Below are 219,285 nucleotides of genomic sequence, written 5' to 3' on the forward strand. Positions count from 1 at the left end.
TTCACCACTACCCTATGAGAGCTACAGAGGCAGAAGATGCCTCGTGACTTTTCCCAGGGGCTTCCTTAGGGGCTGAAGAGAAGGCCCAGCACTTCAGAGTGTGTGCTGTTGTTCCGAAAGACCTCCGTTCAGTTCCCAGTACCCACATATTCACTCAAAACTGTCTTTAGCTCAGTGCCTGAGGATCAGAATCTCTATTCTGGCTTCAGTGGGCATCAAGTAAACATGTTGTACACAGACACACATGCAGGCAAAACACCCATAGACAAAAAAAATATTATGAGAATATTTTCTTACTTTTTTTACATTTTTTGTATATTTTTATTCACTTTACATCCTTGTTGTAGCTCAGTCCCTCCTCCCCTCAAAGTTCCACTTTTCCTCCCTCCCCCTCCCCTATTCCTCAGAAAAGGGGAGCTTCTTTACCCTTCAACCCCAACTCAGCAAGTTGAACCAGAACTGGATATGTCCTCTATCCCTGTGGCCTAGCAAGACAGTCCTCTCCCCCTCCAGGGAGAAGTGATCAAAAAGCTAGCAGGAAAAGTCTTTGTCAGATGCAGTTCCCTTTTTCCTTACTAGAGGACCCACTTGAGGCCTAAACTGCCCATCTGCTACATCTTTGTAGGGTGCCTAGGTCCAGTATCAGCAAGCCTTTCTGGGTTCTGGTTAGTTGGCTCTGTTGGTCTTCTTGTGGAACCCCTGTCACTTCCGGGTCCCTTTCTCTTTCCTCCCACTCTTCCATAAGATTCCCTAAGCATCACCCACTGTTTGGCTGTGAGTCTTTCAGTTTGGCATTATTTTGAGGCTCTGCTGGGTAGAACTTCTCAGAGGACAGCTCTGTCAGGCTCCTGACTGCAAGCTTAACAGAGTATCTTTCAGAGTGTCAGGGGTTGGCATCCTCCCATTGGGAGGGTCCTTGGTTGAGCCAAGGCATTCCCTCAACCTCTGCTCTATCTCTTCAATCTTTATCCCTACACATCTTGTAGACAGGGTAAATTTTGGGTAGAAATTTTCGTGGGTAGTTGGTTTTCTCCTCCCTTGCTGGTGGGAGTGTAAACTTGTTCAACCACTTTGGAAATCAAGCTGGAGCTTTCTCAGAAAATTGGGAGTAGCTTTACCTCAAGACCCAACTATACCTCTCCTGGGTATATATCCAAAAGACACTCCACCATACAACAAGAACACTTGCTCAACTTTGTTCACAAGTTTATTCACAATAGCCTGAATCTAAAAACAACCTAGATATCCCTTAACCGAAGAATGCATGAAGAAACTGTGGTACATTTACACAATGGAATACTACTCAGCTAAAAAACAAAGAAATCATGAAATTTGCAGGCAAAATGGATGGAACTAGAAAAGCTCAACCTGAGTGAGGTAACCCAGACCTAGAAAGACACACATAGTATATACTCACTTATAAGTAGATTTTAGCCATACAGTCCAGAATAAGCACACTACAAGGCACGGATCCAAAGAAGATAAGTAACAAGGAGGATCCAAGGGAGGATGCATAAATCTCACTCAGAAGGGAAGATAGAACAGACTGAGGCAGAGGCTGAACAGAGGGAACAAGATAGGAGAGGGGGTGCAGAGAGGTAAGAGGGTGAAAAGCAGACCTGGGGAAAGAGAGGGCAAGAGGACAGAAGGCCTGTAGAGAAAAGAGAAACAGAGGGTGGTGGCATCTGTGACAAGCTGAAGATCTAAGTCAGGGCAGGCTCCTGGGAGGGTATGAGGGGGACCCAAGTAAAGGCTTGTAGCAGCAGAGACCATAGAGGCTGAAGAAGACACCCTCTCTCTAGAAAAAAGTAACTTTCAATTAAAACACCATATTAAGAGACAGGTGTGCTGGGTGCATGTCAATATTACCAGCACATGGGATGCAGAATTAGGAGGGTGACAGGTTTAAAGACAGAGTGGCCTACATAGCAAACCCTTGTCTCTACATGAATAAATGTAAAATTTTTTAAAACATTCAATGTTTTGACTAACTTGAACTATCTAAATATCTTTAAAACTGGATATTTGAGACAAAAAAAAGAAGAAAGAAAAGAAAGGTTAGCAATGGTGGTATAAGACAAAGATGTATTTTCTGTTCTTTTTATTGGCTTACGTGAATACAAAGGCACATAATGTACCTTCCAATTATAAACCAGAAAAGCAAACAAAAACATTAAGACAGATTCTCAAAAAAAGCTTTAAACACAGACAAGAGAAAACCTCTTCCCCATTTTATTTACATCTATGTCTCTCTTACCAAACACAGACATGAGTCTAACACTTTCCATTTCACTCTGTTGACTCTTTGGAATGTTCTGTGAGCACAAGAGTCTCATTTATCTTGACTACAATGGGAAAAAAATATCTCTGGAAATATTGTCATGCAGTACTCTGTTAAGGCTGCAGTAAGCCAGCGCAAATTTAATCTCCCAGATATACTTACAGAATCACAGTCACCAGTACCTTCCTCTCGATTTAAATACTAGGCCTACCATAACTATTTACCTTTCTATGGCTGAGAATCACAATTCTACTATTAATTAATTTTATTTAATTGCCAGCCTCCAGGAAAATAATCTTGAAATGAACTACTTTCTATTTACATTTCATAACTCCAGACAATACAGCTAAATAAACAAACATGTACAAATATAGAAAGCAAAAGTTTAAAAATCAGCTATTGAACTGGAAATGGTCATTTACACCTATGATCCCTGTGCTTATGGGTGCTGAGGCTGGAGAATTGTCAAGAATTTGAGGCCATCCTAGGATAAACAGTGAATGACATGGACTACATGTAGATTAGCCTGAACAATAGACTACCTCAAAAAATAGTCAATTAAGTCAACTAAAGAATGAGCACTCTTATTGGTTTCTATTGCAGAGTGGTAAGCCTTGAAACTATATACACACAAACAAAAAAACATATATATGTATTGTGTAGACAATATATTCTATATACACTATGTGTACATAAGTATATACATGTGTCTACTATATGTAAACATATACACATATGTTATATGTACATACAATGCCAATCCATCTATCTCCCCAGCACTTGTACTAGACACTTTAAAACAGAATAAGAGCATAGGTGAAGTGTTGTGTTGGTCCTCAGCTTTGAGGGAGAGGGCAAGACTTTTCTTTGAAGCTCTCCCAGACCACATACCCTTAGCTGCTCCCTAGATTGCCATTGTTCAGACTAAGGTTTCCTCACCTGGCCCATATGAAGCACTTTGTACCAAGAACATATATACCATATAATTTCGTACTGGGGATCAGGGGGGAGTTGGAGATGAAGCTGTTCATACAACCTACTGTTATCCTGTTTTCCCAAAAAGACTGTGGGTTCTTTATGTCATTTTAAAGCCCCTTCCCTTCAGCAACCTCCTTTCTGATCTTGGTACCTTACACTGTATCTAGCAAATATCTCATGGCTGATTGGTTTATAGATCTATTTATGTATGACTTTCGTTTCTAAACTGGTGATTTTTAACTGAGTCTAGCCACAGCTAGACACAAGCATAAGTGTGAAGGCAGAATAGTGGAACTAAAATCCATCAGGCTGAAAGTCAGGACATGGGAAGGCCAGGCTCTTGTCTGCTTTTTATTACCCATGTACTCTTGAATAAAGTCTTTCACTGTCTAGAATTTAGTTTCCTCATTGGTAAAATCACAGGCACATGCTTCAGTAAACTTTAAGCTTTATGTTGTCTACCTCTGGATCCCTGCCTCTAGCTGGGCTGCCTTGTCTGGCCTTAGTGGGAGAGGATGTGCTTAGTCCTGCAATGACTTGAGGTGCCAGGGTAGGTTGGTACCCTTTGGGGATCTCCCCTTCTCTGAGATGGAGAGAGGGCAGTTGGGGGGAGGGCATGAGGGTGGGACTGGGAGGAGAAGAGGGAGAGGGCTGAGATCAGGCTGTAAAGAGATCCCATCACAGTACATCAAGTTGTATCAGGACTGAGTGCGTCCTCTATCACTGTGGCTTGGCAAGGCAGATTCGCCAGGGGAAGTGATCTAAAGCATGCAACAGAGTCCTTGTCACAGGCGGCCCCAGCTTCTCTTGATTAGAGACCCACATGAAAACCAAGCTTTCCGTCGTGGACATACGTGTAGGGGGCCTAGGTCCAGTTCATATATGTTCTTTATTTTTTGTTTCAGTCTCTGCAAGCCCCCCTAGACCCATATTAGTTGGCTCTGTTTGTCTTTTTGTGGAGATCCTGTTCCATCTGGGTCCTTCTATCCTTCCTCCCACTCTTCCACAAGGCTCTATGTCTTCTGCCCAAAGCTGGCTGTGAGCCTCAACATCTGTGTGGATCCGCTGCTGGGTGGAGTCTCTCAAAGGACGGCTATGCTAAGCTCCTGTCGACAAGCACAGCGGAGTGTGGGGGTTGGCTCTCTCCCATGGAGCAGCCAGGCATTGGCTGGTCTCGTCCAAATTTAAATGCTATGGTTTTGTTTGTTTCAAAACAGCTTCACTGATCAGCACAACAGATACCAGCTCACATGGGCCACTTAAATTCACTGTGCTGATCTTGTGCTTGCACACTTAGCTTCGCAGAGAGAAATGTTCCAGAGAGCTTCTCCGGGCAATCCAACTGAGTCTCCCAGCTTTCGCTGCTTGCTGTTAACCTTTGGACTGGATGGCTGGTATCCTGACAACTGAGTCTAGTAATCCTCTAAAGACCCATCAACCCTGATCAGCAGGAAGTAGATAAAAAAGGTCTACAGCCCTTTTCCCTATTAATCTCTTACCTAAAGCTGCAGGGGCATTGAAAGGGAAGTAAAGGTGTTTAAGAACCCTAAATAAAGTAGGTTTGGTGAAAAATCTAAGCCTACCGCTTAGTTCGTTTTCAAGATAATAAAATAAGATCTGTATCTTGTACTTACATTTTCCAGCTGTTAGAACAATACATAGTATACTTACAGCCAAATGTGTATTAAATCAGACAAGGAATGGAGGATTGAAGCAAATGAATGGATTTATCACTAAACGAATGGATTTTTGAGTGAATGAACAAACACTCTGCAATGAGCTACATCAAAAATGCCAAATGCTTACAGTGCCTTTCCTTTTCTCAGTCTTTCATCCACGACTCACTTAACTCCCCCTTCTTTAAAAGGAGTTACCTAGTCACACATAGTGGTCAGTGTCCGTCCAGCCACTGCGATAGCCTCAGAGCAGATGAGGCACTATTAAAGCCGGTGCTCTCAGGTCCATGGCGCATGCAGCTTCCTTTCTAAATAAAATAGTTACTGCAGTCCTTGATACCATACTTAACTGCATTCAAGTTATGATTACAGAAGCAAGCTGCTCCATCAGTATGGGGATAAAGAAGTAAAGAGTGGTTTTATCACTCAAAGGGACGCTATGCAAACATTTTAGGAGATAAGGATGCTTTCTATATATCCCACAGTAACTAATTATGTCCCAAAATAATTAGTTATATTGGAATGTAACAGAAAATATGTCTAAGACTTGTCATTGCTTCTTGTCTATAACAGAAAATATACTAAGAATAGTCATCAGGGATACAAATAAATTATAGTCACTCAATTCAGTAGAAAAGTATACAACTATGAAAATGAAATCACTCTGCTCTGAGTTATATAATTAAGTAGAAAATTCAAACTTAAGAACAATGTATACTTTATCTTCATTCACAGTGAAGAAAATATTATCTAGATTGAGTCCTCTGCATGTAGAAATACAGTTTTCTAGCATCATTCATTAAAAAAGCTTTTTTTCCTAATGTATGTTTTTTGAATTTTCATCAAAAATTGAATGTCCATAAAAAAAAGAACAATGCATAGAATGTTTTCTTTCTACTAAAAGAAAAGAGATTTTAAGGTATTTTGGCAAAAATAAATTCTGGAATAATATGCAAGAAATTAGTATAAATGTCTGGACAGAAAGGTTGCATGCTGGGAGCATGTTGGGAGCAGAAAGGTTGCATGAGAAGAGCCAATTTTTTTGACAATAGACAATTTTGTAATTTTTTTAACCCAAATGAATATATCGCCTATTTGAGGAATTTTAAGATACACATTCCCACTCATGTGGCTACAATATTTCAGAAGTGAATTTTGCTAAATATTTCTCTGTGCTCTGCCCTCCTCTTTTCCACAACAAATTACTTGTTTAGTTCTCATAAAGATCCAGCTTCAGCAAACAGCTGAGGCAGTAGAGTTTGGAATGGAGTTGCTTTTGATCCAGTCTGAAATTTAAAAAAAAAAATGCTAAATAATAAAGCTGATAAGGGAACACGTTTGCCTGAAAATAAAAGCTTGAGTCAGTTGACTGAACAACAACCAAAATTAGGAGGAGTATAATTAATTATATATGTTTTACTGGTGTGTAATTGTCTAATTAGCAGAAAGTTCAGTTAAAACTTTTCATTTGGAAACTGGGGATGCAGCTCAGTTATGGAGTGCTTGTGGAGCAGGCCTGAGGGCATGAGGGCCTGAATTTGAGCCTTGGCACTACAACAAAAAGTAGCGCCATTCATAAACAAAATCAGTCCTTATCAACCACCACCTGAAGAAGAATTTTTTTTTTTTAATTTCACTGGCCTATACATATTTGAAGAAAGAAAGCCCTTGTGCAGTCATACCGAACTATCTTTTTATTAACATCACCCCAACATTTTAAGTATTTAAGTCATTCATGTATGCTTAAGAACATGTAATCATTTCAGGTCTTACACAGCTTTTCGTTTATTAGAAATTAATTCATACACACAAACGCACACATGCGCAAACACATTTAACTTTGACAGTCAAAAGACTTTCTCAGCAAGAGCTAATAAAACGTCAACTTCATTTAAATGAAACATTATTGACCCCCATTAGCAGGACATGTGCTTAGCTTGGCTTTCCCTAATGCTGGAAATGGATTTGGTCTTGTCCATCCACACACTCTTGCCCTGTCCTCTTATGACCCAGGGCAGACATATGCTAGACAGCTGGCTGTGGCCACTGAACAAAGCAAGCCTTGCTGGCCCACACAAAGATTGAACCTATGACCTTGTTCTCATTAGCTGGTGCCCTAACCACCTGAGCTGAACAGCCACCAGAAAAGAATAAATTGAGCTCTGTGTAGATCAATGTCTGTGTGCGGGCGTCAAAGTCAGGTACAAAAGCATATACAAAAAGAGTCATAAAGCCGGTGCTTAGGTATTAGAGAAGAGGGTTACACCTTCACCTTCCTTTTAGGTTAAATGTCTTCAGTCCTAGGCACCAATGGAACTTTCTAAGCTGGGAAGCAAAATAGCATCACCTCAAGAATATAATATAATAAGTTCGGCTCTGACATGCAACTGTGGATGGTGCCCACTCTGAAAGAGAGTTTAACCATTCATCACCCAGCAACTGATGGGAGCAAATGCAGAGACCCATGCCCAAACACTAGGCAAAGCCTGGGTAACCAGACAGGAAGGAAGGCTTCTAGGGGCCGAAGTTGTCAAGGACAGCATGAGAACACCACCCACAGAATCAACTAATCAAGGCTCCGAGGGGCTCACAGAGACTGTAGCAATAATCACAGACCCTGTATGGATCTGAACTAGGTCCTTTGCCAATGTGCTTTATGGTTGTGTAGCTTTATGGTTGTGGGACCTCTAACAGTGGGAGTGGGATTGGCTCTTCTGCCTGCACTTGGGATCTTTTTCTTCGTTCTGGGTCTCCTCCAGCCTTGACATGGGGGTCTGTACCTAGTCCTATCATAGTTTATTAAGCCATGTTCAGATGATGTTCCTGGGAGGCCTGCTCTTTTCTGAAGGGAAACAGAGGAGGAGTGGATCTGGGGGAGAGGGGAGGTTGGGAGGGTGGACTGGGAGGAGTGGGGTAGAGATTTCTGCTGCAGAGATACAATGTACGTAAAGAATAAATTTTTAATTTACAAAAGACGTTAACCATTGAAATTAACAGTTAGCAAGTCTGAGCATAAGGCTCAAGTTCTTTGACACTTGACAGAATATGAAGGCAACATCTTGCTTATATGTTCATATCAACGCCTAGCAGAAGGATTTTAACATAAATAAGCTCAATGGTTTATCAATGAAGAAAAACTGAATTATTTCTTCTAGTACTACTTTATCTTTTTATATCATCTAACTTTGCTGCTCTGATTCAAACCCTTTCTCATTCGTGATCTCATTATCCTGTAAACACAGCTGATTCTTCTTTTGTTCATTCTAAACGTTCTCTCAAATGAAAAAGTCTACAATTATTGAGAAATTATAGTATGCGATCTTATGTATTATATCACTTAATATTAAAAGAAGAATTTTTCACTGCTATATCCACCCATAGAAGGTGCTTACAAAATCTAAGTAACATCCACAGATTATAAGGCTAAGAACAATGAAGAAAAATCTAAACCCAGATCTGTGTGAATCAAGATGTTTTCTCAGAATTCCTCTCTTGTATATTCCGAAATACTACCTTTCCAAAACCGGGCTGTTTTAAAATTGGTTTGCACAAGCTTCAAAGAGAGAAACTCACCCAATCCATTCTATCACTTAGTGCACTCCTTATTTTATTAATTTAAAGTGCTTGGTGTCTCAAAAATTAATCACGGACTACCTGTATGTCCTTGTAAACTTCACTAATCCATTACTTCTTGGACTCAGCAAAGTGTAAGTTTCGTAGCGAAGATTCCACAGGTGGAAAATGTCTGCACAACAAGACACTCCTGTATTGGTCAGTACTGACACCACACTGGCTGCTTCATAACTGCACTCAGACATTTTTGCGGCAGTTCCTGGACTTGTAAAGAAATACTCAAAGTGTTTATTGCCTATTGTTTTTTGAGGAAAAGGGGGAAAACTGGAAAGCTTTGAAATTTTGTGTGTTCTTTTAAATATTTTAAAATGTTGGGTTCTGGGTGTGTAGCTCAGTGGTAAAGTACTTGTCTACATACGTGAGATTCTGCATTTAATTATTAAGCTTCTAGAGCACCACTGCTTCAGAGAACTTCGCTGCACCAGTGTCACTAAGATCACCTTGAGTTTCCCCTTGTTTCTTCAAATACCCTCCATTCCAAAGGTTAAATATCTGGTAGTAAAAGTGCACTCCAGAATGAAATTTAACCTGAGTTCACCATTTTGAGGAGACTATTCTTGGCATTTTTTTCGCAAGTAGAAAGCCATCTGTTTAAGCAATTTAAATATATACTTACAGAAGAATGAAAAAATAGAAACACAAAGATTCGTGGATTTTTAAGCACTTTTGAGTATTTGTAAAACACATTACGACTTTGATCCTTGGGAAAAATTACAGAGAGGTGCTTTCTGCTGTAAATCAACACCAGCAGCTAAAGCCAGGGTAGAATGGAGATATCTTTAGGACAAAATTTTTATCATCTAAAATGTTGATCATTTGTGCCCCACAGAAAAGAAAGATTTATAATTTTTAAATGGTTCGACTTCGTAGAAAAGTAAAAAGCATATAATTTGAGAAAACTTTAAATACAACAGTTCTTATTAATGTTGGATATCCTTCCCTACAAAACTTCACCAAGCTAACTCCCATAAGAACCAAATCAAACATGTTGACAGGTACATGGTAGGAAAGTGTTAGCCCAATGGTCTCTCCTTTTGAGAACTATAACAGTAATTCAATGTCACTTTACTAGTTTTCTTCATGAACCTAACACTTGGGGACAAACTCTTTTCTTTAGGGTTTAATCACCTAACAATACCAAAAACCAATGAGCCCAACTCCTAACCAAGCCCTCAGCCAGAGAATTTCTCTAGGCATACCACACACATTTTCATTGCAAAAAATAAAAATCTATAGCCACACTTCCAGAAGAGGTAGGGTCCAATGTTCATGGTTAGAGATGATCTCACAAAAATCAAACTGTCTCATCATGGGTTTATACACATCTTAGATGCTTGAAATTAGATATTCTCTGGAGCAAAATGCATAATAAATTAGGGTGCTTTTTTTCCCTACACAATTTTTTAATTGCTTTTTTTTTCTTTTTCCAAATACTCACATGAATCTAACTTTACCGTTTTCCTTGTGGAATTTCTTATAAAAATTCAGTGAGGGTTAATGTGACTCACTGACAGAAAGCTTGGTTAGCTAGCATTTATGAGACCCTGAATTCAAAATTATATGAGAGAGTGGAACCAGGGGATGGCAGTAGAGAAGGAGGAGCAATATAAAGAAAGAGAGAAAAGAAACGGGAGACTTAATGTACCCACACCTCAAGTTTGCTTTATTATAGATCTCTATAATATTTATAGAATAATTAATGAATATCAATTATCTGAGATTGGGGGCCCAACATACAATTATAAAAATGTTATTTTAAAGGAAATCAAATAAAAGTCCTTTTTCTATTTGGTTTTTGTTGTTGCTGTTTGAGGCAGGGTCTCTCTACACAATCCCAGCACACTGTGTAGACTAGCCTGGCCTTAAACTCACAGAGATCCACCTGCCTCTGTCTCCAAAGTCTTAGGATTGAAGGCATGCACCACCAGGAACAGCCCAAGATAACAGTCTTAAAACCTAGGCTCGTGTCTACTACATGTAGTTTAGAATACAATTCTAAGTTTTACCTGTGAAGAACTTGTCTTAAAGTTTTTTTAAGAGCTCTGGGCAGAATAGGTCAAGAGTTGGTCTGAGATAACAGGTGTAATTATATCTTAAGAAAAAGTAGCTTGGAGCACCTTTCATATAAAAGAATGAAGCTGTTTCCGCCATCTCCGAAATCACTTCCTAAGTCCGTGCTTTAGCTGGGGAGTCTTAATCTACAGGTATATAGCTACATGCTACCAACAGTGCGATCACCAACCACAAACTCCCTCTCCTTTTGCAGTACAACTGCCAGTATGTATAGTGATACCTATCCTTGACACAATTTCATTCATACAAGAAACATTCATCAGGCAAAAGGAAAGGAACCTGACCTTGAGGATTTATATGGAATAAGCCAGCCTTTCTACCTTCCCATACAAGAGAGTAAAAACAGGACAAAAGAAGCTATATAAGACGCAGCTCTGAGGTTTTTATTAAGAAGCTTATGTCAGTACTAACCTATATGTACTATCATTGACTCATTGACAATATCTTCTCACAAAACCAACTTGTTACTCAAAGAGTCATTAGCTTTTATGTCCAACAAGCTATTAATTCAAAGAAAGTGCAGATGTCTACCTGGATTCACTAATATTTCACTGCAATGCCTTTCATGTACTAGATGGTTGTCTTCTATTACTGTCATGAAATACCATGACCAAAGCAACCCATAAGGGGAAAGGGGCCTATTTGGCTTATACTTCTTTATTTTATTTTATTTTTTATTATTAGTTACATTTTATTAACTCTGTATCTCAGCTCTATCCCGCTCCTTCATTCGCTCCTAATCCCACGGTCCCTTCCTCATCTCCTCCCTGCCCCTTTCCAAGTCCACTGATTAGGGAGGACCTTCTCCCCTTTCATCTGACCCTGTTTTATCAGGTATCTTCAGGACTGGCTGCAAAGTCCTCCTCTGTGGCCTAGCAAAACTGCTCCTCCCTTGGTTGGTGGGGAGGTCAAAGAGCCTGCCATTGAGATTCTGTCAGAAATAGTCCCTGTTCCCCTTACTATGGGAAACCAATTGGTTACTGAGCTACATCCGAGCAGAGGTTCTAGGTTATATCCATACATGGTCCTTGGTGGAGTGTCAGTCTCAGAAAAGACCCCTGTGCCATATTTCTTATCACTGATCATCACTGAAAGAAGTCAGGACAGAAACTCAAACATGACAGGAACCTGGAGGCAGGAGCTGATGCAGAGGTCATGGAAGGGTGCTGCTTACTGACTTGCTCATCATAGCTTGCCCAACGTGCTTTCTTATAGAATCTAGGATGATCAACCCAAGGATCGAACCACTTGCAATGGGCTGGGCTCTCCTACGTCAATCACTAACTAAGATTAGTGCCCCACACCCAGATCTTGTAGGAGCATTTTCTCAGTTGAGGTTCCCTCCTTTCAGTTAACTTTAGCTTGTGTCAAGTTGACATAAAACTAGCCAGTACAATTTACCCCTGAAGGGAGCCCAGGAGAGGCTACTGGTGAAAGTGCAGCCCAGTTGCAGCAAGGGAACCCAGAAGTTTTGAGATGCCAGTGTCATGGGATGACAATAATGAACGGCAGCAATGGCTGAGTGGAGTGAGGTGGAGCTTAGAAGGCAAGATGTGTGTGCTGCAGCGGGCAGAGCTGGAGAAGTGGTCCAGGCCATTTGGAGAAGCCCAGAAGACCATAAGTGAATCCCAGATATTTGGACATTTAGTTATTTACATTTTTGTTGTTTGCGTTTGCTTTGTTCAGATTATGACTGTGCCTTCGTTCTTCCCTCTTAAAGTAAGAAAGTAATTTGTTTTTGATCTTACAGGAGTCCACAGTTGAGAGACTTTGAATTTTAAAAGACTTGGGATTTTAAAAGAGACTGGGTATTTAAAGTCTGAATTTTTAAGAATCTGAAGTTTTAAAGACTGTAGGACTTGAAAAATTTGGAATGTTAATATTGTAATGTTGATATTAATGTGTGTTCTTGGAGAGAAACAAAAGAAGGATGGCTGTAGCTCAACAGTGATGGGTTTGTGCTCATCACACAAATGGTCATATAAAGTCTTTGCTTTTCTCTGAAACTTCACGAGCCAGGCCTCTATCGTCTGCACTGTCCTCAACATTCTCATCTTCATAGCTCTTCTAGAATAGCTAACTGAGCTCTCAACACTCAATAGCTTTTCCAGCCCAAAATTCCAAAGTCCTTCCACAATCTTCCCCCAAAAAAAAAAACATAGTCTGGTCTGGCACAGCAATACCTTACTACCCTGGTACAAATGTATATTTTGGTTTGGGTTGCTGACATACCATAGATGTCATACCATGTCATACCAGGTAGGATGACATACCATGACCAAAGCAAGCTGAGGTGGAAAGGGTTTATTTGGTTTATACTTTCATATGACTATTAATCACTAAAGAAAATCAGGACAGGAATTCAAGTGGGCAGGAACCTGGAGGGCATAGAAAGGTGCTGCTTACTGGCTGCGCTTCATGGCTTTGCTCGGCCTGCTTTCTTATAGAACCCAGGACTACTGGATCAGGGATGGCACATCCCACAATGAGCTGCCCTGTCCCCCGCATCAATCATTAGGAAAATGCCTCCATAAGAACCAGCTATAGGGCATTTTCTTAACTGAGGCTCCCCACTTTCTCTAGCTTGTGTCAAATTCACATAAAACTAGCCATCACAATGCTCAATGAGTTATATGTTGAATGAAAGAATGAGAGCAGATAAAACACTACTGAGAGTCAGTGTGTGGTTTCCATTTTTTATGTTGCTATGTGATCCTGGTAACATTTTTGTATCTTGGTTATTCTTCTATAAAACAGGCATAGTGATGTTATAAGGAATTGTGAAAAATAAGAGTCCATATGAGAAACACACTCAGAACAAGGCCTGGCATATAGAAAACATTAAGGTTGTTATTATCAGTATTTATCATAATCATCATCATCATCATCATCATCATCATCATCATCTCTCACTTCTGGTGTGAGGGAAAGAGAGCTCAGTCAACTCCCAAAATTTCATGCAAAACTACAGTTGCTCATTGCCCAAAGAAGGCATTCACCTCTCCAATAAATCATTATTTTGTGAATGAAAATATAAAACTCAGAAAGGCAAAGGCCAGTGGATCTCTGTGAGTACAAATCCAGCCTGGTCTACAAAGTGAGTCCAGGACATCCAAGGCTACATAGAGAAACCTGTCTTGAAAAATCAAAAAAAGAAAAAAAAGAAGAAGAAGAAAAGAAAAAGAAAGAAAAAAAAAGAAAGACGATATAAAACTCAACAAACAATAAGGTGAGTTCCCCCAAAAGACATGTTTCACAATATTCTGAAGACTCTCCAAGACCGAGTATGGTGACTCATCCTTATTCCCAACACACGGGAGGATTCCAGTGAGTTCCAAGACAGCCTGGACTAGTATTATTTTTTTTTAAGTAAACGGGTAGAAATGTGGGGGAGGAGTACAAATATGATTAAAATACATTGTATGCCATTCTCAAAGAATAAAGACATTTTAAAAATTAAAAAAGTTACATCTAAGCTACTACTCGGAGTTCATTATAATAAACATAAAAGCCAATTTCCTAACATGTAAAAATGCCACTAGTGTGATTTCGGTAGCTACAAGAAGAGCCCTAATGTTGCTAATCGCTCACTGCTATTGACCTTGGTTATATTATATTGGATCTCAGCATTTCCACGTTGCCTGTTCTTGCCATCACTCCCGACGGGGTCTCTGATTATCTAGCAGTGCCCAAATGCCTGAACACGTGCGCTCAGGTCACCATCGATGGCTGCCTGGAACAGCAACAGGGGCATCTTAAAACAAAACAGCTGCATCCCGAGTGCTTAAGCCTCAGGTGCAATATGATAGCTGCTATTAAGCTCCTTTGAGCGTCTCTTGACTTTGATGGTTTCCCTCTTCCTCTTCTTTGCCTCACTCCAACTTGATCTCGTAAAATCACTGCAACGTTTGTTTGCTTTTGTGCTAATGTTTTAGCTACATTATTATTAATTTCAGGATTTGACCTGGGTTCAGTCTTATGGGACTTTTCCCCCTTTGTCTATTTTGTCTGGAGAAACTGTAAGGTGAGGTGAGATAAAAAGTCACAGTAAATTCTGCTCGATGGACATAGAAGTAGTAATGCTTTGTCCCTAGCATTGACTTAATTCGAAGGCCCTGCTCTCCAAAGCTTGGTAAGTACCTGGAGTGCTCTTTACATGTTGGAATGGCTTCTACACGCTGTGTCTACAACCTCCTTTCTCAACATGTCTCATTTCACTGTCCACTATTTGAGTCAAGTGCTTCATTTCTATATTCATAAATGCATCATTGAATAAAATTTATTAGTCACTATTTTGGGAGAATAAGAACTTAAATGCACCATGGAAATAAAATTTTCAGCTGGCCATTGTGGTACATGCCTTTAATCCCATCACTTGGGAGTCAGAGATAAGTGGATCTCTGGGTTTGAGGCCATCCTGGTCTGCAGAGAGTGTTCCAGGGCTACAAAGAGAAACCTTATTGCAAAAAAAAAAAAAGAGAGCGAGAGAGAAAGAAAGAAAGAAAGAAAGAAAGAAAGAAAGAAAGAAAGAAAGAAAGAAAGAAAGAAAGAAAGAGAAAGATTTTTCACTTTAAGAGTTTATAGAAAAACTAAAATGTAGCTCAGTTGGAAGCGTGCTTTCTTCAGTATGCATGAGACCCTGGTTTCAAACAACAATTTATAAAAGGGAATGTAGTAGCTGAAGACTGGAATTCCAACATTCAGAAAGTGGATGAAGGAAGATCAGAAACTCTAAGTCATTCTTGGCTACCTAGTGAGTTCAAGGCCAGCAAAGAGGTTTGGAATATAGCTCAGTGGTGAAGCATTGCCTAAAATGCACGCAGTCCTAGATTTGACTTCCAGAACCACAAAGAAAAGAAACAAACAAAAGATAGAAAATAGAACATAGCATACTTTAAGCTAATTGAAGCAGTTCTAGAACCTTCTAAAGCTCCTATTAGGAAAATCATTTAAATAAAATACCTTCTTAATTTGCTTGGCTTGGTGGTGGTATATGCCTTTAATCCTAGCACTCAGAAGACAGAAACAGGCAGCTCTGTAACTTCAAGGCCAGCCTGGTCTACATAGTGAGGTGAGTTCAAACATAGCCAAGTCTTTGTAAAGAGATACTCTTTAAAAAGAGAGAGAGAGAGAGAGAGAAAGAAAAGGAAAGGGGAAAAAAATGTCTCTAAATTGGTTGTTCCCAACCTGTGGGTCAAAACACAGGGGTTGTATATCAGATATCGTGCAGATCAAATATTTACATTACAATCCATAACAGTAGCAAAATTACAGTCATGATGTACTGATGGAAATAATTTTATGGTTGGGGGCTACCACGACATGAGGGACTGGATTAAAGGGTTGCAGTGACAGGGAGGTTGAGAACTGCTACTCTAAATTAATACATCTCCATTCTACCAGTGTGTTGAATACAATCTTTTCTAATGAGCTGTTACTTAAAGATTATTCATGGTGCTAAAATGAAGCCAAACAGTCATCCAACTCATTGGGACTTCTTCCAGCTCCCGGAGGCCACCTGGGATTCATCTCAGTTCTCTGATTCTGTGTTTCAAGTCAGCTGCTCGAAGATACTATTGCTGTCAGCGGGCTCCCTGATTTATGTAATCCTTCACCAAAGTAGGTTCTGAAATTCTTACAACTTAACCCGTGCTTGTTAAGCCAGCAGCTCTCCTGAAGGGACTGGCTCTTCCCTGCACTAGCAGGTATCTCCAGAGGGTTCTGTGGCACCACGGAGACCTGGGGAAAAGAGTTCATTCTTTGCCCTATTGATATTCTTCATCCTTATCCTCTCCATAGGCCATCATCTTTTTTTTTTTAATTTTAAAGCTGAATCATTTAATTTTTAATTTATTTTTTATATTAATCACAGGTTATTTACTTTGTATCCCAGCTGTAACACCTCCTTCATTCCCTCCCAATCCCACCCTCCCTCCCTCATCTTCTCCCTGCCCCTTTCCAAGTCCACTAACAGGGACTCCTCCTCTTCCATCTGACCCTAGTTTATCAAGTCTTTTCAGGACTGGCTGCAAAGTCCTCTTCTGTGGCCTAGCAAGGCTGCTCTTCCCTCGTGGGAGGGGAGTGGAAGAGCTCGCTGTTGAGTTCATGTCAGAAATAGTCCCTGTTCCCCTTATTAGAGAACCCATTTGGACACTGAGCTACCATGGGCTATATCCGAGCAGGGGTTCCAGGTTATATCCATACATGGTCCTTGGTTGGAGAATCAGTCTCATGAAAGACGCCTGTGCCCTGAGATATTTGGTTCTTGTGGTGCTCCTGTACTCTCCAGGTCTTACTAACTCCCCTTCTTTCATGTGATTCCCTGCACTCTGACGATGGTTTGGTTATGTGTCTTAATATCTGCTTTGATACACCGCTAGGTAGAGTCTTTCAGAGGCTCCTGTCCTGTTGTTTTCTCCTACATCCAATGTCCATCCCATTTGTCTTTCTAAGTGAGTATTGGTCATCTTAGCCTGAGTCCTCTTTCTTGTTTATCTTCTTTAGGTGTATAGATTTCAGTATATTTATCCTATCTTATAGGTCTATAAAAGTAAGTATATACTATGTGTGTCTTTCTGCTTTTGGGATACCTCACTCAGGATGATCATTTCTAGGCCCCACCATTTGCCTGCAAATTTCATGATTTCCTCATTTTTAATCGCTGAGAAGTATTCCATTGTGTAAAAGTACCACAATTTCTGTATCCATTCCTCAACTGAGGGGCATCTGGTTGTTTCCAGGTTCTGGCTATTACAAATAAAGCTGCTATAAACATGGTTGAGCAAATGTCCTTGTTGTGTACTTGAGCGTCTTTTGGACATATGCCTAGGAGTGGTATAGCTGGATCTTGAGGAATCATTATTCCTATTTGTCTGAGAAAGTGCCAGATTGATTTCCAAAGTGGTTGTACAAGTTTGCATTCCCACCAGCAGTGGAGAAGGGTTCCCCTTTCTCTGCATCCTCTCCAGCATGTGTTGTCACTTGAGTTATTCATCTCAGCCATTCTGATGGGTGTAAGGTGAAATCTCAGGGTCGTTTTGATTTGTATCTCCCTGATGGATAGGCCATCATCTAATTGTGCTTCTCACTGCTCCATTCTAAAAATAACAACAAGCAAGCATGCCGTGTGCCTAGTAGTCAGAACTCAATGGTTGCTTATACTTCACATTTGGAGAATGGTATCATTTTGCTAATTTAATCAGCCATGAGAACACTTATTCTAGCTTCCCATGGCCCACTTTTGTAATACCAGCCCTTAGGGGCTCTGGCAGGAGGATGGCAAGTTCCTGGCCAGCCTGAGATACTTAGGGAGTGAGTCATGGTTTCAAAAACAAGAAAAAGAAAAAAAAATGTTTACTGGGTTTTTTTAAACAATTTTAATATATAGTGTGTGCATGGCTGGATAGGTACACACAACCTGTGCTGCAGTGTGTATGTGAAAATCTGAGGACATCATTCTGCGGTCCGTTCTCTCTTTGTATCATGTAGGTTCCAGGAATCAATTGAGGTCATCAATTGGCAGCAAGCACTTTCTCCCACCGAATCAGTACAACATGGAAATACAGATTCATGTAGAATTAAAAAAAAAAAAAAACTTTAGAAATAGATTATGACAGTCAGGTCTAATACAATCTAGTTTTGTCTTCTAATGTATAGTTCAATCAGCCCATCGCTTTTTAAGTTCTATACAAAGAAAATATCCCCTGACAAGAGGTAGCATCTTGTCTTTCCCCAAATCTCTTTCCCCCATATCGCACTACAATCCATAATAAAATATCAGAGAAAAAAAATCAGACAAATTTGAAAATGGTCAGAGACTCTTTTTTGTCCTGGACTTGCTTTGTAGACCAGGCTGGCCTCAAACTCAGTGACCTGCCTGCCTCTGTTTCCTTGAAGGCTGGGATTAAAGGTGTGCACCATCATGCTGGACTGTGAGACTTTTTCTTAAGACTAGAAATCTTTTTTTTTTTTAATTTTTATTATTACTTACATTTTATTAACTCTGTATCCCAGTTGTATCCCATTCCCTCATTCCCTCCCAATCCCACCATCCCTCCCTCATCTCCTCCCTGCCCCTTTCCAAGTCCACTGATTAGGGAGGACCTTCTCCCCTTTCATCTGACCCTGTTTTATAAGGTATCTTCAGGACTGGCTGAAAAGTCCTCCTCTGTGGCCTAGCAAAACTGCTCCTCCCTTGGAGGGTGGGGAGATCAAAGAGCCTGCCATTGAGTTCCTGTCAGAAATAGTCCCTGTTCCCCTTACTATGGGAAACCAATTGGTTACTGAGCTACCATGGGCTACATCCGAGCAGAGGTTCTAGGTTATATCCATACATGGTCCTTGGTGGAGTGTCAGTCTCAGAAAAGACCCCTGTGCCCAGATATATTTGGTCCTTGCGGAGCTCCTATCCTATCGATGTCATACCAACTCCCCCTTCTTTCATATGATTCCCTGCACTCTGCCGAGGGTTTGGTTATGAGTCTTAGTATCTGCTTTGATACACTGCTAGGCCTCTGAAAGACTAGAAATCTTAAGACTTATTCACAATCCCATCTTTTCCCTCGTTTGATTTCAGTCCTAGAAAGTATGGACTTGACTTCCTAGAATATCCACTGACGTTTTGTTACGCTTTTGTGTGTGTGTGTGTGTGTGTGTGTGTGTGTGTGTGTGTGTGGTAATTTTAAGTTCTCATGCAGTGGCAAAAAATGATAGAGTTCCTTCTATGTATTACCCAGTTTCATAGTGCTGCCGCACCATATCCCAACTACGATAACATCACTGACACAGTTAAGTACACAGTGTTTCCTTTGTGCCTAGGATCCCTTTGTTATCCTTTTGCTGCCATATCTGCCTTTTTATCACCTCCATTGTTTTTTGGCTCTTGGTAACCTCTAACCTTTCATCCGTTTCTCTAATTCTGTTATTGCAATACTGTGACATACATGTGTGCAGGGGAGATGACTCAGTGATTAAAGCGTTTGACTCACAAGCGTGAGGGCTGGAGTCATGCTTCCAAAAATGATCCCTAGACCAAATGGGCTAACAAAACCAGCCACATCCTTGACTTTTAGGTTTGTCTGAGAGACCCTGACTGAAGCGGAAGTTTCGGTTTCTTTGAAGACTCAGTTTTGTCATGTGATGTTTTGATGCATGCTGGGCACATGATGTTTTGCTGAAGGTTGGCTTGTGAGAGAGCACATGATGTTTTTGCTGTGAGCTCTCTTGTGTGAGGGGAATGACTTTGGCCAGCTGAAAAGATCTGCTGGTGGACTCTAAGGAGAGGAGATATGTAGAGGCCCATGCACAGTGAGGCATCTCTTTTTGGATCGACACTGATCTCAGGGCAACATACTAAGTCTGTGGCGTTAGTTGACTTGTCCTCTGATTTGTGTTGCTGCTTGGTGTGGCCTTTGGACTGAACTGCTTATGTCCTCACAACGGAGTCTGGTAATTCCCTAAACACCCATGACCCTAATCAGCAGGAAGTAGATTAAAGAGATCTACAGCCCTTTTCCCTACTAATCTATCTAAGATCAGGGAGCTGAAAGGGAGGAAAAGGTGTTTAAGAACATTTATAGAGTAAGTTTGATGAAAAATCTAAGCCTACATCTGACTTAGAGAATAAGGTAAAAGAACAACTAAGGGAGTTGGGGATTTGGCTCAGTGGTAAAGCACTTGCCTAGCAAGCCCAAGGCCATGGGTTCGGTCCTCAGTTCTAGAAGAACTAAAAATTAAAAAACAAATTAAAAAAAAAAAGAAAGAAAGAACAACTAAGGATGATTCCTGCCAACACTGGGCCTCCACATGCAAGTCCATGACAACATTCATACAAAGAAATACATTCACATACATTTTCACACCACACAAATGAAGATGGGGGAAGGTAAGAACATTACGTAGAACCCTTAGTGCTTGACATTTTTTACTCAAATTCTCTAAAGAGCCATTCAGACTTAGCATGTATCAGTGATTTGTGACCTCTAACTGTTGAGCGATACTTCATGATTAATAGCATTGCTTAGTTGTTAGTAGCACGGCTGTTTATGCACTGAAGGGCATCTGAGTCATTTTCAGTTGTTGGCTATCAGGAATGAAACTGTTATAAACATTATGTGTGAACCTAAGTATTTATCTGGAATAACCACTCAGAAGCACAATGCTGAGTCATAGGATTCATGTTTAATTTGTGTGTGTGTGCATGTATATGTTTGTGTGTGTGTGTGTGTGTGTGTGTGTGTGTTAAAAAACCACCAAACTAAACTGTCTTCCAGAAGTATCAGAGCTTAAATCCCCACTTGCATTGTATGAGCAATTCAGGTTCTTTTCCTATTTACTAGTATTCTATTTTGTTGTGGTTAACTTTTAGCTAAATCCAGAGATCAAATTCAGGGCAAACACTTGCAAGAAGAGTTTAATATTCAATTTGTGGTGTTATGTTAACACTACTTAGACATGCATTTTTAATGTCAGACCCCTTTATTTTAAATTACACAAGCTAATAATAATGTATTTGGTCAAGTTACTTAACGTCTCTGAAGCTCAATTTTCTTGCATGTGAAAACTGCTCCTGCATGTCAAGCACTACATATATTAAAAGGACAATGCATGTACAGACTTTGGGATGCAATATATGCTTAATAAGCATGAACCCCCAACCCCTTACACTGTTCGATTGTGTGTGGTTTTGGCTTTGCTCGAGGGACTGAACCCAGGGTCTCATGCATGCTAGACAAGGCCTATACCATTGACCTAATAGCCATGTATTTGAGCATCGTGTTTTCTTTTCATTCCTCCCCTGCATCTCTAGGACTCCCCACTTCTTCACAACTTTGTTGCTATTTCTCCTTTCAGCTCAGCTGTTATTTTAACAACTGTTATTTTTAAAAGGCAAAGCAGCATGAAATTATTTTCAATTTTATTATTAATTTATTTACTTTACATCCCAAGGATGTCCCTCCCTGCTCTCCTCCAAGTCCTCCCTTCCCCTTCTTCTCTCTTCCCCTCTCCCTTTTGCCCCAAAAGACGGAAACCACCTTCCCCTTTATCAACCCTCCCCAGCACATCAAGTCACATCAGGACTGAGCATATCCTCATCCCTTGAGGCCAGGCAAGGCAGCCCTGCCAAGGGGAAGTGATCCAAAGCAGGATATAGAGTCCATGTTAGAAACAGCCCCCTCCTCCACTCGCCAGGTGTCCCATTTGAAGACCAAGCTGCCCACACATAGTCCACGTATGTGCAGGTGGTCTAGGTCCAGACCATGCATGTTCCTTGGTTGATGTCTTAGTCTCTGTAAGCCCCCATGGGACTGGGTTAGTTATCTCTATTGGTCTTCTTGTGAGGTTTCTGTCACCTCCAGGTCCTTCCATCTTTCCTCCAACACTTGCACAGGACCCCCGAAGCTCAGCCCGCACTTGGCTGCAAGTCCCAGCATCTGCCTCAATCAGCTGCTGGCTGGAACCTCCCTGCTGTTAAACTCCACTTTTCTACTTACCAGCTGTATGGACTCAGATGACTGCTTGACATCTCAATCTACACCAACAATGGCTCGTCGCCAACTTTGTCTTTAGAATAACTAAGATCAGACCTGCCATAGAGAGCAAGAGATGAAGAGTTCAAATAAGAAAATATGTGAATAATTTGCAAGCAGTAAAGAATGATAACACCATGTGGGAACAGAATAAGGCAAGATACTGAAATTATGTCCAGCCTACCTGAAAGTCTTGTTCATTTTGCCAAAGGACTTCAAGATAGAGAAATGGCAGGAAATAGAATGATTTCTGAGTCTAGCATAGTGGTGCCCAAAGCATGCAATGCCAGAACTGTATTAGAAATTCCCCTTGCATTTGCTTTACTATCAAAAAACAATCTCAAGTTGTACTCTAACATTAAATATAGCCACTAACATCTTCAGTTGGTCCTAGGTCAGCTCTGGACACATAAGGTCTCATCTGAAAATGGATGACTCCAATATCAGTTTCCAGTGGCCATCTCTTGGGTGCAGAGACTAGAGTGTATTACTGGCTGGCTGGCTCCATTGGGTAGCAGTAGATTATATAATCCAAACCTTCATCATGAATAAAGGGTGTAAAAAGATTCCTTCAGTGATCTTTCCACGTAAGACCATGCAAAGAATGTGGGCAAAAACCATGCACAAAAGAATGGCAGAAGAGACCCGGAATCTCCCCAGTTAAGAGCTTTTGCCAGCCACAAAACAAGGCAGAAACTCACCGTATCAATCCAACCATCAATCAGCCCAACCAAGTATTTTTAAACAGACAACACTGAAATTTACCCTAAATCCTTAAGCCTATTACCTGATTCTTCTTTATCTTACCCCCTTTTATTTTTTGCTTTGGTTTATTATGTATATTAATTATCAGCAAAAGAGCTTATATACTTATTTTTAAAATAAATAAACCTATTATTGTGGAGGTCTGAAATTAAAAGATAAGAGAACCATTGCCTGGGTTATTTTGTTTGCCTGATGTGGTGTTTTCCCCAGTTAGACCTTTGTGTTAGGCACCCACAGGTGTAAGTACACTAACACAGATAACACAAAGGTAGACTCCACAGGAATATCTGCCTACTTCTCTTTCTTCTCCACCTTGTTTCTTGGCCACTGGGCCACACTGTCACGTAGGCTGGGCTTGAACTCATGGCGGCCCTCTTGCCTCAACTTCACGAGTTGCTGGGGTAATAAGCTACGTTACACGTAGCTCCCATATCTTTCTTGGACTTCTGAAGGACACCAGAAGCTTTCTTTCATCTTTTTCGCGTAAGGTCTGGAAACCAATGCAGGCCCCTCAGGGAGAGCTGGTGAGGTTTGTGAGCTATCAACATCCTCATGACCAGCGCTTGTCAGGAAAATAGCTGTGGCATGCCGCTCATTGAAGAACCAGGCCAAAGAAAATGGCTGGTATTTATTAAGAACTTAGTGTACACCAGACCATCTACATAGAACCTTGTGTGAATATTCTTACTAATGTTCCTCACGTAACGACTGCAGTCCTTAATCCATCCTTTACAGATGTAATCACTGCAACAGAGAATGGCTACCTGATTTTTTTTTTTTGAGATCATATAGTTAATAGCTGTTGTCCAGGAACCCCTGGACCCTGCTCTTAATCAGAGGCTCTACTGATTGGATATCACTAAGATTTGTTTTTTAACAACAAAATGAACTTTTCAGTCTGGTTGCTGCCTAATTGTGATTTTTGTGCTTTCTTGGGATCAAAACGCTCATCAGAATACATCACTGACCTTGACCTAGATATCAAAAGTAAATTTCAATCATATTTTCTTATTCTCAAAAACAGATTTTGAAAAAATATGTCTCATCAGTTCTTGAAACAATTACTTTAAATCCCTAAATGGAACAAAAATAACAACACAAAAAAAGTGCAAACAGCTTCTTATTTCTTCCACAGTTTAAGTTGCTAACGTCTAGCATGATGAGAAAAAGATAGTGTGTGAAACAGTTATTTCCAAGGATCAGAGTTAGCAAGGAGAGGAGGGAAAAAAAAAAAAAAAAAACAGAAGAGCTGAGAAAATTTGTCAGTCGTTAATGCAGCTAAATTAATTAATGCCATGTGATATTAAGGTCTTTAAGCAGAGGAAAAACCCAGAAAATGACAGCATCCATCTCCTCATTTTGGAACTTTTTAATAAACTATCAGTAGAAGTATGGGGGGTAGAAAAAGAAATGAAAATGTCTGTAGAAAAGAGCTCCTGAGTGAAGGTTCTCTGACATGATTACACATTCTTAGCTGTGTAAATTTGAGGACTCAAATTTCTCTTCTGAGATGCCCCATTATAAATACCAAAGTCATGATTTTAAACGCAGTATAATTTACAAAGCCCAATCAACAGACTTAAATGTCACTTTGTTACTGTGGCTATTTTTAGCTTTGATAACCCCTCACATTCATCTTTGCAAGCAGCAAGTGGCTTTAGAAGTAACGCTAAATATCCCTGTATCTAAAAAGAGAAGAATTCAACAGCAAAACAAATAAGCAATTCAATGCCCCAAAATGATGCATACATTTTGTAATAAAGCAAAAATACCTACTTGATTAGATTCTGTAATTTGATTACTGACGTCATCTTTACTTGACTAACACAAGACACATAGAACCTAATGCTGTTTGGGAGGGAGAGTAGAAAGAATTATCAGAAACGTAAGAAGACAGCTTCCTCATTTATTTGTCCCATATTAATAACAGTTAAACTGCCTGCTCTCCTCCAGGGGGAAGAAAAGAGCTTTTTCACATTTTGCTCAGCAATTTGGGGTTTTTAGAAATCATCACACATATACATTTCTTAAGTCACTATTTTATGATACCAAATTTACCATGTTTGGGGCTACAAGGAATAGTGGTAACATATTTTAGTGATCTTAAATTTCAACATAATATTAAAATACACACCAAGACAGCATTTGCATATATAAAAGAATTTGCATATATTTCTTTGATTGTATTTCTTCATTCACCTTTAAAAAAAACAATTTAAAAAATTCACTGAATTGAAGAAAACAATAATCTTGGCTTTAGCTTCTCACCCTCCTGTTTATGGACAAAGACAGATCTTATCCAAACAAACTTCCCTTTTCATGCCTTACTTTTCAGAGTCCTTCCTGTCTTGTTTTATGCACCTCATTAAGCCATCACTTCAAAACTACAGTCGGAAAAACACTTGCTTGTTTTCTCTGATTTCACATTTAACAGATTTTTGTTGTTACTGCTTTTAGACGGATCACAAGCAGTCTCTTGGTGGGAAAACAACCATATTCTGGTAACTTCTACAGAGGGTGGACTGTCTGTCCAGTGTACTCACTGTCTGTCACTCAGAAGAAATAAAGACTCCTGTTACCTACAAAGGTATTAGGAAAGTGTTCCCAGATGAGAGCATTTACCCAATTCCAATTGTTTGAAAGTCTAAAATACTGAGGAAGATACCAAGAGCTACTGTGTAAAACAATGCAGTCCCTGTTCGGAGTGAAATCTTGGTGTTTGGAAATGTGAAATAGTTTTTAAAATAATAGCTGTGTATCCAAAAAGGAATTCCAAAGAAGCATTCTTATGCCAGGCACATGTTTTTAATTTTAATAGCATTGGCTTACCTAAGTAAGTATGTAGAGCCTAATGATTGTGCCTTACATGTTGATAGTTTTGAATATTATTTTTGTTTTAGTTTGCAAAAAGGTTACTGAATAATAATGTGGAAAATGCTGTATCTGTCAGTATCAAATCACTGTGGTTTTTTTTAATTGGAAAATACTGTAGTTTAAAAAAAAATTCTGTCGAGAAGTAATAATTGAAAACTGCCCTGATTTTAAAAGAAATGAGTATAGCCATATCCTTATAGGATAATGTCAAATAGAAAGTAATCACGTTCCCATGCAATCATGTTGGTTGGTCTTTATATAAGAATAATAATGCCTTACGGCTATTTTCATAGTCATTCACTTACCATGGGATTAACTTCAACATCTTCATAATTATCTGAGATCACCCAATTGAAAGTGGTGTGGTAAAAACATGTTAATGGTTACAACACTCTCACCATCCTAATACCAAACAGATTAACACACACAAAAGTAATAGTATAATTTGTGCATGGAATAATATGCCAGGCCAATTCTTATGGTAAAAAGAGAATTCTTATGAATTCTAACTACTGCTTCCTACTCCCTGGAATATGAAAGCGATCAGTTGCCCAGACAATGGTACAGGAAACATCCATGGCTTTGTGTGACTCTTCGGACTTTGACTATTGTCCTTCCCCTCTGTCACTGCTGAATTTATGAAGCCATCAATCCTGAGATTTGCTTTAGTAAAGACTGAGAGGATGCCACAGAACAGTGAGGATATGATCTAGCTGGGATTGTAAAACAAAAAGGAAAAAAATGTTTTTAATTGTGAAAAAAAAAAAAGATTGCTTCTTGGCCACAGTGGCTATGAGTTTAGCTTATGACGAACAAACAAAAACAGACTGCAACTTACACGTTTTTCAATAATATAGTTCATGTCAGTGTGGACTCCAGAGTCTCATAAAAATATTCCCTTCCTCAACCTCCCCTACTGCAAAAGACCCAGGAGAGGAAAACAGCCATCTGTTTGCAAAGTGATATGAAGTCATAACTACTCACGTCACACCCCTCTTTCTTGAATCCACTTGAAAAGTAAGCTTTGCATCCAAGACCTCACTGTTTGATAATCCTTGTTCCACGTGATAAAGATCTGGATGAAGCCTCGGATGCAGGTGTCTCCCCTTCAGAGATGGAAGTCAGCGTTGGTTAACAGTGCCTTCCAGGTCCAGCTCTTCTCGAAAGGAGGGAGCGGAGGGGCTTAAATCATGTTGTTTCCACTTATGCAGGGAGAATCCATAAAAAGAGATTTATTATTGTATTTTCTGTTTGAAATATAATATTTGCTTTTTTTTTTTTTTTACTCCAAAAGTGCTCCTCAGTATAGAGCAGAGTAAATATTACAATTTCGTTAAACAGCAGCCAAGAGTTAATTGTCTGTGAAATATAAGGCTTAGGAACTGACTTAACTGCTGTTCCGCTGACACAAGTGAGGCTCCCAGCGCGGGAAGGCCTCCCTCCTCCCCAGGGCGCTTAGAGGCTACCCCAGAAGGAAAGAAAATCGAGCTAGAAGCCCCCGACAGCAAGTGTGGAAAAGCCTGTCCTAGGAACTTGGGGTTTGGTTCTTGTAATAGATTTAAACTAACTCTGTACAAAAAGTCAAACAAGAACAAACAGCAATGGCAAATACAACAAATCATGCTAGCAGTTTAACAGTGAAGGAGCAGGGGGAAGTCCAGCAACCGCTGACACGCACTGAAAGAAAATGTTCAGAGGGCCGGAGAGAGGGGAAGAGACGCGGAGGGGCGGGAGCGTGGGGAGACAAGAAGGATGCTCAAGAAACAACGCTGGTGTCCACATGTGGAGTCTACATTTTATTACTGTTGCCTATACCTTGGTAGCTCAGCCAGGAGCCTGGAAAGCCGGTCTTTAACACTACTCTGCACGCCCTCTGCACAGGGGTCTGCTGGGCTAGGGCTCCGCCAGCCCCTAGCGACCGGGCCACCCCCGTCCTCCCGCCTCCCCACCCTCACCTTCACCCCCATCCCCCAACCGCGCCGCCCATCTCAGCAGTGGCCCGGCGGGTCGCTTCCTCCAGCCGCTCCCAGTGCAGAGGAGTCAGCGGGCGGCAGCAAATTTGCCCCGGTGGCACCACGGGCACAAGCCAAGCCCGTAATTGCAAAGCAAACAAGGCTGAAACGTTGGATTCGCCTCCGTCCTGACAAGATCTACGCTTTTGCCGCCAATTTGTTTGTGCAGCTCTATTTCAGGGCACTTGATTGAGGAAATGTTGAAAATAGCGGCGAGGGTTTGCCTTAATGAGTCCGGGGTTGCTGAGGGGAGCCGTGGCCTTCCTTCAGCACCCTGGGCTCCCAGGCGAGCAAGAGACGCGGCGCGGTTAACCCCTTCCTGCCCGCATCGGGCGAAAAGTGTCCGAAGGGGCGCTGGGGGAAGGAACCCGCGCGAAGTTCTCTCCTGACCTGAATGTGGTGGACTTGCCTTCTCCTGTCCGCCCCACAAAGGGGCATGCAGATAAAATGAGAATTTGGCCAGAAGGGAGGGGAGGAGACCCAGCACCTTTCCCGGGGCCTGGACCGCAGGAGGTCTGTGCGTCTTTAGCAGCTCCGTCACCCCCCTGCTCCACCGGTCTCTTTCCGCAGCGTTGGGGCCACTGGGGACTCGGCGGTCTCCCCTGAGACTGGGTCTTACGCTGCTTGCACGAGGCCAACGAGGCAGAGACCAACAAGGCACGATCCTACGGAAGACCAGAGTTAGGCCGCACGGGCAGGGTGCGCTGGGCCCGCTGACGCCCAAGGCTGCCAAGATGGGTCTTCAGGGCAGATAGGTCCGGAGCGAAATTTAAAATAAAAATAAATAAATATTAAAAAAAATGCTAAGAGGCAGGAGGAAAATACGTGAATAATTATTGAACGAAGCCTGCTATTCTGGCAACTCTCTTGAGGGCCCCTTGATCGTTTTTAATCTGGCTGACAAGCCCTAGACCTGATTTATTTCCACCACTGTTTCAATGGAGAGAGAAACCAAGGCACAGAAAACTGGCCATGGTGGTGGAGTGTTGAGGCAGCCCTGGCTACCTCTAACTCTTGAGTTTGGGGTGGTTGGGATGGATACCAGAGAAGCCAGGTCAGGGTTGGTCGTGCAGCATGAAAGCCAGTTTTAGATTTGGAAGACACTTCCCCAGTGCCCACAAGGCTTGGGATTGAAGGTCTGTTCCTTTTCAAATGACTTCCAAGTCGCTTACCAGCTCTAATGGCCTTCAAAATAAAATAAAACAACCTGATTGCAATTAGACGCACACACACATGCACACACACACACATTCACACCGAGTTTCTCTGAATCGTCTTCCCACCAGCTTTGAGAGCATCTTTTTGTGCAAAGCATTAGTTGTGTTCTTACAGGACACGCGGACTGACAGATCTGTGCCCAACGAACTACAAAAGTGCATCCATGCCCCTACCAAAAAGCTCAAACAATGAGAGGCTGGATATGGGCGCAGGAGGGTAAACGTAACCGGAAGTCCTCCTGTAAAGTAGAAAGACCTAGAGGTAACAGGGAAGTGTTCGCTAGCTTGGGGAGGTGGGCCTTTTGTCAAAGAGGTTGGCTAGACAAACATTTGGTGACAACGTGGGAGTCCGTTTGCCTCCAGCATCCGTGCCACCGCTCCCCTTCTGTCGTGGAAAATAGCAGTCTGATCTAGCCCTGAGCTAAAATTCCAACCAGGTTGAGCATTGAAAGCTCAAGGTTTGGAGGTGATACCTTTGTAGCCTTTGACCGGCTTTGGAACGTCCTTGCAAAGGGAAGCGTCAAGGGCAGAGACAGTAAAATGGCGCTAGGGGCGCTCTCGCCAGAGACTGACGGCAGGAGCCCTCCACCTCTGCTCTTTTACCTGGGGTCTAATCTGAGGTGTACCTTGGCCAACCGAGAGTTTCTTTCTGAAGTCACACACTTCTGCAGACAGAAAGAAAAGACCCCCTAGAGGTGAAGAGGGTGTACTTGCTCCAGCATGAACTGAGTGCCTTCTGCCAGAAAAAAAAAAAAAAAAAAAACATCAGTCACACGGATTTAGTGAAGTCTCCAATGTATTCGGAATGGAATTCTGCTTTTCCTGTATGCAAACAATTGCTTCCTTTGAAGTTGGATGCTTTGCAAGAAAAATGCAGCTCCACTTTTTATTCCTCGAGTCTGGGGCCTGTGTTGATTTAAATGAGCACTCTCACACAAATATTAAAAAGAAAACCATTCTCTTTTAGAAAATAGAACAAAGTAGCGCGTCCCCAATCAGAGTGCAGATACATAATCTTTAACAACAAATTTGCCTCCTGGTGCTGCGCATTTCCAGCAAGCATCCTGCCTTCTCTGTTTATATTATAACTTTGCTGCCTGCAATTATTTTTATTTTAATTTTCTGTCACTTTAACAGAAACCAGATCCTTTTCTTTTAATGTTTTGTACACAACATGTTCATTCTGATAAGATGTTCTTTTCTATCCTCTTTTAGCTTGCTTTCCTTGTTTAGAGTTCTGTATCACAAGTTTCTAATATTTCTTTCTCTTTTTCTTAAGAATTTGTCCCTGTCTTGCTTTATTTGTTTGTGTGAAATTTAGTTTGAAAGGAGATCAGAGAGAGCAGGAGGGGTTTGTAATAAGAGAATGACCGAATGACCCAAAGGCTGATTATCTATCATTAACTGGAGACTCGGTGTACCCAAATTACCAGGAAGACCTCAGTCTGCCGGATCCTTACCCGGCCAGAAAGGCAATCGTGGAATGCACACGCTGAAAAAGACTCATGACATTGCAAGTGAGGACACTACTTGAACATATTTTCTTAAAGGAATTCTTCAAAACTGGGCTTCAGTTAAAGGAAATAAATTACTAGATTGCAATAGGTTATGTACAGGTAAAAATCTGTACTCAAATGCTAACTTTACTTTTTTTTTTTTTTGCAACTAACTGTCTCGTATTGTTTCATTAGAACCAAAATTGCAGTTAATTGTCTAAACTCCAGAGAATATTGAGAAATCAAGACAAGCTGCTTTTGATCTGCTAAACCCAGGGCTTGTAAAAATCGAAGTTTGCCATTAATATTGACAATAAAAGTGTTTCTTTTTGTTAACCTGAAACCTAACCTATCCTGCCTGGCTCAAGTCCCTTTCTCTAAGCATAGACTGTAGAAGAAGGCAGGAAAAGCTTGGAGGGGACTGTCAGAGCTGAAGAAATCCGTCTATGGGGTGCTGCACATGAAGCCACAGTGCTGAGTCTTCCCAGGAGTGCCCCCAACGTGGCAGTTAGGACTGGGAAGGAAAGCTACTCGGGTCCCAAGGAAAGCGCTCAGTCCCACGAAGCTCCACACGTGAAGGAGCCATCTCATTCCTATTTTATTCTGACTGGATGTCACGCTAGCTTCAGTTCATTGCTGCCTACTTCCAAAGAGTGTGACTGCAAAGTCACAGTCACGTTCTCATCTGAATTCTGAATGATTTCTTTACAGCTCAGAAGAAAATAATTCTTCAGCTCTCATTTTTTCATTTTATTATTGCATTGTTTTTATTGTTTTTGTTTGTTTGTTTATTCTTAAGTGCTGGCAGTGAAAGCCAGGGCCTACCTCTCAAAAATACATGCAGATCCGAAATATTTCTATGTGTATGCAGTTCTTTGTGTATGTTTTATAAATCCTGAGGAATGTTTTGTCTTATGACACTTTTATTCTCAACCCTTTAGTACACTGCAAAGTGGCAAAGATCAGATTTATCATAGTTCTTGAGACTACAATAATAACATCTAATGTGAGTATATCTAATACTACCTATCACAATGCCAGCTCACAGCTCATTTTATGTTGCCTTTAGTCTAAATGAGTATTTTTCATTTACAGATACCTGTCACAGTATCAAATCCTTCCTCAATGAGAACTCTCCATTGCAGCAACATATCTTCCTGCTGATACACCACTGTAGTCATGGGTCATTGAAGAAAATGGAAGAACTTCTGCCGGTCGCAATGGGTAGTAGGATTTTCCATAAAGAATATAAGGATAATCTGATGCCTCTGTTGCCTCATTCTTACACAAGTCTCAAGTGACAGGGGTAAATAAAATACAAATCCCAACACTTCTCCAGGGTAGATTACGGGGGAAGAGAAGGAAGAAGAAGGAGAAGAAAACTGAGGGGGGAGATGTACAGGCCCTTAGCAAGCCCTGACTTCACTGTTTCTCAGGAGCAAAAGGACTTGAAGGGTTCTTTTTTTTTTAATCACCTTCTCCACAGTCACCCCTCCCTTTGAACCAGCCCCTCCCTCCTCTGTCTGCACAGATCTGTTTTGAATGGAGAACTGGGAGGACAGGGGGTCTGCTTTTCAAATGCCTCACCCTTCCCAAAAATCCAAAGGAGGAGAAAACCTCTAAAGAAAAGAAAACCACATAAGAGTCAAGGGAACCTTCTCCTGCTCTTCATTTTTGAATTAGACATAAAAGTTGAGTCCATCGAATTCCCTAACTTGTGGATGGCTACTTCGTAACTTCCTTGCCATGCCTGTACACAAATACCCCAAGAGAAAAGAAAAAAATAAAAATAAAAGCGTATCAGTCGAAGAGTTTTGTTGCCAGTCAGCCCATAGGCCTTGTTCTGCATGCCCTAAAAAAAAATAAAAATAAAAATAAAAATAAAAATAAAAATAAAAATAAAAAAATAAGTGGCTAACAAACAATGTGACACAGTGCGCCCTCCCCCAGAGCTGTAGGGCAACTAGAGCATGACAGAAACAGTGTTTTTGGAGAAGATCAGGCTGAGGTTACATCTTTGATAACAGATCTACTTTCCTGACACCTTCTGGATTTGGTATTCCTGAGGGGTTCTTAGCATGTTCTGGAGTTCACCTCATTACAGATATTTATAGGAATGTTCAATATCATTTCTACTACTTTGGTTAATAAAGGAAGGTAGGAAAGGACTGGAAAGATGATGAAGGGAATTGAGCCATAATTCCTGTAAATATAAAATGTGTGTTTATGGCCTTCTGGCCTGGTTCTTTTCAGATCCAGTTTATTTTGAGTACTCCTGAGCAAAACACAAGATACAAAATTGCCCTAGCCTTTGAAATAATAAATACCTCAAAAAGGTCCGTATTTCCCCTGAAAAGAGACTGAAGTTTAAAAAAATATTTAGTTTAGACAGAGCTTAAAAGTAATATCTCACAGGGGCAAAAAATGTTTGCAAGGGGGTCCCCAGCCTTTTTCTGGCTCTTTGAATCTTTTCCAGAGAAAGAAAGTGGTAGTGAAAGGAAAGGGACAAGTGACATGGGCACAAAGTAAATGTTTGTAACCAGCCTTGTTTGGCTGAATGAGGGTGTAACATGCAGTCCTATAGAGCCTGCATAGAGTCTCCAACACCACCCTGAACCTGGGCTGCCTTCCTGCGATTCTCTGCAGACTCAGGACCACTCCATGTTCAGCGTCCCAGGAAAGAGAGGGTTATCTATGGGATTCTTCCCCGGGGACCCAGAATGGCCCACCACCGGCATCATCACAGATCACAGATCCTTGGCCTCTGGGAAGTCTTCACGTGGATCCTTAAGGAGCAGTTCACCAAAGGCCTCCCTAGTACAGCCCAGGAGCGGGGGGGGGGGGGGGAGCAGGCTGACATCTACGTTAGAAACTGTACACCTGCCTTCTTCTCTCACCTTCTCCCCATCACCAGTGTCAGCTTCCCCATCACACCACCCTGTTAGTTCTCTCACGACCACCGCTGGGGGGGGAGGCCACCTAAACTGGGGAACAAACTTAAAATAGCATCTTAGCTTCATAGTGTTCCAAAGCTGCAAGCTAACCCAGCATTCCAAAATTCCCTCAGTAAAATGTGTCGAAAGATACTAAAAAGAAAAAAGTGAACAAATGCAGTAAAGATACAGTTAGAGGCGGCCAGCTACTACACAGGAGATACCTACCACTAAAACTTATCCACTCTTTCCAACTACCTACCGACTGCCTTTCTATGGCTCTAGTCCTTGGATTTGGGTTTCTAAGATACACGAAGCTTTAGAGCCCTGGATTGTAGTAATTAACTGATAATGGTGCTGACAGTGAGGACTGATGGTCAGATTAGCATCTTTTACGGCAGCTTTTCTGACCCATGTCGTCCGTTTCTTTTACCACTTGTGAGGATGCTATCTGGAGCCATGAATGCATACCCCTGTTTTGTGGTGGTGGTGGTGGCGGTGGAGGTGGTGGTTTCAGTTTTAAAAGCATGAGGGAGGAAAAGGGCTAAAAGTGGCAAGTTCTGATCCCTAAATCCTAAGGCTGCTGGTGAACAGAGAGCTTCTCCATACCCAGGGCTGTCTTTCTTTGGATTCTTCTATCTTCCAACCCCCTAAAAAGTCTATTTTCTAAGGCAGCCAAGAAACTATCTTTCCTAATTTTTTTTTTATCTGTAGCTGGCCACAGTGCAGTCATCTGACTTAGTCTACCTATTACCAAGGCCTAACTGTCCTTATAAACAGACTTTTAAAAATGTATCAAATGTCAGAGGATTGAACTACCAGTATTTACTGATTCAGCTATGCCTCCTGGTGAAAATGTAAACAGAACGCTCCACCACACTACCTTTATTCTTCCCTAGAAGAAGCGGTTCCTTAAAAGACCCTCCTTGCACCCCAAACTGCGGACCCACCCTAGCTGGTAAGCAGAGCTATATGTAGGTTATTTTGCTCTGCCACCAAACGTAAACCTCCAGGCTAGCCACCAAGACTGGCTCCAGCTACTCCCCACCCTGGGTTCGCTCTCTGTATTTTAGGGCCCGCAGCTTGTTGAGACTAGAGAGGGAAATTGCAGGCAGAAGATAGGCCACATCTTTGAGCTTCACCCTTCTCCCACCACCTAGCTCCATAATTCTATTTTTAAAAAAACAAAATTAAATAAACTCTTAGTGAGACTTCCTCAGGACAGTAGCCAGCTAGGTCTCAGCCAGCCCGGAGACCGTGGGAGCAAACACTTGGGTACCCTCCATTTACTGCTCATCTGGCCGTCCAGACAGAACCATAGTCAGCCAGACTGGGGGGGGGGGGGGGCACGGAAAGGACTGCCCGTGCTGGGGTTCTCTTTGCTGTTTTGGACCAGACTGCTCCTGCCTCCAAAGAGCGATGTCCACGGTGGAGTCACGGGTGTCCCCTCCGCTTGCCTCTTCAGGTCCAAGGCTGGCCCTCAAAGATTTGATCAAACTTACAGCCTACAGGGGGCTGGAGGGTCTTCTGCTGACACCATCATCGTGTGGGTGAGCAGAAGGAATTCTCACACACTCTTTGCCTCTCCTGGCGGCTGCGGCCCAGGCTGGAGGGTGATTTTAGACCCCTTCCACCAACCGCCCCCACCCGCGCTGCTTGGGGTCTCCCTGGGTGCCCCGAGGTCCGCTGACTTACAAGTGGAGATCCATTTTCCGTTCTAATGCCTTCAAGATCGCCAAGGCGAGCAGTCTAAACATCCAAGAGCCGTCCTCCCTGCCTGCCTCTTAAAGGGCGGTTTAATGGCTCCCCTCCGATAACTAAACCTGCTTTCCACAGATGCCCGCTTTTATGGGGGAGGCAGGAATGCAGAGATGTATTTATATGTTTGTTCATAAAAACTAGAAAATAAGCTCCGAACACGCTGTAAAAACTATTCAGTTACTTACCAAACAGGCTAGTTAAACCAGCGGAACACGGGTACTCGCCACACCACAGGTTCGAGAAATCGGGGTGCCCCGCTTCGAAAACCTTCAAGATCTCCGTTCGGGTTGCTGCGCCAGAAGAATATGCAAATGAGTAAGTGTACAAACCGAGGGTCTCACCCACCCTCTGCAAGTGGTCACTCACTCTAACCCGAGTCACCCAATTCAGTTCCTAAGCAAAAGGGGCCACTGAAACTTTTCCAACGTGTGCGGGGTCAAAGAAGCCTTGGAGTACCGGCCCAATCAGAGAGACCAGGCTCGCTCCCAACCGCACCTTAATGGGGGAGCCACACCGCCACCTCCAGACTCTGGTCGCCGCCGCCACCAGCACCCCTTTCCTCCCCTATCCCCGGACCAGCACAAAAGGCAGGAAGCTGCCTGCTCCGTGTTCTGCCTCAGTTACCTACAAAACACTTGGAAAAAAAAAAAAAAAAAAAAAAAAAAAACAGTATTATCCGCGTCCCTTTCCCCTCTTCACCCCATCCTTGTAACCAGAAAAGAAAGTGAAATAATACTGTACCTGCTCTGAGAGTCTTCTGTATGGGGGGTGGGGGGAGTAAATATTTTAATAGTGAAACATCTGTTAAACACTTGTATTGACCTATGGCTGATAAAAAGTTTTTTTTAACCCTGCCCCCCCCTTGTTTTAATTATCTTATGGTTATGAGTGGACAGCCAATCCTCGAAGAGGACCTCCGCAATTAGCAACGCGAACATCAAAAAGTTTTATTGCGGAGAGCGCGAGGCGCCGCCCCCGCCGCCCCGGGATTGGCGTTAGGAGCCTCTGACGACATATATTAACCCGAGCGGCCCTAAAGATGTAGCTGTCCATGGAGATCCGGCTGGGAAAATCGGCTGGCTCCCCTCGCCGCGTCCAGCCCAGGAGGACCGCCGCCGCCACCCGGGAGCTCCCACGGCCACGGTGCACACCCCTCCGAGAGCCCAGCCGCCGCTTCTCAGCCCCGAGGCGCCCTCAGGGGCCCCCGATTCTTGTCGCGAGAGGAGAGAATCTTAGAAAATGGATGCGCTGAGACCTCTCTGCAGAGCCTCGGAGAGAGCCTGAGAGCAGCGGGGACGGACACCGTTACTCGCAGCTTTTAAAACCAAATCACAGTCAAGGACCAAAACAACAACCAAAAAAAAAAAAAATTTTTTTTTTTTTTATTAAAACAATAAGCGCCCAAGAACCCAGATCGGGCTGGTGGGGGAGGGGGAAGGGGCGGGGAGGGGAGGGTCGCACCGAGGTAGCTCGGCGCCGAGCAGCGACCCCGCCGCCTCCCGGCACAGCCGGGCCGGCTCCGTCAGCCCCGGCTGGGACTCGCCCGGGATTCCAGGTCAGCTTCGGAGCCAGGAGCCCCGCGCGCGGCGCCTGCGGGACAGCCTCCCGGGAGCCAGCGGTCGCCTTTGCATGAGCCCCGGCGCGCTCGGCCAGGTCTCCGCCGCGGGGGAGGCGGGCGCCGGCGCGCGGGGGGCTCGAGGGCCGGGCCGGGGGCGGCGGCGGCGGGCAGGGGCGCACGGTGCCGGGGCCAGCTCGCCGCGCCCCATGGGGAGCCGGCGGCCGCGGCGCAGCTGAGGCGGGCCCGGCGGGCCAGGCGCGGGCCCCGGGCTGCGGCGGCCCCCTCTGCGGCTGCAGGGCCGGCCCGGGAGCCCGGGGGCTGGGGGGTGGGGGGTGGGGGGGGAGCGGCGATCGCCGAGGCCGGGGCCCGGGCCGAGGGCGCGGCGGGGCTGCGCGCACGCTGGGGCGCCTGGAGGGCCACGGAGGGCGACATGAGTCTGGTGGGGGGCTTTCCCCACCATCCCGTGGTGCACCATGAAGGCTACCCGTTCGCCGCCGCCGCCGCTGCCGCCGCCGCCGCCGCTGCCGCCAGCCGCTGCGGCCACGAGGAGAACCCCTACTTCCACGGCTGGCTCCTCGGCCACCCGGAGATGTCGCCCCCCGACTACAGCATGGCCCTGTCCTACAGCCCGGAGTACGCCAGCGGCGCCGCGGGCCTGGACCACTCCCATTATGGGGGAGTGCCGCCGGGTGCGGGGCCTCCGGGCCTGGGGGGGCCGCGCCCGGTGAAGCGCCGGGGCACCGCCAACCGCAAAGAGCGGCGCAGGACTCAGAGCATCAACAGCGCCTTCGCCGAGCTGCGCGAGTGCATCCCCAACGTGCCCGCCGACACCAAACTCTCCAAAATCAAGACGCTGCGCCTGGCCACCAGCTACATCGCCTACCTCATGGATCTGCTGGCCAAGGACGACCAGAACGGCGAGGCGGAGGCCTTCAAGGCAGAGATCAAGAAGACCGACGTGAAAGAGGAGAAGAGGAAGAAAGAGCTGGTCAGTACCGGGTGGCGCAGGGCTCGGGCTTCGTGGGGCCGCTCTTCTGCTCTTTCCACCCCGACTGGGAACTTGCTCGCCGAAAATCTCGGCTGCGCGCTGCGCCCTAAGTTGCTTTCACCGAGTTACGGTAGAGATGGTTTCCTGCAAGAGCAGGGCGGACCCGGGTGGGTGTCGGCAGCGGGAGGGGAGGGTTTCCCACCGACCTCCGCGCTCCTGGTTTTCCTTCGAGGTTCCAGGCTCCTCCAGCCCCTTAGGACCAGCCTCCGAAACTGTAGGGACTAAGCAATCTCCCAGCCGCTCTGGCCGGGTCCCCCTCATTCTGCGTTCTTCTGGCCTCCAACCCAACCTTTCTCTTAAGTATTTCTAAAGTAAGCTATCCATGAGGTCTCGGTTCCCATTATTTCACTATTGATCACATTCTCCGCTGCAAAACCGAGGCTGCCTCCGCCTCTGAACTCCATGAAAATACTCTGTTTGTTTTCACTACTATGGCACGGGAGAGGTAGCGGTAAACGTTAAGAAACTTTAACGTTAAAATACAGCTTTAGTTTCTCTTTGGCTGTAATGTTAAAACGTAATTCTGCAAGTGCTATATGTCACGAGTATTTCTAATTTTTTTTGAGAGAGAGCTTGTGCCTTTTAAGAGTAAGATAAATAGACTCATGGTCGTTGTGATTTACTCTAACGCGGAGTTATGCCGAGCCACTTACAAAGTTTTCTCCGGCGCTTACCTACCGCCTGTAAAGTAGTGGTGTTCTGGATAAGGTTATGACCAGGAAGAACCTGGAAAACGCTTCCATTTGTGGAGATTTTTCTCCTTTGCGTCTTGGCGCCCTTTGATTGATGCGTAATGGAATGACCTTTTGAATAAGCGGAGAATTCAAGGGCCCTTGGAAGAAAGGTACTGCTGAATTGAAGGCACAGAACCGCTGCTGGCTAGCGGGAGAGGCCCAGGCCAGAGCAGAGGGGCCTTTGGATGTGGGATCCCTATTGAAAACAGAAGGCAGATTTAGCGCCGGCTTCTGGTTCCTCTCCTACACTAGCAGTCAAGGGGAAAATAAGAGCCCCGGCTTCTCTGTAAAAGACTAGAAATCGGGCGGTTGCTTATAAATTTGCTTACTGGGTCCTTGAGCATTTTCAGAGGAGGCCTAGGCGGTAGCTGAAGCCCTGGAAGCCTGCTTAACTTTTCTGCAGAGGCCGGTACCCGCAGCCATCCCTCTCTTAGGCGTTCCCTCTCGTGCTCTAGCCGTGTCCTCTAGCCCGGGAAAAGCGAGGGTGGCTGGGACCAGGTATCCTCTCTGAACTTCTCTTTCCGTTTCTCTCCCTCTCATCCCGTTTCCTGCTTAGAACGAAATCTTAAAAAGCACAGTGAGCAGCAACGACAAGAAAACCAAAGGCCGGACAGGCTGGCCGCAGCACGTCTGGGCCCTGGAGCTGAAGCAGTGAAGAGGAGAAGAAGGGGAGCTAGCGAGCCGGGAGCCAAGGCGCCAGATGCAGACCCAGGACTCCCCGAAAGCCCTCGGGCTCCGTTCTGAGGACTTCTTGCAGTTGGATCATCCGGTTTATTTATGTGCAATTTCCTTCCCCCTCTTCTTGCCCCCCTTTGATGCATCCGCTCCCCACCTCCCTCTCAAAAAAAAAGTGGATATTTGAAGAAGAGCATTCCATATTTTAATATGAAGAGGACACTCCCGTGTGGTAAGGGACCCCGTCATTCTCTGTGTGTGAATGTCCCCTCTCGGCTGTGTAGACACCAGTGTTACCCCTCCCCCATTTGCCCAACTTTTTCCAGATAAAGAAGTGGACGCTAGTGCATATGTGAAGTGTATCTTTAATGGCCGGCCTTTGGATATAAATATTCCTGGGGTTATAAAGTTTTATTTCAAAGCAGAAAACAGGGCCGCTAACATTTCTGTCGGGGTCAGTTATCTAGTGCTGTCATTTCAAATGTCGTTGTTCCCTATTGGAAGATGTTTCCATGAGCTACTTGTTTTGTGCACTTCCGTCCTCTAAAACTAAGTGGAAATTAATTAATATTGAAGGTGTAAACGTTGTAAGTATTCAATAAACCACTGTGTGTTTTTTTTTTACAAAAAAGAAAAAGAAAACCCTAATCTCTAAATGGGTGATACCTCAAGAGAATTTTGAAAACAAAGCTGTTATACTTGTTTTCATAATATTTAAAGTATTCAGAAGTAAACTAAATTATCGTAATTGCCTCCAACTTTATTTGAAAGAGTCAGTGGTTCTAATCCATCAATATAACCTGAGGCTCCCTAGATAACGGGGCTGTTATTAAAGCAAAGTGTCCTGGTGAAAATCCTGACCCAAAGGCCTGGGCTTCTTCTATCCAGTGGTCTTCTCTTCTTGCTGGAGACCTTTGAGTGGTCTTTAGGAGCATCTGTTTGGGAAAAGGTCTGTGCTTGGTTCAGAAGGTGAAGGAGTGGCCTTGTTTTATAGGTATCTATTGGAAGCCCTGTGCCTGATGCTTCCTTTGTGTTTAGGGTGCATTTTTTTTTCCTGTGGAGAAGGTGTAAGGAGGATTCCAGGTCTTTTACAGGCATAGGAAATAGTCTGGGGTGTTTAGTTCAAAATATAGGGCTTTTATCCACTATTACAGAGAGAGAGAGAGAGAGAGAGAGAGAGAGAGAGAGAGAGAGAGAGAGGAGAGGGATTTTGTTTGCTGTCCGGATCAGAAGATTCTCACAGGAGCAGTGGCGATGGGGGAGGGGAGACTTTTGAAAAGGAGTCTATGATTAGGTAACAAGGAATTTTACGTCAAGTAAGAAATCGCGAACAAGACCACAGATTTAAAGGGGGGCCAGGGGTTGGGTTAGATTTACAAGGAGCTACGGGGAACTCAATATTAACTGCTCGCTGTCTGAAGTCTGCGATGCTGCAGCCAGAGCAAGTGGCAAACTATCCCACTCTAACAGCCTGTCCCGGGCTTTGCTGTGACCGGGTCCTGTAATATCCCGGGGGAGGGGGGTCCCTGTGGCCTGCCTCCCCCCCCCCCAGGACTGGGCTAGACAGAGCTTCACCCCTGGCTCTAGAAATCAAAGAAACTGAAGTGCTATTAAGAACGGGCTCTTAACACGGAGGAGGGGGAAGGAGGAAGGGAGGGAGGAAGATGTATTAAAAAGCGGCTTGTTTCATGAAACTCCGTGTATATATATAATCTGGTGTTGTAGAGCCTTGCCAAAGGATTTCCAGCTCTAGCCATCCTCGGGGCGATGTTCACACCTTGCCTTCAAGGCACAAACCCTCGAGCGTTCCCGAGGCTCGCTCGTAGCTTCTCTGACCCAGGGGTGGTCTGCAGTCAGCCAGACCAGACCTTCGTGGGTGAGGGTAGGGGGCGGGTGTGAGTGGCGCTCCGGACTTCTGCGGACGGCTGACAACACAGGGGCGAAGGGTTAGAACAACTAGGCCAAAGCGATCTGAACTTTCTCCCCTCAGGTCAGCCGGCGCTGGGCGGACCTGGTGGGCGAGGGGCTGTGTTTACAGACACTTGCCTTTGTTTATAGCGAAGGGAGGGGGCGGGAGTGCACCCAGGTTGTCCGTGGCTCCCTGGGTCCTTGTCTGTTTGACCGAGCGGCTCTCTCCTCTCTCCCGCAGAGGCCTTCCACGTCCTTACTTTTATTAGCTCGGGAGGAAGATTCCAGGTTTTAGAGGTAGAAGAATCTAAGAGAGTTACAGAGCGGACAGAGCTGAAATCGGTGACGGTTTACCATGAGCGCTTGCCTGTGCCTTTCTGGGTCTTCCGGGCAGCACCAGGGAGCCAAAAGACCCCAGTGCACTGTCCGTAGGTGGTTGGTTATTTTACTAATCCCCACGCTTTTAGATGGGCCCTCCAGGCATCCATTCCCTGTGACCACCCAGAACCACTGACCTGCGGCAGGGCCTTCTCTCCCAACAGCCAACGCTAGGCCCTGACACTGAATCCCCTCTACCGTTCCAACCGTCCCAGAAACCCCGACTGGCTAGAAATCCCGCTGACTCAGTGCTACTTCGGCCAGTAGAGAGCCCTGGATGCTCCAACACCTCGGTTGAACAAACCCAGCCCTGAAGCAGCTGGACACGCACCAGAACACACAGATAATCCTTTACCTGCGTCCCTACTCTCAACTGTTCGGCATTCCCAGCCACCCTACTTTGCCTTGTCAAACTCCCGTGGAGAGGGCTAGGCTGTTGGGCAGGAGTCCTTCAGCCATGCTTTCCACGTCTACACTTTTTTTTTTTTTTTTTGGCCTCTTTTTCTTCTTTGTTTTAAAGGCGGTGGAGGGGTGAGACCCCCAAGCTTCTGCTTGTGGGACTGGCTAAAAGGCCTCTATTTTAATTGCTCGGATAATGTGTTTGCTGCCATTTTCTTAAGAGCAATCGCTCCTGCAGCGAATTCACAAGCGTTCTAGACAGGCCGGAGCCGACAAAAATGTAGGATTTGACGTTAAAAGCTAAATGGGAAGCTGGGGCGCGGATGGTAAATTGATGGTCGATCTGGCTGTCAGGGCTCGGCCCCAGACCTCCGCGCAGGACGAAAGCCTGATAACGCCAGAGTACCGGCAGGCGCTCTCTCTCTCTCTCTCTCTCTCTCTCTCTCTCTCTCTCTCTCTCTCCTCTCTAGAGTCGCTCTCTTTCCTTCTACTCCCTCCCTCTCCCTCTCCCTCTCTCTCTTTCTGCCTCTTCCTTTCCTTCCTCCCCTCCCCACACCCTCCCTTGCCCTCTCCCTCTCAGCTTGGGAATGAATCTGGAAATCTCAGAGTGGACCCTCTGCTTGCTTTTCCAGGACTTTTGCTCCCACTGAGGGACACTGACAGCAGCTTGCAGACAGCGTGTTTAAAATGACAGCTAGGCACTGGGGACTCTGCCTGCCCCCCTAAACCCCAAAGCCACACTGAGGAAGGAGGGAATCGGGGAGCTCTGGATAGTTCGGTTGCAGCATTTTCTTTTGGGGACTCAGAACTTAGGTTGCCTCTCTCGGGTGTAAAAGGAACCACCTGGCCTGTTGATTTCAGCGATGAAAATGGATAAAGCGCTGTCAAGAATGATGCCACTCTCGGTGACCCTTGGAAAATGCGTCTTCCTGAGCTCCGGGTGGAGTGATGGCCCAACCCCCTTCCCTCACCTGTGGCTCTGCTGGCTGCTGCCCCCAAACTGCAGGGAATCTCAGAAAGTTAGTCTCTCACGGGGCTGACTTGGCAGGGAGAGAGGCCAGGGGCACTTTAGGATTTCAGATTTCGCAGGAAAAGGTGTGAGGGATTGAGAGCGATTTCAAATGCAAGATGGCAGGAGGCGAGAGCTTTTGGGTTATCCCCGAGACTTTGAGGAGAGAAGCTGGGTCAGGTGCAAGAACCTGAAGTGTGTTCTGAGGGACACCAAACAGAGCAAAGGACCCCCACGAAAGCCTGGACTTGCGTTGGGCCGGCGGGTCTCATTACCGCAGGAATCCGCGCCGTTATCTCGGATCTCTACCCTGATGCTGTTTCTAAAGCCCTTTGCCCGGTTTATCTTCCACCTCAGCCTTGCATTTCCCTTGCTCCTCCCAGTGCCTGAGCCCTACCTACGCTCTCGGAGTTGGAGGAAGGCTTGGCTGGTAGATGCAAAACAGAGGTGGTTTTAGAAGGAAGTCTGTGGCCGCACAAGCACCAGAGACTATACTGCCCTGGCCGCTGCCCATCTAGTCGTGGCATCCTAACCTACAGGAACCGGTGCCTCTGAAAGTCAAATCCTCTGGCACAGAGTTCCGCACGAGGAGGGGGCGCCAACGAGTCTCCCGGGAGCGCCCTGGGAGCTCTCGGACAGGAAAAGAAACATCCCAGAAACCGCCCTCAGACCGGGGTCCAGGAATCGGCCGGAGACCCCGGCAGCACAGATCGCTGCTGTGGAGACGAGCCGGGTGTGTGGAGGGGATCGATTAGGTATTTTTTAACTGTTTGAAAGAGGAAGCAGGGGGCCGTTCCAAAAAAGGAAACCAATCCCACGTTTCCGGGGGCCGGGCAGTTCCGAGAGCGCCGCCTCGCCACCCAGCCGGCTCGCCGGGGCGCGCTGAGACCGTCCGTCCGCCCTTGTTCCAATTACCCTGGGAGGGCTGCGCGGTCCGGCCCGCCGGCCAGCCGGCCTCCTGAAAGTCAGCGGAGCCCCGGCTCACTCTCACGATTCTAAACGTCTCCCCCCGGGGTCCTCACGGTTCCACCCCGCAGAATCGGTTCACCCCGGAGCCCGTGCAGCCGAGCCCCTGCACGGACATTCCCTCCGTTCTTCTCCCGGCCCGGCCTTTGGGGCGCTTTGATGATCAGATGGTAGAGTCCTGATTACACATTTATTCCCGGCCTCTCCGTCTGTCCGTCTTTATCTCCGCTATTAGGGACATCTGGGAGTGATTAGGGCCGCGCCCAGCCGCGCTCTCCTATCTCGCCGCAGCGGGGCCCAGAGGCTCGCTGACGTCAGGGCAGACGGCTCGGAGCCATCCCAGCAGAGCTGGGTGTAATCGGCGGCTGCGCAGCCAAGTCCTCCCCGGACCAGGCCGGCAGCTGGAAAGCTCCATCCGCCTGCGCGGAGGGACCTTCCAAATATACACTTTTAGCACGGAACACTTTTTTGTTTTCCTTGTTTGGGGTGAGAAGGGGCCAGTTGGTGATGCTTGGAATCTTCCAACCCTCTAGGTCTTGTGCGTTTCCCTTAGAGAAGTCGCCAACCATTGATCCCTACTTGTGTGCGCTTCTTTGCTACCCCTGAGCCAAGGGCCGCTTCCCTACACCAACAGAGCTACCTGGGAGGTAACGCTAGTGCAAACGGGACCTACGACTCTCAGGGAGCTTTTTAAGAGGTAACTAGTGCGTCATCCAGGGCACCCGCCTGCGCTACAAGTTCTAAGGACCAAGATGGTGGGAATTTCTGCCTAAGGGGACAACCTGGCAGAAGGGATTACTGAGCGTTACTTCTCTTGAGGCTGGCCCTCTGCACCTGCTGTTAGAGTGAATTGCTCATCTGGTGACACCTCTTGAACAGAGCACGCACGCGACTAGGGCAGCCTCGTCCTATGCAGTGGTGCAGTGTCCAGACCAGAGGAACCAGATCTGTGTGTACGTGTTAGCCGCTCGCGACCTCTGACTTGCTGGCTGCCAAGGCAGGTGCTGTGCCGGACCCAGGATCTGAACTCTCCAGGATGGAGAGCTTCCCCGTTCCCCCAGAGAAGTGACAAAATTACAAATCCACCCCTATTACGTCCAAACTTCCAAAAGTTTCTAATTGGGCGGGCCAGAGGCTTCATTTCAGAGTTTACAATTCTTAAAACTCCTGAAGAGAAATCTAGAAACATTGCTTGAGGCCACACCAATCACCACAACTAGTTCAGAGTCGTGGGAGTGCTTTCTTTGACCCTCCAGAAACCCTGCTGCCTGGCGTAGGTAAGGGTGACATTATCAAGTATGAAGAAACCAGGCCAAGGCTCCAGCACCCTGTGAGAGTGAGCCATGGAATGTACCATCCCACATCTCAGATGCCTTGCTAGAGGGTGTATTGCCTCTCACACCAAACATGGCAAGTTGCATGTTCACTCAGAGACTACGCTGGATTTAAGGGGAAAGAAGACAGCCTTGGTTTGAGTGACAAAATCCTCTTAAGGGAACCAAGAATATAAACACAAAGTAGGGAATCCAGAATCCCCCAAAGTTCTTCACAATCATTCGAAGCAACTCTATAGAACAAACTCCACACCTCCTCCTATAATCTAGACTAGGAAGGGGCCATTTCCTCCCAAGTCAGAGAAAACGTCACACTGAGCACTGGCCTTCCCATGTCCACCCATTCCTGTCCTCGGCACATGGGGGAAACACTGAAGTGTGTGGTTTGAAGATTTGCTCCTCGGTGACCTCAGGACTCTGGGCTGGCTGAGAGGAAACGGTAAATGCCTGCAGAAAGCATGGTTTTTACAGCCTTGCCCTGTGGCTTCTTCACGGTCTGCCTTTGTGTTGGAATACGGTTAGTGCAGACTGGCAGATTTCTGGTTTGGGTCACTCAAAGCCACAAAGATCTGTAATTATACTGGCCTGCAATGTTTTCTTGGTCCACATATAAATTATATGAAGACGGGATAAAACTAGGTGGGCCAGCCAGGTGCTGTGGCCATGCCTGACTGCTGTGAGTTTGAGGCCAGCCTGGTCTACAAAGCAAATCCAGGACCACCAAGGTTACACAGAAAAACCTGAAGCACTAACCAAGGACCATGGGTGGACTGGACCTAGCACCCCACACACACACAGATGTAGCTGATGGGCAGCTCCAGCTTCGTGTGGGATCCCCTTAATAAGGGGAATGGGGGAGGAAGGCTGTCTCTGACGTGGACTCTGTTGCTTGCTTTTTGATCACTTCCCCGCTTCTCCCTTGTAGGGCTGCCTTGACTAGCCACAGGAGAAGAGGGTGTGCTCAACTCTGACGCAACTTGATGTCCTGGGGTGGGTTGGTGTGTGAGGCTTCCCTTTTCTGAGAAGGAAAAGGGGGTAGGGAAGAAAAGGAAGGAAGAAAGAGACTGGGAGGAGAGGTGGGAGGGGCTATGATCCATATGTAAAGTGAATTAAAATTTTAATTAATTAAAAAAGCTAGGTGGGCCACTGGCCAAGAGATTCTCAGTTTATGTTCTCAAGCAAATAATCTAGATTCATAGAAAGCTGAGTCCTTTAGGTAAAGATCAGAGGTACTTGTACTCTGATCATACTTGTAAAATTCTGGCCTCCAGCCAGTACCTTAGCTGCTTTCCCAGGTAGTTTTTTGTTTGTTTGTTTGTTTTGTTTTGTTTTTCAAAATGTGTTTGCACCTGACAGGACCTTGCTAAGTAAGGTAGCACAAAGGAAACCAGAACTCTCTATGTGGACTAGGTCTCAGACTTCCTACCTCTGCCTTCTAGGTACTGGAATTACAGGAATATATACATTGCAGTTTACTTCAAGAAGTGTTTTTTAACACAAAACCCATCCAGAAGTAACCAGAACAAACGAACCTAGTGCTTCTCTGTGACCAGATGGACTGGTTCGAAATATAATTCCTTGTAACACCAAGCCATCTTTTAACCACTGGTTACCAGAAGAATCGGGGATACCTGCAGAAACACGTTATTTGTTCCCCTGAGGTTTGCTGCCTGGCCAGCTAAAAACCAGTGCACTTACTCAAAGACAGAGTGTTCAACCCACATTAAGCATACAGCCTAAAAGAAGCCAGAAAAGATAGTATACTAAACTGAGATGACAGCCAAGGACCACGCATGGGACCTTCTTTGTAAGGTGGGTTGTTGCTATTGGAACTGTTATCTTCATCCTTAGAATAAAACAGAAACGGTGTGTGTGTGTGTGTGTGTGTGTGTGTGTGTGTTGCTTGTGGCGTTTGTTTTAAAGCGCGGGGCGGGGGGAAGCAAAATCTAAGTTTGCAGCAGTAGTTGGGGAAAAGGAGAAGCTGATGAGGTTTTAATGGGGGGAAAGTGGCGGTCAGACCGCCTGACCATCGCCTTCCCTTACAAATCTGGTTTTCATATTCTCGCTCAGTAATCACCCAAAGCCATAACTGTCTCTGAAATTATTCATTAAAGTCATTTTCAGGGATTCTCACAGGATGACTCTTGCGTTTATGATCTGAGAGCAATGACATCAGCCTCTGTCTTTTTTCCGCTTTTAATTAATGCCCTGGAAAGACCGGGTTGGGGGAGGTTGTGAGCCAGGGGAGGGGGCGGAGGGGAGGAACCGGCAGGCCTCTCCGCTGCTCGGCGCGGTCAGCTGAGCCACTGGCGCGCAGACATCCTTTGATTAGGGAGGGTATTTCGGGGAGTGCAGGCTGTGCAGAAGATCACGGCTGTGCCCCGTGGTGCTGTCAGCAGTGACAGATCCCAGATGGGGCCGCTACTGTATGGCAGATTGAGTTTCTCAACAGAAAACTCACCCTTCCTCCTAAACGTCTTCAAAAACCTTCTCCGGATACTCCATTCATCCAGGTCGTGTCGTCTGAAATAGAAACAGTCCAACCCCAAAGTTGGTTTTGAATGCGCGGCGTGTACGCTAGGTTTATCCTCCTCCCTCTTCCTCTTTTCTCTGCACTTCCTCTGCTTTGTGCATCTTCGGCTAGAGGCGACCACGCCTGGAAGAGACTGGGGGCTGGGGGGCGGGGGAGGCCTCTTCACCAGGCTCACAGCGCCCAGAGTTGGAACCAGCGCTGACCTCCACCCCCACCCACCCACCAAAGCAAGGCGAGCCGGAGGGTAAAGGCAATGCCTCAGCCAAGGGGAGTAGAGAGGCTGGGGGCGGGGAGGGTGGGAGATAAAGGGGAAAGCTTGGAAGGTACCTCGTTCCGGTTCCAGCCAGCCTAGCTCCTCTAGGGGCCAGTGGGTAGTCCAAGAAAAGGAGGCTGGGTCCTTCGGTCGGGGTTGGTGTCCTTGAGGACCCGTGAGAGTCGGCAGGATTTCACGAAGACAGAGCACGCTGCGGGGATCTGAACTGCGAGCTGAGAGGCAGGGCTCCTCAAGGTGAGAGGGGGCGGGTGGAAGGCGGCTCCACACGGTGCTCCCGCAGCAAACTGGGTTGTGGGGACAACACTATCACTAACGGGTCTTTGAAAAGTGACTTCAGAAATGCCCTGAACCTTTGCTCTCCGGAAGCAGCAGAGATTCCTCCCTCACCCCGGTCCTTCTCAGGAACGGCTACCCTGATCGGCTCTGGGCTTGAGGCAGGGAGGTGGAGAGCCCGGGAAGCCAAGCCCAGGGAAGAGTTGTTTCCAGGCCCCTCCTATCCCCCCACCCCTCAAGGTTTTCTTAAAAAATGAATCTTGGCGCCATTTTGCAGAAACATCAGAAACCGGGAGAGGAATCTAGAGAGTGCATTTTGTTCTGTTTTTGCTCTAATAACAGTGTGTTCTTTTAAACACCCTGGTAGTCCTCCACCATCCTTCTTCCCCATCCTTTCTGGAGAAGGGACAGCTGGGAAAACTGAAAATACCAGAGAAGCCACTCTCAAGGTCCGGAGAAACCACCCGCCACCTCTTCTTGATTCGGACCCAGCCTGTCAAAAGTTATCATCTTCCTCACCAGGACGGCAAGGCTTCTTCCGAGCCCAGGGCCCCAAGTCCGAGGATTAGGTGGGGAGGCCCCAACCTTTCAGCCACAGGGAGAACACTGCTCCCCATGGCCATGGTGACTATCTACCCTTTGGTCAAATCTGGATGCCACCCTTTAATGCCTTCCAACCTGCCCCTTCCGAAGTCTAATTTTTGGAAAGAAACTAGATGGGACCACTAGACTCTGCTCATGTCATTGCCACACGGTGTGCAAGCATTCTCAGCCTGTGTTGGAAGGTGTGGACGCGCATACCGATGAACCCCACTCCACCCATCTCTGCCAACATAAGAGCACCCACGATCCCAGCCTCAATTGTCGGGGTGAGGGGGAAACAAAAATCGAAAAACTCATTTCTGAGTACAAAACACGCTGAATTTCAAAACCACCGCTCACCTCCTCCAGAAGGCAGCTTTTGTTTTCGTTGCCCATGATGAATAAAAGTAATTTATTTTGATTTTGTTTTGTTGTGCCCACATGTCTTGTAAAAGGTTCCTGTGCATGGGCCTGCCTCCACCTTCTGATGACCGCGGGGGCCTTGCTTCCAGACTACAGTCCCCTCCGCTTGGTTTTAAGCCCTCGCCTGGAGCCGAGGTGTAATTGTGGCCCTCCCTAGCTCCGATTCTCTGAGGGTAGGGGGGTAGAAGGGTTACTGTTGGCCTGGCCAGACTGAGGCCGGGACCTCCCAAGTGGCAGTCCATGCCTCTCGGCCTCCTCCCCCTTCCCTTCTTCCGCAGGCTTTGCTAGCTTTTTCTCCTGACTCTGCACTCTGCTCACGCCCCAGCTCGGAAAGGGTAGATCTTTTCTATCTTTGTGTTTGCTTTGTTTTGGTATCTTTTCCCTGTCTGAGGCCTTAGGACTCGCCTTCCCTTTGAAACCTTAGGTCCGCAGAAGCTAACGGTCTGGGTGGAAATCTGGGGCAAAGAGCTGGGAGCCTGTAACCCCCTCCGCAGCGCGGCAGAGTCAGACCTGGAGCGCTTCTGCGTAACGTCAGCGCGCTGGGTAATTTACCTTTCCTGCGCGTCTGTCAATATGACTAATTTCCACCCGGGTCAAAAAGCCTCTCTCCGGCAGTTCATCTTGGAGCGCTCTCTTAACGCGGTAGACGGGGGTGGTTGTTTTGTTTCCACCCTAGAAATAAATGCTCTTGGGGCGTCCCTGCCAGGGCAGCCCTGAGACGAGCAGGGGAATATACAGCGTGTCAATTAAAGGCAGTTTGCCTTGAACTACGAACTGTGATTGGGTTTCAACGACAGCGACCTCTTTGCCTTTTAAATACACATTACCTAACTCGTCCTTGATTCCAATGCTTTCTTTAGAAGCAGGTTTTTTGTTTTGGTTTGGTTTGGTTTGTTGTTTTTGTTTCTGTATTCAAAGAGGAAGTAATTATTGCTCCAAGTCTTCTCCATTGGGTGCAGTTCCCTAATGAAAGAGGGCCACAATTCAGGGTGTGTGTTAAACATGGGATATTATTGCTAATCTGGCCTAGACAATATATCATCCAGGCGGTGTTTTACAATAATTTTTAAGCTGCTATCGATCTCTAAGTGCGAGTCGTGCTGCGGAGTTAACCGCTCTCACAAAGGCCGCCACGGATGCTGGTAGCAGCAAAGCCCGACTCGCTTTGAGAAATGTGCCTGAAGAAGCTAGCTTGACTAGGGGTCCTGGATAATTCTCCAGCTCTTCAGGGTGAAACAAGGTTGGGGGGAACAAGGCCATTCCCACCCCCACCCCCGAGCCACAGCACCTAGTTAGGTCCTTAGGCTTTGAAGTGTTTTACGTCACTGATCCAAGGAGCAGCAGGGACTGAAAAGTCTTCAACAGAACATTTCCTTTTCACCCAAGCTCTGACAGCAAGAACACAACTAATAAAAATAAAAATTTAACAAACTTGAAAGTGCATGCAGGAGGGGGAGAGCGAGAGAAAAAGAGAAAGGGAGGAGGAAGAATAGACTTGGGGGACATTTGGCACTTGGATGGGCCTTGGAAACTACAGAAGGGGGCCTCTGCTAGGAGAGGGGGTTGGCACACCCTGTGCCAGGATGCCACCTAAAGCTCAACACACGTACACGCCTCAGCCATCACACCTGTCTCTGGAGAACGCACACACACACCTTTCTGTCTCTCATCTGCTGGTGCATTTATGGCCCAATGAAAGTATATCCTTTAAGGAAAAGACTGTCTATAAAACATGAAATATGGAGAACCATTTTGAGTAGTCCCACCCAGGGCCTGGCGTGGTCCTGTAGGTTTTGTTTTGTTTTGTTTTAATTTGGTTTTGTAGCACAAACAGCTTGGTTCTTTCTGTTATTTTTATTAAACTATAAAAAAAAAAATAGTGACCTCTGTTTATTCCCCATGGGAGGGGAAAGGATTTCAGCCTGAAGACTTATCTTTATTTGTGGGGAAGGCATTCTTTAGGGGGAAAAAAGAATTTCACTGTCTATCCTTTGTCATCTTTGAAAAACCCTGGCACCATATGTTTCAACAGCTGGGGGGGGTAACTGAGGGCTCTTTCAACTCCCTTTCATTTCCTTCCGACCCCAACTATTTCCCTCAATTGCTACCTTTTGGGGGTCTTGGGCCCATACTTTCTTTTGGTGACTATATGAAAATCCCTCCTATACCCCATGAAAATATCATAAACACCTGCTTTGTGGGAAAAGATAACTTGACTTTATATGTTGGACAGAATCTGTTGGTTAACATAAATGGACAGAGCAGAGACTATTATCTGTTTGCTTTTCCTACATAACGTACCTTTAAATAAGGCAGTTTTTTTTTAAGTCCCTTTCATTTTGCAACTTGACCTTTGCCACTAGAACAGTTGAGGTTGTTTACTAGCCTGGACTATACAACATTAGACACTTCTAGAGACATAAACATCAGAGTGAGCAGTGTCCTTTGACAGGGTGGATTTGTTTATTTCTCGTGTTCTTGAAGACCACAGCAGTTCTAAATTAAAATATTTTGGGCATGTAAGCGCTCTTTAATTACCTGGAAGTAATGAAAGTGAACCTCAAACATAATTGGTTCTTTTGATTTCTGAGTTCACCCTTAGTTTTGTCGCTTTTATTCTTCTTTTTAAAAACTTAAGTTTGAGCCAGGCATGGTGTTGAGCCTACAATCTAAGTGCATGGAGAGTGGGTACAGGAGTATCACCAAAAGTTGAAAGTCTAGTTGGTCTTCAAAGCAAGTTCCAGACCAGCCAGGACTATAAACTTTTACCCCATTAGAGTTCTCCTTGAGAGGTCTAATTGGGTGTGGGTTCTCTGAGAGGAAGACATTTCTAGGCTGGTATCTTCTTCCTTTAAAAAAAGAAAAGTTCATTTCAAATCATCTGTTAGACACTATATTGTAGCTTAGTCTTCCCCTGTGACACTGAAGACTCTCTTTCAAGTCTGCCTTTCCAATAACTACTGAAGGCGCAAGTAGCCAAGTAGCTTTAAACTGGCTGGTCCCTGTTCGGGAGGTAAAAAGGAGGGATGTATACCTTTTGTCTCATCTAAAATGTTTTTCTTCTTATAAACGTAGCATTTTCTGGTCAGATTTCCAATTTAGAATCCATTAAACAAAACAGGAAGTGTATTACATGTTTTAAAATCCTAGATTCTCAGAAGATAGCAACTAGTACTTCCTCAATATTCTACAGATGGTAACTATGCTGCATTTAGCATCTGTCTTGTCTCTCTTGTATACCTGAATGAAATTCTCTTAGTTGGCTTTGTTTGTTTGTAAAGATAGAATCCTCCTCAGTAATCCAAAATGATCTTGCACTAAACTTGTATTCCCCCTATGACCATCTCCTAAGTGCTGGAGTTAAAAGTCTGTCCCATCTTACCCCATGAGATGTATCCCTAATGAAAAGGCATGATGTTCTCTTGAATCAAATATATATACAAAATACACAGGCATCAATCTTGCTCTAGATATTTTCCCCACTGGTATCCATTATTTTTGCATCTAATACATGGAGAAGCCAAAAAGAGTATGGTTCTAGCATTGCAGCTTTCTCCAGATTATGTCTGTTCAGCTGATGGGGGGGGGGCAGGAGGATGGGAGGGAGTGGGATCCTTGGAGGAGTTAAGAAGGCTCAAAATACAATCTAGTCATGGTATAAGATATGTTCTGATTGTAATTTAAATTTTACAACACAAATTATCACTAGGGACTCTATTTTGTAACTAATGCCAAAGAATAAGGAAGGGGAGGAAAGGAGGAGAGAAAAAGACACAACTAAATAGACAGAGATTATAAAATTCTATCTAGAGCTGTGGACATGAGACTTTTTTATTTGTTTGTTTTGGGTTTTTTTTTTTCTTCCTTATTTTGGTGTGGCTCTCCCGCCAACTCAAACTGATTTTGCTTTTGTGTTGTTTTGGGTGCTAAGGCCTTCCACAAACTGAGAATTCCCTTACCCAATAGTCTATCCCTTCATCCCTCAAAATTAAAAACAGCTAAATTGTTATTCATCAAATAAGTCATGAATAAATTTTCTCTTATTATAAAAGAGTTTTTACAGTGTTCTCATCTGCAGTTAATTTGTGAAAGTTATAAATGGATACACAAAGGATTAGGTAATATGTATTCACTATAAAATACTCGAGATAAATTCTGCAATGAAATAATCATGCAGACTTTCAGGAATTTTATTATTCACAACCCAACAAAAGGTAAAGAGTAAGGATGATCAGTGGCAAAGGTGGTAAAGCATTTGCTCAGTGTGCCTGAGGCCCTGAACTTGATCTTCATCCATATACAGTCCCATACACACAACACTTGAGATGAAGATATAGCCAGAGGTGATTGGTTTTATAAAAAAAAAAAGCAAGGGAAATACTCTTCTTTCTCTTAAGATTCTCTAAATCTTTCAGCTTTTGCAACACTTTCATCTACATCTGTGTGGTCTTGGGATAAGTTTAAGGGCCTAACCCCTGATTCTAACCTAGACAGTGGCTTGTCCTTACTGTTATTTATGTGAAATATGTAGATGTAGAAAAAGACACTTTCTTTTTCAAGAAAGGGTTTCTCTGCTTAGCCTTGGCTGTCCTGGACTTTGTAGACCAGGCTGGCCTAGAACTCATGGAGTCCACCTGCCTCTGCCTCCCTGAGTGCTGGGATTACAGGTGTGTGCCTGTGTAGGAAACATTACAAGAGATGAAGTAGTTCTATTTTCTGGATGTTCTTTGACCTCCAGGCCTGGGCCAGAATTATAGTTAAGTTGGCTCAAGCCCATGTTCTTCCTCACCATGCCATCCTTTACTTGTTCCTGTAAATGATGCTAGAAGCAGTTTCAGCTCCTGAAAAGACTACCATCATTGGGGTTGGGGGTGGGGGCAGAGGGCTGTTAGGTATCTATACATTTATTAATAACAAAAATGTGTCTGTTTTCACTTTGGACTCTCCCCAATCCTGCATCACAATAGTACTAGAATTAGTAATAATTATTGCCTTCTATGCATATGGATTTGCCTGTTGCTCTTAGGGATCCAGTGACTGAATTTGCCTTAGATGCTGAGGGTAAGCTACCTGGTAAAGGGGACTCATGTTTTTGTTTGTTTGTTTGTTTGTTTGTTTGTGTTTGTTTTTGTTTTTTTTTCTTTTTCAGATCATGCATTGTGTCCAACTAATGCCTTAGTGGGACCAAAAGGTATTTGTTGGTGAAAGGGACCCCAAACCTCCGGCCCCCTGCAGCCCTGAAGTTGTTCATCAGATTAGAAGCCAAAGGACCATGTCACTCCAATTAATGTGTGTTCGTATGTTGGCCAACATCTTGGCCAGTTTTATGAGGTTTCACTGGCAGGGTCAGAGGGTCTGAGGCTAGTGTTCTCATGAGGGTTAAGGATTCTAATGAATCGTGTGACCACTGTGAACAGACCTGGACGGTGGAGGTCTCTTTCTAGTCCCAGGAGATTTTGGTTGGTCTTGAGGAGGCCCTCAGAATTTTAAAATGTACACTTCTTCTGCAACTTGGCACAAACTGTTACAAATTATTTGTGTGTGTGTGTTTCTGAAAATGTGCTTTTGCATGCATGTATAATATGACCACAAAAGAAAAGAACTAAATTCCACAGTAGATGTGGACCTGCAGAATTCATCCCGTCTAGCCATGTCTGTACATACATGGCAGGTTTGAAGATGCTCCTGGTACTAGGCCAGCAAGTTTCATTAATAGGTGAAAATGAGAGCGGTGGGTTCCTCTTCCTTCTATGGGTAGTTATTTCCAGGGATCTCTTGTTTACTGGAAATAAATAAGGAGAAAGTTTCGGCAGGAAATGTTTTAGGGGGTAACATAGAAGGACTAGCTGTGAAGAGAGAAACAGCTCATGGGGTCAGATGAGTAAACAGACCTATCTCCACCATTTCCTGAATGTCTTTATTTTGTTCCAAGACAGCTGTTGGAGTCTGGTGTTTTCACACCACAGATGCTTCATGTTGGTTAATATTTCCCCAAGCCAGCCCAGGAGAACGGATTGGTCTCTCCCGGAGAAAGGAAGTGGTGTCTCTAAGAAGAAAGCTGCTCTAATTCAAAGAAGGTGACTCTCCTGACAGCACAAGCATGGGCTTCCTTAAGCGTCGGAGTCACTGAGGTAAGGCTGGGACAGAGGACTGCCCGGCTAAGGCAGCTAGGTACTGATCTGCTGTTGGCCCTGCCCTTAGGCTGGCAAGAGGTTGTAGGCCTGCTAAGGGAGCACTGGGGATTATTTAGGCATGAGCGGAGGTTTCTGGGTTTCTACTGGGGATACCTAGATGGTCCTGGCTGTGCCTCTGTATACAAACAAGACACCCAAAGTTGCTCTTGTTTTGCGCAAATATTCCCTCCCGGTCCCCCTCCTCCCCTCCCATCCCCAGGTGCTCTGGCTTTGGGAGGTGAGGAGACGCTCAGAATCAGCAAGATAAGGCGGAAAAATCAAAATCAGCCAAGGAAACCGAACAGCCTGCACACATCAGCTTTCCATTACTGGAAAGCCGTGCTCTGTCTGGCCTCAGTGCTCAGTTTTGAAATACGAATAAATGGAGTCAAATCCCATATTACACTCCGGGGACAGAGTTTTAATGTAAACGTAAAATATGCTCGTAATAATCACTTGTGGGCCCTGAAGCGCCACTAGAATCTATGTTTAATTATAGGGCATGAGAGGAGTATTACCAGCTAATTAAACCCCATCCTATTTGTAATCCCCCACCCCCCGCTGCTGCCGACTTTTAAACGCGAAATTGCTTTCATGTAAATGTGCCTACATATGAATTTTAAAAACACGAATGAGCTAAAGTGAGAAGCGGAGTGGAAAGGGGGCGGGGCAGAAAGGAAGAAAGAAGGAAAGCGCCTCGGGCCCTGGCCCGGAGTCAAACGGGCATCCCAGAAACCGTAGGCCTGGACTAGAGCTGAAGCTGGGAGCGGCAAGAAGCCGCTTCGGCAGGGTTTTGAGCTTTTTTTTCTTCCGCTTTCCTCCAGGAGGAATCCCACCTGGGGCGGGTCCAACAAGCCCCTAAGGCGAGAAAGCAGAGGGGGTGAAGGCCAGGCTGGGCGTCCAGGCGGGCTGGGCAGCAGCTGGAGGCCGGGCGGGCGCCAGCCGCGCGGGGATGGAGCGGCGCCGGAGGAAGTGAGCTCACCCGGGAAGCTCGGGAAGGAAGAAGCCTGGGCCCCACGCGCGGAGAAGGAAGGCCAGCCGGGGTGCGGGGAAGGAGCTGCGAGCCCGGGGGCCGCGGCCACGGCCCTCTGAGGAGGCCCAGGGCCGGGGACGCAGCCAGCGCCTTGGGACTGGGGGTTGCCCCTCTGCGCGCCTGGGAGCTGGACCGCCGGGTGTGACTGCGGAGCTTCAGGCCTCCGGAAGGAGGTTGGAGGTCAGCGCCACCGTTTTCAGGCCCACCTGGTCTCCGTGTTTCTGATTTTGATTTCTCCTTGCGCATCCCCTCACGCCCTTCGCCCTTCCCGTGTTCCTCTACGCTGCGGGTCCCAGAGCCTCGGTTTGCAGTTTGTTAGAACGCGGAGAAATTCGGTGACTGCGGCGGCTCGCGTTTGCGTAGTGACCTGTAAGATAGAATGATATGCACCATCTTTATCATCCGTGAGCACCTGTGAGCCTGGCTGCTGCCATGCAGTCTTATGGAGTGCTGCGCTGTAGAAGCGAAGGACAAGCTCTTCAAACTGAGGCTCCAGAAAAACAAAAAACAAACAAACAAGATAGTTCCTGGCTCTTAGGGAGGCATTCACTTCCTCGCTTCCTCGACTAAATGTGGACTAGTCATGCATGAGCTTATTCATGTCTGGAAAGAAGCAGGGATGTCTAGGGATGCGGATGGGTTTGAGAATAATTCCATCCTGCAACTCTATGTTCTTCATGTGGGGGTGAGGAGGAAGGGAGTGTGCCTTTATCCACCCCACCCCACTTCCCAAAAAAACCACGTCGAAAAAAATATCGCACCTCTCAAGGATTGCTGAGAAGGTCTGGCTCCCTCTATTGCCTGAGACAGGATTTGCCGAGGTCCAAGGTGGGAAAGTCGGAACCCCTGTCTGTATATGGGAGGTAGAGGTGTTATTGTCAGAATTTGAGGGAGCCTTTGTCTACAGGACACCGCCTAGGCAGCCAGGTTTGTGCGCTCTAGATCCGGTCTTGATTTGGGAGATTTCCATCGGAAGTCGTGTCATTCATTCAGCTCTCCTCTCCACCTCTTGAGGAAGCCCACACACACTTTCTTATGGCCCTTTGCTGGGTTGACAGGTTTTTGTTGTTGTTGTTTTAACTTGGATGAAATATTGTTTTCATCTTTTATACACAGAGGCATTAGACGTTGAGGAGTAGAGGAAGCAGGGATTTACCCCTGAGCTGTCAGCTGGGTAGCCATCTGCCACTAAAGTGCTCTTCTCCCCCCCTTCAGCCCTTCCCCACCCCCACCTTCCCTACTCCTTCCTGTTCAGAACTCCTGAAGCCCCACAAAGGGGCTGAGGGATTCTGAGTCCTCCAGGCCGGCCAGAGGGACCTTGCTGCCTGCTTGGAAACTCTCCATTTTCCCACAGTATTTCACATTCATATTACTTTTCACACCCTGTTAGGCAATAATGGCACTGAACCTGCTAAATACTTCCATGCACAAGCCAGGCCTCCCACAGCACTCCAGATCCTGAGGGTCTTTCTTTCAGCCTTAAAGACTGTAGCCTTCTTCTCTCCTCCTCAGATTGGCCGTCCTGCCCCGGCTTAAATGACAGGTGCTGGGCACACAGGACCTTTGGAAGGGTCAGCAGTAGGAAGACAGGGCTTGGGACAGGGGTGACATCTCTTAAAAGGTGACATTAGATTGATGCTTTTTAAAAAATAGCTGCACTTGCAGGGCATGAGCAAAGCTCCAATTCTCTCCCCAGAAGCAATAAACACATACATAAATAAACAGAACTACATTCCAGTCCTTTGATCGGGGATGGAACCTGAGCTTTAAATTAACAGTCTGTGGCCATCCTCTCCCTCCATGGGCATCAGGTCCAGTGTGACATTTGGAAACCAAGGAACTCTGAAGGTGCAGAGCACAGTGTTCCCCAGCACTTATTCTGGTCCCTATCTGCTCTAGCCATGAGGGCTAGAGGAGAAGGGGTGAAGAAACTGCTCTCTTAACTCAGGGAGTGAGGACTAGGGCTAATTAGGTTCTCTGTGGCAGTGGTATTGTGAGAGCCCACCTATGGTGGCCTGAGCCTGGAATGGAGCATTACACGCCTCTGTACTGTCCCTCACTGTCTCAAGGGACTGAGTCTGATATCTTGATAAGTCTGATGGCCTTTGGGTTTCAGGGCAAGAACTTTAGGGACGCTAATGACCCCTCTGCAGCTCTCCACTACCCCACCTCGGTACTTCCATCTGGAGGAGTAATAAAATCTGCCAACCCCTTCAGGACATGGAGGAAAGGAACTAACTTTTAATGAGTGCCTATTAAGTGCCAAACCTTTTACGGGCTCATGTTTAATCTCCACAGCCTACAAGGAGGACGTTTCTAAATGCTTTATGCCTAAAAGGACAGCAAGGTGGCATAAAGAGGGAAGCCCTAGCTAGAGTCTGTGCATCCAAATAAACTTCCAGCTTCCTAGGACAGGAGTGCTGTAGGCTGGGCTAGATCTCCCGGCCACACAAAGAAGAACTTGAAATGACATCTTCTGCACTCTCCTACAGAGTGACTGAAGTGATGGACCACCTGTCTGAGAGCTTGAAGGTTTGTGACACATTTTAAAAGGTCATCCGCACATCCCCACTCTCTAAGACACTCATGGCACAGTCATTTACTCACCCAGAGTATAATGGCTCCCTAGAGAGTTAGTACCCTCCCTCCCCCACCCATCTGCACTTCCCTCTCCAGCCTGGGGCAGGATGGGGAAGCCTGTAAGTCAATGAACTTGGTTCAAATGTACAAACGCTACCACCACCCTAACATTTCTTCACACATCGGAGCCAGGAGTTTGCCCAGTGAGCAGAAGGGATTGCCCACCTCCAAACTGGGAGAGGGCAGAGTGCCCGGTGTGGAATTCTGGAAGGAAAGGCAGAGGGCTTGCACTTTCCAGACTTAGTTGTCTACAAATTCACCTGCCAGCCCTCACTCAGTAGTATCTTCAAGGTGTCAAAGACATCTTTCTTGTCTAAGGAGGGTGTCTCTGGGCACAGCGCCGTAGGTTCTGGGTTTAAGCGCATCTGTGGGAAGTAGAAGGGCTGACACAGAACATGGAAAGCTAGAAGGCAAAGCAAGTGTGTGGGCCTTCAGGGAGCAACAGTATGGCACTGTTTCTTGAAGGACATTGTTCCCTCTTATTTCCGTCCCTACAAAGACTCAGTCCCTGTACAAACCTCCATTTGCTGCCTGTCAACGGCTGCTTTTGGACTTTTTGAGACAGGGTCCCCTGTACTCCATGTTGGTTGTGTGGCAGAGGGTGAGTAGTGAATCCCCTGCCTTCACAGCTTCTCCCTGCCCCCCACCCCAAGTGAGTATGTATGTATGTATGCATGTGTGTGTGTGTGTGTAGGTGGGGCATTTCCTAATTTTTCGGCTATGCCTCTAGGCTCTAGTTATTCCTGTAGCACTAAGCCAAACCTGGAGGGGTCTAAATGCGTGGTTAATCACAGGAGGCTATTATTAATATTCTTTTATAGCTTCTTTCTATTGGTGATTTATCTTCCCCAGTTTACAGGTACCAATTCTCTAACTCAGCGGTGACTGCTCCTGCTAGGTGGCAGACAGGTGGGGGCGAAGTTCAGGAAGGGTCTCTACCATCTGTGTCGGCTTCTGCTGCTACCTGGCGGTGGGGACAGCATAGGCCCTGAGACTGGATCTAAATCAAAGTCGCTCTTCCCTCCTCTCAGAATGGCTTCCCACAAGGACTCCAAGTGTGTGGAAACTAAAACCCAAGCTCACCAAGAGGGAGATATAAAAGACAGCAAGAAACCACGACGAGAAGGAACGGGAAACGGGAAAGTAAAGAAATGCCCACCACGTTTAAAAGACGTGCGGAGTTTTGTCCCCACCCCTGAGCTCTCAGAGTACCCAGACTTTTCTCCACCTGCTTCCTAGAATCCAATTTCCCTCTTCGTATTCTGAAGGTTTGCTTGTTTGTTTTTAGTTTAGTTTAGTTTTGTTTGCCTGGGAACCGCGCGTTTGCATACTCTGTGGTTGGCGGTAGATGGGGGAAATCAGCTGCTGGCGGAAGACTTGGGTAGGGAAAAAGAAAGCCCTGGCGGCGCCCGAGGGTCCAGTCTAGGCATTCCCCTCCCGGCTACCGCAGGAACAGGCTGAGCCACCGCCCGCACTAGGCAGAGCCCCTGGGCCCCTAGGGCCACGGGTGTGTGTGTGTGTGTGTGTGTGTGTGTGTGTGTGGTCAGAGTGAGCTTATTGCATTTGTTAATGACCAGGGAGATTTCCGAAGCCAAGTCCCCAAAGAAAGGGATCCAAATGAGTCAAACAGTTGCTGCTGCCGCTCGGTGGCTCTTTGGGAATCTAACCGTTGCCGGCGTCACTGCCTTAGCGTCCTCAGGTTGTAGGACTCCCCCGGGTGGGCTCCTCGCAATGGGCTCCTCGCTATTGCGGTCGCACGCGCCTGGGAGGTTATTACTTGGACTGTTAGGCTAAGCCCGCTGCAACAGGCTCTGGGAATTTGAAGACACTTCAAATAATACTGCTCTTTCTTTTTCGAAGAAGACTAGTGTAAGCGTAAATCTGTCCTAAAAGCCATCAGGAGTGGGGGCAGATTCTCCATTCCTGCAGAACTGGAAAGTTCTCGAGGAGTCGCTCGCCAGGCTGAGTGGCAATCTATGGATGCGAGGGGGCGGGGGATTGCACACGTTGGTTTGGTCTTGGCTTCCGGACCGACTTATACTTACAAACCTGGAACACTAACAGTGCCGCCTCCGGTCCGGCTACCCTCGCAGTTCGGTTTCTTGGGTCGTTGGAGAAAATCTTGCAACCCGTGTTAGGGTGTGGCCTGCCAGACTCGCAGGTCCTCTTGCCTTCCCCACTCCTGACTAAGACCCTTGACAATGAATTTTAGTCCTTCCCTGGATCTCGCTAGAGTGTCCTCAAACAGGCTTCCAGATGCCTATTCCCAATCTTGTTGAGCAAGGTTCGCTCTTTGAGGAAGTCCACGTTCTGCTCTCCCCGTATGGGGTGGTCCTTGGGAGTTTGGTGCGCAGATTTCTCTTCTACGCCTGTCTTCTAGGTCAGTCACAAATGCATCACGAGGAAATCTGAGATTGAGAGAGGCTTGGAGTTGAGATGGCCACTGGAATCAAGCGGAGACACCTGCAGTGTTGGCTCCACAGGAGCCCAGCGCTGCACGCAGAAACGCAGGCCCAAGGAGCAACAGCTAGATCAGAGTTCCGCCTTCTCAGCCCTCCCTAGGTGGGCAGTTCAAACCCACAGGTGTTTGCCCCCTTTGATGCACGACTGCTTCGCTTCCTAAGGAGTCCCTCTTAGAACACCAGGCCTCCTTTTTTTTTTCTCTTGGTAAGGAAAGTAAACATCTTGTTTATATTTCCATAGTGGTCAGGCCCTAATTATGCATGATTCCAGCAACATGACTGCTTCAGCCGGAAGGCGCCGGCCTCGAAAGACGCCTGGAACTTCACATAGTTGGGTTTTTTTTCTTTCTTTCTTTTTTTCTTTTTTCTTTTTAAGTATAGAGCGTTTGTGGAGGGTCAGAAACAGACAAGCTGAAGGTTAAAAGGGGGACAGCCAGGATTCCGCATTTGGGAGAGGAAAAAAAAAAGAGGCCTTGGTGATACTTGCGGCTGAGGCCTGAGAAGAGCTTGTCACTGCTACTGCAGATGAACCTCAACCTCAAGGGCACTGCCCTAGGTCCAAGTCTGGTTAGTACCACCATTCAACTAGGACCCAGTAAAATCTCCTAAGCCTGTAAGACAGAAGAGAGTGAGGAAAGGAACCGGGCAACCGAACATGGAAAACATCTTTTTGGTCACGTGAACTTTATTGCAGCTCAGGAAGTTATCTAACAGCTGCCAAAACTTCTGACTCCACTGCTCCAAAAGCTGACTGTTTCTCACACCTCAGCACCCTGTGCGGAGCCTGCTGACTCGACTCGGGGATATTCAGATTTCCTATTCTCCTTTCACCTTCTTCCCACACCTGGCTGGTTGCATTTGGAGATGATTTTCTTTTCTTCAATTCACGAGACATGTGGTTCACATGCTTACCTGGGCTGTACTTTCCCAGTCCATCCTCCATGAGGGGAACTCCAAAGCGTCTCCTGCAGAGAGAAAGCCAGGTTGAGGAAGGGTCAGAAAAAGAAAGCCAGGCATACTGTATATATTTTCTGTGTGCCTTTGATTCATTGCAGAAAAAGTTCCACGGGGGGGGGGGGGGGGGCGGGAGGAGAGATGATTTTAATGGATACCCTCTCATTGTTCCGCCAACTCACTAATTCTCAGGCCTGTGGGAACCTGACCTTGTTTCCTTAAAAGGCCTGCCAAAGATCTGAGCACAGTGGGCTACAGCACTGATCCTGGTTGACAGATGGGAGTTCTGAGGGAGAAGGGCCAGTTGTTACCGTTGAGGGATCAGAAGCAAAGGCCCACAAGCGCTCATCAGTTTCAGTTTATTTCATGGTCTCATAAGAGACTGAGATAGGGGCTGGGGAGATGGCTCAGTGGTTGAGAGCATTGTCTGCTCTTCCAGAGATCCTGAGTTCAATTCCCAGCAACTACATGATGGCTCACAACCATCTATAATGGGATCTGATGCCCGCTTCTGGAATGCCAGTGTACCTGCAGATAGAGCATTCATATACCTAAAAGAAATAAAAAGATTTAAAAAAAAAAAAAAAAAAAGAGAAATTGAGGTAATCTCGGGAGGACCCTCTCTCACTTTCTACCAGACGCCTCCCCAAAAGGCTGATACCCAGTTCCTCCTGAATAACCCACGCCTAGGTCTGGAAGGACCCTGCTCTGGCTGACGGGTTTAACTGGCAGGACATTACTGCCAGTTGTGTGTATTTCCTGACCCCAAAAGTTCAGACTGAGCAGGGCCAATGGGCCCAGGTCCAAGCATAATCCAGATGTCTAGGAACAGGGACCTCTCCAGAGGCCTGTGTGTAGAAAGCCCATTCATCTTGGGCCCAGTGCATTTACTCTGTGGAAACAGTCCCTGACGTGCCCCAGTGAGGAAGGGAGCAGCTACCGGAAGGCTGAGGCAGTGCCCTAGCTGCACAGCTCTCTCCCTGCAGGAGAGGTCTAAGAGCATAAAGTGCTAGAGTGCTGCAGCGTCTTGTGAATTAAAGGACAATCTGGGACAGCATTGTGCCACAGTGGTTGCCAAGCCCTCTGAAAGCAGATTCCTTCGCTACCGACAACCCAGCCACAGCTCTGATGCTAAGCAGAGTGGCGCACACAACCCGGAAGTGCTTGCTGAGACCCGGAAGCACCTGGAGCGGGCCGCCCTGCTCTCTAGGAACCCTTGGCCACCGCAATGTGTAGGTGTAGTGGTTTGTAATCCCCGTCCTGCTCCTGTCCCACCCACCCATGGAATCTGCCCTGGCTGTTTGAGGGAAGGGAAAAGGCAGGTCCCTGGAGCAACCAACCGCGAGTGGAATTAGTCCTTCGTTTTAATTAAGCTGCTGCTCTGCTCTGAAAGGAAGAATTTATAACAGGGGCCCGATAACTGAAAATCTCACGATAGATTATAGAGCAAATGAACTAAAGATCTTCGGGTGAGACTTACAATTCCACACTGAATAAAACGTCCCCTGTACTCCCTCCTTCTGTGTCCCTCTCTGCAGGACGCTCCCAGGGATCCCGGGTGGGCGTGAGACTTGGGCGCACCGAGGCTCGGGCGCATCTAGCTGCTCGCCGGGGAGCCGGGTTCTCGGGGCCCCTGGCGGGCCCTTTGACCCGCCGCCGACGTGCCGTTGTAAGAAAAATGTTTCAGATCCAACCTGAGCTGCTTTCCATAGCACAGGAAACATCTGGGAAGTTTTCTCCCTGCGTTTGGGAAAGTACTTACTTTCGAAGTTGGCTAAGGTGTTCTAGGACCCAGACAAACCCGGGTCTGGAGATGGGGCGCTGAGGTTGGCAGCCCTGCCAGCTGCTTGGGTGCAAACTGGGGATCTAGCTGGTGGCAGGCACTTGGGTGAAGGACGAATTAAACACTTAGTCCCGCGTCTGCGCCTTCTGGCCTCATTGTTTTAACGTCTGTACTACTTAGCCACAGTTTGAGAAAGAATAATGCCTTTACATTCAGAAAAACTTCAAAGACCCGGGCTTGCTCAATATGGCCCGCACATGGTAGTCTCCGAAGGCCTTGTCTGCCAAAACATGTTTCTCAGTATTTTTCTCTTTTCTTCCGATCTCCCACCCCCCCACACACTTTTTTTTTTCCTCCCCAGATGGGAGGGAACCGCAGGCTCAGGTTACCTAGGGCGTTTTGCCTTCACAGAGGCAGTTAGGGCTATTCCATTGCATTTCGGGAACAAAATGTCAACTAGAAAAGGATTTTGAGGATTGGCCAGCTCTCCAGACAGGAGGAGAGGCTGAAACTTGACCAGGACCCAGAAGGGACTGTATCACAGTAGGTGCATCATCGGATTTATAGATGTTGAAACACAATGTCCTTTCCTGCAGATACACATCTTTCTGTTGCTAACCACTGTTTAAAATGAGGCCAAGATAATCGGGCTGTGTCTTTACCGTAGTACATGGTTCTCAGTGTAGAAAGTATTTCCTATTTATCGAACTATCAGTATCGAACCAACTGAAGGCAACAATCCACTTTTAATTTTGGGAATAAGCAATATATCTAGACAACTATCCCTTCCTTTCCTTCCTTCCTTCCTTCCTTCCTTCCTTCCTTCCTTCCTTCCTTCCTTTAAAATTATCCAGCAGAGAGAAGCAGATAGTTGGCTAAAAGTTAAGGTAAATTGCTTCAGAAATCGGGTCAAGGAAAATCCCAGAACGATAAGATTCATTAAACTGATCTACGTCAGCTTCTTACTTTCCTTGCAGAAGCTAAGCCTCTGAAAGGCAAAGTTATTTGCCCAGGGCTCATAGCTAGGGTGGAGCTAGAAGCTCCCTCCTTCCCAGGCTGACTGCTTGCTGGGCTCACCAGCCCACAGCAGCCTGGTGGGAGAAGTCAGATAACTTCCTCTCCTTTAGCCCCTTTCTATTAAATGGACCCCTTTCAACACCTCTGAAAAATGATCTCAGGATATTATCCTTCGGCGAATTTACATGCAGGGTTAGTATTAAAGGCAGGGGTGGGCTCTAAGGGCTCCCATTTAAGAGAAGATTCATGCTGTCGCCAGAACATGCAGCTTTTTCTAACACAATATTGATGGTGGTGGGGAAGGAAGCACAGCCCACATGGAGCTGATTAGCCACGAATCTTATCAAATCTTCCAGCTCTCCAGTGGCATCTGAGATACACACAGGGCAAACTCCCCGTCAGCAGTTAGAAAACCTGTACTTCAAACACCAACCTGTTGTAGCCCATGGGTAGCCACTTCCTCCAGGTTTCTGTCTCTCCAGATGTGCATGTACATGTATGTAAATACACATATAAAATATATGTGTTTAAATATAAATATTAATGTTTAACCTAGGTGAACACTTTGATCCATAAACCTACATTTTCTCCCCATTTTTCCCTGATATTCTATTTGTCAACATTTGAGAAACCTTATATTCACGCCTGGTGGACGGTTGCACTTAGTCTTATGTGAGGACTGGAGAATGTGAAACTCGGAAGGGTCTTAGAGGTGCTTCAGCCCTTTCATCCTACAGATAAGATATGGGGCCCCAAAGAGGTTTCCTCAGGTCACCCAGCTGGGGAGCCTAGATTGGCTTCCAACACAGTGTCACATTCTTTCCAGAAATTTATTACAGAAATGGGGCCTACTAGTCTCGGCAGTAAGCTTATGTCAGCCCAGGTCACATCTCTGGCTACCTCCACCTGCCACTCCAGTAATCTGCAGGCCTTACATGGCTTTCTACTTCAGGTTATAAATAATAGGGACTGAATGTAATGGTTTTTTGATTCAGGAGCATGAACCTAAAGAAGAGCTCAAGGACAGTGCTGGTACCTTTGAAGGAATGTGCTTCTTTTTTCTTTGTGTGCGTGTTTCATTTTGAGACAGTTTTGAGACTATGTAGACCAGGCTGGCCTGGAACTCATGGACAGCTGTTTACCTCTGCATCCCTGAATACTGAGATTAAAGGTGTATGCTACCATGCCTAGCTAGAATGGTATATCTTTAAATATAGTAGCTCTCTGGTGTAGTTCAATACATTAGGACAAAGTTATTGGTTCTCTAGTGAGAAGTACAGCCATAAATTACCTATCTAATTTTTTAAAGACTGAAGTCCAAGATAAGAAAGGTAAAAATTTCTGGTCAAACCAAATAAAGAGGGAAACTAAGTAAAGCAGCATTCATAATATTATTCAACTGATCTTTCTCAACACACAGTGAACTCCCAAATTACAATACTGGGGACAAACACAGGAGCTAGCAAGGGTGATTCACTGTAGGGATGTCTAAAGCTCCCTTGTGTGCACTAGGGAATACCATCTTCTGTGAGAGTGTGGTCCCTCTTGCCCACCTTGCCTTCGTTGGCCTTGACTAAGCAGGATTGATGCACGTTGACTGAAAGCCCAACTGTTTCAGAAGAGTCAGTGGGATGTGTAGAGGACCAGGCAGCTTCCCTGCTCTGAAGTTGTCTTTTCCTTTAGGCAGGAGACATGGATGCCTTAGAGACCGAAAGAACCCCAAGCAGGACCAGGTTTTAGGGAATCTCTCCACCAGAGACCACAAATGGAATGAAAATGAGTTACCCAGCCCCAAGAGACATTGCCAGATGTTGTCCTTGAATGACAGATGTTAGAAGTCCAGTTACCAAGAGGGCAGACTGGCTGCGTACACTCACCATAAAAGAACTTGATGAGGGCAAAACTCAGTATCTATCATTCAGCTTTTCCTGGTTTCTTTGTCTCTGTGTGACTCTTGCCTTTCTCTGGCTTCTCTTGCCTCTGTCTGCGTCTTACCTTTCATACCTCCCTCCTTTATCAGACTTTATTCTGTCTCAAGATTCAGCTTGCCTTTTCTTGAAATCCTGTGCCAAGCCACAGGGGTGTGTCATTTCTCAAGCAGAGTTGCTTGAGAATTGTAGAATATATCTTTCCTCTTTGTCCCCACCATGGTTTAGTGCCAGATACAGAATAGGTGTTCATCACATGCTTGATGGATGTGATGATGCTCAAAGTTAAATAGCTTTTGTTCTGTTACTCACCACCGACATTTAAAGAATGCGATTTTCCTGAGCCTCGGTTTTCCTGTGTGTAAAATGTGTGTGACTGACAACAGCCCCTCACATTGTGAGGAATAAATGAAAACTGAATGAAGAAGTCTCTGTTAACCAATTAGCAATGTATGCAAGACATTGTGAGGACTGCAGACTTGCATTTACCGTGTGTGTAGACGTCAGTACACCTGCACTTAGCCCCTCCCTTCTGTGTATGTATGTGTGTGTGCTTGTATTTCTACATGGTACAATGGAATGAAAAAAAAAAGTCCAACAATTATCTCTGAATTCTACCATTTAAGAGGTAGGCTAAAAAGAGCCATAATAATTACTTTTTCCCCTTTTCTCAGTGGTAAGTGTTGACCCCAGGGCCCAAGGCATGCCAGACAAACACTCTTCCAGCTGAGCTTTATACAATAATGACTTTCTGATACCTATTCCACATCCTAGATAAAAGGGTCTCTGCCATCATTAGCCATCATTCTGTAAGACTGTTACACCCATCTGCTCAAGCACAAACTGCTAAGTTGGAAGGCTGATTAAGATCAGTTGCCATTTCTCTAAGACATATTAAACCTTCTTGCTCTAAAAAAGTATCTTTGAAGGCGGGTGATCTAGCTTTTCGTTCAACGCCCTCATTAGTAGTCTTTCGGAACAGTTAGGAAAGGCATTATTCCCTAATTATCAAGACACTGGGTTAAAGTGTGGGTCCAGGAGGGTGGGGACTTCTTTAGCCTGTTTTCTTTCCACGGGGGCAACTGAGGGAGAGTACCTTGGAGATCATAATCCTGGGATGCTCTTTCTCCTGCCTCCCCTTGGCTCCACCGAATGGTGTAGAAGTCCAAAGTTAGTGGCATCTATAATGCTTTAAAACCACAGTTATATCTGCATTTTGGACCTGCCTGGAAAGCAGGACTTGTCCTTCTATCATCAGTGTGTACTTGGGGGAAGAGAGGGTAGGAAGGTTGCTCTCCAGCAGGGTGAGTGTCTCCGGGTTGTTGGGTTGAGGGCTGTCTTGCCCAAGGCTTTGAGGGGGCAGAGAGCACCCCAGCTGATTCTTCTTAGCCTGCTGGGGCTGGTACTGGGAAAGAAGGCTCCTGCCCTATCCTACCTCCTCCACCTCCCTCCTCATTTTCTTCTTTAAAAAGCCAGATGGCGCCACCTCTCAAGTCGTTCGGTAGCGGAGTCTCCAGGGCTGGCTCAGAGACAGCGAGGGGGCGGGTGGACTCTCAAGGCTGTGGCCAGCGCTTTCTCTCCGCCTCTGCAGACACCGGTTTGCTTTTCTCTTTTTTCTTCTCCCACACCCCTCGCAAGATGCCGACAAGCCCAAAGGAAAGCAGCGAGTGTCCTGTGTGCCACATGGAGCTCGGGGAAAGGAAATGATTAAAGCCGTGAGGTTTCCTGGCTCTTCGTGGTGTTTACGGTGGGTTTTGATTTGGGAAGAGAGCGAGGAGAGGTTAGGGCCGGTTGCCATCTGCCAGCGTTCTGAATCTGTCTGGGTTGCAGATGACATGGGGGCGGGAGGGTACGCGCGCTCGGTGTGCGCATTCCGAGTGGGCGCAGGAGCGTGTCTCCGAGTGTCTTGTGTAGTGGCCATTGTGGCATTACATCGTCCAGCTTTCACATGGGTTTCAGGTTCTTTCACACGACATCGGAGGAGCTGCATCTTTTTTAATGTGCACACGTTTCTTTCCCAAACGCCAATTATTTTTTTAATGTAATGTTTCCAGCCTTTGTATATTGTATATTAGCAAGCATAGGGGAGAAACCCCATCATTAAACGCTCACGTTGATTAATTTGGTTTAAATCAAATTCCATTGAATGAAAATGCTGCTTGAAATTTGGAAAATAATTTTTAAGGATGTCATGACATTTGACCATTGCGGCCATAGATAATCATCGTCGAGTCTGAAGTTAAGATAAATTTAATAAAAATAATGTTTAAATGCATTGGAATGTTGTGGGAGTAGAATTGGCATACGGTCTGTAACAGTCTTGGGTTTTTAATTTGAATGACGGAAAAACATACACCAACACATAAAGCAGTCACCAACATTAGGAAGGACATGTGCTGTTGATTTTTTTTTTTTTAAATAATGCTGCTCGTATGTTTCTTGCAATGTGCACTCTGGAGTAGTGTCTTTCTTCCCATTTCTCTTTCTTTTCTAGAGCAGTGTGTTTCAAACCACAGGCTGTCAGCTATTCGTTCATCTTGAAATCAATACTGTGGGGAGCAGTAGCCTGGAGTCAGAAAATTTTCAAAAGGTCCTGATATCTTTCTTTCTTTTTTTTTTTTTTAAAGAACTACCAACTTCTGTGTATATGAGTGTTTTATCTACATTTACACCTGCCAGAAGAGGGAATCAGTTCACATTATAGATGGTTGTGAGCCACCACGTGGTGGGTGGGAATTGAACCTTTGGAAGAGCAGACAGTGCTCCTAACCACTGAGCCATCTCTCCAGCCCTAGTCCTGCTATCTTAACAGTTGCCGGTAGAAAGGTTCTGTACCACACTAGGCACCGCAGAGGCTCAGTGACTGAGACAGGGGTGAGAAATGCTTCCAAGTCTCTTCCCACTCCTCTGCTCCAGTGCTGAGAAGCAGAGACTACCCCCATTGCCCAAATTTCAGGACACTGACTAAACCATGTTGACACTTTTCTGGGAAGTTGACCTTCTAGACTTGACTTTGGGAATGTCAGCCTTTTTATTTGATTCCACGTGCTGAGGTTGCCTGGCTCAGCCAAGATTCAGCTTGGGGTGGCCTTCATGCTCTCTCTTACCCTTTTGCAAATGAGCAAATCAAATGGCTTTTGGCTTCTGTGGCATCTGGTCAGCCAGGGGGAAAGGAGATTTACATAAGATCTTGGTCAAGAGTGACCTGTCTTCAAACTCCATTTTAGGTTTTCTATCCATCTGACTTGAGAAACATGTTGATTCCCCTACCCCCCCCAACAACCTAGAAGTCATCATTACTAATTTTCTAATATTCCAAAAATGCCTTTTCCCATGTAGCATCAGCTTTTAACCTTCACCTAAACAGCTGGAGGCAGTAGTGGGCACAGTAGGTAAAGGAATTTGCCATCCAGTCTAATGACCTGAGTTCACTCATTGTGATCCACATGACACACACATTCTCCACAAATGAAATAAATACAAAAACAAACAAACAAAAATGACTGAGTTCTCATTTCTGATTCAGTACGTCTGATGCAGAGCTTAAGAAGAATCTGTATCTCTCATAATTTCTCAAGTTGATGCCAACGCTGGTCCAAGGAACAGACTTTGGGAAACACTGCCATATATCTTCTTGAGAAGGTGTGAAATGGAAGGTGACTGGCAGGGAAGGGTGAAAGTTTTCCTGAAGCCTTCAACAGTCACTTCATGTCGCCCCTAACAGCAAGTGCTGTCCACTGAAAACTTCAGTGTAGGGGAATGCAGGCTTCCAGAGGGTACAGGAGAATTTTATCACTCTACGCATCTAAAAGAACTTGCCAGAAATATAAATCTCAACACATCATAAACTGTTCATTTTTGTTTCTTTTCTTTTAGTCTTGCATATTTTAAAGCCTAGGGGGATTGTCAAATCAAGATAGGGAAGTGAAAGCTTAAGCAATGGTAATTCTGTTATACAGAGATAATATTTACCACTGTGTTACAATGGAACTGCTACTCTATATTAAGTGGGAACTGTGGGCTGAATTTCACTGACTTTCTGCCAAGACATCCCAAGGCCTGGCTCCTGTGGCTTCCTAGTGCTGGGCTCTGCTCTGGCTGTAGAGCTTCAGAGCCAAATGGGATTGTTGTGAAATCAATGTTCTTAATGAAGCAATTCTTGAACCTGAAGTGGGCAGGGAAATTACCTCAAAGTCAGATGAGAAATTGGTCTGTTGAAAAGCTGTTGACCTCTCCAGGATTACTTTTAAAAGAATAGATTTGTTTTACTTGACACTCTGGGAATTATTTAATAAAGTACAACAGCCTCAAAAATTATCCAGTTTGTTTCATGTTCAGCAGCCTGGACTATCTAAACTAAGCCCCTGAAATGAGCATCATTATTGGTGAAATATTGTTGCAAAATTTGGCATGGGCTATTTTGAAGTGTCAGACTTCCAGGCGCTATTTCAGAGCTGGCAAGAGTCAAGGGCTTTTTATTGATTTAATGACATTTTTTTCCTTATTGTCCCCATAATCACCTGCTTTATGAACTGTGGCTAGAGTGGATGTTGCAACTGGTAATTTTCTTAGAACCCAAATTCATTTATATTTTTCTGTCTTTTGATTTCCATCATTTCTTGGAATTGTTAGTGGATGGAACAAAAAGAGAATACATTATAAACAATTCAAAAAACCAAAAACAAAATTCCTTGGATCTTCTACAGATACCACACATGCAAATAACTGTAGCTCTGCATTCCGGTGGCCTCCAGCAGGGACTGCACTTTCTGGTTAACCTCTTTCTTTACCCGGCGGTATTGTTTGTCAAGCATGTTTTTATCGAAATCCAGGTTGACATTTTAAATGCATTCCCATAAACTCAGTTCAGGAGGTAGGATATCTTCTCCTTTTGGCCCCAGCATTTTTGTAGTCCTGGCTGGATTGTTCCCAAGTAGAAATGCCACGATTTTAGGATGAACTCTGGACATTGATTGTACGGCTTGCACCATCACAGCCAGCCATTGAAGAGGCTTAGTATGTTTTCTCCCTTTTCCTGCATTGCTGAGGAAAGAAGCAAAAAGGAGAATCTATGAAGGACACCTCGGGGATAAATCTGGTGTTTCTTCTTATAACAAACTATTTATAGAATATATATTTTTAATTTCAGTGATAAGAACTTTGAACACAGGATAGCATTCAACCTATGCAGGCACTCAACCCTAAGCTTCACCACCAAGGCCTGGATACAGATTTCTAAGTGATGGAATGCTCAGTCTATTTTCAACAAGTTATAACTAATGCTATAATTCCTATAATTAAGTAATCTATAGGTACATATATAATATGTAGTAGGCCTTTCTCTGAAGCAATAGGAATTTTCTCATGTCTCCAGAAATTCAACAAGGCTGTTAAATAAGCCTTCATAACTTTAGGGTATGCACTTCAGTGTATGCTTTACATTGCATGCAACAAGGTTGTGGGTTCAAATTTCAGCATAATAAAGGAGGTGGAGGAAGGAAAAAAAAGGGCCTGTTGGTGGTAGCACAAGCCTTTAATCCCGGCACTTGGGAAGCAAAGACAGATGGATCTCTGAGTTCAAGGCTAGCCTGATCTACAGAGAGAGTTCCAGAACAGCCAGGTTCTCCACAGAAATACCTTGCTCAACAGAACAACAACAATAAAACCAAACAAAACAAAAGAAAGAAAAGAAAGAAGGAGAGGAAAAGAAAGGAAGAAAATCATGTTGGTAGGAGCAGAAATGTAACCTGATTTAAAAAATTATGAACACATATATGAATCTATGATTGTTGCTTTAATATAGAACAAAAATATGTGTTGTTTTGGTGCTAATATCTGAGAAAAGATGATGAAATATTTTTATTCATCTAGGTAATGTCTATCTGAAAAAAAATCAATGAGGTGTTAAAATAACACTCAGTTTAGGTTAACCCTACCTGTTTGGGAAGTGTTATATCAAACGTGTTTACTCTGCTGTTAGTTCTGTTTTGGTTTGTCAGTTCTTTTTTTTTCCAAAAATCTCAAGATGGCATGAGTTAGAGCTGGAGAGAGAATGAACACTCGTTTTCTTAGTGAACACAATTTTAAAACACACCCTTTAATGTTATTTGACACCATTTTTCTACATGTGCTTTCTACTGAGAGTTTGTCAGATGAAACCATATTGCAAAACTAAATTGTTGACAAAATGCTTGCGATTCCAAAAAGGCCTGCTTGATTGGAAGCAGTTGCAGTGTTTCAACGTGAACATGTTGCCTACACTTTCTGTTACTGTGTTTGTAGATTCCTACAGACCCTAGCTCTGTGCTCCTGCCCCAAACAGCAATTTCTCCAGAGCTAACTAAGAGCAGCTTAGACCTTGAGTTTCAGAAGACTCCTAGATTTTTTGTTTCTTGAGTTAGCATCCAGGAAAATCCCACATTCGTGTCCTTCCTTGGTCATCTCTAATCAAATTTCTTCCTGCATCCAAATCATGTCCAACAACACAGACAAAATTGCTGAATCATTTGACTGTTGCCCAAATGTGCTGATGATTGCCAAATCCAGAACTCCCTTCTTTGAGATCCCTTACCAGATGCTCATTTCAAGTCATGTGACTTTAGGAGGTATTTTCCATTTGTTCCTAAATGAATGTTTAGCCAACACTTTGCCTGCCTTTGAGAATGATATCAAAATCAGCTCTGCCACCGAACAGAAAGAAGGCCATTTCTACTGAGGAAAAATAAGACTGACATTATGGGAAGCTGAATTTGCTTACTCACTGATTTCCCTAATCTGCTTTGTCCTGCTATAGAAGAATATTATATATTGGATAATTTATAAAAAAAAAAAAAACCAAAAAAAGCAAAAAACAACAACAACAAAAAAAAAAAAAAAAAACAGGAATTTACTTGTCTTATGGTATTGACGGCTTGGAAGTCCAATAGTATGGTGCTGGCATCCCAATACCATTCTTGTTTGTGTCTTCTTACAGTAGAAGAAAGGCCAAACACCCTTTTCTTGACAAACCCACTGTCTTTATAACTAACACACTCCACAGATTATAACATTAATCTATTCATGAAGTTGGAGACCTCATGACCTATAGAACAACTTCCAAAACCATGAACACGGAAGGACATATTCACAACATAATAATAACAATTAGAATGCAAAAATTTTAAATATTTCTAATGCATGTCAAGTGTGATAAGTGATAAATCATTTTTAAACGTTTAATATATTTGGCATAACAATTGGCCTCTTGGCTAAATACAGAACTAGTGACCTGAAAACTTGCCAAGGAAAGAGAAAAATTGTTTTCTTAAAGTTTCTTTCTTTGTCTAATCTTTGTCCTAACAAATAAGAAAAGTCTCAAGAGAAACACCGTTCATTGTTATTTAGAATTTCAGTATAGCTAATGTCCTGAACCATGTTTTATGAGCATTTCCAGGGGCTTTTACTGTTTAGCTTCATCTTGTTTAAAGATGTTAGAACTGTGTTGAGATTCATATCAACAATCAGAAAGTAGTATTATGGTTCTGGTTGCTATTATCCTGTTTAGACATGCTAGAACTAGATTGCTTGTGTTAAAATTTAATGGACTGGAGAAGAGAAGTTTTAAAAAATCTTAATGATGGAGGCTTTGAGTACTCAGACATCTGGCAGATGTCTTATTTTCTAAATTCAGAACATCTGATAAATTTATGATTTCCTCAATTAGTGTTCTCAGCTTTGACTGCACATTAGTATATCTGCACATTAGTATATCTCCAGACTGTTTGTTTTTGTTTTTGTTTTTTTTTTTAAGAGGGGTGGGGATGCAGTTCAGTGGTAGGAACATTCCTGGCATGCACACAACTCTGGGTTTAAGCCCAGCAATGTAAAAATAATCAGATAAATTGATTTGTTTATCATGGCACTTGTAAATAACCTTGGCACTTGGGAAGTCAAGCTAGGAGGATAGAAAGTTGAGGTCAGCCTGGGTTGCACAGCAAGTCCCTGCCCTTAAAAAAGGAAAAGAAAAGAAAAGAAAAGAAAAGAAAAGAAAAGAAAAGAAAAGAAAAAAAATGACAGGAAGCCTTGATCTCTTACTAATTAAAGCAGAATCTCTCTGGGTTGTGCTCCAGATGTCCTTGTTGTTATTTCTAAGTGCCCCCAAGTGATTCAAATATGTAGCCAGCCTGACAGTCACTAACCTACATGAAAATGTCATCTTTTAGAAGGGAGAGGAAGTGATGAGGACGGTTAACACCCTGCTTCTAATTCTGGCCAACTAAGAGGCTTTGAATGGAAAAATCAGAAGTGACAGGAACCTGGAAGAGGGCCACCTGGCCATCAGAAAATTCCAGAGGGATGCCGTCACTGCCAGACACACTGCTAGCCGGAGCTTAAAAATATTTCAGGAAACCATAAAAGCCTGACTTTCACACCCTTCTCTGGAATTCCAAGAAGACAAGGAGACATTCTGCCAAATAAAATTCTGATGCTACCATTTTAAACGGAAAAAAATCAAAGTGTATTGGGCTAGGGGGCTCTCCAAAGAGGCAGCCAGAATGATTAGTGTCTTTTGTCAGGGAACAGTCCACTGACGTAAGATATATTTGAAAATGGTGTGTCTCAAGTATTAATGGCAATTGGGTGGGGGAGAGGTCATGTGTTCAGAACAGACCTATCAGGATTATGTGAGAAGGCATACATTTTGAAGACCTCTGCATCCACGTAGTTCTGCTGACATGATGCCTAAGGTGAAAGAGGTAAGGTGAACATCTCAGGCTGCATACTGTAGATAAGACAAATGGTGGAAAGGCAGAGTTTGGTAAGGAACTGAAGGGGAAGAAGATTATGAGCCAATGGCAGCTGTCCTAAATAAGTTCAAACACTAGTCTGGAAATAACAAACCAGAGTGTTAATAGAATCTGCAGATGCAATTGCTTTAATCTTTGAAAAAAAATATGGAGAATGAGAGAAGTTCCCAGACACTGCCCCACATTTTTGTTTTTTAAGGGCAAAATAGGAAACATTTTAGAACTGTAGACTTGAAGGCCTGCTATTCAAATGTTCCAGGATTTACGTGATTTGAATTGAAGATTTCCTAATTAAATCATGACTATGACATAGTTCATGCAGAGAGTAGAGACAACAAATCATAAAATTTTTAAATCAGCTTATTTAAATTCAGTAATTCATAAGCTTTAAGGATCAGATAACAGCAAAGTAACCTTTTGAAGTAGTTAGCTAGACTGTACCAAACCATCCACCAATCCAGCAGCCCAAGCTCTAAACTCCAACCCTTCCTGAGGCACCAACATGACGCTGTAAGTGAGAAATAGCATTTGACCTCATTTGATGAAAGACAGCAAGTCAAATGGAGACACATTAAATATACTAAATAAAATTATCTCCAGGCTCTATGTGTAAGATGTATATAAAACACAAGTGAGTGTTGTGTTTAGATTTGGGCCCTATCTACAGATTTGAGTCCTACCTTATTGTGCATAAGCAAATATTTCAAAATTCAAAACAAATCTGAGGTTGAAAACACTTCCACTTAAAGAAATTTGTATGACACATATACAACTTGCTCCACAGTTCTGCAACTATGGGCCAACCTGGTTGCTTCTTCTTTTTTTTCATTATTATTATTATTAATTATTATTATTTATTACAATATATTTACTTTGTATCCCAGCTGTGGCCCCCTCCCTCATTCCTCCCAATCATCCTCCCTCTCTTCTCCCCACTGTGTCCCTTCCCTACTCTACTGATAGGGGAGGTCCTTCTCCCCTACTATCTGACTCTAGCCTACCAGGTCTCATCAGGATTGGCTGCATTGTCTTCTTCTGTGGACTGGTGAGGCTGCTCCCCCATCAGTAGGAGGTAATCAAAGAGCCAGCCACTGAGTTCATGTTAGAGACAGTCCCTGTTCCCATCACTAAGGAACCACTTGGAGACCAAGCTGTCATGGCCTACATCTGTGCAGGGGTTCTAGGTTATCTTCATGCATGATCCTTGGTTGGAGTATCAGTCTCAGAAAAGACTGCTTTGCCAGATTTTTTGGTGCTGTTGCTCTCCTTGTGGAGCTCCTGCCCCTTCAGGTCTTTCTATCTCCCCTTTCTTTCATAAGATTTGCTGCACTCAGCTCAAAGTTTGGCTATGAGTCTCAGCATCTGCTTTGATACCTTCCTGGGTAGTCTTTCAGGGGCCCTCTGTGGTAGGCTCTTGTTCTGTTCCTTGTTTTCTTCCTCTGTTAGAAGAAAAAGCAGGGAAGAGCCTTGAACTCATTGGCACAGGAGTCAACTTCCTGAACAGAACATCAGCAGCCCAGGATCTAAGAACAACAATCAATAAATGTGACCTCATGAAACTGAAAAGCTTCTGTAAAGCAAAGGACACTGTTGTCAGAATAAAACAACAGCCTACAGACTGGGAAAAGATCTTCACCAACCCTATATCTGACAGAGGGCTAATATCCAGAATATGAGAACTTAAGAAGTTAAAAAGCAACAAATCAAGTAATCCAAATAAAAAATGGGGTACAGAACTAAGCAGAGAATTCTCAAAAGTGGAATATCAAATGGCAGAGAAAAACACTTAAAAAAATGCTCAATGTCCTTAGTCACCAAGGAAATGCAAATAAAATCTACTCTGAGATTTCACCTTATACCCATCAGAATGGCTAAGTTCAAAAACTCAAGTAACAACACATGCTGGAGAGGATGTGGAGAAAGGAGAACCTTCCTCCATTGCTGGTGAGAATGTAAACTTGTACAACCACTTTGGAAATCAATCTGGTGCTTTCTCAGAAAATTAGGAATAGTGCTACTTCTATGTCTATCCTGTTTTCCCTTCTGAATGAGGATTAAGCATCTTCCCTGGGGTTCTTCTTGTGGTTTAGCTTCTTTAGGTTTGTAGATTTTAGTATGTTTATCCTATATTATATGGCTAATATCCACTTACAAGTGAGTATATACCATGTGTGTCTTTCTACTTCTGGGTTACCTCACTCAGCATGAGCTTTTCTAGTTCCATCCATTTGCCTGCAAAAATTTCATGATTTTCTTGTTTTTAATTGCTGAGTAGTATTCCATTGTGTAAATGTACCACAGTTTCTATATTCATTATTCAGTTAAGGGACATCTAGGTTGTTTCCAGATTCTGGCTATTATGAATAAAGCTGCAATGAACATAGTTGAGCAAATGTCCTTGTTGAAATGTCTTTCAGATATATGCCCAGGAGTGGAATAGCTGGGTCTTCAGGTAAAGCTATTCCCAGTTTTCTGAGAAAGTGCCAGATTGATTTCCAAAGGGGTTGTCCAAGGTTACATTCCTACCAGCAATGGCAGAGGGTTCCCTTTTTTCCACATCCTCTCTAGCGTATGTTGTCACTTGAGTTTTTTATCTTAGCCAGTCTGATGGCTATAAGATGGAATGTCAGAGTTGTTTTGATTTGCAGTTTCCTGATGACTAAGGACACTGAGCATATTTAAGTGTTTCTTAAATATCAAATAACCATTTGATATTCCTCTGTTGATAATTCTCTGTTTAGCTCTGTACCCCATTTTTATTGGATTATTTCATTTGTTGGTGTTTAATGTGAGTTCTTTATATATTCTAGATATTAGCCCCCTGTCAAATGTAGGGTTGGTAAAGATCTTTTCTCAGTCTGTAGGCTGTCATTTTGTTCTGTTGACAGTGTCCTTTGCTTTTCAGTTTCATGAGGTCCTGCTTATTAATTGTTGATCTTAGAGCCTGTGCTGTTGGTATTCTGTTCAGGAAGTTGTCTCCTGTTCCAGTGAGTTCAAGGCTCTTCCCCACTTTTTCTTTTTCTTTTTTTTTCTTCTTTTTCTTCTAATAGATTTAGTGTGTCTGGTTTTGCTTAACTTTGTTCATAGCAGCTTTATTCAGAATAGCCAAAATATGGAAACAAACCAGATGTGGTACAGTTATACAGTGAAATACTACTCAGCTATTAAAAACAAGGAAAGTAGGTTGGATAAGAAATAGATGAGAACTCCAACCAAGTACTATGCATGGAGATAACCTAGAACCCCTGCACAGATGTAGCCCATGGCAGTTCAGAGTCCAAGTGGCTTCCATAGTAATGGGAAGAGGAACTGTCTCTGACATGAACTGATTGGCCTACTCTTTGATCACCTCCCCCTGAGGGGGAAGCAGCCTTACCAGACCACAGAGGATGACAATGCAGCCAGTCCTGATGAGACCTGATAGCCTAAGATCAGAAGGAAGGAGAGGAGGACCTCCCCTATCAGTGGACTTGGGGAAGGGCAGATGTGAAGAAGGGGGAGGGAAAGTGAAATTGGGAGGGGAGGAGGGAGGGTTCATGGGGGGATACAAAGTGAATAAAGTGTAATTAATAAAAGTTAAAAAAAAGAAATAGATGAGAAAGTTGGTTGCACACCTGTAAACCCAGCACTCGGGAGGCAGAGACAGACAGATCTGTGTGAGCTCAAGGCTAGACTGGTCTACAAAAGGAGTCCAGGGAAGCCAAGGCTACACAGAGAAACCCTGTCTCAAAAAACCCAAACAACAACGACAACAAAAGGTGCATTCCTGCCATAGCATGCATATGGAGCTCAGAGAATCACTTGCTAGAGTTGATTCTCTCCTTCCACTATGTGGGTACTGGGGATTGAATTCTGGTCATCAGCTTGGTGGCAGAGGTGACTACCTACTGTGCCATTGAGGTGGTGGTTTGAATGAAAATGGCCCCCATATGTTTATATGTTTGAATGTTTGATACCCTGGTAGTGGAACCATCTGGGAAGGATTAGGAGGTGTGGTCTTGTTGGAGTAGGTGTGTCACTGAAGGTGGGATATGAGGTTTCAAAAGCCCACACCAGACTAGTCTCTCTCTCTCTGCCTGCAAGTTGTGAGCTCTCAGTTGCTGCACCAGTAGCACCATTCCTGCTTGCCTGCTGCCACTTCCTGCCATGAAGACCAAGGACCCTCTGAAACTGTAAGCAAGCTTTCCTTTTATGAGTTGCCTTGGTGATGATGTCTCCTTACATCAATAGAAGAGTAACTAAAACACCCAGGTTTTACTTATCATTTAAAAAAGCATACCTGTCTTATTTCTTAATTTTGGGAGTGAGTTATGCAGACTGATCTCAACCAAACAGATGGGAATACCTAATTGATATTTTCACTATCTGATTTCCAGACATTATTTACTCAGTTAATGATGGTGGGTATTATGGTTTAGATATGAAATATTACCCAAAGGACATATATTTGAAGAGCTGGTGGCTCTGGGATGGAAGTGCTGCTTAGGAAGTTATGGAACTTTAAGAGGTGGAGCCTTGCTGGTGAGGGTGGGTCACTGGGAGCTGGGAGCAGGTCTTGAAGTTTGATAGCTTGGCCCAACTCTTTAATTCCTGACTGCAGATGTAATATGACCAGTTCTTTCATGTCCCTCTTACCATGGCTTCCCTACCATGATAGACTGTATCCCCTTCAACTGTAAGCCAAAATAATGCTTTCCTCCATTATTTGCCTTTTCTCGGGTATTCAGTTAAAGCAATGAGAAAAGAGAGCAATACAGCGAGTTTTCTTTGAATGCTTCTGTTTGCCTTTGTTCTCAGTTCTGCTTACAGTACTGAGGGATAGAGTCAATGGCCTCATTCCTGCTATGTTAAGCAAGTGTTCTAAAGGTTGGGATCTTTAAAAAGCCTTTTTATTATAAAACATAAAAATAACAAATAAAAATGCAGAGAAATAGAAAGTTACTAAATGAACATCATAACCCCAAACCCTCACTCAACAATTATTATCATTTTGCCACCTTTCCTTTATCTATCTGTTTTTGTTTGTTTGCTTATTTTTGACCAGGTCTCACTATGTAGCCCTACTTCCTGGAACTCAGTATGTAGACCAGAATGAACTCAAACTCATGGAGATCCACCTGCCTCTGCCTTCCAAGTGATTGGATTAAATGTGTGCCCCACTATGCCCAGCCTAGTATTTTTTTCTTGTAAGACCATTTTTAAATTAAATTTTTATTTTTTAAATGAGTTACAGTTTATTTACTCTGTATCCCAGCTGTAGCTCTCTCCCTCATTCCCTTCCAATCCCTCCCTCTCTTCCTCATCTCCTGACCCTCTCTAAGTCCACTGATAAGGGAGGACCTCCTCCCCTTCCATCTGATCCTAACTTACCGGCTCACTTCAGGACTGGCTGCAATGTCCTCCTCTGTGGCCTAGCAAGGCTGCTCCTCCCTCAGGGGGAGGGGATGTCAAAGAGCCAGCAACTGAGTTCATGTCAGAGACAGTCCCTGTTCCCCTTACTAGGGTACCCACTTGGATACTGAGCTGCCATGGGCTACATCCACGCAAGCGTTCTAGGTTTTGTAAGACCATTTTAAAGTCAGTCACTTCTTTTTTTTCCAGGAACTGTTATTGTATGCATATATGTATTTGTATATAATTTTTAATTTTTTCTTCAAATGGTTTGATATGTTCATCCTTATATACTCTATTTGTCTAAAGTCCTATTGGATCCAAGTTTCATATTCTAAAGAATGTCTTAGAGTGAGGCTCCCAATTTCATAGTATGTCATGTTGGGAGCACATTAGCCTGATGGCCCCATTATCAGAGATGTCACATTTAATCTCTGAATTAAGGTGAAAACATCCATAGCCACCTTCACTGGCAGGAAATAAAGGTCATGAGCTTGAATGAGAGCAGGGAAGGGTGTAAGGGAGGGTTTGGAGGCACAGAAAGGGAAGGGAGAAATGTAATTAAAATACAATCTTAAAAATAAACAAAAAGTTAACATTCATTGCTTGTATAATCAGGAAATGTTTGCTGTTAGTGTTTTGTAAAAACAAAAATAAAACAAATACAAAAAAGGGCTATAACTAGGACATGCCATAGGAAAAGTGAGGTTTTCCCTGACCATCTGTTGGTGGGGATGACAATTTGATGCCATAAAAATTTCCAGCTCCCTAAAGTGAGCTTTTAAAGCATAATACTTTTGTTTATTATCAAAATAATACAATATGCATTTTATTATTATCAATTGTTGAGCTGAAGACTGAATCAAAGGCTTCACACATGCCAGGTACATGATCTACCACAGAAATACCTTCGACCCCATTAGGGTTATTCAATCCATCTTAAATCTATCAGAATGGCTAAGATAAAAAACTCAAGGGACAGCCCACGCTGGTGAAGCTGTGGAGAAAGGGGGCCACTCCCTCATAGCTGGTGGGAATGTAAGCTTGTACAACCACTTTGGAAATCAATCTGACACTTTCTCAGAAAACTGGAAACAGCTCTCCCCCAAGACCCAGCTATACCACTCCTGGGCATATACTCAACAGATGTTCCACTATATAACAAGAACATTTACTCAACTATGTTCATAACGGCCTTATTCATAATAGCTGGAAGCTTGAAACAACCCAGATGCCCCTCAACCAAAGAATGGATAAAGAAACTGTGGTACATCTACACAATGGAACACCATTCAACTATTTTAAATAAGGAAATATGAAATTTGCAGACAAATGGATGGATCTGGAAAAGATCATCCTGAGTGAGGTAACTCAGACCCAGAAAGGCACCTATGGTATATACTCACTTGTAAGTGGATGTTAACCATATAATATAGGATAACCATATACAATCCACAGACCTAAAGAAGCTAAGTAACAAGGAGAACCTTAGGGAGTATTCTTAATTCTCAGTAGGGCAAATAGAATAGACACCAGAAGGGGTTGAAGAGAGGGAACAGGTTGGGAGCCTATCATTGGTGTCCTCTGAAAGACTTTACCCAGAATGGTATCAGATCAGATGCTGAGACTCAGAGCCAAACTTTGGGCGGAGTACAGGGAGTCTTAAGGAAGACTGGGAGGATAGAAGGACTGGGAGAGTACAGGAGCTCCACAAGTGCACCAAAAGAGCCAACAAATCCGATCCCAGGGAGGGCCTGCTGAGACTGATGCAACAACCAAGGTGGGGTGGGGAAAGGGCCCACCCCTACCCCCACCCCACGCTGCTCAGATGTAGCCCATATGCAGCTCATTCACCACATGGGTGCCTGACATGGTCTCTGTTGCCTGCTCTTCGGTCACTACCCCTTAGTGGGGCAGCCTTGCCAGGCCACGGAGGAAGAGGAGGCAGTAGTCCTGACGAGACTTGATAGGCTGGGGTGCATTGGTAGGGGAGGAAGGCTCCAATTTCTGAGGATTAGGAAAGGGGGATGTGGAAGAGGGAGGGAGGGTGAGACTGGGAGGAGATGAGGGAGGGGGCTATGAACAGGATGTAAAATGAAAAAGAAAAAAAGAAACAAAAACACAATGTTTCTTCAGAATGATGTACAATCTAAAACTATGAAAATAAAAAAAATCTACTTTAAATTTTAAGACGTTTTATTTCCTGCTCAAACCTTTGTGGGTTTGTGTGTGTGTGTGTGTGTGTGTGTGTCTGTGTGTCTGTGTTAGCAGCAGTCACATCTTTTTTTTTATTTTATATGCATTGGTGTGAGGGTATCAGATCTCTTTTTTTTTTTAATTTTTTATTTATTATGTTCTATCTGTATGAATGTGTCCGCACCAGCAGAGGGCACAAGATCTCACTATAGATGGTGGTGAGCCACCATGTGGTTGCTGGGAATTGAACTCAGGACCTTAGGAAGAGCAGCCAGTACTCCTAACCTCTGAGCCATTTCTCCAGCCCCCGGTATCAGATCTCTTGAAACTAGAGTTGCAGACAGTTGTGAGCTGCCACATGGGTGCTGGGAATTGAACCCATGTCCTTTGGAAGAGCAGACTGTACTCTTAACCACTGAGCCATCTCTCCAGCCCCAGTAGTCACATCTTGATTAGAGATCTGGGGTCATTATGAGGTGTTTTACGAATATTGCAATCTAAGTATGGACTATGGATCAAGAATACTGTAGAACTGAATCCATGTGCAACAAAGTGAGCTAATGGAATCCCCCATTATATCAAGAACCCAAGCTTTACTGTAGGTCGGATGACAAGCTGACCCTTAGTGTGAGGTAACTATGCCACACATTGTAGTTGGGATGTGGCTTTCTTGAAATGACTTGTTTCTTTTCTAAAGCAGGTCAAAAGATGTGAGTGAGCACATACCAAGAACCAAGCATGGTGATACCATGCCTAATTAGGAATAGAAAATCATTTCTAAAAATCTGTGTCTGCTCACTTTCTTTATTTCATTTATTTTTGTTTCGCCCTCAGCTGTGATTCGTGTGCCTTTCACCATCTTCCACACTTGGCTTCTGCTAGAATATCAGTCTTGAAATGTACAGCATGGCTCTCACACACTTCAAACATTGTTAAAAATCTCATCATTCATTGTTTCATACTGTGGTATCAATTAGAAGTTGGTGTTACTGAGACTGCAGAGCAGAGAGAGAAAGAGAAAGAGAGAGAGAGACCACAAGGCATCCCACAACAGAAATATAAGGAAAATAAGAACATTCAGAAATCATATGGGTAGATGAAGTCTCCAGACGTTGGAAAACTGGAAACCACCCAAACTTAAGCTTAGCACCATACAAAACTGTGATGAAGACCAGGGCTGGTATTTTTTTTCTCCCCAACAAGGGGTTACTTACTTAAGGACCACATTCCCAGGATTACAAGGATTTGCCTGAATAGCCAAGGGAACATTTATCTACAGAAAAATTAGAAAAAAAAAAAAAAGAAGAGGGGAGATTTCAAAAGAGCCACCTATTCCATGAGACTCTAGTTAGAACTTGTAATCAGTGTGGACATAATCATATTACATTAGTATCGACAGATGAAAACTATATTAAGTAAGAATTATGTTTTCCCAGTTAGCTTACATTTTACACACTAAAACCCAAGTGTTTGTGAAAGTCAAACCCAATTAAAATTCAGCTGGCTCAGCATTATTCTTTTAAAGAAAAGCAAGCATAAGACCATGTGCTGAAAAGATTTCACGCCAGTAGCTTAATCATTCATTCAACTCACTTTCCTTCCTCCACTCCTGAGAAAGATACCCACCTACTGTAAAAACAGCTTGCATGTGACAGGTTGAGTTATCCCAGCTCTATATGACATGTACTATATTGATTAACTCCTGTTCCAATGCATTTTGGGAGTGACAGGAGGTAGGGGTAGGAAAGCATCCATCTAACAGAAGATAAATGGAAGGAAAATAGTTCCATGTTCCATGCAGTGGATACTTCCCCCTTCCTTCCTTCCTTCCTTCCTTCCTTCCTTCCTTCCTTCCTTCCTTCCTTCCTTCCTTCCTTTCTTCTTTTCTTTTCTCATTTTTGAAACAAAGTCTCTGTGTAGCCCTGGCTGCCCTGGAACTCTATGTAGACCAGGCTGACTGTGAATTTACAAAGATCCACTTGCCTCCACCTCTTAAGTGCTGGGTTTAAATGTGTGCACTGCCTCCCCCAGCTTCCCCCAGCCCCATTCCTAAGTTCTAAATCACACCTTCACAAAAGGCTGGAATTTCAGAGCATACTTGTACTCTAAGCAACTAATGTCAGCAGCTGATTGCAGTAGGGTTTCTACAATTCTGGAGAATGTGACACAAGACGAGGGAGCAACAAACATCGAACATTTCTTGCTTAAGGGAGCTTGGCTAGGAAGGTAATTTCCTAAGCTTCCACATTTCATTCAATGTTCCATCTGGCCATGTGCCTCTCCTGGACAGTGACGCCACTATCAATTCAACTTCTCAAAGACTGGACAGCCAGCTCCATCTTGTCCGGGTGAGATCAAGAATCCACAAAGAAGTCACTTACATTGATGCCCCTTGAAGTCTGTAGTGGTACAAATTCTCATGTAAGTGAGAAAATTACTGTGGCATATCATCACAAATGTCTGGAGTGTCTAGAGAGCTTTTGAGATGTATGGCTCTTATTGTTCTAAGCCAGAGACTTGAGGTCAAGAAATTAAAGCTTGCAATGTACTTTAAATTTTAGTTCAAGCTGTTTTTCAGTCAATTTAGGATCTGTCCTTTCTGTGATGTCACCATTTATGGTGACTTGCAGAGAACTAAGACATTAGAGTCTTTATCTGGTTCTGTCTGTGCATGCTGCATTGGTCACCAATTTAAATTGTCACTGGGCACAGACTCAATTGTAGTGGCAGCCCCTTCAGTTCTGCTGGCTCCCATTTAATCCCCTATGTGTGCTCTCTGCCCCTTCCTCACCGTTTTAGGGTACACAGTTATTTTTAGCTACTGAGGAGTAGATATTTTATGGTTCTGAGATTTGCATACCCATGTCACAGCTTTATTCCCCTCCCCCCATCCATTTTGAATAGACTAGCTGGCATTCTTGAGGTTTTATCAGAGAAGCAAGGCTCAAGTTGCCCAAGTTGCCTCTATTTAAGCCTATAAAGATGTTATGCTCATGTTTTAAGAGAATCTGGGGTCCTTATGAACCTTACACTGTTTGCCTCTCATGCTTGCCTCTAGGCTGGGGAGTACTTTTTTGGGGAGTCTTTGGTACCCAAGGCAGAAAAGATTTACATTCAGTACCAGGCTCTTTTAACCAGTGATCTTTCTCCTTTCTTTCTTTCTTTCTTTCTTTCTTTCTTTCTTTCTTTCTTTCTTTCTTTCTTCCTTTCTTCCTTTCTTCCTTCCTTCCTTCCTTCCTTCCTTTCTTTCCTCCTTTCTTTCTTTCTTCCTTTTTTTCTTTTCTTTTCTGTGTAGAAAAATATACATAACAAAATTTACCATTTTGACTTAAAAAGGAAAGCACAGGCTGACCTTGAAGATGTCCTTGAACTTCTAACCCTCTTGCCTCTGCCTCCTGCGGGCTGGAATTACAAGCATGGTGCCACCATACTCAGTTTATGCCGCTGCTAGGGGTAGAGCTCAGGGATTTCTGCATGCTAGACAAGATCTCTACCCGTATCCCCGGTCTCATTTTAGCCGGTTTCTAAATGTACAGTTCAAGAGACAGTGAGTGTGCTCACAATGTGGCACAACCATTGATCTCCAGAATTTTGTGTTTTCCTCAGACTAAAACCAAGCATCTGCTAAATACTAACTCCCCACCCACTTCTCTGCTGGGAGCCTGGCAAATTACCATTTCATGTTCTGTCTCAGTGAATTTGGCTGTTGCAAGTACTTCATATAAGTGGGCTTGTACAGTGTTGGTCTTTTTGTTGCTGGCTTATTTCACTAGATGTAATATCTTCAAGATTAACCCATTTTTGAAGCATGTCTCCTATTTCAGGCTGGGTAACATTTCACAACATAAGTATGTAAGTATACCCTGATTTATCAATCCATTTTCCTCATAATGGATCTTTGAATTGTTCATACCTTCTGGCTGTTGTGACTGAGGTTCTTATGCACACAAATGCTGTTCAAATCCCTGCTTTCAAGAAGTGGAGCTGCTGGTGCCTGTAGTAAACCTATGTTTAATTGCTACCTGTTTTTTATAACACTTGTACATTTTATATCCCCACCAGCAATGTTCAAAGACTGGATTTCATCCATGACTTCCCCCACTTTGGAGTGTTTTTAACATGGGTGATTTTGCCACTTGGAGCATGGCCTTCTTTGTTATTCGGGACTGCTACTTCTGGCTCTTTTTAAAGTAATGGGATAACATTTCCTAGTTGTATGTAACATACATCTTGCTCATCCTTCACAATTTCAAATGTTCCTTAAAACAATAGGTTCAAGGGAGGAACACAAGCTACCCATGTGGAACCTCAATTTGATCCCTGAAGGTTTTGTCTCTATTAACTAGACACCACAGTAGATGCTCTCTTTCTGTCCTGTCACAGCCAGTCTTTGATTCAGCAGGCAAGGAGTGTCCTAGTTTAATTGAATAGAGACAGTAAGAGAGGAGGAAGAGAGAGGATGAATGGAGGAGGGGGAAATACTTCAAAATATTAACTTGACATACAGAATTTCTCTCCTTCTCTCTCTTTTGTAATCCTTCTCTCAAATGCAGTTTTTTCTTAAAATGCCCTAGGTTTGCAATACAGTCTTCCAAAACAGGATGCACTGTATTAGTGAAATGAGCACAGTAATGAGTAGAAGTCCTGCCTGGAACACTGGGCTGATCTAGCCATCTGCAAGCACCAACCAACCGTGACTTGTCAGGTCTCTTGATGTCATATGACTCCTGGTAACTCTGGTGGGAAAGCAAGGAGATCCAGCTGACTGATCACCTCTCTCTCTCTCTTGCTCTCTCTCTCTCTCTGTCTACCTCTGTTTTCTTCTCTCTCTCTGTTTTTTTGAGACAACCGTTCTCTGTGTAGCCATTTCTGTCCTGGAACTTACTCTATATACCAGGCTGACCTTGAACTCAGAGATCTGCCTGCCCCTGTCTCCCAAGTTCTGGGGTTAAAGTCCTGCACCACTGTCATCCAGACATTAGCTCTTAAAAATAGTGAAATTAAGCTGCTAATATCAAGAATTCCTGTGCTATATGAATGAACATTCCTAAAGTATACATATCCTTTTCCTACGGTTTACAATTTTTAAAAACCCTTTGATGTTCAAATCATCTACTTTCTTAAATGGTTTTAGAGCAGAGAGCTACTTTCTCCCCTCCCCTGTGGTTAAATTTTTTTTAAATTTTAAAACTTTATTGTTTAAAAATATTTGCAAATAAATAAAAATAACCCACTCCAAAATTAATCAAACCCCAAGTATATATACAACTCATGAGTTATGAAAAGGATAGAATGCTGTATTGTTTTACTCCCAATTCTGTCAATGACTTTTTGTTTTTACTGATGGTTAAGTGCATCAATATTGAAACTATAAAATTTAAAGTGAGGCTTCACAGCATCTTTTCTGAATGTCAGTTCTAACTGTATATATGTTTGTTCAAACTGATATTAACTTTTTTATATGAGTTTATTTCTAGCTACTTTCTAATGAGCTTACATAAGACCTCTGAGTCAGCCACCTTATTCAAAAGGTTTTCCCCCAGCTCTGAATAGTGGTGACTAATAGCTCGGTAGGGTGACATAGCACATAATCCCAGTACCTGGGAGATAAACGTGGGAATGTCAAGAGTTTAAACCTAGCCTCAGCTACATGGTGAGTTTGGAGCCAGCCTGAGTTACAAGAAACCCTGTCTCAAGGAAAGAAGGAAGGAAGGAAGAAAGAAAGAATGAATGAAAGGAAAGAATTGGTGGTTAATTAAAAAAATACTTAATTGGCTAGAATAATAATGTTTATGCCCCTCTCTGTGCCAGTATTATATAAATGTAAACAGTCAAAAGTCTAAGAGAAAATACATTTGCTATTCAATTAAACATTTTTAAGCTATAAAAGAAAAATGTAAATTAAGTAGCTCATGATACCCTGTATAGTAATAGATAATGTGGACTAGAACTTCCCCAGACAGGAATGCACAGGGAGGAGCTTAGTACCGAAACTCCCCTTGGTATGGGCTGTGCGCACACACCTCTTTTAACGTACATGGCAGCTGGGACTCCCATTTGCATGGTTTCTGTATACCCACACCCTTCTCTCAACAGTGCACCTAGCAGGATGTTAGCAGCTTAGCACCCACCTTCGTCCAGCCACTCATACACCTTAACCTTAACAATGGAGATGTCTCTACAATGACTAGCAGTCTGAGACACATTTTACTCAGTCATACCCCAACCTATGACCAAATACGAAAGCAGGAAAGATGATCTCGCTTTAACTGGTTTGGGGTAACTTTAAATTCAACCCAAAGTGAACTTGTAGAGAGGATCTCCTATTTGTAAGGTTATTCCTACACATAATTTGGTGTGCACCTCATTAAAATCGAATATATCATGGGAAGGAACACGCACAGTGCAGAAAGGCCTATCTAATCCAAGCCTGTCAGTCAAAATAGAGCACTACTCCCATTATACTCCTTAGCAACCAAACTCCACCTCCTCTTGAATCCAGCAGAAGGAAGCCCTAAAAAACAGTCAGAGCTTTGCTTACTCCTCGTTTATGTGGCTTACTTGCTTTCTTGCAGCGTATTCTGACCTTTTGTATTGTTTTGCTTTGAATAAAGTTTGCTGCCTACTTTGTGGATCTGTGTGTACTTACTTCCATGTCTTGAATAAGAATCTGTTCACCAGGACCAGTAATGTGCGTATGCTGCTCAACCACTACAGGAACAAGAGCCCAGTGGACATACATTCTGTAAAAAATTTCCAAAGGGATGGACATGGTAAGGACGCCAGCAATTCTATTTTCCTAAGTTTTCAAAAGTTGTTTCAAATGTGGAAACAGCTGGGCGTTGAAGTTTTAACAGACAGCTTTTGTTTTTAAGTATGTATCTCAACCGCTGTCTGCCATGCCCCGGCTGTCAGCCACCTGCAGGATACAGTCAGGATTTTGTGGTTTCAAACACCTGTGAGTTTGCTGCCTCTCCTAACCCTCTGGCACCATGCCCTAGGCATGTCAACTTATGTACAGTGGTCCTGACCTCAACTGCTGAGCTCCATCGCTTCGCGCTTGGATTCAGCTACTTTCTTTTACCGGACTCATTTTACCTTTCTTTCTCATCCCGCATATAACACCCCTTACTTTGATTGTCACTATCAATCCCAGAAGTGAGGGCTTGATAGGTAAATCAACCTCTCTCTCTCCAAAGACATTTCTACTTGTTTTTCAGAAAATATTTTATTTTATTTATTTGGGTGTTTTTGCCTCCAGCATGTCTGTTGACTGCATGTTTGTGTTACCCACAGAGGCGGGAAGACAGCATCAGACACCCCAGAACTGGAGTTACGGATAGTTGTGAGCTTCCGTGTGGGCCCTGGGAATCCAATCCTGGTCCTCTGGAAGAGGAAAAGTAGCCTGTTGTCTCAACCATTGAGCCATCTATCGAAACTATAGTATAGCTATGTCTATAGCCCCCTACTCTAGCTTATAGAAACGTGTTTCACATTGCTTAAATCTGGTGGCAGCATAATTTATTTTCCAAATTATGACATTTCTAAAAATAATAGGGAGCTATTAGTTGGTAGATTGGTACAACAAATGTAAATGGTGTCATAGGTACATGGTCGTCCAGCCATTAATGTTTTATTTTCTAATAAATTGACTTGGTTTTCTACTTTGCCAGATGAATGGCAAGTTTCTTGTTAGTGTCTGTTTGCTTCATACTTGACCCAATGCCTGGTGTACAGCAGATACTCAACTGAAGTTTGCAAAACACATCTAAGTTAGATAAATGGATTAATGAATTAATTAAATGCTGACTAATATTTTTTAAAAAATAGTTTATTATTTAACCAATATTTACAGATAGTATTGAGAATTTTTAAATGGCTAATAATGTCTTAGTCTATTTTATGTTGCTAAACAGAATATGACTGACTAGTTATAAAGAAATGAGATCTATACTTTTAGAAACTGGAAAGTCCAAAGTCAAGAGTCAAAGAAAATGGCCTTTGTCTCATAATCTGAAAGAAGACACCACCTGGTGAGGAAACCTAGGGATCAGGTCTTCTTAGAAAGCCACCAATCATCCAGGCATGGCAGCACACTCCCTTAATCCCAGCACTTGGGACGCAGAAGCAGGGAGATCTCTTAGTTTGACACCAGCCTGATCTACAGAGATCAACAGAGTTCCAGGAGAGCCAGAACTACACAGAGAAATACTGCTCCACCCCTGCCAAAATGAAATAAAAATAAAAACAGAAAAGAAATAAAAACAAAAAAGAAAAGAAATCCTCTAACCCCACGTTGGAACTGCACCCTGACGACCTCATCTTGCCCTAATTAACTCCTAACTGCTCCACTTCCAAGAGCATCCATGAATGACTTTGGAGATTAACAACATTCAAAGTTTGGAGGACACATTCAAATCACAGCACTTCTTTAAGTATTCTCCAACCAACTAAATACCTGAGCTGACAACAAAAGCACAATTCTTTGTTCATACATCTTTCAGAAATTGCTTCGACATACAAATGAATCTTATCTGAAATGAGGGCTGAGTGTGTTTATGTGTGAGTGTAGTGTGTAAATGAGTGTTCATGTGATTATGTGCACATGTGTACCTAGGGGCACATATACTTGTGTGCACATAGACATGTGTGCATATGTATACAAAGGCCATAGGTCCACATTGGTGGCTTCCTCTATGGCTGTCCACATTATTCTTTTGAGACAGGGTTTCTCATTGAACCTGAAGTTTATCCACTTATCTAGGTGGGCTAGCCAATGAGCTCCAATGGCTCTGTGTCTCTCCAGTCCAGAGACTCACATCTCTTTGCCCAGATTTTGTGGATGCTATGAACCAAAACTTAGTCTCCTCACTTACTGGTTGGGCCACCTTCTCAGTCTCTGAGGGTAATTCTTTCTTTTCATGTTTTAAAAGGTTTATCTATTCATTTTATGCACATAAGCGCTCTATCTACATGTACACCTGCATGCCAGAAGACAGCATCAGATCTCAGTATAGACTGTTGTGAGCCACCATGTGGTTGCTGGGGATTCAGCTCAGGACCTCGGGAAGGACAGCACAGTGCTCTTAAATGCTGAGCCATCTCTCCACTGTAAGGGTAATTCTAATATGTCAACTTGATTAGTTTACAAGGTGATGAAACACTTGGCCACACATTACTCTGGGTTTGTAAATGAGAGTATTTCTGGATGAGATTAACATTGGATAATGTTACATCTGGATAGATATATTTATTAACAGGTAGCTATATAATATAGCTATAGGTAACACATCTGGACAAGCTAATATTGGTGGAGCTCCTCTACTCGGGTGAAGGTCTGATTTTCTGTCCCTTTTGTAAGTGGTAATTCCTCCAGCATCATTGCCTTCAAGATGGAATATCAAGCAATTTCTCCCTCCTCCCCGCTCCCGCTCTGAAATCATAGATCAGCTCTTCTCTGGTCATGAGCAACCTTCTGAAGTTAAACCAGTCTTCTCTCCAGCATCTCCAGCTTGCTGGATATGGATCTGGGGATTTCTCAGCTTTCCACAACCAAGTGGGCCAAATCCGTACAGGAAAATTCTCTCTACAGTGTTTCTGTTTCTCTGGAATACAGTGACTAATGGACATGACAAACAAAAAAATCCAGTTTTGTCAAGTTCAGCCATAAAACATTATAAATCATCACATGAAAGTAATGTTTCTAGGAGCTGGAAAGATATATCGTGTTGACCTAGTCTGCTTGGACCTCATCCCATCACCACACGGAACTGACACCTGTCATCTCAATGCTTGGGAAGTAGAGGCAGGAAGGCTAGACGTTGAAGACACCGTCAGCTACGTGATGAGCTGGAAGGTAGCCTGTGATGAAAAACTACCTCCAAAGAGAAAAAATAAAGAAAAAAGCTTCTGAAGCAAATGTACCAAATATCTAACTGAGAAAAGACAAATATTTATGATTATGATAATGGCAAAATATATATAACAAACTATGCATATTAATAGTTGGATGCTGAACTGTGCTTTTCTTTGCTGTCCTCTTTAAAAGGAAAACTCTTCCATGCCACACTAAAAGTAGCACTAAGCAACTAAATCGCTACAAAGCAGCAGAATGCTTTGGGCTCCGGTCAGAGGAGGAACCAGCAAGAACAGGAAGGAGGCGGGGCTCAGCCTTTCACTCTGTTTTGTTTCCAGGGGTCGGTTCCTACCCAGCACCCTCGGAGCTTGGTTGCTGCTCAAAGGCCCCCAGAGTGACCACTTACCTACATGGCCCAGGCAGTTATATCCACAGCCTAGTTTATCTGCATTTTTTTACCTTAAAATAGTTATCTTTTTACTTTTATTTTTTTTAAATCAAACTAAGTGCTCATTTTTTTTTCTTTCTTTTCCTTTATTTATTACTTACTACAATTTTTCCACTTTGTATCCTTGCTGTGACCCCCTCCCTCGTCTCCTTCCAGTCCTACCCTCTCTCCCCCTTCTGCCCCTATCCCTCTCCCCTAGTCCACTGATAGGTCCTCCCCCCTTCCATCTGACACTAGACTGTCAGGTCTCATCAGGACTGGCAGCTCATTTGAATATGAAAGTGGAGACCATCAAAGAAAGCCAGAGAGCAGAAGGAAGCTTAAGAGGAGACTTGGCAAGGAATGAGGAGTTGGCTCCTAGAATCCACATCACGTGTGAGGCCCGCTGGAGGCTTAGGATAAAGAAGAGGTGGCCAGGAAAACACCGGAAGACATTTTTTTAGCCTTCAGTCCAAAAATGCCTCATTTACTCCCACTTATTTCCAGTGTTTATTACATACATGTTATGTGCTTGTCATTATATAGACTGATTTTAATTCTTCAGAAAACTTGGAAATTATCCTCATAAATCATTGGCTGATTCCACTTTTCTCAGTCTGGCACAATTTCTAATCTCAGCAACCAGGAAAAATGAACTTTAAAAAACCCCTGTGTACAGGGAGTACTGCATGATCCTTGCAGCAGAACTGCCATGTCCCTTTAAATTAAAAAAAAAAAAAAAAGACAATTTAGGTTTTTCTCTTTCTTCTTAAATACTTAACTTTTAAAGATTAAAATCTAGCAGAATTTTTCTATTTCACTTAATTCATACCCTTTGACCATGGAGGCAAGTGTTTTTAAATTTCTATTGCTCGCAAATGATTTGTTTTTTCCACGTACCATTTTTATTGCTTCTCTGGGGATTTCACATCCCACATCACAGTCATATTCACATCTCGGTCCTTCCCCATTTGCCTGCCCAAACTTGTGACCCCCCGGAAATGTGTAAATTAAAATAAGAGAAGAAAAACAATTTTCAAAGTCCGATTTATGTTATCCATGTACTCAGGAGAGCATGGCCTGTTCCTTGAGCAGAGCCCAGTCTTTCCCTCCCCTCCCCCTCCAGAGGCCGTCAAACGTGGACAGCCACACTTGAGCATCCCAGTAACACTTCTTAAGAGTTCTCTTTCATGGCTTCCTGTCTAGGCTGTAACGGTTTTTTTTTGGTGGTGGTGGTGGAGCTGGGGTGGGGGAAAGGGCTGTCACAGAAGCCTTCCTGTCCCTCTCAACCATCTCTCTCACGGCAGAGCAGCCTCGTTGCTCTTCATGGTCAATGGGAGCATGGATCACCGGCCTCTGGATGGTCGCTGCAGTGGGACCACGGAGCCAGACAAGGCCCTGTGAGGCAGCCTGGATCACATGATCAACATGATCCAGGTGGCAGGGCAGGCGGCTCTAAGCACCCTGGCCTGCCCCCAGCAGCACCGCCCACAGGCACCAGCTCTGATACCACAGTACTGACATCCCATTGGGCCACAGACATCAACACAGACCCAGCTGTAGCAGGACCACTGCACAAGAGACTTTTTTTTTAATTCACCAGTATTTCATGAGATTTATTAATTTCAGTCATCTTTTGATATTCAAATATAAATATATCTAACATTTAAATACTACTATATATATTCTATTGCTAATAATTAAGATGACTGTAGAAGCTCTCACAAATGCTAAAAAATAAGCATAAAAAATCTTCGTCGTTAATTCAGATAACTTCATTGAAGTCTAACCACATTAAACTGTAACTGCATTAAATAAATAAAAGGGAAAGTCATTTGGCTTCATTAATGTTGTATAAAACAAAAGCCCATGTGAGTACACAAATGTCCTTGTAAAACACATTTAAAGGAGAAAATGGTAAATCTAATTTGGGTCTTTGTTATTTGATTTGCTTTGGTGGGAGAATCGTTTGTCTTTTTATAGGCAATATGATCTCATGCTCACCAGTACAAGACTACTTGAGAAAAAATGTGCCTGAAATATAAGGTACCTGTGAGCTGATTTCAGCCGTTTACAGTAAATTCTGAGTAGCAAAGAGTAAGCCTGTCAAATAATGTATAGATCCTGCCTGACTTAGGATCTGTTGTATATTACAGGTCCCCACCATATGTGTTGGACCTACTAAAAGTCTTTTGATAGCCAATCTTGTCAACTAGACAAGATTTATAATCACCATGGAAACAAATCTCTTCACACAAAGGTGTGATGGATAACGTACTTCAGGTTAATTAAGGTGGAAAGATCCACCTTAAAGGTAGGTGCTGCCGGAGTCCTAAAGTGAATAAAAAGAAGAAAGAAAGCTGAGCCCATTCAGCTTTCTCTGCTTCCTGCCTGCAGATAACAACGAGGGCCAGCAGCCTGCAGCTCCTGCCGCCATCTGCCACCTGATGAACTGTACCCTCAAACCTTGAGCCTGAAACTAGCCTCTCCTTCAGTAAGTTGTTTTTGACAGGTGTTTAGTCCAGGCAAAGTGTAACTTAAATACCTTCTCCTCTTGGAACAACTTATGTGCCTGGTAAACACACATGGGGATGCTTTCCAATGATACCAGAAAACAAAGGCCAGAAGTCAGAGGCAGGGAAGAAAGAGGAAGGGGCTGATATGCTTCTCCCCTCCCCACTCATTCTGAGTTTTCTACCATGGACAGAGACACTTAAGTCTCCCTGCAGAAGGGAGTATGGAAACACTTGCTTTCCAAACTCCCTGCAGAGTATGGAAAATGGAAAACTGTCGTTTAATTGAGAGGAGGAAGTAGCCCCAATACACACTCATCTGGGTTCCTTGGGTTCCACTTGGCTGCCAAGCAGAGGTTCCTAGCAGATTGTGCCCCAGGAGGGCAACGTTGGCCTTGTCTAACGGTACTGTGGTGACAGGCTTCTCTCTTTGTAGCACATATACGGATCTGAGCCGAAAACAGTTGTCCCTCAGTTCATCTAACTCATGTGCGGGGACTCCGAGATGGGAAGAGCATTTCTCCTCCCTTCTTGAAAGTTATCCTGTGGGCTGGCACCTTATGCTAAGGGAAGGAATCAGAGAGTGAATATCTACCACTCGTTCTTTCTTCTTAGAGAATAATAAAGGCACAGTGTGTAGCCCAGGCTGGACCTTGGTCTCAGAATCTTCCTGCCTCAGCCTCCTGGGCACTGAAGATTCACGCATGCTCATGAATATCTAGTTCATTCTTCTTTAGACAATGTTTCCATATGAAAAGTACTGCTGACTTCCACCGATTACCCAATGCCAATAGGGAATTTATAGGCATTGCTTCTGACCGAAGCGAAAATTCTGAATTCATGAAACCTGATATCCTGCCAATTTGGTGGATTCCTAATAATATTTTTAAGTAGCACATATAATTTTAATACCTTACGCAGTTGGAGGATTGTTGGATAATTTGGGAGAGTTTCTGTTTTCCTTAAAAATCACATTCATAAAAATGAAGCATTCTACGTTTATTTTATATAACCATTTAGCAGTTTTATGTCAAATTATGAGTCTGTTATACTGTTTGAATTCCTAAGTAGTCAATCAATTACAGTAAAATATACTGGAAAACGTCTCTATTTTTGCCCTTATTCTCTGGACAACCTGAGTTTTTATTACACTGTGAAAGGGCTTCATTTATTTTTCATGGCCCATCACCAGGGTCCAAGATAGTATTCCATTCTTACTCCTGCAGTCTGCCTTGAGTGACCTCCAAGTTAAATAACACAACAGTGCCTTGGGCAGTCTGTTTCTACGTGGTGGCAAAATGACATTTTGGGGCTTTTTGCATTGGGAACCTCTTCAGGGCCTCTACTTCTACAGCGTCTATACACACTCCCACTCCTTTCACTCCAGGTAAAAGAAGTTTTCTCTGCACACCTTGTCTGAGCAAGAGGTGGACAGAACTTGGTCCTCGATTCAGTGGCCTTTGTTAAAACAGATTCTGGAGCTGTGATGTCACTGTCTCAAGATTTTGCTTATATCAACAGCTTGTTAAATATCGACTGAGGATGATCAATAAATCATATGTTTTGTGTGCCTGGACCCTCCAGTGGTGCACATTTTCTCTCTCGTGTTAGTGAATAACGGAGAACAGAGCAAAGAAACACTCCAAAAACATTTGGAACCCCAGTGCCCTCTTTGTGATAGTATATGGTAGAGAGACCAATGTGGTATGCGAAGTTGTCCATTCTGGCTTGGGCTGTGTCAGAGGCCATTCTTTCTTTATTTCCCCTATCCATTAACGCCAGCTAGTGCCCTACTTCATGCTTGGTACACAGGGAATGTTTAGTCAACAACCGTCAGTGAATGGATTCAAGAGGATGGATTTTTATGGGCTGGAATTGAGCTAAAACATATAAGGAGTCACTGTCTGACTTAGCATCCAACAGCATTCTACCAAGATTTGTCTAGAGTTCCATCAAAGCCATTTGGGCCTAAGCACTTGCAGAAAAACTCATTATCCATCCACTTTCTTACAACTAAAAATTAAAAGGCCCCCACCTTGATATTTCAAAATGTTCTAATTTCAAGTTTTGCTTTCTTGAATGTGTCTATGTAATTCAAAATAACTGAAAAATCAGAATATATGCAGCTTTTAGAATCCAGGGAAAATGGAGCTGTGGCAGAGTTAGTCACCTGAGAGATACTAAATCTCAATGGACCATTTTAATAATGCGTATTCTAATACTGGTATTTAGCTCCATCTGGGAAGGATTCTGAGAAATATAGGCAAATGTTCAAGTTATCATCTTTACTAACTGATTTGGAGAACTTCTTCTAAAATAAGCCTACACAAAAATCCGGCCTTGGGTATCTAGCACTTTTTGTCAACAAGCTCAGGTTTTTCTACCATCCCCGTGCTCCCCATGAACCCAAAAGGCAACAGTTAACATGGCAGAGATCAACTTTTCCTCCTCCTTGCTTGCTCAGCTCCCAAGGAAACGAGGTCAGATTTAATCTATTTCAATGAGTAGCTATTTAGGTTAAATTCTATTCATCTTAGTGGCATAAAATGAAATGTGTAGATTCTAGGCCAAATGCCAAGAGACTAGATGATGTGCTTCTTTATGACAGTAAGAAACTAATTGTTTTTCCCACCCAGAGAGATGGCTCAGTGGATAAAGGCTCTGGCCACTAAGACTTGTGGCATGAGCTTAGTCCCCAGGATACACATGGTGGATGGAGGACACACACAAACTGTGGTACCCGCTCCTGCCTCCCCTCGCCCACAACAATAATAATAAAGAGCTGGAGAGATGACTCAGCAGTCAAGAGCACTGGCTGCTCTTCCAGAGGACCTGGTTTTAATTTCTAGCAGTCACAGAGCTGTTCAGTGCCTTTTGTAACTTCAGTTTCAGGGAGTTACATCCCCTTCTGGGCCTGAGGGCATTGTGCAGGCATGTGATAAAGAGATGTACATACAGGCAAAATATCCCTGCACAGAAAATAATTATAAATAAATTATAAATGAACAAATAGATAGATATTTATTTTAAAAGAGAGAAAATGTCTATTTTAGAATGACTTCACAAAATCTCAGTGTGTGGTACATTCTTATCAGCCCAAAATTCAGGGGTTTAGAGCAAGAGGATCATGAGAACAAGGTCAGTCTTGGCTACACAGCTAGACCCTGTGTGTGTGTGTGTGTGTGTGTGTGTGTGTGTGTGTGATGGAATGAGATGTTTACTCACATTTAAACCAGGGCCTGGAGGAAATTAGCATACAAATGGATAAAATTATTTGTCATATAAAAGATTGCTTTGATTGGTTATATATACACCGTAAGAGTTCTAAAAATACCCAAATGATCCAGGAAATTCTCAGTTTTTTAGTTTCAACTACAGGTATAATTGTTCTTTGTCCCAGCCAGGTAGTTGTGATACGCACATTTAATCCCAGCACTTGGAAGGCAGATGCAGGCAAATCTCTGTGAATTTAAATCTCTGTGAATTCTAGGCCAGCCTGGTCTACAGAGCAAGTTCCAGAACAGCCAAGGTTACACAGAGATAGCCTGTCTCAATAAACAAAAACAAAAATAAATAAATAAATAAATAAATCAAAAACAACCTGTTCCTTGTCCCACTAATGTCAAACTCAAATTTTGGACAAAGGGAGTAAAACTCATAGCTGATAACATTCAGAAGTAGAGATATTAGTTTAGAGCCAGAGTCATTTTGTATTTATGGGCATTGATGGGCCAGGCAACTATTATCAATTTGGTTGCATCAAATAGAATATTGACATATTTTACTTCAAATCAGGTAAAAAAAAAAAAAACATAACATTTCACAAGTATATAATAAGTCCTCATCTACCACTTTGAATATGCCTAATGAGATTATAAACGTTCACATATTAAGAATGTTAACATGTTTAAATTAATTTTAATTTGGTATATGTTGGGTTTAATTTAATAATAAGCACATTATTTTGTTAAGTATCATATACACAAATGTTATCATTTTGCTATTAGACATTCCACTTATTTAGATGCAGTAAGAGGAAAAGATTGAGTTAAACATTTGGCCTCCTTCTTGAAGCGTATTTCAAATCTTTATTAGACCTGACCCCCCCCTCCCACCCTCTGTCCTCCCTAAGTGACTCCCTCATACGAAACTCAGCGTTGCCTTGTCTTGAGAACTCGATGCCAGTGCCGTGTTGCCTTTAAAACCCTGTATGAGGTTCCAACCCTGACTCTCTCATCTGATAGCATCTCTCCAGCTGGAAGATGGTACCCGCCCCAAAAAAAGTGGAAAGGCAATGAAAAGGCCTGGAGATGGAGCACTAAACTCTTCTGTAGACTCAGCAGTGGTTTGCTGGGAATCATCCATTTGGATTCCCTTCCTAGGATGGAATGTAACATATTCCAGCTGACGCACTCGAGGCAAGAAAATATATCATGATTAATTTGACAAATGACCCCTGAGCCCAGCACTGCTGCTTGGGAATTTTTCCCTTTGAGTGCTTTGTTTACAACAAGTTTATGTACCAAATAAAAAGGAAACTTGTTTTGTTTGACCACAAGTGTAAGCATGCCGACGTTTCACAAGAGTTTTCTTCTTTTTAAGCCTGTCTCTGCCCCTGCCTCCTTTCCTACCCTCCTCCCTTCCTCTTCCTCCACCCTCTATCCTCCCCCTGACTCCTTCATTCAGATTGGATATTTCACCCATAAATGTTTAATGCAGAAGAAAGGAGTCCTGGATCTAAGTTAGTACCAAGTCACCTCTGTTGCTCGCCATTTTCTTTTTTATTGAAAAGAAGTCTTTGAATTAAATATAAAAAAGCAATCATTCCGAGTGAGGTGAAACAGACGCAGAAAGACACATGGTATACACTCACTTATAAGCAGATTTTAGTCGTATAGTACAGGATAGACATACTGCAATGCACAGACCTCAAGAAGATAAGTCCAAAGGGCATCTTAGTTTTCTTGTGGGTCCACACTAGCTAGGGGAGTGGGGCTATCTCTGACACAGACTATGTTGCCTGCTTTCTGATCACTTTCCCCTGATGGGACTTCACTACCAGAAAACAGGGGAAGAAGATTAACTCAGTCCTCCTGTGAATAGATGAGCTGGGGTTTCTCCGTAAGCTGGGGTCCCCTATTCTAAGGAATAGGGGAGAGGGATGAGGGAGGGAGGGAAGGTGGTGCTGGTAGGAGAAGAGGGGGGCCTATGACTGAGATGTAAATGGAATTAATTAATTAAAACATTTAAAAAGCAAGCAAGAAAAAAGAAAGAAAGAAAGAAAGAAAGAAAGAAAGAAAGAAAGAAAGAAAAGAAAAGAAAAGGAAAGAAAGAAAGTTGTTTTCACAACTGAGAAGACAGCCCATTCCAGACCATTCTCACACGTATCAAAAGGTAAGCTGTAGACACTACGCCTGCACACACAGAAATTGTAAAGATATAGAATCATTTCCTGCTCTGGTAATTTTTTACTGCACACACTTAGGTGGCATTAAGTAATTCACATCACTGTACAATAATCACCATTCTCCAGAACCTTTTCATTTTCCCAAGCTGGAATTCTAAACCACTAAACAATAAATAGCAATTCCCTCTCCTCCCATTCAGGACTACATATAAATGAAGTTATACAACTGTTGTCCTCTTGTTAAAACTTAACTTACATAACATGATTTTGAGATCCACACATGCTGAAAATGGTGAAAAGAGTTACATAATGCTATGGACACTCATCCTTAATCTTTACACCAGCCTTTGAACTATTATTGGAAGGTAGAGGGAATTATTAGAACAGGAAGGTAAAACAGAATCATGTGCTATTATGAATGATGTTACTGTGAATATTGCAGTACCAATACCTTTTCAAGTCCTGATTTCACTTCTTTTAGTTCTTCAAAATCTTGATTTTATATCACTGTGTTTTCATGTGTGCAATACATGTTTTGGGGTGCACAGGCATGTGGGGGTCAGAGGATAATTTTGTGGCATCAGTTCTCTTTGTACCTTTATGTGGGTTCCAGTTCCAGGAACTAAACTCAGGTCATTAGCCTTGCTTGGCAGCCATCTTGATGGCCCCTAAATTAAATGATTTTGACTATCTATTGCTGTAAATAGACTTTCTGGTTTGTGTTATGATTTTATTAAGCTGTTTTTTTCTTTGTCGTTTTATTTTTGAGACAGTCTATCACTGTGCAACCCTTGAATGGACTGGACCTTGCTGTGTGGAACAATCTATCCCTCATTTGTGGCAATCTTCTTGCCTCAGCCTCCAGAAAGCTGCTAGACCTACCAGACATTTAAATTTTGAGAGAATTAAAAACTATTTCCCCAGTAACTCCATGATTTCACTTGCCTCAGGGAAATGCGTAAGGCTTCTACTTTTTCTGCATGCTATCTAACATATGTCAATTTTTGCCTAAAAAAAAATGATTTATGTAAGAGCAGGGCATGATGACTCACACCTTTAATCCCAGTTCTAAGGAGACAGAGCCAGACAGATATTTGAGTTCAAGGCCAGCCTGATCTACAAAGTTAAGTTCCAGGACAATCAGGGCTACACAGAGAAACCCTCCCTCAAAATATACAAACAAACAAAAGGCTGTTGTCACAAGGGTTGTGAGTTCAAAACCAAGTTGACTCCAGAGTGAGATCTGGTTTCAAATCAACCAATCAATATGCCAATTGATTAATGAAAATAAGGACCATCTCAAATGGTGTATACTTGTCTTTTCCCTCTAGGGGATCAAGCAGGGATTACGGGTGCTTGCCCAGTTCCCCTTAGACTCCCAGCACTCAGGAGGCAGAGGCAAGTGGATCTTTGTGAGTTCGAGGTCAGCCTGATCTACAAAATGAGTTCAGGACAGCTAAGGTTACACAGAAAAACCCTGTCTCAAAAGATAAGAACACAAACCAATAACAAAAACAAACAAACAAACAAACAAAAACAAGTCTAAGGGAAAGAATAGTTTGAGATTCTTACAAAATCATTTGGAAGGTCCACTCCCTCATTACTCCCCTTTCTTAACTTTGGACAATTTTTAAATCTGGTCATGTGTGTTCCTTGATTACTCCTCAAATCAGCATTTACTCCTTTGTTATTTCAGTTCTATCTCACTTGCTTTTTACACCACCAACTCAGTTATTTTACTTATTTTATTTTATTGTTTTCATTGACCTGTTAGGCAGAATACCAATCTTATAACAAGACTAGTCCATTCTTTTCCCTATCCTTTTCAAAGTCATAACGTTTGTTGTAATTTGATATTCCATGGGTCCCAGAATCATTGGAGTTCTTTGATATGAACACAGAACCACAAAGCACTGGAATTTAGGGGACAGAGGGACACAGAGTACAACAAATACCAGATTGGTTAAAGGGCCTGTACAGAGCTGATGAGCAACAGATTAGGAATGAGAAGTTACGGCTTTTGATTCTTGGACCAGGTGCCTTTCCTCTACATGTCTCTTTTTGTTGGCAAAAACCCATACTGGCTACGGATACCAGGTAGAGCCATGAAGAGATTGTGTTCCAAAAATACGAGCTTGTGGGTAAGCCCATGTCCAGAAAGGGCCCTCAGCTCCATCTGGATACCCCAGGGTTGATAAGTGTGCCTTTCTTAGTGCAGTGTCCACTTCAAGGCCAAGGGTAAATTCAGCCATGCCAAGAATTCAGTCAGCCTGCCCCAAACTGCTCATCCTGCCTTCTCTTTTATTTTTTTTCATATTGTTGCCTATGAGCAGCAGTTATGCTATCTTCTTATTAATTTATTGTCAGTGTTAGACACTATAATATAAACCCCTGGTGAGTAGAGAGTGTTTATGATGGTCGTAGATGCTGAATCCCAAGCGTCTAAAATGATGCTGTGGGTAGAATACAGACTTAAAGGCACCATGCTGTTAAATCAACAGTAGCAACTTTTTCCAGCATATATAAACCACAGAACTGACAGACCAGACCTTAACTAAAGATTCACTGTCTATTACAGTAGCCAATAGCCCTATGTGGTTATTAAGTACTTGAGATGCAGCTAGTATGAATAAAAATGAGCTTTACCTGTTTTGATGTTACTTCAAGCCTTCCAGGCATGGTGTGTGTCCTGGTTTCATTCTGCTGCTGTGATAAAATACCCCTACAAAAAACAATTTAGAGGAGAAAAGATATACTTCGGCTCGGAATTCCAGGTTAGAGACCATTACTGTGGGGAGGTTACAGCAGCAGGATCTGAGACAGTCACATCGTATCCCAACAAGAACAAAGAGAAATGTGTGTGTTACATGCTCAGAGCTCCACTAGCGTTCTTTATTTAAAGAGTACAGGCCTCCACACCAGAGAGTGGCTCTGCACACTTCCAGGCTGGCTCTTCCCGTACCAGCTAAGGCAACCAAAGCTATTTCCCATACATATGCCCAGAGGCCAACTTGCCTAGACAATCCCTAACTGAGACTCTTCCTTGGTGTTCCTAGGTTGTCACGTTGAGAAACTAACCATCTCAGACAGAATGGTTTTGCCATCCCTTTCCAGCCTGATATAAGTATATCTCTTCTCTGAATGTCCATCTGCTCTCTGCCCTCTCTCCCTGCCTCCTTCCTTCCCTTTCTTCCTTTCCTTCCTCTCCTTCCCTCCCTTCCTCCCTCTCTCTCTTCTTTTTCTCTCTTTCTCTTTCTGGTTCTTTTATCTTTTTCTTCATGCTAGGTATTGATCCTCAGAAACTAACATCAGTTAGACAAGTTCTCTACCACTGACCCATACCCTCAGCATTTGGTTCTTGCTTCATATTTCACGTGTAGTATCCACAAATTATCTTGTGGATGGCAATCTGCTGGTGGATTGTCACTGCTTTTTCCCCACTTATGACAGATTGTTTTCTCCAGCCTTCCATGTTCACTCTTATTCCTTAAGAACTGTTCGCTAAGAACAATTTCAGACTTTCAGGAATAATCTGATGTGTGGTCTGCGTGTTCTTAGCTCACATAAGTCATGGGTCAGCCAATGGCCAGGAGACTTCTCAGTGAAAAATGCTGCTGAGCCAGGCATAGTGGTACAAATCCTTGTAATTCCAGCACTTGGGAGAATGAGATAGGAGAATTGATATGAGGGTGGTCTGCACTATGTAGTGAGTTCTAAGTCAGCTTGGGCTACATACTACATAGGTCATGTAACCCACATGTCAAACAAAACAGTACAAAATGAGAGACAGAGAGAAAGAGATAGAAAGAAAATTGAGCCTGAGATTACTAACTGTGACTCCATTCCTGCTGGAAGCATGCAGAGCTCAGTGTCTGTGGAACACCAGCCTTCATTTGATGTTCTTTGCTCCCCTCTGCAACGCCAGCTGCAGGTATATGTTCTGTAACAAGTATAATGTGTTCATGAAGATATGCCTGAAACGTTATTGGAATTATCTTTTCAGTGCTCCTTTAATATATAGTAAGACTCCTGTCAGCTCTGAGCTCTTACAAGTATTTAGGAATGGCTTACTCAGCAATCTTCCAAAGTTTCCTTTGATATTCCTGCAACCTCACTGTGGAAGTTAGGCACATCCAAGAGCGTGGGAGCCCCCTAAACATAATATAAAACAGGGAATATTTATAGAGTCACTTAATTTCATGGCAGATGGAGAATTCCACTTTTCTTATAACAAAGCCAAGGAGCCTATTACATGAGACTGTATTACATGAAAATAACAAATAAATAACCATAGGACACAGAAGTTCAACTCCAGTCTTAAGGCAAAAGAGCTATTTGGGCTAGGGGTATAACTCAAATAATGGAAGGCCCGCCTGGCATTCATGGAGCCATGGGTTCAATCTTCAGTAATACATAACCTGGAAATAGTGGTGCACACCTGTAACCACAGAACTCAGGATATAGAGACAGGAGAATCAGAAGAAGTTCAAGATCATCTTTGACTACAAGAGGACTTGTCTTAAGTTTGGCTAATTTTTTTTTTTTACAAAATAGTCTTGAATTTAACTGTGTTCATTCTTCTTTGGGGTTATATGACCACATGCCATGGATATGCCATTGTTTCTGTCCTTTCGATGTTTTTAAATGCCAAGAAGACAAAGATTGGCACCTATCTTGGGAAATGCAGTTTGCAATGTGGACCACATTCAAAGTAACGTGAGGAAGAAAAATTAGCCTGAGTTTTTTTAATGCTGTAGAAATGGCTCATAGCATTAAATGCCACCATGTCTTAGACTGTTCATGCTGCTGGAACAAATGATCACAGAGTTAAAATTAATGAGTTATAAATTATTAATATTTATTTCACACCATTCAGGAGACTGGGAACTCCAAGTTGACAAGACCATCAGATCTGGTGGCTGCTTCCAAGATGATGCTTTATGCTGCATTCTCTGGAGCAGACAGACACTCTTCTCACAGTTGTCATTCAGAAGCAGGGCAAGTACTTACTTCACATCCAGCAGGCCATAGGCTCAATTCCTATTACTGGGGGGAAAAAGAGAAGAACAGCATTGTTCTAGAAAAGAACAGCATTGACTCTGTCAACCTCGATTTTGTTTTTAACTGAATATATTTATTGTACTTGTGTGGCCCAGTTGCAGTTCTCCGTAGCCTCTGCTTTAGTGCCCGCTTCCAGCTTCCTGCCTTGAATTCTTGCCCCGAGTTCCCTCAGTGATGGAGTGTGACCAGAGAGTTGTAAAGGAAAGAAAATAAACCCTTTCTTCCCCAAGTTGCTTTGGTCGTGGTGTTTTATCCCAACAAGAGAAGCCCTAAGACAGTGACCAAGGCCAAACTGTACTTGCTTTCTCCGTGATGCTTACAACGTTGGACCCAGACTCCACCCAACTGTTGTCTCACCTTAACAGCCAGATTAGACAAGCTCTCTAAAATGTTTGTGGGGGCTTGGGGATACCCATCCTCAGGCTTCAGAGATGACCTTTGGAGATTTTAAACCTTAAAAGTTGTTTTTCTTTTTTTTAACATGAGTTGACATGGAAACATTTCTCTTTTTCTTTTTCTCTTTCTTTTTTTTTCTCCATCCTTCTCTAGGATTGGAAACAGGTTCTAAAGCAACAGGCTTTATAATGTTCGACCTGCTCACCTGCAAGAGAGCCATACTTGAGCCCAAAGCATTGCCTCCCTGTTTCTCCATTCAAGGACAAGCAAAATAGGAATGGTGGGGATCCATCTTACCTCAGATTATTCCGGTTGAAAATTATTAAAGCAAAAAGATAAAACCACCAATGAATAAAGCCATTGGAGGATACAGGTATCCACTTCAAAGTGATTCTCTCACAAACCCACAGATCAGGGGTGGATAACAATGAACAGACAAAAGGTATAATCTTCCCAAGATCTTCAGAGGAGACGCTCAAGCAACGGAGATATTCGTGGGATGCTAGAAGCAGTAAACAGAATATCAGGGTCTGCTGTAGACGGATGCATAATGACTTTGTGACAAAGTAAACTCTGCCCTGGGAAGCCAACAGACACAAACCAAAAAAAGAATTTTCACTGCTCTCTGCAGAAAGAACTTATCATCTGTCACGTTCGGATATTTTCAGCCACACTTTTGTACAGGGATTACCACCGTGTCAACAGTACCATACTCGACTACAAAGGACAACAGTGACGAATCTCAGGGCCCTTTGAATCTGAAGATTGTGCTGTTAACTTCTGTGAATGTCAGAGTTTTTTCTTGTCAACAGAGCTTCTTGAGTTATTTATGCCTGCAGCGACTTGTATTAGGTCACCTCCATCCTTTAGCTGCTTCCCCTGGATGTGTCACAAGGAAAGTGAGAGTGCTGTCAGCAGCAACATGTCCTACACGGTCTAAAGGTCTGCTGGAACTGAAGCTCCCAACTGTGAGCTCCCTACCTCTCACTCTGTTAACCTTGATCCCCATTGGCCTGTCTTCGTGACTCCCTGGGGAAGCTTGCAATGCCAGAAAGTGCTATCTCATTCTTCATTCGAGAAACCCTGACAATCTTCCAAGAGAATAAATCACTCTCTGATTTATTCAGGCAAGAATTCCTGAGGAACCTGCACAAGGAGGCTATTGTATACATACACAAATAAATGACACAATCCAATGGTTTAGTGCTATCTGCCAAGTTAAACTACTGCCGAGCAGCTGTGCACATTTAAAATGATGCTTGGCACAACCGGAGATCCATAAATCATCAGCTGCATACTTCCATCCAATTAAGAAAGTGAAATAAGTACGAAAAAAATCTACAAATTGAGATGTGTGTAAAGACACAGAAGAAATTGTCATTCTACTCTGAATGAGAAAATAAATAAAATTTAAAAAAAGAAAGAAAGAAAAGAGTCCTAATTTTGTTAATGCAGAAACTAGAATTTCTTGTCTAGGGGCCTGATATTTTTAGCATTTCAAATCCTGGCATAAAACTGTGTTTCTAGGAGAGTTGTTTCAGGCCCGTAGCTTTGTCTCTGTGTAAGCAACAGGACAAAACTGAAGTGATGGCTTACCCTGAAAACAATCATTTGTAAAAAAGGGGGGCGGGGTGGCAGGTAGGTCAAAATTTTAAGCCTCTCTTGAGAAAAGTGCAGCCAGGTTGTAGGTGTGGGAGCTGTCCTGCAGTAAGCCATTTCTTCTGTTCTAGCCACAGCAGGTCAGATGAGAGCAACAAGTGATGCCTCCATTCAGCTTTGGTGGGTCTGGGTCATGTAGGTATAGCTACAGAAGACAAGTCTGACTGAAGCCAAAAGAACTGACCCCAGGAAACCAGCATAGACGGTACTGGAGCATGCTGGTTTGGTTAGATCTGAGCATCTTTCAACAATGTTGGAAGTTTAAATGCTAAGTGAAGAGCAAAAATCACACATGACCATGATGAAAATTGATGAGATGAATTTTTTAGGTTACTTAGGACACCTGAATCATCTGAAACAAGTGGTACATCAAACTTAGCTGTTCTGTCTCCAACAACCACTATGAAGATGGTCACGGGTGCTTTAAAGTAGCTTCTGATTTGTCCACAGTCCAGTGGAGAATTTATGTTTAAAACAACCATAAATCCCTGACTCAACTCAAAAGACATTTGTGACTGCTTGGTAGTTTAAATCTACTACTTTCCTAACCCAACACTATAGGTGTGTGCTTTTGTGCCTAAGCATTGAGCTAAAGTTTAAACAGTGATAGAGAGCATGGAGAAACAGCCTTCAAATTCCTATCCCATCTGCCTTCCAGGACTCCTCAAACACTGAGTTTGATGTTGATATAATGATATCAGTTCTCTCATGAGTTCCATGAGGTGAGAACTACATGTGAGAACTACAAACTACAGTTGTATGTAGTAGTTTGAACAAAAGAGATAAAGCCTGTCTGAGAGGATGAGGTCATAGCCCAGTGGTAGACTGCACATTTAGCATGTATCAGGCCCTGGGTTCAGTCTCCACTGTAGGAAAAAAAAAAAAAAAAAAAGAACTTGCAACGCTTGCCCCATTACATATTTAAGAATGTCAGCCTCTTCAGGGATTCTCAAGCCATTAGCAATAAACTCTGAGGAGTCCAAGAAAGGCCCACCTGAGACATGGTTTTCCCCAGGAAATTACACATCATCACTCTCACCCTAATGTACAGATGAAAACCTCGGAAACAAGCAGAGGAGACACAGGTAACAAGGTGAAGCATTGGATTCCAAAACTGACAGTGAGTCAAGGCTTGAGGATTTTGAAAGACCCAGGCAAGCAAAGAGTCCATAGCCCAACTTTCAAGGTCAGACATAATTATTTCTGCCTATATAATGTATAAACCTTTTAATTTAACTTTGTAACCATTTCAGAAGTAATTACCAGGTACCCAAAATTGAACTGTGTTGGGACATGACCTCTTTTGGCATAGATTTTTAAGGTCCCTTGTGTTTGTCACTTGGCTTTATTTTCCCTGTTGGACTATAGAAGTTTCAAGACAAGGGTTAATATTGAACTTACCTGCTCAGGTTGCTCACACCTAGCTAGCATAGTGTTTTTCATACTGTTACTATTCCAGAAGCTTATTGAGCGAATGAATGAATTGACTGGATGAATACCATCAACTCTGAGCTTAAAGCAGTGCTCTTTCATACTTCTTTATGAGTGGGAATGTCTCTTGCCCTCAGATTAGAAGGGGGGAAAATGAGAGGTCTGCAGGTGTTCCATGTTCGCAGTTGGAATCAGGCCAGGGGGAAGGGGGGCTGGGATTCCACAGAGAGTCTTGCTCCAGGATGTGTTAGTATAATGCACATTTAGTGCATGGCTCTGAATATCTTACAGCTGAGAGCAAAGTAGGATTTCCTGGATCAAAGAAGTAAAGGATTCCTTGTTAGAGTGGAAAATAAAATGAATGTTTGAGGTTGAACTTGAGTTTTGGTGAAATGAATAGCACAATGAAAGTTCTTGTGTAAAGGCGTTTCCAACCTGCTTTCCTGCATGTCACGTGTTTAGTGAAAACGACATCTCCTTTCTTCTTCATTTCCATTTGCCCTTTAAGCTGCAGCTACCATCTCTGGGAGATACTCCTTTGGTCATCTTTCCTAGAGTTGGTGCCCATACTAAGTTGAAAAGTGTTCCCTTCAAATTCATGTCTATCTGGGACCTGTGAAAGTGACCTTATTTTGAAAGGGGCCATTTCAGGTGGAATCAAATTAAGATGAGGTCGTAGTAGGTGAGAGTGACACTAAATTCAATATGACCTGTATCCTTGTAAGGAGAGGGAAATTTAGATACATACACACAAGAGAAGGCCATATATAGACAAAAGCAGAAGCTGGAGTGGTGTGTTTACCAATGAATTCCTGGGTTGCTAGCAGATCTTGGGCTGTACAAGAAAACGAACTAAGTGTGGACCAGCATGAATCATTCCTCCACGGTTTCTGTTTCTGAGGTCCTTCCCTGACTTTCCTCAATGACGGACTATGACTGGAAGTATAAACCAAATCCTTTTCCTTTCCTACTTAATTTCTCCCTCCCTTTCTCTCTCTTTCTCTCTCTCTCTCACTCTCTCTCTCTCTGTCTCTCTCTCTCTTCCCCACCTTCACCCAGGGCTTCTCTGTGTCTCTTATTTGTCCTGTAACTCACTATGTAGACCAGCTTAGCTTCACACTCACACAGATCTGCCTGGTATTTAAAGGCGTGCATAACACAGCAATGCCTAGATTTCTTTTTAGTCAGGATGTTTTTAATCCCAGAAATAATGTAACTAGAACACCGTTTTGACAAAATTCCAAATTTCCAAAAATCCACATTAAAATCATGCCCATTCCCCCAGGAACAATCCCACAGTATGTTGTTACTTGTTCCAGGGTGAGGAATAAGAAAAAAAAGTAACAACAACAACAACAAAACAGGAATGTAACTTTACCACCACTTTACAAAAGCCTTTACTAGACTAGAAAGCTTCCAACCTACATATATTATATTGAGGGCAAAAGTTAGTAATTCCTTAGGGTAAGCATGTTGAAAGTCACTAACCCAAGTCCCAGCATGTTAGAAACAAATAAACAAGAAAAAGTGCAGATCTACCACTTACTAGGGGGGAGAAATCGAAGCTGAGCATGTACTTTTCTGGAATCTAGGACACAGAGGAGGCTGAGGTGGGATGTTCATGAATTCAAAGACTGTCTGGGCCACATAACAAGATTCTCTCTCTCAAAAAGCAAACCCCTAAACCTTGGAAAAGAGAACTCCAACAGAAACAACTCCTGGAAACATGTACAACAAAATTGGCAGAGGTATTTTTTCTAACATTTCTTTTGAATGTTTTTGTTACTAAGAAGCTTATGAATTAATAAGCATATTTTCTAGGTTCCATTATTTTAAACACTCTCATCTTTAGCCAAACTTTAGAGTTTTAAGTAATAGAAATATAACAATGACTTTTTTTCTTTTCTGTGTGTGTGCCTGCGAATGTGCACAGGTTTGCAGGTGGACACAGCCTTGCACACACTGAGGCCAAGAGATGACATCAGATTTCCTGTTTCATCACTTTTCGCCTTATCCTCTTGAGACACGCTCTCTCATTAAACCTATAGTTTTCTAATTTTCTGCTAAGCTTGCTAGCTAGCCAATAAAACCTAGAGAATCTCCTGTCTCAGTACTCCCCCACCCCAAAAACTGGGGTTGCAGACATTCATAGCCACACCCAGACTTTATGTCAGTGCTAGAGTTCCCAACATAAGTCCTCCAGATTGACAGAAAATGCTTTTATCTACTGAGCCTTCTCCCCAGCCCAACTAATAGCTGTTTTAATGTAAGATTTAGTTATACTCTTCAGATTTTCTTACAAAGAGAAAGTTATTTTTGTAACATACATTTATTGTCTGTTTGTTTGTTTGTTTCAAGACAAGGTTTCTCTGTGTAGCCTTGGCTGTCCTGAACTCACTTTGGAGACCAGGCTGGCCTCAAACTCACAGAGATACTCCTGTTGATGCCTCCCTGGGTGCTGGGATTACAGGGGTGTGCCATAATGTCTGGCTATTTTTGTAACTTTGTTACCTAGTCTTTCCTTGAGAATGATTGGGTCTACACAGCCACCATTTTAATCAAGCAGTTCACCATTCTGATAGTAGCCATAACAAAACTTGTATAGTTTTTGTGTTTCTTGAAATGATATGGTATAGCTGGCCAGTTAGCTTTTTTATTTTCCTCTTCACGGTTTTGGAGGCTTCAGTCCACAGTTGTTTTGCCCTATAATGTGGCAGCAGTACACTGGAGCACATGGTGAAAGGGACCACATACTGTGTATGATTAGAAAATCAAGAAAAGAAGAAAGGGCTGGGATCCCAAACATCCTTCAAAGGCTTACATCCAATGATAGACTCGCTGCAATTAGCCCAAAATTTCCCAACTCCACTAGGCACCAACAGCTGGGACCCAAGCCTTCAACTCATGAAGCATTGAGGGACATTCCACACTGGGGCAGTGCAAGCCACTGACTAGTCTTCAGCCCTTCAGAAGCATTGGAGCAAATGAGATCAGCCTCGGCTCTGCATAGTGAGTTGGTCAGTGTTTCTACCTTAGGGAACATTGCCGTGAAGAGACACCATGACCATGGTAACTCTTATAATGGAACATTTAATTGGGGCTGGCTTACAGTTTCAGATGTTTAGTCCATTATTATCATGGCAGGAAGCATGGCAGCAGGCAGGCAGACATGTTGCAGCCAGAGTTCTACCTCTTGATCCTAAGGCAGCAGATGGGGACTGTCTTCCTCAGGCAGCCAGGAAAGAGGCTCTCTCATTTCACACTGGATAGAGAATGAGCATAGGAAACCTCAGAATCCACCCTCACAGTGACACACTTCCTCCAAGGCCACCCCGACTCCAACAAGGCCACACCTCCTAATAGTGCCATCACCTGTTGGCCAAGCATTCAAACACAGGAGTCTATGGTGGCCAAACCTATTCAAACCAGCACAGTTTCCTCCATGAGATGCAACCATGGTGGCACATTCCTTTAGTCCCAGCTCTCAGGAGGTGGAGGCAGGTGAATCTTCGTGAGTTTGAAGCCAGACTGCTCTATACAGTGAGCTAAAGACCAACCAATCCTATATAGTGAGATTCTCTAAAACAAAGATCCAGCATTAACCCCTCTCTGCTGCCCAACACACACACACACACACACACACACAAAGAGTATAAGGAGGTAGAGACTTTAGTTAGGATGTTTTCGTTTTGTTTTGTTTTGTTTTTATCCTTTTTTTATGTAATGGGTATCTTGCCTGCATGAATGTCTGTGATCTATGTATATGCAGTGCCCACAGATGCCCCATTTTGGAGAACTGGAGTTACAGATGGTTGTGAGCTGCCACGTGGATGCTGGGAATCGAACTCTTGTCTTCTAGAAGCAGCCAGTGCCCTTAACCACTGAGCCATCTCTCCAGCCACTAAGATGTTTGTCTTCAGTAGATCAGGGGGTGGACCGTTCACTTGCCAGTAAACCATCATGCACTAGCACTCAACAAAGTAAGCCTCTGGTGGTTCCTAGCTTCCACTGTAACCTTTCCCTTCTCTTTCCAGCAAATGTGTGACCCTACCAGATTATCATTCTAATTGGATGTTTGCTCAGTTAATTACAAAATAGAACTATTAGGATGAGTTTGTGAGTCAATAAGCTCTTTTGTTTTTCTTAACAAGGCATCTCTTAAAGTCCAGATGTTAAATTACAAGCCATTATTACAAAATTTCTTTTATTTGATGACATCTGTGGCTAAATATTTGTGCCTTCTTTTGTCCATAACTTTGCATCACATTATGCCAGACAAAATACATACTATGTTCTTCATTAAGTATGCTATTGTGTAAATGAGGGTTTAAAACAAGGATGCCTGAATTGTTTTCTTTTGTCCTGAATTTTCCTCCCTCCGTGTGTGTGTGTGTGTGTGTGTGTGTGTGTGTTGTTTTGAGAAGTTTCCATAGTGAACTATGCTAGATGCTTCAATAATGCCACTCCATGCTCTGAGGATCTGGGGTCACATTTGCTTCTTTTCTAAAGCAGGAGTCAGCAGAAACGAAGAAAAGTTAGTGAAAGTGGTAGTTGACATTAACAGGAAGGAAAGTCTCTCTTTTCTATCTTCCTGGGGTATCACAAGAGGAACTCCACAGTCATTACTGAGCATCGACTATTTCCAGTTAATCTGGGGGCATGAGAACCTAAGAGGGTTGAGAACAGGACAAAGGCTCTGTTAACTAATATCTTACGGTCTTATGAGCAAACAGTAATTGAGTCATCACACTCAGGAATCCAAGCTGAAAACCTAAGAGAATGAAGTCAAAAGTACAGGCAGCTGTATTGTGTAGAATATTAAAATTGGGGGCTAAGCCAGGCATCAAAGGGAGTCCTGCCCGCCAGAAAACACATCTTCACACCAAACTCACACACTTTTCATCGCATTTGCCCATTATACAAACACCAGTGGTTTATGAACTTTATTGGGCAATATTTGTGTTTATGCAAACAGAAGGGTCGGGGGAAGGGTGTACAGAGAACAATTGTTTGACTTTGGTGCATAGGTGAACTTTGATGGAACTTGGTAAAACTTGGAGCGTTTATTACCATGATCAACGGCTCTTTGGGGAGTCGTTTCCCTGCCCTCCCAGCTGGAGGTACAAGACTGCGGGGACAGCGTGGTAAGAAAGGAACAGAACAATAGGTTCTGTGAGTTCAAGAATCTGGGGTTGCTCCTGCTGAGTGGGTGGTATAAGCATCCATCCCAAACAGCACATAATTCAGACAGAAGTGACGGATTCCTGTGCAAATGTGGAAATAACAAAGGGGCACAATAATGAAAGTGCACTTGAATCACCCAAAGTGCTGAGGATTTTTCGTGTCAACAGATTCCACGATTGAAAAGCCACACGCTTGGCGAATTTCCTGATCAAACCCAGGACACAAAGTTAACACTAAGTAGCCCATGATATTACCCAAGCTAGACTCCACAGGGTGTTTGACCAACTGGATCAATTAGAAAACAAGTAGCTGTTTTGTCCTTTGTAAAACAAAGAGTGGATTAATTCCGTTTCCTTGAATTTTGTTGTTGTTTTTGTTTTGTTTTGTTTTGTTTTGTTTTTAAATACAGCTAAGTTAAATGTTCCTGGTTCATGTCAGCTCTGTCACTGCCATGCCTAGGGCAGGAACACAGCTTCCTTTGACTTCTCTTTGTCTGTGACACCAGAGCATAAAGGTATTTGTTGCAGCAAACTTTTAATTAACAGATTTCACATTCTGTCACTTGACAGGAAGTCACTGGTTTCCTCAATTTTGTGAGGTGTGGTGACAACTCCCCAATAGGCATGACCCTTTCTTATTCTCATCATATGAGTGTCTAAAGAATACTAAGGCTACCCTTTGCTCTGTATTTCACTTCAAGAAGTCACACAGCAAGAAAACTGACCACAGATAACATTAGCTGATCCTGTCTCACTGTCCCCTTTGGCTGGGTTCTTTCATTAATTTTATTTTCCAGTGCCTACATACTCTTGGCAGCTCTGTGGATGTTTCAAGAAGCCAGGTGTGGTGCGTGGTCAATGTGTCTTAGAATAACACAAAGCTAAACAATGACAACAACAACACTGTAACCATAGACTGGCACGAGGGCATGCATCCAGAGATGTGTGGCATCATTCAGAGTCAGTTTGCCAGGGCTGAGCTGGTGCTGAGGATGCGTGATTGGCCCTGACATTGGCTGAAGGATGATCAAAAGCCCTTCAGAAAGCCGCCTCCTGGGGAAGATGTTTTGGCTTTTTCCCTTTTCCAGCCCAGTGTTTTTCTCACTGCCCCCTGCCAAGGTAGGGACTGTCATCGCTGTGCTGCTCCAAGTGCATATTTCTAATGAAGAAAAAATGAAAGGCTGAACTTCATTCCATATAACAATAGATCCTAAACCTGTTGATCATCAGAATCCCTTGATCACACGAGGAGGTTTAAAGCGGGGGAGAGAAAAATCAATTTTACGATCCCAAGCTCAGAGCCTAAGTACTGTAGCCTGGGGTCAGACTTTGCAGTCTGTAATTTTAAGTGCTCCAGATGACTGCGATGAGCAGCCATATTTGAGAGCAAGAGACCAGGGTTTTTTTGTTTTTTGTTTTTTGTTTTACAAAGTAATTTTAGACGTGTCTTTGGCGATTCTGTTTAGAACAGTCTTTGTGCTTTGTTCCCAGTTTAAATCCTTTACGGAGTTACACTGCTTCCTTCCACTTGTTGTTGTTGCTGTTGTTGTTAGACAGACAATGAAGATAGGTCTGCCAAAGCATGCTTTTAGTGATGATTCTTCCCCTTAAACCTGGAAAGGTCTCTCAATGAAGAATTAATGGTCCTTGAGTTAAGAAAGGAATTTGTAATCCTATTGTAGAATATCTACAGTTGCCACTTATGAGCTCAATAGTTGTTGCAAATTTTCGGACGATAAATTTTCTGCATTTGCTTCAATGGCTCAAGTTGGAGAGGCAGTGCTTTAGGCACAAGGAAAGAATCCAAGACTTTTCCACCTCTCTCTTCTCTTCCCACTCTTCGAACTCCCCTACATGTCTGAGTCACACCTGGAGCACAAATGTTCTCATACACAGCCCTTGGGACCCAGTCAGAAAAACTGATGCCACACTAGAAATCTCAACAGAAAAATTTGACTTGGAAAGTGTGTTACAGATGTTGGAGGGTGAGAACAGCAAATACAGATACTATGATACAATAGGGTACGTGTTTCTCCTCCTAGACCCAAGCTCCTAGAATGACTCATGATTTACAAATACCTAGGCCATATATCTAGGGTCTTCTCTGACGAGCTCATAATTTAACTCATTTATACTAATCTACATTTTGCCATGTGGCTGGTTACCTCTGCTCAGGTACCATGCATCTATCCTCCTCAAATTTCCCCAGGTGAATATCCCACACCTGGCTCTATCCCAAAATCCTTTCTGCCTCCCGGATGCTCCACCTTCTATTTTGCTCTTTTCTATAGGGGTTAGGTTTTTTTTTTTCTTTTAATTGACAGGTGTTGCATCCATATAATACACAAGATATGCTCTGTATATTATGAGAACACCAGTAGGTAGGAAGCAGGTACTACTCTCAGAAATGAGGTTGAAGTTATTGGAAGTTAAAGTTGGATTAGGGTCACCTAGATCAGGGACCCAGGTGTCAGGGTTAGGGCACTACAAAGCCACTGCTTGGCTCTGGGCCTCTGATCTCTAACTGGAAACTACCTGAGTGCCAACGCTACCTCAAAAACACTTACAGTGAGGTCCTGGGAACAAGCAAAAAATAGGAGGTGACTGCTTCAGTGGAAGAGCATCCTGACAGTGACCTGAGGAATCAGCAAAGCAGGAAGAATGGCAACTACCCTCAGACTGCTTCAGTGTCTCCTTCTAGCATATTCTAAGAGGAAGCATGCTACCAACACTAAATGTGGTTTCACAGTCTTGGTGCATGTATTATAAGGCAGAGTACACACAGGGTGGGGTTGCAGTTAAGAGAGATAGTGCCTGCTTGTTGCTGTCACTTTCTTTTTTCTTTAAAAAGTTTATTGTTTACTTATTTATTTATCATGTGTGCATGTGTGTGCGTGTAGGTACACTTAAATCACAGCACGCAGAAAGAGGTCAGAGGACAACTCTTGGCGGTTGGTTCTCTCCTATTACGTGAGTCCTGGAGATCAAACTCAGATAGTCATGGGTCGTGAAAACACTGTACTCTGTGAGCATCTCTCTGACGCCTCTGATTTCTTTTTGAGATGGGGCTTTCATGAAGTAGTGTAGGTCAGCTTAAAACTCACAATCTTCCTGCAGCTGCCTCCTGAATGTTGGGAATATAGGCACATGACACCACACCCCAGCTTGAGCACAAATGTTCTCATATGCAGCTCTTGGGACCCAGTCAGAAAAACTGATGCCACACTAGAAATCTCACTAGAAATTTACTTCTTCCTAAAGTTTACTCAGTATATTTCAAATTCCTTAGAATTTGAAAGTTGTTGTAAATACTATCCATTAAAAAAGTACTTCATAGGTCTAAATTATTTGCTTATATCTGTTAGTTCCTAAAAGTAGCAGAAAGAAAGAAGAAAGAAATGAAAGAGAAGGAAGAAAGGAAGGGAGTGAGGGATGGAGGGAAGGAGGAAGAAAGGGAGGGAGGAATTAGGAAGGGAGGGAGGAAAGGAAGAAGGAAGAAAGGAATAAAAGGGAAGGAAGGGAAGGAACAAAGAGAGAGAAAAGGAAAGAGGAAGGAAGGAAAGGAGGGAGGAAGGAATTAATGAAAAGGAAGGAAGGGAAGGAAGAAAGAGAGAGAAAAGGAAAAAAGAAAGAAAGGAAAGAAAAGAAGGAAGAACAAATGGAAAGAAATGGAAAGCAAGGAAAAAGAAAGACTGACAGACAGAAGGAAAGAAAGGAAGAGAAAGAGTTAGTTGTCTGGATACATTTTCTTCAGTAGCCACTGATAAGGTGTCTGTACTCTGGTAAACAAAACAAAACAAAGGAAAAACAAAAACACCTTCCACCTATGCCCATGAAACTAGTTAAACTCAGGAAGTCACATGCAAGACTTATAAGTAGAAGGAGGAGGAGTTAGGCCAAAGGGTGCAATGGGAGAAGAAGGGGAACAAGACAGTAATGGAAGAGATAGTGATCAAGACATTATGTACAAGTATGAAAATGTCAAAAAATTAAAAAGTAAACCAAAAGAAAAATTATATCTGAATTGAGGAATAAAACTAGAATTCTATTTGCAAAACATACTCTCATTCATGATTCCTGACATCTATAAAAGAGAAATCCTTATCTACTGTCTATACCGTTAAGGAAATAGTTCCTTTCTTAACTCTGGGAAAAATTACTTTCCATCAGTGCTAACAGGGACCACCAGCCTTTACAGGAGGAGAGTCTGGGTCGGTAAACATCATTCTATGCTCGAGAGAGGGTCTGTTTTTATTCACAAGGTAAAGATGGAAGTGTTCTTACTTTTCTGTGAGGTCTCTGGTTATTTCTATCCTTTCTACACCTGTCTCTGACTGCAAAGAAACCTGTGTTATCCCTAATACTGATAGAACTGAGACTCAGAGGTGGCACAGCACACTGCAGCGAGCTAGCTGAAGTGCAAGGATGTGCGTGAGGGCCTTTGCCAGGCACATGTGTGCATCTCAGTAGACAGAAGAAGTGATTTACAGGGACCGATCCTGAGAGAAAAGAAATGATCAGGGAGGGAGAAGTCCAGAGGAAGAAAGGAAGGGAGGGTGGGATAGACGGCTTTCATATCTCAGAAAGACTTGTTCTAAACTCTTCCTATTTAACTAGAATGTTTTATTATTTTTTTTTTCAATGCAGTTTATTCAGGAACATTGAACAATCCTCGGACCCCGGGGAAAGCCAGCCCACAGCCCAAATAGCCTCTGGGTAGCCAACCCAGGCGTGCCACGGGGGCAATGCAGACAGGTCCACATACATGGAAGCAAGCCAGATCCTCGGCCTTAGCCAAATGTGGAGTTGTTCGTGACAGAGAGCACTCACCATCGGGAAGGTGGAAGGCGGAAACCAGCTCCATCTTTAAGGCATAACATTCCGCAGCTCTCTACAGTTCCCCCTTTTTGTTTTAGATGCATCAGGCAAGAGTAGAGGATGTTTTATTTTTATAACACCCTAAATAGTCACCTAACACAAATCTTGGCCCCATCAAGATTCAGTTCTGAGAAACACAAATCAAAATGACTCTGAGAATACATTCTTATACCTGTCAGAATGGCTAAGATCAAAAATACAAGTGACAGCTCATGCTGGTGAGGATGTGGAACCAGGGGAACACTCCTCCATTGTTGTGGGAGTGCATACTTGTACAACCACTTTGGAAATCAATATGACGATTTCTCAGAATATTGGAACTCTATCTTCCTCAAGACCCAGCTATACCATTCCTGGGATATGCCCAAACAATTCTCCACCATACCACAAGGACATATGATCAGTTATGTTCACTGCAGCTTTATTTGAATAGCCAGAAACTGTAAACAATGTAGATGTCCGTCAACTGAAGAAAGGATTTTTTTTAATGTAGTACATATATACAATGGATATAACTCAGCTGTGAAAAAAAAATACTAATCACATCATGACATTTGCAGACAAATGGATTGAACTAGAAGAAGTCATCCTGAGTAAGGTAACCCAGACCCAAAAAGACAAACATGACCAGAGCCTAGCATAATCACACCAGAGAAGTTTCATCCAGCAACTGATGGAAACAGATGCAGAGACCCACAACCAAACATTAGGTGAAGCTTGGGAAATCCTGAAGAAGATGGGGAGGGAGGATTGTAGGAGCCAAAGGGATCAAGGACACCACAAGAAAACCTACAGAATCAATTAACCTGGGTTCATAGTGGTTCTCAGAGACTGAACCATCAGTCAGGGAGCCTGCATGGGTCTAACTTGTTGTGTAAATTGGTCTGCTTGTGGAACTCCCAAAAGTGGGCGTGGGTACTGATTGAATCATTTGCCTGTTTGAGGGACCCTTTTTTCTATAGGGTTGCCTCATCCAGCCTTAATATGTGGGAAGGTGCCTAGTCTTGTTGCAATTTGATATACTATGTTTGGCTGATATCCCTGGAAGGTCTGCCCTTTTCTGAAGGGAAATAGAGGAGGAATGGATCTGGGGGAGAGGGGAGATGGAGGTGCTGGGAAGAATGGAAGGAGAAAAAACTGCAGTTGAAACGTAACATATGAGACAAGAGTAAAGACAAAAAGATTCACTTCTGAGATGGCTTTTATTCATATAGACAACTGATTTTTATCTGGAGTTATTTATTTTTATTTATTCACGTGTGTGTTAAATTTTTATTTTGTTATTGGTACCTCTGTGCAATGCATGTGAAGGTGTGGTATAGCTGTGCCAGGAGAGTGCATGAAGAGGTCCAACAACAGCTTTTGGAAATCTGTCTCTTCTTTCTCTATAGGGCCTCCAAAGGATTAAACTCATCATCAGGCTTTCATGACCAGCATTTCTACCCACTAAACCATCTCATTGGTTGTGTGTGGGTTTAGTAACAGGATTTCATGTACCCTAGCCTAGGCTCACAATGTCACTAAGGACGACATTTCGTTTCTTTCTGATCCTGTTGCCACGCCCCACAAACTTTGTCTACAACACCCACATAACAGAGGACAGGAGACGTTCCTGGGAGTTGAATCAAAAGGAGCCAAGCTCAGGTAAACATCTGTGGTGCTGGGTTTAATAGCTGCTATTAATAGCCAGCCCAACTCACAGTTCAGTTTTCTCTCCAAAGCTTGATTTCTTTCTCTGGATCTCTTCCTAGGCAGAGCAGTGTGCTGAAGACCATCCCTGCAGCTCCCAACCACAAACCTGTCTAGGGAAGAGGAGCTACAAACAGAGCTTTCTCTTTGGTTCTTTCGACTTGGGGAATAGCACAGCTCCACCTTCTACATTCGCTGCCTTAGTCTTGCTTCTATTTCACTTGATTCTGCTTCTCTCCGCCCTTTTGGAATCAATCATTTAGCTTTTCCAGCTCGGCTTCATTTGTAATGCAGATTTAAACTTTCTTTGCTCAGTAGCCCACGGTTGTGGGTTGAAACATTCACACCCGCCCCCCTGGCTCCTTTGACGCTCAGCCAATATAAGGAGGAATTCTCGACAAGTAACATGGGTGCCTTCTGGCTCTGGCTTACTTCAGTTAGTAAAAACACCTCAGGAAGACAGGCTTTTGACATCCTGAAATTTTTCTCCTGATAAGTCCTTTGGATGTGCTTTTTGGCTTTCATAGTTCCAAACATGTTTATTGTGCAGACATTTATAACTAGGGTCTAATTTTATTGTTATTTATGATGCTTCTGAACTATTCAGAGAATTTGTAACTTAGAATTATGAGCTCATAAGAAATGGGATAAAGATCCTACACAGCTTGGGTTGGAAGTGGATCTTTCCGGAGAAGCCTTGGAATTGGTCTTCCTAGGAATAGCATGATGTAACCAGCTTCAGGCCACTTTTTAAAAATAGTTTTGAAATTAAAATATAATTAAATCATTTTTCCCTTTCCCTTTCCTTCCTCCCTCTCACCACTCTCATGTCTTACTTACTACTTACTTTCTCTCAAATTCATCATGTCTAGCTTCTTTCTTTAATTGTTGCCTCACACACCCACAGAGGGGGGTGTCTAACTATACAAATACAATCTTCTAGGTCTGTATATTGATATATATATATATATATATATATATATATATATATATAGTTTGATACTGGATAAACAGTTTGGGGACTATCTTCCCAAATACCTGGGGCTAGTGAGGTCATGGAGCTTGGAGAAGAACCTTTAACTGCCACGTTACTAAACCAGCATAATCCCTAACTTCACTCTTCTTACCCACAAATAAGTGTAGTCCTCACTCCTCATCAAGGAAACCTCTCTGCAACAGATGGAGACCATTACAGAAAACCACAACTGATCAAAATGCAGAGAACAAGTGATCATGTGGCGCCCAGTCCTAGCTGATCCATCTACAGCTCAACTCCTGCACCTAAGGCTCAAGAACACCTCAGAAGAGAGAACTGAACAATTGTGAGAGCCAGAGTAACAGGAAGTCCTCTGTGAAAGTGTGTCTCCTAGAATATCAGAGAAACTACACCCATGAATTCTCGACAACACAGCTGCCTTACCTGAACAAGGACAATGCCCACAGACACGCTAACACGGGAGGAGGAAATCTCAAGGGGACCCAACCCTAGGAAAAGAACTACCAGCAACCAAGGAATGCTGAGAGCAAGAGACAACTTTTGATGTTGAAGGGACTCTGGCCAGCTTGAGCATGGCCAGGGTGGCTCCAGCAGGCCTTGCCCTCTCCCCCATTCTCTCTGCCTTGCTAAAATCTGGGAGATTATATTCTTAAAGCTAGAGGCTAAACTCTAATCCCTTATCTGGCTACCTCCCCCTCCCGAGGCTAACTGTCAAGTCCAGCTATCAAAGTGTTAAAGTCCAGCATTCAAAAGCCCCTTTTGGCTCACCTAATTAACATGCCCAATTAAAATTAAACACCTCATGCTAATACAGGATTCCCCCCCCCATAGCTTTAATAAACTTCCATTTTCCTATGTGCCAAATCTGTCTCCCCTTTATCCAGAGGCAGTCCTATGTTCCCGGGGACAAATACTCCTCCTCCCTCCCCCTTGTTCCCCTCCCCTTCTCCCTCATCCTCTACCTCCTGTCTTTGTCTCTTATTCCCTGCCCTCTGTCCCTCTGGGACAAATAAATCTCCTTTGTGCTGAGAACTTGGTCTTGAGGATCCTGGGTGGATTCTTTTGCTTTCGGGTGTTATTTTCTTTGAGAATCATGGTGAAGGCTGACTGAACTCAGGCTTTTCATGTTCTCAAGGTTTTCCTTTCCTTCTCCCTCTTCCAAAAGGTCAGGCTAAAGCTGAAAATTTCCCAGAAAGCTTGCTCTGGGAGAAGTGTTTTTATTCCTCTCCTCTCACAGATTACAGTCATTCAAGGGTTCTTTAGTTTTTTTACCCCTCTTGGGCCCAAAGACTTGCCAATCATACTTACATGGTTATTAAAGCCCAAAGTCAATGTTAACCAAACTTTATTAAAAAGTAAGTCAAGGGTGGCTATGCAGTAGCTTGCAGGGCATTGCCTACCCTTGTTTGAGCTCTGCTGGCCAGCAGTATTGCTAGAAACCTAAGTCTCATGTTGTTGTTGTGGGTTAGGTTTTTGTTTTGTTTTGTTTTGTTTTTGTATACTTTGAACATTCTATTTTTGATATTAGGAAATTTGGTCAGGTTTAAATAAGAAGCCACTTTGGAAAATATGCTCATTTACAGTGGGATATGCTTACGGACCTACCTATGTAGAAAGCTAAGGCTGGGGGATTCTTTAAGGCTTACATGAGAAACGTATCGAGACCCTTCCTCGGTTGCCTGTAGTTCTTTGCCGAGATTTGCCCCTTTCCTTTTAATGTGTTTGTTGGTGTTGTCCTTGTTCGGGTTGTGTTTAGGCAGCCACATTGTTGAAAAGAAACAAAAATAGCTTACCTGACAGCCAGTTTTAGATGTCCTGTAAATTTTCATTAAAATTGTCTTCGTAGACAAAATGAAAGGTCTGAGCATGTACCTGCTACCCTGGATCAGCTGAAGCGACCAGCACGGAAAATACAAAGGCTCCCTCAACTGTCATTAACAGGTTCCCAAGACTCCCCCCTCACCCACAGGCTTCACCACAGAAAATAAACTGACACTTCTTAGAATCAGCCAGAGAGGATGGGATGGGAAACAGTTTCATTCTCAAAGAAATTTAGGCTCTCTTTTAGAGTCAGGATTTACACCTTTATTCTGTTACTAGAACTCCATTTTCTATTTTGTTTTTTGTCTTGACTTATAGAACTCTTTTAAGTGAGAATATTTTAATATTTGTAGGTTATAATCATCATGATTTTACAGTATGATGATTATAATGAGTACAAAGGTAACTTGGCAATTGGCTGATTTAATCTAATGCAACAACCCATTTTTAAAAGCTATTGTATTGGGTTGAATACTAGCAACCTAATACTTCAGAAATAACAGATAATTTAGAAAAGCTTAAGGGTGCTTGCTCCTGGGAAAGCAAGGAGAGTCATGAAAATTTCATGTGCTAGGTTGAATATTTGGAAGGTCTTGTGCTCTCTGGGAACTGTTAACTTTGTAATATTTACCATAATTTTATAGATCTTAGGAACGGTATTGCTTACTCTCTCTTGGACATGTATTTTGCTGATTGCCAACAAACACTCAGAAAGTATTTGGATGTAGTCTAGAGTCTTCCTTCGGCAACTCAAACACGTTTCCTCTTTCTCTATTCTTAATGGAGACCAGATTCTTAGGAATAACCCTTCATCTCCTGGAAGGCCCTCTCAGCCATGCATTCCATTGCTCTGCCTTAGTTACTGGCTGCCATGGAGGATATCCTGAAGGGAAAAGTTCAAGATCAAAAGAGATGTCTCTGTTTGTGAGTTAACAAATGTAATTTTCTCCTTTCTAGTTTTATTAACAGTGAGAATTTCTCTTCACACAACACGCTAAAGTCAAAGGTGCCATGGAAAATGTATCACTTTAAAATCCCACAGAGGTTTGAAAAGGTTACTCCAACAAGCATTTTCCAAGTAATGCTATTTGTGGAATAATTACAGATTGAGCTTTTCTGTCATCAAACTAAATGGTTGATTCTTCAATGGCCCTTTTACTCCAAAACTCAATTCTGCTTCTGGCATAAATTATATGGTTCAAGGGTAAAGTTTGATTTCATCATTGTCTCGGACTCTGTTTCTAAAGTAAAGTAAAACGGAGTGCTCATTGAAAAGTGGTCACCCTGTACCTTTAAATTCTGTTTACCACCTGTTCAATACCCCTTCTCTTTCTACCCATTTTATGCAAACACATACATAAAAGTAATAATGTTCATCATTTGTAGTACCTTGTTGAAACGTTTCCTAAAATGTATATTTTTCAATTTCATTTCTTCCAAGTGTGCCTTCTCATCAGAGGGTAGTTAAGTATCCTTATGACCATTTCAAAAAAAACAAAAAAAAAAACAGAAGACAAAAACCATAGCAGTGCTAATTATTAAGCACTTCTTTTTAGCTTGTTTTTAGGGTCAGCAAGATGGCCCAGTGGGCAAAGGCACTAGCTACCAAGCCTGATGACCTGAGTTCAATCCCTAGAAACCACGTGGGGGAAGGAACACCAGCTCTCCTAAGTCACAGTCTGATCTCCGTGTGGCACATGTGTGTGCCGCCCTTCCCCACACATAATAAATGTATCAGTGAGCTAAGATGCGTGTCTGACTCTTTAAATTGGATTATAAAGTAATAGGTCCTCACACGGCTTTTCATACAAATTTTGTATGTATGAAAAGCCATTAACCCACCTACCTCCCAGTCCTTTTCCACGATATCCTTTCATTCCCAGCATTCTCCCTTCTCTGCTTTATTGTCTTCCCCATATATTGTCTTTTCTCACGTAGAGTCTCTTTTTATCCAGTCTCAGGGCCCTTTTCTAGTGTCCTGCCTTTTACTCACATATATTCTCACCCAGGTTTGACTCTTAGAGACTAGAATCCACATAGGAGAGAGCATGTGCAGTATTTGTCTTTCTGAGCCACGTTACCTCATGTTAAGCACTTCTATGCCAAGAGTTACCTAATTTAACTCTTCCATCAGTGTGTTACTAGTTGCATTATGTCCCCTGGAAAAAAAGATACAAGACTGTGACCTTATTTGGGGGTAGGGTCATTACAGAAATAGCTTTATTAAAATGAAGTTATAGGATGGGCCTTTAGAAAAGGTGGGAATTGGACTGGAGTGATGGCTCAGAGATTAAGAACACTGGCTGTTCTTCCAAAGGTTTTGGAATTCAATTCCCAGCAACCACATGGTGGTTCACAACCATCTAAGATGAGATCTGGTGCCCTCTTCTGGAGGAAGAACACTGTATACATAATAATTTTTTTTAAATGCGGGGGGGGGGGGGGTCAGGACATAGAAGCACATAAGGACAAACAAGAAGGCAACCATCTATGCCCCTCAGAAGGAAGCCAGCCTACTGAAACATTTAGCTTTTAGAACCATAAGACAACTGATGTCTTGTTTATAGAAGTCATAATTATGCAGTTATGCAGTTCTAGAAAATTAGTGTAAATCTCTCCAGTTTAAGCCTTAATCCATTCTTATGAACCTGAAGGGAAGAATTAAGGACTTTCCCCAAAGTCACACAGGAAGTAAGGAGTAGAACTGTAGTTTAACCTAGAATCTGGTTTGTTCTAAAGCTCATATTATTTCCACTAAGTCATATGATTCTAAGCTCATTTTATATTGTCTTGGGTTGTTGCTTTTTTTTTTTTTTTTCCTTACACACAGCACAGCATACGGGTTTAGAGAGTATAGTTAGAATTGTATAGTCAAGGATTTTTTTGTTTCATTTTGTTTTGTGAGTCAGGGTCTTGCCATGTGGATCAGGCTGGCCTTGAACTTGTGATCCTCTTGCATCAGACCACCAAGTGCTAGGATTACAAGGGATGCCACTGTGCCTGACTCTGTCAGGTGTTTTTGTATTGTGGATCCTGTGAAAATCATTGTGAGCAACCTGTTCACTTTGGGTTTTCACTGAGTTATAATATAAATTCCAAGAGGCAGATAGAGCCACTGACTTCCTCTGAGGAAAACAAGGTCTTCCCTGGCCCTTGAGCATCAGCTACCCTACCCAGGAAATTGGTGGGCATCAGAAAGCTAAAAAAAATCTCAACTTGGCAGCCTTAAGAAATTGATTGTGTTTGCCTGCCTTATAAAGAAGGGAAATGGAAAAAAATAGAACAACTTTCATTGAAGAGGGTCTACTGGATGGTAACTTGGTTCAAGTTAGGAGAAGAACTCAGACACCCAGGGAATAGGTGACTGAAACCAAACAAGGACCAGGAAAGAAAGACTCAATTTTTATTATTAATTAAATAATTTACCTCTCAGTCGGCCCCTCCCTCATCTCTTCCCAGTCCCATCCTCCCTGCCTCACCACCCCCCCCGACACTCTTCAATTTTTAATAGCTACCATAGACGACAGTCAGGTCCAGGTGCCAAGTCTACTGAGAACGACCATGAATGAGCCTGGCCAGGTGACAAGCAGAGCTGAAATTTAGCCCACATCCTTTCTGCGCAGCTGTGTGCCTGATTAGCGAAGGGCGCCTCTTCAAGCAGAGCTGTCTCGGAAGTAACACAGGCCTCATGGAAGAAGTCATCATCTCTGTATCGGAGCATCTGTGTTGGCCCGTCAGGGTGTGAAAAAGAGTAGAGCATCATGGTGTTTGCACTGTGTCAGCTTTCCAGTACAACAACAAATAACATCTGAGACAACCCAAATAGGAATGGGAAAGGCTCCTTGTGACTCAGGTTTTCTGCTCTTTCGCCCCACAGCCCTTGGGCCAATGGTGAGGCAGTTTGTCGTGGTAGTAGTGCCTGGTGGAGGAAGCCGGGAGCTTCACCTCAGTGGTGGCCAGGAACCAAAGACAACAGGGGAAAATGGAAGGTTTGCACCTCACTTCCACAGATGAAACACAAACTCCCAGAAAGCATTGCCAGATAATCTTCAGCAATTCTAGTTAAACGTAAATTTCAGATCAATAACGACTACCTTTTTACATAAGTGCCTCCAATGTACGCACTAGACTTTTTCTATGCATATATACTAAGCTTTTTGTTATTTTATTAGAAATTCAAAGTGAACCAAGCTTTTTGCATTTATCTTTTGCTAAATCTGGTAAACTTATCCCCAGAAGACCTTTTAGACTGGGGTCTCAGTCCCATAGTGTGGGACTAAGGACATAGATACAGCAGCAAGAGTGTTGAAAGCTTGACTCCAGAATGAGTGCATGCTTTGCATTCCAAATTCCAAGACCATTGAGCCCACAACAAGTTACCAGTAGATGTCAAGCTTGTTTTCACAAAATCATGTTTGTTTCTCAGTTTCTCTCCTAACCTGGCTATTACACAAATAACTGGGACTCCATTTTATTATTTTATATATATTTTAACAAGCTTCACAGCATAAAAACAGAGCAGTTTTTACTTGATTTTTAACCCTCTAAACTAATCTGGTTTCCTTCTAGCATACATCACAGAGGTACTTCCACTTCGTAGCTTTCCTGACTCCAGCTCCTCTCTCCTGGAGGTAAGCTGCTTTATTGGCATACCAGGGGACATCTGGGAAGCAGTGTTTACACAACATTGATACAGGAGAGTCTCAGAACAAGAACTGCAACCAGACATGGGGGATGCAAAAATCAGCATTTGACTTACATATTAACCTTATGTCTACAAGTAGATATACATACTCATATCATATGGCCTTTAGTGAAACACCCTTACAGGTTCTGGAGAAGATTCTAGGGTCTAAGGACAGGTGGAATGGCAGCAAGCAAGAGCAGAGGAACAAGTCAAAGAGTGACATGTCCATAGACTGGCACTGGTAAGCTTAGAGAAGTGACTGGCCTTAACTTGCAGAGAGTCAAAATTCTTCACTGGGACACGGGAATCAAACAATACAGAGCAAGGACAACACAAGACTTTATAGGACTACAGGCACAGCAGCCCTTTGTAGTCTTTCCTTAGGGGAATCAGTGTAAGGCTGTGTAGCTGTGTAAAAGACACAGAAGCAAGCAGGATTTTGTTGCCGTTGTTCTGTCCTTTATTTGTTATTTGTCTCGTGTAACTCAGGCTGGCTTTGATCTCCTAATACAGCTGAAGTGACCTTTGCTGTGTCCCAGCACCATATCTGGTTTATGTAATGCTCCACCAACTGAGCCACCTCCCCAGACTGGATGTTGTTTGTTTGTTTTAATTTATGTCCGGGCATGGTGGTGCACATCTTAAATGCCAGCACTTGGGGAGGCAGAGGCAGGTGGATCTCTGTGAGTTCGAGGCCAGCCTGGTCTACAAAGCAAGTAAAGGACAGCCACGGTTACAAAGAGAAGCCCAATCTTGAAAAACAAAAACAAAAACAAAAAACAAAAACAAAACAAGGCTGGAGAGATGGTTCAGAGGTTAAGAGCACTGGCTGCCCTTTCATAGGTCCTGAGTTTAATTCCCAGCAACCATGTAGTGGTTCAGAACCATCTGTGATGAGATCTGTTGCCCTCTTCTGGTGTGCAGGTGTACATGCAGGCAGAGTACTGTACACATAACAAATAAGTAAATAAATCTTTTTTTAAAAAAAGGAAAACCAAAATTTTTTAATTAATTTATTTACTTCACATCCCAATCGTAGCCCCATCCCTCCTTTCCTCCCAGCCCCACCCTCTATCCTTCCCTCTTCTTTCATTTCCCCTCTGCTATTCCTCAGAAAAGGGAAGCCCCCACCACCACCAACTGACCTCAGTTCATCAAGTCACATCAGGACAGAGTTTGTCCTCTTTCCCTGTAGCCTGGAGAATCAGCTCAGATAGGGGGGCAGTGATCAGAAAGGAGGCAACAGAGTCCAAATTAGAGTCAACCACTGTTGGGAGCCGCCGCGTGAATGTTTCGCCGGCAGAAACGCACGCGACCACAGGAATCCTTCCGCAGTAAACTTTATTAGTCACGCGATGAAGAGGGGAGAGAGGCCGCCCGGCCACCTCGTGGGCGCGGGCGGCTTCCCGCGGGGCCCCGGGCGGGGAAACGGGGAAGAAAGAGAGCGAAGGAGAGGGCGGCCCCGGAGTAGCGCTGTTTATATAAGCCGGGGTCGCACCTGAGTGACGTGTGAATACCCTGACTGGCTGCTTACTTTTACCCCGCCTGATGACTAGGACCATTATGCTAGCGGCCTTGTGACGTGTCAATACCCTGGTTGGCTGCTCACTCTTACCGGCGTGCCTACGCAATCCTTAGCGTGCTCACGCAATCTTTAGCGTGTATACGCATCTACGCATGCACCCTGGAGGTTTATAGTTTTGAGGGCGAGATGTCAGCGCCAGCTAGTGGCATCTGAGTCTCGGCTCTCCACAAACCACTGTTCCTCTTACTAGGGAACCCACATGAACCCTTGAGCTGCCCATCTGATCTTCTGTGTAAGGAGCCTAGATCCAAGACTGAATTATTTTAACTTAAGTGGATGACATAGTATCATTGCATCAAAAATTGTTGGAACGCCAACTAGAAACTTGAAGGAAAGAAAGAAAGAAAGAAAGAAAGAAAGAAAGAAAGAAAGAAAGAAAGAAAAAGGAAGGAAGGAAGGAAAGAAATTCCTTACTGTTTAGTCAAACTCAAGAAGAGTATAAAGGGCTCTTTTGAAGAGCTTAGCCTTCTGAATTTATGCTGAAATTTATGGTGAAATCTACCCAATTAATAATAAGGACTCTTTTTGAAACTGAAATGAATGATAAAAGACCAAATTAAAACATCAAAATGGTGTTCATGACATTGGCAACTTATTGGTATTCTAATTCTTTTTCCTTTAAAAATCTGTTTTTATTTCCTGGTTGCTCCATCTTAAAATTCTAACGTCATGTTACACAACCATGAAAGAAACATTTTCACAGAAGCAAAGAGTTGCAGGCTGCGCCCTAAGTGCATGCACACTTTTCGCTATCGTAATTGGCAAAGCAATGTGGGCAGATGTCAGAAGTGGAGGATCTGACAGTACAGAGCATGACTACCCGATGCGATGGACTCCCCAAATTTCTTAGACTCCACCTACACAGAAAATGGCTTTTCAAATTGGTATTCCATATGTAGAACGGATTGTAGAGAAATTTTAATCCAGCAACATGGCTGCACTGGCAAGGGATGACATCCAAAGACCTTGCAGTTCTATTTGAGCCAGCTAGAATCCATACACATTCTAGATTATAACATGATCTGGCTGGAATGGAGACAAGCCCTTAATATACACTTTTAATCCCAAACAATGAATGTAAGGTTAGTTTATAGAGCGAAGCAGCCATGTTTGAATGTGACATTTAATTGAGGGGCAGCCAAAGTAATAAATCATAGGAAGATTTGACAGAATGAGTCAGAGATAGGATACGCTGAGCTCTCAGATGAAGAGGACAGGAAAAAGAGGCTACTTAAGAGCAGGTCAGGAAAAGAGAAGACAGTTTTTGACCAGGACGGTTTTACAAAGACAGCTATCAGAGAAAATAAGCTAGACACTGGTGAAGACAGAATGAGCCAGAGAATGAGAAGGAGCCAGAAGATTAAAACATATTGCCAGAATTAGTTTGAGGCGAGGCAGTGCAATTCATTCAAAAGCCAAGAGAAGCCAGTTTGGATCACTTAGCTTGGAGAGGAGTTTGGACCAGAATGGCTGAGTTAAACCAGTCAGGGGCTGTTCAGAAAGAGCCAGAAAGGCCTGGGAATGACTCTGATCTCATCCTCTCCTCTGAGGAAATAAAACCATTTACAGTGGATCCTTCCTATTCAACTATATTTTTCTGGAAACAACACCATAGTTACACCTGTTTATTTGTATAACATCAAACCAAATCAAGTTGGCAGAAGATGATCCATCACACAGGGCTGGCTATAAATGTTGCAAAGATGCACATTAAATTTCCACATATCTCAAAAACAAAACTTAATTTTGCGTAAAAAGTTATTTTCATTATGCAGATCTATTTAAATTTAAATGCAATTTGCATTTAAATTGATAAATTAAGAGATGGAGATCTACGAATACTTTAGCACAATGCAGAATCTCACTTAAATGCATTGCTCACATACACATGGGTGTCTACAGTAATATTGTTTAAAAGGAAGATATTTGAAAAATGTAATTCCTCCTCAAGAGAAATATATCCTCTTCTCTCCTCTCCTCTCCTCTCCTCTCCTCTCCTCTCCTCTCCTCTCCTCTCCTCTCCTCTCCTCTCCTCTCCTCTCCTCTCCTCTCCTCTCCCCTCCCCTCCCCTCCCCTCCCCTCCCCTCCTCTCCCCTCCCCTCCCCTTCCCTCCCCTCCCCTCCCCTCTCCACTTCCTCTCCTTTCCTCTCCCCTGCCCTCCTCTTCTTGTCCCTGCAGAAAGATCTAAATTAGTATTAGCTCATTTTAATGTTACTAAATAAATAGATTTCTCAGTGTCTCAATTTGTATTCACCAACATTTACTGTTTTGGAATAATCTTGAAATCGTCAGTTAATTTTCTTGTTACTGATTTATATTTATTTTAAAAGATTAATTTTTACAGCCCCCGTATTAAATTTTAACAAGTAAAATCCACGAATTATCAACTATTTTAAAAAGATGGAATTGGACCACAAAACGAAAGTTTACAAACTATAATTTTACAAAATGTAAAAATATGATGAGAATTGCTTTCGACATTTTCATCATTAGGATAGTATACCTTTCCCAGAATGAATACAATTTATAGAAGTTATGCTCACCAATTTTTGTCCAATATTAATATTTTAATCACGTCCTGTTTAGCTGAAATCTAATTTTGTTTGTAAAAACCATCTATGGTTGCAAAAACTGATCAGAAATCGTATCAAATTCTACTTTTGTTTACCAGTGTTTGCGTAATTGGTTGTTGACGTTTTTGTAAAACTCAAATTTGGGAGGATTTTTCCAAAATCACCTAATGCTTCATGTTTTTAGCCAACATTTTTTTTCATCAGCCCCACACAGTAAAGAGTGGGGTCAGAGCTGAGATAGCTGGTGTCTCAGCAGCGCAGAGGACCGCTGTGCGTTTTAGGCTGGCCTGGCTTCCGTGGTAAGGTACAAGCTTGCTTGGCTTAAAAGGGAGACTCTGTTTAAAAATCAAATTTACACGTTAAACTTACATATAAAGATTTGTTAAATTACCTAAATTATGAAGTGCCTCTTCTTTGGAACATCATTTCGTTTCTATTGAAAGTCATGACTTTCTTTGGATTAAAAAAAAAAAAAATCCTAAAGTTTAAATGGAAGCACAAAATACTCCAAATAGCCAAAGCGATCTGGAGATATCATAAGGCCTGATTTCAAGTGGTACCATGGAGCCATAGTAACAGCAACAACAACACAGGCACTGGTGCAGAAATAGGCTCCTTAAACAGAGCAGCGGCCCCAGAAACACCCACAGCATTCCCTATAAAGAGGCCAAAACGCACACTGAAGAGCAGCCAACCTGTACAAGAATGAAGCCAGATTCTCACCTCTCATCCTGCTTTGTAACTACTGGAGGAAAATGTGAGCGAAACACTTCAGGATGAGAGCTTAGCTAATGACCCCCTGGGCAGAGTTCTAATGGCTAAGGAAACAATAGGCGGAAATTGATAAATGGTACAGAATCAAACCCAAAAGCTTCACAGTAAAGGAAACAATTGTCGGAGGGAAGAGATACCCTACAAAACAGGACAAAACCCTTATCGATCATTTATTTGACAGGAGGTTAGTGTCCAGAAATTAGAACATCTAGACTGCATGAAAATTGAAACATACACACTAGAACAGCAAATAATAAAATCAATAAATGAGGAAGTGAATTGGACACTTTTGTGGGGTTAATTATGCTATTACCTTTTAGGAGGAAAATAATTCGGACATCTAGTAGAAACTTAAATTTTTCAAACTTAAAAACTGAGTCTCATCTCTGCATTAAGAAACATCAGAAAGGGACTTTCACTAGACAATAGTGTTGGTGAGGAATCAAATAATTATTGTGTACCTTGTTAAAATATTTGAAACCAAGTAGTCATTTTTTGTCTTGTTTTGTTGTTTTTCAAGACAGGGTTTCTTTGTGTAGCCTTGGCTGCCACAGAACTGGTCCTGCAGACCAGGGTGGCCTCAAACTCACAAAGATCTGTCTGCCTTTGCCTCCCAAGTGCTGAGATTAAAGGTGAAATGAAGTCATTAAAAATATTTATTTTATTTTTTGAGATCATAATATAATTGCATCTTGTCTTTTCCCTTCCCTTCTCTTCCGTCCCCTCTCCTTCCTTCCCCTCCCCTCTCCTCCCTTCCCTTTCCTTCCCTTTCTGTAATCCCTCTCATATACTCTTTTTTGCTCTTTTTCAAATTCATGGTCTCTTTTTAAAAAAATTATTTATTTATTCACTTTACATCCCAGTCATAGCCTCCTCCTTCTGTCCCCCATCTCCCCTCCCCTATTCCTCAGAAAAAGAAAGTCCTACTACCCACCCACCCCAGCTCATCAAGTCCTGTGAGGACTGAGTTCATTCTCTTCCCCTGTGGCCTGGTAAGGCAGTCCCATCAAGGGGAAGTGATCAAAAAGCAGGCAACTGAGTCCATGTCAGGGACAGCCCCTGCTCCCCTTACTAGTGAACACACAAGAAGCCTGAGCTGCTCATCGGCCACATATATGTAGAGGGCCTACTTCCAGTACATGCATGGTCCTTGGTTGGTGCTTCAGACCCCACAGGCCTCACTGGGCCCTGGTTAGTTGGCTCTGTTTGTCTTTTTGTAGAGCTCTTGGGTCTTGAGGTAGAGCTTTTATCCTTCCCCCCACTTTTCCACTAGACTCCCTATGCTTCTCCCAATGTTTGGCTGTGAGTCTCAGCATCTGTTTAGATCTGTTGCTGGGTGGAGCCTCTCAGAGAGCAATTCAGCTTGACTCCTGTCTGCAGGCATACCAGAGTATCTTTTATAGTGTCCAGAGCTGGCTCTCTCCCTTGGATTGGGTGTTGGGTTGGGCCAGGCATTAGTTGGACATTCACTCTATCTCTTCTATCTTTGTCCCTGCAGGACTTGTTGGCAAGGTAAGTTTTGGACTGAAATTGTGGTGGGTGGGTGGGTGTCCTTCTCCCTCCACTAGTAGAGGGTATACTCTTCAGTCTTCATTGCCCCTGCTGCTGGGAGTCTCCACTAAAATCCCCCTCATAACCTCCCAGAGGCCTACTGACTTAGGTCTCCAGCTTGTCACAGAGATGCTCCCACCACCATTTCTCTTTCCTCTGCAGGCCTTCTGCCCTGCTGCTCTCCCCCCTCCCATCTCCTACCTTGCTCCCTCTTTTCAACCACTACTTCTATCCTATTTCCCCTTCTGAGTGAGATTTAAGCATCCCCCCTCGGGTCCTCTTTGTTATTTCTCTTCTTGGGGTCTGTGTTACCTCAATCAGGATGATCTTTTCTAGCTCCATCCATTTTCCCTCAAATTTCATGATTTCCTTGTTTTAAATGGTTGAGTAGTATTCCATTGTGTAAATACACCACAGTTTCTTTATCCACACTTTGGTTGGGAGACATCTAGGTAGTTTCCAGATTCTGGCTATTACAAATAAAGTTACTATGAATAGTTGAGCAAATGTCCTTGTTTTATAATGGAGCATCTTTTGGATGTATGCCCAGGAATGGTATAGTTGGGTCTTGAGGTAGAGCTATTGCCAGTTTTCTGAGAAAGTGCCAGATTGATTTCCAAAGTGATTGTACAAATTTGCACATACAGGAGGAGTATTCCACTTTCTCCACATCCTCGCCAGCATGTGCTGACACTTGATCTTAGATCTTTTTGATCTTAGGCATTCTGACAGGTGTAAGATGGAGTCTCAGAGTCATTTTGACTTGCATTTCTCTGAGGACTAATGACACTGAGTATTTCTTTAATTGCTTCTCAGACATTCAAGATTCTTCTGTTGAGAATTTTCTGTTTAGCTCTGTGCCCCATTTTTAAATTGGGTTATTTTCTTTGTTTATGTTTAATTTTTTGAGTTCTTTATATATATTTTGGATATTGGCCCTTTGTTGAATGTAGGATTGGTAAATATCTTTACCCAATCTGTAGATTGCCATTTTGTTCTATTGACAGTGTTCTTTGCCTTACAGAAGCTTTTCAATTTCAAGAGGTCCCATTTATTAATTATTGATCTTAGGGCTTGAGATGCTGATGTTCTGTTCAGGAAATTGTCTCCTGTGCCAATGAGTTTAAGGCTGTTTCCCACCTTTCCTTCCAGTAGATTTAGAGTTTCTGATTTGATGTTGAGGTCTTTGATCCACCTGATTTTGAGTTTTATGCATAGTCTATTCGAATTTTCTACATGTAGACATCCAGTTAGACCAGTACCATTTGTTGAAGATGCTGGTTTTTTTTTTTGTTCCATTGCATGATTTTGGCTTCTATGTGAAATATCAGGTGTGTATAGGTGTTTGGGTTTATTTCTGGGTCTTCAATTCGATTCCATTGATAAACCAGTCTATTTCTATGCCAGTTCCATGCAGTTTTTGCTACTATTGTCCCGTAGCACAACTGGAAGTCAGGGATGGAGATATTTCAAGAAGCACTATTAGTGTGTAAGATTGTTTTAGCTATTCTGGGTTTTTTTGTTTTTCCATGTGAAGTTTAGAATTGTTCTTTCAAGGTCTGGAAAAAAAAGTGTTGGTATTTCAATGGGAATTGCATAGAATCTGTAGATTGCTTTTGGTAAGATGGCCATTTTCCCTTTAATCCTACTGATCCATGAGCATGGAAGATCTTTCCATCTTCTGGTATCTTCTTCAATTTCTTTCATCAGAGACCTGAAGTTCTTATCATACAGGACAAGAACTTTTACTTGCTTGTTTAGAGTCACACCAACGTACTTTATATTATTTATGGCTATTGTAATAGGTGTGGTTTCCCTAATTTCTTTCTCAGCTATTTGTTGTTTGTATACAAAAGGGCTAATGAAATTTTTTAAATTAATCTTGTACTCATCCACTTTGATGACAGTGCTTATCAGATGTAGCAGTTCTCTGGTTGAATTTTTGGGCTCATATTGTTTGCTAATAGCGATACTTTAACTTCTTCCTTTCTGATTTGTTTCCCCTTGATCTCCTTTAGTTGTCTTATTGTTCAAGCTAAAACTTTTAGTACTATATTAAAGACATGTGGAGAGAGCAGGCAGCCCTGTCTTTTCGCTGAACTTAGTGGGCTTGTTCGAGTTTCTATCCATTTAATTTGATATTGACTATCCACTTGATATAAACATATATATACATACATATATGTAGCCTTTATTATGTTTAGGTATGGACCTTGTATCTCTGATCTCTCCAAAACTTGTATCATGAAGGAATGTTTGATTTTGTCAAAGGCTTTTTCAGCATCTAATGAGATGATCATGTGGGGTTTCTTTTTTTAATGGATAGAAACTCGAACAAGCCCACTAGAAGTTTTTTTCAGTTTGTTTATATAGTGGATTACATTGATGTATTTTTTATATATTGAACCATCTCTGCATCTTTGGAATGAAGCCTACTTGATCAGGGTGGATGATGGTTTTTGATGTGTTCTTGGATTCAGTTTGCATGCATATCACTGAGTATTTTTGCATCATTATTCATGAGTGAAATTAGTTTGAAATTATCTTTCTTTGTTGAGTCTTTGTGTGGTTTAGGTATCAGGGTGATTGAGGCCTCATAGAATGAATTTGGCAATGTTCCTTCTGTTTCTATTTTGTGGAATGGTTTCAGGAGTATTGGTGCTATCTCATCTTCGAAAGTCTGGGAGAATTCTGTGTTAAAACCATCTGGCCCTGGGCTATTTTTGGTTGGGAGGTTTTTGATGACTGCTTCTATTTACTCAGGGGTTATAATACTGCTTAAACGGTTTATCTGATTTTGATTTAACTTTGGTAGGTGAAATCTATCAAGAAAACCACCCATTTCCTTCAGCTTTTCCAATTTTGTGGAATACAGGCTTTTGAAGTAAAATCTAATGATTCTTTGGATTTTCTCAGTGTCTGTCATTATATCTTTTCATTTCTGATTTTGTTAATTTGAGTACTTTCTGTGTGTCTTCTAGTTAGTTTGGCTAGGGGTTTGTCCATTTTGTTGATTTTCTCAAAGAGCCAGCCCTTGGTTTCTTTGATTCTTTGTATTATTCTCTTTGTTTCTAATTCATTAATTTCAGTCCTGAGTTTGATTTTTTCCTGCCATCTACTCCTCTTGGGTGTGTTTTCTTCTTCTTCTTCTTCTTCTTCTTCTTCTTCTTCTTCTTCTTCTTCTTCTTCTTCTTCTTCTTCTTGTTCTTCTTCTTCTTGCTCTTCTTCTTCTTCTTCTCCTCCTCCTCCTCCTCCTCCTCCTCCTTTTTCTTCTTCTTCTTTCCTTCTTCTTAGGCTTTCAGGTAAACTGTTAAGTTGCTAGAATGGGATCTCTCTAATTTCTTTATGAAGGCACCTAGTGCTATGAACTTTCTTCTTAGCACTGTTTTCACAGTGTCCCATAAGTTTGGGTATGTTGTGCCTTCATTTTCATTGAATTCTAGGATTAATTTGATTTTTAATTCTTTCCTGACCCAGTGGTCACTGAGCATGGAGTTGTTCAGTTTCCATGAGTGTGTAGGCTTTTTTATTATTTCTGTTGTTGTTGAGGTCTAGCTTTAATCCATGCTAATCTGATAAAGAACAATGTGTTAATTCAATTTTCTTGTATCAGTTGAGGTTTGCTTTGTGACTAACTATATGGTCAATTTTGGAGAAGATTCCATGTGGTGCTGAGAACAAAGCTTATTCTTTTGTGTTTGGGTGAAAAGTTCTGTAGACACCTATTAGGTCCATTTGATTCATGATCTCTGTTAGTTTCAGTATTTCTCTATTTAGTTTCTGACTTGATGATCTGTCCAATGGTCAGAGTTGGGTGTTGAAGTCTCCCACTATTAATGTATGAGGATCAATGTGTGATTTATGCTTTAATAATGTTTCTTTTCCAAACGTAGATGTCCTTGTATTTGGGGCATAGATTTTCAGGATTGTGATGTACTATTGGCAGAATTTTCCTTTGATGAGTATGAAGTGTCCTTCCCAATCTACTTTGATTAATTTTGGTTGAAAGTCTATTTTATTAGATATTAGAATGCCTACTCCATCTTGCTTCTTGGGTTCATTTGCTTGGACAACCTTTTTCGAGTTCTTTACTCTGAGGCAGTTTCTATCTTTGCTGCAGAGTTGTGTTTTTTGTATGCAGTAGAATGTTGGATCCTATTTATACAACCATCCTGTTAAGCTGTGCCTTTTTATTGGAGAGTTGAGTCCATTCATGTTGATAGATATTAGTGACCAATGATTGTTAGTTTCTTTTATTGTGGTGTTAGTATTGATAGTGTGTTTGTGCACTTGTCATTTTTTTGGGTTTGCTTTTGTGAAGTTATCTATATCTTGTGTTTTCTCGGATGTAGTTGACCTTATATGGTTGGAGTTTTCCTTCTAGTATCTTCTGTATGGTTAGGTTGGTGTATAGATATTGTTTAAATTTGGTTTTGTCATGAATATCTTGTTTTTTCCCTCTGTGGTGACTGGAAGCTTTGCTGGGTATGGTAGTCTGGTCTGACATCTGTGGTGTCTTAGGGTGTGCAAGATGTCTGCCCAGGGCCCTCTGTCTTTTATGGTCTTTGCTGAGAAGTCAGGTATGATTCTGATAGGCCTGCCTTTGTATGTTACTTGGCTTTTTTTTCCTTGCTGCTTTTATTATTTTGTTTTGTTGTTCTGTAGATTTAGTGTTTTAATTATTATATAGTGGGAGGAATTTCTTTTCTGGTCTAGTCTATTTGGTGTTCTTTAGGCCTCTTGTATGCTTAAAGGCATCTTTTTCTTTAAGTTGCAGGAATTTTCTATGATTTTCTTGAAAATATTTTCTGGTCCTTGGAGCCTGGAATCTTCTTTTTTATCTATTTCTATTATTCTTAGGTTTCATCTTTTCATGGTGTCCTTGATTTCTTGGATATTTTGTGTCAGGAATTTTTTCAATTTAATATTTTCCTTGACAGATGTATTGATTTCTTCAATTGTATCTTCTATGCCTGAGAGTTTCTCCTCCATCTCTTGTATTCTGTTGGTAATGCTTACTTCTGTGGTTTCTCTTCTCTCCTCTAAGTTTTCCATCTCCAGGATTTTCTCAATTTGTGATGATGATGATGATGATGATGATGATTATTGACATTGATATTATTTCCATTTTCAGCTCTTGAACAGTTTTATTAATTTCCTTCACCTCTTAGATTGTATGTCTTTGATGGCCTTTATTTGTTTGATTATATTTTCCTGTATTTCTTTGAGGGAGTTATTTGTTTCCTCTTTAAATGCCTCTAACAGCTTCATAAGCATAGATTTAAGGTCATTTTTCTGTGTTTCAGCTGCTTAAGAATATCCAGTGTTTGGGGGGTTCTGTTAGAGCCATGTTGCCCTGTTTTTTGCTGATTGTGTGCTTACTCTGGCCGTTAGCCATCTGATCATCCATGCATTGGCTCTTTGTTCCTGGAGGCTGCTGGGTTTCTCAGGCCTGTGTAATCCAGTGAGGTCCTTCTGGTGTCCTCAAGAAAGCTAGTAGAATTGAACCAAAGGCTGGATCCACATGTCTCTGGAGTCTAGAGTTGTACTCAGGATGGTGGGGGAAGTCTGGAGGAACACAAACAGGTGCTGGCATTTCAGAGTCAGCCTTTCGGGCACTGGTGTGTTGGAGTCAGCTGCTATGGTTTGCTAGCCAAGCAGACACTGCGCTCCCAGCACTCAGAATTGTCTGGGCTCTGAACCGGGATCCTGTACGCTCCTATTGGCCAGCCGGTCTCTACAGGGGAACTAGTAGAACCATGGATTGGAGGTTGGAATCCCATCCCAAGTATCCAGGTGCTGCCCTCAGGGAAGCAGAGGAATCTGAAGTCTGGATGCTGGAGTGGTGCACCCTGGAACTAGAGGCCCTGCTCAGGTAGGCAGGAAGTGCAGGGGCTCACTGTGTGGAACTCCTGGACCAGACTGGCAATTTCTGCCACTCAGATATAGTATGCACCGGCCACTGCCATCTTGGAAGTCTCATAGTTTCTTTTCACACACACACACACACACACACACACACACACACTGTGAGATCTAAACTGGCCTGGCTTATATAGTGAGTTACAGGCCTGCCTGGGTTAAGAGCAAGATCCTGTTTTAAAATAAACAAACAAATTTACATGTTACACTTGTATATGAAGACTTGCTAAAGTATGTTTAAAGTTAAGTAATTCTTCTTTGGAACATTGTCTCATTTCTAGTAAATGAATGCATATGTGTATATGAAGATATGCATATATTCCTACATTCGTAAATACAACCTGCTCATTCTATAAAATGTTACTTGCATGTGTGTATGCTTTCATCTCTTAAGTATGCGATTACTACAGTCATAATTTAGGTTTTCTCTTCCCAGTCAATTCAGTATGAGAAGACCAAGGCAGTGTCTCTTCAGTATTTCTATGAGAGCTAGTGAACTGTGAATCTCTTTGTCACTGAGGCCAATGGGAACCAACACCAGCATCAAATGTCAGGCTCAGATGTTTTCTCTTATAAAACTGAGTAAATTTTCTTCATGAGACAAAGTCTCTATACCTAACTCTGGCTACCCTGAAACTCATGTATGTTTGCCGGCCTTCAACACAGAGATCTGCCTACTTTTGATTCCCAGCTACAGGGATTAAAGATCTGCACCATCTCACCCAGACAAAACTGAGGAAACTCTTACCTACCCAGAACTTTTGGGCTTTTAGTCCCACTTCTTACTCTGAAATTTATTGAGGATAAAATTTTAAAGTGGTTAGGATGCTAGCTATGGTAAATGTTTTTGACTTTTAAAATACGAACTTGAAAGCCAAGGTGGCTAGGGAGCTGGCTCAGTGGCCTTTGCCTGTATAAAAGCCACTGGGTGCAGCATTTGCATCTGAAACCAAGGCCCAAGACAGGCAGATCCAGGAGCTTGCTAGCCAGCAAGTACAACCAAAATGGTTCTGGGAGAACCCCCGTGGAGGGAACAGAGGAAGACCTGATGCCAACTTCTCTCTTCTGCACGGGCATCCCCAGGCACACATACACTACATGCACACGATGCAAAGCTGAGATAGTAAAAGTATGATGTATACCATACATGGTCATATTGGTGATAAAACAGTATTGCTTCAGGTTATGAGGTAACCTGTGGATCTTCAGTCATTTTCCAAATGCATTTTGATGTCAAGTGGTCAAAACCATAATATTGAATTCCATTAGCGAGAGGTCAATCACTGTCATTCCTCTTATTTCTATAAATTCTGAGTTATTTTGACTACTCCATTTTTTTAAGAGTTAAAAACAGGACTTTAATTGTTCTTATTTTTGTTTTTTTATTTATTACAGTTTATTCACTGTGTGTCCCAGCTGTAGCCCCTCCCTTGTCTCCTCCCAGTCCTTCCCTCCCTCCCTTTTCTCCCCCTACACTCCTCCCCTAGTCCACTGATAGGGGAGGTCCTCCTCCCCTTCTCTCTGACCCTAGCCTATCAGATCTCATCAGGACTTGTTCCATTGTCTTCCTCGGTGGCCTGATAAGGCTGCCCCACCTCACACCCCACCAGGGGAGGTGATCAAAGAGCTGGCCACTGAGTTCTCCTTTTTAAAAATATGCCTACTATCCAGGTGTGGTGGTACACGCCTTTAATCTCTAGCACTTGGGGAGGCAGAGGCAGGTAGATCTGAGTTCTAGGCCAGCCTGGTCTACAAAGCATGTCCACAAGGCTACACAGAGAAGCCCTGTTTGAAAAACAAAAAACAAAATGCTCACTAGTAGTGACACATGGAAACAGAGAAGATGTAAATTAACCCTTTCACTGTCTGTGGGGGGTTGCATGAGGTGATGGTTATAGTTTGTATCAAGCATAGGACTTAGAACACACTAGTTCCTCAATAAATCCCTCATTAATTAATTAGGTTCTCAATCCATTTTTATCTTCTGGTCTTTATCATATCTAATTCAACCCTGATTATATATAACACCGGGTGAATTCACCAATGATCACGTTCTATTAAAAAAAAAATTGGAGAATCAGTGCCCACATCTACTCTGCACAATTATATTATTTTAGCCTCAAAAGTGTTTGAAAGCCACAGCTGTTGATACTGCTTTTGATTTGCCAGACCCTCTAACAGTCTACTTACTTTGTCTTGAACATGGCATTTGTACCATATTAAAGTCTGGCAAGCTTAATCCTTGCTAACCACAGGCGAATATGAACATACTAAAAAAAATATAAAAATATATTTTAGCCAAAGCCATTACCAAGTATATATTTGTTGGATTTGACTAAGAACCTCTAATTTGTTCATGTACGCTTGGCATCTTTTCATTCTGGGTGATGATTGCAATTTATATATTATGTGTCTGACAGCTGATTAAAGTGCTAAGGAGCTATAGAAGAGGGAGAAAGCAATTCTGTTCTACTCCCCAGGACTGGCATTCTGGGAGCACTCCCAGCAAGCTGGTGCAGTGGCGATTTTCCCATCCGCTCACCCTGTCAGCCCCATGCTTGGAACATGGTTTTTAACTTGCTTTTTTTGTTTTCTCCTCCACCATCTCAAAAGAGACTCTATTCTTACGTTTTTTCTGACAACAGTCTCATTTCTTGAACAAAATCTGAATGAAGTGTTCATAAATAATGCTAGGCTCAACCCAACACCTCTAATGTCTCAGTACTCTAGAATTCTCCAGTCTAGAGGCCCACCCAGTTCACTGAGGCAGAACAGGAGTGAGCATGCATGATATTAACATGGTTGGCCTTCTTTGTTCATGCAATCTTTCAGGCAATGCCAGTCACAGCAATGCATGATACTCAGGAGAGCTTCCCTCCTCCACAACTGGGCACCACAGACAGTGTTCCCCAATTAACTCAAAAACAGCCTCCTGTATTTACTTCATGACGCATGAAGTGGGAAATAGAGGGATTCTATAACTGTTATTGTATGTAGCCGAAGGGAAAGACCACTATCCAGAATTAACAACCCCCTAGATTTATCTCTCTACCCCACATATCAGCCTTCCTCAACAGGGAAGACGTTTCAATGTCTCCCTCAAAAGGATGCCTGAATAGTAATAATAATTATAATAATAGTAATAATAATGTCTCTGGGTATAAACTTACCCAACTCCTAAATTGGATTTAGTTTTATTAAGAAAATACAGTGTATCAATCTCTTCACAACAGAAACGAGGCCCTCTCCCTAACAACGCTTTAAATGCTCGTTCATTCAATAATCGGTGAGCCTCCATGAACTCACCATGCTGTCTTCGCTTCGAGGAGGAGGATGGTGTGTAAAAGTGCCCATCACCATGCCTCGTGTATGGGAAGCCATAAAGAAAAGCAAATTTCCTATTTTTTTTAGGTACGTACCTTTGAACTAATTGATCAACCCAAACAGACGTGCACGCAAAAGGAAAAGATCTGTTTCCGGTCCATTGTCATTACTCCCTCAGGCCCTTCCTAGACATTGTTATGTAATGTGACATTTAGGCAGGAGCTGCCAATCCAGGAAGAATGAGACACATTAAGGCAGAGTCATGGTTTGTGACCCTCAGTTCACCATTTACTTTATTGTTGTGAAAAGGGAGAGGGAAATGCCAGTAAAGTCTCCTAGTATTAAAAATGTATATTAACTGCTTCTATTATTACCAGGACATAAATAATAAAAAAAAAAAAACTACAAAAAAGCAAGGAATGTCTTATCATGGAAGGAATGTTTTGTTTTGACTCAGAGTTGGAGGGTAGAGTCCATCGTGGCCTGTAGGCATAGTAGCAGAAGCCCGTGACAGCTGGTCACATCATGTCATAGTTGGAGGCAAAGCAAAATGGACGCTAGTGCTCTGCGCTCTACTCATTTCCTCCTTTTTATTCAGTCCTGGACATCAGCCTATGGGAGTGGATCATCCTAACCGAGCTAAAGCGCTCTACAAACACCTACATAGACAAGCCCAAGGGTGTGTCTCCTAGGGAATTCCACACCCGGGCAAGCTAACATCTAATGTTAACTAAGTCTGTCATATCTACGTACAGAGAGGGACATGAACAGATGTGGGGAGGAGACACTGTTAATGTAGGTAAAAGCACTGCAATTACTTACTGCCTTCTTTGTTGCTTTACTGAATATAACTTTTATTTACAAGCAATAATTCATACAACCGTGGATAGCCCTAAAGTCAATTTTCTTACAGAAAGAAAATTTGTATTTCCTTTCTTCTTTCCTTCCTTCCTTCCTTCTTTCCTTCCTTCCTACTTGAGTTCCAAGACCGGGTCATATACAAAGAGGAAGCCAATCTGAGGTATCCATTCCCTTGTAAGTGCTTTTCCAGATCCATGCCAATTGTGACTGCCCAACCCCTACAGATCAAGAGACACCCAGAATGAACACATTCTTGTGTAAACACAAATATGAAATGGTTTGCCATCCACAATCTTTAAAAACTCAGCTCTGACCTCTACTGGCCGTGTTACTAAAATACAACAGCAAGCACCAAGAAATGCTCTTTTACTTCATTCAGTCATTTTTAATTAAGTTTTTTTTTTTAGTACCTACTCATTTTAGGTTAGCATACATAGTTCATAGGTAGCATACATAGGTTCATTATGACATTTAAATATATATATATTACTGCACTTTGTTCATTCCCCTCCCCCACAGCACCCACTCATGTTCATTGTCCCTATCTGGCTGGTGGTCCTATTCCCCCATATAGTGTCTTCTCATGTATTTACTAAAATATTTTTTTATCAAAAACAAACAAATAAATAAACACCTTTAATCTCCCAGTTGCTATAATAGGATTATAGGAGACAGAATTCTTCCTGCATTAAAACTTGTTAGGAGAGCCCTTAAGCTGTAAACACGCTAAACAAGTTCCTTGCCTGGCACAGCAGTTCCCAATCTGTGGTTTAGGACTTCTTTGGGGAGCACATATCAGATATCTCGGAAATCAGATATTTATACTGTGATTCATAACCGTAGCAATAGTACAGTTATGAAGTAGCAGCGAAATAATTTTATGGTTTAGGGGTCACCACGACATGAGGGATTGTAATAAAGGGTCACAGCCTTGGCACGGTTGAGAACCACTGCCTTAGTATGCTGAAGGCTCGTAAGTGCTTTATAAGTTTTATTTCTGGTTTCGTTGAGACCGGACGTCATGTAACCCAGGCTGGCCCCAGACTTCTGCTTCTCTCACCTTTACCTCCCAAGTGCTGGGATTACAGGCGTGCACCACCCCAGCTGACTTAAAAAGTGTTTTCACAACAGGAAAAAGGAGGCCCCGGTAAAGGGAATGAAGAAGTAATAATCTCAGCACCCTAAGATCTCATCATGACATATTCCCTCCTTTTTTTCTACCCCCGCCCCCCTTCCGTGGCACGTTCTCAAATTAGGTGAGCAACACACGAACCTGGAGGCAGCTTGTTCTCTGGTCGTTCCTACGGGTTTTAGAATCGGACAGACGTGCGTTAGAACTCTATTTGTCAGCCTTTGTCACAGGGGGAAAAAAAATTCTCAGCGCCTCAAAAAGCAAATATTTGTGCAAAACCACATTGAGACAGCACGTCACTCGTGACAAGATGACTCACAAGAGAAATAGATAATATAGTTCGGTGAGGGTGTGGCGATGCGAGGCGGGGGCGGGGGAATGGAAAAGGGTATAACTGCTGTAGAAAACACTGGCTTTCCCTCCAAATACCAAGAACGGAATTATCGTGTGATCTGGCGATTCCATCTCTGGATGGTTACTCCAGAGAACTGGAAGCAGGGACTTGAAGTGAGGTCTACACCGTTACGTTCGCTCAAGGCAGAACTGCTCATGATTACTAACAGGAGGAAGCAATCTAAATATCTCTCGGTGGATGGAAGCACAGGTTGCGCTTAGTCCTGTCGTGACTTGACGTACCAGGGTGGAGGAGTCCCCTTAGCTGAAGGAGAATATGGGACCAGGAAGAGAGGAGGGGGGCCGGGATCAGGCTGTGAAGTGACTGAATGAATGAATGAATGAATGAGAAGAAACAAAGACAACCAAGCAAAATGCAGTATATAAACAGCACAGTACTATTCTGCATCAACTCTAAAGCAGTATGGATGAACTTACAGGACATTATACTAACCAGTGGATCACAAGAAGAGAAGTGCTACATACCATTGCACGGAGCATGAGAACAATCACAGTGATAGAAGGGAGAGCAAAGACGGTGGCTTGTGGGTGCTGGAGGTGAGGAGAAACGGGGTTGCCTTGTGATGCACACAGAATTTCGGTTTCACGAGATGAAATGATAAGGAGATAACGGCGATGCTTGCACAAGATAAATGTACTCTACACTGGGCTGTATGCTTAAAGATGGATAAAAATGATAGAATTTTACCATTTTAAGTCTTGTAAATATTACAAAAATAGGAATAGCTGACAGAGATTAAAAGCAAACACTAAGGGAGTGGAGAGGTGGCTCATTGGCTGCTCTTCCAGAGGATCTGATCAGTTCCCAGCCCCCACACAACAGCCCACAGCCATCTGCACCTCCCATTCCAGGGAATCTGACCCTTCTTTTGGCCTCCTCAGGAACTGCATGCAGATGATGCCCAGACACAGGCAAAGAACTCACACACATAAAATAAAATATCAAATAAGGGCTAGAGAGGCGGCTCCAAGGTTAAACGCACTAGCTGCTCTTCCAAAGGTCCTAAGTTCAATTCCCAGCAACCACATGGTGGCTCACAACCATTTAAATGAGCTCTAATGCCCTCTTCCGGCATGCAGGCAGAACACTGTATAAAAAATAGATAATGAATGAATAAATAAATAAATAAATAAATAAAATCTCAAGCAAAAACATTCAAAAACCACCCAAACATTTACTCATTCCACGAGATCACTTTGTTGACCAAACGTCAGCTGTGGCTGCTGAGCTCAGCTCAGCTGCTAGGGTTCAGCTCAGTGACCCACATCATCTTCCAGGAGCCAGAACTGAAGAAGCAGTCACCCTCAGGCATGTTGTCCTTGTAAAGACTGCCAAAGGGCAAAGCAGGCCTAATTAAACTCACACAGGAGACACAATCATTCCAGACACACGCTATTGACCAAAAAAAAAAAAAAAGCCCAGTTGGCATACACAGGAAGGAGAAGCAAAGGCAAGGGGCGAATTAATAATTTAGAAGAAATAACTCAAAATAAATTGAAGGAGTTACCCACTGCCTTGCAGTTTTCATGATCTGTGCCAATTGTCACCAGCAAATCGTCTATATGGCAGCTCAGACTGGTCAAGAGACATGCAGAGTGAACAGATCTTGTATAGACACGGTACAAAAGGGAGTTGGAGGCCCAAGAAGTGTTCCTTGTCCAGACGAGAAGGAGTATTAAGGATGAAGGAATTCTTCAAAGAATCACACTTTGGCTCAGTTCTTTTGTGGACTTACCGGGCAGTTGGGGCTATGTTGGAAAGCTGGAGAATTTTGGGTTCAAGAAACAGATAAATATGTTCTTGAGCTATTATCGTGCTACTACTTGAATGCTGTATAAAATCAGAGCGTTCTCTAACGATCGCTGTGGTCCTTTCCGTGCTAAGACACAGCCAATGCGTTAGTGGTTTATTACAGGCACATTTCCCAGCTCTAGAGCCGCATTTTAGGACAAACAGCAGGTGGCGCTCGACAACAACGTAAAAGACCGGGGCCTTTTCGGAAAATCTGGAATTCCAAGGCTGTTTTCACTTTCTTCTGTTTTTCTTTATAAAGCAGGACTCCTGCGTGGGATAGTTCCTAAGATAGTTCCACTACTTTCGGCAAACATCATTTTTAAAAGTTAAAAATAGATTAAAAAGCAAACAGCAACAACAACAACAGAAACCAAAGCGAGAACTCGGGGTCTTTATGAACTTGAACCAGAAAGAGAGGGCCCAGGAAGCCTGGTGACTGGCTGGAATTTCTGAAGTTTGTCTTTGAAACTTGGAAATCTCTTTCTTGTTAAGCCAGAGGTGTGAGGCAATAAGAACAGTGCTGTTGGATGACGGTGGAAGGCAGTTGAAGTGAGGATTAGGCGCACTGTTAAATAAAGAGGCCTCGGGCGAGAGAGCTCTTTAAGAAATGCTCCCCGGCCCACCAATAGACACAGAGACTTCGGGTGGCGCATTTGCTGCACGTCTTGTTCGTCCTGAGAAGGCAAGCGTGCATCTGCCTGTTTGGCACGTTCCCTCCTCTCCTTCCCTCCACCCCCGCCCCTCTGGTGCTCAAACACGAATCTAAAAAATTCCTCTAAGCGCTCTAGGCTGCCGTGGAGAACCGAAATGACTAACTGTGACTATCAGCCTTGTCTCCATGGCCTAGGAGACAAATGTTTTTCTTACTCATCTTCCATGAATGTGCTTGTTGAATGTAGGTCAGCCGTGGCTCGTGGGCTCCGCTGAGCTGGAAATCCTCAAGGAAATGTTTCTCCCGCACCGTTTTGTTGGTGGTGTTTTAAAGTCCTATGGCGGCAGCCCTCTTGCGTGCCCTGCCACCGGACCTCACAATGGAAAGAGTGGAGACTTCAAAGACACATTGAAATTCAGCTCTTTTTGGGAGATCAGCATGATCTCCATGTTTCTGTGTAAACCTGACCAAAGAGAATCCCTTTGTTTTTAAACCTTTAATGTTCTTTGTTGCCTCCAACAAGTAACTTGCTTTTCCTGAACCTCCTCCCTCCATCCTGCCCATTACATAGAAAAAAAATAATACCTATCACAAATCTGCGAGGAGAAGCAGAGGGAGAGCGGCTGCATCGCCGATGAAATGCCTTCAGAGAGGACTGACTGGCGAAAGGGCTCAGTGGGTGTTTGTGGACGTGTGCGAGGACACGTGTTCAGAGCCACTGAATCCGGGTAAGGCCAGGCAGATCAGCTGAGGAGCTTCCGGTGAAAATGGCCTCTGCAGGGTTTCTGGACAGCCAGGGCTACACAAGAAAACCCTGTCTTGAAAATGGCCTCTGTCAGCTCATATATTTGAATGTTAGTCACCGGGCAGTGGAAACTGTCTGAAAGGATTAAAACAGGTTCTCAACCTTCCCAGTGCTGTGACCCCCCAACCATGAAATTATTTCATTGCTACTTTATAACTGTGATTTTGCCACTGTCATGAATTGTAATGTACATAGCTGATATGCAGGATATCTGATGTGTGATCCCCCGAAGAAGTCAGGACACATAGGTTGAGAGCTGCTGGATTAAAAGGATTAAGAGGTGTGGCTTTGTTGATCGATGTGGAGGTAAGGGCTAGAGGTTTCAAAAGCCTATGCCAGGCCCATTTTTTTCTCCCCCTGCTGCCTGAAAGTCAAGATGCAGAGCTCTCGGCTACAGCTTCAGCAATGCGTACCCCTGTGCTACCTGTCACGATGATAATGAACTAAGCCTCTGAGACTGTAAGCAAGTCCCCAGTTAAATACTTCCTTCCGTAAGAGTTTGCCTTGGTCACGGTGTCTCTTCGCAGCAATAGAACAGACTAAGACAAGCACAAGCTTGTCATCCCAACAGTCTAGTGATGAGATGGGAGGCGGGGTCAGGAAAATAACCTGGGGCTGGTTAGCGTTATGTACGTGGTGAACGAGAAGAAATGCTGTGCTCACGCAAGGCAGGAGAGAAAGGACACCTAACGCTGTCCTCTGACTTCCAACATGCACTGTGCCACATGCACGCCTGCACTCACACACAGAAGCATGCACACCTCCACACAGTATAAAAGGTCATGAAAAAGAAAATCCTACATCTTCTTTAAAGTTTTTTTTTTTTTTTTTACTTTAATAAAGCTTAAAGAAAAGGCTAGTAAGATGTCTTTGGGTGAATTTTTCATATACATTTCAAATGCAATGTCCTTGGTGATCTGTGACCACACTTTATAAGAAATGGTGAGTTCTTGTGGTGTGACAATGAAAAAAGTTAAATCTGTTAAGCTGGGGCACAGCTTGAGACAGGAACACAAGTAAGAGAGGAGAAGAAAGCAGTTACACAACGTGTCTCTCTTCTAGTTGCTCCATCTCTACCCAACTGGAACGTTGCTTCACAAAAGTTAGCCACAGCCCCACCAGCAATAAACATCCGGAATTGCAAACCTCATCTTGCCACTTCACTTTCATAAATCTCGGTTGCAGAGAGCAATTCTCTTTTGTTTGCGAATTGAGAATTTTGAAAGGATATTTATAGTCACAATTAGTACCTTTGTCACGTCTCTAAACTAGAAAAAAAAGGGGATGTTATCACGTGATTCAAATATTTCTCTTTTGCATATGAAAGGAGATCATCCACTCCTTTCAAGGGATACAGGACAATATCGGGGATGTGAGGCTATAACTGGGTCTCTGTTACTTCCATTCATCTCTGTAGACAGTCAAAATATATTGGTCACTATCCTGGTTTGCTTCCAGATTGCTCGGTAAACACCATCACCAAAAGCCACCTGGGAAGGAAGGGGTTTATTTGATCTCAGGCTTCCATTTGGTAGCCCATCATTGTGGAAAGGCAGGGCAGGGAGCCTGAAGCTGGATCTGAAGCCGAGACCATGGAGGAATGCTGCTTGCTAGCTTGCTTTCCATGGCATGGTTAGTTTGCTTTCTTATACAACACAGGACTACCTGTTCAGTGCTAGCATTGCCCACAGTGGGCTGGCCCCACCCATATCAATCATTAATTATGAAAATGCTCAGTGGACTTGCCTATCAAACAATCTTATAAAACCCTTTTCTCGGGGCTGCAGAGATGGCTCAGAGCTTCCGAGCACTTCCAAAGTTCCTGAGTTCAATTCCCAGCAACCAAATGGTGGCTCACAACCATCTATAGTGAGATCTGGTGCCCTCTTCTGGCCGGCATGCACAAATGCAGGCAGAATACTGTATAAATAATAAATAAATTATAAAAAAAAAACTTTTCTCATTTGATAGTCCTTCTTTCCAGATGACCCAAGCTTATGTCAAGTTAGAAAAAAAAAAAAAACTAACCAGCAAAGTCACCAAAAAGCCAATGGAAAGATGGTCTATAATGAACACATATGCAATGTCTGAGGTATTGCATTGTCACCATTTACCCCGAAGGGACATGACAACCAAGTGAGAGTGAAGTGTTGCTGTTCTGGCATTGAAAGGCTCAGGGATAAAACTCCAGGGCAAGCCACCCAAGCCCCTTCTCTCTGATGGTGGAAAGGCAGGCATATTGGAACACTAGAACAAACACAAACTAGAGCTGGCAAAAGAGTAGGTGTCACTGCAGTTCTCTCCTTGCGGGCGTGAGCTCCCCTCACTTCCTATAATCCTAACCATTCCCTGAGTTGCGTGATCAAGGTGATGAGGCCCTGGGTAGGCACTGTAAACAGCAGCATGGCCCTTCCACTCTCTTCTTGCTCGTGGTTGCCATCTGAATAATGATGTAGGCTGCCCACAGCTCACCCTTTCAAGGTCTAGAGGACAAGCAGAGAGCTATGAGGGTAGTTATTTTGTGAGACTGTGTGATCACAGTCTACAAAATGGAACTGTGTCTGAAGGTCCAGGGAGATGAGGCACCACAGTGAGTCACAAAGTTAATTCAGGATGATATTCTGCTGATTTTTAAAGAAGCCAGTAGGAGGATACTTTTTGGGATGGTCTGTGCTGTATGTAAAAAGAGAAACAAGAGTCAGAGAAGATGGTCTGGCGATTTTGAGATGAAGACACAAGGAATAGCAAGATGAAAAAATGGTCAAAGAATATTATCTGCTCTGCTACATGATTCGGCTGCCAGCGTAACCTGACAAACCTTAAGAAACTGATGTATCAAAAAAAGATGTAAATTTACTTATTTAAGTTGGCAAGATGGCTTGTTGGTTAAGAACACTTGCTGCCAAGCCTGATGACCTGAGTTTAGTCTCCAGGACGCACATGATGGAAAGAGAGAACAGAGTGCCACAAGCTGTCCCCTGACATCCATATTTGAACTGAGGTACACAGGTAAATAAATACATAATCATAAACTTATTAATTAAATAAAACATTGAAAAATTAGGTGTATTTGTTTTGTAACATACATACAATAAACTTTTCTAATGAGCTCCAAATTTGTTTCCTTAAGCAAAGATATACCACATCAGCAAGGTGCATAAGATTCTAAGCTCATAAATGTTCATAAGAATGTTTCTTATGAACAAAGATTCAGCGCAAAAGAATAAGATAGTCCCGGGATGTGTTTCATTCATGGCTGAACAGCCTTCTGATGAAATGTGCTTCTGGGGTGACCTAGACAGTAACATTCCTAAGTTTCTCTCCAATCTGGAAAGTGTTAGAAAATCATCAAGAAACTCTTGCTGCCAGGCTCGGGGGCTGCAAACTGAGTAAGGTGTTTGCCTGATGTTCATGAAGCCCTGGGGGTCAACACTCAGCACTGTATGAACCGGGCCTGGGGAGAAAAGCCCAAATCAAATCTCCACTGCCCAACTCTCCCTCTCCTGAGCAGGTTCAGAGCGCTCTCCCCTGCCAGTCCCACCCCTCAGACAGAACACAGCTCTTGTTTTGCTGCATGCCAGGCTATTTTCCTAAACTTTATGGACTCGTTTGAACCATCACAGTCTTTTCACCTATTTCCTGTCAGTGAGAATTACTAATGGCTGGTCTCTTTGGATGCGGGTTGGTTCTACTAGCTGTCCTGATGAATGGTCTTGGAGCACTTTGATATATATGTGACAAATGCCTCCAGCCTGCCTGGAGGCCTAGGGATGCCCCCCCCCATAGCTTTGTTCAACAACAATTATTCTGTTCATCTGTGGGATGCGTTTGCTATGTCTTTTATTTATTTTGCCTTCCAACATTCCCACCTTCCAAGAGAAGAAGTGAATAAGCTACCCGCAGCTCCCCACAAGAAATTAATTTTTTCACCTTAGGTGGGCCATCTGCTTCTCCTAACAAGGCTGCTTTGGACTTGAATTGAATACATCTTGTCCTAGGCATTTTGCCAGCTGTAGGCTCCAGGAAATGGAGCAACTAAAACTGGTTCCCTTGCGATGTCAGGCTTTCTTTTCTGAAATGCAACTCACGGAATCAACCTCAAGGAATTTGGGTATGCATGCTCATAGGAGTAAATAGTGTCAGGATCCCAGAGATAAAAACTGAACTGGGTGTGACTTTCCAAAGACTTTCCCTTTGAGCATTTGTACAGATCTAATGGTGGCACAGAAAGATGGAGAAAGAGCACTTGATGAGGACACATCAAAAAAAACCCTGAATTAGAGCCTCAGCCCTGGGTACAGATGGTGCTCATTGGTGGGGTTTTTAGTCTTCCTGATCTAGCCCCATTTGACAGGTGCTTCTGATGCCCAGCCATGTTGACAGCTTTGGCCCCCTGGAACAAAAGCCTTCTCTTAAGCTTCCAGCCTAATGAAGATTTATCAGACATAAGATGCCACCAGTGATTCCAAAAACTCAGTAATTGCTTAGGAAACATTAGGATGATTTAATGAACATTTTGCTCTATAAGCAAAATTTGCAGTATAAGCAAATTTATGATACATAGTTTAGTTTAGTTAGATAATAGAAATAAACTACTCAAAATTTGTATTGCTTGATTGACTGACATATATTTATTGCAAGTATTTATAAGCTGTATCTGGCCATAGAAGTTGCTGAATACACTGAGCGTCATTTTCAGATCACGCAACGCGGAACTCGGGGAGGATGCCTTATTTGGTGGGTGTGAGAAGCCTGAAAGCCATCTCAGGTTGGTCAATTTGGGAAACTGTGGAATTTACCTAATTTACAAGTAAAATTTGGACTTACCCTTTCCTTCTGAGGATGGGCCTACCAAACTCAGTGAAGGATCCAGGGTCAGTCCGATTACCCACACAAAGTCAGGCGCACTAACAGTCCGTCATGAAGCAGGGAGGAGCTCATGGACCCATTGTTCCTTAAGCTTTTATACTCAGTAAATGGCTGCTGGGGAAGGACAGCTTTTTTCTTCAGTGGTACAACATTCATGCTCTTGAAAGCAAACCCTCACCACAGGTCTGTAAAACAGTGGTTCTCAATCCGCGGGTCAAGACCCCCTAGGGGTGTCAAATGACTTTTTCACAAGGGTCACATATCAAATATTCTGCATATTAATTCCCAGCAGTAGCAAAATGACAGCTATGAAATAGCAACAAGAGTAATTTTATGGCGTGGGCCATCATAGATTGAGGAGTGTGTTAAAGGGTTTCTACAGTAGGAGGACTGAGAACCACCACTGTAAGCAATCCTTAAGGAAATTCACTCATGGTTGTCAGGTTTTAGAAATGTTGCAAAATCAATGACAAGCCAGGAATTCCTTCAATCTACAAATATTTAGAGAGTACCTAAATAGCTACTTGAAAAGTATTTGCCGCATGTTCCTTGGAATCCAGTTTTTTGAGATATTTAGCTAAAAAAAAAAAAAAAAAACATGGGGAGGTTTTAGGCCTAGAGTTGCAGTTCACTAATAGAACACAGGTTTAGCATGTACAAAGCCCTAGGTTCAACCTCCGGCAACACCCCCCAACCCCACCCCCCCACACACACACACGCACGCTTTGTACTCAATTCAATATGCAGAAAAGAAAAAGACTCTGGGAGCTTCACATTGGACTAGCATATTAGGCATAGTACGGATTCAAATTTGAGCCAACTCTCTTTATTTCTGCAACGAACTTGCTCAAGCCTTTTCAATGTAGGTAGAACTATGTCTTTAAAAAAGATACACAGCATTTCTTTATTTTTATTTCTTTGATCATTTTGTTCATGTACTTTACATCTGGATCATAGCTTCCCCTCCCTCCTCTCCTCCCAGTCCCTCCCTCTCTCATCCCTGATTCCTATCTCCCCCTCGCTTTCTCCTCTGAGAATGGTGGGTAGGGCTAGGGGGCCCTTCCGTGGATATCAACCTTTGGCATATCAAGCTGAAGTACAACTAGGCTCATCTTCTATTGAGGCTAGACAAGGCAGCCCAGCTAGGAGGAAGGGCTCCAAAGGCAGGGAACAGAGTCCTCATTCTTGAAGTCGACCAGAAATCGTGGAAACTTACTTGTTCTGAAGCGGCAGTCCTGTTTCAATGTTCCATTCCAGAAGAACTGATTGGTCCATTAAAACTTTGTGCTTGGGTTCGGTTTGGGTTTTATGGTGCTGGTAACTGGATCCAGCCCTCTGCTGCTGAACTACAGCCCTCAGCCCACAGGTTCTAGTTTGAATCACGTCTACACAGTGATACTGTTCTAAGTTGGTTCTGACAGAAGCCAGCGGGCAAGCTTGCTGCTACAGGGCCTTGTACATGCAGCAGTGCTCTGAGCACAAGGAAACCCAGCATGAGAGCTTGTTGGACTCACACAATCAATCTACTGTCCCCAAACATGACTGCTTTGCCATGGTGGCTAGGTATAACTGAGTTTCAAACCACAGCCACACACCGAACCTGGAACAAGCTGTCTCCCACAAACCTCAAGGTCCTGGCATGGAGCCTGTCACCCTCTTTCTTTTTTGGGGCATCTCAAGTCAGGACTGTCTCCACTCTGCTCTCTTCCCTGGAAGCTCCAGGGCCCTCAGTAAGGCTACTTGGGTACATCAAGCTGATACTGGGAAAAACAATGTTTGTGAAGATGTGTATCTCTAGCAACGGCACAATTCATGCTCTTAAGAATATCTAATTTCTTCCAATTTGAGACTTCACTAAATCCAGTATAGGATCCAGAACACAGCACTAATAAAGTGTTGTGGAAGCAAAGGAGAGACAGGGGGAGAGCAAAAGATAGAGATTGTACAATATCTCAGGTACAAATGCTCCCTCTTCCTCTGCGTGTGTGAAAGAGAGAATGTAAAATGAGGTAGCAGAAGATCCCCCCCTTAGCATTTGCCATATTAAAAAGTATAAAGTGCACTTAACAAGCTGCTATCTAATGCAACATAGTATAATGAGTTTCAGCAAGAGTTAGGAAGTCAGAAATTCTCTCCTGACCTCCTTATTCCAAACTAAGTCACCCACACCTTCCAGACTTTTTGGAAAACTAGCTCTCTTATCAGAACGAGGCAGGTTATCAATGGAGAATCTTTCCGAAACTTTTAGATTAGGGAAGTAACTACCTGCACTGGAAGAAGCAGAATGCTTTTAGATATTTTTTCTTCATTATTTTTTACAGTTTATTCATTGTATATGCCTCAAGTCCTCCTTTTTGACACTTAAAAGCCTTGATTTCCACGGAGAGGGAAATATATTGAACCAATATGACATTCTTAAGCCCTCCCTCTAGCTACCTTCTAACATAATATTCTAATATCTAATATAATATTTTCATATTAAATAACTTAAACCATAAGCCCAAGACACAAAAATTAATGAAGACACAAGATAAACCATTTAATGCTCTTTAATCTTTGTGATACTAAAATGTTTGTACTTGAATCTATCAGGCCACAACAGCTCACAGTGAGACCATATAGTGAGCATTCTGTAAACTGGCCACAACCTGAAACAAATTTTCGTTAAACCATCCCTCCATCTCCCGAAAAGGAGCCTTCTCTAGAACTGTTAGAGGCAAAAACAAACCAGTAATTTACTAGACAGTATTATAGAAAGGTGATTGGTTTTGTTGTTTTTGTTTAATCAGGAATAGTGGTATATATACTCAGGACATGGTGGTGAGAGGCTCAGAAATTCAAGGCCATCCCCAACTACTATGAGAATCCTAGCCCAGCCTGGGCTACGTGAAACCCTGTCTTAGGAAAGCAAGCAAGCAAACAAACAAAGGATATAGTTGTTAATGTTTTCCTCTGAAGAAATGGTAGTGTTTTTTGGATTTTTAGGGGACATATTTGGCTCTCTAATACTCACTCGCAACCTTACTAAACAGTAAGTTATGTTTTAACCAGAGCATTCTGAATGTCATACACTCCCTGCAGGGGAGGTGGACCACAGAGGAAAAGCGTTTGCATTGTGAACTTTCTCTTGTCTCCTTATGCTTTCTCTCATTCGTTTGTACATACAGACATAGTCTTAGTCTTGTTGAATTTATTATTTCAATGTACAAATACTTTTATTTGGATTTAAATGTAACATTTATTTATTTCACTACCAGGGTTAAAGAACATATAATACTTAATATGTTTTATTAGTGAGAGAGCAATTTTGCAGCTAATTTAATACACATCAATTTCCGATTGCAACTTAAAAGAAACGATCTTGGCAGACCACCAGTCTGCTCATATTTCAAAGAACATTAAATAGAAATAGAACTAAATTACCCTATAGTTAAATTTCTCTTGCTCCATAAAATAGTTATGGTTACTTTGCTTATTCTTTTATTTAAAAAGACCATACTTGGTTCTGGTCAGATCTATTAAATAACCTATTTTTTTCTTAATTGCTACATTCAAGAAGCCATATAGAGTGAACAGTTTCAACTCACTTGATATATAACTGCGAAAATACATTGACCAACTTACTTAAAAACCTATTCTACACGAAGCCTACAGTTGGGTGTATATTGCATTGTTCTTAGTCAGCCACTCATGACAGGAACAAATATCTAAAATGAATCAACACAAAGAACAGAAGCTATTTTGGCTCATGCTTTCAATCTATGGTTATTAGGAACCTGTTCCTTTTTGAGCATCATGGCAGGAGTGTGTGGCAGAGGCCTGACCAGTTCATGATAGCCAGGGAGCACAGGAGTGGAAAGGTTCCAATTTCAACCTCCATGGGCGCAGAGCCAGGCAGCTAGCTTCTTCCAAGCTAGGCCCTGTTTCATCCTAGGTCACCCTTCCCCAGGGACAGCACACAATGGGTGCCGGTCTTTTAACATCCAAGCCTTTGGATGACATTTCAGACTCAGATAATGGCAAATATCTTTATTTTTATTTTGTTACAAAATTTTATTTGAATTACACGCAATCTATGCGCCAATCCAGGGAGAACAAAAATCTTTACAGGAACGTGTACAGTATTGGGGCAACTTATCTAATGTTCTGACTGGGTCCCCTGTGGGTCCTCTTAGGTGTCTCAGCTAGGCATCTTTACTGTCAGTTACAGCAATTATTCTTCCTCATATCTTTCATCTACCTGGTAGAGTAGGGATTAGTAATGCCAGGACACTGGGAAACAATAGCATGCACAGAATGCCTGCAGTACTTGATTTAAAATGACATTAATTATTATCTTCTAATAAAGGCCTTTATCTAGGTCAGGCTGTTTCTTTCTAGTCTTAACTCACAAAGAATTCAATAAGGGATGGATTTTAAATTTCATCAAATAACTCTTAAGCATCCAAACACTATTACCAGCCTTTCTCAATTCATGCTGGAACAAAGGCTCATGAGCACGCTGCTGCCTTCTAATGGAGCATACATATTCCTCTGCCCATGTGCCAGGACTGGAATTCTTCTGTGGCGGGCTCCGAGGCGAGGCCTTGAGGCCTGGCGGCTAACCAGCACTGAATGCCTTCTCTCAAGTTGTCCAAGCACACGGTTCTTGGAGGCTTTGCTTCCTATTCGGGTAAAGCAAAGGAAATTTACATGGACCAAGTCCCCGGGGACAGGAAGAAGTTCCTGGGGACAGTGGTGCATGGAATAAAAGGAACAAAGGAGTCAAGGTAGATGAAGAGCCCGTACCCATGAGAACTACCACCACCACCATCACACACACACACACACACACACACACTGAGCCACTTCTGTTCTACTGGGTTTGGTAACATCACAAGCATGGGCGAGACGCCTAGCTAGATGATCCTGTGCTCCGGGTGTCAGCCACTTGGAGGGCGGGAACATCAGGTTAGAGTGGGAGGTATAAGCAGGCACCAGGTATAAGCTAACCCGATGATGACTTAGACCAGGCTGACAAAAAAAGGTGCAGGCGCTTCATTCCATAGTCCACGACTACTGTGTGAGTGGTGCCGTGGGTGATGACATGATGGCGCTGCAAGAACTCCACTGAGCCCCCACCAGACAGTGTGCAGCAATCCACATCCATCACAGGAACTGTGAAGGGAGGGTCCAGGCGGACCTACACAGAGCGTAAATGCGCAGAGAAGGAGCTGAACAGGCCTGGGTATGCAACTAAGGCTTGATGCTGAGAAGTCAGAACTGTTATATTTGAAGAAATGGGCATTCCATTCTTAAGGAAGACTTCTCATACTGGCAGGAAAAACATATTTCGGGAATCTGAGGTTTCTTCCAGTTGTCCAGGAGCAAAGCTCCTCTGTCTTCCGTATTTGCCTCTTCAGTGGCCCTGGTAGCCTCTTCCAAGATCAGGAGATGCATTCATCAGGCAGGTGTTTAAACTTAAACTGGCAGTGGATCTTGGGATCTAGGCCACAAGTGTGGAGGAGGGCATCACATGGCAAAGATGCCCGTGTTCGGGTTTGTAGCGCTTGTTTTTAAGCTCTCTTTTATGTGGGGTTCCTCAAAGTCTCTCCCTTCCAAGCCCCTAACACTAGGTAGGAGAGAGAAGGTTAGTGGGGAGAGGGGGTGCAGACCCCTTTATTTCTCCCAGCTGCTTAGGGTCAGTGGGTTCCCCTGGGCCTATACCAGTCTCAACAGCAAACACAGCAGGCAGTCTCCCCCAAGCTGCTGCGTTGAAATGGTTCTCTGTCTGCCACACTATCCGCCTCTGGTCGTGCCAAACTGCTACACACCACATACCAACACGTAGTGCCACACTTTCTCTCTCCAGGCCCCCATATTAATATTCCGCAGAGTCCTGGACCACACCCTCCACCATGCCACATAAAGGCAGGCCATCACCAGCTGGCAATGGCCACGCCCCTCAAGAGACAATTAGCTGTGGACAAACTAAAACCCAAACTAAAATCCCACACTCGGGATGAAAGCAAAAACTTATTTGCATAACATAACTGAGTTTCCGAAGACACCCAAACTTCCACTCCAGGGATCTAAAGCTCTCTGGGCTGCCTCCGCACGAAGTTTGGGCTGTGAGGGGCAGTTAATTGTTTCTTGATGGTGCACGGGGCCCTCTAGCTTGCTAGTCAGGCCGGCACAGCCCACAAAGCAAGGCATGAAGGAGCTGTGTCAGAAGCAATCTTCCAACCAGCCTGAGAGCGCGGCTACAACGAGATCTCTTTCAAGCCACTGGTGTACTTCAATAAGTTGATCGGTCAACACAGTCACGGCAGCTGTCCTCATCCGGTATCATCCTGACTCCTGTTGAAAGCTCCAGCTATTTGTTTGGCAAAAGTCTTCGGATTGCTCTTTTCCTCTGGGCACGGGTGTTGCTTACCGGTTGGTGGAGTTGGCTTCCATAAGAATAAAGGCATATTGAAACTAAAAGAACTGGAGAGATGGCTCAGTGGTTAAGATCACTGGCTGCTCTAACAGAGGACCCAGGTTCAATTCCCGAAACCCCATAGTGGCTCACAGCCAACCGCAATTCCAGACTCTAGGGAGTCTACCTTATTCTGACCTCCGAGGGTTCCACACAGATGTGATACACATACCCGCTCACACTCATAAAAAATAAAGTAACTAAATCTTTACATGTTTTTTAAATTTAAAGACACTGACAAATTAGATAAAAAAAATAACTAAAATCTTCAAAATGTTTAAGTCAAAAAAAATTAAAGATATCAGGCCAGGTATTGTGGTGCAAGCCTTTAATGCCAGCACTTAAGGCACAGAGGCAGGTGAATTTTGTGAATTCAAGGCCAGCCTGGTCTACCTGGTGAGCTCCAGGACAGCTAGGGCTACATAGAAAGACCTTGTCTCAAAAAAAAAAAAAAATTATATATATTGAGTATCACTCAAAAGTGGGAAATAGAAGGGACTATAAAGATTATCCCTTAATCACACATTTACAAGAAAGAAAACTGAGAAATTTACAATGGTGTTCAATATGAGGCTCTTAAGGAAAGCAAAGTGACCAACAGCAGGACTTCCTTTCCTGACAATATAACACCACTCCTGTCAGCAAATACATACCAGGTACCTGCCTCTATAATTTTCCTCCTCAGATTACAGTCATTTAGAAAGAACTGTCATTCTGGCAATTTTCCACATCTGACTTGTAGAAAATGCAATTGAATTGGTTTAAAAAAATCGTTTCAAGCCAAGTATTAAGAGAAAATTGGCTGGGGAGGCGCTGGGAAGAGAGTGATGGTTCTGTGGTTCACAGAAACCATGTGCAGTTCATTTATGCTCAAATTATGACCTACAGATCTGAAAAGAACCTTATCTTTTTTAATATTTATTTTAGTGTGTGCACCACATGCTTGCCTGGTGCCCTGAGGTCAGAATAGGGGTTCTGAATTCCCTGGGACTAGAGTTACAGACAGTTATGAGTTGCCAAGGGTGCTGGGAATTGAACCCAGGACTTCTACAGGAGTAGCCAGTGTTCTTAACCACCGAGCCAGCTCTCTAGCCCATATTATTTTATATTCTTCACTCACTGTGGTGGTTTGAATAGATATGGCCTCCAAAGACCCATGTGTTTGAATGCTTGGTGTTGTTGATTATTCAAGTTTAATATTGATGTATCTTTTAGTTAAACAGCGGTTATTCCTAAACCAGCTGTATACCCAAATCACCACACAGAGACTAGGGTTTGTATAATCAACCTAGAGCACAATGCTGGGCAATAGTTACTCCACCCTAGACCTCCAAGCCCGCATAGTTTCCCCCCATTCAGATTTCCCACATTATACTTGCTTTTAGTCATATCTTAGGTCCGGTTCATCTCTCCACAGGACAGGATTCCAAGTCCTGTCCTGCAGATCTCTGCTCTGCTACTCCTCCCACTCGCTTCCTTCTCCTCCCCTCCAGACCAGGATGTCCCACCCTATTCTCTCCATTGCTCGGCATTGGCTGGTTGTTTTATTAAAAATACAGAGAACAAATGGTGACATGTTTATACATGGCAGGTGATGCTTAGAATAAACATCACAATGCAATGTCCAGATTGAAATCAGGCGGTGGGGTAGAGAAATCAGCATTTGAATGAACAAGGGTAAATTGTATACATTCCACAACAACATTATACCAACAACGCGGCCCATAGGGAATGACAGTATTAGGAGGTGTGGCCTTGTGGAAGAAGCGTGTCACTGTGGGGGCAGGCTTTGAAATTTCTTGTGGTCAAACCATGCCCCATCTGGCAGTCTCCTTCTGCTGCCTTCCAATCAAAATGTAGACCTCTCTGCTCCTTCTCCAGCACCATGTCCGCCTGCACTCTGCCATGCTTCCACCAGGGTGATAATGAACTATACCTCTGAAACTGTAAGCTAGCAGTTTTCCCGTATAGGAGTTACTGTGCTTACGTTGTCTCTTCGCGGCAATAAAACACTAAGACACTCTCTTCACTTACCTTGTTGCTGAGGTAAATTGATTAAGAGCAAACCTTTGCCTTTATTACCAGCTAGAGCCCCATGACTTTAAAATGTATGAAACTGGTCCAAGTTCCTTCATCCCTTTGAAAGTGGTTCCTCCATCTAAAAGCATCTCCATGGAAGTAACTTGCTCATATTTAACACAACAGGGGAAGAGGACTGACTGCACCTAGTAATGACAGTCAGTGTCATTTTAACCAGCACTGATACCATCGTTATTAACATTGTCAACCCATCGGATTCATGTAACTGTGAAACAGCTTTGGAAGATTAGGACAACAACTTGGGGCCCGTCGCAAGACGCTTAATGCTCCACCACCCTGGCTTGTCAAGTGAGCGAGATTTCTGACAGAGCACACACTTCACACTGGCATCTGGAACGTCATTCTCTGCACTCTGAGCCTGTCACCTTTTCTCTTGGGAGTGTGCCCCTCACACTAATATTACCATTCATCTTACCTGTTCCACCAAGTCCTAAAAGGAGATGTTCCTCGTCGACACACCTCCCTCTTGACGCCCATTTCTTACTTTATGTCTCACTATTTTGAATAGCACTAGTGACCTGTAGGTATAAATTTTTTTTCAAAAAGCCCAAAGGCCACCTTACTCTCTCTTTTCAGGGAAAAGGGGACCTATCCTTGCTTTTCTAATGAACAGACTCTTCTCCTGCTCCCACTACAGCCCACCTGGCAGTTCCCACTACACTACATTGATGAAGCTGCATCTCAGGACAATTTTGTCTCATTCAACATTTTTCTTCCTGAAGCTGTAACACCATCAGCACCACATCTTGCTCCACCAGCGACTTGGTGGTTCTGCCTTCCCCTGCAGGGCCTCCTCACTGGAGACTCCTCAGGCCTGTCTGTTTTCATTAGGTTTTGCTTCAGTGGCATGGAGCTAACTTTGAGAAACAGAGGTTACTTTGTTTAACCTAGTTGCAAAAGCCATTCTAGGCACAAATGTCCCAGGGTTCTGCAGAAATCTTGAGAGAGAAAATTTTAAGAGTTTTAAACAAAAGAAGAAAAGTCTGACAGAATTAAAAAAAAAAATTACGTGAATGCAATAGCATGTTTCTTAACTGATGAGGTTATGAAATAGGTTAAAAGTTGTGTTGTCTGTAGATACTCATTCAAAAAGCATGCTGTGAGTTAGCTCTACATTTGTGCGACCATCCTGAGATTTCCTTTTGTCAAGAACGCTCATGTACGACAAGTCCTGCCTCTCTGCTGGGAAAAAAACAGCTGCTGCTTCTCCATTGACTCAGAGATTCTGCAGGGATTGGAGCCTAAGGGAAGCAAGAAAAAGAGGCCAATTGTGGAACAGACAAGCAGGTTCTGAATCAGGGCATATGCATGAGTCCCCCAGTGGGCATCTGGGGGAGAGTTGATGAATGTTCCCATTTTTCCCCCCACAAACGTAAGATTTATGATGTCTGAAATTATTTATATCTGAGATGATTCTGAGACTTCATCTGGTTGCAAGGATTTGATGGTTGTGGTTGTTGTTGTTTTTTTTTTTTTTAAAGAAACACAAATTAGACCACTTTTCAAGTGTAATAAATGCAGGTTCTTTGAACATAATTGTTCAAGTTCTACATAAAATATCCTTTTACTTTGAAATCATCTGTCACTAATTTGTGAGTTTTTATTTGTAGCAAACCTTATTTGGTCTAGAAATGATAATATTTATAAATAAAAATACAGAAAGCACAGTTATCAATATTTAAATATGGAATATAAAATCAGAACTAGATATGTTTTCTAGAAATCTGGTAGTGTATTTGAATGACTTTTGCTTAAAAATTGGCTTTTTGTCACTTATAATGTTCACTTTGCGAGGCTTTTACTGTCTCCAAAACAATTGGTCTCCAGGGAAACATAAAGTAAGGTTCAATAAAAGGCCTGAATAGCAATTCATTAGAAAAAATAAAAATAAAAATAGAGGCTTCTATACAAGACAACAAATATTGGTTTCAAATTTGAGCCTAATTTTTTTTTTCTGAGTCAGGGTCTCACTATGTAGTCCAAGCTTGCCTCAAACCTGCCTCATTTTTCCCCAGTGGTAGTATTGCAGGCATGTACCACCATTCCAGGTTTGGACCTCAGATGAAGAAACACAAGAGCAGATCCTTCAGGTGTCAGTCTTGGTTTGTAACAACTCGGTTTGGACAACTTTTGTGTAATGGGCATCGAGGTAACAGCAAGTCTTTCAAAACTTAACAATGTTTAGTATTTTCCCCTAGCACAGTAGAAAGCCCAGCTAATAATAAATAAATGTTTGACATCCTAATAAGGAACTAGAAAGCCTGAGTTCAAATGTGTGTCCTCAGGGAACACTTACCTAAGTGACTCAGATGGGGTCCAGAGACTCTGAGTCCATTACCATGAACTGCTGCGTACCAGCTGAAGACAGCACGCAAGAAGTAGTGCCAGGAATGTTGCGTACTTGGGTATTGCTGGATGTAATAGTATGATATAAAACTCTCTTGAGCAGAAAGGTAACTGAATGAGTCATACAATTCGAGACACGAGAGCGAAAAGACAGGACCTGACTGCAGGGAATACCTAATTAGCACCATACTTCTGAACTAGATCTGCACAAGCTGAACAAGGCAGGTAGCACTTCAGATGCAACGAAGACACTTTCCCATTTTCCTCATATTTCTATACATTTAGACCAAAATTAACAAAGGCTGGTCATGGTGGTGCTCTTCTGTAAGCCCAGCAATCGGAGGCGGAGGCAAGTGGATCTCTGTGTGTTTGAAGCCATCCTGGTCTACATAAGTGAGTTCCAGGACAGCAGGGGCCATGTTGAGAGACCTGGCTCAAACTAACAAAAAAAGGAGGAAGATGAAGACGAAGACGAAGGAAGAAAGGAGGGAAGGAAAGAAGAAAGGAGGAGCTTGAAGAAAAGCTGGGTTATATTAGTTTACAATTCTGTTACTGTCCATTATTGTAGGGAAGCCAAGGCAGAAAGCTCCAATAGCTAGTCACATCATACCCACAATCAAGAGCAAAAAGCAATGAACAGAAACAAGCTTGTTTGCTTGTGCTTTATTTGATTTCTCTGCTCTTACACAGTTTGGGGCCCTCTGCCTAGAGGATGGTGCCTCCCACAGAGGGCTAGATCTTCCCAAATCAATTAATTTAATTTACACAATTCTCCACAGGTATTCCTACAGGCTAACCCAATGTACACAAGCCCCGAGTGGGCCTCTCTTCCCAGGTGATTGTATGTTGTGTAAGGTTGACTAAGCTAAGGGACTAAGTTAAGCATTATAGCAGGCAAATGCTGGTCTACCAGAACCTACCCCTTTCTGGGTGGGCATGAATAGCTTTCCCAGAACTGCTGTTGAGAGCCTCCCACTCACCCTCATTCTTATTGAAATACTTGTCCTTTGGCTTCTACCACTCTTCTGATTTTCACAGTATTTTTTCGGCTACCCCTTTGTAGTTTTCTTCCAAGCTGTCTACCCGTCCCTTGGAGGTTGATGATCCTTAAGATTCTTGTCCCAGCACTATGCTTTCTTCTATAATCCATTTTGAGAAGAATTCTAGTGTAAGGGTAAAAACTGAAGATGCTAGAATTGTATGGGACCTGTTTATTAATGGCTGGGTGACCTTGGGAAAGTTATCTGACATCTCTGATATTTCCTCACATAAAAGGTTCTAAAATAGAAGTTGTTTCTGAGGGCCACAAAGAGGGGAAATATATTCTTGCATGTAATGAGCATATCATAAAACACAGTAAATATTGGGAGGCAAAGCTATCACTTATTTGAAAAACTCTATATGTCATTCAGATGTTATTATTTGTCATTTAGCTGATTAGCTAGTAAATGCTGATTCTCTAGACAGAATTTATCCTGAGCTCCAGGTCTGAAAAACCAGTTGCCAACATTTCCAAATGTTCCTTAAACTCAACATTTACCAAGTAACTAATTTCTGTCTTCCCACTCCTGCTTTAGCCAAAATTTTTATATTCATTTTCCTGTTTGAATAACAGCTCCCCCTTTGAGAATCTTTTTCCAAATGAATGACAGCACAGTCCATCAAGTCCCAAACCCTTGAAAATTTAATGTTCTCTTCTTTCAGCTAGCGCTGTCTTAGACATAACATAATCGCTAATGGGGTGATTCAGTTTTCTCTTTGTTGCTAATTCCATTTTACCTTCTTCCTATTTTCTCTTATGGATTACTGTTACAGCCCTGTTTCCCCACTCCAACTCTGCACTGTGAAGGTTCTTGTATAAACTAGTCATTTCTCTCCATGAAAAACTGTTCAGTTCATTCTGCTTTGGAAGAGCCCAAGAGAGGCCGTTCTTGTCTCCCTCCACTCCCCTTCTCCCCTCCTTTCTGGCTGGAGCTGAGATTGTCAATCCCAGGCAGAGACAAGGCAGACAGAGGTTCATTTGTAAAGAACCTCCTTCCAGCCCTCCTCTCTTCTCTGTTGCCCAGACTACCCAGTGAGCTGGAGCATTTAAGAAGAGTCTTCAGCCGAAAACACTGAAAAGAAAGCAAAAGGTATGTAGTTTTTTTTTCCTCTATGCAAACATTTTATATCATTTATTCTCTTCTATACTGCTGCTATAGATTAGAGCAGAAATATGTGTGCATGTTGAATAAAAGGGAAAGACATAGATTGAGAAACCCTCTAAGACAACAGTGCATGCACTTCAAAAGAGATGGGTTCTGCGATAAAGCAAAGAATCTGATCAAAAGAGGGTAGCAAATGTGGGTCCTTGGCTGGGAAAGTCATTGACCACATTTCAAGAAGAGACTGACTGCACACTGTCATTCACCCTGCATCAGCCTCCTGCCCTTCAGAATTACATGCAGGTGATGAACTACACAAGATTGCTCTGACAATCCTCTACATGAAGCTAATTGCAATGTCAAAGAAAGCAAATGGCTTTGCTTTTAGAAACTACGATTCCTGAAAAGAACCCGGTAGCGACGCGTGGCACAAAGAGGGAATTCATTGACTCCGTGGTGTTCTCACCACGGAACACAGCGCAGAGTCTGTGTCTGCTGAGGTGGAGAGAACACTTTCCCTTCATGACTTAGAAACACAATACCTCTCTAAGAGTCCTTGACCCCATTCCTTGCACAGTCTCTGAGAAAGCTCTCCTCCACTGTTGGTCTGTTTTCTCCTCTGATGAGTTATTATGGTCAGAAAAGAATTAGAATGATACAAGGTTGAGTATTAATATGCAGCAGCATGCTGTACGGAGCCTGAAGGCTTCTGTGACCGTGTAGACCACTTTCCCAAGGGTGAAGGTGTCTCGAGGCCTTGGGCTGCACACATGTTACAGGAAGTTTTAGAAAGGCTTATCCATTTTCTATGCCATTTCTGTTTCTCGGCATGCTCTTTGGGATATTTCACTTCAGGACCTGACTATCCTAGCACAACCTCCCTCTAAGACACTTGACAAGAAAACACAGGAGGGGCTGGAGGATTGGTTAAGTGGTTAAGGGCACTGACCTCCTCTTCCAGAGGACTTGGGGCCAAATCCCAGCATCCTCCTGGCTGCTCACCACTGTCTGTAACTCCAAGATTTAACACTCTCACATAGACATACATGCAGGCAAAACATCAATGCACATAAAATAAAGGTAGATAAATTAAATTTAAAAAAAAATAAAAGAAGGAATTTAAGTAATAACTGATTTTTTTTTTCTTCAATGCCCAAGATAGCACAGTTAGGACAACGACTGATCTCTCCCAGCTATCATTTTGAAATATCAAGTGTCAAACATTCAGGGCTAGAGTTGTCCGTTGGTTGTGCAGGCTTGCTTCTGTCCTGTTAGCTGTTGGATCGACATCTGGAAACGGACTGCTCCTTCAGTCTAACTCGGCAACCCTGTGTTATTCCACTGCTCTGAACGCTGGTTCCCAGAACTGGCCTTAGCTGCCTCTATGAACGCCACACCACAGGCGGCTGAATATTTATACTACCTCTCCCTGTTAGTTTTGGCCGTTAAATGGTTTAGTTTTTCCTTGTTAAGTCTCCATTTAACTCCAGCCACTCAAAAGCTTGCCAAAACCTCTCACGGAACTAAACTTTGCAATTCCCTTCCGAGAGACAGTGCAATGACGTCATGCTTGTGTGGAAACGCCTTCTTTGTATTCTGCGTCCTCTGCGGTGATTTTATTCTCCTGACAAAGTGTGTGTTGTGTGTATGTGAAATTTTAAGAACACCAATATTTGGATGTATCACACGACATTAGGAATGATATTAAGACCACCAATGTGAAGTTTTTAGGAAACCAGTGCCGAACCAGTCTCAAGGGTTCTCACGTTCCTTAAGATCCACAGTCTCTCACTAGGTTTTCCTGCAAGCTAAATGTTCTCCAGGAGGAATTTTAACTGTATACACATGACCTCAAAGAGAGAGGGGGAAAAATGGACAGTAATTTCCTTCAAAATCATCAGTCTTCTCACTCTGGTTTGCATTTGAAAAATATAAAGTTTTGATAGATTTCTGAGGATTATGGTTGGTGTTTCTTAGTGAGAAAAACAAAACTGGCAAATAAACCCAGGGAACCAACCAGCCCAGACACTCTTGCATTTGCTGGGTAAGAATTAAAGCTATTTATCTGAACCAAAGTAAAGGAAGAGAAGGTTTCACTTACAATGTATAATTTATAAAGTGTTTAAGAAATTTAAAAAAAAAAAGCCCACCATAGGTGCTTGTCAGGTGTGGAAATTTCCACTGCTGAAAACTGAGCCTTGGACAGAAACACAGCTTTGTGCTCTGGCACAGATGTGATGTACATGGTATGGTAACATACCTGCTTTTCCAGAAATTTATTTCTTCTTTCATTAAGTAAATGCTTTCTTTCTTTTCTTTTCTTTTATTTTTTTTTCTATGAGTCAAGCATTGAATCAGGCACTGGAGTGATTTTTTTAAATTTATTTTATTGAAAAGATCATCCTAAGTGAGGAATCCCAGAAGCAGAAAGACACACAGGGTATATACTCATTCATAAGTGGATATTAGACATATAATATAGGATAGACATACTAAAATCTATACACCTAAAGAAGCTAATCGAGAAGGAGGACTCTGGCTAAGATGCTCAATCCCCATTCAGAAAGGCAAAGAGGATGGACATCAGAAGAGGGAGAAAACAGGGAACAGAACAGGAGCCTTCCACAGAGGGCCTATGAAAGGCTCTGCCCTGCAGGGTATTAAGGCAGATGCTAAGACTTATAGCCAAACTTTGGGCAGAGTGCAGGGAATTTTATGAAAGAAGGGGGAGAGTAAGATCTGGAGGGAACAGGAACTCCACAAGGAGAACAACAGAACCAAAATATCTGGGCACAGGGGTCTTTTCTAAGACTGATACTCCAACCAAGGACCATTCATGGAGATTACCTAGAACCCCTGCGCAGATGTAGCCCACGGCAGTTCAGTGTCCAAGTGGGTTCCATTGTAGTGGGAACAGGGACTGTCTCTGACATGAACTAATTGGAGTGATTTTTTTTTAAGTGTTGTTAACCTTCATTCTTTGCCTTCATGGTGCTGGCTGGCATCTTGTCTTCCAAGCCTCAGACCACCCCAGACCTCCTCTTGGCCTCTTCTTGGATTACACTCCCTCCTTGTCAGGTTCATGGCTGTCACTGCCATCTGTAAACATCCTTACTCTCACATGTCTAGTTCCAACCTTGACTTTTAAAGATCATATGCAACTCTTAAATTATTCAACATTTTCACTTAAATATAGGGTGGCCATCCCATATTTAAGTATCACAAAAATAATATTCTAAAGTTCTGTGAAATTGGTTCCTTCTAGTTTTGAGAGAGAGAGAGAGAGAGAGAGAGAGAGAGAGAGAGAGAGAGAACACAAGTGTGATTCCCTGGAGTTAGAGGAGGTTTGTGAGTTGGTTGACATGGGTACTAGGAACAAAAGTAGGCTCTTTTCTATAAGTGGTGAAAAGAAATGCCTTTATGTGCTTGGCTGTCTTTCCAGACCCTTTGTATTTTTTGAGATTTATTTTATTTATATGTACATATGTAATAGAGACATTTGAAAGAGCCAGCTTCAGTTAATATCAAATTCAATATGTCTCTCATCAGCTTTTCACTCACTTTCCCTTTGAGCCTAGACTTTCAGCTCTGTACTTTCTCAATCTCCTTCATGACTGATAACTTCTTTCTCTTAACTTACCTTCTACACAGTACACAAATGTTTGTGTTTCCCTGGATTTTGCCCCTGGCTCACTTTCTTCTTACTCAAAACATTATGTTTGCACGACCAAACTGAACAATAATTCTAAATATCTACATACAAAATGCCAAAACAGTCTTCCCTATCCTAAGCAATATTTGGTATTTATTCTGGGTTTTCTTGTCTGTATTTTCTGTGCATCATATAATGAATAAGTCAGTTTTTGGTCATTTTTAAAGCTGTGAGTTTTATTTTCAAAAAAAATGTGTGTGTGCATCTGTGTGTGTGTGTGTGTGCATCTGTGTGTGTGTTTGTTCATTTATGTTTATCACATTGTGCAGGTGTCTGCAGAGGCCAGAAGAGGGCTTGGATCTCCTAGAACTGGAGTTACAGGCAGTCATGAGCTGCCTGATATAGATGCTGGGAATTGCACTCCAGTTCTCCGTAAGAGCAGTAAATGATTTTAACTACTGAGCCATCTCTTCAATCCTAAAAAGTATACTTAACACACACACACACACACACACACACACACACACCTGCTTAGTCTGTTTTTGTTGCTTGTGTGTATATGGTTACAGGTCTGACCACTCTGTCTTGGATAACCAAAAAAGGGACTCATCTCCAGGATAAGCTAATTCTTTCTCTTATGTGTAGCAATAATAGTCAAAGAAGAAGATACTATCAATTTGAGAGTGAAATGGTATGTGGGAGGGGTTGATGGGAAGAAAGGGAAGTGGAAAAGTGATATAATTCTGTTTTGATTAAAAATGTATAACAAATTTGTAATAGCCAGAACCTAAAAACAACCCAGATGTCCCTCAACTGAGGAATGGATACAGAAATTGTACATTTACACAATAGCATACAGCAATTAAAAACAAGGAAATCATGAAATTTGCAGGCAAATGGTGGAATCTAGAAAAGATCATCCTGATGAGGTAACCCAAAAGCAGAAAGACACACATGGTATATACTCACTTATAAGTGGATATTAGACATATAATATAGAATGAACATACTAAAATTTGTACACCTAAAGAAGCTAAGCCAGAAGGAGGACCCTGGGTAAGACAATCAATCCTCTCTCAGAAAGGCAAATGGGATGGAACATTAGAAGAGGGAGAAAACAGGGAACAGGACAGGAGCCTACCACATAGGGCCTCAGAAAGACTCTACCCAGCAGTGTATCAAAGCAGATGCTGAGACTCACAGACAAACTTTGGGCCAAGTACAGAGAATCTTATGAAAGAAAGGGTAGATGAAAGACCTGGAGGGAACAGGAGTTCCACAAGGAGAGCAACAGAACCAAAAAATCTTGGCAGAGGGGTCTTTTCTGAGACTGAACCAAGAACCATGCATGGAGATAACCTAGAACCCCTGCACAGATGTAGCAGCTCAGTCTCCAAGTGGGTTTCCTAGTAAGGGGAACAGGGGTTGTCTCTGACATGAACTCAGTGGCTGGCTTTTTGGTCACCTTCCCCTGATGGGGGAGCAGCCTTCCCAAGCCACAGAGGAAGACAACGCAGCAGCTAGTCAGGATGAGACTTGATAGGCTAGGTTCAGAGGGAAGGGGAGGAGGACTGCCCCTATCAGTGGACTGGGGGAGGGGCAAGGGAGGAGATGAGGGAGAGAGGGAGGAAAGGATTGGGAGGGGATGAGGGAGGAGGCTACAGCTGGGATACAGAGTGAATAAATTGTAATTAATTTTTAAAAAAGGAAAAGAATTTAATAAAAATGACAAAAAATTGTTCCTTGAAAAAATGTGTAACAATAAAAATAAGCTTAATTATTTAAAATAACAAGGCAATTAGGTTCTAATAAGAGAGATCTAATGGAAAGAAAGTTTAAGCAGCCATAAATGAGCCTAAAAACAAAAGTAGGTAAGGCAAGAAACATAGTAAAAGCCCAACAAAGAAAAGAGGAAGAGGAGGAAAAACACAATGGATAAATATAATAAGACCTTATAGAAAAACTATAAAACTATGAAAAGCTTAAGTAATAAAGTAGATCATAGTTTCATAATTAAAAAAAAAATAGGAAGCTCATGCTGGACACTGTAACACTCACCTTTAATCTCAGCACTCTGCAGAGGTAGGCAGCTGGAGTTCAAGAGCAGCCTGGTCTACATAACAAATTTCAGGCAAGTCATAGTAAGAGCCTGTCTCAAAGACAAAACAAACAAACAAACAAACAAAAAACAAAAACAAAAAACCCACAAATGCATGACAGAGATATGTTTCTTCCCTATCTCCCTTACCCACCCACCCCACCCCTCCACCTATACCCAACATTTTGACAGAACCTAGTGAGAAAGATTGAAGTCAGATGGTTGAAATTATTGACTCTTGTGATAAACACACATACACACTTAACTTTTTTACATACATTCGTTGGTTGGTTGGTTGGTTGGTTGGTTGCTGTCAGAAGAGAGGGCATGAGTGTGTGTGTGGAGGTCCAAGAAGATTCTGTGGTAGTCATTCCTCTCCTTCCAGCTTGCAAGCTCTAGAGGACAGAACTCAAATTCTTAGGCTCAACTCTTGCTATGTAGACCCCGTGGCCTTGAGCTCATTACCCTCCTGCCTCTGCCTCACACGTCCTGAGATCACAGATATGGACCAACCATACCCAGAGCTTGCTATTAATTTTGATCATTTATATTTGATCAGAAAGCAATCCTATCACACCCATTTAAAGTTGCATGGTGTCTAGAATTTTTTCTACGAAAAAATAGATATCTCACTTCTCTAATTGTGAACTCTCTGTGTTGAATGATATAAGCTATATGTTAGAGATATAATTCATGTTTGTTATTCGCATCAGACTTAAAGCTATAAGAGCTCTTTAACTAGGTAACTCTTACCTTCTGAGACATCTCTCCAGCCTAAAAAAAAATGTATCTTTCTTTAAATGTTATATATATATAACATATAATATATGTCATTATATATTATATTATAATATAATATATTATAATATATTATTCTAGTAATATTATATATAATATTATAATATAATACGTGTATCTGCATGAGTTTATTCAGGAAGTAGCCAGCTCTTGGGGGCCAGTAATTAGCATAAAATAAAGCATCAGAATAACCCCCAACACAGGTTCTATTTCAGCAGCTTTATTTGATCTACAACAAAAAAGAGAAGGGTTATGCCGGAAGTAAAAAGAGCAGCCTGAGTGGTTCATTGTGTAGACTTCAATGGTCCATATTTATATTTTGGAATCCATCCAACTGCCTTGTGAAAGTGACAGGAACTAGGTGGACCACAGCTCTCTTAAGGAAGGGCAACAGACAAAGCGTTACTTTGGTAGTTGTCGTATGGGTTAGAATTACCCAAGAGGAACACAGTCATATTTAGACTCTGTAAGGTGGGGGTGCTCCTTCACATTTCTCTAAAGATGAGTACATACAGTGAGAGCACTATAGAGTTTTGTTTCTGCTCAACACAGAGTAACAGAAACCAGATTATCTGCTACACAAAAACAATTTTAAAAGGGGACAGTGTGAAACAAACATTTGTGGAGGTAATGGGTGTTCAGTCAGGAACAACACTGATTCCTGAGGCAAAAGGAATCAGCCTCCCACTACTTCCTTAAGATGGACTCTAGGTGGCAGCTCAGCAAAAAAAAAAAAAAATCCCTCAGAGCCCTGAACTGAGAGGAAAGGAGACGACCATCTGTTGTGGCCAGAGATCTTACTCTAGGATACCAGATGCAGAGAGGTGCCCAGAGAAAACTTTGATGTCTTCAGAGAGCCCAGAACAAACATTGAAATATTGGGCAGGAAACTGATCAGTGTATCCACAGGAAAAAAAAAATCAAAGTCAAAGGGAAAAATACAAAAGAATTAGTAAATAGGGTACCTGGTTACTCACATAAGGTTAAGAACATTGATGGAAGTATTGAAAAGATTAATACTTTATTAGACATTGAGTTGAATACTTGGGAGAATTTGATCTTGGTGAAGAATAAATGCCTCTAGAATGAACACAGATATGAAACCATCTAACAAACCTTAAAAGATCTAAAAGAGTAAAATTATTTCCAAGTATTTCAGCTACTTCCTAGAACAAAGTATAGGAATAGCTATAAGAATATAAAAATACACAGCATCCAACTAGTCTTCAATGTTTGACATTCATCAGATGATTATTACCAAGCAAGCCAAGAAACAAGAAACCCAGGCTGAAAGTAATAGGCCTTTTCTCTCCCACTGACACAAATACAGTCGAGATCAGACCAGACTAAAATCAGGTAAACACAGGTTTATTGGGTGCTGTTATGGGGGTTGGGGAGCTCACTGGTCCCAAGGAATGGGGTCAGAGAAATCGAGGGCCCAGGCTAAGGCAAGGTGGATTTATAGATCTTAGGAACGGGGTGATGATAAGTCAGCTAGGAGCTGGGATTGGTCCATATATGGTCAAAAGCTGAGCCCTGAATGGGGATTCTTGGGTGGGTTGCTGAGCAGATAGCGTTTTCCTGTTTGTGCAGGTGAGGAGGGGTTAAGCAGGGGGTTCCAACAATACAGAAAGGTAATACAGTGGTAGAGTGCTTACTCAGCATCTTTAAGGCCTTAGGTTCAAAGCCTAGCATCACCACACAAGAAACAGTCAACTTACAAGAGAACAGTCAACTGAAATCAAACTAGACAGATTAAAAACACCAGGATTGGGGCTAGAGAGATGGCTCAGAGGTTAAGAGCACTGGCTGCTCTTCCAGAGGTCCTGAGTTCAATTCCCAGCAACCACATGGTGGCTCAAACCATCTATAATGAGATCTGATGCCCTCTTCTGACCTATAGGCATACATGTATAAGTAATAAATAAATAATTTTTAAAAACCCCACCAGGATTAGTAGTGAAAGAAAAAAATCTGTCTATGTAACAAACTTCCATCAGAAAATATACTTTTAAAACCAACGGTAAATTAGAAACATTTTCACATACACAAAAATTGAAAGAATTAATCATCAGCAACGTTGATCTACAGGAAGATTAAATAATACCCTTCATAAAGCCAAATGTTACTAGATAGAACTATGGGTCTCATGAGGAATGGAACACATTAGAAGTTGAAATGACTGCACGGATAAATGTATACTTTTCTCACTAATTAAATTCCTAAAATATAATTGAGTAAAGAAAAATATAGGTCCTGATGCTTATAACATACACATGAATAAAACGTCTAAACACTCACTTAAAAGGCAAGACCAAACCATGGGAAGAGAAGTGCTAGGGATGCCAGCAACATGGCACACTTGAGAGGGATCTCATTCTTCCTCCCTCATAGACACCAACCCAACAACAATCAGTAGAGAGGCCCTTATACCTTGGATGAGTGCACAACCACACAAAAACAGGGAGGAGGAGAGGAGACACACTCTTACCATAATCCACACTCCTAGCACCAAGTGCTAGGCAATCAGGAGGAAACCCCAGTTCAACTTTTCCTCCCCTCAATCCCCACCCTCCCCACCCCCCGCAAAGTGTAATGGAAGGAATTGGACTGTGCAGCTAGTAGCATAACTTTTCTGGTCCTAAAGAACTGGCTTCTGTCTTTTTGGCTCAGAATGCTCAGTGTGTACCTGATCTCAGGGAACTATACATCTTTTCCCCCAAGTCGGCACAGAGCAGGAAGAAATCCCAGAGCACTGTTCTTGCCTGTGTTCTCAGTGCCATCAAATGGACTGGCTTTTGCTTTGCTTGTCTTTGTACAGTGACAGGGCCAGGCATATACTATATACACAGCTACAAAGAAAACATTGAACTTTGAACAGGAGTGTATCGCTCCAGCTCAGCCAAACACAGAATAAATAGGTGAAGAGCTCCAGTGCCCAGTTCTTTCTTGGAGACAGGGAGAGTTGGGCCATACAAGCAACACTCAACCTTTCCTGAGAACTACGGACTGGCTCCTGTCTCACCTGTCTTGAAGCACTGATAGATATGGTCTAGAAACCCATTGACAATTTAGAGCAAACACAGTTGTTCAAACTAGCAAAAAGGCAGAGAGCCCACAAGGGCAAGCGATTTTCCTATACAAAGCTGATTCATCAAGACTGGGAAAGATGACGGGTGTGTTCTTTTGCTTGTTTAAATCAAATGAGCAGATACCAATATACACGTACACACACACACACACACAAATCAACAAAATAGAAAAAATAGGGAAAAAGAGTCCAAACTAAACAGGATAAAAATCTAGAAACTGCTCTTAATAACAGGGAGATATGTGAATTACTTGCCAGAGAATTTTAAATGGCCATCACAGGGCTGGAGATTTAGCTGGGTAGTTGCTAAGAGTGCCTGATACTCTTGCAGAGGACCTGAGTCCATATCCTAGAACTGAGGTAGCAGTCAGCCTGCTGTAACTTCAGTTCCAAAGGATCCTATCCCATTCTGGCTTCCACAGGCATCTGCACACACGTGTCATACATACATACCACACACGCATTCACACACAAAGACAAATTTAAAAAAAATATTTCTTTGAGGGTATATCTTATACTAAATATTCTTAACATAATAAGGTATGAAATGGACATTTGAAATAGAAAGCTACAAATAGTTAAACATAAAAGTATGGGAAAATATGTTCATGACTCTAATGGTCCAATATTATAAGGGTCAGTGCAATTTCAATAAAAATTCCCCCAGGATTTTTATTTTAATTGGCAAGTAGATTTATGCACAAATACAAAAGACCTAGACTTGCGAAAAAAAATTATGAAAGAACAATGTAGGCTTATTCTACCTGATTCAAAGAATTGCTATAAGGTGACAGGAATTAAAACTTTAGTTTGTTTGAAAACACAGATCCAAAAAGTCTGGGCACAGGGGTCTTTTCTGAGACTGATACCCCAACCAAGGACCACTCATGGAGATGACCTGGAACCCCTGCACAGATGTAGCCCATGGCAGTTCAGTGTCCAAGAGGGTTCCATAGTAATGGGGACAGGGACTGTCTCTGACATTAACTGCTTGGCCTACTCTTTGATCACCTCCCCTTGAGGTGGGGGGCAGCCTTACCAGGCCACAGAGGAAGACAATGCAGTCACTCCTGAGGACACTAATAGACTAGGATCAGAGGGAAGGGAAGGAGGACCTCCCTTATCAGTGGACTGGTAGAGGGACACAGGTGAGAAAAAGGTTGGGAGGGTGGGGTTAAGACGGGAGGAGAGAGGGAGCTACAGGGGGATACAAAGTGAATAAATTGTAATTAATAAAAATAAATAAAATCACACAAGTTAAAAAAAAAGTAAACACACACACAAAATAGATGAATGGAAAGGAATGGACAGCTTAGAAGGAGGCCCGCATCTATTATAAGGTGATGTTAAGCCTGCAATTTAGCTAGTAATCAGCATTTCTCTGAGGTTCTCCTTTAGTTCTTGCCTGGAGTTTTGTCTCTGAATTTGTACTAACAAACATCAGTACATTTGACAAAGGCAAATGAGAGTCAATAGACAAAAAAGTATCCTTTTAAATATGTAGCACAGAAATTATTGAACTACATTAAGAAAAACTTCAATTCATGTGATGCAGTGTGTACAGTTAACTAAAGTGGACCATGGAACAAACATAAAACCTGGAGAAAACCTTTGTGCACTTTGGAAAGGCAACAGTTTCTTAGATGCACAGGAATATAACCCATAAAAAAACCAATACAAAATTATATTTTACTGAATTTGAAAATTTTTGTTCTTTGGAAACCATTGCTAAGATTAAGTTGAAAGCCATAGCTACAAGCAAATCCATCTAATAAAGAACTCATATCTAGAATATATTAAGAACTCTCAAAGTTTGACAAAATACGTTCTGGTTGCTGTGATAAACACCATCACCAGAAGCAGCTTAGGCAGGAAAGGGTTTATTTGCTCTTAAACGTCTAGACAAGAGTTCACCACTGAGGGAAGTCAGGGCGCAAACTCATGGCAGAAACCTCCAGGCAGGAACCTCTGCAGAGGAGGCTGCTTACTGGCTTGCTCCAGCCTCACCTTCAGCTCTCTTTCTCTTTTTCACCCAGAACCTTCTGCAGGAGAGGATCTCCTGCCCACAATGGGCTGGGCCCCACACCAACCAGCAATTGACAATCAAGAAAATTTCACACAGATTATCATGGTTTTTTAATTTAAATTTTTTAAATTTTTTTTTTAAAGACAGAATTTCACTGGTTTTTTTGTTTGTTTGTTTTTTTCTTTTTTTGGCTTGGCCTTGAACTTGCTTTGTAGCACACACAGGCTAGGCTTAATGTGCTGGCACATCTGCTTGGCCTTCCCAGTACCGCAATTACAGACATGCACAGCCATGCTCAGACATAATCCAATTATTCTTAGATGAACAACAGAGCTGAAATGTAATTTTTATAATTGCATTTATTTATTTATTTATTTATTTTAGGTTGGGGCTGTCAGAGCAAAACTTGCAAGAGTCAGTCCTCTCCTTCCACTGGGTAGGTCCCAGGAATTGAACTCAGATTATTATCAGGCTTGGCCATAAGCACTTTCATCTGCTGAGGCATCTCACCAGCCCTTGAACATACTCTTCATCAAAGAAAACACACCAGAAAAAAAAAATTGTTGAGTATAAAGAGACTCACCATCAACAACAAATAAGAAAGACAATATATATTAATGATATATCATTATATATGTATGCTTTAAAATACATGTAAAAAGTGTAAAAAAATATATATATATGTAAAAAGTGACCAAATCAGGAGTCTGTATAGAAACCACACTGCTGGTGGGGATATAAAAATCACATAACCACTTTGTAAAAACAGTTTGATAGTTAAAAGTTAAAATATACTAGGCTGGGCCGGGGCAATAGTAAAGTACTTGCCATGGAAACATGACGAGCTGAGTTTGAAGCCTAGGATCCACATGGGGGAAAAAGGACACAAGTGGCCGTACGTGCTTGTAATCTTATCACTGGAGAGGTACGGATTGGGGACCCGTTGGAGCTCCCTGGCCAGCCAGCCTAACCTATTGGCAAGCCCCAGACGTGGAGAGAAAGAGATGATGTCTTGAGAACCAAAGGGGCATGGAGAGCTGGTTCATCAAGAGCAGCTGGTGATCTTGCAGAGGATCTGGGTTCAATTCTCAGCACCCTTATGGTGTCTCACAACCATCCATAAGCATAGTTCCACTGCACGCAACAGGCTTGCGTGTGGTACACGTGCAGGCATGCAGACAAAACATACACATTAAGTAAAATAAAAATTAGAAAGTGTCATTCTTGAGGAATGACACTGAGGTGGACCTCACTATCCAGTCTAGCTAGCTAGTCCACATGTCCATATTTTCCCTGATCTTACAAAGACTTATATAGAAGTGTTCTCAGTAGCTTAACAGTCCCAAAATGAAAATGACACAAATGTTTATTAGCAGACAATTTGATAGATAGTTTATAGTATGTACAATGAAATATTTAGCAATAAAATATACAAATCTCAAGACTACTGTACTTAAATAACCCCCATAAAAGATTTTATGATTTTATTTATACTACTTAATATTAAATTCTAGCAGATGAATATTATCTGTGGCTTCAGAGAGCAAATCAGTGGTTTCTGGATGGGATATAAAGCAAGGAGGGATGGGCAATGAAAGGGTGTAAGGGAACTTAGCAGCAATTATATGATTAATATCTTGGTTGCAGTGATGACTTCATGGGAAAGAAAAATCACATACCCAAAGTTAACAAACTGGATGTATAAACTATTTGCAGTTTCTTATATGTCAGTGACACTTCAAAAAGCTGTAACAACAAAAACAAACAAACAAAAAAACTTTACCTGCTGAATGGAGCCTGTTTAGTTCTACACAAATACGTCCTTAAAGATGCAGGATGTGATTTTTTTTTTTTCTGCCACAAAGTGGTAGCTCCAGCCTTCTTGAAAAAAGTTTCAGGGGGTCGGTGGCTTTGTTTTTTAAAAAGTATATCTCATGGGTATTAAAGAAGGGCCTCATCTGAAGTAACTGAGAATGGGAGCACCTCGTAACATTAACATTTTAACCGTATGAATACTCTAAGAGTGCTGGCATGAGTAATGCCAGCAGCACTTGGATGGTGGAGACAGGAGGATCAGGAGTCCATGGCCACATAGCTTGTGGTCAGCATGGGCTGCATGACACTGTCTCAAAACAAAACCAAACTAAAACTAATTTAATGGAGTAAAATTAAGTATGAATTTTAATCTATGATCTGCTAAGAAATTACTTTTGAAGGTTATAATATTTATATATACATATATATTACATATATATGTTAGTTAACATAAACATTAATTCTACAGTATTTGACAATCTAACATATATATGTGTATATTATATATTATAGCATATACATATGTTATAAATAATATATACATATATGCTAGATTGTGATACACTGTAGAACTCATGTTTTGCTCCATTAAATCAGAGAACGCATAAGTAGATCGCATTTTGTCATTTCTTTTTAAAAATGATTTATTTATGTATATGAATGCTCTATTTGCATGTATGGCTGTATGACAGAAGAGAGTATCAGGTCCCATTTTTAGATGGTTGTGAACCACCATGTGGATGCTGGGAACTGAACTCAGAACTTCTGGAAGAACAGCCAGCGCTCTTCACCAATGAGCCTTCTCTCTAGCCTGTTACTTCTTTTAGTAATGTTTATACATAAGAATTAGGTGTGCGCAATTCTAAAATTTACAAGCCATATCAAAGATGACTAACTCAAATTAGAATATAAAATTAAACCTGAAACTTATAGGACTATGATGGATAATTTTATTTCTTAAACTTAGAAAAAAACAGTCTTTATTCAAAATTTCACATCTTACCTGAGTTACTCAGAAGCTGTATCTAGCCATTGGAAATCTCATACTTTCATTTCCTTTCAGCAATACAGTTTTCCTTCAAAGTGCAAGACTCAAAAAGACAAACACATGTCCGCTCTTCTGTTGTGTAAATGATTATAAGTGGTGAGACCAGAAGAGGAATGGAAGACGGGAAAACAAGAAGGCATAGGAAGGGGAAAGGGAAAAAGAGGATAATAGAAAAAAGTTGATATGGAAGCAGAAAGGGGACCTAGATGAAAGGGTACAGGAGTGGGGGAGATGGAAAAGTACAAAGGGGAAAAGGGGGGAGGACGGCCCAAAGCAAATGTGTATAAAAATGCCACATTGAAACCCATCGCTCTGTATGTTAATTAAAAACAACTTTTCAATAAAAAAAAAAAATACAGTACTTTGTACTGCACGTATGCCTACATGTCAGAAGAAGGCACGAGATCTCATTGTAGATGGTTGGGAGCCCACCATGTGGTTACTGGGAATTGAACTCAGGACCTCTGGAAGAACAGCTCTTTATTATTATTGTTATTATTAATTACAGTTTATTCACTTTGTATCCCCCCATAAGCTCCTCCCTCCTCCCCTCCCAGCCCCACCCTCCCTCCCCTTTCTTCGCACATGCCCCTCCCCAAGTCCACTGATAGGGGAGGTCCTCCTCTCCTTCCTTCTGATCTTAGTCTATCAGATCACATCAGGAATGGCTGCATTATCATCTTCTGTGGCCTGGTAAGGCTGCTCCCCACCTCAAGGGGAGGTGATCAAAGAGGAGGCCAATCAGTTTATGTCAGAGGCAGTCCCTCTTCCCTGTAACCCACTTGGACACTACACTGCCATGGACTACATCTGTGCAGGAGTTCTAGGTTATCTCCATGCATGGTACTTGGTTGGAGTATGAGTCTCTGGGAAGACCCCTGTGTTCAAATTTTCTGGTTCTGTTGCTCTCCTTAAGGGGTTCCTGTCCTCTCCAGATCTTACTATTTCCCACTTCTTACATAAGATTCCCTGCACTTTGCCCAGCAGTTGGCCATAAGTTTCAGTGTCTGCTTTGATAGTCTGCAGGGCAGAGCCTTTCAGAGGCCCTCTGTGGCAGGTTCCTAGGTTGTTTCCTGTTTTCTTCTTCTGATGTCTATCCTCTTTGCCTTTTGGGATGGGGATTGAGTGTTTTAGTCAGGGTCCTCTCTCTTAATTAGTTTCTTTAGATGTACAGGTTTTAGTAGGTTTATCCTATGTTATATGTCTATACGCGTGTGTATATACCGTGTGTGTCCCTCTGCTTCTGGGACAGCTCACTCAGGATGATCTTTTCCAGATCCCACTATTTACCTGCAAATATCATGATTTCCTTATTTTTCATTGCAGAGTAGTACTCCATTGTGTAGATGTACCACAACTTCTGCATCCATTCTTCAGTTGAGGGGCATCTGGGCTGTTTCCAGCTTCTGGCTATTACAAATAAAGCTGCTACAAACATGGTTGAGCAAATTTCCTTATTGTGTACTTGAGCCCCTTTTGGACATACACCTAGGAGTGGTATGGCTGGATCTTGAGGAAGCGCTATTCCTAGTTGTCTGAGAAAGTGCCAGATTGATTTCCAGAGTGGTTGTACAAGTTTACATTCCCACCAGCAGTGGAGGAGGGTTCCCCTTTCTCCACAACCTCTCCAGCATGTGTTGTCACTTGAGTTTTTCATCTTGGCCATTCTCATGGGTGTAAGGTGAAGTCTCAGGGTCATTTTGATTTGCATTTCCCTAATGGCTAATGACATTGAGCATTTCTTTAAGTGTTTCTCTGCCCTACAGACTGGGAAAGAATCTTCACCAACCCTTTATCTGACAGAGGGCTAATATCCAGTATATATGAAGAACTAAAGAAGCTGAAAAACAGTAAACCAAGTAATCCAACTAAAAAATGGGGAACAGAGTTAAACAGAGAACTCTCTGTAGAGGAATATCGAAGAACAGCTCTTAACCTCTGAGCCATCTCTCCAGCCCAAAAACAAATATTCTTCAAATGCAGCGTGCAAAGAGGAGCGCCCTTTCTCAGTCTGTGCCAGAAAGATACCTCTGCGTGTTAGCAAAGCCAGTGTGCACAGCTGTGGGTTCTGGTTCTGTGTTGTCATCCTCCCGCAACCATCTCCACTCCCTCCAGGCGTAACACAGAAGCTATTCCAGACTGTTTGCATACACGATGAGCAGCCCCGTCTTGTGTAACCACTATTAAAGGGTTATCTCCTGAGGAGCTATTTTTGTTTGGTATGACCCCTAAGGTTCAAACCAAGACTGGCAGGTAGAAGCTATGGAAAACTATTTTACAGCAAGTGGGACGTTAGAATGATGTCAACAGAGTAGGTTCACTGCAGTGAGTTATCCACGTTAGGGGGCCATGGCCACGTCACGTGATGGAGACTTCAGGCCTCCGTCTTCAATCACAGAGAAGCAGTCTGGGTGGGAATATTATTGAGAAACTCATAAAAAGTTTGTAACAAAAAAATGAGTCCAACGAATAATTCTGGAATATCTGAAAATAATTGGGACTATATAAGAATTTATAAAATATTTAAATAAGTTTCTTGTCTCTGTCAGGGTGGGACTGAGGTTCATTGTGTTTGGCATTGCTACTTGCTCTACAGATTTTTATTAGTTTATATTATCTTAAAAGCAGTTGTTCTTGAGTGAGTACACGCAAAAACTGTGTGACTTTGGGGACCTTACTAAGTGAAGATTCTCCTCCTTAGTCTCCTCCCCCTTAGCAGTTCTCAGTCAACATCTTTTTTCTTGGGCGTGTGCGTGTGTGTGCACGTGCGTGTGAATGAACATGCGTGTGCGTGTGAATGTGTGTGAGTGCGTGTGTGCGTGTGTGCGTGAGCGTGTGTGCGTGCTCGTGAGAGCGTCCACCGTGCATGGGTTTGTGTGCATGCACATCTGAGCGAGCACAGGCGCGTGCACGCCATGGCACCTCTGCAGAAGTCAGGAGGACGGAGGTCCTCTTTTTTCTTATTTACTTTTTATTCATAACCATAAGCTTAACTCTGCAATCCAGCGAGACTTGGGTGGGAGGGAGGAAAATACGGAACCTAAGAACTTCAGTGAGAGCACAGATGACAGGGTACTTCGAGCACACAGGATGCAGGTGCTCTCCTGAGCTACAGAAGGAATGGTGTGGTGTCCACAGCCGGAAATTGTGACCTTCTTGGTCGTCTTGCCATCCCTGGAACCAAAACCTTCTATGGCTTCCACGACGGTCACGCCTTCTTTCACCCTCCCGAAGACCACAAGCTTGCCATCCAGCCACTCAGCCTTGGCAGTGCAGATAAAAAACAGGGAACCGTTCGTGTTTGGCCCAGCGTTTGCCGTGACCAAGATGGGTGTTTGTTTGTTTGTTTGTTTGTTTGTTTGTTTGTTTAGATATGGACGCTTCACAACTTCGGATATCTCCCTTGGGGAGTTAGTTCTCTCACCATCCATCGCATTAACTCAGATCTCTGTTGTTTTCGCTGCTGTGTACTCCAGGGTAGCTAGCCTGTGAGCTTTTGAGCTGTTTGCCGGTCTCTTCTTCCCCCTCATCAGAGGACTGCTGGAATTACAGTGCTTGCCATTGCCTGCAGCTCTTTATGTGACTTGCAGGGATTGACCTCAGGTCCTCAGACCTGGGCTAGAGTCTTTTAGCAGCTGAGCCATCTCCCTGGCTCTCACTATTTTTTTTAAGGTGTTGTCCAGACATTTGAATGTTTAGACAAGTATTTCAAGTGTTTTTGCTTTAAAAAGCAATGTAAAGGGTCAGAAAGGTGCCTTGGGAAAAACACAAAGTGCATGGAAAAGAATAACTCCCTTTGTATTCAAGTTTATGACAACATGCAAAACATTCTGTTCAGATGAACCTCACCTTTTAAAAAACAAATGCAGACCTATTTTGTTTGTTATTCTATCTCAGGAACAAAAGCCAGGATGAAGTTCGTGGTACTTGTCGCCCTCGGGCTAACTTTGCTGTTAGGAGCACAAGCCATGCCTTCAAGTCGCCTCTCCTGCTACAGAAAGATGCTGAAAGATCGCAACTGTCACAACCTTCCAGAGGGCAGAGCCGACCTGACCCCGATCGACACAAACGTCCAGCATCATTTCTGGGATGGGAAGGGATGTGAGATGATCTGTTACTGCAATTTCAGCGAATTGCTCTGTTGCCCAAAGTAAGGAAACTAAATTCAAAATGTATTGCTATGAAATCTTTGTAGGAAAAACCTCTCAAGAGATCATCTTTTAGCTGGACGGTGGAGGTACATGGCTTTAATCCCAGCACTTGGGAGGCTGAGGCTGAAGGATCTCTGTGAGTTTGAAATGAGCCTGGTCTACAGAGTGAGTTCCAGGAAGACCCTGTCTTCAAAAACAAAACAAACAAAACAAATCATCTTTTATTGTCTTGTGTTTTTTTTCCAAGCGATTAATTTATAAATATATATCCTCACCTTGCAGCACTGGTATGAAGATAGATTTCCTAATGACTTCCCTACACAACAATTTAAAACACGGACTTTGAAAATCTGCACAAGCTGGGATATGGTGGTCCGTGCCTGTAATCTCAGCATGCTAGTGCTTTGGGAGGCACAGGCAGGCCGATCTCTGTGAGTTCCAGGCCAACCTGGCCTACAAAGTGAGTCCAGGACAGCTAAGGCTACATAAAAAAACCCTATCTCAAAAGAAAGAAAGAAAAAAATCTGCATAAATATATGTAATACAGTATGTCTGACTTTAATAGATTTTTAACATTATACATATTTTTATAAGTTTTTTTCAATTATTTTGTTTTGTCATGATTGTAACAATCCAGAAACATATTGTTTTGTATTTTAAATGTTGTATAAATATAACATTCAATAAGGGTTTATTATTTACCGTGATAATAAGTCCTTTATAAATATTAATAAATTTCATCTACTTAATAGGCTCATGATTCAATTACAATTTTTTATTTTTGAGAGAAGATCTCAAGTATAGCTTAAACTGGCAGGAACTTCTTCCATAGAACAGACTAACCTGGAGACTTTGAACACTCAGGGCACTCTGCCTGCCTGAGCTTCCTAAGTGCTGGGTTCATGGCATGAGGCACCAGACCTGGCAAAGGGTATTTCCAGTAAGTCAGAATCATAGTACCCTACCCATAATATTTTATACTATTCCATTTTTCATGCTACCGTAGGCCATCTTTCCTACACAAAAAATAAGAATAGCTTTAACATACTTGAATATGCATAAAATCTAAGAGGTTGTTTAATTTTTTTTTTAAGAAATGTCTAATGATCTGTCTCTTAGCCCCAAATTTAAGCTTTATAACCCATCTCCACATCAAAGAAGTAAACTCTTTCGTATAAGGTTTTGAAATGACCTAATTTTCTCTTTTATTCACAGACAAATAATAGCATACAAGCATAAATAGTGAAAGAAAACCCAGCTTCCTTTTTGGTCTTTGTGGCCCCTGTGGAAAGTCTTTCTACTCATCTTTCGTATTTTATTTGCCTACAATGTACAGTCTTACCCGAAACCCTGGGAAACACTGTCCATTTTTAACCCAGAATAGACTGACATGTATCACAGTTTTCTGTGAATTTAACTGCTGCTCTTTCTTTCAGAGATGTCTTCTTTGGACCAAAGATCTCCTTTGTGATCCCATGCAACAATCACTGAAGATCTGCACGCAGTCTGGAGAACATGGCCCCTCATTTCCCACAGACTGTATCAGTAGAGCAAGCTTTCTCATGTCCACCCAGTGTATTGAAATATATGTTCTATTGCCCGAGTATACCTGGGCTAATGCAGAATAAAAAGTTGTTTCATCTGGCTTGTCTCTGTGGACATCGTTAGCACTGCTTAAAAACGTTTGGCTAAAGGAGTTTTATTTAGGAGCGCACTGCATTCAGTAAGGTCTAGTCCCCTAACAGAGAGCCACAATCCTGATGCAAAGGCAGAAAACTTCAGTCACTGGTTGTAGGTTTTGACCAGGCAAATTGAACAAAGAACGAGGTAATGAACTGAACTTTTCGGAAGGAAAGCTACACATTTTCTACTAAGAAGAAAAAAGAGAATTCACCCTTAGATATTATTATCTGTGCCACATTCCTAAGTACGTTCTAATTTTGCTGCTTTGAAAAAAAATCTCAAAAGTAATAGTCTTCATTCCATTTCTCTAACTCAAGTTTAAAAATACAAGAAGTCAGAGCAGAATTTGAAAACTGTTCAAACACATAATTGTAACCTTAAGACCATGATACACTTGCCTGAAGTATCAATTTCATTTTAAAAAATAAAAAAATTGTGCTTTAAAAGACACAGATAGGGCTGCGAGCATAACTCAGTTAATAAATGCCTGACTGGCATGCAGAGCCTGCGTTCAAGCCCCAGCACATGCCGTCAATGCCAGCCCTGGAAATGGGGAGGTAGGATTGGAAGTTTAAGGACACCCTCAGCTACATAGTAAGTTTGAGCCCAGCCTAGGATACATGAGACCTCATCAAAAACAACAACGACAACTAAAACAATATTTTCTAATTGCGTGGAGGCAATTTTAAGATGTAAATGTAGACTCATAGAAGCCAAAAAAAAGTTAATTTCAGAAACTTCCATTTTATAAAAACATACTACATGCTGACTAGGTGCTAGCCATTATTATGATTCTTGGCTACTAATAAATAAGAACTTCTCAGAGCCTGTGTTCTAACAAAGCTGTTGTCATAATGAAGTTATTTATAAACATGAAGCCTACCATAGGGAGACTGGGGGTACTGTACAAAGGATTGTGGGGGAAAGTTTGAGAGACACACACTTTTAAATTCTCTCATACATTACACCCCGACCACAGTTTCCCCTCCTCTCTCTCTTCCCAGCTGCTCTGCATCCAGCATTCCTCCATTTCCCCTCAGAAAAGGGCAGGCCTCCTAGGATATCAACCAAACACGGTTTATCAAGATTAGGCACCTCCCCTCATATTAAGGCTGGATGAGTCAACCAAGGAGGAGGAAAACAGTCCCAAAAGCAGGCAAAAGAGAAAGAGACAGCTCCTGCTCCCACTGTTAGGAGTGTCACAAGAGAGAAGGCAGTCTAGGAGATACCATTCTGTGACAAAACAGGAACATTGTTCACTGAAGTACACTTCAAAAGTCCTCTTTCTGAAGACCCATCAGGATGAAGTGTTATTGGACTGAGCCAAACCATTTTTGCATAATCATAATTCTGTTCCTTTTTAAAGTCTCTACATAAGACCTGTCAAACATGTTTGTAAATACCATGGCATCATTAAAAATGCATGAAGAAATTCATTGTTAAAAATAAATAAATAAATCAGTTAACTAAATTGCATGTGATTTAAGGGACCTTTTTCACTGAATGGACTGGTGATAAAAGTAGACTCAGCAATGGAAATCTTACCTCCTTTCTGGGCCATACATTAGCCAGATAAAGAAAGAAAATCATCAGTAAGCTGTTTTATTGTCTGTATTCTCTAACATATATATTAATAATCCCAGTGGGATTGTCTATATAAGTGATACATCAGCGTGAAATCAGCTATGAAACAAGTCCTTTAAATAAGCACTTCCTTGCTGCGATTAAAACCTGACGAGAAAACACCATTTGAGTAAACTAGGGGAAGGAGTGGCCCACGCCAGTCACCTCAGCCCTCAGGAAGTAGAAGCTGGAGAATCAGAAGTTCAAAGTCATCCTCAGCTGTACACAAAACAAAACAAAGGGGGAAAGGGCCTGGAAAGAGGGCTTAGTAGTTAAAAGCACTTGCTGCTCTTTTAGAGAACCTGGGATTAAGGCCCAGCATCCATAAAATGGTTCTCTAGCTGGCCTCCGAGGGAACCAGACATACAGGTGGTGCATAAATAAATATGCATGCAAAAAATTAACATAAGAAAAAGAAAATACTAGCCGAAAATGAAATTCAATGACATTCTTAGCTGAGTGCATTATAAAAGAATACACAAAGACATCAATGTTCACATTACTTGCTTCATAAAGCTTTTTCTGATTTGGTCAAAATATTTTTAAAAGAAACTAACTCACTTATAGTAACAGCTTTAATTAGGTTTTTATTTAAAACTTACTGGTATAAGCACTGACTTGCACCAACAAGGAAATAGATGCAATTTTTCTCCCTGCCATGTGGCCAAAAATGCCAAGGTTTACCGAAACAAAGTAAGTTGTCTAGGGTTATTTTATTAATGAGCAGTAGACCCAGGTTTTGAATATGGGCATCTTAGTCTAGCATCTTAACCACTACACCATTTTAAAGCACAGTTTAATCATTTCCTTTTTAGACAAGCAAGTTTCTTCTTGACAGGACATAGGATTGTACATTTCAGACAGCTCATATGCACCCAACACTTTCTGTATTTTTGTCTTGACTTTCTGCATCCTTTTTCTTCTGAGCCCCATGTTGCCAAGTATAGCTCACCTCTTCTTGATAGGATTATTTTCCTTGCAGTGCTGAGGGAATCCTTGGGTGTATGCTTTGCTAGAAAGAGAACTGCTCCTACGGAATATTGGAGAGTTGAAAGCAACTTAGACAACCAAAATAATGAGCAGGAACTCTCAGGAGGAAGGGCAAATAGCAGTGTTCACAGGTCACCTTGCAATTCTAACCTCTCTCTCTCTCTCTTTCTCCATATATTCATATATATATATATATATATATATACATATATATCAGGGGCTAGAAATATTATATATATAATATTATATATATATATAGCATATATATATATATATATCTATATCAGGGGTTAAAACTATGGCTTGGTGGTTAAAAGCACTTGCTGCTCTGACAGAGATCCTGGGTTCAATTCCCAGCACCTACACAGTGGCTCATACACACTGGTTCATACTTCCCTGTAACTCCAGTTCTAGGGATCCCAACGCCCTCTTTGGGCCCCTGAATTCGCCTACATGCATGTGGGCTCACAGATAGACAAGGAGTTGCACACATAGGTACATAAATAAAAATACACTTAATAAATTATATAAATCAAAGCTACAATAAGATACCACTTCATACCCAGCAGCATTAGGAAAAAAAGTACAGACCAAGTGTGGTGGCACACACCTTTAACCCCAGCACTTGAGAGGCAGAGGCAGCCTGGTCTACACAGTGAATTCTAGGATAGCCAGAGCTACATAATAGAGGAAACTTGTCCCTCTTGCCTGCTCTTTGGATCCTTTTCCTCCTAATCGGTTACCTTGCCTAGTTCTGATATAAGGGTTTTTGCCTAGTCTTATTGTATCTTGTTATGCTGTGTTTGGTTGATACGCCTGGCAGGTCTGCTGTTTTCTGAAAGGAAATGGAGGAGTGGATCCAGGAGACAGGGGAGGTGTGTAGGGAGGAACTGGAAGGGGTGGGGGATGGGGTATTGCTGTGGGGGTATATTGAATGAGAGAAGAAGAAGAAGAAGGAAACACGGAAGGAAGGAAGGAAGGAAGGAAGGAAGGAAGGAAGGAAGGAAAAAGAAAAGAAGGAAGGAAAGAAAGGAGAAAAAGAAGGGAAGAAAGGAAGAAGTGTTAGGAGATTTTCAAGCCATTTCTGTCAATAATGTAAAATATTCAGCCACTTGGAAAATTTTGATAGTTCATCAAAAAGTTAAATAGAGAATTATTCTACTACTTACCAATTTTTCTGCTAGGTATCTACTCAGGAGAAATGAAAAAATGTATCCACAGAAACATCATTTCAACAATGTTTCTACAGTACCAAAAGTTGAAACTCAATGTTCAATGAACAGATAAACCTACCATGTAAAAAAGATACACTAATAAATACAATGAGGAAAATGGGGGTAGTTACCCCATATGTATGACTGGTTTTGGAGGGTGATGAAAAACATTTGAAATAGATATGGCAGTTGGATAATATCGTGCATACACTAAATACCACCAAAGCATGCACTTTAAATTGATTGACTATATAATATAAATTTCCCTTCAGGGAAAAAATTACATAGAAATATGAAGGTTTTTTAAAAACACATTTGCAGCCTTTTCCTAATTTTTTTTTATCTTTTTAGTTTCTAAACAACTTTTTAAGCCCCTCTACAAATTTAGTATTCACTTTTTATCCAGCTCCTATGGCAAATTGGATTCTTGTCTTGATACTGTTAAAAAATAACCTGCACCCATGAAAAGATAAGTTTCCACTTACTTTTATTCAGAGACTAAAGGTTACTAGTGAATTCAGTATTAAAAATTCAATAGCACAGTATTAAAATTTTTTAACTTACTTAATGTGGATTAGTGTTTTGCCTGTATGTCAGTGTGAAGGTGTCATATTCCCTAGAACTGGAGCTACAGACAGTTGTGAGCCGCCCTTTGGGTGGGGAGAATTGAACCTCGGTCCTTTGGAAGAGCAGCCAGTGCTCTTAAATGCTGAGCCATGTCTCCAGTCCAGGAATAAAATTTTCACAGGAAACGTTTTACATTACAGCATCAGTAATAGTTACCTAACCTTGGTGAGATTCTAGCTTTCAATTTAAAAGAACCACTTTTTAAATGTTGACTGTGTGTGATGATGCTAGCTGCATAAGTCTGATACCCTGGGTTTGATACCTTACAGTTATATAAAAAAACAAAACAAACCTGGATGTTGTGGTGAGCCTGGGCAATTCCAGCTCCCCTACAGCAAGATATGAAATAGAGATAGGGAACCTCCCAGAAGCTCCCAGTTAGTTTGTAGCACATCATGCTACAGCAGAAAAGGAGGCCCTGTAGCAGGTGGTGATTGGCTCCCCAGAGTTCTCCTTTGACCTCCATATGCACGCTATGCCCAACTCACATGCACATACATGTACCGTAGTTTAAAAGAATTTTAAAAATTGCTCTAATAAGGACTGAATTTCATTGGTTAATCACCATTCAGAACTCTATTCTTTGGGATTTTTTTGTAATGTTATTATGCAAATGAGTATTAGTAAATTGCTAGTAGTTATGAGTTCATAAAGATACTTTAATCAAGTAATTTCAAGCTTTTTTCACAAGGAAAGATTTTATAGGGAAAAACCATATAACTTAATCAAAAACTAAATCTTTACGGATTAGATAAAAATATACAATATGGGAGAAAGATGATTTTCAAATAAACACCCATATCTAAGCTACATGGTTTATTTTCTCACATCTAAAATCAAAACAAAACAAAACCCCACCACCACCTCCTCCAAAAACCTTGTCCCAGAAGTCACTAGGATACTATAAATAAGGTTTCCATAATACCTAGAATCATTGCTTCTGCTTACTAATGTTCTAAGGACATTTTAATGCTGCTAAGGGCCAAACACCACCTGCTTTATTTTCTAGTTGTGAATATAACCAGAACACTTGAAAATAAGTACCTTACCTCCTTGTCAGTCAGTCAATACTGTAGATAGAGGTCTAGAGGTCATCCTCATCATTACATCTCAGAGCTACTGGCAGTTATTGGTAAATGTCATCAACATGCTCATCTTGCCAAGACAACAGAGGTAAACCTCAGGAAACTCTGAGCTGTATCGGTTGTCTTACCCATTTCCAGCCTCCGGTGTGCAAGTACTCTTAGAACATTTTCCTGGAGTTGTTTTCCTTTTTGATGTGAGAAGCTACAAGCCTGATTTGTGATGCTAAAACATTTAGCAGGGCAATAAAATCCCAAGAAAAACAGGTGTTTAAAATGGTAACACTGTCAGAGAACGAAACACAAGAAAATACAAAGGAGTACCAACCCTTAAACAAAGAGCTCACTACACATCCAGCCTTCTCCAACCTGACAAGGTTTGTAATGTAGCCATGTTGGCCTCAGAACTCGTGATCCTCTTGCCTCAGTGTCCAGAGCGCTGGGATTAAAAACATTCACCACACACAGTTTTACTAACACCAGTTTGAATTTGCAAAGCAAACAGCACAGAATGTGAGTTATTTTCTGTTAATGTTGTATCAATTTGAAGTAACTAACTAACTCTAGTTGTTTTTTTTTTCTCGGTATATGCAACATTTAATGCCTTCTTTTTATTTTTATATTAATTACAGTTTATTCACTTTGTATCCCAGCTGTAGCCCCCTTCCTCATTCCCTCCCAATCCCACCTTCCCTCCCTCATCTAATCCCAAGCCTCTCTCCAAGTCCACTGATAGGGGAGATCCTTCTCCCCTTCCTTCTGACCTTACTTATCAGATCTCATCAGAACTGGCTGCATTGTCCTACTCTGTAGCCTGGCATGGCTGCTCCCCCCTCAGGGGGTGGTGGTCAAAGAGCCAGCCACTGAGTTCATATCAGAGATAGTTCCTGTTCCCATTACTTGGGATCTCACTTGGATACTGAGCTGCCATGGGCTATGTCCAAGCAGGGGTTCTAGGTAATATCTATGAATGGGCCTTGGTTGGAGTTATCAGTCTCTTCTAGAAAAGACCCCTGTGCCCAGATATTTTGGTACTGTTGCTCTCCTTGTGGAGCTCCTGTCCTCTATGGGTCTTACTATCTTCCCCTTCTTTCATAAGATTCTCTGTACTCCGCCAAAAGTTTGGTTATGAGTCTCAGCATCTGCTTTGATACCCTGCTGGGGAGTCTTTCAGAGGCCCTCTGTGATAGGCTCCTGTCTTGTTTCCTGCTTCTTCCAATGTCCATACTGTTTGTCTTTCTGAGTGAGGATTGATCGTCTTACCCAGGGTCCTCCTAGCTTGGTGTACAGGTTTTCGTAGATTTATCCTATATTATATATCAAGTATCCACTTATGAGTATATACCATGTGTGTCTTTCTGCTTCTGGGATGATCTTTTCTAGATCCCACTATTTGCATGTAAATTTCCTGATTTCCTTGTTTTTAATTGCTGAGTAGTATTCCATTGTGTAAATGTACCACAATTTCTGTATCCATTCCTCCATTGAAGGATATCTGGGTTGTTTCTAGGTTCTAGCCGTTATGAATAAAGCTGCTATGAACATGGTTTAACAAATGTCCTTGTTGTGTACTTGAGCATCTTTTGGATATATGCCTAGGAGTGGTGTACCTGTATCTTGAGGAAGCCCTATTCCTAATTGTCTGAGAAAGTGCCAGATTGCTTTCCAAAATGGTTGTATATTCCCACCAGCAATGGAGGAGGGTTCCCCTTTCTCCACATCCTCTCCAGCATGTATTGTCACTTGCTAACTCTAGTTCTTATTCAGCAAGTACTATGCTTACCTTTGCTGGAATGTTGGGGTGTCTTTGGAAAGAGAGAGGCACAGAAACAATTCATTTTTCTTCATGTCTTCAAGGAATAATAATAACAATGCATAAAAGGAAATTTAAAAGTGGCTGAAAATCAGTGGAACTCTAATTTTCGAATTTGCTAACATACGTTGTAAAGCACTTTAAGAAAATAATGCTGGCCTGGCACTGATGGCACACACCTTTAATCCCAGCACTAGGGAGGCAGAAGCAGGTGGGCCTCTGAGTTTGAGGCCAGCCTGGTCTACAGAGTGAGTTCCAGGACAGCCAGGGCTTCAGAGAAAAACCCTGTCTCAACAACAAAAATAATGAAATAACTAAATAAATAGAAAAGAATAGAATGCGTAATTGCACATCAAATTGGCCTAGGGAAGGCAATGGGTTGTATCTTTTATTTTTCACTTACCTTTAATTACCTAAAATTTTTAAGTTTACAGAATAAGAATTTTTACCGGAAATATTAAATCAGGTCCCTAAAAGCTTAAAAAAAAAAAAAACCTAAGCACAAAATAAACACACTGCAGCATGTATAATAGTAATCACCTTTATTTAAAATATTTTTAATCTAGGAAGCTCAGTTTATATGAGTTTCCAACTAATTATGAGAATCAAAAAAAAAAAAAACCAACAAAAAGCCAAAGAAAACTTTCTGTAGAAAAAATACACAAGAATATTTCTACATAAAAACATAAACATTCTTTACAGTCAGACATCTATGTGCTAGTGTGAATGCTGCTTTTCTAGTGAACACCACTGTCGACCTTGAGATCTGATTTGTTCTTGTCATTCTTCACTGAGTAGATGAAATAGGTTAAGGTGTCTTTTTCATTCACTGGAATCGACCTAAAATGGCAACCAACTATCTACAAAGAAAAATGAACAAATTAAACGTTAGATGTAACAGATGCTGTGAGCTAAGTAAAAGGTACTGTTGTGTCAAATTATTGTAGGACCACAAGAGATACTTTTAAAAATTAAGCTGTTTCAACAAGATGTGAACAAGCCCCAAAGCACACTGGAAAAAGATATTATAAACAAAAGACAGTCTGATCTCAAAGGATCCTTTAGTCTACTCAGTTAATATGCTCTAAGTATTTTATCTGCTTTGGTCCACTCAATGTGCACCGGTTATAAGTATTTTTCCCTTTACATTTTACAACTTCAGTTTAGAAAGTGCATTTTCTTAAACATTAAATACTAATAAAATAAAACATAAGAGCTCATGTGTGTTATACAAGGGAGTTTTGACTGTATTCACAGGAAAAGATTAACGGAAAGTAAAGGAAGACAAAACAATCCTTGGTAATGAACTATAATAACAAATATCTTTGGTGCAATTGATATTCACTCTTCATAAGTTTCTTGGAAATTTTTAATAAAATTTAAGAATAGAAAAATTAAAGGAGCTAGAGGGATGTTCAAAAGGACTGCCCTCCTGTTGCCCTGGCTTTTCACTTTATACCACTTGTACACCAAAACTACCAACAGACTAATAAGATACTGAGCTGCTCAAGTGCATGCTCAGATTCTAGGACAGAAAATAACTCTGAACTAATACAACTGTTTTTAGAAGACCAGATCTTAAAAGTCTGAGATTTGAGTTATATATTTAAATGTAACTTTGCATCAGTTCTTGGCTCCTATTTGTTACAAAACAGGGATAACACGCTCGATTAGCGTCTAGTATAGTTCATCATCATATAGCGAGCCCTTATTGGTGTGAGCAGGTTTTTTTTAAACAGTATAAAGCTTACACATACCTCAACAAGTTGTGCTTTGTTAAGACCTGGTCTGGTGGTAAGCTTGAAGTGTCTTTTGTATCTTCTAAGTGTATTTACTTGTAATTGGTACAAATCAACCTAGAAAAAAAAATGAATTAGTTCACTCTGCCGAAAAGATGCCACTGATGAGTATGGCAAAGGGCACTTCCACTTCAACACAGTAACAACTCATTTATACAATCAGACCTGTGATTGATTAAACATTTCCATCTTTGGGGGATACATACTGTAAACTTCATGAGGAAAAAAAAAAGAAGTTATATGTCCTGGGCTATAAAGAATTGTCACCTGAGGCTTAATGCTAGTATAAATACATCTTAACTGACTATATTTAACTTTGAGATTTCTCACATGCTTTATACACTTAAAAAGTAGCTCAAGTATTTACAGAAATGTTTGGAATTGCCAATGTGCTTGTGGTTTCCATTGAATGCAGAGATACTTCCATCTACCTCCGGAGTGTCCATGTCCTGAGCAGGTGACTCTCCTCCGTCATCATCACTTCCTTTCCTCTTTCTTCTGTTTCGAACACTCTGTATTAAGTTTTTATGATAGTCACAAATGTAAAGATGCCTTGCCTGAAACAGAAAGAGTTCCATGGGCTGTGAGTGCAGAAAAATGTGTCCATATGTTAGAAAAATGCACGTGCCCAGGTGAATGGCTAAGCCACTGTTAAGACGATGCAATGCTTCTTTCCATTTTAAAACGCTGTGATATTAGAAGTCTGGCAGCAAGGTGGGGGCGGGGTAGTAGGAAGTGGTGGGTGGTTGGTACCAATGGAGGGCAGGCCAGCAGAGGAAGAGAAATTCCAATTCTCCGGATTCTGTCACCAACTTTCATCAAGGGTGACCTAAATGAGTTAGCTCCTGCTGGTTTTGAGTTAACAAGGGGAGAGGTGACAGTGCCCACAGTTTTGTATCTACATTTTCTCATTTGAGAGCAGTCAATTATATCAATGGTAGGTAGATGCTTCCTAATCTTTCTAATTAGAAAGTCAGGTTCTGCACAGATACCATCTATACATTTTTAAAAGGAGCTATTGAATTCATATCCTATGTTTAAATTTCAAGCACTGACTTTCTTTGTGAGAATTAAATGTATTTGTATGTATTACGTTTTCAACTGAAGCAAACTGAAATTATTCATATTAATTTTCAGAGGTGCTCATGGACCTGACTGAGAAACTGCTTAAAGAGAATCACAAATAAACTTTTTAAAAACTGTAAATACATAGGCATTTGAGAGTTGCATAGGGAGGGATAGGAAATGCTGACCTGATTGACAATCTCCCCTCCCCCCCTTTAAGAGGCTACAATTAAAGGCCGAAAGATCAGGCTTTTGAACTGACTTCTAAGCTAAGGGCAAGCTAAAAATATACAGGATGCCTGGAGGTTCTGCATCTTGTTCTTCACTTGCCATCAGTCAGAGCTCTGAAAAGTAGCAATGGATACCTCTGAAACCTCATCGCTGGCCAAAAGAGCAGACGTGCAGAAAGACAGAAAAAGAAATCCCGATGGCTACCGAGCGGGCTGTAAAACCGCAGAGGCTTATTTGCAGCCTCGGCTTGGAGGAGCAGCTGCCCGAAAAGCTGACACCGCAAACGCCGTTTAAAACTATCTTCCTGCAAGGCAACTGGTGAGCTCTGCTTGCCTTTCCTGCGTTCAAGAGAAAGAGAACACCGAAGAAGAGGAAAAGCAGGATTTCCCTTCTCTGCGGTGTAGGCTCCTGCCAGACTCTGACTTTCCCTAGAGGACCAGAGCTACTCCCTGGGGACAGAAGCTGGCTCTGGCAGCAAAACAAAGGCGCCTCCATTACAGAACGGACTACCCCGCTCCAAGAAAACTACTCTGAGCCCTGGGTACCGCGGTCCTCTTTGTTTCGTTTCCAGATCGCAGAGAAGGAGGAAGAGGGAAGCCTGGCGTGGAAGAGACGCGAGGCAGCAGGAGTCCGGGTGAGCGGTGGAGGGGACCCGCAGCACTGCGCGAGCGCGCGCTAGGGGAGGTGGCCCGAGTTGCAGCTACTTTGTTTCAGGGAACCAGTAATCCCACCTGCAGCCCAGTCTTGGGGACTCGCGAACCCCTACAACGACCCGGCAGGGCTAGCAGGGTAGGGCAGGGCGGGGCGGTCCCGAGTCCACTTACACTCTTATCCAGCTCGATCTTCACCTTCTTCTGAGAGATGCTCTTCTGGATCCTCTTGCTGAAGCTGGCGTTGCCCGCCGCGCGCCCGCACCGCTCACCGTCCTCCCTCAAACAACAGAGTTGCCCGGGACCCGGACCGGCCGCTCCAGGTTGCCCCGCAGCCGACACCGCCCCGCCACTCGGTACCTCTGCCCCACCGCCGGCCGCGTTCCCGTTCCCCGCCGAGGCAGCGGCAGCTGCAGCGGCGACCACCGCGGCGACCGCGGCGGCCGCGTCCCCGCCTCGGCTCATCTCCTCCGGAGTGAAGCCGTTCATGTCTGCCAGCTCCGGGGCGCCGGCGCCGCTACTGAGCCCCGCTCGCCGAGCCGCTCCGCCTCCTTCCCCGGGGCGGCCGTTCACTCCGCACCCCAAGTCTGTCGGCGACACGGTCAGACGCCCAGAGTCCCGGGCCTGCTGGTCTGTCGGCGCTGGAATAGTGGCCGGTTCCTATGACTGTGATGAGGGGTAGAGCAGCTCCTAGAAAGGAGACCCCACTCACTGTCACATGGAGACTTCAGCAGTTGGACCGCAGCTCCTCCGCCTCCTTCCAGCCCCAGAACCTGCACTGGCGAGACGCCCCGCCCCCGGCCCCGCCCCTACATGCCGCGCGGCCCCACGGGAATAGTAGTTCTCAGTTGCGGAGCCGACTTGCGCTCCGTTCTGATTACGCGCCAGACCTGCTGGACAAACTACTTATCCCAGCAGACACCGCGCGGCAAGCAGCTACCCGGCCCCCCTCTTTCTTTTTTTTCCTTTTCAAGCACAGGGCAAATCCGAGTGTGAGGTCAGGCTCTTACTGTGTCTTCTCGCCTCTGCTCTGCTGCGAGCAAGGCTTGCTTTTAGCTCCCGTTATTACGCAAAGTTAGTGTTCAGACGGCCAGCAGACTCCTGGGAAGGAAGATAAATTGTGTGTGTGTGTGTGTGTATGTATTTGTGTGTGTGCTAGAGATTAGTGAGAAAAAGTTTACGGGCTGTTTCGTATTTATGGAAAGAAAAAAAAAAAAAAAAACTCGGGCGACCTGGCGTTCTTTTAGCTGGGTCCTTCATCTCTACCTCCACGCCCAAACGAGACTTCTAGAGCTTGGCAGGTCCTCAGCACACCCGTGTGCCAGCAAGCTGCTTTTTCCCCTCTCTCTACTGCACCGTATCGGTGAGGGGAGGGGCTTAAGACCATTTAAAGGAACCCCACTGGTACCAGGGTTGATGGACTGCTTCCCCCCAAAACTTCGCAGCGCTGACCGTAGGGAACGAGGAGAGAGGAAGGGATCTCGTTTCTTGAGTCTTACAAATGCGTACATGTGCGGGTGTGTCGCGGGAGGGTGGGCGTGTACGCGCGCGTAAGGGTACGTGTTGGTGCCCGCGTAAGCGAGTATTGCTGCCTGTGCCTGCGGTGGGCGGGGTGGAAGAGTGGGCGTGGCCATGCCAGCCCAGCACCTCTGCTAATTACTGGACTATTTAATAATCCCACTGCTTAAACAAAAACAATGTATTTCAGATAAAGGAGTTTTGAGAGAAACCTCTTTATGATTTAGGCAATTTAATGACAGGTTTTAAAAAGTAAACTGTAAAATGACATTTACGGAGAAACTCAAAGCTTTCCAGTTTATCTCTGAATTTCAGTTCTCAGATCTAGCAGTGAAAATAGTGAATACATTTTTCTATTAAAAATCCTAACTTTTAACAGGACAGGAGCCTACCACAGAGGGACTCTGAAAGACTCTACCTAACAGTGTATTAAAACAGATATTAAGACTCATAACTGCATTATAAGACTCATTCTGCATTCCCGGCAGAATGCAGGGAACCGAAAAAAGGGGGGAGGAGGAGTTAATACGACTTGGAGAGGACAGGAGTTCCACAAGGACCAAATATATCTGGGCACAGGGGTCTTTTATGAGACTGTTTCTCCAAACAAGGACCATGTATGGATGCAACCTAGAGCCCCTGCTCAGATGTAGCCCTTGGTAGCTCAGTATCCAAGTGGGTACCCTAATAAGGGGAACAGGGACTGTTTCTGACATGAACTCGATGGCGGGTTCTTTGACACACACACACACACACCCCTGCCCAGAAGCAGCCTTGCTAGGCCACAGAGGAGGACTTTGCAGCCAGTCCTGAAGACACCTGATAAACCAGTATCAGATGGAAGGGGAGGAGTTCTCGCTTATCAGTGGACTTGGAAAGGGGTAGGGAGGAGATGAGGGTGGGAGGGTGGGATTGGGAGGGAAAGAGGGAGTGGGATACAGCAGGGATACAAAGTTAACAAACTGTAACTAATATTAAAAAAATAAAATTAAAAAAATCCTAACCTTTATCTCATCCCACTTCTTAAACTATAAGTTAATATCTTTAATCAATGACTAGAAATTCTAGACTCTCATGCCTTCCCATGTCATTTCTTCTGTCTCTGGAACTCCAATTCAATACACATCAGGCCTTCTATGGCATCCTTTGTTTCCTACCCTATCTTCAATGGGTTTGTTTTAAGTTTCCTTCAGAGTCTTTTAGCATGACTTTACTCATGTGTTCTTTGTTTAGGTGTACCAAATCTCTAAAGTTCACCCATAATTTTTATATGTTTGTTATGGTTCTTGGTCTTATAATTCTTGTGTGTTCTTTTTTTTTCATATCTTAAATGTCACCTTTTAATTTTCCCATTCTCTGGAAAAATTTAGAAGTTTGACATTTTCTTCAATAGACTTAGCAAGGACAGTGATTTTTTTTTTTTTTTTTTTTTTTACTAAGCTTAAGTCTGTCTCATTCATCTGTTGTTTCTGGTGGTTCTGACTCACATCTGACTCTTCCTCAATCCCTTATCTTTGATTGACTTTCATTTATTTTGAAAAAATAATTATGAGATAATTGTGCCCTGTAGTAGGTTACTTACTTACTTACTTTATTTATTTAACTTGTGGTAGTGCCAAGAATTAAACCCAGGGCTTTGTGCATGCTAGGTGAACGCTCCACAACTGAACTACAGTTCCAGCCCAAGAGAGATCTTCTATAGTTACTACCCTTAATGCTGACTGATGTCCAATCTTCTAAGTGTTTAGTTTTTTTTTAATTTCTTATATATTTCAAACATGAATCTGCTGTCAGATGTGTAGCTGGCAAAGATGTAAAAAAAAAAAAAATCCCCAATTCTGTAGGCTGCCTCTTTAGTCAATTAACAGTTTTCTTTGTAGTACAAAAGATTTTCAATTTCATGAAGTTCCACTTGTTGATTGTCCTCCGTCCTACTTACTGGGTGACCAGAGTCTGCAGAAAATAACTCCTGGTGGAGTGCTCAGCCACAAACGGGATGTCTGTATTATACACAAACACACAGGAGATAGAGAGACAGAGAGACAGAGAGAGCACTCAGGGATCATCTTAGGTGAGGAGGTAAAAAAGATTGCGAAAGCCTGAGGTTGGGAAGGACTAGAAAGAAGTTAACAGTGTCTTCTTTGTGTGACAGGACCACGGCAGTCAGCGCTCACAGCAGCTGCGGTTGCTTGAACAAGACTAACACCAGAGCAAGCCAGACAAACATTCTAGCATGGAAGAAGAAGGAATTCACAAGCCTTCATTTCTAACTGGGGAGCTGCCGACAGCTGAGGGCTCTGAGCGAGGGGGAGTCCCTTTGCATTAAGGGTATTCTAGCCCCTGCTACATCAGCCACACTCTAGTGCATGGCTCACTCTCGGGAACACATATGGGCAGCGTAAGGTGCACTCGACGGGTCACAACAAGGAAACAAGAGAACATGAAGTTGGGTGGGACCTACAGCAGTGAAGACAGAGCTAAGAGGAGTTAAGGAGAGGATTATGTGTTGAATATGATCAAAACACATTGTATAAAATTCTCAATAACCAATAAAACACATATGCTGTCTTATTTTGAAACAGTCTCATGTGTAAATCTTATCTGTCCTGGAATTCACCTTGTGGACCAGGATAGCCTTGAACTCACAGTGATCCACCTGCCTCTATCTTCCAAGTGCTGGGGTTAAAGACATGTACCACCATGCCCCGTTATATAATTTTTCTTTCTTAAAAAAAAAAAAATCGCAGGACCAGGGATCAAGAAATGGCTCAGCAGTTAAGAACATTATCTGTAACTCCAGTTTCAAGGAACCCAACATTCCCTTTAGGCCTCTGTTAGCCTTGCGTACATGAGGTACCCAGATGTACATGCAGTCAAAGTATCCATACAAATAAAACAAAAATGAAGGGGAAAAAAATCTAAAGAACTCTTGGAACATCCCATGTATTATTATTTTCCCCACTGCGTAATAAATTTACCTGACCGAAGCTACTGAAGAAAGATGTGGTAGTTTGAATGAAAATGACCCCACAGGTTCATCTACTTGCAGGTTTAGACCCCAGTTGATAAACTGTTTGGAAAGGATTAGGAGATGTGACCTCAATGGAGGAGGTGTGTCACTAGCGCGGGCTTTGAGTGAGTTTCAAAAGCCCATGGCAGGCCCCGTGTCGCTCTGCTTGCTGCCTATAGATCAGGATGTAAAGCTCTCTGCTCTGTCAGCACCATGTCTGCCTGCACGCTGCCGTGCTGTGCTCCCCGCCAGGATAATGAACGAAACCTCTGAACTGGAAGCCAGCCCCAATGAAGTGCTTGCTTTTATAAGAGCTGCCTTGTACATGGTGTATTTTCACAGCGACAGGACAGTAAGGAAGACAGAAGTTAAGGTTAGTTTTGACTTACTGTTAAGAGAGGAAATGCATGAGGGCAGAAGGACCCAGAGGTGCTCAATACATTGTATCTGCTGTCCGGTAGAAGAGAACCATGAATACTTGTTTCTCTTTTTTATTCGGGTCCAGCAGCCCAGACCATAGAATGGTACCCACACACAGGTGGATCTTCCTAGCCCAGTTAACCTAATGAGATAATACTCTTCAAGGGTGGCCTGAGCCTACCCTAATCTAGATAATCCGTCACAGGTTTGCCCTCTAGGTAAGTCTACATCCTATCAAGTTGGCCACCAATATTGATCATCCCATCCTCTCACCCATAATTCAATTACATTGAAGTAAGAACCTCTTAATCATTTCTGCACAGCACTCCTGTAGCTTGGGCTCAGGAGAAACTTCTTCACAATCTTCTTTTCAGGGCTGTAACAGAATGTTGCTTTGTATTGAAGATCCCCAATTTAACTCAAAAAACAAAACAGCAAAACCTACCTTATCATGCTAACAGTTCCCTATTTAACCTTTTAGGGTATTCTGATGTAGCTTTAATGTCATAGCAGGTATAAACATATAATTGACTAGAGTTAAGCCACTTAGAATTATAATGTTCGTTTATGTGAAGTCTATAATCAGGGCACTTCAGAGAGGTTCTCCATATCTTGAAAACATGGACAAGGGAAGTTGAATTAATTTGGTCTCCAGTGGGACAGTGTTAGCATGTTGTGGCACCTTTAATGTACAAAGACCAGTGATACCAGGACACCACAGACCCTGAGAAAGTTCTCTTGTCAATGATCTGTTAGAGAAAGAACCCTACTGGTCTGTTCCCTTTCTTTGGCACCCTGCATTATTGTGGAATGGCTCCTGCCATTGTGATGTCATGGGGTCCTCAGGGCAGAGCCAAAGCTTGAGCCGTCTAAATGCACTTTCCTTTTATAGATTATTTAGCCTCCACTGCTAGGGAGAGGGGTGTTCCAGAAAGGTGTTACTGAGGAATTAAGTCATTGCTCTCACTATGCTTGCAAACACGGAGGTGATTTTAGAACTCGGTAACATGTAAAGAACGGGCGAGTTTGGACGAATGCTTAGACGTGGCCTCCGGCGCTGTACGAGGTTCGTAAGCGATGCTGGTGGTGTGGTGGCAAGAAGTCACCTTTGTTACATTGCTGGAAGGGAACTGGCTGCACCGTCCACAACCTAAAGCTTTGAGGAAGGCCTAATGGGAGACTGATGGGTTACCTTGTTATTTGTTAGGAAAAACTTCAAAGTATCAATGCCTTCAGTTCCGGTCTTACTGCGGAGTTTGGTATTTACAGTAAGACTGCGGAACAAAAGGAAACAGTGGCAAGATTTGGAATGTGTGCTTTCTAACAGTTTTCAAATGTGTCAAGGGAGGCACTGACACAGCTTATGACAGTACATCGGAGCTACTCCTGGCTGGAGACATTAGTGGGGATAAAAAGAAAGTGTTACCAATCAGCTTGGTGAGAGAGTAAGATGGAGTCGAGAAAAACCCTGGGACTGCCTCTCCTGCCACAAGCTCAAAGGCTTTTCAGAGCAGAATGTTTCAGAAATGAGACTAATGTCACCTTCTTCTGTGTGCTCAAAGTCCAGGACCCCCTTGGGATTCTGAGTTTGTGCTGAAGTGTTCTCAAAGTACTGCAGCCGTGGTGTGGTCCCCCTGGTGCTGTTCTAGGCGTGTGGAATGTAAGTTATGACTTCATTGCAACATCCATGGTAATTTCTAAGACCACCCTGTGAGGCTGACCAGAAGTTGCCACAGGGTCAGAGCTCCAACAAAAATTCAACCAGTAGGATGTGAAACACAGTCTAGAAAGGCAGAGGACTCAATCAAAGCATTGCAGCATGACTTTGGTAAGCTGTAAACATTACCATACTAGCAGAGAGAGACAGACAGTGGCATGCTTAGTTCAGACAAAGGGGAAAATGGAAGAATTAAAGTGGCATTGGCTACATCTGATTTCTGGTGAGATATTGTCTTGAAATAATATACTCTAGAAGTAAAATGACTTTTCGGGTTGCTATGCAATGCTATGCAAAGGAAGAAAAAAAATACTCTTTATAAGGTTACAAATCAGGGGCTGGAGCGGTGACTCTGAGATTTAGGGTGTACTTACTGTTCTTACGGAGGATCTGAGTTGGAGTCCCAGCACCACAAGGTCTATAACTGAAGTTCCAGGGGATCTGTTGCCTTTTTTAATCTCTGAGGCCACCAGACATATATTGGATAAAACACTTACAAGTTCTGAATCACTGTCTGTATATAGCAATACTTGTCTAACAGTGTTACTGTCTAACACTTATTTTTTACATAATCAGAAGACTAATAGAAGGTACTTCTCTCCTCCTCCTCCTCCTCATTTCTCCTCTTTAGACTCAGTGCATCACTTATGCTAGGCAAGCATTCTGCCTCTGAGTCACATCCCTGAACTTTGAAAGGATGTTCTTATTGGTAAGTAGATAATGCCAGGGTAAGATTTCTAATTTTCTTGCCCTTTCCCCATGATGCTAGGAGCAGCAGTCTCACTAAAGCTGAATTCTCTGCCAACATTTTGTATCATCAGAGTATTTTTTAAAGTAGGGATGAAGGAGAGGATGCTTATGAAATAGGTAATTAAGGGCATTCTTTACAATGATCTAGATTTTTAACAAGACTGATAAAGGAATAGAACAAGACATGCTACTTTAAATTTTTCAAAGAGGTGAAATTTTTTAAAACAACTGGTTAACTTAGAAAATGGGTTCTAGTGTTAAACTGAAAATTTCACCCTGTGTTTTAGTCATTTTGACATATGTGTGGCCCTATACTAAGACCCATATAAATATAAAAACACAATATATAAATAATAATAAAAATATAAATAAAAACACAACAGACATTCCAAGCCTTCAAGGAACTTTTAAACAAGACTTCTTTGTATCAAGAATCCCCTCATAGGTTTTAATTCTTTTGAAATTCATAAGCTCCTTTTTTGGGCAGAGTGGTAGAGCCTGCTGCTCCTTACCCATGTGTCTTCTGCCTATTCTACTTCAATGTTCTTTTCTGTCCTGGAGGGCTTTTTCATAAGTGGATAAAAGCAGCTTCATGCCCTCTCCACCCCCTAGGTCAGGGCAATTTGGAAATATCTAAGAATGAACTGCCTTCCATGCTTGCAGCCTCCAAGCTGCAAGGATTTGTTGTACAGATAATCTATCTTTCATGGCTCTGGGGGACATAACTGTGAGGCTCCTGTTTTACGCTGGTTCCCAGTTCTTTCCCGTGAGACTATGTTCAAGTTGTTAGCAGTGGTAGCTGGCTTAATGGCACACCCTTTATTGACTGCCTTCCCTTCTTTGTCTTACTTCCTCACCTTCCACTGGTGTTTCCTGAATCCCTTAGATAAACTGTCTGCACTAAAATCCTTGTCTTGGGGTTCTAATGGGTGTTTCCACTTGGTTATTCACCTAATACCTGCCCCTTAGCTAAATTGCTTAGTTCAGTGTGTGGGCACATGATTCAAGTTAAGCCAGCTGGAATCCTTCCCAGGGAATTTTGCCAGTCTGGAAGAGGGAGCGTTGGGCTCTCTTTTTCTGCCATGTTTTCTGTTTTGTTCAGGCATCATCCATTCTACATACAATGGAACACCGCCTGGCACAAAGTAGAAACTGAACATGTGTAGAATATTTGATGGGATAAATTCTTGAAATGTCTTCCCTGCAAACTGGCGCAGGTATTCAGCCATAGTCTTAAAGATTATGCAACCCTGTTGTTTTAGCATACCACAGTGCCTCAGCACGTGACCTTAGTTAGAAGCAGGGACTCAGGAACTGGGTTGCTTGAGATTTACATTCCGAGATTTAAGTTTGTGCTGGCTTTTATTTATCAGTTTTACTCTAGTCTTGTATTCCATATACCTTGGACTACTGGTGTCCAGAAAGCATTTCCTAGACTCCCTTGTTAATTGATTTCCAGGTCACCTTTTCTGATAGGAGAATAAAAGGCAAGAGGAGATGACATTTTCGCCTTCTGGCTCCAGCAGTCTCCGCTGTGCCATGGCTTTTTACCTTGGCTCTGCCAGCCAGCGGCAGAAGCAGGGTAACGGCTGCTGGCTTTCTGTGAAGCAGCTGCTAGAGGCAGTCTGAAGGCACAGTTACCTTCCACCAACCTCAGAAGCTCCAAATCTGTTTGGACACCAGTGCTTTGTTTTGCTTTCCTAGTGCTGGGAGAGTGGAAGTTTTTCTCAACATCAATATCAAATATGATGGTTAGTAATTAAAAGTTTGCTATGACTAACCACAGCTTCTTCCTCTTTTTCCTTTGACCCTTCCCGTTCTTTTGTCAAAGAACGATAATGACCAATAATCAAGGTCATTATGTTCTCAGAAATATTTAAAGTGACTTCTGTTTTTCTTAGTGGAAGCCAGACTAATGCTGCAGTCTTGAGTGAGTGTTGCTCTTCGTTTCGGCTGATTTCTAGAGAACAAAGGCAGTAATGCTCCACTTACCTGTCTCATAGGTGTTTTTATGAGGGTGAGTGAGTAAATACTTCAAGTGCTTCAAACCACTTGTTTGTTTATTTAGCAAACACCATCCTTTGCTAAATAAATGAGATGTGAGCCATTCTCTTATGAAATGTATGCAGCATTGGTCAGTTTATACAGTTTTATTCCCACACATGGCCTAGGAGGCTGCTGACCACCTACAGGAATTACAGCCTTAAATCTACTAGAAGAACTTCTACTTAACACTTCAGTTCTCCTAGCATCAGGATTCTCAGTTACATGAGCCCATCATAGCCTAATAGAAGGGAAACGGAATCACACAAGCCAAGCTTTACTAATTACAACCTTTACTGTTCTCCAAGCCTCAGAATATTTTGAAACATCATTTTCTATTCCAGGTGGAATTTATGGGTCAATATTTTTCAAAGCAACACACACAAGATGTATGCTTGTGCAATTTGCCCTCCACTGCCCTGTCCCTAAGGCCTATCCCCATTGTTTCTATAGGCTCCAGGCCTCTACCTTTCATGTCATTCCTCTAAGCCAGAATATGTAGTGTCCAGTGTCTCCTTACATGGCTTTGACGGAAGAGGTGTATTTTTTCAGGCCTGTTGGCTGAAAGGGTCTCAGCATTCTGTATCCCAGGATGCTGTAGTGGTGGTTCCATGGCAAAGGAAGCAGCCATGGCGGTAACAGATAGTTTTCCTTTTCTTTATTGAAAATAGGTTTTTATTCTCTCATAATAGATCTTGGTTATGGTTTCCCCTCCATCTACTCCATTCCCAGTTCCTCCTCCTCTCCCCTCCCATCTGGATCCACCCCTTTTCTGTCCTCTCATTAGAAAACAAACAGGCTTCCAAAGGATAGTAATAAAATAAAAATAAAACGAAACATTGGAATTGGACAAAACGAACAAAAGAAAAAGAGCCCAAGAACAGGCACAAGTATCAGAGACCCACTCATCCGCACGCTCGGGAATCCCATAAAAACAGTAAACTGGAAACAATACTGTATATATGCAGAGGACCTGGTGCAGACCTCTGCTGCCCTCGCTGTGCCTGCTGCTTCAGTCTCTGCGAGTTCATATGAGCTTTGCACATTATGCTTAGAGGGCCCTGTTCTCCTGCTGTCCTCTATCCCTTCTGGCTCTTACTTCTCTCTGCCTCTTTTTCTGAGGGTTCCCTGAGCCCTGGGGGGAGAGATTTGAGGGAGACATCCCATTTAGGGCTGAGTGTTCCAAGGCCTCTTACTTTCTGAGTGTAATGTCTGGCTGTGGGTCTCTGCATTTGTTCTCATGTGCTATGGAGGAAGTGTCTCTGATGAGAGCAGAGCAAGGCACTGATCTGTGCGTAGATCAGACTGTCATTAGGAGTCATTTTATCTTATTGCTGGTTTATTTATTGATTGATTCATTCATTTTTTTAGAACAGTGGTATTTGGTTTTGCCCTAGGTCCCTGAGCTATCTAGTCTCAGGTTCTTGGTCACCCAAGCAATGTGGGGTATTGGTTCCATCTCATGAAGCGGGCCTTAAGTCAAAGCAGATATTGCTTGGTTACTGTCACCAGCTTTGTGCCACCATTGCACTAGCATATCTTGCTGGCAGGACACCATTGCAGATCAAAGGGTTTGTGGTTGGGTTGCTGTTTACATTTCTCCTTCGGTAGTAAGCGGAGTACTTTCCTGTACCAAAGATGCTAGCAGGTGTAGGCAGAGGCTCTGTGTAGACGCTAGTTTAACTTCTCCATGTTCGGTGAGTTGGGTGTTATATTCAACACTGGGGCCTTGCTGTCAGTTTGTGGAGAGCAACAAGACTGTTGTTGTTCCTATGGGCCCCTTTGGCCAACAACTCAATTATTTGTAACCTAATCCCTGTACTGAAAGCTTCATTTGGTAGCAAGAGATGTCCAATGGGGGGCTCTGTCTCCCCTGTTATTTGAGAATTTCATTTATGTCGCCTTCATATGTGTGCATATTTTAGGAAGCTTTTACTGTATTAGGTTTACATACTACCCCTCAAATGGCCCTTACTTTTAGCTATCTGTTTGTATTACTTCTCCTGTCTCTTCCTCCCCTCTCCCACTTCACTCTCCTGTTCTAGCCTCCTATCTACCCATAACTACCTATTCTATTTCCCTTTCTTAATAAGACTTATCTATCCCTTACAGTCCCTTACTTTATACCCAAACTCTACAGATTGTAGCTTTGTGATTATTGACCTAATAGCTAATATCCACATATAAGCAAATACATATCATATTTGTCACTAAAGATGATGGTTTTTTTCTAGTTCCATCCATTTTCCTTAGAATTTCATTATTTCATCCTTATAATGACTGAGTTACTCTGTTGTGTGAATGTACTACATTTTCTTTATCCATTCTTCTGCTGAAGGAACAGCTAGGTGTTCTAGGTGGTTTCCAATTTCTGGCTCTTATGAATCGAGCAAGGTGCATGGTTGAGCAAGTGTCTCCTTGTTTGGGTGAAGCAACCAAGAGTGGTACATCTAAATCTTGAGTAGATTAATTTCCAACTTCCTGTGGACCCTTCATACTGATTGCCATAGTCATTGTACAAATTTGTGCTCTCACTAACAATGGATGAGTGTTCATGAGCTGTCACTTATTTTATTGGTGTTAGCCATTCTGTAGGCTACTACTTTGTCCAAAGGACAGTGTCCTTTGCTGAATGGGAAGTTTTCAGTTTGTTTGGGTCCTGTCTATTAATTGTTGATCTTAGCACCTTTGCTAACAATGTTCTGTTATGGACTTTCTTTTTCTGGTCCAGTCTATTTGGTGTTATGAATGCTTCTTGTACCTTGATAGGCATCTCATTCTTTAGGGTAGGAAAAACTTCTTGTAATTTTTAAAAAATATTTTCTGTGCCTTTGACCTGGATTTCTTCTTCTTCCTTTAGTCCTATTATTGTTAGATTTCATCTTCTCATATGATCCCAGATTTCCTTAATGTTCTCTTTTTCTTCCTTTCTCTCTTTCTCTTTTTCCTTTTTTTTTTAAGATTTAACATTCTTTAACAATGGTATTCATTTTGTCTATCATGTCTTCAATGCCTGAGATTCTTTCTCCTATCTCTCTTATTCTGTTGGTGAGGCTTGCCTCTTAGTTTCCTGTTAAAGCTCCCAAATTTTTCATTTCCATATTTCCTTCAGTTCAGATTTTTAAAAAGTGTATTCTATTTCCACTCTCAGGTCTTGAACTGTTTTATTTATTTCCTTCCACTGTTTGTGTTTTCATTGACTTCTTTAAGGGATTTATTTGTTTCCTCTTTAAGGAGCTCTATCATATGCATAAAGGCTATTTTAAGGTCTTTGTTTTACACTTCAACTATGTTGCAATACTCAGGACCTGTGGCGGTAGGGTAACTGGGCTCTATTGGAGATATACTGTCCTGTTGTTATTCGTTGTGTTTCTACACTGGAGTCCAGGCATCTAGGTTTGGAAAAACTGTAATTCTAGGTGCTTATATCTAGTTGTCTTCACTGGATAGATGTTTTGTTCCTTGGTTTCTGTTGCTCTCTCTGGTTCTTAGGAAATCGTGGTGGTGTGTGTTCCCTGGTAGGAAATTCTCAGATCCTGATAAGTGTGGCTGCTGGGGATTCCAGGTAAAAGGTATTTCTATGTATTGGGAGCTGACACTTAGGAATTATGAGGATGGGCTAGGTGGGGTGGGGGCTGGAATGGTCCACAGGAGGGAGAAAAGGAAGGTATTCCCCCAGGATCTACTTAGTCTCCTATGAATGGGGACAGAGAGTGAGGAGAGGTTGCAGCCGAAGGTCTGCTACAGAGCTAGGGAGGAGACTAGAGGTTTGGACTTGGAAGGATGGAGTGAGAATGAAGATCTGCTTTTAGCCTACATGCTTTTTTGGCTGAAGTGGCCTGGGAGTTCTCAGAAGTTGCAGGCTGGGGTAAAGTCAAGGGAGGGAAGATAGAAGGGGAAGATCTGTGTGGTCCACTGGAGATGTGGGAAATAGGGGCAGGAAGGATGTAGCATTCGGTCTGTTGCAGAATGGAGGATGAGAGTAGAGGCTTAGATTTGGAGGAGGCAAAAGAGAGGTATAGATCTACTTAGCCAACCTGTCTCCCTGGCTGGAGTAGCCATGGGTGCCCAGGGAAGGCCTGCCGGATTTGGGAGCTTGGATAAAGCAATGAGTGGACAAAAGAAAGTTTGGAGGGCTAGAGCTGTGTGGTAATTAGGTTTTCTTAGGCTGTGAAACTGAACCCCAAATCTTCATTGCAGTGTAGTATGTCAGGGACTCATATAAAAGAAGGGCTTCATAAATACAGGTCCTTTTGGTTAAATATTGTGCATACTGCTTAAAATTTGCATGGAGTTATACTATTCATATTTATTCTTAGATTTTGAAAGTAGGCCTTTTTTTTTTTAATTGAATCTAGGGCAGTGGTTCTCAACCTTGCCCAATGACCCTTTAATACTGTTCCTCATTTTGTGGTGACCCCTAACCATAACATTATTTTATTGCTACCTCCGTAACTGTAATTTTTCTTTTGTTGTGAATCATAATATAAATATGATATGCAGGATATTTGATATATGACTGCTGGGGGGGATCATGACCCATAGGTTGAGAACCACTGAACTAGACCCTCCTGTGTGCAAAGCAAGTGCTGTACTACTGAGCTGAAGACCTGTTTCTGGTAACATAGCCGTCACTTTTTTTTACTCTGGGATTAGTTGTTCTATTTCCAAGATCTCTGAGACCCAGTCCTCCAACAACAAACAAATGTGGGAACGAGGTCGGCTGGTAATTCTGCTGTTCCTATCCAAAGGTTGTAGAAAAATCGTAAAGTGTGTAGAAAATTGCTTATGGGAATTCCTAGATGACTTTTGATGCTTTTAACAAAGCTCACTTCTTTAATTTTTCCTTTCTTCAGGCAAATCCTTCTAGACTCAGAATACTTTGTTGTTGTTGTTATTTATTGTCTTGAGATAGGGTCTGGTTATGCAGGCTGGACAGGCTGGTGGAAACTTTCCTATAGCTCAGGTTGTCACTGCATTCTCTGTCCTCTTGTCCTAACTTCTGAAGTGCTGGGATTACATAGCTGGGATTATAAAGTGGTTTCACCATGCCCAGCTTTTCTTTAGTTAATCCAGTCTTCGACTACTCATACATGTATTTATCTTTCTATGATATAGAATTCTAACAGCCTTTGCAATTTTGTGACATCAAATTTAAAATTATCTTTGGCTTGATACAGATCAACAGTATTTAAAAAAAAATTATTCGTGCGTTTGAGTCTTTTGCTAATGTGTGTGTCTCTACCATGTGTGCCTGGTGCCCAGGGAGGGCACAAGAAGGCATCAGATACCCTGGAACTGAAGTTACAGGTTTTTGTGAGCCACCATGTGAGACTTGAACCTGGGTTCTCTTAATCATTGAGGCATTTCTCCAGATGCTCAATATAATATTAATATGCATGCCTCTAATTTATTTTAACTGGAAACACCTACAAAGAACAGATAAAAGTTATCTGGGCCCAAAGAAATGGCTCTGGTTAAAAGCATGTGCCACACAAACAAAGCGTCCCCAGAGCCCGTGGGAAGCTGGGCATGGTAGTGCCTGTCTGTAAACCCAGTACTCTTAACGGTGAGAGGGAAATTGGAGACATTAACCTCTGAAAGCTTGTGAGTCAGCTAGCTTGGTTCACATGGCGACAAACAACGAAAGATTAATCTTTGTCTCAGAGCAGAAGGTGAGGACTGACACTGTGTCCTGTGACTGCCTCATACTCACTGTGGCACAGAAGCATGCACGAGCTCTCATATACACATACAAAGTTTTCTTCAAAAAAATTATTTTTCCATTGTATGAAAGCAAGATACCTAGCTGAATATGGGCCAAATTAGTAATTTTACTACCATTCAAGAGATGCTGATTCTTAACTGTCTTTCCTTAAAATAAATGTTGTATTCCTTTCCTTTCAAATAATGCCTGTCTTTTCATCCCGCATTCTGCAGTTCTTGTTCTTAAAGTCTAAGCTGTCCTCGACCATTAGGAATGCGGTGTCCTAAAAAAACACGTCATTTTCTTTCTAACAAACGGCTTTATTGATGCACAATTCACATAACGTGAATTTCCTCCATTTGAAAGTGTGTGGCTGAATTATTTTTAGTGAATCTATGAAGTTGTGCAACCTTTACCATATGGTTTTAGAACACTTCTGTTGCCTGAAAGAGCTTCGCCCGTGCCTATGCGCCCAGTCAGCCCTGTTGCTCCCTAAGGCCTGGGACAGCCACTCTTCTGCCTTCTATTTCTACAACTTTGCTTCTTCTTCCAGATATGACATGTAGACAGGATCATGCAAAAATTTTTGTGTCTGCCCACTGTTTTTCAGATTTATATGTTATAATGATAGCTGGTATCAGTGTCTTTCTTTTTATTTGATAAATTACATACCAGCACATGGATACCATATTTTTGTTTAATAGTTACATTTTGTAGTTAGTGTACATTTTGATAGTTTCCTGTTTTGGAATATTGTTATTACTGTAAATAAAACTGCTTTAAACATATGTATGTATGTATGTATGTATATTACACAGGGTCTCATTATGTAGTCCTGGCTGGTGTTGGCCTTGAACTTATGTATTCCAAGCTGGTCTTGAACTCATAGACATCTGCTTGTCTCTGTCTCTTGAATGCTGGAATTAAAGGCATGTTCCACAGTCTTCTTATGAACACTGATTTTTATTTAGTTTGGGTATTTGCAGAGGTGTGTTTAAATCTGAGACTCCAGGCTGGAGAGATGGCTCAGTGGTTAAGAGGGCTGTCTACTCTTTCAAAGCACCCAGGTTCAATCCCCACCACCCACATGGCAGCTCATAACTGTCTATAATGCCAATTCCAAGGGATCTGACACCTTCACAGTAATGCACATAAAATAAAAATTAAATAAATTATTAAAAAAAATCTGAGACTCTGCCTAACCTTCCCATGGTGACTATCTTAAAATTTTCATGAATAACAATAGAGTCCTAATTTCTCCATATATTTTCCAACATTCCTATTACCTATCTTTTTAAATTATAGTCATCCTAGTAAAAAGTGTTATCTACTGGGTTTTAGTTTGCATTCCTATAATAACTAATGATGTCAAATATATCTTTTGCAAGTTTAGTAATTAGTAGTCACCTGATTCTTAGCATAAACTAAGGCTTGGTATCCCATGCACAATGGAATAAACTTTTGTACATGCACATATATATATGTGTCTGTGTATTTCACTGTTTTGTAGTTCAGCCTCAGAATCAGTAATCTAACCACATGTGAACACCACAAGGTTGGTTAATTAGAGATTGTGTATGTAAATAAGTGACTTCTTTGTTCATTACCCTTTGGAGTCACAGAAAAAAGTAAATATAGTGAGTCAATTTCTACATTCTGTGACCTCTTTTATACCATGCCATAGACATGGCTGATTAACATGAAAAAAAATCTACTTGCCCCCTCCTTTATATTTTCTAGTGGTTCCTTTGCCTAAAGATGAACACTAAATTTCTTTGTAAGCTGCCAGATAGCATCATCCTTGTTCCTGCCTTAGATCCTGTAATGCTTGTCATTATCCTGCCAAAGGTCTTTGTGCCTTAGCCCCTCCCTTCTTCTGCTTAATACTTGCTAAACTTCAATGCTACTTTCATAGACTTTCCTTCCACCTTCATCGGTAACGTGATTTTGTTCTTGAGCACGTTTTGTCATCATGTTGTGTTGTTTAATTTTGTCTCTCTCTACACTAAATTTCCTGAGAGCAAAGACCACATTTCTACTGCTAAACTCAATGCTTGGCATTGTCAACTAACATTTCTTGAATAAATACCCAACTTGTTTGTAAGTGCAATCGATTTCATGACACGGTTGTCTTTTAAAAGAAATACTAAACCACATGTTATGTCAACTTGAGTACATCTGGAATTAACTAAAACCCAAGTGGCTGGGTACACCTGTGAGGGATTTTTTTCTTAATTAAAACATTTGAAGTTAGAAGACCCACTTTTAACCGGGATCGTTTGAGGTGGGAAGATCTACCTTTAATCTGGGCCACGCCTTCTGCTGGCAGCCTATTTGAAGGACACGAAAGGAGAAGCTTGCTCTTTCTGCCTGCGTGCTTTTGCCCTCCCTAGAAAATTTCTTTACTGGCTTTAGATCCTTCTACTTCCGGATTCTGCAAATCCCGAGGAAGACCGGCGGAGACATCCAGCCTCACCTATGAGGAGGGGCAGCCTCCAGAGCACAGCCTTCTGGAAACAATGCCTACATATTGCTCCTCCATTTTGCTAGCAAGGACAACCTAGGTTCACATTCTTAAGCTTTCAGAGCTATCTTCTACCCAGCCCCTTGAGACATTTTCCTAATTGTCTGTTAACTGGTTAAACTTGCTGTTACCTTAACTGAGGTGCCTAAATTATAAACATATATTGCCTGCGAAGTCCTCACTTACTACAGATGACTTGCTTCTTTACTCCCTTATCACCTTGAGGTTCAGACAAAATGTCTAGAAGCATGAATTAAGGACCTTGGATTCCAGAATGAATGTCTTGGAAAATCAAGACTTTGAGGCCAGGTGTCCTGGATCAGCCTCGAACAGAAACTCCCTTGCTTAACCCATAATGTCAAAATTTGATTGGATGACCCTGACACTCACCAATGCCCTCTGGCCTTGCAGGTTTTCACCCTTCAAATATACAATATAGCTGCCCCTCGGGAGGCAGTGCAGATCCCAAACTGGCTGCGTCCCTGAGCTCAAAAGATGAAGCTTCCATTTTAAGCTTCTGTATCTGAAGGGAGTTTTCTCGGCTTCCATCCTGAAACTAACGTCATGCACTAAACAACTTCTAGTTTCTTGGGCCTTCTATTGTTAGTCAGCTCTTGGGCTAACTGGACCACAGCCTGTAGGCCATTCTAATAAATCCCCTATATATAGACTCATTCTGTTTGTTCCTCTGGAGAACCCTAGTACACATAAAACTTAAACATATGATCGAAAAGTGTAACATCGGTGATTTCACTTACATTGCTATTTGAATAATAAACTCAGATTTGGTTAGTTTAGGTTTGTGTGTGTCTCTCTGTGTGTATACTTTAGAGATCAGTTGCAACTGTCATTTATTAGATGTAAAATTTCAGGTGTAGACACAAACATTTTAAAAGCAATGACTAATAAAATTATGGGACCTGAGCCAGGCATGGTGGTACATGCCTTTAATCCCAGACAGAGGCAGATGGATCTCTTGAGTTCAAGGCCCAGTCTGGTCTATGTGGTGAGTTTCAGGACCTTCAGGCTACACCATCTGGGAAACCCCGTCTTACAAAATCACAAACAAAACTCCCCAACCAAAACAAAAAAATCAAACCAAGCTAAAAAGCAAATCTGGGACCCTTAAAACAGGAAAACCACC

The 219,285-nt window shown here is 42.6% G+C and overlaps 3 protein-coding genes and 2 long non-coding RNA genes across 12 annotated transcripts; 3 read left to right on the plus strand and 2 right to left on the minus strand.

Moving 5' to 3' along the window:
- Positions 1-21,544: 21,544 nt before the first annotated feature.
- On the minus strand, positions 21,545-36,151 carry LOC132653633 (uncharacterized). Of its 7 annotated transcripts, XR_009591391.1 has the most exons (7): positions 35,969-36,151; positions 35,723-35,861; positions 35,413-35,517; positions 28,211-29,773; positions 26,793-27,010; positions 24,711-24,782; positions 21,545-22,226 (listed from the first exon to the last, which is right to left on the minus strand). It is a non-coding gene; the product is annotated as an uncharacterized LOC132653633 (long non-coding RNA). The 7 variants fall into 7 exon arrangements; XR_009591385.1 differs by having other exon boundaries at positions 26,793-29,773; XR_009591386.1 differs by having other exon boundaries at positions 26,793-28,485; positions 35,969-36,149.
- Positions 36,152-36,253: 102 nt separating this feature from the next.
- On the plus strand, positions 36,254-39,990 carry Hand2 (heart and neural crest derivatives expressed 2). The gene is made up of 2 exons (XM_021648082.2): positions 36,254-37,773; positions 39,124-39,990. Exons 1-2 carry the CDS (start codon positions 37,216-37,218, stop codon positions 39,220-39,222), a joined length of 657 nt encoding a protein of 218 aa, XP_021503757.1. The 5' UTR covers positions 36,254-37,215; the 3' UTR covers positions 39,223-39,990.
- An 8,148-nt stretch (positions 39,991-48,138) lies between these two features.
- LOC132653634 (uncharacterized) lies at positions 48,139-49,324 on the plus strand. Its single transcript, XR_009591392.1, has 2 exons — positions 48,139-48,277; positions 48,684-49,324. It is a non-coding gene; the product is annotated as an uncharacterized LOC132653634 (long non-coding RNA).
- A 5,992-nt stretch (positions 49,325-55,316) lies between these two features.
- Positions 55,317-189,319, plus strand: Scrg1 (stimulator of chondrogenesis 1). 2 transcript variants are annotated; one of them, XM_060381807.1, is made up of 3 exons: positions 55,317-55,452; positions 187,422-187,674; positions 189,112-189,319. In XM_060381807.1, the coding sequence occupies exons 2-3, from the start codon at positions 187,436-187,438 to the stop codon at positions 189,164-189,166; spliced, it is 294 nt and encodes a 97-aa protein (XP_060237790.1). In that variant the 5' UTR covers positions 55,317-55,452; positions 187,422-187,435; the 3' UTR covers positions 189,167-189,319. The 2 variants fall into 2 exon arrangements, with proteins under 2 accessions (XP_060237790.1, XP_060237789.1); XM_060381806.1 differs by lacking the exon at positions 55,317-55,452 and adding an exon at positions 168,831-168,984.
- Positions 189,320-197,234: 7,915 nt separating this feature from the next.
- Positions 197,235-201,223, minus strand: Sap30 (Sin3A associated protein 30). Its single transcript, XM_021648077.2, has 4 exons — positions 200,627-201,223; positions 198,938-199,063; positions 198,465-198,563; positions 197,235-197,567 (listed from the first exon to the last, which is right to left on the minus strand). The coding sequence occupies exons 1-4, from the start codon at positions 200,939-200,941 to the stop codon at positions 197,445-197,447; spliced, it is 663 nt and encodes a 220-aa protein (XP_021503752.1). The 5' UTR covers positions 200,942-201,223; the 3' UTR covers positions 197,235-197,444.
- Between the last annotated feature and the right edge of the window lie 18,062 nt (positions 201,224-219,285).

The sequence above is a fragment of the Meriones unguiculatus genome, chromosome 4 (genome assembly GCF_030254825.1).
Source record: "Meriones unguiculatus strain TT.TT164.6M chromosome 4, Bangor_MerUng_6.1, whole genome shotgun sequence".
In the NCBI taxonomy this organism is placed as follows: Eukaryota; Metazoa; Chordata; class Mammalia; order Rodentia; family Muridae; genus Meriones; species Meriones unguiculatus.

What these genes read in the sequence shown, in the direction of transcription:
- Hand2 (XM_021648082.2), top strand. Translation starts at nt 37,216, where the DNA reads ATGAGTCTGGTGGGGGGCTTTCCCCACCATCCCGTGGTGCACCATGAA. An exon ending in AGAAGAGGAAGAAAGAGCTG is followed by an intron (nt 37,774 to 39,123) that starts GTCAGTACCGGG and finishes TTTCCTGCTTAG; the next exon opens with AACGAAATCTTAAAAAGCAC.
- Scrg1 (XM_060381807.1), top strand. Translation starts at nt 187,436, where the DNA reads ATGAAGTTCGTGGTACTTGTCGCCCTCGGGCTAACTTTGCTGTTAGGA. An exon ending in GAATTGCTCTGTTGCCCAAA is followed by an intron (nt 187,675 to 189,111) that starts GTAAGGAAACTA and finishes TCTTTCTTTCAG; the next exon opens with AGATGTCTTCTTTGGACCAA.
- Sap30 (XM_021648077.2), bottom strand. Translation starts at nt 200,941, where the DNA reads ATGAACGGCTTCACTCCGGAGGAGATGAGCCGAGGCGGGGACGCGGCC. An exon ending in AGATCGAGCTGGATAAGAGT is followed by an intron (nt 199,064 to 200,626) that starts GTAAGTGGACTC and finishes TTTCTGTTTCAG; the next exon opens with GCAAGGCATCTTTACATTTG. An exon ending in ACAAAGCACAACTTGTTGAG is followed by an intron (nt 197,568 to 198,464) that starts GTATGTGTAAGC and finishes TTTTCTTTGTAG; the next exon opens with ATAGTTGGTTGCCATTTTAG.